The 221,531-nt window shown below is 43.9% G+C and overlaps 7 protein-coding genes and 2 long non-coding RNA genes across 10 annotated transcripts; 3 read left to right on the forward strand and 6 right to left on the reverse strand.

Annotated features, from left to right (window-relative positions):
* Positions 1 to 3,971: 3,971 nt before the first annotated feature.
* On the reverse strand, positions 3,972 to 43,588 carry LOC139057309 (zinc finger protein 11-like). The gene is made up of 21 exons (XM_070535258.1): positions 43,413 to 43,588; positions 43,109 to 43,146; positions 42,986 to 43,031; positions 41,701 to 41,762; positions 40,040 to 40,088; positions 39,672 to 39,718; positions 39,550 to 39,595; positions 33,871 to 33,958; positions 33,266 to 33,428; positions 31,309 to 31,665; positions 30,617 to 30,740; positions 28,797 to 28,825; positions 26,436 to 26,612; positions 25,914 to 26,089; positions 20,653 to 20,843; positions 20,122 to 20,144; positions 18,435 to 18,695; positions 14,015 to 14,189; positions 8,375 to 8,568; positions 6,296 to 6,573; positions 3,972 to 4,452 (listed from the first exon to the last, which is right to left on the reverse strand). The coding sequence occupies exons 1-21, from the start codon at positions 43,489 to 43,491 to the stop codon at positions 4,137 to 4,139; spliced, it is 2,919 nt and encodes a 972-aa protein (XP_070391359.1). The 5' UTR covers positions 43,492 to 43,588; the 3' UTR covers positions 3,972 to 4,136.
* Positions 43,589 to 45,119: 1,531 nt separating this feature from the next.
* Positions 45,120 to 104,504, reverse strand: LOC139057311 (C2 domain-containing protein 5). 2 transcript variants are annotated; one of them, XM_070535261.1, is made up of 31 exons: positions 104,369 to 104,502; positions 103,994 to 104,060; positions 103,734 to 103,839; positions 103,386 to 103,472; positions 102,000 to 102,040; positions 101,097 to 101,227; positions 100,757 to 100,852; positions 100,126 to 100,281; positions 99,083 to 99,143; positions 97,542 to 97,667; positions 90,829 to 90,968; positions 87,630 to 87,715; positions 85,079 to 85,187; positions 80,671 to 80,785; positions 77,628 to 77,804; positions 76,210 to 76,314; positions 75,612 to 75,701; positions 74,716 to 74,773; positions 73,224 to 73,277; positions 70,004 to 70,078; positions 69,229 to 69,303; positions 67,412 to 67,528; positions 63,279 to 63,395; positions 61,057 to 61,143; positions 60,223 to 60,312; positions 56,791 to 56,872; positions 55,852 to 55,926; positions 54,532 to 54,578; positions 51,683 to 51,808; positions 45,416 to 45,562; positions 45,120 to 45,248 (listed from the first exon to the last, which is right to left on the reverse strand). In XM_070535261.1, the coding sequence occupies exons 3-31, from the start codon at positions 103,821 to 103,823 to the stop codon at positions 45,147 to 45,149; spliced, it is 2,862 nt and encodes a 953-aa protein (XP_070391362.1). In that variant the 5' UTR covers positions 103,824 to 103,839; positions 103,994 to 104,060; positions 104,369 to 104,502; the 3' UTR covers positions 45,120 to 45,146. The 2 variants fall into 2 exon arrangements, with proteins under 2 accessions (XP_070391362.1, XP_070391363.1); XM_070535262.1 differs by lacking the exon at positions 77,628 to 77,804 and having other exon boundaries at positions 104,369 to 104,504.
* Positions 104,505 to 104,646: 142 nt separating this feature from the next.
* On the forward strand, positions 104,647 to 112,328 carry Pi4KIIIalpha (phosphatidylinositol 4-kinase III alpha). The gene has a single exon (XM_070535259.1). It carries the CDS (start codon positions 105,110 to 105,112, stop codon positions 111,386 to 111,388), a length of 6,279 nt encoding a protein of 2,092 aa, XP_070391360.1. The 5' UTR covers positions 104,647 to 105,109; the 3' UTR covers positions 111,389 to 112,328.
* Positions 112,329 to 114,377: 2,049 nt separating this feature from the next.
* Positions 114,378 to 115,818, reverse strand: LOC139057830 (uncharacterized). Its single transcript, XM_070536577.1, has 3 exons — positions 115,499 to 115,818; positions 115,111 to 115,166; positions 114,378 to 114,709 (listed from the first exon to the last, which is right to left on the reverse strand). The coding sequence occupies exons 1-3, from the start codon at positions 115,698 to 115,700 to the stop codon at positions 114,578 to 114,580; spliced, it is 390 nt and encodes a 129-aa protein (XP_070392678.1). The 5' UTR covers positions 115,701 to 115,818; the 3' UTR covers positions 114,378 to 114,577.
* Positions 115,819 to 120,504: 4,686 nt separating this feature from the next.
* Positions 120,505 to 129,893, reverse strand: LOC139057831 (uncharacterized). Its single transcript, XR_011513026.1, has 4 exons — positions 129,831 to 129,893; positions 128,053 to 128,210; positions 122,857 to 122,991; positions 120,505 to 120,587 (listed from the first exon to the last, which is right to left on the reverse strand). It is a non-coding gene; the product is annotated as an uncharacterized lncRNA (long non-coding RNA).
* A 5,590-nt stretch (positions 129,894 to 135,483) lies between these two features.
* LOC139057312 (transmembrane protease serine 9-like) lies at positions 135,484 to 167,111 on the reverse strand. The gene is made up of 13 exons (XM_070535263.1): positions 166,931 to 167,111; positions 162,077 to 162,112; positions 158,392 to 158,471; positions 155,251 to 155,342; positions 151,017 to 151,273; positions 149,950 to 150,083; positions 147,957 to 148,081; positions 147,048 to 147,163; positions 145,496 to 145,575; positions 142,915 to 143,006; positions 141,566 to 141,840; positions 138,154 to 138,287; positions 135,484 to 135,796 (listed from the first exon to the last, which is right to left on the reverse strand). Exons 1-13 carry the CDS (start codon positions 166,989 to 166,991, stop codon positions 135,623 to 135,625), a joined length of 1,656 nt encoding a protein of 551 aa, XP_070391364.1. The 5' UTR covers positions 166,992 to 167,111; the 3' UTR covers positions 135,484 to 135,622.
* Positions 149,462 to 178,439, forward strand: LOC139057314 (uncharacterized). Its single transcript, XR_011512685.1, has 2 exons — positions 149,462 to 149,531; positions 178,143 to 178,439. It is a non-coding gene; the product is annotated as an uncharacterized lncRNA (long non-coding RNA).
* On the reverse strand, positions 169,059 to 209,124 carry l(1)G0020 (RNA cytidine acetyltransferase l(1)G0020). Its single transcript, XM_070535264.1, has 19 exons — positions 208,924 to 209,124; positions 208,563 to 208,654; positions 208,138 to 208,260; positions 206,144 to 206,315; positions 205,746 to 205,922; positions 200,877 to 201,200; positions 198,490 to 198,728; positions 194,723 to 194,820; positions 191,751 to 191,895; positions 190,040 to 190,253; positions 189,686 to 189,787; positions 186,056 to 186,130; positions 183,781 to 184,037; positions 182,346 to 182,394; positions 179,266 to 179,458; positions 174,049 to 174,221; positions 172,395 to 172,619; positions 171,668 to 171,819; positions 169,059 to 169,186 (listed from the first exon to the last, which is right to left on the reverse strand). The coding sequence occupies exons 1-19, from the start codon at positions 209,029 to 209,031 to the stop codon at positions 169,120 to 169,122; spliced, it is 2,985 nt and encodes a 994-aa protein (XP_070391365.1). The 5' UTR covers positions 209,032 to 209,124; the 3' UTR covers positions 169,059 to 169,119.
* A 233-nt stretch (positions 209,125 to 209,357) lies between these two features.
* wol (Dolichyl-phosphate beta-glucosyltransferase wollknaeuel) lies at positions 209,358 to 221,293 on the forward strand. The gene is made up of 9 exons (XM_070535265.1): positions 209,358 to 209,514; positions 209,876 to 210,053; positions 210,198 to 210,244; positions 210,734 to 210,895; positions 211,367 to 211,477; positions 211,888 to 211,947; positions 213,596 to 213,747; positions 213,858 to 213,943; positions 221,045 to 221,293. The coding sequence occupies exons 1-9, from the start codon at positions 209,443 to 209,445 to the stop codon at positions 221,161 to 221,163; spliced, it is 987 nt and encodes a 328-aa protein (XP_070391366.1). The 5' UTR covers positions 209,358 to 209,442; the 3' UTR covers positions 221,164 to 221,293.
* The last annotated feature ends 238 nt before the right edge of the window (positions 221,294 to 221,531 follow it).

Here is a 221,531-nt window from a genome sequence, read left to right on the forward strand (position 1 = left end):
TCACCCGTGCGAAAGACACGAATGCGTCTCCCTCGCCGTCTTCTCGCGCCCGAAGCACCCAACGTTGCAAGGCGCCGAAGGGAGGGTAGGGAAGTGGGGCGGCGTTCTCTCCGGCTGCAACTGCGCTACAGCGGCTATGTAACTGCGCATATGGCGGGCCAGCGCCGCGCGCGGTCGCACGGCCGTATCTCAAGAGCGATCTGCATTGCGGGCAGATCTTATACAGGTACGTCGGCGGCTGGTAGCTTTGCACGTACTGTGTCCTCAGCGCTCGCTTTGAGTTGAAGCGATAGACAGCACGAATGTCACTTCGCTCGCTGCTGCTGCCGCGTTTCCTCACGCCAGTATTCTGACAGCGAGTGTCCGCAGTCATCGAGTGTGTGATGTGTTTATGTTTGCTGTGCGCGCTGACACCATGCTTATTTAGTTGGCGAGTTGATACGGTCGATAAAAGCACTATCCTTACTTCGTATGGCTGTCTGCTAATTTGCTATAACAATCGATGCTTCACCTTTCGGGCGAAAGTGCGTATTTTCTTTCACGTTTACCTGCTCATTTGTCAGCAACTAATCTCCAGTGAAAAATCTGGCACAGTCAAATCTGGCTCTAGCAACCTATCTGTTCGTGGATCATATACACATGAAGAAATGGACCATTCTTCGTTTAGGCACAAGTGCAAAGGGGCCGAACCCGGCCGGTCCGTAACCTTTCGGGCAAGGGCTGGGTACATGCTAGATTTGACACCACGGAGGCTGGGCTCGCGCTTTTGTCATTTTCGGGATTGGGCCGGGCCCGAGCCAGAAAAGCAGCTCGTGCAGAAACGTCTTGCACAGAGTTTCACGCAACCTTTACAAATCTGCAACTAATCTCGGTTCTTTCGACTGTCGATGTGTCCATTAAAATACGCCAAAGAACTGCCATCATACCATGCCATGACATATGTAGAAGGCCATAGCAATATTATGTCTACATAGGATACACTCGCATGTACAATTCCAGTATACAAGTCCCTTCCCCAGCGCAGGGTAGCCTACCGGGCTCAGCCTGGTTAACCTCCCGGCTTCTCTATCACCTCGTGCGACTCTCCCTTCCCTTTAGTTATATTTGCTATTCGCGCATGGAGGAACAGAAGTAACTTCTGCAGCTATTCAGCCTGCCTCAACTACCGACCCAGCCGACGGAAAGGCCACTACGCCACTATTCACGACCCGTCCACTGCCCTAAGCGTGAAACACACGAGAAGTTGCCGTGCGAATGGCCGCTCGCGGCACTTTGTCTATTTGCGGGCTTCCCTGATGCTTGGAAAAACAGCTGTATGTTATGTACCACGTATTGAGCGATACAAATCTGGATCGGAAGTTTTTCATGCTGCTCTACAATTTTCTCATTTACACTTTTCTTATTATACGAGAAATTGATTAATACTAATCGTATAATTAGGCAGAATTAAAAAAAACATATTCCATCTAAACGTGACGGCCAACAACATACATTACCTTGGTTCTGTCCAACTACATGTCATTTGCGTATTTTCAATGTTTGGCTCAAGTTGCATGGGACAACCAGTATACTCACACAATCTTGTCTGAATATAGTCACACATGCGCCGCGCGCAGACTTCGCGGCGGCACCGCAAGATGGCGCAGCATGTTCAGTGGGAAGCGCGAGAGAAACCCCGCTGCATAAATCGCCACACAACGCGGCTGCGCGGCGGCAACACGGTGTCGCTATTGCCTCAACGCTAGTCGCATTATTGTCAACGTTCATCACAAGATGTGTTCAGCCGAAATTTTGTTGTTGCATAGACATTCGCGACCCTCCTCTGGTGCCTGTGCGATCCGTACGCGAACTATATTTTCCGAGAGCATAGTGGTACCGAGGTGCAGCACGCTTTTCAGGTGAGCCGCTGTCAACCTTTTCTTTTTGCAAAGTTGTGAGCGTTGTATGCAGTAATTTCCGCGGGCTATACGAGCGGACGTTTTTTCTTTCCGAGCTGTCGTAGTTGGGGGGTGCGACTAATACACGATATAATGTGGTACGTCGTGAAAACAGCTTAAAATTTAAAACAAAAGCCTCGCACATCCTTCTTTTCAAGGTAGCGCCTCAGTACATGAGATGATGACAAATATGTGATAGCTCCACGTCACACACAGTGCACACATAGCTAGCAGCAGAGAGGACTCCTGTGGAAGGCACCGTGCACAAAACCACCTCCAGAAATGTGTCATGCAGCAAGAAAGAAAGGGAAACAAAAAAGAATAGTAGTTGCGGTTGTGCAAAAAGAAGGATATGGGCCCTTTTCTGTGATGTACAAGAAGGCAGGAGAGAAATGTTGCTTGCAGCTACTGGTCAAGCCTCCACGTGGGAAGAGTAACTCATCTCATTGCACCATGCCGTCGCAACATTTCATTTGCTTAAACTTCGGCTACTACAGAAACCTTTTATAGGCATCCTTATGGTAGAATGCCCTCTTGTAGGCAATTTATATCTTCTAGTATGTATAACCTAAATTTCCAATGGGGCCTGTTCAAAGGCTCTTAAGGGCAGATGTGGGGCTAAACTCGCCATTTTTGCCAGAAAAACGCATTGTCTAATTTTGTTTATTTAAGATTCCTAAATGTCTAAAAAGCTCATTACCAAGAAGAAAATTAATTGTATTCTTATGATGGTGGCGCGCACTTGCTGTCGAGAGCACCCATGAACGCTGTATTCAAGACGCGGCTGCAGAGTGGACAAGGAACCAAACACGGATAGAATGCCTTTGTTAGAAAGCTTGTTTCCCGTGCATTTCAATCATGGAAGACCTTCTATCGAGAGTACAGCAGACCGCAAAGTAAAAACTAAAAATAAAGGCATGATTCTGGCTATGGCGCCCTTGTCAACAAGTGCAGACAAGGGTGCTGGACTGCTCTGAAGCTGAAGAAAGGCTAAGACGACTTCATGCAAGTGCCGCAGAGCACATTCAAATTGAGGAAGAGGGTCAGACCTATGTTGCAGGGCACTTTGATTAATTATTTTTGGTCTTAAAATAAGATTACCTGTTCTGAAAACGTTGAGCTTATTTTTCTCAGTTTGCACGTTTTGGCCGAACAAAACCTTTAGGAAAACTATTTTTCCAAACTGCTTCATCAAAACTTGCTTTCAAGGTAATTTCTGGGGTGAAATTTTGTCAGGAACAAGATGAAATACTTTTTATGATTGGAAAATATTACTAACACAAAAAATTAATGCATATGTATTTGACATATAATGACAACAAATGAAATTGAACTTAGCCTCAAAGTGATGGCATTGTTACAGAAATGTAATAAAAAAAACATGTGACTGGCGTTATCCTGCACTACGATCTCCCTAGAAGGTATCTAACAAAAACAATCAGTATGCCTTCATTACTTGACATTATTGACATGCCTAACTGGTCCATATGACTGTCGTAATTTCTTTTCTATTTGATCTGTATTAATGAAATTTAGAATATGTGGTCGAAACAAGATACATAAACCTGTAAATATTTATAAATATCTGAGCAATGGTTCAAAAGTTAATTTTTAGCCCCACCTTCCCCCTTAAAGGGTCCCTCCCCAGGCCCTACAGCAAATTTTGGTTATGCACTGGAAGTTGTTACATGTCCTCTAGGAAGTGTTCAGCCACATTTTTTTTTCCTTCAAATCGGCTCATTAATATTTAAGATAGAAATATTTCTGTGCCGTGAACCCATGATTTCAGGAGGCAAGCCTCACTGCGAGCCTCACTGCAGCTCAATATGACCAAACCTGGTGATGGGCCCTATAAAGGGCATTCAGAAATAATGAAAATAGATTCCACCATAACAGTATCAATGCTTTTTGTGCAAAGAGCCCCCTTCTTCGCCCGACAATGTCCCAAATTTCTTTGCAAACGAATTCGCAGGCTCACACAGGGAGCCGTTAAGAACATTTCTATCTAAACCTTACATAAAGTAAAAAAAGTGCTAAGTATCAAAACCATGTTTTATTTTATGCATGAAAACATCTTAAAACTTTCTAAGCACTTCGAAAACTTTCCAGAAGTGCCAGAAATTCTGGCAGCAGCTATCAACAAATTCAGCCAGTTAATGTAACCATTAATCAGCACTCTAGGTTCCCACAAAGCTGCCATCAACCTTCTTCATTTTCGCATGCTTCTTCACTCGTCAACTCGATGCAGTTGGTCTCTATCAGAGTGTCACACACCATCAGGTTGATGATGCTGTCTACTGCCACTGCCAGGTTGCCACCTTCCGCTTGTGTGGGCACTGTCATCGCTTGTGGCACCAAGTCCTCTTGCAGTTCTCCTTCCTGCAGCACCACACCCTCTTCCTCGGGTGCCTCGTATGCTTCCTCCGTATTCACTAGGTCGTGTAAGAGGTATGTGTGAGTGTCATCAGAAGTGGCAGGTTGTGCTACTCTGGCCGGAGTTGACGCAGCACTGGACCTGAATTGGCAAAATGTAGAAGAAAAAATAGATCTACTGTACTGTAAATCCTCCACATTCAGAAGTCCTTCAAGACAAATGTACACAACAAGCACCTATTTACTCGTTTGCTTAAAGCTTGTTTCCTTTCATTAAAAGGATACATAATGCGGGCCCTAAAGCCAAGATTCTACAGTGTGCATCTTTGAACGTGCTTGTGTGTACAGCTGTCTACATCCATCTATTCACGCATGTTTATGCATGTGTGTGTGCACAACCACACCATAATCAAAAATTAAAAACTAATTGAATGATGGCATTTCACATGTCTACATTGGCACCTGGGCTATGACAGATGCCACATTGGAAGCCCGTCGACTCATCTTGACTGGCTACATTCCTCAGTGTAGACCTAAATCTAAACACACAAGCACTATTGAAGTGTGAACCTATGAAATTCAGCTACCAGGGCCAGGGATCAATTCAGCAACCACTAGTCCATCAGCCCAATGCCACACACAGCCACTGAACCATTGGTGTGGGTAAAATGAAATGCATACTTTAATCTTGTGCCACGAATGAAAACACAAACACACTGCTATCGTGAGAGGTGCCTATTTGAAATGCAAGGATGAACAGTGATTGTGAAGCTTAGCTAAGTAGTCACTCAGACTCCAGGCCAACCTACCCCCCACTCTGTTCTTTCACCCATTGCCCAATCTAACATAGCAACTCCTTCTTTCTAGACGGTGCCCACGAGGTGAGTCAGCCAGATTTCTGAGTGGTAACGCTTCAGACAGGTGACGTAAATGACATGCGTCTTGTGAGAGCAGCCACCAGTGGACATGAGGTGGATAACACGTAAGTGGCACCAATGATGCATGCCAAAGTGTGAAAGGACCGGTGTAGTGGGCCAAAAACTTTTTCCACAAGCCAAGCTTTCACCAGGGAATCACAGCCATGCTTTCTTTAGTGTACACAAGACAGGCTGATGTCGCTTATAACAGCGAGCCTTTGAGTGCTCTTACGACAACAAAGTACGGAGACGTGTAGACGTGTGATGCATCACACACGAAATATCTTGACAATAGAAGGGTGGTCATGCTCAGAAAACGGAAACAGTGTTGATAGTACTGCAGGATTCGTGTACGTAGAGAAGGTAAAATGGGTTCAAACATGTAGTCTAGTGCACTGCAGTATTGTAGGTGCAGGTAACAAAAGGGCATGATGGCATTCCATTTTTTGTGCTTGGAGTCAGCATACATGGAAAGCATGTTGATGAGAGTCCTGCTAGTGCACTCAGTGAAACCGTTCGTCTGCGTATGGTACAAAGTGGCATGATGAGACTGCCGGGCAGATTATGATACGAGGGGTCTTGTACCACAAAATAATGAACCGTAGCATGAAGTGCGAAATGTGAGCCACCAATGCCATAGAGGTCACTACCGTTTTGGCATGACAAGTAAAACAGTCGGTGGTTGCTGTTGGCAGATCGTGGAAAAGAGCTTAAGTCAACTATGATGATCTCAAATGGAGAAATGGGAGCCAGGATGGGATGGAGAAGTCCTGGCGGATGTTCGTAGTGATGAAACTGCACACAACTGGAGACATATGTAGTCGTAGTGTGACACATTCTTGGCTAGTAAGACTATTCCTGTGTATGGTGAAAGGTTCTGGCAGAACCTATAATTCTGGGTGACGAGTTGTCATGCACGACTCGGAGAAAGTCGTGTCACAAAGTCCTAGGTATGACCAGAAGTAGGCGGGTTCCATCTCCAGAGAAATCCCACTTATAAGGAAGGTAATCTTGTATAATAAAGGGGCAATGATCAACATCACAGTCGTGAAAGGGGTCACTACTCACGTTGAGCGCCTAGGTGCTGCAGGCTGGGCACAGACAAGAACGGCCTTGTGAGCAGCCTGGAGATGTCTTCTCAGCTTTGTCTTGGAGACGCAACCCTTGGAGCAGAGGGGGCAAGTCTCTCGGAAGGCACGACTATGCTTGAGGATCGTATGTTCTCGCAGCGTGCTTGCCTGGCTGAAGCTGGCCCCACACTCTTCGCATGAGAACGGCCGCTCTCCCGTATGTGTGCGAATGTGCGATGACAGGCCCAACACTGATACAAAGCTGTCCTGGCATATCTGCAATTCACACATAAAGGATTCATAATCGTTTTTTAGGAAACAAGTCTCCTCGGTGATGATTTCAGCAGAAGCTTGCAATTCGCACATGCAGGTAAATGAAGACAAACGGGTGTGATTTCACCTGCTTTGTTGACACAAATATCTTAACCTAACATTTTAGTTTGACATCAGACATGCTGTGAACCATTACAGTGTCACTATGGCTATTTTCTTATCACCTAAACTTCATGCAGCTCATGCAGACGGATGTAGCGCAGGGCAGAAGCAATGAAATTTTGCGCTGAACTTGGCTGACTGGATTGTAGCCAACCAGAACATACTGTGCGTCAAGCAGATGGAGGCACCCAGCTTTGCACTTTACTTGACTTCGCACTCACTGGCTACGTATATGCCCTTTGCCTGAACATTCCAAACACCAAAAGACGACAGCTCACCAAGACAATTTTGCTATGAATTTAATGCAGTGGCAACTATAAAACACTCCGTGATGACAAACATTTTATGTTGGGAGATAAGGTCACCTTCCTCCGTGATGTGCGGTTGCATCAGCAGGTTGTGTTGCCAGTGTAGGTAAAAAAGTATAGCCCAACTGAGTCGCCATAACGAGAACAAATGAGACAGAGAAACTGAAAACATTAAAACCAGCTGATTTGCTTTTGCAAGTTAAAGGGACACTAAAGCGAAACAATAAATCAATTTAGACTAATGAAGCATTGTTTGAGAACCCTGAAGGCAGTCATTTCAAAAAAATTGTTTGATTATTAGATGAAAAAATGAAGGTCCAAGTATCAGTATTTCAATTTCGCGCCGAAACCCCAGCGCTGGTACGGCAGCGTGACGTCAGGGATTCCAAAGTATGTTTTCGCATTTGGGCCGCGTTCGCTGAATAAAGGTTTCCGAAACTTGCCATGTTTAATATTTGGTTCCTTTAGAACATAATGTAGTCAATCTGTACAGCTATATATAATTAGTAGGCCCTAGAATATGCCATCAAAATGCAAGACGTCACAGCCCCCAGGTGCGGGAACCTAAGTAGGCGTCGCCACCCGTATTTTGTTCTTGCGCTTTTTCTGGCTTACCAAACATCTTATCATTGTAAGAGTGGTGTTTTCGCTGTTGTAGGAAGGTAATTTACTGATGCAGAAGAAATCATTTTTCACTTTAGTGTCCCTTTAAGGAAACAAACACTGCCACTTTGTTGGGCAATATATTGTTGGCCAAATTAGGTGCTTTTATGTTAATTTTGTTTCCCCTTTGGCATGTTGTAGACAGCAAATCAGCTAGAAGTTAGCAGTTGAGCTCCTGCGTACCTCTGCCCTCCCTATCATCTGTCTTGCGGCAACTAAACAGAGCAATAAACACCAAGTAGCCCAAATGTATGTGTAGATTCATCTATATTACAGTAGCACAGTGGATAAAGAAAGGTAGAATGCTCTCTGTGTGTATCACACAATAAATATTGCACATTGTTTTAGGCCTGAAGTTTCGATGTGAAATTCAAAACATCAATTAAGGCCTTTATTTTCTGTAGTAGTAACCTACCCATTTTTGCCAAACAAATTAAAATGCAAGTTTTGAAAGACCATGTTACCAGTCTATGCTGATTTGAGTAATACTCGTTCACATTCCTTTAGTGATACCAGTGGTAATAACATGAAACACTTTTGAATGGTAACAGTATTAAACGTCCATGGTTATGTTTGATGTCACTACTGGAACTTCATATTGTGGAACTGCAATATATAAAATCTACCAGTCACAACTAAACAAACAGCTAAACAAACACTTCACCCCTTACCTCACAGGTGAATGACTTTCCATCCTTTGAGCGCTTTCCATGCAGTGCCATCTTATGAGCGGACAGGCTGCTCTGGTACTTGAAACGCAAGTGGCACTGGTCGCACGTAAGTGTGAAAGACCGTCGATCTTTTCTTCGTTTAATGGGTTTAGGAGGTATACTTGTGCATGTCATCACCATTGTACCATCAGGTGCTGCAAGAATGTGATGGCATTAGGTGGCTCTTTACATGTTCCCAACAAGGAAAGAGAAAAACCAGTAAAACAACATAACATGGTTTGTTAAACTTCTAAGAATCACGAGTTCTAAAGACAGCTAAGAAGGGCTGTGAGCATGCTCTCAGCACAGCGCCTTTGCTAATATACTGATTAACAGTAGCCATTTATATTTAAGCAAAAGTCACCATGCATTACAGTAGTGAACAAAAAGATACGATAGCATTTTTCATTTGGGCACTGTCAGCTAATGTGCTCAGAATGATGGTGCTCCATTGTGCCACAACACTAGCCTAGGAAAACAAACTCTTGAGGATGCACTGTCATCATATCTTATTCACACCAGATAGCCTAACCACCATGTACATAATTTGCATATCTGAACGATGCACCACAAGGAAACCGTAACATCAACCAGTCGTGAAAATATGGGAGTGCTGGCAAGATAAATTTTAATGATAGGTGGTAGGGTAGCCGAACAAGAAGTTTGGCATGCTACTACAGGTTTATTGTACCACAAGAGACCAAAGGACAAGAGAAAAGAAAATAACGGACATGAATCTACCCATACAAAAGCTCGGAAAGGGGCAGCACTGAGCACAATGAAATGAACAAAGTGGAAAGTGGAGCTTTATATCACCGTCAGCAAGCAAAATGTTATCGATTTCTGTCCTTCTGGGTGCACCAGAGATTATGGTTATTATACAGTTTCCTTGTACAGTCGACAATCATGATGAGACCGGCGAAATTGATCAAATTATCCGGCAGGTTGAACTAAACAAGATGCAGAAAAAACGGCAAAACACACAGCTGATTTCTTTGCCAGTATTCTCCCAGTTCTAACAAGCCCCAAAACAAACATGCACCCGCTTTCTATCTGTCCAAAGTAGCAAACTAACCTAGAAATGACATTAAAGCTTTTAAACAAAGCAAAACTTTAATGCACACCCCATTTTTTTTTTGCAAGGAAAATGGGCAAGGGTCCAATATGTTTTGCACAACAGCGGCTGGCTCCCTAAATTCATCACTGCTGCACGATTTTTTAACGTCAGCTTCACTGCAATACATCCATATTGTGCATAAAGCATAAGAACATCACTATTGTGTCCGATCGCACCGCATAGGCAATTTACAGGCAAATTTTCTTGAAAGGAAAACAAAAAAACACAGCATGTTAGAATCAGGTAAATACCATAATGAAACATTGTGAGCTATGATTATTGCTTCAAAGTGTTCCTAGAACAGGCCGAAAATAGGCATTTTCGACATGGAATGACGTGTGTTTAACGCATACACTGTCCCCAAGCTAAGCCAAGACAGACATGGAAGCTGAAGGGATCACGATTGGGGTCACCATAGGGGTCAAGTGCATGCCTGCTTACTGTTCATGTTCAAATTATCTGGCAAAGGCCAATTTTAGAATCGAAATAATGGAAGTTTACGACCATAGAAATGCATGGGTGCATGACAGAACCTTCAGGCTGTACCGAATAACGAAAAAATTGAATTAACCGGAGTCAAATTAATGGACGTCCACTGTAACACCTTCTTGGAATATGCAAATTATGTATGCAGAACAATGGCAGCATGTGTTCAAGCAACTATTGCCCTAGGGTAGCGATCTGACATGATGCAGCACCAACTTTCTGAGCACATTAGGTCACAGGACCCAAATTAAAAATATATCTTTCTGTTCACTACAGTCTATTTACAAGCACTTATCTTTCTATAATATATATACACAATAGAAGACATGGACACAGCAAGTGGACACACATGAAAGTCCTTGTGTGCATCACCACAGGTCCCCTATTGTATTTGGATGTACCTGAACACTTCCTACCAAGGAGGCTGAACCTCCATGCTCAGCTTGTTCTTCCTTCATTATTTTTATGCTCTCTGCTAGCTACTTCTCCAACCATGCAAACTTCTGCTGCATTTCTACTTAGTATTTCAGTCCTGTGTGCAGATCCTGTAGATTGTATCTTTGTTCAAGCTGCTTTTTCTTTAAAATTAGTACGCATAAAAACTAGCCCAAATTACCTGTTCACTAAATTATATTTACACTGCACTCTTTCTCTTTTCTTTTCGTCTTTCTAATACAGTAGACTTTCATTAATTTGGCTCTGGTTAATTCAAATTTCAGTTAATTCAATCCTTACCAAAGGTCCTGCCCAGTGCCCATGCTCCCACCGTGCGCTCACATTTTCATTATTTCAATCCTGAACTAGGCCTTCACCAGATAATTCAAACTTGACCAGTCAGAATGCATATGCCTGATCCCTATGGTGACCCCAATAGTGACCCGTTTACTGGCAGCGTCTGTCTCGGCAGAGCTTAGAGGACAGTGAATGCGTTCCATCGAGTTAAACCTTGATAAAACGAAGTTTGTAAAATCGGCAATTTGCATCGTTACATTTAAATTTGACCTGTTAGCAAATACGTACAGTCATCAAGGAATTTTTCTTATACGGAAGAGGCCGCAAGATTTTCTGTATTATTCGACAATCAGAAAAAGAAAATTTGAGTGAAAAAGAATTCGTTAGATTCAACTTGAGAGTCGGCGACAAAAGATACGGTTTCATGCCATGTCGAGGATATCTTCACGTCGGTGGTAAAAAGCAAAACCAGCCAGGGCTTTCACATCCACTCCACCGGTAGTGTCGCCCACAGTACAACAATGCTATCACGAAAAGCGCTGGCAGCGAGGAGCGAATGATTCATATGCTTCTCGCTTCAACGCATCTCGGAAACTTGAGATTACGCAACTTCTAGAACTAAACGCATGGGAAGACACCACGCATGATCCTACACCATCTCAGCATGCTCACTCTTTGTACACACAGCAGATTACCTCTGAAACAGGGCACTCAGCCGCACTGGCAGCCATGCGCAGCCACGGCTGCACTAGAGAAGGAGACGCATGCCATCCTAGCACCCCCTTCCTTCCCCTCAAGTGCGCTTGATCATGTTACTGCGAGCTCTCTTCCCTCCCCCATTTCCACATGCTTGCGCGGCAAGGTGGCACTCCTCAAGCCACCATCCTTTTCGTCTCACCCTTGCAAGCTCTCACTCACACCCACAGCATACAGCAAAGCCCTCCTAGATGATACAGTAAAGGCTCAACATAAAAACGTGGATGCGATGCTGCATTTCATTTTTTTTTCCTTACGTTACAAGCCATCTGTGACGTTTATCGACGCTCGCAGTAGCAAAGAGCCTTAGAGATTTGTGGCTGTTACTCAAAGGAAAGCATCGCTGGTAAACGTGTTTAGATGCCACCTGTACGTATTGTAAAATTCAGCAGTGTGGAGCCGGTGCAGCTACTAGAGTACAATGGAGACCCGTGTCGCAGCAAGTTGTGGTGGGTTCCCGCTCCTGCAGCGAGTGGCAGCAGCAGCTTAAAGGTACATTTATAGTCCCGACGTTCTCAGTACATGGGTGAGCGTCGATTACGGCCAGTCACACTACGCCGCTTGCGTTGTGCCAGCCAAAATGCCATCCCCTTTTATGCGCACACCGTCAGCTGCTCTTTGGAGCATGCACAGAATTATCCCCAACCCACGCGCTGCTTTGAACGGTTGTCTGCGACCCTCGGCGAAGCAGCGTGGGATTCTTTTTTTATTCAAGCGATGCATTGTGGATTGGCGAAGTCGGCGTGACGAACACGCAGATGGAGCAAGTGCCATCTCGACATCGGGCACGTCGGCTTGCGTTGGCCGCATCCAGTTATGTTAGCTGTGCCAGTGCATCGAACTTGTTGTTCTCGCCAACGTGATGTAGTGTGTGCGTGCGCACTCATTCGCATTGCGGAGTATCGCAATCGTTGGTGAATTTTTTTCTCTGACTTTCATTAGTTCAAATTTTGTATAATTCAAATTTTCATAGCATCCTCAGGGAATTCGAATCAACAAGCTTTTACTGTACAGCATGCAGGGCATGACAGGATCTTATCATACTTGGACTTTATATGAATCATGATGCTGCTCCACTTCGGAGGTCTCTCTAGAACGCGCAGTGTGCGATTGGAGAGGTGTGTTCGCAAGCAGTCGCTTGTAATTCAACCATTTGGCCATCTACGTCCGCGGAATTTACAACTTATTGTTTTTATTTATTATTTGCAGCGGCAGTAAAATTCCTTTACTATACTGAAATTGTTTATATATAAACACACTTTGTTTTATTGAGGTTCTAAATAGGTTCTGTTCTATGGACAAAAAGCTATAAAGAGTTAAGTATCTAGTTATATAGAGAATTTCATTATACTAAAGTTCGTTATATCGAGGTTTAACTGCATAATGAAATTTTGATACAACAAAGTGAATTTCCAGTTTTATTGACTTTGTTGTTATTGAGGGTTAACTGTACTGATAATCGGAGTTGCTTTGGCAAATACCTGCCGTAATTGAAATTAGAACGCAAATTCGATAGGCGATCCAAAAACCAAAGTGCATCTAGCCAGACAATTTGTCAGCTGAAGCTGTAACCTTTAAGGCTCATCCATACAAAGAAATGCCCTACAGCAGGTACAGCAGATCTACTTCCAGTGTCCAGGTGAAAATGCAATGTCAAGCTATAAACAATACAGTGTGTATCAACACCCCTAGCAGATATTCCCACCAATTGCTAAAGAAGACAACAATCGTCCAGGATTGTTGGTATATGCTGGGCCGCTCAGGCTAGTCTCAAATAAATGTGGCCGTGGTCACCTGTAGCGGTGACTTCCACACAGTGCAGTGGAGGGCAATTCTGGGGTATAGAACATGCAACCAGCTGTGAACATAATTTCAGGGGGAACTACTGAGCCAAATGCTCTTGCACCTATAATTCTTTTGGATAATCATACAGGCAATGGATAAATTTAATTTCAAAAATCTTGAAACAGCATTTCTTCAAAGTATCTTTTGTAACGTAACAAACTCTGAATTGACAGCATTGTGAGGCAAGTTAGGGTAACTATATTCTTTTAGGTATTAAAGCCCACACATTGCGCTGTACCAAAACTGCACACCCCGAAACACACTGAAGCTGCGCACTGGGTTATGAGAAACACTACAGTGGAGAGCTCTGGGCTAATTTTAACCCCCTGGTGTGCTTAACATACACCCAAAGGATAGTACATGAGTAGTTTCGCATTCGACCCCCATCAGAAGGCAGCCATGGTAGCAGGAATATGAGCCCATGACTTTGTGCCCAGCAACACAACACCATAGCCAGTAAGCCTACGTCATGGGTTCCGCATATGGAACCAAATTATTCTGCAGTAAAACACTCTTGTATGGTTTATTTCAAATGCTCAACCTTTCTATAGTAGAAGTAGGCAAATTAAATTTTAATGCTGAATTTCCTAGAACAATCACTTCGAAAGAGCAAAGCTAAACTGTAGGAAATCAACGAACAAATTGTGCAGGCAAACAATACACACCTTGTGTGCTGTGTATCTTTTCATGGTTTGCCAAGTGGTAGGTAGTCGCAAACACACGCAGGCAAGCTTTGCAGCGACGATTGCTAGCGCTTGTGTGCGAGTCACTGTGGTGCTTGAGTATGGCTTCGCTCTCAAACAGACGCTTGCAAACGGTGCACTCATGGCCTCGACCCTCCTGCGAATGAAGTCTTATAACTTGAAGACATACAACTTAGTGATGGGTCAGCTCAAGTCAAGAAAGACTTGGCGAGGTTAAAAGTCAAAATTGACAGCCAGTGATCAAGAGGTGCAGGTACAACCCACAATCAGCAAGACATGATCACATGCTCTAGCAGAAACAAAATTTAGAGGAGTGGTCTGCTTGCACAATATTGACAAATTTGTGAAGGCACTATTTTTAATATTGCTTGTTTTGATGGCCCAAAAAAAAACATGAGGATCTCACACACTGTGGGAATCAGTTTAACTAAAGCTTCTATTGGCATTTGTGTAGAATGTCGTTTCTGTTTAGCGACTATTTGCAAGTAGAGACCGCATGATCAAGTTGGACACATTTTCACTGGGAACCACCTCGCTCAACATATACTTGTGGCGCTTGATAATATTAGCACATGCCACACAAGACGAAAAAGGCATGACCACCATCTAACGACTACAATGGCATGACGACAGTATCACAATGACTTTAACAATGATGGAATGAAGACAACAGCTGGATGAAAAAGGCATGATGACACTGAAACCACTACAACAAAATGACAATGACAAAAACCAACGATGGCATGACAATGATGATGCAACAACAACAAGAGTATGATGATGACAATGTGATGTTAACTGCATGACGACTATGGAGTGACAATGTTGGAGTAATGACAATGATGGTGTGATGTCTATAGTATCTAGACAGCGTGACAATGAGATGACAGAGCTTTAATGATGACGACGTCCTGACTATAATGGTATGATGACTGTATGATGACGAAAGCATAATGACAATAGAATAAAGAAGTTAGAATGACGACAACAGAATGAAAAAAAAGGCATGACGACAATGTGACGATGAAAGTGGAAGCACTACGAGAGAATGATGACGATGGAATTACCACGATGGCCAATGATGACTCTGAGAACGACCGGCTGATGATGATGAAATGAGGATGACAATGATGGTTCAAACATGGTGGCATGATGACGATCATATGCCAACACAGTGACATCAACAGAGTGAAGATGCCATAAGGATGTTAAAGATATGACAACGAAGGAATAATCACAAAGCCATAATGGCACTATTCACACTATATAGCAGAATCTCAGTGATACGGTCATACCCGATACCAATTTCAGGATGATATAAATTTTTCAAAAATCTCGGCTCAAGTCCATTGGTTTACAACATGCTAGTTTCAAATTTGCTAACTGCTTCTTGCGCCGCGGCAGATGATACAAACAAGTGAGCTGCCGCCCAATCCCCATCATGCTGGTAGCGCCCGGCCCTCGCTATTGTCAGGCTGGCAGAGCAGCCGCACTGATGCGCCAGTCTCATTCCTGTTGCCGGGGCAACCTATGTCACTCTGCTTTGACTTCACCCCGGCGTGTGTCCCACTCTCTCTCTCTCTCTCTCTCTCTCTCAAAAAAACCTGCATTTTCAGTGTCATGCAACTTGGCAGCCGTTTTCAAACGCCTTGCTATATTATCAGGCTCCAACAATCAGAAGCGACTCAGTCTTGCTACGTCAGCAAGATTGGCTGCATGCGCTTCCCCAGGTAGCCTTGTCTCTGTATTCCATGCCGTCCATTGTCTTCGGCGCCCAATGACAATTCAAACTTTACCTTTGCACCCATGAGATCTCACAATACGAAGTCGCTTCGCCGCCGCAAAGAAAAGCAAACAGATTCCTTTATCTTGTACAAATAATGTCCTTATCACCCATCAGGCAGCAGCAGCGACACAGCAACAAAGCAATTCAAAATAAACAGGCAGATCTTGAAATTCTGGCTTTAGAACATGCAAATTGCATAGCTTGCTGCTGCCTAAATGTGCACAAAACAAATGTGCCGGTGATTCCAATTCGTATTAGCCCATAGAAATGCCCCTTGCATACTGCATCACTGCTGTAATGAATCATGGCATTAGTTTTCCTGTTTCGCACTAGTTCTTGTTTTTATTTCTGCGTGGAGAAATACAGTGTTGCAGCTATCTAAATCTCTAATCTCTTGTGTTTATGGCAATACCAAGGTAGTGATGCTGCGTCAACGGAAAGTTGTGTTTGCACAATGAACAGTGCATTAGCATCTCCCAAAGCCTGCTTTTTCTAGAAGATTTTGCAGACAACACACTAAAAAAGTGCAATATTCTTAAATTCTATCCTGTATTTATTCCAAATATATTGCCATGAGATAAAGAAACGTCTTAGGATTGCAGAAAAAAATAAATCTGAAATATTGAGCAAGTTGGCCATTTCACGGCCACGTAACCCCTTAATTTCCCAATTTTTGTATGTTTTTGGGTCATACAAGTTTCCCGCCATCCCGACAGACTCATATAACCGAGATTCTACTATATCCAGTGTTTGCACTGTATCTGGTACCGGCCAATCGCGCGAGACTGTAGCCAGCAGCCAGCAGGGATGGCAACAGTATAACGACGACAGCATGACAAAGGTGTGACAATGCTAGAACGCCTACTTCATGACGATGGCAATGGAATGACGAAGCTAGAATGACAACCACGCAATGACAACTATGGGATGACAACAGTGTCACGACAAAAGCATGAAAATACTGGGATGACAAAACCAGAATCATTATGACAGAATGACAATGCAGGATTGACCACAAGTAGGAGAAGTAAAAGTAGGAGTGCTGTCCTTTGTGTGAGCTATTTGGCAAGACAGCAGCAGCAGTCGGAAAGTCAAAGGAAAAGGCAAAGAAAGTATCATTTTAAAAATGTGGTTCCTGGAATGCCTAAGGTATGAATGCTTTGGCAATTCTTACAACATAACCATACTGTGTAAAGATCTCCAATTTGACCTCAAGTGTCACAGTTACAAGGAAGGGGCACTGGAAGAGCTTCATGGCAAATGCGCTGGGGAGGGGTTAGATAAGAATGTAGACTGCAGTAGTTAGATGCCCATGAATGAGCTGCTTGGTTGAATATTTGCGGTAGCCGTCATCGAAAATCTGGGAGGAGGGCTATTCTCACATTTCTGATAATAGTCTTGCTGTTCGTTTTGCGAAATGTCAGATATTTCCTACAGAATATTAAAATTCCTACAGGAACCATTAAACCAGGAAAGGATAAGAAATAATAATGACTGCTGGAGTCTACAGGGAGAAAGAAAGACCAATGCAAGTGGTGAATGCTTCAAATTACAGTTCTCAGCTGCAGGAAAGCTTTGGTTGCTGCAAGTCACCAGAGACTAGGCAGATGAGCAGTTAGCTTCAGCAAAATTTTCAGCTATTTAATAAGGCTGCCACCCTTTTAGACAGCCCATAACTTTTTCACCTCAGTTTAGGCAAAGCAGTTTTTTATTTGGTAGTCTCGCCATGTTTGCATTCCTTTAAATCGATGTGCAATGCCATAGCCCCTTCAACAAACACTTAGCTATTCATCAACAAACAACATCCTATGTGCATCTGATGACAGCTGTTGCCTTGCTTCATCAGTGATACTCAAGCTGTGTCGGACACAATTCCTTTCAGTTGTTTCTTACTTACCAAGTGCTCAGTTTAACCGAACAATTAGCTGTGAACAATGCGGCATATATCAAGTAATGTAACTAAGCCTTTTTCTTTTTTTACCAAATAGACTTCTCACAGCCTTTCTATTTCACTCTGTCTAAATATGAGAAAATATTTGATATTCAATTAGAAAATTTTACAGTTTGAACGTCCTTACAAAAAAGATTAAGCAGAAGCCACAGGATGGTGATTGTCAGAGTAAAGAGTTTGCTTCTCAGTAGATCCACTGAGATAAGCTTTCGGGACACTTATTGGCCAGCTCTATCGGTTAATGATATGAGGCATATGGGTGCTAATCATGTACATGGACATGTCAGAATGCACTTGACAAGCAGTGTTCAGCCACGCCATGCGACAAAACTAGAAGACCCACAGATGGGCTCATTTTGCCTGAACATAATGTTACAACAACAGACATGCCAGCATTCCGTGAAGTTACCAGTGCTACAAAGGGATTTCCTAGATCCTGCATTCATGTGCCAGAGCTCCAGCATAGCACATCATTTTTGACAGAGGAACAATGTCTGTGGTGTCGGTGGAATGCCAGTTCTGCATTCCCTTTTTTGCCAGGACAGTGCGCACGTGCGCGTGTGTGTGTGTGTGTGTACGAATGCCACGAGTGCAGCTGGTGTGTCCACATAATTGCTACTGTGATAAAAAAAAAATAAGCATACCTGATGCATGCTGAGGTGCACTCCGTACAACTTGGGGCAAACAAAGCCACGAGGACACTGGGGACACTGCTGGCGGCCAACAGAGCTGTGCCTCAATCTCTGGTGGCGCGTAAGCTCAGCCACTTGAGCAAATCGGCTTGGGCATTGCGGACACTGGAGCATCTCTCCATGCTTGCGGCGCATGTGACCCACCATACTGCGCCGATTGAAAGTCACGTAGTCGCACTGAGCACAGTGTTTCTTCAGCGGCTCCAGTGATGCCTGCCAATGAAAAGAAAGCAGAAAGAAAAGCTCAAAACAAGCATCATGCATTAGGCACCAAAATTGCCATTCCAAGTCCAATGCTTTAGGCAATGGACATGTTCTGCAGTGCAAACCCACAGAGCCCAGAAGGAGAGCACAACTATATACGCTCGAACCTCGTTATAACGAAGTTGAAGGGGGAGCCAAAATTAGTTTGTTACATCCATTGTTGCCATTTACTGCAATATGTGCCCAATGAGGTGCGCAAGTGTAAACATATAAATAAGAAAACAGCCTTTTGGCTCGTGGAGCCACTAGCTACACAGCCACGCATGCAATGAAAGTTGAATAAAACAACAAAAGTATCTTTGGCGTGTCACGCAACTTCTTAGCACCTGTCGCAACAGCCTTTAGATAGCTGCCTTCTGTTCTGTTGTGATGGTCTTTTGTATACGCTTTACACTTGGCTCGTAATGATCAAGCAGTATGTGGCACAATACACAGTGCCCGCCCGACTTCAGCAACCACCCAACATACGCAAAAATATCCAGGTCATTTGCCACATTGCAACAGTGTTGGCAGGTACACCATAAATGCAGAGGCGTGGGAGAGTGAAAAACGAGCACGGAGCAGAGAAAAGCGGTGGAGATGGCACTACATTTAAACATTGCGGGGCTTTCGGTGAACCTCCCTGTTTTTCCCTCTCTTTTTCCTTCTTTCTCTCTAGGGCAAATATAATATGCACGGCGTCATAACTTTCAAAGTACATTTCAAACTCAAGTGCATGACCAAAATTAGGTCTGAATAAGCTTTCCATGCTGCTGGTATTGCAATAAGTAAATTAACATTTTTCTCCCTTAAGTTAGTTTTCATGGAGTGCCTTATTGTTTGAATATCAAAAGAAAAAGGATCATCACTTCAAGAAGTTAAAAAAAAGTGTCAGGTCAAAATGCAGGACACATTACCCAGTATACCAAAATTTGGCACCAAGCACTTTTCCAAAGGTGCACAAGTTTGTTTCCCACTATTTTTCTTTTTTTAGTGAGTATTAACTTTACGAAAGCTGCATTGCACAAGAAAGAGTGATAATCACTTGATGCATTTAGCAAAATGAGCAAGACGCCCGAGAAAAGAACATCAACCATTAATTATTTTTTACAGTCAGCTATCATTCTGGTGGCACTTTCAGGATGAACAGCTTCCATGAGATATGGCAGCAGCAAAAAGGCAAATACAACGAATTCCAAGTGGTTTACCTTAACATGAAACACATAATTAATGTGGTGCCGTCGTGTCTGCTCGCTGTTATTAATATTATATTGTTTTAACTGTTGTTATAACTGCACCAGAACTGTACAAACTAACTTGGAGCACTGACAACCACAGCATTGAAACTGTAAATTTCATGACTACGCAAGGATAATAGAAAACTAAGACTTCTCACCTTCTCTTCTTCTGATAGCTCATCTAAAAATAAAAAGCAAGAAACTATGTCAATTCAGGCTGATTACCACTGTTCCGCAGATCTGTTGATACTACTACACAAAACGTCACAGTACAACTGGGCTAGTGATACCACACAAACACATTAGAGGAAAGATTTGCAAGGAGAAGCATGGCAGCAGAGCAAGATTTCTTTATTCAAAACATCAGTTTTAAATCACAGTGAATTTTAGCCACCTGCCATGAAAGCGAGCTTCTCGAAAAGCAAGCAAAAGTGTGATGTTTCAAAATCGAGGACTTTAATATCCACCAAGTTTTTTTAATCTTGTACTGGCTAACAAACAAAACTTAAGCTTACTGAAATCTCCAGCCTACAAGATAAACTATAACTCGGGTCATTATGAGTCCCAGTGTGTGTGTATATTAACACAACAAGCATATTTATGATCCACAGTTTCTTTCTTACAGCATGCTCTGTTAGCATTACGCTGAAGGACTCAAGTGGCAGCAAACAAGAAATGATGCAACTCACTTATATGTGACAATGCCATGTGATAACGAAGTGTGAGCAGGTTCTTGTAGCGCCTAAAACAGAGCTTGCAGGAGTTCACCAGACGCGAGCTGTAGTGAGTGTACAGCACATGTCGACGGCACGCAAGGGCATTCTTGAAGGTCTTTGGGCAGTCTGGGCACTTGCGCGACTTTGGGTTATGCTTTTCGTTTCTGTAGAAGAACGAGAGAGATCAAGCTTTTAAAGGGGCTCTGAAACACTTTTTGAACGTAGTACAAGGGCAAATCAAAAAGTCTTTGCCCGTGTCTTTTTTTTTTTTTTAGCCAAATTATGGCTGTAAATGTGAAGTCAACATATCCATTCCCAGCAGTGGACCTTTCTTGGACCGGCCCAGCTTTATCTGCCGGGAGCTCTGTGACAGAGCTGCTGTCAGTTGTTGAAGATGGCGGTTGTGCTTCACAGGTACATGGTGTACGAGCATTGAAGTATGATTCGCTTTCTATGGAGTGAGGGATGAACACCCATCGAAACCCACAGGGAAATGCAGCCCACGTATGGGGAAAGGTGTCTCACTTTGAGAAGTGTGAGGTGGTGGTGTTGTGCACTTGCAAAGGCAGTGAAGACATGCATGACAATGAGCGTTCGGGGAGGCCGCGTGCCATGAATTCTACCACATGACATCTCAAATTTAGTGCTGCAATGGCACGAATGTCGGAACCAGTGTGGGGACTATGAGCAAAAATAGTGCAAGATACGTAGAATAGTAGTATGTATATCTGTAACTACCTGTATGTACCCTACTTTGGCTAATAAAAAATAGGGGCAAAGACCTTCTAATTCACCCTCGTAAGAAAACGTTGCCGATCTGTTATAGAGGTTGCTGTGAACTTGTGAGCCAAATCGCCAAAGCCAAAGCTCGTGTTTAAAAGGGCGAAAAATCGCTTGCTCTCGCTTCTGCAATGCCGTCATCCAGCGTTCTCGAAATCAGTTGGCCTATCAACATTTCTGGCTGATTTCGTGATCACTTGAGGGTTTTCAGAAATACATAATTGCTAATTGAGTTAAATAGATGAAAAATATATGTGTACAATCTCAAAAAGACAGAAAAATCATTTCATCTTTGCACTGTGTGTAGCTGCTTCAGCTACCCATGGCCTGTAGATGGCAGCAACGTATTCCGTATCGCAGTCTACTGCAGCCGCTTCAAGGTGCAGTGAAGAGCTGTTTAGCCACTGTGTGACTAAACTTTTGGCCAGAACTTTGCTCTCTTGGCTTATCCTCTGTGGAGCTTCAAGCTTGCTAGCGGAGCCGAAAAGGGAGAGAAAGCCAGGTATTGGTGCAATAACTTCACCTATAGTTGAAGGATTCGAAAAATTTTTGCAGCATGACATTCGTATTGGCGACGTCCTTTAATAGTGAGGCCATCTTATGAATAGTTAGAAAAGTGTTTCAGGGTTCCCTTAAGGCAAGCAGAGTTTTTCCCCTGCATGGTTCTAGTGCAGTAACACCACCCATGCAACAACGTAAATTTATTGTTATGATGCTTTATACTGTTTTTCAATGGAGTTCAGCATTTTTTACTGGTGCCTAAAGCCCCAGAAGGAAGTGCACCAAATTTATAATTTCAATGGCTGTTTTGACCACATCAATGCAGTCCAATTTCACAATCACACATATATCAGAAAAAAAAGAAAAGAGAAGAAACAGTCACTTATACTTAAATATTCTCTAATTTTACAAGCATGAGAGCTATATAGACCAAGCACAGAATTGGTTGCACTTGCATAATAAAGTGCAAAAAATATATCTGCACCATTCATCTCAACAAAATTTCGACAAAAGCGGCGTGCAATGGAACATGCAATTAAACATCACTGGTTCATTTCGGTTGTAATTAAGCAAGTGAGTGTTAATATAAACCTCAGCATTTTTTATTGTGTTTGATAGGCTTCTTATGTATGTTCTTAGTTGCATATTACAGTTCTGAGTGTGTATTTTGTAATGACTTTTCTATTCATTTTTTTTTTCATCCCTCATGCTAAGTGGCCGATCTCAACAAAAGCGGTGCACAATGGTGCATGCAAGTCAGTGAGGAATCCCGAAAGTATGGAGCGCACCATGCCTCAGCACTGCAAAACATAGTTCGGCTCCATGGTGACATCACAGAAATTAGCAAACGAAATTGGCTCGCTCATCTACACAAGTTCCCAAAGTTAGACAGTGGAATGCAGTCACACCCACTTATAACGAATGCAATAATTCCACGAAAAGTGGCTGTTATATCAGTAGTTCATTATACCAGCACTTACCCTGAAGAACACATGAAAAGCATGGGTGTGCGATATATTCGAAAAGTTAGAATGTTATCGAATATTACATTTTTAGTATTTGTATTTGATTCAAAAAAATTAATATTTGAAAATGCTTGAACATTCGGTGGAATACGAATGTTTGAATCAAATCGAATGTATTGCATAGTTGAGCGGCTTCACGGTTCTTGGAATTTGTTTCTATTTAATCTAAGAATATTGGGACGATCTTGTGCTGAATTTTGTGATAATTTCGTGCTGCTAACGAAATCTCGCCTGTAAAGCACACTTAGCCACTAAACGTTTAGACTTTGTGGAAAAGCCAGCCTCTCAGTAGCAAAGAGCACGTACTTGCTGACCGCAAGGATGCGCATTTTTATTTATTTATTTTTTTTTGTAGCGTCCTCTTCCTACCCCCCCCCCTTCCTCCAATTCTGCTCTTATTGCTTAACAAGTGCGATGAGTGACGACTGGCACAGGGTCAAATACCTCCGAGTTAATGGGCATTTGATGCGGTATAATAAGGCGCAGGCTGGCGAGGACAGCTAGTGGGAATTACTAAATTTTCCAAGGTAACACGAATCAAGTGCTCAATGTTTTAGTATAACAGCTTGCTAATCGTTTTTTAGCATTGACAATGCAATCGCAATGTTCCAACATAACAAACTAACCTAACTTGCTAATATATACATGCGCATATCATTATTCAATATTCGATTCGATTTTCAAAGCTAAGTATTCATATTCAATATATATTCGAAAATTTTTATATTCGCACACCCCTAATTAAAAGCAATAATAGTGTTTTTTTTTAATAGAACACCCCTTTAACACGACAACCGGGCAATGGTTGCCTGCTTTTGCACTGTACTATGCACAACAGCCTTATCAATGCTTAGTTGATATTTCTGTAGAAGCATGCATGCCAGAGCAGAGAAACATGTGCTTGTTGGAGGAGCATGTGCTTACTGCCATTGAAGAGACACTAAAAGGCAACATTAAGTCATCGCGGCCTGTTAGAATACCATTCCAGAAGCCTCACAGCACTTGTTTTGTGCCAAGACATAGTTCCAGAGAAATGGGCTGTATTCCTCTAGCATAATTCAAATCACCCACCATGAGCAAGGCAGTGAGACGCTGCATACATCATAACCGCCCTTTACTGCTGTCAGTGAGTAAAACGATGTCCGAGAGCCAGTGCTACAGTTTCTTGGGTAAAGCATGACCCGAAACCGAGCCGAAACACCACATGGACGCAGTATTTCCTGCTGCTTGCATTTAGGATGAGCTTTGCAAGCCAGCATGACCAGCACAGCATTATGCTGTACAAAAACTACCAAAGCGTGAGAGCGCAGGGTCTTGTGAAACCAAATCCTTTAGACCACCTGTGTTGTTGTGAAGGGAAATGTAAATGAGTTATTTTTATAAGAATAGAACGGAAGTGGACAAGTAGCCTTTTCTTTTATATTGTAATGCAATGCAATAATATTGTCATTATCAGAGGTTGAGTACTAGTGGCATAATTATAATGAGGCACCACATCAGTGGGTTAGTACTAAAATGTCCCGAGTACTAGTGACATAACTATATTGAGGCACCACATCCTCGGGTTAGTACTAAAATGCCCTTTTTAGAATCTCATATTGGGTCCTACATTTACCTAAAGTTCTTGATTACTAAAGCTGTGTTCTCAGCAATATTTATATCATAGACGTTTTAGAGCATAAATCTATCATTTTAGCTTGACTTTATATACACCTTTAGTATTCCTTTAAGGTTCACCAACATCTTTAGTTTCACATGCATAGGAGTCCTGCACACATAAAGATGTGGGATCGAAATGAGCAAACGCTCAGAACGTATAAAACCTCCTCACGTCTCACTAGCGCATGTTAAATCTGCATGTCCAACATATGAAACAGACTTTACAGCCAATCTCACAAGAAACTGCCACTTAGTCTTGCTCATCATGAGGACGTCCATTTTGTGCCACATGAGCAGTGATAAGATTATGATCACAAAAAGCCTGCTTAAGGCTTACATGCAGAAAACGTGAACAAGAATGCAAGCAGAGGTGCAGGAGCCTCCTTCTGCTCAACTTCCTCACTACCGGTTCCACAAGACATGCTTGAATCAAAAAGGCCTTGCCTCCTCCCTATTTCCCTCCCCCTCCCTTTCGAATTGATAACCAGCTGACAAAACGAATGATAAGGCTCGACTTGCGTGCACTCCTGGATGTTTTATTCTCATTGATATCTTCTTCCACTTTTTTCCATCTGTCCTGCGGAGGACATCAAGGAAAAAGGCTTACGTTGAATCTTTCTGGGGCTCTAGGGAAGCATTTTAGAGTGAAGCTTTCTTTATGTACTTTAAAAAGTTCGCTTGGCAGTTGTCTGGCATATTTTAAGCACAGTGAACACAGTGCACACAGCACAACACACTCACATGAAAGTCTCACACCTGGCATCTCTCAAGTATAATCCACACAAGTACGAAAAATTCAAGCATGAATGCCTCAATCCCGCCAAGTGACATGCTCACATGAAAGTCTGGCATCTCTCAAGCATAGCACTAACATTGAGCAAAACGATAAGTCACTGCAGTATACTCAAGCATCAATGCATCAGTCATGCAAAGCAATGCATAAATCATGCAAAGCAATGCGCTCATATGGAACTGTTCGTGGAAGCGCTCACATGAAATCTCGAGGTATAAACCTGAGTGACAGTGAGACGAGACCACCAGAGATACCTAGGCAGGCCTGAAACTCTGTCGTTATAAGCGAGAGACTGTTACATATTGGATTGTTAATAAGTGGGTTTGACTTTATCTGCCACTGCGTCCTTATGTTGTCACCGACTATTGTAAAATACAGTTCTTAATGTGCAGTCATCCAGCAATTAACTATTGTTTCGGGAGGGCAGCCAACAATGACATAAGTCTCATCCACGAAGGCCAGCTCTGGCGACTTGCCTGTGGTGCAACACGGCAGCAGCAGTAGAAAATCGCTCGTAGCAGTCATAGCAGCGGTAGATGGGAGCTGGTGCGTGAACCTCCAGTAGGTGGTCTCTGAGCCCATCTACGCTGTCTAAGGTCAGGTCACAAAGGCTGCACTTCTGTGGTTGGTTCTCCTCTGATAGGAGGTGCACCTGTTAATCCAGCAGATGATACACACAAGTAAAATGTAAGGTGCACAATGATGCAAGTAAAACACATGACAATTACAAAGTTTCTGGAGGACCACACTTGTACATTGGACAATATAGGCATTCCTGATTTTCCTTAACTTAGGTCTCAAAAGGGATACCAAGAGAAGATACAGAGTTAAGCAGGAGGAATAGTGGGTCACTGTTTTGGAACACTAAACAGGCAAGCTGGGCCATGATGTATATGCATACACTAAATAACAAGGACCACTTGATTTTGCTCCATATTATCATGTTCCACCTTCCTTATGTACTCGCCCCGCCCGTAAACACCAAAGAGCTGCTCTACCTGGACTTGGTGAATCAGCATGTAAGCATAATGAGCAAAACGATCCTGGCACGTTTCACAAATGCTCAAAGCATGCTCCGGGTGATTTTCAGCATAGTGGTCCGTCAACTTCTGGTACCGGTGAGTGAAGAATTCACAGTGTTCACAGTTGAGCCTGTTCCATTTATTTTTGGATTCCTAAAAGTGAAGAAACATATATTTCAGAATGTAGTATTACAGTACAATAGAATTCTGTAAATCAAAATCCCCAAGAGGGACCAGATCTATTAGAATAAGAGCTTGAACTAGAGCCTGTGAATACAGTGCACAGTGACTTCCACACCGCTCTGCTCTGCTCTAGGCTCTCCCTACATTTTGCGTTAACATTACAATAACTAGCGGCGGATCGAACCTTGGCATAGCTTGTTCCCAGCATGGGACTTGGCTGGGAACAACTGAGCAGTTCGATTTATCTCTCAATCAAGACTTCCAATTATTGGGATTTCGCTGTGTTAGCATTACATAGCTTCATACATAGCAGTGTAAAAAAAATGGCAACCTTTGACTAAAAAGCTACAGCAAAGATCACCTCAATAAACAAAAGTACAAAGAAATAAAAAGTACAAAAAGTAGAGCATTTCATGTCACTTGAAAAAAAAAGTAAGCTACAAGCCTAACCCCCATATTCTAGACCGTTCCTCCACTCAACGCTCCACCTCAACTCAAGAAAACCAATAGCAGCGCAACTCCTCCAATGATATAGTCACTACACTTCATGGTCATTCACGGCAATTTTTGAGAAGTGCTGCATCTTCATCATTCAAGAGGTAGCGCTGTGGTCAACTTGACGGAGTGAAGAAAGAGCTTCGAGTCAAGGATTGTTTGAAAATATAGGAGTAAGTGCACCATATATGCTGGTTGAAATACTTGTGAGAATTTCATGCAGTATACTAGCACTATAGACGCACAGAAGGTCGAGATCTCAAATACAAGCAAAATGTGTTTTCATTACTCAATGTGTACCACATTTGAAGAATTAAATACAGTAAAATCCAGTAGATACATTTTTCAAGAACCGCAGAAAAAAATGTAACAGCCGGGAAATCGTAACAGTGAGAAAGGCTGCACATCGCCACAACAACATTAGAAGCAGCTCTGAATGACTCACAGTATGGTTATTAGACATCATGGAACTCATACTGTGACCAGAGATGGTGTGTGGGTGCATGTGTAATTAAGGGACACATACAATGTTCTGTGAAAGTGGCCCCATTCTACTTTTTATATGCTTCACCACAATATTTTGTGTATGCTTCACCTGATATCACAGTTGTATCACGGCGAAGCTGATTATAGAGAACCGGCAATTATGCACCCTTGCCGGCCCCAAAATACCTAAATGTAGACTTCAGCTAGGTTCCCAGTAGGCTTCAACCGGTGCGCACTTATTCGGGAGCTTTGCCAAGTCTTTGCCAACTGCTCTGTGCCCACTTTCTCCCGACAAACAAGACAACCTCGGCCAAACAGTGCTACTGTGCCTGCTGACAGCGTCGCCTTTGCCGAGAACAGACTGGTGGGCTAGTTGGTACTGCATAACTTGAGGCAAAGTGCAAAAAAGACATAGGACAACAGAAGGGAGCAAAGACACAGTGCTGTGTCTTCGTCCCCTTTTGTTGTCGTATGTGCTTTTTTGCGCTTTGCCTCAAGTTTTGCCGAGAAGTCAGCGCAGCCACACGGAACTTGAGGTTGTCTTGTCTATATGCTTGAGCAACGTTAGTCGCTTATTGCAAACTCTGGTCACTTGTTGCTATGAATCAGTCGGTTGTTGCAATGTACTTGTCACTTGCTGCAATGAATTGGTTGCTTGTTGCAACATTTGGTCAGAACGAATCAGTTGCTTGTTGAAATGTACCAGTCGTTATATTTATACATTTATCGTTACGTTCAAATGCAACGTAAGATGCAGGAAGATTACACAATGGGCACCTATCAAACAGGAACACAACACATGGGTGTCAATGGAATTTAGGTCGGGACTGCAAAATTGCAACATAGCAGCCGGGAAAGTGCAAAATACAAAATGCAAATGCAAAATGCAAAAGCAAGAAATGTATCAATGGGGTTCCACTGTATTTGGTACCCCCAGAAATTCACTAGCAAATGAACCTACAAGCATACTGTAAGTTACTAGTGCTTCCATGGAACAACGTGCATGCTGAAATTTTAGGTTATGCATCCTGGTTGCAAGGCAATGCCCCTCTTTTTTATCACCAATAACATGCCCTGTAATCACATGACGAACAGATATACACAATCACAACAGCTGGACAGCCAGATGAGTAATGCGTGCTACAAAGAAAGGAGTAATGCGGAGTGACATACCGTAAGATAAACTTTAACGTCTTTTCCTTCTGAAAAAACAAAATAAAGAGGGGAGCAGTGGGAGGAATCAAGAAAGTTTCAGGTATCATAGTGTTTCAAAAATCTTTATCAAATGCACTGGTCTGGTAGAGCTTACTGTGTCAGAATGCACACACGAAAGCTAGATTTAATGACAGACCAGGAAACAATCAAGCAGTTCTGAAAAAAGCACTTACAAAAGATGCACTCTAGAACAGTTGTCTTACTACTTAAGTGAAAAACCTTTTACTTAGCCAGCACAAGCTGAAGTAGCCTTACTACAGCCAATATGTAGCACCTTGCTCTATGTTGAGCAGGCATTCAGTATAAAAACCATTTTCTCCACCCAGCCCCACAAACAGTGTTTTCATAAATGCATAAGCACAAAAGTTTTCATAAGCATGTGCTTTCACAAATGAGCCAAAACTGATTGATTCATTGATCCATTTAAAGAATTCAATGTTTCAAAGCAACACGTTATGGATGATGTCATAGTGAGGGCTCCAGTTTAGTTTGACCATTCACGGTTCTTTAATGCATCCAAAGTACTGTACACAAGCGACTTTGCATTCTACCCCCATTGAAGCATAGCCACCATGGCTGGGAATAAAACCTGCAATCTCATGCTCAGCAGCAGAGCACTATAGCTAGTGAGCTATCCTGGCAGGTGGTAAGCCAAGAACGCATTTATAGAAAAGTACATGCAAAGCTCTCCCTTCCGATTTGCACATGCAACTGGCTCAAAACATAAGTCGGCATCACTACCATGGCAGAGAGAGATAGAGAGAACTCTTTATTGGAAAGCAAGGACCTTTGCTGGTGAAGAACTGCTACTGATGTAAGCTGATTATAAAGGGGGGCAAAACATACACGACCCCCTCTCCCCCCTATCTCTTGCCTCTGCGTTATCTTCATAGCTACAGCTGGAGTTCTTATGAGCAATCACTGGCTCCTTTTATCCTTAACAGACAGTTTTAGCTTGGCATTTACCTGTCCTCTCCTCAGACTTGTATGACCCAATAAATTGCAGATGCATACAACACTCATGCCGGCAGCGGAAGGCAGAATGCTGCATTTACTCCACGAGCACCTCTATTGTTTTCAATGCCAGCCAGACGCGGCCGATCCATCCGTTCACCACCCTCTTCCAGCATCCTTTCCTACTCTCCCCTGTCGGCTAGCGTTCGCGCCTGCTGTACAGTCGTGGGGGAGAGTACCATCTGGGTGGCACCTCAGAGCGGAAGTCGGAGGAAGACTGACAGACGCGTAATAACCGGACAACTGACAGATGCAGGGACAGAGCGTCTACCATTTCTCATCCGGACAGCCAGCGGCGCCTGCTCAGAAGCCCGTGTTACGCAAGCAGGCGTAGCTAAATTAGTCATACCATCTGGGTAGCGTCGCATCACAGCAACTAACTGAACTAAGGCACACCAATGCCTCCCACTGAGGAGTGAGCGACTGCACTGGCGTTGAAAAAATATAAGAGGCGTTGGCTCCACTGCCAAGACAATTGAGTGGAGTGTGACAGTGCATCCATTTGGTTTCTTTCTCATTTTGCAGTGAACCCACTATGCACTGCCATCAAAAATGTGAACTCAATGCTGTTCTCTGCAGTGCCTGAGCCCACGAAATATGAGCAGAGCGAACTGTAAGCGACGCACAGCTGAAACTGTCGAATATATGTCCTGTAGTTAAACTACCTTTATTTCTCTGAAATGTAAATGCAGGATAGGTAATAGCAGATGTAAAGAGCACCTTTTCAGGCCAAATAAAATGAAATCGAAACCCATTACACTTACTACGCATGCAGATGGACCGGTGCTTGTAGAATATGGTATCAACAAAAAATCGTTTCGGGCAGTGGGGGCATTTGAGGGGTGCATTGGTAATGTGCTTGCGCCTCAAATGGACCTGCAAAGCTGCCTGCAAGAAGCACGCATTTTCACACCCTTCACACTGCAAACATGTTTTGAAATGTCTGAAAAGTATATTACAATGTTTGCCTACAAAGCCAACATTCTGATATAAAATGGCTAACCCAAGAGGGCAAGATAATTAGTCTTTATATATTCTATGTAGCTGGTGATGTTTGTTATTTCTTAAGTTCTTAGTGAAAGTTGTACAGAACTTGGTGCAGCCTCCTGTGGCTTGACCTGTCCAGCTCCAGTAAAATTGAACAGAATAAGGGCTATTAGAATGAGTCAAATTGGTGAGCAGTGCAAGGAAAAGGCCAAGCTAGCTCTCAAAAACCAGTCAAAAAGAGGAAGTATGAACTGAGCAAGAAATGTTAAGGTATCGATCAAGGCAACAAACTGCTGGTGACAGTCTCCAAAATGAGAGTGAAAATTAACTGTCTTTCCTTCTACTTTCACTGTTTACCACAAGCACAATGATGTAGCTTAGCCTAAGACAAGAGGTGCAATAAAAAGTAGCACAATTTGAGACAGGCACAACAGCCAAAACCAAAGGGTATGAACATAGTAAAACGTACCTGTGAAAAGCAAAATCGTGGGCAGTGTGGGCATGGCAAACGAGGCCGACGAGCACGGATGGCTCCCAGCAACTCATGCCCACTTCCAGTTTTCTTCTCAAACAAAATGGTAGGTGCATTGGCAGATTCACCAGCTGTGACAGCACCAGTGTCAGCCGTTTCGAGGTGGCTTGTACTGTGGTCATGAAGGCTTTCGGCAATGACGCTACAAATTGTTGCATCGACAGAAGTAGCCTCAGGAGGCGACAATGAAACAGGATTGAAGAATGCGGCCGGTAGTGTCTCAAGTCGCTGTATTGGTTCTACCCGAGGACCTGGACTGCACGCATTCCTTTGCACATGCTTGGCGTGTAGCTCCTGTGAGAAAGCCAGAATTGGAAGATGAACACATGCTCAAAGATTGTAAGTACGGATAAACTGCTGCAAACCATACATTTCATTACAACAGGCTTCAGCCAGTGTTACAGAGAAATAGACATTCAAAAAAAAAAAAACTGTAAGGGTTGTCTTTTGGACAGGTAAGGCAAGGTAACAGTAGAAGGAAAGCTGGAAAATGTCATATGCACCTGCACAAAAAAAAAAAGCTACAGCAATACCTCAAATCTCTGGCCACAATGCCAGCTTACATTTTTGCCACTTCATTCACGTATGCCATTGCTCTGAAGTGCAGCAAAACTACAGTAGAGTGCAACCCAAGTTTTTCAAATGCATTCTTCATCACACTCAAAGTTCACTGTTCCCTTCTATCAAATGCCAGCGCACCTATTACAATTAACTTCCGTTAATTCAATCTTGACGGGACTGATGGCATTTATCGAATTATTCAGGAGGTCAAATTATACAAGCAGCAGAAAAAAAACACCAAGACACATTACCGATTAATTTGCTAGTAGTAGTAGCCCGATTCTAACATGCTCCTGAATCAAACAATCAAACAGTCACCCTCTTTCTATATGCCCAAAGTAAAGAACTAACGTAGAAATGACATTAAAGCTCCTAAACATAGTATATATCTAGTGCACATCAAGTATTTTAGCAAGAAAAATGTATTGCACAATGGCAGATGCTTTCCTAAAATCAGCTTCACCATAATGCATTTGTGTTAGCTTATAAACGGCATGAAGGCAGTTTTGGTATTGTATCCGACTGGGCCGTGCAAATAGTGCAGCCCAATTTCCCTGAAAAAAAAAAAAGTGCATGTTAAAAACGGGTATATACCATAATAAAACATTGTGAACTGTGGTTACTGCTTGAAGTCTTCCTAAGGCAGGCCAAAAATAGGATTTTTTGACTGAAGATGACATATGTTCAGAGCATTCCATATCTCTCAAGCTCCACTGTGACATACACTGAAAGGGGTTGCTACTGGGATCGCCATAGAATCCAGGCAAGTGCATGCTGACTGGTCAAGTTCGAACTATCTCGCGAAAGTCAATTTTGGGATTAAAGTAAAGAAAATTTGGGCCCATAGAAATGCACGGGCGCCAGCTGAGACCCCGATTCAAGATCGAATAGAAACATTGCATTAACCACAGTCAAATTAATGGAAGTCTACAGTATTCACAAGTTGCACCCATTTGACAGTCAGCATAAGAGACTATAAGGGGAGTCGTAGCTCATAGTGCATATAATCTGTAATATCTTCCACTACTGATTGCCATCGTTATACTTTCTTTTTTTTTTTTACCTGTTCCTTCCCACCAAGTAGAGTAGCAAGCAAGTTTCTTCTCTATCTCTATTATTCAGTGCACCACCTTAAACACAATTAAGGAATCTAAGGCACATATTTTCTTACTTTTCATGCCTTCCATAATAAATTACAATATATTCTCACTCTGCTTAAAAGAAATGACCTTATGGCACAAATGATAAGGGGCACTTACACAACGAAACATGACAAGTATTTTGTACCTCTACAAACAAATGAACCAGTTATCTATAAGCAAAACAGCACCACCTTTGAGAGGAAGGACTTCCTGCATACACTGCAGTGGAATCCATTTTGAACATGAAGGCACAGGTGCTTGTTGAGAGTGGATTCGCTCTTGAAGACACGGCGGCATAGTATGCATGACTGTGCAGTTCCTCCATGATTAACTTCATGATGTGATGACTGATCTCTGCACAAATGATCCATGAAATAAAAAATAGGTCATTGCTTTCTCTATACTATTAGTTCAGAATTTAAGACACCAATAATTAAAGCACAAATTATTGCAATCAGTTCTAATAACATATCACCGAAAACTTCAATTTCATTTGCAAGAAGAGTGACTGATGGATTGTCTACCAAAGCTACACTGAGGCTATGAGAGAGACTGCAGTGAAGGGCTGTAGTTTTAATTCCAAGCTGCTTCTATTATACCAGTCAATTTTAAAATTCCAAATGTATTGCATGACACTTGGTACATTTCCACTATCGTTACTAGAGGTTGTAAACTCTCAGCAACTTATTCAAGTGCTTCCCGTGCAACTTCAAAATGCCACTTTGATAGTGGTAAGTGAGTTCTACTCACTATATGTCCCACATTAAGCCTGCACATACATACACCCCAGGCCTACCTTGAAGAGCTTATGAATCCGCAGTAATAACAGTCACGGCAATCCCCAGCCTTCTGGATGGGTCTGATGTCTCCACAGAGCTCGGGTACTGAAAATATACATAGCAACTTATTATGACCAAACGACAACAAAAATAGATGGCTTGTATGTCATTTGAGGGAGTAGGTTGGAACACTATTAGCATAGCGACGCGTTGCACCTTACTTTAAACCACTTATCTCCAGCTACAGTGTGGAACTATGCTCTGCTACACTCATGTTTGACGTCCTGTGCAAGCCGTCTGAGAGTTTTGATGTCAACAAACTAAGCATGGTTTTCCTTGTATGGCAGATCATGGTAGCTGTAAACAAAATTAGCAGGTGTCCGGACTGCACTAGCTGCTGGGGTGTGGGCCTGGGGATATACAACAACCCCAGAATGCGTCCCAAGTGCCTAGGTCCTGCGTCTATGGTACTCATCACCTTCTGTGGCTGTGTTCTGGTACTCAGGATATTAAGCACAAGATGCTCACTGATAGCAAGCTCAAGCCTGACGTTCCAGAGGACTATACTATTTAGATAACAGACAACAAATTTGCAAACCGACTGCTTGCAGTACCTGCATCACATAGGGCTACATGTTTACTTGAAGCTCCTTTTTTGTCAATTTTTCAAAAAATCCCCTCAAATAATAATGAAAAATATTAATTTCATAAACGAATAATAACAGGTATAGAAATAGCAACATTTAAATCTTTCTTTATTCTAATATCTATCATCGGGCATATATAGTTAAACCCCAATATAACAAAATCCTCAATATAACAAAGTATCTTACTTTTCATAATCTCTTGTCCATAGAACACCATGTATTTACAACCTTAATATAACGAAGTGTGTTTGTATGCGATTTCAATATAGCAAAATTTCGCTTCTGCAGCAAAGGAATGCCGAGACAATAAATGGAAACGTCCGCGGATGTAGATGATGAAATGATTGGATTACAAGCGGCTGCAAGAGAACGCATCTCTCAAATAGCGTGTGGCGCAACAAGAGCGACCGGTGAAGTCAAGCCGCATCATGTTCAGTGTAAAGTCCAAGTGCGATAAGATCCTATCGCACCCCGCGCACTTTGTGCTTTAGGTGCGAGTGAAAGTGCGCGACAGTGAGAAAGAAAGATGGTGGTTTCACGCTCAAGTGCTGCCTCCCTGAGCGAGCAAAGGGAAAGAGGGGAAGGGGAGCGAACTCACGGTAACATGATCAAGCGCACGAGAAGGACGGAGCAGGTAAGCTGGCGCACTTCACAATTTCTGGTGCGCGTCTCGGCCGTGGCTGCGCACGGCTGTAGGTGCGGCTGAGCGCATGCGTAGCCGCACACCCTGCTTTATAGGTAATCTGCCATGTGTGCAATGAGTGGGCGTGCCGAGGCAGCGTGACATCATGTAAGCTGTCTTCTGGCGCGTTTAATATTGAAGATTGCATAATTTAGAGTTTCGGTGACCTGTTGGAGTGAGAGGCAGACAAAGCATTCGCTCTCCGCTGCTGGCGCTTTTCATGATAGCGTCATACCAGTGCGGGCAAAGCTATCAGATACAGGTTCGGAGTGCATGCAAACGCGCGGCTGGCTTCGCTCAATTCGTACCGCCTATGTGAAGATGTCAACATGGCATGACACCGTATCATTCATCGCTGACTCCCAAATTCAACAAAATTATTTTCTCAAGTTTGCTATATTAGATTGCCTGATAATTTGGAAAATTCTGCAGCCGCTTTCCATGCAAGAAAAATTGATCGGCAACTGTACTTATTTGCATAAACTGTCGAATTTCAATAGAACGAAATTTTGATATAACGAAGCAAATTGTCTACTTTTCCTACTTCGCTATATCGAAGTTTAACTGTATATGTGAAGACATCTGAAAGAGGCTGTGAATGTGGCCGACAAAGAAAACTTCTTTTGCAGCACCAATGACAAAGCCGCACCGTAACAATATTGTGCACCAGAAGCAAGCATGAGTCAACACACACATGGGCTATGATGATTAACTAAGTTCATGTTCTTGTGCTATCAAGAGTACTTGTGCTATCACAAGAAAGGAATGCAGCTATGTTTTCCGATTGTCCTGATTAGTATGTGTGGTGGAAAACAGGTACAAGAGTGTTACCACCAGTCCCATATGGAGATCAGAATCCCATTCCTATCACCATTACCAGCAGGTGAACCATTCTGTGCCAAGACTACCCTAGCATGGGCACATCCAATGAGCAAGCAGGAATAGATGTGCTGTTTAGAAATCTAAGTTTCAGTAGAACAACAGGACATTTCCAGGACATTGCAAAATCCTCCTGCTGTGTAAATACTCTAGCCTTCACCACAAGGAAAAAAATTAATAACAGGGATTGTCATGCAACAACCTTGAAGCCCATAGTCATAGCAAATAAAACGGAGCAATCAAGGGGAAACGCACCGAAGCCACTTGGGAAGCGGCTATTTGTAGTCACCCAACCTAGCTGTGCTGGGATCATCATCTGCACCGTTGCTTGGTAATAGCAACAGGAAGCTAATCGTGTTGACACTGCGAAGTTAGTGTTGCCATTGCAATGACAACAGTGCTTTCAAGTATTGAGGCCAGGTACTTAAAGGGGACTTGAACCACCACAGGGGCTTGGTGAAAAAACATAGTCCATGCATAGCACATGTTGCTGTGAACATCTCAGCCAAGTTTTGCAGTCATGTGTGATGTGTGAATCTTGCAAGCAGAGTGCAAAGTAACCTTTCTCTCAAATGGTCCATTCTCAACAGAAGCCTGCTCCTCACTCTTTTCTGGACACTTTGTTTTCTAATATAGCAGCTTCCCATATGCAGTTGCTATTGGCCAATAGCTGACACCAATCAAGAGCGGTGTTTAGATCAGTGCACTTCTTTCTACTGTTACTGTGTCTATTTATGGACTAAGTTTAATAAACAAGTTGAAGTAAGCAAAAATTTGCTTCTGAATTTCGATAATAATTACGTACTTTCGGAAGAAGCCAACTATTGTCTTCTCAAACTGAGCCACGGCTGCCCACATTGAAATTAAACTTTGGCCACCCTGCTGATCGGTGTCGTAGCCATCGGGTTTCCCTAATTTCGGCTAGTTTTCAGCACTCAATTAGCCTCGAACCACGAGAAACTTAAAGTCAGACCACAAGCACGCCTGCCAGTGCACACTCCCTCATGGCTGCTCCTATGCCTTGGCAGACTTCACTTCGCATTGAGTTATTGATAGCACTTCAAAATGCACGGATTAGACGTGGCTACTATCCGTCGATCAAGCTGGTGCAAGACAAAGCTGGTCCGCACCAAGCAGAAGGGCCACACTGGGGCATATGAGTGCGAACACACACTCAAGCCCTGTCGTGCGCAAAGAAAATGCTGTGCATACGCACCACAGTTGCATGTGGCTGCGGTCTGCTACACAGCATAGACACAGCAGCCGCCGCGGGGTACCGCAACAAGTCTGCTGGCTGAGCACACTGCAGCTTGCTGAGGACAACCGCACTTGGCTTATGTTTGGCTAAAGCCTCTGAAACTTTGTTTCGAAGGCTTTACGTTTGATGCACTGTAGGTGTCAAAATCAGAAGTAGTGTCATCTACATTAACATCCAAAATCAAATTTGAACTGTGTGCCACCACAGTGACGTTTGTGACAGCGACAGTGTTGTGGGCACGCCCCGCTCCACCGTAGCCCTCGCAGTGCAAGGCATTGAAGTAGGAGTGGAAGCACCACAAAGGGGGTGTTTTATTGCCAACAATTCCACTTCTGCTGAACACACTGAAGTACTTTTTGCAGCAAAGTATTCTTCAAATAGACTGCTTTGTTTTCAAATGCATTTCTTTACTTAGACAAAAAGTAGTTCACGGCCCTTCTAAGACATTAAATGCGACAAGCAAAAAGTCAGTGGCATGGCTGGAAAAGTAGCAGCAACTCCAGCAAGCAGCAGCCCGCAAATTTACCACAAACCAAGCTACGTATGGCATGCTATTCCCAGGATTCAATGTGCAAAGTGTCCATTTCTCATGATTCCTCAAGCAGAGAGAGAACAGCATCAGAACAGTTTGTCTTGTGAAGACTGATTGCCTGACATCATGCTCTTTAAAGTTTTTTTTTTTCTACATGCTCTTCAACAATACCTACCTGAACTTCCATTTGACCAGTGTACATCAAAATAATGCCATTTCCATCTACTTCCAGACATGTGAACACAGCTCATAATTCTAAGTGCGAAATCTCTAAACTCTCATGCTTAAACCTTGACGAACTAACAATTTCTTGGATAAGAAACTTTCTGTCTTTTTGAAAGCAGTCCACTGTCATTGACCAATACTCTTTCCCTCTCAAGGCGTACCTCAGGGAAGTATCCTTGGACCCTTACTCTTCCTGATTTTCATCAATGACTTGCCATCTAACATTACATCCAATGTTCGACCATTCGCAGATGACTGCATTATCTACCATCAAATCCACTCCCCCGCTGATCATATCGCTCTTCAACATGACCTTCAATGTGTCAATAACTGGTGTTTGGACTGGCAAATGACCCTGAACACTAATAAATGCAATCTAATGACATTTACTTGCAAAATATCCTACTCTATTTTCAGTTACTCACTTGGCAATAGTATTGTTGCTCGCACATTTTCATACAAATACCTTGGCATTATTCTAACACCTAGCCTTTCACGGTCATCCCACATTGAGAAAATAACGGCTAAAGCATCGCGCACTCCCGGATATCTGAAACATAACCTTCGCAGCACTCCTTCCCTCACCAGAAAGATAGCCTACCAAACATTAGTGCAACCCCAGCTCGAATTCGCAGCTTCTATATGGTCACCTCGTCAGGCATATCTAATCCATCGTCTCGCGTCGATCCAAAACTGCGCTGCACGTTTCATTGCCAGAAATTATAGCCCGTTTTCCAGCGTAACTAACATCAAGTTGTTGTTGTCGCTTTCATCTTTGGAATCACGCAGGCCTTTGTCTTCTGCACAAAATCATGCATAATGTACGCCAATCTACTTTACCACTCGTTCGTCCCTCCCGCACATCTAGACGCCTGCATTATCATCTGTTTCCAACGCGTCTTCGGTCACACCAATGCATTCAACTACTCAGCTTTGCCACGTGCGATTGCGCTGTGGAATGGTCTTCCTGATAACATAACTGACATTAACAACCCATTAACCTTCAGACAAAAAAATCAGTGCAATGTTTGGCTAGTACTTAGCTAAAAACAAGTATCTGTTTTAGTTTTGTTGCTCTTACCTTAATTGTTGTGTATTATGTAAGCATTTGTTATAAGGTTGTTTGCTTTACTGTATACTGGAAAGCTAACAACTATTAGCTTACATTCCTTTCTTTTTATCTTTATTTATTTCGTGTTCTTCGTTTATTATTTGATGCTCGTTCTGTTCATATTTATGTAACAAAAAAACATGTTTTTGCTCCACAATTGTTATCTGTACCACCCCCCTCACGCGATACTCCTTCTGGAGCCTGTGAGGTATATGAAATGAAACGAAATCTCCCTTCAGGGCTCACATCTCTTGGTGGCACATGTACCTGCCACCACGTTGGATGTCATAAGCGCAAGTAACAGTCACAATGTGGCATAAGGACTAACTCAATATAACAAAGGCAATACAATGCAGACGCACCTTCTCTTTGAATATGAAGTCTGCGGTGCTCCTGCTCTGTCAATACCTGTAAAGAAAATTATTTTTTGTTTACTGCTCTTGTTGCACTGGGCAATACTGCTACTATAGAACTTTGTACTTACACCAGATTCAAAAGAATGTCTGAGGTTGCAAGGGAAACTTGTGCCACCTGTCCACAATAACAAAATAATGAGGAGCCAGAGTGAATATTTCAATGCTAGAGAATTCAAGCTGTATGCCACATTAAAATCCAGCACACAGCCTTTAGGCATAACAGTTGCAACACAAAAACTGTGACAATAGCGGTAGACAGGCCATGCAAAGCCAATTATGCAAACAGCAGCAACACCCACCACAGACCGTGCACAATCAATTGCAAACAACCGCTGTGAATAACCTTAGCACATCCATTTTGCCACTGTGCTTTACATACAGCCAATAATGTTACTTCATCTTTCTATATCTTATTTATGCAAAAGGTAATACTTACCATTTTCGTCAGACCCATATCGCACATAAATCTTCCCATCACAGAATTCCTGTAAACATATGAAAATGACATGTTATGTTAAGCTTTATTTAATGCAAATACAATCATGAGTGCAGTTGAATCCCACTAACACATTTCCCATTAACTTTCTCCAGTTGCGACTTCACTGAAGCCACTTAGGGCCCCCACCCCCCTGGCTGAAGCCCAGAATCTTAAAGCTAACAGTACACTTCAGTGCATTTCCCAGCGTCACTTTCGTTATACTGCCCCTTGGAAAATGTATCGGAGGTACTCTACTGTGTGCCGTGTGCACGAAGTAAGATAAACAAGTGAGCAGACTGATCTGATTATAGTGTTCCCTTCTTGAAGTTCCGAGGGGGCAGCAGTTTTGAGAATTGGCGTGCAGATGGCGACACTCGAAGATGCTCCATGCCAACCACTAGATAGGGCACGTTTCTTTCACTGCTGTGCTGCCAAGTGCAGTCACGGCGTCCACCCCATCTGCTTCAGCTTCCACTATAGACGCTTGCGCTGTATGTTGCTTGTTGCACATCAGTGTGCATAAATATTTCTCATCTGCTTCGGCTCACGTTGCTGATGCTCATGTGTTGTCCTTTGCTTGACACAACGATCCTTAATATTCTCACTCGACAACTGCTAAATAAATTTGAATGCATTTATGGCACAAGCTGGTTACATTTCAGTACCCGAAGACAATGCACATGGAGCTCTCCCTGTCTCCACCCAACAGCCTGTTCCCGCTATTAGTAGTAAATGAACCACTGGAGATAGCTCGGCTTTTGCTATATTTTGCGCATGTATACAATGCGACAGTGATTCTTTAAGAAACGTATGGATGATTAAAGTCACAGGGAACAGCATCTAGAGAAGTAAAGAAACTTGACTACAAATGTGATATGACAGGAAACTAAATCATCATCTACACTTTGTTTAACCGCAATGAGGCTGTTGTTAAGAAGAGAGGGGCAGCTCCTAGAAACATTTGTGCTCCACTCACTGAACAACCAATGGATCATAGATGGATTGTAGATGGCATGAGGAGAATGTTTCATTTCCATTGCCATACCCATACCGCCATCAGAAAATGTAACAGTTCAAGAATTTGCTAATCCACCATCGAAAGAGCTTAACAGCCTAAATCCATTACATGTGTCATGAGAATCACCTTCGAATTCAACAAGACAGGAAAACCAACACGCCCCAGCTAAAGACTAAAAATCATGACTGAAACAATAAAGCATGAGACAAGTCTCTATCAAAGTAAAGGGATTGATTTAAGTCTGCAACATTTATCAAACACCGACATGTTCTTTTCTTGTGTCTGCTTGTTGCTTGCTGTGCAGCACCCTTTCAGTGGCGTAAGAGCCACTTCTCAAGCTGGTTGCTTAATAGCCAATTTTGATGGCACGTGGCATGCTGTATTTGTGATAACAGTCTGCACAAGAGGAGAAAGGGAGAAGCACTAGCGAAGACCCGTTGTGAAGGTAAGCGGCAGAGGCAGAGCCCAGTGGTATGCTGCACGCATTGAGGGCAAGAGAACCAAGCAAATACATTGTCGAGTGCCCGAGTTCGCTCCCCTATATGTTTTACTCTGTGGATGTGCGACATCTGCAGCAATAAAAAGCTGTGCACACACTTACCGTGTAGGTCTGGTTGTGGCATGTTTTTCTCACAACTGGTACTGCCGAACCTGAACTGGCACCTGAAGCAACACAAGGGGTTGAAGTTTTGTAATACGAGCCATCGTGCCTTCCATACTGGTCAGCTGATCTACCATATCTATTGAATTTGTCTATTTTAACAGCAAGAACAAATAGTCTTGGTTTGCAGTGCATATATCCCACCAGTATACAGTTCCCACCTGGCTGGTGGAAACCAGCCCAACCAGTTTTTCCCTCACAGTCAGCTGCCAGTTCAACCCTAACATGGCATAGCTATTTGCCATGTTTTCATATCTCCCTTAATAGGTAAATCATAAGGTGCATTGCAAGCACCATGTTGGGCATTCAAACATAGCGACAACTGAATTGTCACTAGCCAATCCATTGCCAATTTATAAACTTTCCTTAAATCATCACATATTTTGTTGTAATAAAGGCTTCTGCATAATGCTGTATTGTTCATATGCTACTAATACGCCTTATGAATAGGTAATCTGCAACGACAACAGCATGAAAATTTTAAAAGTATACCAAATATTCTATAAGGGCTTTTAATAAATTTCAGTCACGCAACATATGTAGTCAGCCCGTCGCACGTTTATTTTGTTTTCATTAAGTTTGCATTTTTGCAGAGTACTTTTTATTCTTACAATGGTCAGAGAAGCGTGTGTGAAGTGGGAAGTGCAAGCCTCCAAAATAGCATGGCACAGCTTGAATAACGGAGTGTCATCAGCCTTTAAAAAATAATAATAATAAATATGTTGTTCTGTGCTTCTAGTGCGTCTCTTGAATGTGTGTACAGCTTCAAGGATATTCAAGTAAAAGAATAACAAACGTAAACTGATTTATTTTGAACTCATTCCAACTGCACTGTGGTGAACAAACTAAATTCAATGAGGGTTATTAGCAGGGCGCGCAAGCATGCCTACTTTTGTGCAATCAAATTTTTAAAGAGGGAGTCTCTGTTAAGTTTTCTCTTAGCAGGGTGCGTAAGCTTGTCTACTTTTGAGCAATCAAATTTTTATGAAGTGGCGCGCTTTCGTCTCTGAAAATATGTACATGTTGTTGCCTCAAAACATGGCTGGGTTCGGCTACTTCTGGCGGTAAGTTTTCGTCCACTTTCACTTCTCTTTATGTTATCATTTCTGCACTTCAATTAAACACAACAAACAATTTCCCCTGAACTTTTCTTGGGTTCATATGGTTGACTAACGAAAATCGGGCCCCTCGATTCCTATTCTTTCTAGTAGAAGGACGACGTTACCTTGCTGCAAAGGTATGTGGTCAACTTGCTTTCCAGGCTGAGGAGTCTGTTTGAAACAAGCACAAAAAAATAAGTGTAAGTCGGAAGTAAATGCCAAGTACTGTACGTTCTGTCAGTTCTTACTCGTTGGCAGCATCCAACAAACAGCGTCACGTAACCACCTGAAATATGTTTCAGTCATTATATACAACTGGAACAAAAGCAAAGTCATAACACGGCAGGTGCGGTGCCTCAATTGTTTACTATCCCATGCATGTGAATGTGTGCAATAAGCAATGCAAAAGTTTGGAAATTGCGCCTCTCAAGCAAGCGCCAACGCACGCCCAAAAATCGTGGCGCTGCATTCAGACGGTTCGGACTAATCTAGGTAGGCCTACAGTAGCGATCGCCGCTGGCAAATGCGCCTGCAAATTTAAAAAAAATGTACCTCTTGGAAGTCCGTCGGGAAACACCAAGTCAGCAACGAACGGCTGTGTGGCGAGGTCAATGAATACCTTAACTGTCATATTTCTTGTGCGGTATTGTATTACATTTTGCGATATCCAACTACGAGCTCGGCGATGAACGCCACGAGCAGTGTCAGAGGAGAGATGCTGGCAGTTACGAACAAACCCACCAGAGGCGCTAACAGTCTCAACTCAACTTAACCGATGCACAAAACTAAACCAGCGCCTCGCTAAACGCACTAAACCACAACCGCTTAACTACATCTAATGTAGCGTTTTCGTAACGTGTGCTTTATATTGAAAGTAATGTTACAGGTGTAAAAAAATAAATGCATAACGAAACCGAAACTTTATTCAGCCATGTCGTCAGTCTCGTCCTTGAGTGCAAGCGCGTAAGCAGACGCCTCGGTAACATCGAAGACACAATTATAATTTTTGTGGTATTAGAAAGACAAATGGCCCCGCTTCAGCTCTTATGCGATTAAAAAGTGTTCATTACATACCGCCCGGGCCCGTACCTAAACCCAAGTTATTCTCCGCAAGGAAATGTAATGACACAGATGTAATCGACAGCCATTTTTACATCTGACAAAGCTGAAAAAAAAAAACAGGAATGATCTTTCCTTCAAAGCTATCAGGCACAAAATGCATATGGAGGCCAAACAAATTCGTAAAGTTCAATGTTGTAGTGTATGCATCGCACAGAGCTGCATGCAGTTATTTGATGTCCTTCCGTCTGTCCGCGTGCATTTTATTATTTTTTACCTTACAGGACTTGCGGTGGATCTCTCGAATAATAAAAAAAAACGTGTAGACTATCGATGTAAGCGAATAGCCCGAACGAACACACGAACGAACGAGCGAGCAAACGAGCTAGAGATATTTCTTGCACACGCCAACCACTGACCACCAACCAAGAAAGACATCCGAAGGAGCCAAAGAAAGCTAGTCACAATAAAAAAAAATAACATTGTATATGAACTGCCTTTGTATAAATGTGCTCAACACGAATCAGTGATCTGCCTTTCTCACTAGGGCTATTTGTTTGTTCACTAGGGAAAAAAAGACACACACACAGACCTGTCTCAACACACAATGCATAGTTTGCTTTGTAACTCAGCCCAGTTCATTGAAAAAACACTTGCTTTATTTTGCCCTTATGAATTGTTGTCACCTCATAAAGCTTTTATTAGGATCTTAATTACGATTAGGGCTGGGCATAGATAAAAGATATTCAAAATTTTTCCTCCATCGGCTTGAAGCGCAGAGTGCTTGCACAGCTTTTGTCTCAAAACACCTACAGGCACTATCTTAGATGAGAAATTATAGTTCCGTTAGTTCTTGTGCAAGTGAAGGAGTGACACCAGGGTACAAAGCTTGCCTTATTTGCCCATTTAATCTCAGTTGATTAATCACGATCAAAGCATTAATAAATTAATCACAAGGTTAATCAGTCATTGAGCGGTGACTAGCCTAAGTGAGCCTGTCAAGCAATAGGTGCAGCACATGGGCAAGGACAAAATGTGACTAGACACACTTACTCGAAGGGCTGCTTTTCAATTACAATGTTGCCCTACATCATTTTAATCAGGGGAGGAGCATATAACAGCTATACAGCAGTTATAAAAGAAGCAGTGATAAAGGAAAGCTGTTATAAAAGCAGAGAGAAAAACATACAGCATGCCATGTAGTTTAAGAGAGCTTTTTTTTTTATTTCAACAAGGTGACAATGTGTTTTCAGATGGTTCTGCATCAGGCATCTGTGAGTGGTAGTGGATCAGCACAGCATCACCCGCCACATTTATTAAGCACTGTCCCTGTAAGGCAAAATAACATTTGTGTCACACACTACAAATAAAATAAGGGCCAGCAGCAAACAAAACCAATGGACAGCCTTACAAGATAGCAGCAGACAAACAAGAAAAATTGAAGTTTAATGGCATTGACATTCTCTTTCTAAAGCTTATCCAAGAGAGCAGCTGACCTGATTCTTGTGTGGATTGTGCAGCAAGATACACTGAGTCATCTGAAAAGCCACAACAGCATTGCCTCCTAATGATGCCACGTGAGCTCTCACTATTGCCAAGATTTCAGTCATGAAGCCTTGCACAAAGCCATTCAGGCCACCTTCCTGTAACCAAGAAAAGGAAATGGACACTTGCACTGTCAATGGCTGTTCACGGTAACAGCAGAAGTCCTCACTCTCACATCAATTACTGTCAATAAATTTGGTAAAATAAATTATATTATAGATATAGTATGCCAACAAGAACTCATGATAAAAAAAAGTCAGTGGGTCTCTTTGATTTTCGGAGTTCCAGAAGGTCTCTGGCAGCCAGATGGCAGCTAGGCAGTTCTGGTCCTGACAGGAAGTCATGCGGGCTGGGATCCCAAAACAACCTGAAGCTGCCCGAAGGTTGCAAAGTTGAACGCCAGGATAGCTGACTGCAGAGTAAACTTAAACACGCTGCCAGCATGGCAGAGGCTAGTGTGAACTTAGCGTATTCAGCCCATTTATATAGTTACACTTGCTGAAGAGCTGAAGCAGTATTGTCAAGTGATGACATTCGGAGATATGATCACTTTCACAAGATTTCGCATAACGCGGTACAGGGTGTGCAATGGGCCAGCCTTGCACTTGGCACAGTACAACAAGCGACCGCTGACGCATCTGATACCAAGACACGAAATCGCACACAAGTGATTGTATCCCCAAAGTAATTGCTCGAGGATACCTCCTTGAGGTGATCACGTTGCCTGCCAGTGTTGGTAAGTTGACGTTGACTGACCATATTCGACAAGAAATGAAAAAAACACAATATCAGGTACGTCTTCTACACATAAATTTCCGTGCCGATTTGCTTGGGCATCAATTTCAGAAAGATGCTTTGGCTGATGATATTTCTCTCCTGCCCCTGTGCTGGAGGAGCTGGGGCTGCAGATGGTACATAAAAATTAATACATGTCGTCTGTGACCAGCAAAAAGCTTCACATGAAAGAAGTGTGAGCAATAATTGAATGTATGTATGGTTACATAGATCAACTGGCCCTTACTAAACCAGGGCTATTAAACTAGGCCGTTAACATCAACAGCCTAGTTACAACATTGGAAAAAACACTGGCTAGCTGCAATCGCCTTTGCTAACTGCAGCAAAAAGAGATATCGCCCCATATACATGAGAGATGTTAAAATGAATACCACAAGAGAAATACAAACCCAAAAGGCACCACAACGTGTGGGAACGAGCGTCTACAACCTGCACGGAACACGACGCAGATAGAGCATGCATGTGTGTGAGCACGGCAAGCCGTCCACAAAAAGAATCTTTGCGGGACACACACACATACACAAAAGGAAAAAGAACTTCAAATGTCCACTGCCTCTCGTATTGCACTGCCTCACAAGGCAGAATGGCACATTAGCACATTAGAAGATAACACTCAAAGTAATGAAAACCAAAGATGGCCACAGCCAGTTGGCTAAACAAGGTAGAAGTCCTCAAGTGGCCGCTTTGCAATATGTCAAGTCCCCACAAAGATGGCGACGAGAGCTCATTGACTCTTTTTTTGTAGTTTGCTAGCCAGAGAGTTGCCAAACTTCCCAAGTCCAAAATCATCCTGGTTCTGGCAGCCCACAGGTAGCCAGAACTGTCCACCACAGAACCCAACCCGCGTTGTGGAAGGCGCCACGGGTTGGGCAGAGTAATCCTAGAAAAACGAAGGTGCTCTGGTTGGCTTCGGCAGCCTGCAAGTAGCCAGAAGTGGAAAATCGAAGAGGCCCAGTGCTGTGCACATCGTCTACACCATCTTGCTCTTGGCAGATGAGAGAGCTCAAGTCCGATTATAGGCCTTGAATAGATGCTTCAGAAATTAATTTACTGATTTCCAATATTTGACACTGAAGATTGCAAAGTTCATGTATCCCCTAAAAGGATTTTTAAATTTAAGCAAACTGGTGACATGTACAGAAACCAGAAGATGTGGGGATGCGCGACCCTCGCGCCTCCCCTGATGTTTTTCCCGCATAGCGCGTCTCCTGCGGTCCCGCTTCGCCGCGTGGCCTGCGTGACGTCAGCGCGGTCGATGTGGTTGAAGCGCAGTCCGAGAGATGGCGCGAGCGTCGCGCCGCTGCGCGGTTACTTGGGTGCGGGAGAAACAAGGCGCTCTCTCTTGGGTTGGAGACAGCGAGCAGCACGGTCGTGCCGCGCGTGCAGCTACCCTCTTCCCCGGCGGGTCGCCGGACAGCGCGGACATTCCGCGCGCGCGGCGACCGATGCATCTGCGAGACCGCCTCGCGTGGCCGCCTTCGAACGCGCCACGATTCGCGTGACCGTACACGCGAACGACCAGGCGCTGGGATCCAGCATGGGGCGAACATATTCGCTCGCGAGGTCGCGGTGAGTCGGACTTCTAGATTTGTCGCGCGCCCATCGGCATGTTTTGTGGATAGCAACTCGGCTAGCTGACACTGATCTATGAAAGCTGCAATAAATGCCCTTGTGATTGTTTGCACTACTGTGTTGTCGTTCCTTTGTCCCAAGAGTACGGTGTGAGAATCCCACTTCAGACCCCACATCTGGCGCCCAACGTGGGGCTCTTGGGGCATCGGACGATAGTTTTAACAGTTTTGCTTCGTTCGAGACTTTTGTTTGAACCAAAGCGTAGGCCTAGCGTGAATTTTGATCGCTAGCGTCGGCGGCGTGCTTTCTTGAGCGAGGCGATGGTGGCTGCAGTGTGTTTTAACCACGACCTACTGAACTCCAGACCTGCACAGATCTCCCTCCTCCAGCACGCCTGGTCTAGTTCGCCCCTTTCGCCGCTAGGGAAAGAACGTACGAGCGGAGTGGCGCTAGTTATAACCTGTTCGCTGTAGTCTGCTTCTGTGATCTGTTCAGCGCTTGTCTTGCCATTTCGGCAGGCACAAAGCTCTTGTATTGGCGGTAAATGAATAAATTCACAAATATACAAAAGAAAACATATTTGTGAATGCTTTGCGTTTGAATAGTGAAACTACAAGAGGAGGAGCGGTGCAAGAAATGTAAACAACGAGCATAGGTGGCAGCTGCAATGCTAGATCGACGGCATAAATTTCCCTTTCCTAGCCTCCATAAGAGACTGGAAAAATTGTCTTAAAAAGATTCATAGGATAATCTAGTTTTTTTAGTTGCTTACAGATAGCCTAGTGTCGTAGATGGCATGAGAATTTACTGCTGTGTGCCGTAATGAAAGGCAGATGACCTGGTAAAAGTATATAGTAAAAGCATTCACGAGTACAAGTCCTCCGCCCGATATGTGCAATAGGTTGATCGATTCTGTTTCAAGGAAAGGTGAGCATACCTTGTTTTTATTGTCGTTGATTGCCTAGCTTAGTAGAAAGCTTACAAAAAATTAAGCGATCCCAGTGCTATAAAACGTGCTGCACTGCAAGCCTTAAATCGTCTCACGGGACTCTTTTCAAACTGTAAAGCTAGCTTTTCTGCGTGGTACGGTGGCAGCATAACGGTGGTGCTTAAGATACGTACGCAGTGAAGCTGTGTGTGTAATTCACTTTTTGAACTCACGACGCATTCACGGACAACTTTTAAGAGTGGTAATGAGTGGTAATCGTTCTGTCGTCGAACATTACGGTGGTTTCAAGTTTCTAAAGAGCGCAGAAGCGAATTTTACAACGTGCAGAATAAAACTGTTGTGTACTTTGCGAACTCTATATACAATGTGATTTATAATAATCTTCTTGAAAAAGGCAATAGGAGCGGCTATTTAACGCTATTTTAGAGAGCAGCAGACGAAACGCTCCGACATTTTTTAGGTTCGGGCAGTCAACTTTTGGAGCCAAGTGACCGATCAAAGTCTTGTGACATCATTGTCACTGCGTTAGCGAAAATCATCAACTAGACAAGCAGTTCGTCACAACACAACAGCTGCCGTACTAATTACAACGCCGCACAGCCGCCCACCGCGTAGCAGACGAACAGGTTATAAAAGCGCCACCTACGGCCGTCGGTTGAACGAAAGTAGGCGCAAGCTGCTCCCATAGAAGCCGGATATCTGTGCAGGTCTGGAGTTCCAGTAGGTCGTGGTTTTAACATGTCAACATGCTAAGCCTTTTCGCAAGTGTTTTTTTTTAATGACATTCGTCAGTACGAGAGCCACGTGGTCTGCATCCTGGGAGAGCGAGGCTCAGCGCCCGCGGAGCATTGCCAAGCCTGAAGCGAGTGAGTACGGAAGCCTCGTGGGTGGTCCGAATTTCTTATGTAAATAGCTTCTTCTATCTCTTTGACTCTGATGAAGTCGCGGCTCTGGGAGCCGGGTGGCCGCGGGCCACGGGTGCCACGACGGGCTGACTGGTATTGCGGCCTGGCACCGGGCGCTCCGACACCGTCTGGGACGGTGGGTGCCGTCAACTCGGATGCTGTGTGCACCGAGCGGAGTAGGACCACCTCACAGAGCTGACGTATCCTCGCAGCTGCCTGTTTTGCGCTCATTTTGGGGGTTGTTTTTTTTTTTTTTTGGATGCCGGTTGTTGTCAGGGTAGCGACGCTTTAGGCCTAAGGCTTTACGAAGCTGCCTGTCGCACGTGGAGGGACACAACCTGGTGGACCGTGGCGTTGAGGTGTTGCAAGTTGCTTCCCTCATTCTATTTAGCCTCGCACGAATTGAAGTTACTCGTTCGACTCAAGAAAGCGAGCTTCGTTCACGTGAACGTAGCATCTGAGTAGCTGCCCGATCTTTTGCTAGCCGAGTTGAACATCGTACCACGTGGGCGATGCGCATGCAGAATTCCTCTCCCTTGCACTACTTAAGTGTTTGCCGAGTGTGTTGAGTTTACGCAGTGTGATTGGAGTCACCCCTGGTTTGCCGTCACCTGCACATCGTCTGCACTGCTGCCCCGGACTACGATCGAGCCACCCCGGGCGATGGTGATGCTGGTGATGGTGATGGTGAGCAGCACGGTAGTGCCGCGCGTGCAGCTACCCTCTTCCCCGACGGGTCGCCGGACAGCGCGGACATTCCGCGCGCGCGGCGACCGATGCATCTGCGAGACCGCCTCGCGTGGCCGCCTTCAAACGCGCCACGATTCGCGTGACCGTACACGCGAACGACCAGGCGCTGGGATCCAGCATGGGGCGAACATATTCGCTCGCGAGGTCGCGGTGAGTCGGACTTCTAGATTTGTCGCGCGCCCATCGGCATGTTTTGTGGATAGCAACTCGGCTAGCTGACACTGATCTATGAAAGTTGCAATAAATGCCCTTGTGATTGTTTGCACTACTGTGTTGCCGTTCCTTTGTCCCAAGAGTACGGTGTGAGAATCCCACTTCAGACCCCACAAAGCCTAGGACAGAAACATAAAATAATACCTATAAATAATTTAAAAACAGATTTCTGTATGATGCTCATTCATTCTCTTACTTCTTCTTAGCCTAGCTCCTTCTACCGTGCAAGAACTATGAGACCTTATGAAGTCGAGTCCTTGCCAACCTCACCTTATTACCATTGCTGCACTATGCTATGCCACTATGCATCTTAGAAATGTGGTAAACACCACTCTTGAAATAAAGCACATGGTCTACGGTCAGTTTTTTCGAACCACTCCAGTTACGTGACAAAGCCTGGTTCAAAGGAAAAACACTTGCCTTACACTGCCATGTAAATACGGCACACATTCCTCATTAATTGCAGTGCAGTTATTGCATTTGGCCACAAAGCAAGGCGAATTTGCACCTTTAATCAGACTTTAATCACAGTAATTGTTGCTTTCAAAACACGTTCACTGATCAGCTGAAGGACAAGCAACTATTACACCTCTTCTTTCATAACAAAAAGCTACACTGGAATGGTTAACAGAGATGACTATCCTTTCTCCAGTAGCATGTCATGTTTGACAGCTTGAAAATAAAAATGCTGTCTTCAACAACAAGCACTTTTCTTTTTTCATTGCACAAAAATTAAAAAGCTATTCAAGAAAGGCTTAGAGAGTAAGTAAACATACACAGATTATGTAATCTGATTGGATTAGCAGGATTTTTGGATTAAAGCAATTTGGTGGCTGTTATTTTCGAACAAGTACCGCTAAGTTTAACTAAAAGCTTTAAGGGTCTTTCAAGGTTTTAAAAACCTCTACAAACCCTTCAACACAGATCAGAGCACCACCAGTCAAGCTGAAGTGACACTTAACCACCATCAAAAGTAGCAAAGTGCGATTTTGAGTGTCGCATTAAAGTGGACTTCATGTAAGATGGCTACATACCTCTCGTATGCTTGTACCTTCACGAATGAAAAAGAAGTCTAGGTTTCCCAAGTACTTCTCAATCTTTCCCCCCGGCACATGGTCAAGAGATGTCAGGTCAACGCCATGCCTTCCACAGCACAGTTCCTATTAGGGTGAGGTCACAAGTACAACAAGAAAGCAAAATTTAAGAAACCCGAACAGACTGTGATATAGTAGCATGATTTTTTTAATCTGTAAAGCAAGTGCTTATAAATAAGTATATTTTCCTTGACAACAGGCTACGTTATTTAGATTTTAGTAGTGTGGATTCATGAGTCACTTCATTCTGGGATAGAAAAGCCAAACATACAAGTATAAAAAATAAGACCAAACTTAAAATGAGCACAGGAGTGTAATGAGAGCACACAAATGGAAAGAAAAAGGACTTGTGAGAATCAATTTAGTGTGGTTACCCGTTTTCTGACTATGCAGTATACAGGTAAAAAAAAAGCTGTTGTATTATTTATCGAAGACATATATTGTTACTTGTACTAAATACAGTCAACGTCCGATTTTTCGAACTTCCTAGGGGCTGCGAGAGCGTCCGAAAAATTGGGCAGCCCCCCAAAAAAATCCTTTACTGCCTCCAAGAGCTCAAATCACTACAGGCACATCAGAAACAGCTCTAAAGGCCTTCCAGTACACTTATTAGGCGTATAGGTGCTCGTACTGTGATAGGATATGGCGGGTGCCTGCGTTTGTAATAAAGGGAAACATACCGTGTCCCACGACAATTGCCCCTTCCCACTCTTGGTATGCTTCACCACAATACTTCATGTATGCTTCACCGCGTACCAATTCTGTACTGAGGCGAAGCTGACTTGCCAATTGAGCAGAACGCCGCGAACAGCTGCCGCTTTATATTTGCAAATTGATGTCATGAGAAATAAGGCATTCTTAATACGATGAAATTTTGGATCGTCGACGGTCATTTTTGAGGCGTCACACACTACAGCTTTCAAGCAAAGCAGATTAAGCCTAGCAGCACTATCGGCAACAAGCCAAGAGCGGTGGTGGCGGTGAGCTGCTGGCATGACCATTACAAAATCTCTGTGTTAGCTGGCAGGGCATCATGGGCTACTCCAATGTGGGAAGCTTACTGCTGTACTCAGCAGACAACTTTTCTTGGCTATGAAGCGAAGCCTGCGGAACCAGAATGCACCTCTTGCACTGCTGCCGGAAGTAGTCCCACAGTTTTGCACAGTTTTGTAAAAAATAAAGAACAATATTTTTAAAATTTCTTACAGTACCTAATTTGAATCGATATGTAACAATAGCCATACAGCTACTGATTTTTTGGGGCTATACTTATTTTGCCCTTTTGAGTTTCTCACACTTGAGACTGTCGCGTGTTTACACATTCCTCAAAGGCAAAATTGAGCCAAAGTCTTCTGGTGACTGTTCATCGCTTGCTCTCCCATCTAATATGTAGTCCCATTTGGCAGCTCGCCTGAGAAGCCGTTTCCAGTTTTTGTTACCAGCTTCAGTAACAAAAGAAAGTAAAAGCACATAAAACAAGCACTTGCAGAGTCTACGTGGAAATCAAGCAATCCCATCTGGAAATTATAACCGTCAGCATGTACAAACGAGTGAGCAAGATGACTGATACGCCGCAAAATATTACGGCTGCTTCGGTGTTCCAATGCATTCTGTGTTGCTCGCTGTTCAGAACTCTGTACATATAGGATATGTTTAAACATTGATCGAAAAGCTTACGAAAAAGGCTTACGAAAAGGGTTCTACTCAAATTGAGGATGACGCAACGAGCTATGGAAAGAAGAATGATAGGTGTAGCGTTAAGGGATAAGAAAAGAGCAGATTGGGTGAGGGAACAAACGGGAGTTAATGACATCTTACTTGAAATCAAGAAAAAGAAATGGGCATGGGCAGGACATGTAATGAGGAGGGAAGATAACCGATAGTCATTAAGGGTTACGGACTGGATTCCAAGGGAAGGGAAGCGTAGCAGGGGACGGCAGAAAGTTAGGTGGGCGGATGAGATTAAGAAATTTGCAGGGACGGCATGGCCACAATTAGTACATGACCGGGGTTGTTGGAGAAATATGGGAGAGGCCTTTGCCCTGCAGTGGGCGTAACTAGGCTGATGATGATGAAACATTGATCGGCCTCAGAAATTCACGCCAAGATAATTGTCTCTGCCTTCAGAAGTAGAGGAGTTATGCAAGGGTGGAAAAATCAAAAACGAAACCAAGCTCACCCAGACTGCATTACATATGAATACATGCGCAGGAACTCCGCCCCAGTAGCTTTCACTTCATAACCAAGAAAAATTGTTCACAAGTAGCGTGTTTGTTCCTTAATAAAAAGTGCATTTTCGCACTTTTCATAAGTGACAGGAAAAAGTTGGGTGCAGTCTACTGCCGCACACACATGTCACTGCAGCAAAATACGTTGCACATGGCTCATGTAGACAATATTTGTTCAATATTTTGTTTGTTGTAGCCAATAGTGAGTTAACCGGAATTTGTTTCATTAATGGTATAGGCAAATTAAACTTGTAAGAAAGGTCTGTTGTATCCGCAGGTATGTCGCATGTGGATCCGTTCTAATAGATGTGGACTGTAAGCATACATTCCTTAACAAAAAAAAAAAAAAAACGTTTGACAGCGTTCCATTACACCCACTCTCAAAAAAGCAAATCAGTTCCTCCATTTTATGAGCTTGAACTGGAAGCATCTTTTTATTCCCTATAATTAAGACTGCATGCCTTAATGTATTCATAGCACAACACCAACAAAGAACAAAAATTTTCTTTTTTTTCCTGCATCAATTAGTTGTAAGCAGTATGCCACTGAAGATTAACCTACCTGGTATCTCAAATTGGAAAGCCTTGGAATTCTGCTGTGCTTTTGACCTGTGGAAGTGAAAAATGTTCAACAATGCTGTGACACGATGACATGAAGTCTAAATAATATTGTGTGTAATGAATGAGATTGCAGAGCACATTTGCAAATTTCCAACATTAAAGAAAAATTAACATCTTTGTCATAAGCTAAACAGTTGCCAAGGTGTAAATGCACTAGCTGTGACTCCTGGCTTTGGATGAGACAGAGTGGGAACTACAGAGAAAGACTGGGTGATAAATCAGACAGTTAGCTACCCTGTAAGGAGAAAAGGGGATAGAAAAAAAGACAGGCAAGAGCACACAGATAGCTAGTGAACATGCTGCTTAAAAGGGGTGCTTACTTTTCATTTTTTGCATTAAATTAAGGTCCTGGATCTCGAAACCAGAGGAGAAGCTCTGGCAAGCCTCAGAGTGCCCTAAATAATTCTGCAAACCAGTTTCGGTTTCGTTTCCTAAGAGATGCATCTGTCGCGGCTTCATGACACAGGAAGTGGTCATGTAAAAGCAGGACATTGTGATGTTTTTTGCACTCACTCCAGCCTGCTTGATAACTTGCTATGCTGCTGCATCAGGCCATGCAATGAGTAGCAGCACAGCAGACCATCGAGCGAGACTGAGCAAGTACCAGAACGTCACAATGTTCTGCTCTTACGTGAACATTTTCTGTGTCAAACCATCAAGACACATGCATCTCCTAGGAAACGAAGTTGAAACTGGTTTGCATAATTATTTAGGGCTCTCCGAGGCTTTCCAAAGCTTTTCCTCGGGTTTCGAGGTCTGGGGCCTTCATTTAATGCAGAAAATGAAAAGTAGGAAATGTCATGTCAATACTACATTAATAAGCATGCGACCTGGATGACAGTTAAACTAGGAATCTATCTACCATTCTCCATGATGTCCCAAAATAGTTCCAACAAAATATGAAAATTTCACTTATTTTTCATTCTGTATTACTTAGAACGACAGAAAGCTGAGCTAGTTGGTAAGGATTCATTATGCAAAAAAGAGGTGACGCATGCAGACAGGACACAAGAGTAGAGAAGTGGACAACACAAACGCGTTCGTGCTGTCCACTTCTCTACTCTTGTGTCCTATCTGCACGCCTCACCTCTTTTTTGCATACTGTATTACTTCTGAGCCAAATCACAAATGTTACACTTCCTATCCAACGTTCCTGAACTAGTTCTGTGGTGGTTCCTACCATTTGGAACGAAAGTTCGCAATGGCATGAGAATGACCTTGGCTAGCCTGAAAATGAAAAAAAAAGTATTGCAATACTCACTAAGAGATGGCACTTGGTCTGTGTGTTTCTCCTCATCCATTCTAAATATGAGTTCCTGCTCTGCTTCCATGGAGACTGCATGCATAGAGAAAACACCTTCCAGTCAGCTACCACCATCACGGTCACAAGGCGAAGTCTGTATGCTAATAAAAAGAGTTATTTCAAACCCACATCACATAGGCATAGTTCATAGCACCGGAGCCCAAGGCTTTAAGTTACATAGTAGCAGTAGTAGTAATAAACTTTATTAATCAAAATAGCAGACGTTATCTTCGTCCTAAGCTGCCGGCATCCTCAGTTCAGGGTGCCATGGGCCTAGCCGTCCACCGCATGCTGTCCACCAGGATAGCACCAATACTTTAGGAGCCAATATTTTTTGCCAATATCTTTGCCAATACAGTTGAGGCATGCAGAAAGCTGTGAATCTCATTCCGTCTACCTTTTCCTTGTCACACATAGCATACCAGCGCTTCAAGCAATAGACTCTAGTGCTTCATACAGCATGTACTAAGTGGCAAGTCTTATCGCATCGGCCTTTTCACGGTAGCGTATTATAGCGTTGCAATGCTTGTAACTCCGGACTAATACTCCACGAAGCACACACAAAGTGGTGTGTCTAATTGCCTCATGCCATGTGCGTCGAGCTGCATAAAAGGCTTCCACTATTTTTCATCACCTTTATAAGAGTACTGTAGTGCCGTGGTTAGTGCTCCTGCCTCACAACTAGGAAGTCATGAGGTTGCATCCCACTCGAAGGAAACTTTTCTACTCAGTGGCATTTTTTTTTATGACAATCACCTTAAGTAGGGACTGCATTACTGGTCATATATGTGGCCACCACTTTTTTTTTTTAAATGCTGCAAGTGGAAGCAGCTGCAGGCGAAAAACAGATGCTGTTGGCAGACACAAGCAGACAGAATTGGGGGTTGGGGTACACACCTGACACAGGCTTGGGTTTGGTGATCGTCTGAGCTTCCGCGGCATGGTCATCCAAGCTGACAGCAGTCCCCACAACAGCCACCTGATGGACGCACACACCAAAAGCAGACAATTTTGTGAGTGACGCCAACAACTGTGAGACACACACGGGAGAAGTGGCACACACACGGGGCTCCAAGCAATAAAAAGGCACACATGAACTCATGACCAAAGAAAACTGCAGCACAGTCTCGTGATAGCCAGTGACATTACTGCCAAGGATACACAGATGCGGAACGTGAAGTTGGCAGCAATGGCAGCAGGAAGCACACCTCTCTGTCATTTTAGAGCAAGATGCACAAGTCGCGCTAGTCAGTTCCACCGTACTAGCATTCGACATCAGGCTAAAGACAGTGTAGCCACCGACAGTCCCCAATTTCACAAACGCACCTCGACTCAGACCTCGTTCTCAACTCCACCAACTGTACGACAGCCCAACAGATGCAGAGACTTCTTAACAATGCTCCTTGGAAATTTAAGTGGCACGGCATTTCATTAGAAACATGTCTCCAATGCACAACTTTCAAATAAATTCTGGGAGTACCCAGTTACAATATTGTAGCTCAGATTTCCACAAGGAGCATTACCAAAGTGAGGAGAGCACATCATTTAAAGGGAAGCACTTGGGTTATTATCCCAAATTTGGAATATGTGGTACAATATCAGCATGTAGCACTTCTGGTACTTTATATCCAGCAACTTTTCTTTAATACAACATTTTGTTTTATTAAGCACTGCATAACATTACAGTATGCTTACATTTTTAACCACTATCCCTATGCCCACCCTCCTTGCAAAATTTCTCCAACTCATGAGCTAGTGAAGCATGTAACCACAGAGCAGATGATTATGTGCTTTCCAATCATTTCCATGTATACGCTCTGCTTATCAAAATTTATAGAGGTCAACAACTGCCGTTTCATTCACAATCCAACAGAACAAGCAGCACGCTACTGTGGAAACTTGTTTTCATTTTTTTTTTTTCAGCACTCGCATAACTGAGCATGAAGGCCACTGACCACCAAGGACACAGGCAGCCGCACTGTAATCATCAATGAACTCAGATTTCTTAGTGTAGGCAATGAAGTAGAAATGTGCAACTCCCACAGCTTGGTCTAGGCCAACACAGCCCACTAACGCCACTGCCTGTTCTCACTAGGCACACACATAACCCAAGCAATAATAGTAGTGACAATCACAAGATTGCGCTGCAGGGCACTGCTAGACAAAAGTAGCAGCAACTGGTGGCAGTCCCTCCTGGTTTGTGCCAAGAGAAAATACATTTATTTGTGCATGCCCTATGAGTCACGTTACATTATGTGGCTGTGTGACATTAGGTGGCCAATTCACGAGTTTGGAATATTTTAAAAAATAATTTGCTCCTCTCCCTTTACATGAACAAACGGAGAAGAACCCAGCTACTGCGAACACTATTATCGCCATATCAAAGCCATATTATATCAAAGGCCATGTCTCGGTTACGTGGTTTTTTTGCGCATTCAACAAGTCACTATATCATTCTTGTGCTCAGGAGAAGCTCACAAAGCTTACAAACCACGTCACTGACATCTCCTCACAGAATGGAGAGTGATGCACGTAAGGTGCATGTCGTCTACCAGCTCCTCTGGGCCCAAACCAGGGGCACACTGAAATGACCTTCTAGTCACATAGCTCAGCAGCAAGATAAAAGCATTTCGCCACTTTTTCACGATCCAGGGGCTTTACTGCCAGCTATGAATTCACATGTTCACATCAAGGCCCTGTGCCACTCTAATCTACTTAGCGAGAAGAAAGGGGGTTAACCTAGGGGCCCGATTTTTATTAGTCATATCATAAGAAGCCAACAAACACCGACACCAAGGACAACATAGGGGAAATTACTTGTGCTTGATAAATGAAACCTACTTAGGTGTTCTGTTACTGGGCCTATAAAAATTAATCAATTTGATCGACAGTTTTTTCCACTTGTTAAACATTATTGGTGGATTTTTGCTACTAGCAATGCTATTGCACCACCTGGAATAACGACTGAACTTAACCTATTTGTTACATTTGACTATATTTGGCAGACTGGGGAGTGAGGAAAAATAAATCTTTGAGTGGAGCTATCACTGAATCTTCAGTGCTCCTAACACTTCCTCAATAAAACAACACAAAATATGTCCTTTGGTCGACTGAGCAACCTAATTTTTGAATGACAGCAGCAGTGAAGACATAGATTCTTCTGTCGGGCAGTCCAATTTTCCAGTCTAATGTCTATGCAGTTTTAACGATGTCTGAAACAATGGTAAATGTCCATGAGTGGGTTTTACTGTGATAATTATGTTCAACCGATATGAAGTGCAATTTTATTGTACCTCTCAGGGTTTGTTTTTATCTATGAACATTTCGACGTCGTATGTAAAAATTATTACGAGATATCCTTCCTATCATGTGGAGTTTTCACACACATAAGAGCACGCAGTTGATTTCAGACCGACCTTCGACCGAAGCTCGACTAGCAGTCTAACCTCTTACATATTGAACACCGCTTGTACAAGTGCCCTTATTAATTACTGTAAAATATTGTGCAGCACTCCACATTACTGTGCAGTACTATATAGGAACTGAACAAAGCAAGTAGGTGCTCCAGCACCAGTTGAATGCACACTAGACCAGCTTGCTTGCACAGATAAGCTGATCAAATGCAAAAATCATGTATGAAGACACTTCTGCCTGCTCCCTGACCTAACAACCATTGCTTCGAGAGCTTAAAAAATGCAGTAAATAATGAACCAGGTGCCTGCAGCAATGAGTAAAACAAATGTTTTCTGCACAATAGAAACTTCTCCAATTTCACATTTGCAAAGCCACTACTTTCCTGCATAGCACGGGCATCACCACGGCTAGTTTTGATGCCAATAAATTTGCTTAATAACTTTTTTTTTATGCATGGTCTGAATTACAAGTTGGAAACTAGCAGCCAGATGCATATAGTATCACATTATTCACGTTTTTTCTACTCTCAGTATTTGTACTAAAAATAGCAAATTATTACTTTCCTTCATGTCCCTTGAGATGCTTCTTTGAGGTTTCACATAAAAGTTGTCAAAAACTGTCTGAACAACTATTACTGCTTTACATCCATTCAAAACATCAGTGATTAGGCTACACTTTTATGTATCACTGTAAACGTTGTGACTGCTACGTCTTAAAATAAAACAATAGAACATAAAAGCACTGAAAATAAGCATATTTCTAGCGGTAGGGAAAGAGGTAAAGCTCTGTACTTCTATGTAATCCCCCTGTGCAATGCAATAGTGTGTGCAATATGTGCAACAATGCAATATGTGCCAAACAACAGAGTCGACATGCAGACAATGCCATCTGTGAAATACTAATGGCTAATCTCACCTGCAGTTCATCTTGGTCAGGAAGCTCAATATGAAAGGTCAAGCTTGCCAAGCAACATGGAACCAATTTGCGAAGCTTTACAAAAAGACTCTGAAATGAAAAGAGAAAGTTAAACACTATGCTACAGTGGGACATGAATAACAGAGTACCGATTAAAATAAATCACACAAACTTCTCAAGCTTCTTCCTAAGCTTCATCAATTTCAGGCTAGCCAAGTATAGCTTATGTAACGGGACACTGTACAAGTAGAAAGCTAGAAAACACTAACTACACAAGAAGGGAAAAAACATTACAGCTTAAGATAGGTGCGATACTATTATCAGACAGAAGTCAACAAGTTTAGGTTAGTTTTGATTCTAGCATAACACATTTCACAAGAATACGAGACAAATAAACAAATATTAGCAGCATAAGATAGCTACAATCATTGCAAGAGAATTGAGTTAGCCTTGGTAGGTGTGACTCGCAAGAAAGAACACTGTCACAGTTATGCTGCTATACAGAGAAATGCAGTTCTAATTCGTCTAATGCTGTACAAATATAGTTTAGCTAGTTCTTACTCTCAATAAAAGACGGCTTAAGCAGGTATTCTGATAGCAAAAACAGGTTGGGCTTTCTATAAAACCAATTAATATTACTGTTCATTAATTGCACATGTGCACGGCAATGAAGTAAAAATTCCTGCATACTAGAGCATTAGCAATCTGCAAGTTATAAAATCAGCTAGTGTACAGCATAATATGCCAATGGTATTAGTAAAATTTTGGCTTTCATTGTTGGCACACCACACAAAATAACATGGTAAAATCCTTGTTTGCACACAGCATACTTACTTGAATAATATGGTCAAAGTGTTGGGACAATATTCGACTTGGATGAACACCAGGAAACAGCTTGGCTCGGTATGTTTGCATAAACAGCTACACACATGTGAAAAAAGAAAATGATAAGTTATGTCACAGCTTGGTGCAAGAGGAGCATCATGCGCTGACCTGTCACCAAAAATTACAGTCTCAATACTGAGAAACAGATAAAGATGCTTCTTATGCAAAGCAAATGTTTAGAAACGGAATAAAAATGGTATTTGCACTACACAGAAACTTAAGTATGAAGTGAGTGGATGCAACAAGTTGCCTAAGTGTAAGATCTGTTCAACTTCAATGTATTTGGCCTTCAGCAGTACAAATATTAGTTGTACAAGTTTTGCTAAATACATCACATCAAGGTGCTGCAGAAGCAACTTCAAGTAGAATGCTGGTCAAACTGACATTCTGGAGCCTGGCATAGCCGACAATCTAATATATACTGGAAAGCACGGTTATTTCAATTTTACAGACTCAATTGCACTCATCTGAAATGCAGCCTAGGCTCGCCTTATATCTTAAAGGTACACCAATATTAAGCCTAGCTAGAGTGATAAATGCCAGCTGTGGAACATCTCAGCACTTGTTCTGCACCAACAGATAACCTAGGTGCTGAAAAAAAAAAGCACATCTCCCTTTGAAGACAGCTGATCTCCCCAAAAAACAAATCGCAATATGTCACCTGCATTTAGGACACGCTGCACAAATGCCACACACCAGCAATCTTGGAAATCATACCCTGCCACATGCAAGTACCCTCAAATAGTAAGAGGGCCACACTCTCACAAATGCTGCCAACAAAGTGACGTAAAAAATTTGCCTGAGTGAATTATTATGCAGTAAAATCCAACCAAATTGGCCAAAGTGCTTCCTTTTTCATGGTCAAATGTATGCGATTATATATATACAACTGTCTACCAATTAAATAAAATGGTAATAAGGCTCCTACTAAATATTTTTCACAGAGGCTGTGCCAATTTTGGTCTATGTTTGCATAATTATCTTGGCTGTGAAGCTCTGTTCTCAGGCATAATGACACTTGAGACATTTTCAGAGCACAATTCTGCTGCTTCAGCTCGATTTATTGCTTGCCTTTGATTTTAATTTAACCATTTAAGGATGAGAGATATAAATACACAGAAAATATGTTTATTTTCTTTCTAAATGTGAAAAACACATCGAAAATGAGCACAATCAACAAAAACAAAACGTTTCTTGCAGGAATATTTTTAGCAATAGGGAGAAAACCCAAGGCAGGAAACTGGAAGTAGGCTTCACTCAAGCCACCTCAGGCTTCGATTTAATTTGTACAGACAGCTCTCGTCATATGCGAACCTTAGGTGGACGTTTCATTTGCTTCACATCACATGTGTAACACAGCTGCAGCTAGAAATCTTGCATTGGCCTGTCTCCTCTGACCTTGCAGACAGCGAGTCATGTGCCAAACTTCTTCCTTATCCAGTGTTCCTGCTCCAAATCAACAAATGATGCTTGCTGCCTGTCATTCAGTGTTGGCCAAAGACATTTAGCCAGAAACTTTGTACTCAATACTGAAACGTGACAAGAACAACATTTTTTTTTTTTTTCTGGTCTGCCGCCTGTAGGCAACACTCGTCAACAAAGGGTTAAGGGAGCAGCATTCACAAGCAAGTCTATTAGGATTGCAAATTGGGCAAGTTGGTACTAATCCATCTTTTACAGCCCCACTTTTTACATAGACTTCTGCCTTATGCGAATGCGAAGTGGCCTTTTTGGAAGGTTGACACATGGCACTACTAAAGGAATTTTTTATTTGAAGCTGTACAGTCCAATTAAAACTCTCGGCACCTTATATATGATTGCAGGCTGTGTATGCGTAGGCATGGGTTGCAAAGAAGTGAAGTGGTGGGATATATAAATTGTTTACATGTATTAAATTCAGTTGATAGTCAACATATGTCCAGTGTTCTTTCACGCGTCCAAGACAAAAGTGGTATTGCAGAAGCTGGACAAGTAAGCCCTAACAAAGCATGGTCCTTAGGCGAAAATGAGCCGGTTTGTGCTATTCCTTCAGCTCCAAATATATCTCAAGCATAACTAAATGTACATGAAAAGAGACAATGGCTGTTTACTGCTGTCATGGAAAGATGCAGATACATAGCAGGAGGCCCACCTTAGTGACAAAAGGCAAACAGGCATGTAGGAATGCTCACTTGTAGGTTGCAGCTAAAGCCATCCATGCCAGGCACAACCTCCGTGTTGCACATAGCAAATCCTTCAGGCATGTGCGGCTCTCTCAGAATACTCATAGCGTCCTCAGCATCATCCAGCTGCACATGTGTAAGAGGCAAGAGAATGTTCTAGTAATTGGTAACTACTGAGATTAACGGACCAGGAAGTTGCCGAACTGAGCACTTCGGCTAAGCAGGATGCTAAGACAAGAGTACAGCAAAACACAGAGTGACTAAAATGAGACGAAACATACAATTCTTAATGTGCTGCAAAACAGGCGTAAAGGTAGGGTAAATCAGGTCATAAATAAGCATCGATTCGTGGATTAGCATAACCTTATAGTGCTCCACCGGTATGTTCCTGCTACAACGCTGTTCTGCTAGTCATATATGTCTAAGTTTTCTAAATATAGCAAGAGAAAATAAAAATATGCGTCTCGGTGTCCACTGAAACAGTGACAGTAAGATGAACCCTTTCAGGTGCCAATTAATTATTCTGATTGAAAACTTACCTTTACTGCATTTATTGCATCTTCAGAATCATAAAAAGCGTACAACTGCAGAATAGATTAAGAATTTTTAATTTTTTAGCACATTTTGTCAAGCTTACAGAATGCGTACTCCATGCAAAAGCTCACTACAGGAACTTTACATATGAGAACATTAACAATTTCATGTCTAGCAGGCTTGAAAAGCACCAATCCAGGCACTTGAAAATTATGCTTGTTGCATCACACTGTGAAAAACAATGAAAGTGAAGCCATTACATACAACAACATGTGCCAAGCAAGAACATACAGCTAACTTCCCACTTGTTTTACTGAACATATTGCAGACTTTATTAAAACTTGCAGTACAATTATAATCAGAAGAGTTTCAAGATGTATGCAACACATTTTAAATATCATTATTTTGAATAAATATTTTGCCGTAGATGCACCAACTTGGCATACACAATTGTGTACACAGCACATGAAAGGGTTAAGCATGGAAAGCTTAGGCATGAAGAACAGCCCTCAAACACTAACTGCAATTGAAATAGCTTCGCGTAAGGTGTTGCGAGCTGGAATCATTTATCAAGCACTTTAGTCTTTTGCACTATTAGCTTGTTGGTGACGTCACTCGTTCGGCCGTCATCACAATTCTTTTTCATAATGCCACCAAATAGATAGCAGCTAACTGTACCCTCACGTTTTGTCCACTTCAGACTTCAGGATTTTGCTCAGTAATGAAAATGTCTTGATCTTCTAAAGCAACCATGGCAATAATGCGAATATACTGGCTATTTCATCCTTTAAGTTTTTAGCCCGAAGGTTAATGTCAAAAAGCCATGGTAGAGATTCCTATGGCTTCTTCACATTTGCATAATTATGCAGAAATTATAAAATTTTATGTTCTCAATTGCACATCTATAACTGTATGCTGGAATCATTACTGCTGCCTCACATGCCTGACATGCTCAGAACACAGCACTAGTCCATGTAGTCAGGAACGTATGATGGCTCAGTTGCTGAACGTAATTAACATAAAGGCTTCAATCCTGGTCTAAGGCATGAAGTTCCTTTTGCTCACACCATGATGTCTACAGATAGGCAAGATTACACAGCGATAATTAAGACGAATCCTGTAAGAACTTCCCTTAAAACTGACTGTTATCATCTACCCAGCAATAATGGCCAACTTTAGGACAAGCTGTTATGGTATTCCACCAAAGTACATACCAATAAACACTACCTGAATTCATAATAAGGGTGTGCAAAGTGTTAAACTTTCTAATCGAATCAAATATGAAAATTCAAGGTAAACAAGCATCGAATATTGAATCGAATATAGAATATTTTCTCATAGCTGAATAGACATCAAATATGAAGCTTGCACAGAGTCCATATGGTGCCTAGATAAACATCTAGATATGGACCTAGATAAACATACTCCTGTATAGACTCTAGAGGCTGACTGGCAATCCTGAATTCATGTTCCCTTGCCAGGCTATTGAACATTAACTTTTGTCTTCTTGATATTAATTTTCAGCCCCACTCTTACACTTTGTTGGTTAAGGTCTCAATCGATCAATATTGCTGTAACCAAGTGTAAATGATTTTAAACATTTAAAAAGACGTGTTCATGATTACACTCCTGCTGAAAATTTGCACCAGCAGCAAAGTAGAGTACACTTGGTTGCTGCTATATTAGCTCTACGTTTGTCTGGTTGAGCTCTGTGCCATCAGGTGGCTGCACCGTGCAGGACATTCACGTTTGAGCCTCCGCTCATCTGGTAAAACTCCCAGTGGCCAAGTCCGCTTGCGTATGCGTTTACCTGCGAAGGGATGTACAAATAAACCCCTGTGCTCTTAGCTGTGCTTGGTGGTTCCACAGTTACTGGTGACCAGGACGTGATCAGTGACTGTGGAACCACCAAGCACAGTTAAGAGCACAGGGGTTTACTTGTACGTCCCTTCAGTTGATCTATTCCATCATTTTCTAACTCCTCTTCTCCTCTCTTAAGCTGCACCCCACTACTGGCTCATGTTTAAAACCAGCAACGCACCAGAAGAAGAAAAGTTTGCAATGCCTGAATACCGGTCAAGCTAACTCTATTGTGGTAGTAATCCTCTAGCATGAGTGACTGCCGCAAACGTGTAAATGCTGGCACTGATTGGATACCAACAACCAGATGCGCTGCAGCCACTCTGCTCACATGTTACCTTACATGGAGCACCTAAATGCATTACTTAGTGATCAGAAGGACCTACCCTAACGACTCAGTACATTTGAACAATATCGTGAAAATCGTTTCAAGGGATGCAAACATAGTAAGACTAGCCAAATAATAAATCTGTACAAATTCATACATAGGCTGTCTAAAAGCAAGCCATTCTTATTGAATGACTGGAAATTACCAAGTAAAAGTTATCTATCCAGTACACTCACTGAAGAAGTAATGCCCCTGCACAACAACCACATCTATCCTTCAGTGAATCACTTGAAACAATTTTAACATCCATCATTCTGCCATTCTCGGGACTCCAATAAGTATTTATATCCATTATAAAGTTCAAAAGAAATGAATATTGGAACTTCAAATGGTGAATTATTTGATCGAATACAAATTGAACAGAATGGACTATTCAATTTGCATTTTAAATTTAGATTATTTGCACACCCTTAATTCATACACAACACAGGCCATATATCATGCATGTAATGAGTTTTGCCATATGGCAAGTCTTTGTGAAAAGAAAAAAACTATTGCCTAACATTAACTGTAGTTATTTCATGCTATTAAATAAAGCTTTCATGCGCAGCTTAAAACAGTACAAGACATTTTGGATTTCATGTCTATTTTGGCACCTCTTCTATTACCTATTCAAAAGCTCAATAAAGCTTCACCTATCTTCTGCCTCTTAACTCAAAAGGTTACAGCAAAATTTATAACAGCTCTCAATTGAAAAACAAAACAGGTTGCGCACACTAAATGCTGTAACACAATCAGAATAAGAGAGCTTGCACGCTGAAGTACATCTGCCACAGTTGTAAGCTGTCTCTTTAGAAAAAGTAGAAACTTCATGCCATTAGCCATGGAAAATGTACGGAATACGTGCTTAAAATTGCCGTGAACAAGTCTTTCTAAAGAGGTATTCATCAATACTTGGCAAACTATGTGCCTAGCTATTACTGTGGAGGACCAAGATAAGCATGAAGCATGAAACAATGACTGAGCTTTCTGGACAAATTTGTTTTATTTAAAACACTACCGTCAGTAGATGTGTATGTGCAGTGGCGTAGCAAGGTCATCTGGCACCCGGGGCCCATAGGTCTTCTGTCACCCCCCTCCCCGGGTGTAGCCGGCGGAAAGAGGTGTGTCTTCAGGCGTATATGACACCCCCCTCCCCCCTCATTGGCCCCTTGCACCCGGGGCCCACGGCCCCCCGGCCCCCCCTGTTGCTACGCCACTGTGTATGTGCATGTCAACTGTGTATTACAACAATGTTCAACATGGTTGTAATTTGTTATGACAGCTATATGTGATTGGTATGTGTAGACAACAAAAAGAAAGCCTTCGGGGCTTCTGCAATGCTAAGGCGAAAGATTATGATGGAACAGGAAGGCCGCACCTCCACAACGCAAGCATCGTATTTTGCTTGTTGGCTTTTGTCACAAGTGACCCGCTCATCATCACTGGTATCCGAGTCACCGGTGGATTTTCCATTCTGCTTCAATGCTGTTTGATCCTATGGGCATTTGAAATGAATAAACAGGTATGAAAATACAAACACAGGCTATAAAGCATAAGTAAAGAAAAAGCATCACTTGCACCACAGCTGCCAACAATCCTGAATCTTTCATAAATTTTATTAATTTTGGCTCGCTTTAAAATTTTACAAAAGTTGCATCAGCCTTTACGAAAAGTAAATTTGGTTTAAGAGAGCTTTACTCATCAGTCTCCGAACTTTCTGTTAGGAGTATTCTGAAGGTAAAAGGATTAAAAAGCTAGCACGTTCCTTCAACAAACGTACACAGAAGTTGCTGAAGCAGGCAAAATCAGCAAAAACAATGTCATTGAAAAACTAACTAACTTAAACACAACATGTTGCTTGTAAAGGTTCTGTTGTTCCAAGTTTGCTGCCACCTGTGTGTTGCATCTGAAGGTAAATAATGGTTAACAATATGCCTATTTATTCTATTAAAAAGTTCTGCAGTGGACAAGTTTTTAAAAAAGTGCATGCTGCTCATTTTTTCCCCGAATGATATCAGGAAAATTAATTTAGATACCATACTAAATCTGGAACTTTAATCATTGAAAAATCAGTTGGCAGCATGGTGGCACAGTGGTGACTTTGTTTTTGCCGTGTCTTGGTTAATTGGAGCCATGTCAATGGCAATCTGACTTGCTCGTCAAAACCGAAACTGATGACTAAGTTTTCAAATTGATATTTGTTCGTTCCAAATTACTTGAAATTTCCGAGAACTGAAATTCCATTCAAAGTGAATACCGAATAGCGTAACATTTGATTAAATCTACAAAAACTTCAAATACGGTATACATAGACTCATGTGAGGGCCACAGCTTTCTTTTTTTTTTTTTTCACCATTTCGACGAGGTGCAGCCCTATCATGGGACCGAATCTTTTGGTCAAATGGTGTCAACTTAGCCGGCGACTTGTGCACACCTCGGATCCACGGATGTACTATGGCACCAGAAGTCAACACTCAGCTCTCGCCCTAGCAGTGGCACGCGGAAGTATGCAAGCGTGCAAAAATTCTCCAATGTGTCCGTGCGGCATCAGGGCATTGAACACGATTGCAACTCCATTTGAAATCCTTTTTTTTTTTTTCAGAATTTTGGGCTGCCAAATTGGGGATGTGGCCCTTACATGTCTATGTAGTATTCGCCCAACCCTAACCCATACACAACCTCCATAACAACAAAATTCAATATGTGAGGAAATGCACATATTGCATAATGCACATGAACTGCTTTACTAGAGTAAAACAATATCTAAACCTCGGTTGTTGCAGATGACTTTAGCACAAATATCAACTTCAACAGTAAAAGAAAGAAAACAAGGATTGACTAAGCTTAGCTATCGCCAACATTTTCTTTTGCCATAAGACATGTCAGCTCCTTCCAAGAAGTGGTTCGTGACACGGGACACTGATGGCAGTACATGCTATGCTCATCATTTTATTAGTATAAACTTATTCTCTCAAGAGGCTATGAGTAACAAAACACTCATGGCATAGCAGTTGGTGTCTGCACTCTCACTGCATTTGGCTCAATAAAATGCTGAATCATTGTGTCCCACAGTTTGAAACATTACAAAAGATTTTGTGTTCTGAAGTAGCTGTCCAATGCACACAGCTGTAAACAATCACTTGCACAGGTTTCAGTTGAGCAAGTAAGCCAGATTTTTTTTAAAAAATGGCATACCTGATGACGACTACGTAGGTTTGGAATGGGTAAAGAAGGCAGTGGTATCGCTGTGAGGCATGCACCAGTTCCAGTCTGAAAAATGGACATTGAGTTTATCATAGTAGCACACCAAAAAGAGAGCAAAGGAAGGCAATGACATGCATGCCTGAAAATACAAGAAGATGCAAATATCATGTGAAACTTGTAAAGGCACCCCATACACAATGAAGAATAAATATAATGAAACAACTAGAAAAAAATGCTGGGTTCTTTTCTTACTGTTTAGAAACCTCAGCATCCATACTGCTGCTGTTAATACTCCAGTTGACTGCCTTGTGTGTCTTAATTACACCACAGTACATAATTGAAGTACTGAAAGGTGGTTCACAAGAATATAGACCAAATTTTAATGCACAAAGAAAGCTCTCCACTGCTACATGTTTAATGTTCTGCCCACACAGGTGCTATAAGGAAGTGTATTTTAATTTCTTATACATAAAATATACACCGCTCACTGGCTGCGAGATACCAGAATAAAACTAGTGTTAGCATGCAACGTCAAAAGAAAGCATATCAGTGAGCCCAAGGTTATCATGCCACGAAGCTCCTCCACTGACATTGTGCACATTAATGCGTGATGGCAACCACAACACAACTTATTTTTCTCACACAGCATAATTATGACAAGACAGCATTAAGATAAAAGCTTCCCATTTTATAAGCTGGATAAGAACAGGATATGCACAACATAATGTGTAAACATGACATACACAAGGTAAGTCACAATACTCACAGCTATTCCAGCAATAAGGCGTTCTCCAATGGCAACTTGCACTTTCAAGCCAAAAATGCCATTCAGGTTCTTGAGCTGTCAGGGAGCAGATAACAAGTTGAATTATCATTAAGTTACTTAGTGATCATTAGGTTATTAAATGCAACTAACACATCAAAGCTGCAATTACAGCAGGTCTTAACATGCTCCTCAATAATATGCAGCTTCATTGCATTATTGCACAACAGAATGAACGTACAACAGTTAAGAGCTTGTTAAAACAGTGTGCTTTGCCACAACACTCCCTTCTGATGCTCTTGGTAGCCTTCTGCTTACCTCTTGACTCCCTTCATTTACAACAACTTTCTAATTACCTGTCTAGTAGGGCCTCTGCACCTTCAACAACCTTCCTAGTAACCTGTACAGTGCCTGACACATTTGCTCTAGCTGCAAAATGTCCCGTATGCCCCATTTGTTACAACACTACCCTTCGACAGGATGCTTCAACTATTATCAGCATTCAAGGCCAACTTCAACGAAATATTGGACCATGTAAAACGCATTAAGGTAGTGTAGATACAGAACAGCCTCCGTGCAAAATTTCTTGTTTAAAAATCAAGAGGATGTGTCACAAAAGGCTTGCAAAAGTAGATGTTTTTGATAGCAAAACTGAAAAAAAATGCCAGGCCTGTGCAAAATACACAGCACAGTCACAGTGTAAGCTGCAGGAGCTGACTCCTCGTAGTTCATTGTAAATGCAGCCGCGTGAGTAGCTCTAGACTTCGCTTCTTCAGCAGCAATCTGCACTTAACGAGGAGGCACTATTACGTACATCAAAAGAGTCATGGCAGCCTGCACAGTAATATCGACGCTATGAAAGCAAATATACTGCCCCCACATGAGTATGATACAAGCAGACTGAGCAACAAGTAGCATACCTTATTAATTTGGTTATAAGGTGGTCGTGATTATAAGGCAAGGCTGCTTTTCAGCTGACGAACCCAAGATATTATGCACCGAAATACAAAATGACATAGAGTAGCAGACAGATTATTCAGACTCAGCACGGATTGCTTGAAATACTTAATTACTAGTACAGCCAAAACACAATATTGCAATCATAAAATAGAGGGGTAGGGAGCTTCAACATACAAAGTGCACTGTATATGCAAATTTTGCCTTAAGGTGCAGCTTCATGGCAGCTTGAACCACGATGCTGTGAAGCCATACCTAAAAGCAAAATTTGCATATACGGTGGGAGGTGAGTTAGAGGCTAAGAATTCTAGGAAAGAGCTTCGCCTTATATTCAAATAAATATGGTACTTTCAGGACTACAATCCAGGGACTATACATGCCTAAACATTGAATATTTATGCTGCGCAGACTATGTACAGGTGCACGCTGTAAAATACTTTTGGTTTCAAAGTCACTCACTCTGGCAAAGAACGAGAGGAAAGGGAGTTAGCCGAGGGGCCCAATTTTTATTAATATCATAGGAAGCCAACAAACACCGACACGAAGGACAACATAGGGAAATTACTTGTGCTTAATAAATGAAATAAAGAAACGATAAATTAATTTAAATTAAAGTGGATGAAAAAACAACTTGCCGCAGGTGGGAACCGAACCCAGTTGTGGGTTCCGCAGGTGGGTACCGAATGCGAAGGTTGTGGGTTCGGTTCCCACCTGCGGCAAGTTGGTTTTTCATCCACTTTAATTTACATTAATTTATCGTTTCTTTATTTCATTTATTAAGCACAAGTGATTTCCCCTATGTTGTCCTTCATGTCGGTGTTTGTTGGCTTCTTATGATATCACTCTGGCAAAGCCTTTCAGGCTTTGGTGAAGCCCCAACGCCTCCCAGCAAAGCATGGTATAGTGTCTAGGATCTCATTTTCTCTAGAAGCTATGTATGTTTGGGAAAGTGCCCAGCAGATGTAACATTAATAATAACAAATACGTATGTTTTGTTTTAATTCTGTATTTCATACTGTAGTGGCGTAACCATCGTCTGCACAGTGCACAAGAATACAGTGAATAACTCCAGGTCAGGTACAAGCACTGGCACCACATTTGACCCGCTGCCTCAAGGTTCATCCATAGTTTTCTACAAAATTAATAGAGGGAGTTCTGGTACAGCGATAACTAAGCTACTATGGAAATGATAGTACATGACTTTGTCTAATCTTCGTGCTTGTGGCATCAGACGTTTTTGTGCTTGTTTACTTTGCTTTATCTGCCTTGATTGGCCTAAATTTCGAAGTAATTTATACTTATGTAAATGCAGAAGGCAATAAGACTGTGAAAATGCATAATCACTACTAAGTGCAGCAGTTTTGCCTGCCAAGATGGCCAAATCGTAATGCGCCGAGTGTCTCAATGCACTGCATGGCTTGCCCGTGGGCCAATTTATACTTTTGTAAATGAAGAACACAATAAAACTCTGCGAACATGCATAATCGCTACTAATTGCAGTGGTTGTGCCTGTTGAGGTGACCAAATCGAAATGTGCTGCATGGCTTGTCCGTGGGAAATTCTTTAGGGTCCTTGCCACTCGTCGACGTGCACGTACATGGCATAATTGTTTCTATATCCGACTCCTCTGCTAGGTATCATCTGTTCGAATCCGGGCATCGGATAAATTTATTTATTTATTTATAACGCAGTACATTGTTTAAAATGATCGGCTCGCAAAGTTAGAAAGCCATTTAAAGGCAGAAGGACGAAGTTTAGGCAAATTCATCTACTCCTAACTATCATTTCCACGAGGGCTGAAGTGCCATGCTTGCAGCTCCCACAGACACTAGCACCAAGGTTCCCTCTAGCAATTATTGTAGAAAACTATTATTTAATTGGCCGCTCTTGGCCACATGCTTCCGTCATAAGCGACGTAGCTGTAACCACTTGCCACAAATAAAATTAGCGTTCCCTTCAATACAAAAACATCACAAAGTCCTGGTCTGCTTAAGCCAGCCTTAAAATGAATAGAGACAAGATTTCACTTGGCACTTAATTCAAGGAGTCCGGTAAAGCACAAATGGCTGAGCCCAAAAATGATGGGACACCGAGGAACACCACTCTCTATCCTGCTACAGAGGTTGGGGATGCAGTTACAAACTTTAGATGTACACCCTCCAGCTTCGAGGCTTAGAATGCAGTTAATAGCAGTTACGCCAATAGAAGAGCAAGTGCAGAAAAAGTTCAATGTACGAGTACCACGCTACTGCAAGGCAATGCTTACCTTAAGCTTAGTCTGTATTTGACGATGCAATTCAATCTCAAGGAATGGAAGACTCTGCAAAGTAAAACAAGAACAGGCAGATTTAAATTTGTATCAACTGCCATTTTGTCTATGCTTGAGGCCCAATTTTCACATGCATAAAATATTCTAAAATGTGCCTTCAGGCATTGGTTAGGGCATTAAGAAGCATATAGGCTTAACTTTCTTCTCTACAAATTGAAGATAGCGTCCACATTAAAAGTCACCCACAATGTGGCCGGCTGCACATAAGAAAAAGAAAGCCATAAACTGTGAAGCAGCCCGGTTAGATGTCACAGCATAGCTACCAGTTTCTTTAGTACACGAAGGCTGGCTCTGTCTATTGTAACATGTTAAAATTGTCACAGGAAGTGTAAACAAGAAGCAAACTGATGCAGAAGGTCTGCCACGGAGCGAAAGATTGTGTCCTTCCAGTTAAAGATGCCGACAGGGACAGAAAGAACAGAACTGCTGTCACTGTCTGCATATTTTATCGTTCTGCATCCCCTCAACACCAATAAGCTAGCCTAGCTTATTACCCTTTATACCACAGGCACACCATACAAAAGCAGGGAGGCCAGCCAATAATGGGACAAGGGAAATGGAAAGTAGGATATATTCCACAACCTGGCTGAATATTACATGATCAAAAATTCATGCTCCCTAAAGATTATGCTCAAGCATTTTGTAGCCCTGAACACACACACAAAAAAAATTTTTTAACTGTTTCGTTGTTGTTTTTTCCAGGCAGTCTGTACTGAACACACCATCCCATAAGACCTGACATTTTTGTGCCCACCTAGTGCCTCATTCTGTATTCTCTGCAGCACCTGTATATAACAGCCCAAGCATGAAAGTTCACAAACTCTGAATAAAATGCCAAATTCTTTATATCCAACCCACCCCCACAAATGTAGCTTTCCTCAATTAGAAAATTTGTTCAAAGGCATTTCTAAACAACTTCCTTTCTGTGTTTTAAATTTCACGCAATTTAGAAAGCTACAGACTGAAGAGAACAAGGAAGGTTGTGCCATGGATAAAAACACTAGTGCCACGGATCAAAATGCTGGTGCCCTTGGGAATGTGCACATGAATTTGTTAGAAAGAAATAATAGTATGTGTGAAGTTTTATTTGTTTTTTATAACATTCATGCACAACAAATCTGAAATTTTTTTTTTATCATCAGGTATAAAATTTTACCATGGCAAATCTTTCACAATGAACAGCATGCTACATTTGGTTTTTTACACATCTCTGACAGAAAATCTCACAATAGAAACTGAAAAGTCAAATAGTACTCATTTAGAGGTATAGACATAAGAAAAATATGCTTTAAAAATTTGTCCTACATAAGATTTGATGCAATATAAAGTATAGAGCTGGCTATGAAACAAAGAAAACAATGCATAGCAATAGCACCAGAAGCTATGTGCAAATGTTTGCCACTGGAGACTTCAAGACTAAGCCACTCACATCACTAATCTCTCGGGCATTCTGCTCCCCTTTGAGGTCCTTCTTGTTCTTGCATACTCTATGAACAATGTCACAGAGACAAACTGAAGGTTAGGTTTCAAAGCAAACCTCAAAAAGCTTGATGGAAACACTATGAATCAGAATACTATCACATAGGGCAAAGAAAGTGACAACAAACATGTATTGCATCTCTCTGCTATCTAACCCACCCCATAATGTAACTCAATCTCATCCCCAATCAAAATAAAAGGTAGATAAACATGAAAATAACCACATACGGTTGTTGCTGGTTTCAGTACAGGCAGCATACAGACATGTAGCCACACTTAAATGCAAAATTTTTATACAACTTGCGCTAAAACTTTTTGCTTAACAGTTTAGTGAGCGCTATACAAACTAATAATGGTATAACATACCAGTTGAAACTCTTACATAACATCCTGTCCCCTAAATACATCTTTTATGTGCCAAATGAGCAGTCATAGTTGTACCGAATGTGGATAGGAGGAACAATAATTGAGTTATTGGCAGAGAGTATGACAATTATAACTAGAACAATTTGCTAATACAGTGAATACTTTATACAAATATCAAAAGCTTCATTTGCCCCCTGTTTTCTTGATTGATTCTAAACCCACTTAATTCAACTGGGACTTGAAGATAATCAAGTTTAAGTCTTGCACAACACTAAGGCACCCACATTTTCTATCGACAGCTTTGGCTTTCTTGACTTAAATGCCCTAAGCTGAGCTTGTCATACAGCACAGTTCCGAATATAGCACAGGGTGTTTTCATAGGCCTGGAAATTCCCAGGGACGACAAAGTTCCTCATTTACGACAAAGCTCACCACATTTCTTTAATATGTTTATTTAAGCAAGAATTAAAAAAAACTTGCCTCGCCTGGATTAGGCAGCTCTTGCCTACTATCGGTATCCCAGCTGGTGGCTCAATCGTCATGAAGAGAACGTCGGGCACCTTGGCACGTCTGGATGGAAACAACAACGAAGGCTTGAACAGCAATGAAAGATGCGCCTAGTACTCTGTCCCAATACACTAAGCTAAAAAGAAAAACCAACAGCTGCACAATAACTGTATGTCCAGACAGTCATACAAACTCAACAATCACATCTGCAGCAGCTGCCACATTTCGAGCTTAAGTAATCAGTGTGAACAGCAGACCGGCTAACTATAGCTAGCATTCGACTAAAACAAATGCCCACTTGATAGAATAGTTATTCAAGCATTCAAGAGGCTTTCACATGTTGTAATGCATGTAATGCAGCCAATACTAATTTGTTTTAGAACAGGTCAATCTTTTGTTACGTCCCCAACAAAAAAAAATCAACAATCAGAAAGCAGAATTGTGGGCATGAGAACCCATGCACAATATAGCCACCCACAATAGAAGCTGCATTATTATTGTATCTGCATTACAGACAGACACAAATATAAAGACTATGCCAATTCAAGTGCACTCAGATAAGCAAGCTTACCTGCATACACCGCACTTAACTAGCTGAGCTTGAAAAGGAACACTTGCTTCATTGTAAGGAATGTGGCATAACCGGCAGTCCAGCTTGCTTGTTGCATCATCAAGGCTGAAATGAAATGTGTACAGGCAGTGACAAACCTACGTAAATTAAGAGTTTAGAAAATTTTCAATCACATTACCTCCCACCTAAAGTAGAACAGGGGTTTACCCCGGGATACTGTTTCGAAAATAAATGTTTATTCCTCCTCCTCCTCCTCCTCCTCCTCCTCCTCCTCCTCCTCCTCCTCCTCCTCCTCCTCCATTACTTGAAGTACAGTGAGTTTTAGTAGGAGGAGTAAGATAACATAGAAAATGGGAAGACACCTACAGATATGAATAAGGAACAATACCCCCAATATTTACATGACTACTGTGACTAGCTCTTGCTCCTAGCATAAAGAACACAATACAAACCCAATTAATTTTTAATGTTAAGAGATGCAATACATTTAATTACTGCAACTATCGAAAGATTGGATACAGTAGAACCTCACTGATACGTTCCCATTACGTATGTTTTCCGGGCACCAACATTCACAATCGAGAACACAAAAAATGACGTAATAGAGTTACGCTCATTTTTGATCGGTTCATACGTTCCCAGCAAACACGATTTTTTGGCACCGACGTTCAGTATGTCGCCAAACTGTGATCGTATGGTACGTTTTCCACCCTCTAGACCCCATGTGAGCAATACAGGGTGCGAGGCGTGCGCAATTGAGAACAGTATATGACCGCCCGTCTTGCGTGAAAATGACAGCACGCACAGTTTCTTATTACGGTACCAGCAAATCTCCGCCCAGGTTACTGTATGCCGCGTTCACAGCTATCGCTGCCAAACCTACTACGATAAGCATCTTCACCTAGCTGTTTTACAGCATGTAGTGCGTAGTGGCATTGGTAGTGTACTGCACACTTTTAGTGAGCGATAATCCGAACATGTGCTGTTCCCTGCTGCAGGTGGCATGATGCGAGTATCATGTTTCGCTTCAGCGACATCCAGTGTTGCCCACCAGCTCAGTTTCGTTTCAGTTTCCCATCGCCCTCTTAAAACGCCGCGCAATAGGAAAACAACAAAATGCATCTCAGGCTGCCGGAGCACCACCAGCTCGATGCGCGTCAGCATCGTTTGCTGCAACGATCCGCGCTACACTTTGCATTACGTAGATATCAACAATAGTTGAGCTTCTGAAATTTTTTCAGTTATTTTGGATTGCACATTTTTCAGATTAGTAGGCCTTTTCTTGCATTTTTTTTATCAATACGTATGAATGAGGTTCTACTCAACTTCAAACCACCATGTCAGCCATATCATAAGGTCTTGGAAAAACAACTTTGCGTGAACAATTGTGTGAAAGGATGGGAAGTGTAAGCATCCACCTGTCTCCTGCAGGTTTTGAGCCGGAGTCAGTTGAGCGTGCAGACTTCTCCTTGTCTGTGTTTGAAGGTGCTGGGACGACAGTGTGCCTTGCCGTGGATGCAGTACCCAACTCCTTATCCACCACTGGGTTCAAAAGCACCGCTGTCCCACTCGCGGACAGAATCACCACCTCATCACTGTATGCGACAAGAAAATTGCCATATGTTGCATTAAGGCAATATGACGAGTAAGAGCAAGTGCTTAGATACACCTGCCACAAAAGGTAAGATGTACACAGTGTACATAAAAGCAGGTAACACCAAATGCTGCACTACCAGCTAATGTGATTAAAGTTAATCAACCTAAAATATAAGCCACACACATGCCAATAAAAAGCTAATTATTAGTTGATCTGATCTTCACTATCAAAGCTGAAAGTTTGGGGAGATATTGAAAATGCATTGTTGGGAAACCAGAAAAACGAAACAAAATGACCGAGGGGAGCAATCTTTCTGCCATGTCATTGCTTTGTTTTTTCTGTTATGATAAAAAGAGTGTATATACCTCTGTTTAACCCATAAGCGATTGAAAAAAGAATAATGACATCGAAACTAAAATCAAGAACTGTAGATTAATGGTTTTACACAATATTCCTACAACCACGTACGCGGCATGGTCTTCCTGTCCACCGTTTTCTGGACGCTGGTTGCTGACAAAAGGCAGCTGCATAACAGCAAAATTAACGATTGGCACAACAGCAGGTAGGCAAATCGGCCAGCACCGCTGTGCCAGTATTTCTAGCCTAAATGCATCGCCCCTGTTGATGACACAAACATCGGCTACAGTTTGCTCTTCGCCCAAAGCAGTGACCAGTAGAATAAACCGATGTCCTAATTTTTATATTTCCCGACATGTGACAGGCACTGTCAAATCTGCAGTCGAACCCACTTATAACGATACCGGTTTCAACAATATATTGGTTAAAACAATGAGAAGCTGCTGCACCATCAACTTTTGTATGTTTTCCATGGTGAAATGACCCGCTTACTACAATGCCCCGATGCTGCATTATCGGTTACAACAATGAAGTCTGGCTGCTGGGTGTCCAAGCCGAAAGGTAGTGAAATGCGAAATCCTTCAAAAGAAAAAAAAAGAGAATGAGAAATTCGAGCCATTGCACGATGGGCCGCTGCTTCAACAGCCATCGTGCGCTCATTTTCCAGCCATCTCCGTGCGCCTCTCCTGTCGCCCTTCCACCTCTCCGAACACTAATGGGCTGTGCCCATAGCTCTAAGCCACCTCACCCTCCCAAGCACGAGTGGAGTGCACCAACTGCGCTGCTAAGCTGCTCGCAGATTGCTCAGATGTTGCTCACTGGCTCCTCATTCAGCGCAGTTCTGCAAACAGCCTAATCGCTCGCATTCGTCTTTGTTTGTTGCGTCGAAATCATTCCTGGCCACAGTTTCTCAGCCTCGTTTGACCAACAGTTGGTTTGACTCGCCGCCGAAACGGAAGATGGCCCGCTGATTATCGGCAATGCACAATGTTGCGGATGAAAAAAAGGCCTAAGCGCTTCTGACCGATGAGACGATCATCGCAAACGTGCTTGCATCTGATAGCAACGGCGATATCGGCAGTGCTGACGCAGTAGGGCAGGCTGCATCAACATTGTTCTCACAGGAGGCCCAGCGGATGATTCAGTTCCTCCGGGGCTTCATTTTCACGAGGAACCTTCCGCTGCACTACGTGGAGCACCTGGATCCCTTGGAGAAGGATGTAGGCAAGCTTCGCGTAAATCATGCAAGGGTTTTCTCGTGCAAGCCAGTTAGAAGTACATGACGAGATGCTTGTGGCAATTTCGCCTTGGCATTTCTTCTGGATTTCTCAAGCTGACAGGCTGCTGCAGCAGCCTTCTCGCAATTTTTAAAAGGCCCCATGGCAATGCCTCGGCAGTGCTCGCATATCGCTTATCACCCGTGACCCCTCTTTGCAGTTGCTATAGCAGTGCCATTCTTTAACGCCGACAGCTGTGGCTTGTTACATGCGATCGGAGCGCCCAGGAAGCAGTTAAACGAGTGAACACAATCAGCAGCTGGATGGAGAGAGTTGGTGGGGAGGGGCACTAGCCTCCCCGCCATTATAGTTTTCTCACATCAGCTCTGCCATCCCTCTATTTTTATTTTTTCATGCAACCTAGTTATAACAGTTATCGGTTATAACAATGGAATTTTCGTGGCACTTAATATTGTTATAAGTCGGTTCGACTGTAGTACGTAACAGAGCTGCAGTACGAGGCAAGTTCAACTCAGACCGAGCCTGTGTGTGGCCGTCACAGGCATGCAAGCTTGGTCGACCGTATTTCGTGCCTCATAGTCTGGACACCAACATTAACAGTATATCTTCTGTATTGCATGAATTGGCACAGTGAGAAATAAAGCGTTCTTAAAACGGTGCACTTTGTGATTGTTGGTGGTTAATTTTTGAAGAGCCATATTCTACAACTTCACTCTTCAAATCAGGTTAGGCCTAGTGGCAACCTCGGTGCTTCCTTGGCATGAGCAGACAGCGGTAGGCAGTGGCATTCTGCTTGCATGGGCAATATGAAAACTCTCCACTGGCACGGTGCTGCATGGCACACCGTTGTGGGAAGCTTGCTGCTAGTGTAATCATTCCTTAAGAAAAAGTGCATTTTCGAAAATTCCACCAGCGGCTGGAAATACAGTTGCGTCCAGTGGACTGTCGCACGCACTAGTTGTGTGCAGTACACTACTGCATGCATGCATTACCATAGCAAAGTATGTTCCATTTATACCATTTAGACAATATTTGGCTAAAAATGTTGCTGCTGTAGCCGGCAGTCAGTTATAGCCAGGTCTGTTAAAAGCGAAATTGTTGCACTGATAATATAGGCAGCCCAAACTTAGTGAGAAGAATAGTCTTTTATATCCCAAAGTATGTTGCATGCAGATCCACGGCAAAAAGTGTGGACTGTATTAGAAACATCTAAAGTTCCAACAAGCAGTTACCACAGAGGTAACTATCAAGAAAGGAAGCTATTCTTACCAGATGTTTGTAGTTTCGTTGTAGCCTAGTACAACATTGCATCCGAGGGAGCGCGTATGGGAACGAATCTCTTTCCTTAGCTCCGTCCACCATGCATCACGAGTTTCAGGCTCATCTGGTGAAACGTGTCACATGCAAAAGAAAATAAATGTCTGTAAAGCATGATAACTAGGTGTGCTGATACACAAGGCCATCCTCCCTTCAGCAAATACCTTGCTGGCATCTAAGAGCACATATCAGGTCTAAATTTGGCAGAGACAGGGAAAAAGTGAAGGGGTCACACGAGTGCTTGTGTGTGCCCCTTCACTGTGTCCTTGTCAATTGTGCGTGCTAAATATTTTACTATGAAGTCTGTAACATATCCAAAATCCAAGGAGTCAAAATGGCAGACTCCATCAAAAATTATTGTTTCAAGCTTATTTTGGCTTCAGTGAGGTTGTAAAGATGTTTATAGCATCTGAAATCACAAAAAAGTGGTCTCAGAATGGGTGGGACTCTGCAGTGACCCTTTATTTATACATTCTTGAAGCGCTGCTATTGAGTACACACTTCAGCACATCGAAGTGAGTTCATCGAACACGCTCGCTGGCAAGTGCATTCTACAGCAAGTGTCATTAGAGCCTTCTGGCTAACATGCTGCGAGCAACACTAAAGGCAAAATAAGTTGAGTATCAACACGTGTACTTATTTACCCTTTTTCCGGGGTCTGCATTTCACCCACTAACAACTTAATGTTATCGCACAGCGCAAGACGTGCCGGCATAATTTGGAACTTACTTGAATCTTATCTTTGTTTCTACTTGTTGCGTATGTTCTCGTCAAATGTTGTGTAATCAGATTGTATGTGCAACACGAATTTTGTTTCTACTTGTTGTGTATGTTCTCGTCAAACATTGTGTAATCAGATTGTATGTGCAACACGAATTTTGTTTCTAGTTGTTGTGTAGGTTCTCGTCAAACATTGTGTAATCAGATTGTATGTGCAACACGAATTGTGTAGTGCTTTCTGGAAGGCATGCGGGCACCAGCAATTAAGCTGGAACCTTCCACAAGTCATGTATAAAAGTCCAACACACTTGATCCACACATCAGATTTTCAACAATCACCAACATCATTGTGGTTCAGCGTTACTTGTTTTGCTGGGCACAAGTTCACCCAATAAAGAGTTAAATTTGTAAACTCACAGTTTCGACACTGCATCATTCTTCACCATCACTATGTGATAATGCGGTTATGACAACTTATGCTACTACATGCTATGGAAAGTAATTTGAGCATGTATCTTTCATGTGAAGGTCACTTACAATCTGGTTGCAATCAATACCATATATCTTTATATACTGGTGTAAAAGGCCGCACTTCTTTTTTCTAGAATCTTGGCTGGGTGCGTTCCTTACATGAATCAAGCCGACGATGGTAAAAGTTTGTACTGCTTCCACAACTGTATCAGAGGGTAAGAGAGGCGCAAATGACATAACACTGCAGTAAACAACCTCAGATGACGGCCCATTGTCCCTGACCAACGCTGACCTAAACAGGGCTCCCTTCTCTGGAGGCAAAATGCCACCGATTTGACTGGAAACAATACCAACACAGTAGAAATGATGCACCAGACAAAGAAATAATGGCACGATGGCACTGGCCTGACTAGTGTAAATGGAAGAGCAGCTAGCGCCATCTAGCAGCAATGGAACTAACTTCACTTTCTGGTGACGTTTTGAAGTTTTTTCCCAATATTCGATATTTCACCTTCCCAAGAAGGGATGCCGCTCTTGCACAAGGGTGGCCCTTACGCAACTATATATGGTACACAAGAAACAACGAAGAATGAAAGTGTCCAACTTAAGAGATCAGATAGAATTCGCGGAACTGTCAAAAATAAACAAGGAGAAGTTAAGGGATATTCAAAATTATAATGTGAGAAAGACTGAGGAAGCAGTAAAGAATGGACGCAGCCTGAAATCGGTGAGAAGGAAACTTGACTTCGTACAAACCAAGATGTATGCACTGAAAGATAAGCAAGGTATAATATCATCAGCAATCTCGAAGATATAGTAAAAGCAGCTGAAGAATTCTATACTGACCTGTACAGTACCCAAAGCAGCCATGACACCTCCATTCAACATAGTAACAAACAGGTTACAGAGGCTCCTTCTATAACTAGCGATGAAGTTAGAAGGGCCTTGCAAGACATGAAACAGGGAAAAGCGGCAGGAGAAGATGAACTACCAGTCAAACTAACGAAAGATGGAGGAGACATAATGCTTGAAGAAGTATTGGCCCTTCAGACGAACTGCCTATTGACTTCAAGGGTCCAAGGGAACTGGAAGAATGCCAACATAATACTAATCCCCAAAAAGGGAGACGTTAAAAAGTTAAAAAATTACAGGCCCATTAGCTAACTTCCAGTATTATATAAAATATTCACCAAGCTAACTTGCAATAGAATAAGGGGAACACTAGACTTCAGTCAACCAAAGGAACAGGCTGGCTTCAGGAAGGGACAACTTACAATGGATCTCATCCATGACATCAATCAGGTAATCGAGAAATCTGCAGAGTACAATCAGTCTCTCTATATGGCTATCACAGATTACGAAAAGGCATTTGATTCACTGTAGAGATACCAGCAGTCATAGAGGCATTAAGTAATCAAGGAGTACAAAACGCTTACGTAAATACCTTGGTAAATATCTACAGAGATTCTACAGCTACCTTAATTCTACACAAGAAAAGTAGGAAGATACCTATAAAGAAAGGTGTCAGACAAGGAGACGCAATCTCTCCAACGCTATTCACTGCGAGCTTGGAAGAAGTATTCAAGCTATCAAACTGGGAAGGCTTAGGAGTAAGGATCAACGGCGAATATCTCAGCAACCTTCGATCTGCCGGTGACACTGTCTTGTTGAGCAACACTGGGGATGAGTTACAACAAATGATTGAGGACCTTAAAAGAGAGAGTATAAGAGCGGGGTTGAAGATTAATATTCAGAAGATAAAGGTAATGATCAATAGCAGGGCAAGGGAACAAGAGTTCAGGATCGCCAGTCAGCCTCTAGAATCTGTGAAGGATTGCGCTTAACTAAGTCAATTACTCATAGGGGACCCTGATCATGAGAAGAAAATTTACAGACTAAAAATGGGTTGGAGCACATTCGGCAGACATTGTCAAATCCCGACTGGAAGCTTACCATTATCATTAAAACGAAAGGTGTACAGTCAATGCATTCTACCAGTGCTGACATATGGGGCATAAACTTGGAGACTGACAAAGAAGCTCGAAAACAAGTTAAGGACCGCGCAAAGAGCAATGGAACTAAGAATGTTAGATGCAACATTAAGAGACAGGAAGAGAGCGGTGTAGATCAGAGAGCAAACAGGTATAGCCGATATTCTAATTGACATTAAGAGAAAGAAATGGAGCTGGGCAGGTCATGTAATGCATAGGTTAGATAACCGGTGGATTATTAGGGTTACAGAATGGGTGCCAAGAAAAGGGAAGCGCTGTAGGGGACAGCAAAAGACTAGATGGGGTGATGAAATTAAGAAGTTAAGGAAAAGGCGCTAGCTGGAATCGGTTGGCATAGGACAGGGGTAATTGGAAATCGCAAGGAAAGGCCTTCATCCTGCAGTAGACATAAAATGGCCTGATGATGATAAAAAACGAAACTACTGTTTGCTGCCAGCGTGGCCACTATCGATGTGATCATGGATGGTGACCTTGCCATTCTGAAGGCGCGTGGCCGTCGCACGCACTGACTTATAACGAAACCACCACGTGCTGCAATTGTGCATGAAATTGCGGTCGCTAGTGACGTCATCATGAATGGCGACTACACAGCTATGACTGCACATGGCCGAGGCACGCACCCAGTCAAAGTGAAGCTATGGCCACAACTGCAGCCGCTATCGACACGATCATTCGACTACGCAGCCATGAAGGCACAAAGCAAATGCTGTGCTATTCGCAGTGGTAAACACAACATCAAAGGCTTTAAAGGTACAAATGGGCACGAAGCATTCTGGCATTGCTGTCACTCATGTACAATTTCCACTGATGACCATGGTGATGCAAACTCCACCGCTTCATTTCAGTGGATGCTAGCGCCGTTGTTGCTATTTCATGTCGCACATTTGCGGTGCTCAACAAGCTCTAAGAGTTGTCCAAATTAACTGATGTGCAGCCACATAAGTCCAAGTTAACGAGACTTCCGTTGCATTAAATAAGGCATATGCCTGCCGGGACTAAAGGACGAGTCCGAATTATCCGATTTTCTGAATTAATGAGAGTCGTATTAACGAGCTTTTACTGTAGTAGTAAAATCTCACACGGTACACAAATGAACCGAAAATTGAAAATTAAGCAATGCTGATGCAGTAAACAAGTAAAAGTGGAAGACAACCTACCGGGATTGTTGATTTGGTCGAGAAGCTTCACAGATCTTGCAGACACAACACCTCCAATACTTTGAATGAAGCCCTGCGGGAAGTGCTTCATGGTGATGAAGGGGTACTCCTGTATCAATGAGCAAATCATAAGGTGAGAAATCATGTAACATGCCAACAGCAGTAGGCCTCTCAATATCCCGATTAGAAGTTAATGTTCTTAATCACAAAAATGCAAGGCGGAGGTGCACATTAAGGAACATGAATAGCTGCTGCTGGCAAAATTATAGACTATCACGGGTTCCAAGCCCTGCAATGGCATCAATATTGCAGACAGCTTTGTAGTATATGTGCAACATCCAACTTTACGTCAGTTTCAGACGTGAACTCGTTTCTCCACTTTTTTGTACTTTGAATGTCAAGTAGACGCTCAGAATTACGTAAAATTTGGCCTCTGTTTTAGCCAACCAATACTTAGTGCAACTCCCAGGGGCATCCCATGGCCCTGCCTTTGATATATGTTGCACTACTGATGACAAAATCCCAAGAAAGTGTGAAACTTTCCGTCTGGATCTTTTCTGGCAGTGCCAGTATGTAACAATGTAACGGCATCTCTGTCAAAAATAATTTACGCCAGGCCACATTCTGAAATGCTCAGTAAATCTCAGATAGACTGCATTTAAGTCAAGCTGTGAGGTTTAACGTCCCGAAACTGCACAGTGGGTTATGAGGGCTGCTGTAGCGGAGCATACGAGGTTAATGTTGACCACCCCCGGTTCTTTAATGTGCCTCCAAGGCACAGTACAGGAGCGTTTTTGCATTTCGCCCCCTTTGAAATGCCAAGGCCTGGTATCAAAACCATGACCTCGTGCTCAGCGGCGCAATGCCAACACCACTGAGCCACTACAGAGACCTTGCATTTGAACCATACGATTGTTCTTATCCATGAAATGTATGGTCGAACTCGGCTATATCGGACTCGCAAAAGAATGCCTATCAGTTCGATGTAGAGCATAATTCAATATAAGCCTGCTAAAGAATTCGATGTCATAAAAGCAGATACAATCAATTTATAAAAGTCACTTTATTGATGAAACCAGCGTAGTTTCGCTTGAAATAGTCTTGTATTTTCTTTTGCTTGGGCAATTTTGCTGCCTGCAACACACGCACATCTCCACATGGTCTAAGGAGTCAGAGCAGCTGAGGCCGCAACCTTCCACATTCGCGCAAAAGCACCGCACTAGTGCGAGCGCACCAATCACCTCGAAGGATGTGGGCAAAGGACCACCGTTGCTTTCCTCATTGTGCCCACTTTCACTTGTGCTCGGTACAATGTCGGCAATGCAGTCTTCGTTTTCAGGCTCTCCGATGGTCACGACGCCATCACCTGCACTCAGAAACTCATCGACCACCGATTCGTCAACGGCTTCCGGAAATTCTGACAGCTCGCTCCAAACTTCGGCAACACAGGCAACGGTTTCATCCCACTCATCAGAATTTACAGTCATCACCAGGCACGCGGAAGCCGGCACGTCTGAAGTAATTTCGGATGAACCACTTGTACATGGCCGTGCGTACGGGTCGGGCGCGATAGCCATTGGGTTGCAAGCGGTCATGAGTTTGTCCGCTTTAGTGCTGAGAGTGCTCCTCGGAATCTTGCACGCTGCGGGAACATCCGACTACTCACCGCGTTCGACCCGATTTATGATTCGAGCTTCACGGCAAAAGGCGAATCATAAATCATAATCCTGGCAACACTGTGGGAAAAGACCCACAAGGCACAAACACAATAAAGCAGAAAAGCAGCCATATGACTCAAGCTTGCGCCATCTTGCATGACGAGGGCACAAGAGCCTCTGATTGGCTGTCTGAGTAAGCGCTGCGGGCGGGCCAGGATCATTTTTGTCAGGGGGGTGTCAACGGCTTGCCCGACACAGCGCAGTCACGGTAGGGAAAGCGGTTGGAGGGAGCCACGCTGCCGGGTTTCCCCGCCACCGCGAGGGAAAGCCAACTTAGGGGGGCACTTTTCCGCCGCTTGACATTCAATATATCGGGAGTCGTTTCTATTTTTGTTCGATGTTAGCGTAATTTTTTTGCTATATATACTCATTGTGACTATACCGTGTTCAGAAATTGTTCGATATACAGAACAATTTGATGTAAACAGATTTTATATAGTCAGTTTCGACTGTATTTGAGGCTGGAAGCACGAATCCTCACTCACTGAAAAATTTGAAATTCTCAGTGCTTCTTGCTACTCCCTGTTTCTTAATATGCGTAGATGCAAGAGCTGCCTTTCAGCACACAGAATCAGCTGTTTTTTAGTTGGGATATGATAAACCTTTTTGGGATGGTCAGATTGTTAAAACTTATTGGCTAGAAAAAACAGTGTGTGTTGGAGTTTACTGCTGGCAACATGGCAGAAGCATACTCGCCAAAATGGTAAAGCCATTATGCTCAATGCTCTTCACGCCCATCTGCTTGTGTCCTCATGAGAAGCTCTTTTCTAAATGTATTTCTGATTGTGATAGGATACATTATGTTGTGTATGTTTAAGTTAAGGAAGACTCACCAGCATTTCCAGACTTTCCCGAGCCAGCGCTGGCCTGTTGATGAACTGCCTTGGTCCACCACTGGTGCTACTACCAGAGCTTGCACCTGTTGGGGTACATTAAAACACAGTACAGAAACTGTAGCATCTGTAAAATATAGCAGGCAGTCAGCCCCAACTTCATGAAACCGGGATGGTTCTAATCTACACTAAGCACTGATAACTTAAAATTTCAATTATGCTTATCCACTGGGCTAGGAGAAGGATGCTGTGGTGGAAGGCTCTGGATTAATTTCGATCATCTGAGGTAATTTACTGTGAATTCAAGTACTATAAGTAGAAAGATTTTTGCATTCTACCACGCTGCTCCCTGGAATCTAACATGTGACCCAGTGCTCAGCAGCATAACACTGCAGTCACCAAGCCAGTGCAACCAGTCAACCAGCCTTAGGGTGCATTCACACCGGTAAGTGACAGAGGTTACGCAACCAAATGCAACTGGTAATGAAAGAGCAACTCAAGGTGACTGATATTCAAACTGACAAGCTTGACCTGCTTGTCACCACACTGAAACAACTCACGATTGATGATGTTCACGTCTACAAAAACCAAGGCTCGAAACGCCATCACCACATAAAAGAAGCTTTAGCTCTCATTTACACCGGTGACTCACAGAGGTCACGCAACCATCTTGGTTGCAAAGCAACCATTTAAGGTCAGTCGCTCACCACTCAATTTTTTAGATGTGTGACTGTAGTCGCAAATCTACTGAATTAATTAGCGGTGCAGGAAGAGGCAGTCTGTATACAATGATGCTTATTTTATATGGCAATAGCAATATGAGCAGATGTAAACAACATCAATCACAAGACAGGTAGCCCTTGCCAGCATGAACGAGAGTCGCCGTGAGTTGTTTTGGGTTGCCAATCACAGTTGGTCGCACTGCTTCTGTAAATCACCAGTGTGAATGAGCCATTAGCGTGTAGAGACGACCTGCTCCTGCGCTGCTGATTGGCTCAGTAGGTTTGCAACTGAAAAATGGAGCAGCGGAGCAATTGTCCAAAAACACTCACTTTCCAACCAAAGTCACCACCTGCAACTGGTTATTTTACGACCGACATGGCCGCATGAAACTGTGCGAGTTTCCAGTGTGAATGAGCCCTAAAAACATTGTTTCAAACACTTTATACCAATGTCCCATTGCAAAGAACCAATGTACACTACTGTCCATTCTTGAAGGAAACATCCTACTACTAGTACTCTAATGCCAATTAGGTTTCAGATTTTGCACAAAAGCCAGCAATATTATTTTTTTATCGAAGGATGCTTCATATCAATCATTTTTTACAGGAAAAGGTTGAATAAATCTTCAAATTACACTTTAACTAACTGCTCCATGTAACAGTAGACCGTGCTTTACGGATCTGCACAACTCTAGCACAATACATTACATAGGAATAATGTACAAAACATGGTCAATAAGTTGGCCAGCCTACAGGTATAATGCGAAGAACTAGTGCTGCTTGTCTGTCAGCTATGTGACTTATCCTCTGCTACCAATTTCAGCCACATCTTAAAATGGTGCACTGTCACCTGCAGCTGTACTTACTGCACTTGTACGTTACAACAAAACTGAAAAAGTAACACATAAGCATCCGAACCTGCATAATAGTGACAATATCTGTTTGTTGCTGCATGTTGTTGTTAACTGCACTGGCACTGTTCTTTCTACACTGCATCCTAAAGGACTTGTGGTGACGGTGACACCTAACTGCAAGCTGTCCATGCCGTTTGTATTTGCCACAGTTCACTTAGCTGATATAAGGATAAATTAAGTACACAGTAGCTTATTTTGCAGATCAGTGTGCGTCATGCACTTTCTAACACTTACCATAGCTAGTACAATATTGGCAAATATATGTGTCTTATTTTTGTTGCACTCTGTTAAAAAATTTTATTCAATCTGCTAAAAATGGCAACAGACAGATATACAAGTTTCACACGGATCTTTATCAAGGTAATGTTGAATTTCGTGAATTGCAACATATGCTATTTAGCTAAACCAGCCGAGGTGAATGCAGAGAAAGAAACCTGAATGCAGGCAGACAACTCATCCAAAACATTCCCACATTACGCAACTGTCTGCACTGAGAGTATGGGCATGCAAAAACAGTGTGTTTGTGTGTCTGCGCATGTATACCGTATTTACTCGCATAATGATTGAACTTTATTGTCAAAAAAATTTATGCAAATTCAGGGGTGCGATCATTATGCGGGTTAAATCTCACGGGAAAAAAAAATTTTTTTCATCCAGCATTTGCTGCGGGATGACAACAGGTAAACAAATAGGCGGCTGCCGCTTTATGTAGTGCGGGACACCAAAACAAAAATGGCAGCCGGCGGAGTAAGCTGAACGCACGGAACACGATTTTTTTTCTTTTCGTGAGTACATTACGTGCATTGAAACAGTTTCTTCCGTAGCAGTAATGAATAATATTGTTAATATCAGCAAGATTGCGGCAATAACGCAGCCATGTCCACTTTGTGGGGACAGAAACAGATGGGCGCGCTTAGCTGTCAGTGACATAGGAACACATGGCGGGCATGCTGCGGAAACTGCGGTATTTTATCTTCACTACTATCCTAATACGGCACGTTTCCGCTAACGGTGGGCAAATATCTTAGCTGTGTTACAAGCATCGGCGTACGAATAAGGTACACTTCTAACGTATTAGTGTAAACGTGGCTGCTATCGTTGCCGCTCGCGATTTGTTGCAAGCCCACGAGTGCAGATGAGAAGAATCGAAAGGTGCCTTTTTTGTTGTTGTTGACCACAACCATTATAAAGCCTACACATAATAAAGGCAAGTTTGGTTGTAGCTTTCTTTTTTTTTTTGTCATGGAAGTGCGGAAAGTGATGAAAGGAATGAAATGGGGCATTTGCTTAAGAATGTTTAGTGCGTGCAGACCGCTTGGTTTGTCTTGAAGAGTCGTTCGCGTAGCACTCGACAGATAGCGCGATCATTATTAGCTAGACTTGGCACACGACATATCGCTGCGGCAAGTTCGAGGTGCGATCATTACATGGGAAATTAAAAAATCTAACTTTGACGACAAAATTCAGGGGTGCGATCATTACGCGAGTAAATACGGTACATCTGTATCACAGGTGTGACAGCTTGCGAACACCTGGCACGCTAGTGTAGAGAAGAACACATACTGAGAGCAGCGGCAGCCGGTCCACCTGTATGAAGGTCAGGGTCCGAAGCCCTCTGCAGGGGGATGCTCGAAAGCGCAGCCACTGGAATCGTCCTCGGGGGTGAAGGAAGGGGGTGAGGGGGCGACTCCTCGGAGGGGGACCTGGGCGGGGGGCAGAGTGTGTCCGAGCGATTCCTGCGCAGGGGTGCCCCCAAGGGCGCAGGGGGCAGGAGGGCTGCTGCCCCATGCAGCAGCAGGGACTGGGCCGATGCCAGAAGACCCGCACCCCGTGGAGAGGGCGTCCCACGCCGGCTGCTGCCACCGTGCGGGGAGCCCGGGCTGACCCGCACCCGAGGTGCAGTCGTGCACAGCCAAGCGGGGGAAGAGGGCATGCGGGTGTGACAGCGAACAACCAGAGGGGAGGGGGGAGGTCTCTGCAGGGACAAGGGGAGCAGAGGGGGAAGGGGCAGCTCTCTGGCAAAAGAAAAGGGTCGAGAGAAAAAGAGAGAGAGAGAGAGCAGCAGAGACAGAGGACACTGTCAGACATAGAGCATGCCACAACACACACCCATCAAGTCCCTACGCCTTGATGCTGGCACTGTGGAGGGGTTGGCTGTGAACAGACAGCAAAAGAGCGAGTGCTGCAGGAAAGTGTGGCCACTGACTTGATAATAATGGGACAAAGGAAACATCTTAAGGTGTTCCATGCTTAATATTGGCATGGCTGTATGAGGACACATGTCCCCTGCACATAGAGTCTTGGTTCCAGAAAAAGAAAAGAGGGGACAAATAGAAATGTTGATCTAAAATGTTCCATCCTCAAGCATTACACGGAGGCATTTGAAGGCTCGTTTTTACTCTTGTAGGCCGAAAATTTTGCCTATATGAACGGTGGCTAGAGATCTCTCATCAGCTATGGACCTCCTATCCCAGCTTGAAGACAGCAAGTAAATCAACAGCATGGAAATTTGGAAGGTGCTAACACAATGTACTTGGCTCATTTAGGTTTACATTTAGGTGGGCTAGTTGGTGAATGTTCATGGCGAATGACAGATAGCATGAAAAGACCTTCTCGTCTTGTTCATCTTTCTACACTGTCAACCGCCGTGCTTGCTTTCTTTATCACCGAAGGCAATGCTTTGTAGACCATCCACATTACTTAAGTTTGCTCACTTGGTTACACAGTGCATAATGCACTGTTATGGTTACAGACAGCAAGCCATAAGCTAGCATCAGGATGCGTCGAGCTGTGCTTCTGGTATAGTACATGAAGGGAAACAGCCAATCGATGCCACTAACTTCCTTCCATATGTTAAAATTTCACTCGGGCACCACATTGCCAGCAACACAACTACCACTATTACTTTGACTACCAGTGCACATGCAAGGCAAAACCAATGCCCGGATGTAATTTCATATTACAGCCTCTTTGTTCTCACATTATATTGCATAATTAGAGACAAATTTTACTGCATTTGTTTATATACTGGTATTATATTTTAGAAGATGCTCAATGAGTTAAACTACACATCTGGCACTCAGAGTTTAGCTTTATTTACAATAAACAAGCATGGACCTAGGCTGTCTACTGCACTGGCTTGCTACATGGTGATGCTTTCAACAGGACATCATTACCTCCTGCACAATAATAAACATTCCATAAGAGCTCAAAGCTACCACAGGTATTTTCATGGCATGACTACAACAGAGATCACTTAAACAAATATTTCACTAAGTGACTTAGTGAAATATTTCTGAAAGAGAAGCATGCACAAGGTGTTTTCAAACTGTAGAGAATATCACCTGAATTAAGCTTGGAAAACAAAAATAAAACACTCAGTCCTTTCCTTTAAGCTACTGGGCATGTCTTTCTGACGTCTGACACGTTTATTGTTTACAAATTGAATGTGACCCACCAACAATCAACTTGCTTAAATGCAGAATTTTGGCTTCATGAAATCAATTAAATTCTCTAAGCTGGGTATCACAATGCTATCATGAAAAACAAAATATATTTATGTACCTCTTAACTGCAGGTTCTCGCTAATTGTCGTTTACATGTTCACACTGTATTAGCTGTGTTTCTGTCTTGTTATCAATTCATGTTGTGACCCGTTCCCCTTTACAGTTCCCTACAACAGTGGTTCTCAAACGGAGTTAGCAGACCCCAGGGGGTCCCCAACACATCCATGGCTCAGAACCAGTGCTGTAGAATATGGGGACACAAACAAAATGTGAAGCTAGAACATCAGCTTTTTTTTTTTCTTGCAATTCCTTTCTTTTCTTTTCTAGTACCATTTCTATGTCAGCTTTGGGTGTTTTCAAAGTCCCTTCTTGCAAAAATCTGTGCTTGGCTTCCTAACATCGTAACAAGATAATCTACGCTGGAACAAAGCATCATGATATCAAGCTGCTATACCATCTTATGCTGAAAGGTATTGAGCGAAAGGCAATGCTATCATAACTGTCAGCTATGCAGGGAGCAATTCCCTTTCATAAAAAGCTACAATATTATGCCCTATTTGGTGACATGCCAGCACTAGACCAAGAGATTAATTGTTAAAGAATTGAGAAATGTATCTGTGAGCACATACCAAGACACACAGGACAACACTGAGCACAAGCAGCCATGCAATGATCACTGTAACACAAACAACAAATAGGCAAAGAGAGCAGGAGTAACACTAGTGCGAGAAAGACAGCAGGTGCAAGGCAGGTGAATGGCCAGAAAAGCTAATGCAGAGAAACACCACATAGAGTGCATCAAAAGTGAAAACTCAGGACTAAGCAAAAGTGTACAACTTCAAGCATTCTTCATTTTATCCTTCAGTGTAGCTGGAGGTTCTTGCAACAAGATCACTGCATTCCAAACAAGGCGTACTGAACATTCCACACATTCCAGAAAGTTGATGCTAACATGATGCTAAAGATGTTCACGATGTTAACGAGCATACAGGATATCTTCATTAGAATGTTACAATGTGTATGTTAACTAGTATAACTTTCCTGGAGAATTTCTGATAAACTAAATCAGTCCCATGTTAATTGTTTCTACTGCAACTCATAATTCATCCTTCAGAACCCTCAGTACATTCTATGATAAGGTCACTTTATAAAATGCAGTTTCTCTCTTCATGCATTTAGGAACCAAAAAGTTATTTTCATGCCATTTTTTACTCAAGAAAGTCGAGTTACCTGAGCAGGGAAGGAAAGGTTACTATGGCAAGTGCTCAAAAGCAACAATTAAATCATATCCTTCACTTAGTGACAACCTAAGAATTTAGTTCGAGCCCCACCCACAGAGCTGCGCTGCAGTTGCCCTCTGTGCATCCAGGCTGCAAAACATAATTCGCTAGAGATGTCCACATACTGAAAGAATTACGCCTCCACTGTGACGTCATGTAAATGAGTGAACATATTAGTTAACTCGTTTCACGCCGGAGAGCGATGAGTTCACTCCTTTATTCTTAGATTTTCACCAACCGTAGGAGCTCGGGAACCTAAACATATACAGTAAAACCTCGTTAAACCATACCCGCTTAAACAGTAGTTTCAATTTGAAGGTAGTAAAGTAAAATCCCCAACTCGGCGGCCAGTGAACATAATGTGTTTTGTATCCGCATAAACCGTACCAACCTATTGTGTACACATCGGTTAAAACGTAGTGTTTCCACTTTTCGTCATGCAAACACGGCGGTGCGTCAAACTCAGAGACCGGAACAATGGCCTCCAAGCGCCCTGTGCGTCTGCACGTGAAGCCACATCAACATCATTTCGGCACCATGCTTGAAAGCATTGGGGCATCGTGCAAGCGAGGACTTGCATCATGCCGAAGCTTGGATAGAGAAGACACTGGGTGCGCAGCAAAGAAGAAAAACCAGACATTGTTCGTGCTGTCGAACGTGACACGAAGAAGTCGGCACTGGCATGCGACAGGGATCTGCTGTTGACTACTGTGTGTGGCATATGGAATGCGAAGAAGTTGCTCGGCAGCGCTGCTGCGACCGTGAAGAGATGTCGGCTACGAGGTTCGACTTTTCGCCATCGTTGCCTCTGTTCTTGCCGAAGTGTCGACTAGCGACAGCACAGGTGATTCAGGCCCGACAGTTGCAGAAGCTGCGTGTTACGTCAGCCTCATGAATGTAGTCGTCGCGACGAGAACAGCACCCGGCAATGAAAAGGGTGCCCCGGGACTTCTGCAGCACTACCGCGCGCGTGCACGCAGAATATGTAACGCCAACGAGGAATCTGCCATGCAAGTGTTAGCCGAGAAGAGGGGGCTGGCTGAAAAGCTGGCATGCAGCTTCAGTAAGTTTGAGGCCGCTGTCGTCGTGCTAGGCCGCCGTGGCATCAAACCAAAATAACACTTTTGTCGAGCGAAGTTAATAAATACTGCATGTATTTTTCCCCTTTCATCGTTCTCTCCGAGTTCCGTGTTCCGTTTACGACAGGTAAGTGGGCGATCTCATGCTATTTCGGTTAAACGGTACTACCGTTTAGCACATACTTTTTCCGAGCTCCGGCCAACTACGGTTTAACGAGGTTTCACTGTAGTAGCATTTTGACTAGCTACTTCAACTGCTTCTGCATACTTAAGCAAAAAGAAAAATGTTTGAAAAAATTTGGAGGACGCTTAAGCTTTGCCTTTAAGAGTGGAACGCGATAGCATTGAAAGATCCCTGCCTGCTTCTCATGCTTCCCGGCAACTGCAGCCTATGTAACCGTAATGTTTACCGGAAAATGCTCGCAGCGAACGCTATGCTCGAAGGCAGGCTTCCTAGTCAAAATGCGGCCTCTTGCATGGGCTGCGAAGTGGCAGAGGCGAGCGCTATCTGGAAGTGTTTCAAGGAAGCGAGCGCGCCACTCTGTGGACTCTGAGATATTTACGCATCGGCATGCGCAAATGGTGGACGTCGTCTCCGGTCTATGCATTGTAGAAACACTGGAAAAGGGGTTTGTCCGAGTTTTCGGGTAATCGAATGATGTTTTCTCGTATATTCAAATTGCAATACGAGAGCTATCATGTCTGTAGGTTGTGTGTAAGTCGTAGTTTACAATTTTTCTACGTATTTTAGCTTGAGAAATTCAATTATTACAGTGAATTCATTGCGTCACATGAACAGCGTGGGTATGTGTGGCTCGAAAATTTTTTTTGTCAGAACAACGCCGGATGCCAGTTGCCGCTGCTGACACCGGATTTCCTGCGACATGGGCTCCTTAACGCTATTGCGTTAATATATGCAGCTGCAGATTCCGTGGCCCAATGGCACTGTGATTTAAAGCTATAAATTCATTGATAAAAACAAGAGAAAAGTCAGTTGCACATGCCTTCTGTATTGGTCAACGATGTGCAAGATAAACAGAGAACTGTCAGTTTTAATGTATATCACTGCACTCAGACTAGCTATAGTAGCTGATCTGTTGTCAAAAAGTTAAGCTATGGTAACAGCCCACCACTGAAAGGATCACTAAAAGGCTACACTAAATCAGTCTGGTACTCACACAGTCTCTTCTTTTTTAAAGTCTATATGCATTTCTTCTGAGGAATATGATTGCCAGTGAGAAGACCAAATCAAAAACTTTTCTTTCTAAATAAATTGTCCCACCTAAGATTCAAGGTCTCTTCTTGTAATGCAGTAGCACACAAAAGCTGCCAGGGTGAGTTCTCGTAAATTTTCAAATGAAATGTAATCCTTTTATAAATAACAACTACCTTCACTAGAAGTCACTAAGTGAAGGTGGTGCCATTAAATTTTTGTTTTTATGCCCTTTCAGGCATACTAAGCTCTTGGTCACGATAATTTTATGTATTCGGTATTCCATAAGTGCAACTTCTCTTTAGTGTTTATTTGGAAAACAGTGTGCACTTCTGTTAGCACCAACAATTGATAAATGTGTCTGAAAATGGAAGTAAAAGGCTTCCTACCATCGTACTGTCATGACACAAAATGCCTGTCAGACAATGCTGCTGCATTGTAGGGTCATAATGAGCACGAATGTACTTTTATAACAGAACATCGCACAAAGCAGAGATTAGGGAGTCTCAGCTGGTATGTATATGTTTTAGCATCATCATTTTAGCAAATTACCGGAATGAAAATGCAGAGCAGTGCAGGTGGCAACACCTAGTGACACTGCGTTCAATCAAGGTGCTGGAACAACCTTTTGTTATGCAGCACTTCCTGGTGGAAAAATACAGTGTATCAGGAGACCACACTGTTTGAGCGCTGCATCACATGATACTCCCACTGGCACTGCCACTTGCAGCTCCAACATGGTAGTTCACTAATGCAGTAATGCTAAAATGTACACATATTTGCTAAAGCTCTCTATTATGACTAGTACTACAATTTTATCTAGCTTCACAAGAAGGTGACAAACAGAGCTTCGGTGCAAGACAAGAACTTTCTAAGCTACACAACAAAACATAAATGCAAAGACAGAAGGCCAGTAATGCGGACAAGGTGTATTAATGATACAGGTGCCCACAATGCTTCATTCTAATAGGGACTGAAAAGTCACAACACTGCACACAGCAGAAGACTGGAAAATATCCCAGACAATAGGTCAATTTGGTTAGCTGTGAACTTGTTTCTGAAAACCAACAGCAAACAAAGGACCTTTTGTTTCATTGGTGGGGACTTCGGTCAGTAGCTAGAGTAAATGATGTAGGATTTCAATTTCTTTCAGACTGTTCGTACATTCTGTCTTCCTAAAGTGGCATCTAGGACTTACTCTCTGATAGCTTCCTTCAAAGGTGACAGGGTGAGAGGATGGCCGATCCTCACAAGGGTTACAGCAGTGCCAATGCCTCGTACCACCACACCAGACTCCCCTTCCAGGTCAAAGCACTGACGATATCTGCAAAGCAAATGTACCGCAGAAATTGAGTCCTCAGCTCTGTTTTATACTTAGTTTTCCGAAGAATGAACACATGGCACAGTTGTCACAGTAATGCTATAGCCCTGGCAGGCTCAAGAAAATTACATCATCAGAACAAATCCTATGTGGAGTGGCTTGTGCCAAATAATATTCCTCCTAAACTCTCATCTTTGTGCTAAATGTTACCAAGCTTTATTCTTACTGCTCAGCAGCTGACAGACCATTGCCATCTGGTTACACTCTCTTTCCACCCATTCGCATGTCTGAATTGACTTAATCCTTCAACATAGACCAAAGCACCAGCCTTTTCAATAAAAGGGTCATTCATTCATTCTTCTGGCTCAACATAACCTTGAATAGCAATTTATGTTGCCATCGTGTGTCATGAGTGACAAGCAAGTCACGTGCACCTTTTGTGTGAAGAAGATGACAACGTTGGTCGGCAGGAAGAAGGAACATACAAAGGCAAAAAAGAAGTCATCTCAAGAGAAGGCATGTGACGCGCATGAAGCAAGGGCAAAGAGGCAGGAAAAGCTGCCAAAGAGAGACGAGCTGGCATTGCTGACGTGGGCACGGGCTGGTGCAGACGCATCGCCAGCTGTGCTCTGGTGACGTGATCGGGATTCATCGGGGACCCAGACTGGAGAGGGGACATCTGAGAGTTGGCCGGCGACAGATCCAGCTCCTCAGCCTCGGCTACGGCACCGTGGCAGTGTTCCATCGCCTTGGTCCAGCTCCGTAAAGCCATCAGCTGCCACCATCCAATGCCATGGAGGCAATCGCTGAGCCACATCAGCGACCCAGCGCTCTACCGGCTACAACTACATCCTGTGCCATGTGGGTCCCAGGTGCACCGACACTACTGCGGTAACCAGCTCTGTCAAGTGACAGCAATGGAGGGCAACGCCTGTGGCGTGTTGGAGTTAAACAGCGGCATCTTGCGACACACCGACCAGCCACCGCCACGTCGCGACGGTCAGACTGTTTTTAACCACCACCCCCCTTATTAGGAACTGAGACACTATAACTTTAGTGTTGCTTAGCATTTTTTTTTTTTTTTTCGCGGGTGCTTGTAGAGTTATTCGCTGTATTTCTTATAATGTTTTTGGCCTCCTCATTTTCATGCCATAAATTTTTTCTATCATGTACATACACATTGTCTTCTGTCCGTTTCTAGAGTTCCAAAATTGATGACATCACACAAGCTCTTTGCCAAATACAACGTTTTCATCTTGTTCACATTTTTTAAAAGTTGAACATAACCAATCGCATCATGCAATACAATGGCAAGATGAGTGTACTCAGACAGCTTGACTTGGTTGACCTGGTTAAAGTCACAGTGCATAAAGTTTCACAGAAGACCATAAAGCAGAACAAGATCCTCACACACTTACGCTACAACCGTGTTTCCACCAAGTTCCAAAGCTTTGTGGCCGATTCGTCGCTGAACTTCACCTAAATAGAGAGCAGCACCAATATAGTGGCAGCCTACCAAACTAAGTAAAGCAATTGGCACAGAATACAGTTACTCATCTAACTTTGTGTACAAAGGAAGTTCACAACAGTAAACACTTGGGCTGATTGGTACAAGGCTACGTAATAGTTAACAGCATGATGACATCTAGCAAAACTTTTGTTGAGCAAGTTAGTGCTTAGATTTCATGGTATAGCAAGTGCAAAGAAAATGTACAAGAACAAAAACAGACATGAACAAATGCCCAGCATTTGTTATTGCCGGCTTTTTTCATGCCGGCTATATCACAAAATCTAGGCAAGGTGACGAGACACATAAGGCAGATTGATTTCACTGAAAGAGAAGAAAAAATGCCAGGAACAGCACGCTAGTCCTGTAGTCAAGTGAGTCTTTTATGTTTACTGTCATTGCACTACTTACTATTATGAAGTCAAGGTGGCAATGATGTGGACAGAGAGTAACTTTCAAAAGCTAAAAAAAATTTAATCAAGGGTCGCTGTTGGTGGTCAACAAGCATGAATTTAGGCAGTGCTATACTACTGTAATATATTTCGCACAGATGCATTTGTTAACACCACATGCTCCACTACTGATGCAAGAATTTGGCCAGGATAATGTAACAATTATATTATAATGCCATTCCTTCGAGGAGCTTGGGCAAGTTCGTATTACTTCATGTTATAGCTATAAAGCCCAAAAAAATTTGGACACAAGGTGAAGAAAAGGCAGCACAAGCCATTCCTAGTCGTTCTTCTTCAGTGGTCAAAGCAACGCTCAGCCTGCGTTATCAAAGGAATCAATCAACTGAACGGCAGATGATAAAGAGTGCCACGAAATCGAGCAAAAGGAATAGCTACATTACACTGGCCTTAATGTATTTTGCTACAGCAAAATTTGCTTGCTTTCAGCTTAGATCTGGGTAGTAATAATTCAATGTAGCATGCAAAAGAAGCGTAAACAAACCAGAGAGTTTTGAAAACAATGTCTGCCGTGCTTCATTGGATGCTCGAGGAGTGCGTATCTTGTCAATCCACTTGTACTCAGGGTCGTCGTTAACCACGAGCTCTTCTACAAAGCCAAGTATTGCAAGAGCGTGGTAACCCTGGGGGATGCCACTGCCTAAAAACACAAGACCCAAAGGTCATGCTTCTCTTAAGCAAAGTGGCTGCACTAAAAGGTACTGATTACAACAAGTAACATATCTGGGTAAATATTCTGGCAGTTGCTGAGATCACTCATTCTTTGTGTGCAAACTAAAATTTAAGAAAAGCTCACAATTATTATCAGTGTAAACTGCCAGTATAGAGATAAGACAGAATAGTTTGTGTTTAAAAAGAGCTGTTGAACAATCAGAGAAAAGGGAAAAGAAGATATGACGATAACAAGAAGACATACTGGAAGAATGCATGCTAAACCTAATACACACAAGACAAGTGCTCTAGCACAAACTGGCAGATCATATGCCACACTTCAGACATACAAGACAAGCCTTCCTGCTATCATTTTGTGCCATTTGTTCTGCTTTTACGTGACAGACAAACCAGCTGACAACAACATTCTGCAAGGAAAGACAATAAGAATGACTGCTACTCACTGTAGAAGAAGCGCACCCCACATGATGACTCCCGGTACCGATTAGAATCATTAAACAGTTCTATTCGAACCACTAGGTTGACCTCCCCCCGAATACCTGAAAAGAAATCACGCATTTAAAATTGGCAGGAAAATCTGACAGGACACATCCATAAGACAGCTTTCAATTTTATTTAAAGAGAGTAAGGAGAAAGAAAGAAAAGAAGGAGCAAGAAAGACCACAGCCACACTATAACCTCAAATTTCCCATGAATTTTATGCTGTCACAGGCAGATAATGTCACTGTCCACCTCTACTTTGTGACCTGTCAGTCTCTTATGACATAAAGAAACACAACTCACCATGCATAGTGTCATAAATAGGAAGCCAACCAGACAGTGTAGACCCCACGTCTTTTCCAAGCAATGGGTTCAAGTCAATGTACACTTTCCCAATGGCGTCATTTGCACTATATGTGTCGTAGTCCATTATCCTGAGAAACCCAAGAGAAAAAATAATAACTTAGTGCCATAAAAAGGAAGTTTACCAGATGATAAGGGCCCCATTCCTCTTCTAAGCAAAAGAATTAGGTCAATGTATACCTTTCCAACGCATCATTTGCACTGCGTGTTCCATAGCACATTATAATGAGGAAGCCAAGAGATAACAGTTTGCTACATATATGCAAGAACATGCACAACATGAGCATACATTTTCAACAGGAAAACTAGGTGCCACAAGCCACATGCTAATAATAAAACTATTCTGAGCATAATAAACATAACTTGAATGAAAAGCTAAGTTAGTGACCAAATCAAACTAGACTGTTCAGACCTGTGAACAATGGTTCATATGAAACATGTAATTTAAGTTGCATTATTTGACCAGACATGTCAAATATAAACTGCAATGTCAAACGCATAATTTTTCTTGGCCATTAACCCAACAGTTTTGCTCAATAAGCTTTTGGCAGACCAGCTTGTTTCTCATCAGACAACTAATTGCAACAGTGAAGTTTAATATCACATGATGATTCAATGTCATTAAAAATAAATATGACAGCATGTGGGACAGTGACAAGATATAAGATACTGCAGAAAACACTAAGTAATAAATTGTGGTCAAATATGAAAGTCCAACAAAGACGTTGAAAGGGGGGGTATGGCACACTATCTCGTTAATTGTAGTACTGAGTTGCACCCATACTAACATGCCTCAATAAGCCTGCTATACCACTCCTGTTGGAGTCCAGGAAAGCCCATTACCTGATTTGCAGTGGTTCATCTTGAAGTTCCTCATCATCAACCTGGAAAGACAAGAAGCTGAACTTGTACACACTATAGCAAAATGGTCCAAATGTTTAACCGCTCATTTGCAGGCTTGCTTTATCTATTTTCTTGAAAAGTTTAAAAAGTTCCCACTATATCAGATTGATTATAATCTGAGAACTCTTGCCCATGGTGCAAAGCATTGATGAAAGTGAGTGCAACTCTGGAGAACTGCTGCTTGTAATTCTTTCCTATGGCTTCCCTTGTCATATCAAGAGGTGCTGCAAGAATGGTGCACTGTTTCACTGCTTTGCCATTTCTTTTTTAGGTACTAATTGCGGTTTAACATAGTGAAAAACAAAGAGCAAGGAATTACACAGGATGAGAGCTGCCTGTGTAATCATGAACCATATTACACAGTTCCTCGACTTCTGTCTTCATGCTGTTTAACTACAGTGAATGGAATTTGCACAACTCTGTTTCTTTCCGGCCCTCAACTGGTGCAATGTTCCTTTCTTACCGCTTTGGTATCCACAACTAATATTTCTGCATGGCCTGCTGCAAATGCAGACGGTTACTTTTTTGCAAACAGATGTGCAATAGCAACAATCATTAGATTTTGCCAACCAGCTTCACTATATGTCATACGCACAAGTACAGTGCATTTATAGAACAAGTTACCTCCGCTGAGCATCCTCATGCATAATAAAGAATAAAAATACCCAGTGCTGTGGTGCAAAGGCTAAGACAATGCCAGTCCCACTCTCTGGACTCAGGTTTGCCTGACTGATGGGGTTTAATGTGTCAACGCAATACAGGGGCTATCGGAGACATTGTGGGGCCAGACTCGGGTATAATTTTGCACAACCAGAGTTCTTTAAGGTGTACCAAAAGCACAGTATAAGAGTGCTTTTTCATTCAGCCCAATGATATCTACAGTGGCATCAAAAATTGACATGCATGAGGCCAGCCCTATTAGTCAACGGAATTATTGCACCGCAGGCATTCTGGCCGCACGGTACCAAATGGGTAAGCAACCATGCCATCTCTCATCCCTACCAAGATCCCAACAGCATTTAATGTGTTCAATCATATGCATGCCGTGAGCTTGAATGTACTTCACGAGATATTTTGATGGATATGCATATCAAAACATTCACAAAAGTTATTTAAGATCATTATTAAATGTCTTCTAGCTAACTGCAGTAAATTTATATAAATATGTTCTGATTAATTCATAAATGTACATTGATAAAAATATTTATATGTGCTGTGATTTTGCTATTACATGCACTTCAGTTCTTGAACTGAACAAATCCTGCACATTCATCACAAATAAACGGGGTGCAATTTATGCGACCAAGTATGACTGCATGAACTCACCTCAAAACGAAACCAGTCTGAATTCCACTGGGGGTTAAGAGATTTCTTGCATATTTCGGTTTTAAAGCATGTATTCCCAAGTTTAACCTGCAAATAATGAAAAAAACTGTCATTGCAAAATTCAGGATCATCTGCATGTGTTGCTGTTTGCCTGAGATCCCATTTTTTCTCTTAATATGGAACACAAGAAGCAACAACTTCATGGCACGAGTTCTTTAAATGATTTGCAACAACTTTCTATTACTTTTTAAGCGCAACTGGACTTTCTTGCGCTCTAGCAGGTTTAGGTAATAGTCCAGAAAACAGTACAGTATACAGCAAATGATTAAGGCACCTAAATGTCCTCACCTCGCCAAAAGCGTCACAGGCTTCGCTTGCCCTGTCCATGATGGGCAGGTTCCTGGCGGCCACCAGCTTGACCCGTACTTTACCAGGCATTTTGGTTCTCGTGCGCCTGAAAGTAGTGTGTCGCGAAAAGTACATTCGTCACGTTGTTAATTCCTTAAAGAAAATATGGTGCATGCAGAGATGTGCATAACTTGATTTTGCCGAGTCCTGCCAGTACGCGAAACTAAACAATCACCGAGCACAAAGACGAAAATACTCACGCCCCCAAGCTCAAACAGTCACAGGTATCATCGCAGTGGCCTTACGAAGTGTACACACCACTGTGGCCTGGAAACGAACGGGGGACACTCGGTTACGGAGAGGCAACTCAGCTGTGCGCATACGCAATCAGCTGACCACTGTTTTGACAGCAAGCAAAGGCCAGCACGCTGTGCAATTTGATGTTCCCGCGCAGTGGCGGCTGCGCTATCCTTAACCATCGCATTGCAACCGTGTTATGTAAACTCCTGAAAGGGAGAGATAGGCGACTTCTCTCCGTTTGTTCACGGGCACACGACACTGCACGCGGTGGCACACGCTCGCGATGGTCGCACAACGCGGGACGAGCACGCTAAACGGGTGGGCGCGAGGCTCACCAGAAGCTGCATAGTATGTCAGGCTTTAAAAGTTGGCAGTCTTCGTCGCATCTGCGTCACATTAGAAAAACATAAATGCGAGCGCAACACAAACGAAGTTGAAGGAGACAGCTCCATGAAACTCGAAGGGCTTGCAAAGCGGGGCTTAGAGAAGTTGCAAAAAGAAACGGAAACGGGACAATTTTTTTTTTAAGTTGTAAATTTTGCACATCTTTTGTTACAGTTATTTCAAACACGACATACGCTAAGAAAATTTTATTTTTAGTTGCTGGGGTATATCGCAGCGGTAAATTAAATTGTGTCGAATAAATGTCTTAATTGGTGCGCCACATTGCAGGGCCGAGAGGAAGGAATGTCCGCGATCGAATGTCCGCTACCGCAGCCCCGCGCCACAGCAGCCGCTGTCGCTTCCGCAAATGTAGGTGTGCCGCAGTGGTTGCCGATATCGTCTTGTGGCTTGTCGCTCCACGAACGGTTCGCGATTCGTTAGATTGTTTTGTGTCGCCGATTTGTTGTGAGCAACGAAGCTTCTGACTCAGCGAGAATGTCAGTCGAAGGAGACCGTAGTCATTCGGTGACAGCGACCGGTGTCTTGATCAACGACCGAAACCTCCGACCAAAACTTTCTATGTACTGGTAGAAGAGGCAAACCTGTTGACAAACATTCCATTGTTATGCTGTGACGACAGTGAACAGTGTTGAGTGTCACTAGGCAGTGACGTTCTGTGTAAGGAAGCAGCAATGGCGGTTTCCTACAGCGACCGTAGGTTTTTCTTCACCGCTGTGCAGCACTTGGCTCGATCTCTAGCCTGCATGAGGCCGACGCCCCCCGACAAGCTTGATAATTTGCTGCGTCTGTGCCCTCAAGAATCGTCGCCGCAGGGAACATTTCGAATTGACCAACGTGGACAGGAAGCTGTCATTGCTACGGGTATCTACTTTCTCGAATCGGGCTTCCAGTACAAGGACAAGATCGTACCTTATTTTCTCAAACTGCTTCGCGGACTTAGCAAAGCTGTGTGGTTGGATGAAATTAAGCTGAACGATCAAGAACGCATCCCCGTCTCTGAGCGCTTTGCGTTTTGCCTGGGAACTCTGCTGAGTGACATCGCCTACCTTTGCGAAGACCTGCGCGAAGAGATAATCACAGCGCAGATTGACTTCTTGGCGGTGCTTGTGAACATCTGCAAGAGTTTTGCAGACGCGCAGACGCCGCGTGGTAGCACGGGAAAAGTAACCCTATGCCGTGCCATTGTACCCCTGCTCATCGGAACGGCACGGGCGCTTGGCAGAGCAAAGGCTTCGTCGCCGCCTCTCTTCTGCGAGATTTTCCCGCAGCCAGCGAAGGTGGTGCCTTCGACCGAAGATGCGCCACGGCCTCGAAGTAACAGCAATACAGGAAACACGCTGCCAAAACGGCGTACGTTCAACAACTTCAGGCCGATTATTCCACGGTCATTGTCCGAATTAAGCCAACTCACACACAAGAACAAGTCCTGTCCCGAATATGACGATGACGAATTTTCTAGAAGATCGTCGCTTCAAAGTCAGTCTGTAAGTTACGATCCTACAACATATTTTTTTACCAAGCATGGATCCAGCTACTCACAAATACATGGAACACCAAGGATTCAGAACCCACTCATGCTTTCCATCAGCAAGCTGCAAACCATTCTCGGGCTTGCGAAAAAGATCCTTGCAAAAGATCTTCTACAATTTTTGGATAACCAAGCAGTAGAAGTGTACAGCACAGGGCAGTTGAGACTGTTTCCATACAAGTCTTTCAATGAGGTGCTGAACTTAGTGATGTTGATGTTGCTCCAAGAGCTGTTGTGCCATCAGACGGGTCATCCAGCACCTTTTACTAAAGATGTCCAAGAGTTTGTAAAAGTGCTTTTTCTGAATGGACAGACAGAACTGCAGAGCAAAAATCATGATGCCTGTGAAAAAGAAGACAGAGAATCTAACTATGCAACTGCCAACCGATTCAAATTGAATGTGCAAGCTAACGCAGCCTGTGTTGATTTGTTGGTGTGGGCTACTACTGATGAGAATGGAGCTGAGACCTTGTGTGGATTTTTGTATGATAAAATTAACTCGCCATGCAATGTCAAGCTGGCTTTAGGCCACATGCCCTTGTTGCTCGTTTGTCTGGAGGGATTTGGCAAGCTAGCCGAGAAGTTCCCCAACATTGCTCAAACGAGCATATCAACACTACGGGACTTCTTGGTCAACTCATCTCCCATTCTGACAAAGCTCCACTACCAGAACAGCAACTCTGCCTCAAGAACTGGAGGAGCAGGAGCAGCTGGCATTGGTATTGCAGAGTCTTCACAGGCAAGCCACAAGTCAGGGACACTGACTGCTTCTATGGCAGCGTATGAGAAGCTTTGTGACACAGCTATTGAAAACTTATGCAGGGCACTGCGGGTGGGTCTGCAGCAAGATCCTGAATGTGTTCAGGCCTTTCTGGCATCAGTGTCTATCCGGCTGTATCAAGCAGAGAACAAAGACCTTGAGCCTAGTCTTGTAGCCACCAACACGATACTGGCTCTCGGTCATGTTGCAGTAGCACTAAAGGATACCCCAAAAACAACAAAGTCTATTCTTCAGTTCTTCCAGCAAAAGTTCTGCCAGCCTGCATCTCCCCTCGACTCGCTCATCATCGATCAGCTGGGCTGCATGGTGATTGCAAAGGTTGACCACACTGTTTATGAGGAAATCATGAAAATGTTTACCATGATCACTGTGGAGTCCAGCTCAGCGTACAACGTGGGCAGCGTCGAGGACAGAAAGCAAGGCTACCGTCATGTCTCCTTAGCAGTGATAAATGCTTTAGCCAATGTAGCGGCCAGCCTGCAAGGTGAAGAGGATCAGCTGGAACTTTTGGGGACTTTGCTTGAACTGTTTGTACAGTTGGGGTTGGAGGGCCGCAGGGCCAGTGAGAAACAAGCAGCGCTTAAGGCTTCCAGCAGTGCTGGAAACCTAGGAGTCCTAATTCCAGTAATCGCAGTGCTCATTCGGCGCCTTCCCCCAGTCATTGATCCCAAGCCTAGGCTTCATAAATTATTTTGGGACTTCTGGCTCTACTCTGTAGTCATGGGATTTACATCAGAGTCAGGTTTATGGCCGCGAGAATGGTATGATGGTGTTCGCGAGATTGCTGCAAAGTCCCCACTTTTAGTCTCCAAGGAGCACTTGCGCTCAGTACTGCAATACAACTCAGCAATTCGAAATGATACAGTCTCGCTTGGTGAACTGCAAGAGTTGAAGAACCAGATCTTGAAGCAACTCAAGACTGAGCACTCGCAGGATGTAAGTGCTGTTGTGAACAAGCTGAATTTTTCTCAGTGCACCTACTTGCTGTCTGTGCTAAGGCTGGAAACTCTGCGAGTGCAAAACATGCATGGAGAAAACAGCTTCCACAACATGGTAAAGTATATGGAGTTCTCAACAATACAGAAAGATAAAGCAGGTATGTGGCAATGCATCATGGCTGTGGCTGACAAAGTTTTTATGGTTCTGTTAGATGTAATGTCTAACAAGCCCAGGAAGAAGGAGAGGGATGAGGAACTGGAGAAACATGCTACATTTTTGCTTTTGAAGTTCAATCATCCACAAAAGCAAATCAGACGTGTTGCCGACAAGTACCTTTCTGCACTTGTAGATACATTTCCTCATCTGCTTTGGAGTGGAAAGGTACTGTGGACAATGCTCAACATTCTCCATGTTCTGGCCAAATCACTTGAACTAGATTCAAATGAACTGATTTCAGAACTGCCAGTTCCTGGTACTTCGTATGTCCTGACCCTGACAGACACCATGGAAGCGAGGGAAAGCATTGTCCAAGACTTTGCTGCACGATGCCAAGGCATTGTTCAAGAAGCCGTCAAGTGGGCCCCAATCATAACAAGATCACACCTGGAAGAATACTTGGCATGTTACTCGTACACTGCAGATGGTCTCACACAACACAGTGGAGTTGCCTTGGCTATTGAGAGCGTCTTGCAGTTTGCTGGATTAAACAACTACTCTGCACCATTGCCATCATCGACCTTGGACAAATGGCCCAGCTGTGTGAAGAACAACTGCTCGGAATTTGTTTGCTCAATGGGCTTGCGATGCAGATTTGCAGGTGAGATCACAGGACTCCTTATGGATGCAGAAGATGCAGAAGATGCCGAAGTGATGCACAAAGAACTCGCTGCACGGCTCCTGTCTCAGTTGAAGCAGAGCTGGGAAAAGAAGGACGAGCGCATGCACAAAGAATGCATCTTCCGCGTATGTGCACTTCTCATTCACTGTTCTGGTACTGACAGAGCTTTGCTTCATGCACTCTGTTGGTCTCCTGTGGAACTTTTCACAGAGGAGGCAGTGAGAGGCACAGTGTCATGTTGGCAGTGGCTTCTTGCTGCTAGGCCTGACCTAGAGCTTCAGTTTCTCCAAGAAATGTCTGCGGCTTGGCACATGACAGTTGACAAAAAGATAGGCCTGTTTTCAGAAGACCCACCTCAGACAGATCCATCTGCTGCTCATGAGGGAGTGGTACTAGAACCTAAGCCACCATTTGTGCAGCCTCACACTATCTGGGTACGGTTCCTTGCAGAGCGCATTGAAACAGCCAAGTACAGCAGCCTTGATCAAGTTGAAATTTTCGCTCACATTTTACACCGGTCTTTCTCTGTAAACATAGGTCAAGACAAGAACCACTGCTGCCGACATGTTGCTGCAGTTGGTACTCAGTTCCGTTTGTTGACTGCTGGCCTGTCCTTGCTTCAAGGCGATGTCTTGCCCCATGGGATTGGGAAGAGTGTGCTCCGTGAACGGATCTATTCAGCAGCCCTCGATTACTTTTGTGGTCCTCAGATGTGCCCAACACAGCAGGGTGCTGACCTACGTGACGACATCAATGTTCTTGTAAAGTTCTGGTTGGCAGTTCATGCTGACAAGAAGTACCTGAAAGCTACTACGATCTCCGATATTTGGGAAACAAGCACACAGAGCAACCTTTCTGTGATCATGAATCCAGATCTCCGCGGAAGCACGGAAGTGCTCCAGTCACGATCAACTCCAACTGGGTGGATCAACACAGTACCTCTCAGCAGTAACATGTCAACAATATCCCGGAGGTCTTCAGCTGGAAGAGGCTCGGCTATAAAAGACGCATCTACAGAAGTCTTCGTGCGGGACTACCTAAAGAAGCGAAACCTTATTCTTGGTTTACTGGCTGTGGAAATAGAGTTTCTCATCACTTGGTACAACCCACTCTCCACTTGGGAGCGCAGTGTCACTGGAGAGGATGCCATTGCCACTTGGCGAAGCCAGCCTGTCATTGATAGAAGCATGAAGGATGTAGCTAGGCTGTCCTGGGAGACCGCTCCATGTCTGGCTATTTATGTCCCTTGCCGGTTCAAGACTTCAGACACTATTCGTGCAGAAGTCTCCCGCCTTGTGCAGCGAAACCCAACTGCAGTTTGTCATCTTCCCGAGGCACTGCAGTACCTTACAACACCTGAGAGCGTACTTGGTGACCATCTGGACCTAAATCACATGCTGACATGGGCACGTGTCTCACCTATCAAAGCTCTTGCGTACTTCTCAAGGCAATTCCCTCCACATCCAATTACTGCCCAGTATGCAGTCCGTGTACTGTCATCCTTTCCTCCAGACACAGTGCTGTTTTACATACCTCAAATAATGCAAGCAGTCCGCTATGATGCGATGGGGTATGTCACAGAATTTATCAAAACTGCTGCCAGCAAATCTCAGCTCCTTGCACACCAAATGATCTGGAACATGAAGACGAACATGTATCTAGATGAAGAAGGAATGCAGCAGGATCCAGACTTGTATGAGCACTTTGACCACATTATGCGCCATATTGTTAACGCCCTGTCGGGGCCTGCAAAGCAGTTCTATGAAAGAGAATTTGACTTCTTCCAGAAAATCACAGCTATTTCAGGGGAGATCAGAGTGTTTCCCAAAGGTGCAGAACGCAAGAAAGCATGCCTCACTGAACTCTCCAAGATCGCTGTTCAGCCTGGCTGCTACTTACCATCAAATCCAGAGGCCGTTGTCATAGACATTGACTACAAGTCTGGCACCCCAATGCAGAGTGCAGCAAAAGCTCCATTCCTTGCGCGCTTCAAAGTCTGTAGGTGTGGAATCAAGGAGCTAGAGTCTAGGGCAATGAGTGTCGCGCAAACAGGCAGGCCACAACTGAGCACCGGCAATGAGTATTGGCAAGCCGCAATCTTCAAGGTTGGTGATGATGTACGCCAAGATATGTTGGCTCTGCAGGTTATCAGCCTATTCAAAAATGTGTTCAACCAAGTTGGATTAGACCTGTACCTGTTTCCATACAGAGTAGTAGCCACAGCACCTGGTTGCGGTGTGATTGAATGCGTTCCAAATGCAAAGTCTCGTGACCAGCTTGGTCGACAAACGGATATTGGCATGTACGAGTATTTCATCAAGAAGTACGGTGATGAATCAACAACAGCATTCAGAGAAGCCCGTCGGAACTTCATCAAAAGTATGGCAGCCTACAGCGTTGTCGGGTTTCTTCTTCAGATCAAAGATCGTCACAATGGCAACATCATGCTGGATACAGATGGACACATTATTCACATTGACTTTGGCTTCATGTTTGAGAGCTCGCCAGGAGGAAACCTTGGCTTTGAGCCAGATATCAAGCTTACCGATGAAATGGTCATGATCATGGGTGGGAAGATGGAAGCAGCTCCATTCCGTTGGTTCATGGAACTTTGCGTGCGGGCTTACCTGGCAGTGCGACCATATCGTGAGGACATTGTCACATTAGTTTCTCTAATGCTTGACACTGGTCTGCCCTGTTTTAGAGGACAAACAATCAAGCTTTTAAGGTCAAGGTTTGCACCACTTGCTGCTGAGAAGGATGCAGCAGCATACATGCAAAAAATTATCAGGGATTCATTCCTGAACTTCAGGACACGCACTTACGACATGATCCAGTACTATCAAAACCAGATTCCATACTAAGAGGCAGCATTTGCTTTTGTACTCGAAGGGATGACTAGTGCAGAAGCATCACCATTTTCCGTGCCTGGTGGTAACATCAGGAGTTATTATATCTTCACCAGGCACTTTGATGGCAGCACTTACTGACTTAGGTTTGTGCACATTGTGGTGTTTAGGGGTCTCGCTTGTATCCTTGGTCGCTATTTCTTGTTTCTTGATATTTTCTGATGTATTTCGAGCTTTGTTGTCATTGCAGCAGGACCAACAATATGAACACCTTTTTGTTTCATTCTGGGAGTGTTTGTTGACATGTAGATGGCATGACTGGCTACCAATGTTGTTGGCTTTTGTGGTACACTTCTGACTCCTCCCTATAAGGTGTGTGTGTGTGTGCTGCATTTGTGAACTGCAGCTCATAGATATCTGTTTAGTGACTGAACAAAATGCAGACGAATTGAGTCACATGGCATCTCGCCCTTCAACACAGACTCTGATAATTATTTATCCATATAATTAGGATTCTAAACAGTGAACTGCATTGTACTGTAATCCACTACAGGAATTTCGTGTCAATGCGAATTCATAGGTATTGAAGTTCCTTGTATGCAGTATTGCTGATATATGTAAAATGCATTTCGTCATTGCTTTATGTAACAAATGGTGCATGTTTGCTAGGGATCTAGTTCTTGCAGCCATTATGGAGTTCTGCATCATGCACCTGACGGCTATAGCTTGAGATATGCAGATGTTTTAATGTAAGGTACTCTAGCACATTATATGTATGAACAAGTGTATGCATTTGTAACGTTAACAGTCTGTGTTGTTATGGAGAGCTGTGATAATTTGTTTTGGGCTTGTAGCAGGCAGTGCTTGCTTGCAACTCAGAAATTCTTTTCTTTGCATTGTTGTGCAGGTCATGTTAATATATAGATCTATGTTAATAAAGATTTTACTTAGCACAGTGGAATGCTATATAGTTGCTTTCTTTCTCAAAATTTTCAGCTTGGTGCTCCCATTATTATGATATAATGGATGAACCATGAAACCTCAAAGAAAAACATTCTGATCTACCAGGTTGGGACCAACTAAGTGAATTAAAGATCATAATTTTATAAACCAAAATTTATTAAAAACCAGGCATTTCAAAGCCAGTTCAGCTCCTTCTTCAGGGATGAGTGGTGAGAGAGATGCAGCAGTGCTTTTAAATGTTTCTTGGTTCTTCCTGGTGGTGACGTGTGTGGCAACCTTGCACATGAGTTATCTGATGAGCTCTCAAAGAAATTTGTTTCAAGACTTTTTTTTTATGTGTCATGGCTATAAATACAACAAAAACTACTGACCCACTGTGGTTGCTCAGTGGCTATGGTGTTAGGCTGCTGAGCACAAGGTCGCGGGATCGAATCCCGGCCACAGCAGCCGCATTCCGATGGGGGCGAAATGCGAAAACACCCATGTACTTAGATTTAGGTGCACGTTAAAGGAGCCCCAGGTGGTCGAAATTTCCGGAGTCCTCCACTACAGTGTGCCTCATAATCAGAAAGTGGTTTTAGCACGTAAAACCCCATAAATTAACAAAATCTACTGTAATATCTTGCACATAGTACAACATGTTCTGCCGAAATATTGGCACATCTAATTTGTGGGCACCACAGTTTTCTTGGAATGTCTAAATATTTCTTGATCTTGTATTACCAAGAAGTGATTGCTTTTTATTCTAATTATTAGATGCAGCTAAATATGTCTTTTTATATGCAACCCCAGAATTTATTGCCTTACAATGAATGCATATTAACTTTATTAGTTGCAGATTTCTTTTCTCATATTCACAGCCCCAGAATTTGTTGCCTTATGCAGAGAATTTCACTGGTTTCGCAAGAGTGTGGCTTAAGATTAAAATAAAATTCTGCGGCTTTACATACCAAAACTACAATATGATTACAAGGTACACCATAGTGGGAGGGCTCTGCATTAATTTTGACCACCTGGGATTCCTAATGTACACCCAATGCATGGTACACAGGCGTTCTTGCATCACGCTGTCTGTTGAAATGCGGCCACTGTGGCAGGTATGGTTGTGGCTTGGAGACAGCTCAAGGATCACTGAACATGCATCTTGATAATTTTTATTGCGATAGCAATTATATGGACATTCTGAGCGAATTTCTGCCATCATCGTGAGGCTCCTTATATATTTAAGTATATGTATGCTATATGTTGTACCATGCTATATGACATGGTATATGCGGGTTATATTGCCACACCATTCTATCACTAAAGTTGTTGAGACCAGACCTTACATCCTTGACAAAATTATTCTTCAGAACTTTGAGAATGGCAGCGGACAAACAAATGTCATGAAACAAAACATTCACAGTGCATGTCTTTTATCTTAAATCTTCTGAGATTTAAATATTAAATGTGTGAAACAGTAACAGAGCTCAAACCTGAAAATGATGTAATTCTATTGGCGTGACTATGCACCACGTCCGATATTGGAACAGGAAAGAGATTTGAAACATACCTGATATGGAAAAGTGATGGTAAAGTCGCTTAGAAAGACGTTGGCTTTAATTAATAAACATACATTAAATGGTCTGAAGGCAAGATTCAAATAGAGGACCCCTAGCACAACAGCTCGTTTTTACTTATAGTCGGCTTACATTTACTTCAATTCATTCTGCCACTACAGCTAAGAGTCTTACACATCAAGTAATATTCTAACATGTTGCTATTGCATTCATTGCTATGCCATTATGCCGATTTTTTAGTCTATTAAACACGCTCTTTATGGTAATCTTTCTTGCATTTGCATCCTGCTTGCTGAACAGGTTCCGCACAGCATTGTAATTTGCTTTTAGTACAACAGTGGGGCTGTCCTGTTTTACAGTGAAGCTAGGCCATAGGCTATTAGCAAATGTCATCTCCTATTCAAAAAATTAGTAATTATATATATATATATATATATATATATATATATATATATATATATATATATATATATATAGCAGGACTTCACTTTGAATGCAGATAGTTGCAACTTCACCTTGGGTGTCTCCATATTTTTGATGAGCTTGTGGACAGTGAAAATTATCCCTCATCATGTGAAGCTAAATCCTGGCAATTAACGAGTGCTTGCCCTGCTACATGTACTTATGCAATCACAAACAGGAGCACCATCACCAGGCACACAAAATATAATCAAATAGTAAGCTACAGCACACTGGTCCTTGGTGCTAGTGCCACCATGCTTTGAGATGATATGTCTTTGGCATTGAGCAGCTGTACCTTCTCGCCTCTGACACCTCCAACCAGCAATGTGGCAGCCTCAAAGTTGATGACGCACTGCATAAATGTAAAAAAAATGGTGACATATCTCATAGATGGCAATGAATGAGAGATGAAAAAAGGCTGGCTGCTCGAGGCACTTTGCGTGTATTTGCTAGCTTCTTTCACGCTTGGAAAATCGCTTTTATGTAGCCTGTATTGAGCAACAGAAAGCTGTATCAGGAGTTTTTCATGGTGCTCTACAATTTTCTCATTGGCACTTTTCATCTAATTATAATATTTGAGAAGTTTAGTAATAAATTAAGACTAATTATGTAATTTGCCAGACATTGGAAAATAATTTGAGTATCTCCAAGCGACGGTGAACAACATTACCTTGGTTCAATCCAGCTACACAGCATTTTAATATTTTAAAATCTTGGTACATGATAATAAGGACAGCCTGTATAAATACTTGCCTGCGATCTTCTCAAGAAGTCTATTCCAAGGCTGACTTCTGGAAAAGGTTCTTCTACTGAAAAAAAATTATAAAAATACAAGAAAATTTGGACAAATTGTTTCATTTATTTTGTCATTCAGTAGCCAAATCAGCGCTTTCTTTGTCATGAGCTGAATAGAAGTTCAAGCACTCACTCACTCATTCCTCTTTAAATATTGTGCTATCAATATTGTGCGACCTGTTCTGACTTACTGAGTCTCTTATCACTCTAGAATGACCACTTCGCTTTTACAGAAGCACAACTTGCTGACACAGTTTAAATTACACATAATATTCTTATTTCGTGTGCATTTAGGGGAAATCTACAGTGTTTGGATCCCGTCAGAGACAAAGAAGGCAATACTAACCCACGGCGAACTCGTATACTTGCTTCCAGGAGCCGAATTCCAAGTCCACATATTTGACGCAGCCTCTGACTGGCGTCCTGAGATTGAACAGGTGTTGGTGTAGGGCACTGGCTTCCTGTGGACTCTGCTTCCAAGCCAACACCTGATCACCTAGTCTTTGAGAAGGAAGAAATCGGAACCATTCAGTCTGCTTTTGGTACATCCACCTTTGCGTGACATGTGTGCAATGGACCTGCGTTTTTATGCATGCAAATTGGAAATAATATTTGTGTTCATCGTTTCCTTGTCATCGTTCAATTTTCGCAACAAGGTCGCCATTATTTTTTTGTCCAAGAGAAAGAAAAAGGAAAGACAGGGAGGTTAACCAGGTAGAATCTGAAGTTTGCTACCAGTTGCTACCTGGTAGTTACTGGTAGCAGTAGGGAAGCAGTAGGCAGGGAGAAATGGAAAATAAAGATCATGAACCATTCCACTGTGTGAAGGTGGATCACCTGCGAAGCTGTTGGGCAACGTGTTTAGCACACGACATGTAGGTGACACAGAATTTGGAGCAAAGGTACTAACATGTATTGTCTTGGTCAGCGGTCATTGTGAGGACAGATGCACACACAAATTCTCGTATCACCTCTGTTATATATATATTAATTCCATCATATTCGCGTATAGTCCGGACTCCTGAGGAGCAACGCGCTTACGAAGAGCGACGGCAGGAACAGAGACGAGAATGCAGTCGTCTCCGGCGGGCGGCAAACACCGCCGATGAAGATCGTGCACAAAACGCCAAGCTCATGCGGGACGTCGCTCGGAGTCCAGACTATACGCGGCCTCCCCATTACGACGACAGAAGGGAAATGAAATTCAATATGGAGAACGTCAACTTGTCTTTCTGGATATTTATATACATAACGTGGACGACGGCGCCGCCACCACCGGAGAAGTTTGCCGTGAGGTGCAGAAGAGGGCGGTGCGAACGCAGACTTGGCCCACGAGAGGCGGCGTTTTGGGCTAAGATCCGATTTTGGGCGACGATACCGACCCGCGCAATTGGCGGCCCATCGCTCTTGGCAATACGGCTGCCAAGCTATATGCCAAGTGCATTGGCGGGCGGTTGGAGTGGCTGGGAGCGCACAACGTTCTCTCCCCCTGTCAGAAGGGCTCCCTCCCCACGACGGTGTCTTTGAACACAAGGAACTATGTGTTCGAGGAGCGGCTGTACAAGGTCCGCAGCGGTGGCGCCGAAATTTGCGTTGCCTTCCTTAATTTCACCAATCCCGATGGGTCTATAGCTCCCCATCAGGCGTTGCTACGTGCCCTTCGAGGAGCCGGGACAGGAAATAACAGTTTCGTGGATATCGTCACCGACCTTAACTCTGACAACCGCACGCAGGTCATGGCTGCAGACGGCATCACCGCGCCCATTCCCTTCCTGGCCGGGATCTGTCACGGCTGTCCGCTGAGCGACCTACTTTTTAACCTGGTAATCGACCCCGTACCCGATATATCCAAGGTGGAGGTTGTCCTCATAACAACGTGGCCTATGCCAACGATCTTGCCCCAATGCATGGCGGCGAGTCCGGAGGCTTCGCAGACCCACATCAACCGTATTGAGGCTCTGGCGTGGGAGCTAAGCCTGTCTCTCAACCCCACCAATTAATTGCCGTTCTCTCCGCCTGGGCGGCCACCACCCGGTGGGTACTAGACCCTCTACCTTGATCACGGTCGCATGTGTTCTACCATCCCTGCAGCAATTACCGACTTCGATGGACAGCGGTTCCATGGGCCGACCATGTAGGCTTCCGTATACTCTCCGACGACGTTACCATCATTGAGCAGGCAATCCGGAAGGGCACGGCTTTGCTATCTATGCTGACCCCCTGACAACGCCGTCCGGATCCCTTCGTTATCTTCCCAGATTTGAACTTCATGATGAGGTGCAGGACCCTGGGAAAAGACGACTGGCAGCGACTGGGCGATTCCCTGCGTCCTCTCTTGAAGAGGGCGCCGTATCTACCATCTAAAACGTACGCGTCGAATGAGTACCTCTCCCACACTCTGCGGGTCGCAGTAATTGCACTCGCTGCCGAATTAAGCCACCTCTGCCGCGTCGACAAAGACTTCAAGTTGCTGATGTCCAGGGATCATGAGCTTCGTGACATGGCGTCTGAGGGCATGTTCGATGTAGTGTCCAATTAAGCGTCTTCGCCGGCCTGCGGGTCCGTGGAGGGCGATTTCCGGGTGCCAGCATCATAGGTTCGATCCACTTCGACAGAGGCACAGAAGGCGTCCCGCCGCCTGTATGCCCTTTATTTGGGAGCTGCGCTCTGACGGAGTCCAGATGATCTGCGGTGACCACAGGTATACCCCTAACCACCGCAGGATGGTCATCCGCACACTCTGAGCCATTCGATCGGCTTCTATAGGGATGCAGCTCTGCACGACAAACCAAACCAGGGCAAGATGTTGCAGTGCGCGGCCGCCGACCCCGCCAGCTCCCACTTCATGCACACCGGGTCTTTCACCCGGTTTGCGGACTGGTGTTTCGTCCACAAAGCCAGGCTCAACTTACTACCTCTCAACGGAGCCAGCATCTGGGCGACTGGTCGCGACCAGCGGTGCAGTGTCTGTGCATGGGTATGAGACGCTGCACCACGTCCTCTGCCACTGCATGTCGAAAAGCGCCATGTATACCGCTCGACATAACACGATCGTGACTGGGCTGCGCAGTGGCGTAGCTAGATCATCTGGCACCCGGGGCCCTTAGCTATTCTGTCACCCCCCCCCCCCCGGGTGTAGTCGAGGAAGGCCAGGATATCGACAATTTTCGGGTGTCTTCAGGCGTATATGACATCCCCCCCCCCTCCTGGCCCCGTGCACCCGGGGCCCACGCCCTCCCCCCCCCCCCCCCGCCCTTTGCTACGCCACTGGGGCTGCGCACCACGTGCCGGAACGGTTTCACCGTCGCCTACGAGAAACGGTCCGTCGGCCACACGACCCTGCGCCCAGACCTCGTCTTAGCACGCTGTGAGGAGTGGCCGTCATCGAGGTTTCCTACTCATTTTACAACCGGCCAGACGCCTTCTTCGAAGCCCGCGACGCTCAGATTTGAAGTACGAGCCTGTGCGTCAACACCTCGCACAACGGTATCAACGAGTGTCCGTCAACGCCATCATCGTTGGTGCTGTAAGATCCTGGGACCCGAAGAATGACACCATCATGCGCAAGCTTTGCTCATGATCGTATCTTAAGCTCTTCTAAAAGCTGGTCTTGAGTGAAGTTGTCTCCGCATCCCGGGAAATTTACCGTCGCCACGTGACACATCATTAGCCCTATAGACACCATAACTTTAACTATGATCTGACAGTTGTGTCATTTTCCGTTTACTTTTACGCTTGAGTTTTTGTTATGTGTGTGGTTTCTTCTTACCCTTATTATTCTTTTCAAATATACGGATAAAAGCATCTGTTCTTGCCCTTGTGCCTGGGACCTCTTTGGGTCCCAGGTGTGACAAGGGTAGTACAAGGGCGCGTTACAGGTCCCGGAGCCCACTACCCGGAGTTCACAGGCGTATGTGCCATTGCGCTCGGACCCTTTCTGCACTATCACCAGGAGCGGCCCACATTTTTGTTGACGCAGAACAAAAAGTTGGAGGACGCTTAAGTTTTGCTTTTAAGAGTGGAACGCGAGAGCATTCAAAGATCCTTGACTGCTTCTCACGCTTCCCGACAACTGCAGTTTACGTAAGCGTAATGGTTACCGGGAAACGTTGGCGGCGAACGCCATGCACGAAAAAGGCGAGCTTTCTGGTAGAAACGCCGCCTCTCGTGGGAGCCGCGATGCGGCGGAGGCGAGCGCCATCTGGAGGTGTTGCACGGAACCGGGTGCGCCGCTTTATGACCTTTGACATTTGCGCGCGCAAATCCCGGAGGCCATGACCGCTCTATGAATGATAGAAACATTGGGAAAAGGGGTAGTGCTTTGAGTTTCCGCGTAACAGAATTATGTTTTTATATATATTCAAATTACAATCCGACGCTATCATGTGTGTGAGTTGTGTGTAAGTCGTACTTTGCGATTTTCCAACCAAAGTTTCCGTTGCACGAAACTTGTAAGAGGAAGGCAAGAGAATGACGCGATGACCAGACAAAGACATCGATAACACTTGAAGGCAGTGCAGCGAAGATAAACGACCATTTTTTTCTGGCAACTCACTATATTAGCGGCAATGTACGCCGCGCGATGACTTTGTTAATTAGAAGTGCTTAATGTATTTCTTAATAATTTTATGAGACGGGCTGCCCCAACAGTAGCAATAATTGTATTGAAATTTGGCGGAGTACGCGTTGGTTCATTCTCGGAACAGCGCGAAAAGATGGGGTCATGAAGAAAGAAAATGCAAAAGTCAGGCGCTGACTCTGATTTTTTATTTTTTTATTTTTATTTATTTTTATTTATTTATTTATTTTTTTTTTTTTTTGAAGAGAGGAGACTATATATAGAGCGATACGCACTTTGGTCAGCAGGGAATCAGCAGGGAATCAGATTCGAAATACCATCACCAACTTCTTCTTCTCCGTGTCCAGTGCAGAAAGAAGGCCCCTCCGAGCCACCCCCCAATTACCGGTATCTTGCGCCAGCTGATTTCATATTACGCCCCTGCAAATTTCCTAATTTTATCCTGACTGATCTATCGTTCCATCAGCATCCATTCTGTAGCTATAATGGCGCACCAGTTATCTGCCCCGCGCAATGCATGACCTGCCCAGCTGCGTTTTCCTTTTTGTTCCTACAAAGCTACATAATATCGGCTACACCCATTTTGCCCTCTAATCCACCAACGCTGTCTTCCTGTCTCTTAATTAAAGTCACGCCTAATTACATATTCGAAATACTGTTCCACAAGATATTCCGCGAAGTATATCGACGTTTCGCGAAGTCTTGAATTGTGCGAGGAATGACAGGCGACCAGAAATTAAGGCACAGCGCGCGCACGAGAGAGGCCCGTATACCTGAGGCGGCGCACAGTGTGCTCCGACATCGTCGAGAACGGACAGGATGTGTTCAGCAGAGCGCACACGGTGAAGCCATTGCACTGAAATGAGCACATGAACATCCAATGTACACGAGAGGTCACCTGCAGTCGAGTGTGAGAGCAGCTATTTCTGTACACATACGCGCAGCGGTTTTGAGAGGAGGCTTTGTAGTGAGGTCAGGGCAAACTTCGACAATTTCACTGTTAAATTAATTAAAATAAATTGTGGAGTTTCACTGGCCAAAACCACGATCTGATTATGAGGCCGGCACGCCGTAGTGGGGGACTCCGTAAATTTGGACCACCTGGGCTTCTTTAACGTGCACCTGAATCTAGGCACACGGGTGTTTTTTCGCATTTCGTCCCCCATCGATATGAGGTCGCCGTGGCTGGGATTCGATCCCGCGACCTCGTGCTTAGCCGCCCAACACCATAGCCACTAAGCGACCACGGCGGGTCGAATGTGATCGGTAGAAATGCTTCCATTACCCAGCCACCCAACTGATGTAAATGAAACTTGCGCTGCGTTTAAGGGAGAAGGCCGAATTTTAGCTACCGACTGTATATATCAGCAGAAGCAGAATTTTTATATAGGGGCTCATATATTTTAGAAAAATTATCGAAGATAGGAGAGTTAAAAAAAGAAAGTTCAGTCCCGAGTTTTCCAATTTTGTAAATATGCACCAAGAACAGGTATCGCAGTTGCGTAACGTGCATCTGTTATAGCATTCGAGGGATACAAATGCATTGCACGAATTTACAGCTCACACGAACTTGCTGCAGTGTTTACGAGAACTTCGTACAACTCCTATATACACGAACTGAAAAGAAGAATGACTTTATTTCGGTTTATAGGCTACAAACCGAGGAAAGGAGACAAAAGACACCACACACCTAACTAAAGTCCTGCCCTTCTCGTAAGAAAAATAAATAACTGAATAATGACACGGCATATGGACATCTTTCGGCAATGATCCGTGCTACAACTTCAAAATTACGACTTCGTACAATGTATTAAACAAAACCAATGTAAAGCAAATAAATCGGCTGTGTACTAACATACAAAGAATACGTGAGCAAGAAATTTAAAAAAACACATAGAGAACCCACAATTATAAAATAAGACTTTTAAATGCATTGAGTAAAACACGAACGTAGCAAGAAAAAATACATTCCCACCATTAGAATATAAGGCTCAAATACAATGTCGTGAACACACGAATAATTGATATATTTAAATTTTGCCCACTTTAAATGGTCTCATAGTTGCATCTTACATAATTGTGATACCATTTTTTTTATTGCAGAGTTTTAAAGCTGTAAACTTGATGCTTCGGTGCCTACTTTCTTTTTTTCTTCTCTTAAGTTCTTGATTTTCTACAATTTCTGCAAAAACAATGATGAACGAAATAAAAATTGGGCGGATCACACTCATAAGTGCTCAAATATTAACCACATAATGCCCAATGCACATCAAGAAAAATTAGAACGACTTTTTACCTTCATATCTGTCTGTGGGAAGTATACACTTGTACAAAAAGCAATGAAATGTTAGTTGAGTAAGAGTAATTAGTATAACAATTATTTAGTTAGTAATTGGTTTCCTCGACTACCCACACCTAAATGAAATCTCGATATATGATATCGAAAAAAATAGCTGTGGGCTTTACGTTAAGTCTACCATGCTTATATGAAAAATCTTGAGGGATCGAAATGAGCGCATCAATAATGGTACGTTAAAGGGACACTAAAGCGAAACAATAAATCAGTTTAGACTAACGAAGCATTGTTTGAGAACCCTGCAGGTAGTCATTAAAAAAATAAATAGTTTGATTATTAGATGAGAAAATGAAGGTCCAAGTATCAGTATTTGAATTTCGCGCCGAAACCCCAGCTCCGGTACGTCAGCATGGCGTCAGGGATTCCAAAGTATGTTTTCGCATTTAGGCCGCGTTGGCTAAATAAAGGTTCCCTAAACTTGCCATGTTTAATATTTGGTTCCTTTAGAACACAATGTAGTCAATCTGTACTGCTATATATAATTAGTAGGCCTTAGAAGATGCCATCAAAATCCATGACGTCACAGCGACCAGGTGCGGGAACTTGATGGAGGCGTCGCCACCTTTCTTTCGTTTGTGCGCTTTTTCTGGCTTACCAAGCGTCTTATCGTGGTAAGAGTGGTGTTTTTGGTGTTGTAGAACGGTAATTTACTGATGCAGAAGAAAGCATTTTTCACTTTAGCGTCCCTTTAAACTTTGTTGGGTATAAGTAAATGTTGTGCACACGTATTTCTTTAGGCGATGCATCATCGTGCGCGCAACTTCTTTACCTCACAGTTGACCATGGGCGGTACGTGCATTCTCTTGAGAGACGCGTTCTCATCGAGAGCAGGTCCATTGACGCTGTTGATCAGCCGCGGAGGGAGTCCGTCCACTCGGCCGGACAAGCCGCTTGCTGCTCGGTCCTGAAACCATCGTTTGCGTCGTTGAAAGGCGTACACGCATGTACTTGGTTTATGTAGACCCGTTCACAAATACATCAAACGCGGGCACAGTCATTCCCGAAATTGGACGGTGGCGGCCGAGCCTGCTGGTTGCGCTAAGGCATATGCAACATGACGCTCCTGCAAGCAGCTGCCGCAATAAAAAAAAAAGAAGAAAAGCAGGCACTCCATTGATCTAAATTACATTAATTAGATTCTGGGGTTTCACGTGCCCAAAACCACGTAAGACTCACTGCTACAGCACGTAGCCCACCCTATGCTACGCAATGTTCTGCAAGTCTTGCTCAACATTCCTAAACTTCTGCAGTTACCTCCAGTGCTTATTATTCTGCGCAATCTCCTTTCGAAAATAGCTTAAGTTCATCTGTTTACAAAGAAGGAGCGCGAGTATTGCATCAGCTGTACAACCTTTATCAGGTAGGGGCACTGTAGCACGGTAGCAATACCGGCCGTTATAGGAGAGGAGAAAAGGGAATGTATTGTACATTTGTAGAGCTTCAAAACGACATAGTGAAAAAAAAGAAATGCGCAAATTCTACTCATTCTGGGAATCTGTGCTAAATAACGCGATGCGTTTACCGTACAACGCACGTGGTGAAATGCAAGGGCGAGGCGCACACCGAGCATCTGGCTCCACTCCCACAAATTTTCGTCTGCCATGTAGACGCCTGCCCATCACCCCTACCTTCGCTCCTTCCGTCCCCGGTTAAATGTGTGAGTCCCACCCACCCCCCAAAAAATTCCTGGCTATACGCCACAGATTAAGAGTATAGAGTGACGCATATGCTCTAAGCACGCGCTCTTATATAGCATGATTGTGACGTGAACCTCCCCGATGCCATGTGTAGTATAGTGTGGTATATAACACCTAACGTCATCTCGATTAAAACGCACGACATATAAGCGCAATGAGAACGAAAAAACACCCCACACACGCGCCCGCGTGGCGCACGCCTGACGTCACCATCAAGAACCACCTGACAACTGATCTTGCGGGCGTGGCGCGGAAGCTGCTGTTGAGGTAGCGTTTAGAGTGAGGGCCAGAGTATAAAAAGCACGATACGTCAGCATTTAAAGTGAACAAGGAAACATTCTCAACCAAAACGCGCCTCTGAAGTACACGCAAACATCTGCTGGAGGGTCTTGCGTCCAGGTAAGGGATGAAAAAATTCCGTAAATTTTGAGTGGGAGAAAAAAGAACAGTTTCTTCCTGTTTGCTTTCTTTGTCAGGATATCTTTTTAGAAAAAACTGAAACTCCGCTAAAAATAGCCTATATTTATCATTCAAGCAATAAAAAATATTCATCCCTAAATAAATGCGAATTTTGGCACAGAAAACGAGGACAGCGGAATGAACGCCTTGTTGTTTTCTACGAAACATTGCTAATTTGACAACTCAGGAAGAGGTAATTCAGGATCAGAGTCACTCTCGCTGGAAACACTCGCATTAGAATCGATCGCGGCTGCTTCCACATTCAAATTTGATTGTATGAAGACGTGTTTCCTAACCTATTTACTTGTGAGTCTGTAGCGAGTCTTTTTATGAACATTTTCAAACAAAGAGCTGTCTTGTTCATATCTAGGCAGATGGCGACGATATCTACAGCTGCCTAGAAGCTATAGCGTCAGTAGCTTATTAGTGCAAAGGCCTTGTGACCAGGTTGACGGTTCCACGAGCCTCGCGGGGTCCCAGACGCCAGTCCTGGACGAAAGCTACATCCGCTACATATTTGAAAGATACGTTACGTTTTCAAAACGCAACTGAAAGCACAAAAAGAAAACACTTGAAAACTGCGCTGCCTTTTGCTTGTCGTCGTCGTCGCTTTTAGAATCGTACGCTGCAAAGCAGAGAATGGCAAGTACAACCGTATGCTGAAATTTTAATGTTTTCTTTTCTCCATTTCTTTTTTGTGCTGAAAAGAAAGAAATAAAGAAAAGGCTGTCTCCCCCTCAATCTTTCCAGCTTTTCCCCCCGACCTTTACATCTATACTCCAGGCCGATCCCGAAGGCAATGCAGTGTCACATGACGTCTCAAAGCGATAGCTGTCACGGAGCTACAATGATGCAATTATACCTACAATTATACTCTAGGCTCTACCCCTCTCTCTACAGCCGACGCAATAAAATACTTAGGTGTAACCATATCAAGCAACGTAAAATGTAGGAGCTATATAGAAGCAGAAAGGCAATTGCTCAGCAGCGGAAAAGAAACTATGGTACCTACGACGGAACATGAAGCCTGCTTCGACCCCCGTTAAGCTAGCAGCGTATCTCAGGTATGTGCGGCTCCTCCTGTGTTGCTGGCTTGTCCGTGTTTATTTTGCGCTGTTTTTCACCCATGGATTCGTACCAACGAGCTCAAATGCATACCATTTTAACTCACGTATGTGCGGCCAACTTTAAGTACGCAAATATTGTATGGGACCCCTCTGAAACTGGGCTGATAAAAAAATGATAGAAAGGGTGCAGAGACGAACCGCTAGATTTATTCTTTCGAGATACTCTTCGTCTGAGTCAGTAACAGGAATATTACGCTAGCCGAAACCTCCCACTTGGTCGGACGTCACAATTGACCGGCACAACATTCTTCTGACAAAAATAAACTAAACATAAACACAACAAAGTACCACCGCGCCGAGGAAGACTCATGAGAGGAATAAATGAATGCACTTAACCCGACAACGTGTGAATGTATACGAAATTCCCTTTTTTTTTTTCGAAAACCAAATCGACAATGGAATTCATTGTCACTGCTTATTCGTTGTAGTTACTATACAATTTTGAGGGAATGCTTAAGGAATTTCTTTCTTATTCTGATTTACACTGTTGACATTTATTTTCCCTATGTTCACTTTGCAATATCTGAAGCTGAAGTGCTTATTGTACTGCTGTATTGTACTGCTTGTATTGCTGTACTGCTCTTGTTATATCTGAAAATTGATATTGTGCTGTTTGTATGTTACTGGGCATATATGTGTGATATGTATCGATACTCGAAATTCTTACTGTAGCCCACCCCTGTAACGGGAGCTTCAGGAGTTTTTCGTGTTGCTCTACAATTTTCTCACTGACACTTTTCATCTAATTGTAGTATTCGAGAAGTTGATTCATTAATTAAGACTAATGACCTAATTAGTCTATATGAAAAAGTAATTTGAATATCTCCGAGCGACGGCAAACAGCATTACCTTGGTTCTGTCCAGCCACGTGGCATTCCCATATTTTTAAATTTTAGATAAATTTACGTGGGACACCTTGTACATTGTTTGAAAACAGGGAGTAAACGATAGTTCAGTAATTACTTTAAAAGCTTATGCTTGAGCCAGAAAGGTTCAAGTTTAGACACATATTACATTTAACACACCAACCATTTTCAGCAGAGGTGAACTCGGTGCGATGGCGAATTCTTTCGAGACACGGAAATATAGCGGATAGCGGGAGTATAAAGTTTCTAGCACTTGCTCAAAAAGTTTTTACAGAGGCCATAATTAATCTATATATATGCATTAACTTCGCAAGTACGTCGAACATAATGTTCTCGCTATCCTTAGTAAATTTGATTTCAGTGGCAGTTATAATTTTCCCAGGACGGGATAAATTCTGCGCCGTTCGTAGGACACATTTATAACGCTTCTGAGCGTGTACATACGTAATTTACTACGAAGGCCGTAATGAGCTCACACACATTTAACTTGGTCTATGTATTCCACATAACTTTCCTCTTATTTTCACCCAGCAAGAACAAGATGCATTTTTTAGATCACATAGAGCACCGGGAAAACATATCACTGGTCTCGTGAAAACGCTTGAAAACAGGCAGAAAAGGGTGTATTATACAATAATCATAATTAATATAAAAACGATGAACTTTTACACACACCGTCCCTAACATGGCTCTCATTCTTAACATTCTTGCAAGCGGTGTCACGTGCAGTTCTCTCAGAACACAAGGGCATATTGCGGATAACATAGCGTTTTCAAGCAATTCATTAAGGAATTTCTTGCAAAGCCTGTAGTTAACTGACGCTCTTAAAGCTTCCCCAGCACATCACCCATAGCTTCCTCCGTATGTCATAGAAATGTCAATTTTGTAAGTTTTTCATGTAACGCCTGCAAACAAACAAAAAAAGAGGGTTTATCAATGTTCCTTAAGCCTCCAATGAATGTTCGTGTGTGCATAGGACTTTGGATTCTTGGCACTAGAGCGTTGTTTCGTTTCTTATTAAATATATATTTCATATATTGTTGTTTCTGTTATGCAAAAAGCAGTAGCTTTCATCATTATGGGGTGACTGCATCTCTTTCTTTTATTTTATTTTAATTTTAAAGAACACTTCGAAATTATATATACCGTGTACATTACCCTTAACACGCTCCCCGTTTTCTTTAGACATAAACTTTGTGAATGGCATCATCATTCTTTCAGGACATTATGGGAACACGCCTATAACGTAGTCGCTATGATAACCTGTAGTAGCTATGACAACCTCGCTGTTAAAAAAGAAAAGAAAAGAAAGTGGTCATGTTTCGTCGCAGTTGCCAAAATAAACAGGAATGACGACGAACTATTATTAAAACACGCTCACGGTATTAACGTGGTTTAGCGGCTTGGACGGCGCTGTATATTATCAGCTTTAGTAGATGTTGACCAGCGCGCTATTACTTTTAGCGTACTAGTGCATGGAAAGCAGTTGTAGGGTAGCGCTGTGTTTCCTTTCATCTACGTTATTTCTCTATAGGTTCTAAAGTAATGCACTATAGATAAGCGGGATTTCAAGTCATAGTTCAGTACTCGCACATGTATGACATTGTCATTGCTCTGATGGTATCACTGTGTGCCCCCTCCCCCCCCCCCTCCCTCTATACTAGTTTGCAGATGTCGGCGCTGGGCAATAATTGTAGTGCATGCTTACGACTGCCGCGCATTATAGGAACAGAGAAATGGATACACATCGGTTAGCTTACACACCGCAGCGTATAGTACGCGTGATACGCAAGCAATATATAATGGCAACACGAACTTGCAGCACCGCGGGCGCCTTGCGTTGCGCACGTATGCGCTGTCGTTTGTATGCAGCGATGCAGATGTCGAACTGATCGTCCGCGCTGGTCATCCTGCATTGCGGCTATGTGCATCGTCTTCCATGTTGCGCGTTGAAGGTGTAACAGCAAACCTAAACTGCGAAGAAGAAAAAAACTGACTCAGAAGGTAATGCTATACCGACAGCAGCGCTTCATCGGCAACTGAGCTCGGGTGCTCCTGTCTAAATACATGTAAAATGAGAATTCGTTTTTCTCGGCAACCACTGCACCAAATTTGACAAGGTTTGTTGCATTTGAAACGACAACCTAAAATCTAGTGACTGTTGGTTTCCAATTTTCGATTTAGATCGTTAATTTTTTATTACAAATTGGCAAAAATCAAAAATCTTCAGAAAACGAGACTATCGCTTTTACAACTCTCTAACTCAGCAAGCGAAAATGATATCACAATTCTGTGAATTGCATCTGATAGTACATCTAAAGCGGACAAAATTTCTATGTCTTACATGAATCTAAAAAGATTGAGTAATATGTAAATACAGCTTTTGCAGAACCCTTGTACACAACGTAACAAATTCACGTCAGATATAAATTGATAAATCAAATTTGTCCGCTTCGAATGAACTAATGGATGCCGTTTACAGAACCGTGATATCAGTTTTTGATGCAGAGCTATTAATTTATAAACTTTGAGCGTCTATTTCTTTTTAAACTCTCAAATTCGTGAAAATCCTTTTAGTAATATTCAGGCCCTAAATCGAAATTCCACTTAACATTCTCTTTCAAATACAACAAATTTCATTAAAATCAGTTCAGGGGTTATCTCAGAAATGAGTTTTTGCGTTTTACATGTATTTGAATAGGCCGCGTTGGAGCTGGGCCCGAGCTAAAGTAAGGTATTCTGGGCACTTCATAAAAAAAAAGAAGAAGAAGAAACAGCTTGCGAACAAAGATACACAAAAAGCGTACACACACGAACGCTGGCTGTCTTCTCTTTAACGCTTCGCTTTTCTTTTTTGCTCTCCTACTTTATCTCTTTTTTTTCAATATCAAGTAAAGGAGTAAAACTACCCTAGTTGCAAATCCACTTTCACTTTGAAAGCCGTTTTTCTTCCTAGCGACAACGTCGTTGTGGCGCGATAGCAAAGGTCTGCGCATTTCGTTCTGCGCACGTGGAGAAACAAAGACGAGCCGAGCTTATCTGACTAAAACGCAGCAACGAATTAAGGATATTCACATCGTTCACGACGGCATGTTGCGAGACCTGAGCAAACGCCACGTTGTCGAGGCCGTTCCACCTGTTGATCGCGACGTCATAGGGGCCACAACGAACAACGCGGCTCACATTCACTGGCTGGGCAGGAACGTGGACTGCACATCGATAGCCGCTAAGTCGACCAGCTGAAGCCACGACATTCGGGCGCCTTTGCTTGAGCGCCTGATAACGCAAGAGCGTCGCGTCCGTTCATCGGTCGGCCATCACGTATGGCGTCGGAGGCTGGCACGTGATCCACATGCCCAGACAGGTGAAAGTGAAACAAGCAAAACGTCGCTAAGAAAAACGGCCTTTCCCGTATACCAACTTCGCGGTCCATTCACGTATCCATCAGATCAAGAAAGCGAGTGAAAAAAAGCCTCCAAGGACTAGAGGCGAAAGCTCTTTATTCGTTCCGACATGAAGTACATGTTTCAATGAGGTGAACCTTAAAAAAAAGGAAAATCTGCACGAGTAAAATGCGAGCAGAAATGCACGTACCTGACTCCCTCTTTCCTGCAAGCGCCGACACTGACACGGGACGATTCGCTCTGCTGGTCGTCAGGGAAACATTTGGAGGGAACATTTAAAGAATAAAAGAAGAGAGCGAGAGAGAGAGATGGGCGGTGGAGGAGGGTATCAACGATTGCCAGGCGCGACGTGCGCGCCTTCGTTCACAAACACGGCAGCACCGGAGCGATAACAATCACGCGCCCTTGTTGTAATAACTCGTGATCGACCCCCACGCATAACAGCGGACAGGTTCGTGAGGCGCGGCGTATGTATGCGGGGTCCCCCCGCACGCGATGGCGCCGCGTCGTACTTGGCCTGCGACGAGTCGTCGGGCGCCTCTCTCGCTGCTTCGATCCTACCACCATCGCTGTGTCACTCGCCGCGTGGCATCAGGGCCACTTACGAAAAGGAGGCGACCGCCCAACCGACGGCAGTCGATTCGAAGTGAGGCACGTTGACGACCGTGCGCATGGTCAGCCGTGACCTTAGAGCTACCAGTGGTCTACACGCTAATTTTCTTTTTTTTAAATTATATTTTTTATTTTTCGGTGCATCTTTTTGTTCGTACATTTTCCAATTTGCCGCAATTCATAAAGAATGGTGCCTTCGCATTTCTGCGCAAATCAGGCGACCGGTGACCACCGCAACCTCTACCACAACACTGAGAGTGAAAAGGTGTCGTCGAACAGCGACGCACGGAATGGGAAACAGACACAACACGAGAGAATAGTTGTTGTCGCCTTTGTTTGCCTCTATTTCTAATGCGGTTCGTGATCAAAAATGAAAGCAACCGCTATAGTCATTAGGTCATTACCTGGCTAATGCAGCCGTTATTATTTCTGTGACGTGTGTTTCTATATACGCTTACTGGAAGTCGAAAGAGATCGATTTCTCATATTGATTATTAAAACTGCTTGCTTTAACTTTGCAGATATTTAGTACATTTTGAAGCTCCCCGCCGTGTAAATACACTATTTATTTATTTATTTATTTATTTATTTATTTATTTATTTATTTATTTATTTATTTATTTCTCGCTCCCACGGTGGCGTTATCTCCTGTAAAGCGTGCACCACCACGTGTATATGTAGTGTGCAAAAAAGCCAAATTCAGGCTCCCAAACTACATTTGCTGGATATGTTGACTGATTCTTTCAGGGCACGAAAAAGGGGGCGCCATACACCCATGTTCTTCTTAATAGTGAAAGAATGTTGAAAGCTAATTTGGCTAACCATCGCCGCGTGAAAATTGTCTGGCGCTGCCCTTTCCTATCGGTTAACAGCACGCGCACTACCTTTAAAGGAACCCAAAACATGAGCATCAACTTATCTTGAATTGGTGAACTACACATCTGGAATACCAAAAAACTAAGCCAGAGAAAGAACTCCAACACGACGGTAGGCGCCGCTACTTCGCAGTTTCCGTGCACTAGCTTCCGTAAATGTGGATTTTGACAGCGTTTATTCGGGGTGTGTTGGTTAATTGCTAATTGTTAAAATTAGTTAGCAATAATAACGAGAATAACAATGTGTTCCAAAGGAACCAAGGAGTCAATTTAGCTAGTTTTGAATACTCATTTCCTTTTTTATCAATTTTTTAGAACAAAACTCTCCCAAACAAGCAAGGTTACGTTGAAGTCCATGGCGTCACATTGACGCTGAGACACTGCGTTTCAGGCGCGAAATTTAAAACGGAAAACATGGCTATATCTCCACTGATAACATTGTTTTCTTTTTCTTTTTTCGCGAGATTAAGGTATAGCTGCGAATGGACAATTCACTATAGCATAAACTGATCTAGCATTGCTTCTTTGACTGTCCCTTGAAACCTCTTTATGCGCAGGCACCAGTATGCATAAGCAGACTTACCGAAAGATGAGCAGGTTAGTGTGGATTTGTATCTGAAGTGGGATAGCTGTAAAAAACTTTAATGAAGGAATGATAACGAATTGGAGAACTTTATTAGCGTATGCATAATTTTCTTGTTATTTATTATTGTCTCTTCTGGAGCGTTATGAATAAACTTATTGTTTCAGAGAAATATTCAGAATAGAGAATTTCATTCGCCTATTTTTCAAGTTGCAAAAATTATAATCACGCTTTTAAACTAAACATTGACTGAGAAGTCAGTTCCGTATCGAGTACACCTGCCTCGTTCGTTCGGTCGTTCGTTCGTTACCACCTTTCTTTCTTCCGAGCTTCTTTTGATTTTTTTTTAGCTTGAGGAGGACTGTTTTACTGTATTGCGAAATGACAAAAGCATCAATATGGATATTTTCTGCATCATGCAGGAAATTCAGTAAGGCTTTTTAATAAAGTTATCTTCACTCCCATTGATGATGTCAGTATGCCCATCTGGCCTCCGCAGTAGCTGGCATGCTGACTTCAGCAAGTGAAGTCAAAGTAACTCTAATTACAGAGCCTTACTAACTCTTGTTTAAGTGTCGCAAAATATGTAAGATATATATATATATATATATATATGTATATATATATATATATATATATATATATATATATATATATATATACACACACGGTCACGAAAGACAAACCTAAGAGAGTCGTGGTAATATGTAAAAAACAATGCTAAGGTGGCACACAGCAGTCAAAATCCATGTGCTACAAGAAGACAACAAAATAGAAGAAAGAAAAACAAAAAAATCGGCACTTGGGGTAAGGTATAGCTGCGTTGCGGATTGCAGAAACGCACCTCGCCTGCGCTCGCAACGAAAGACGGAAACATCTCGCCTGCGCCTTACTTTGTTCTGCAGATACGAGAAGTAATATGCTAATGTTTCTGCGTTGCTCGAAACAACCAGCTTGACTAAGCACGACCAAGATTGCCATTTGGGCCTGTCGGTGTGCCGTTAGTACAGATTACGTAGCGCGTTAAGGACAAGGACAGCAGAAATAAACAAATGATAACAATGTAAGACGTGCTAACAAATGTTAAAGAAGAAAGAGTGTGGATTCGATGCCCTGCTTTTTTTAAGTGTGCAGTGGTCACAAAAAGCAGCAATAAATTAATACGATCGTTTATGCTGAATCCGTTCCGGCTGCCCAACTTGCAGTAGTTCTGATTGTAAAAGCTCGCATTATTTCTAACTTGGCGGACAGATGGTATGGCTCAGTGTGGTATCAGTAAAACTGTCATCTAAAGAATTTGAGAGACAAGCGCAGTGCTTGCCTTGGCATTTAAACAAAGAGTCGCGAGTTTGCGCTGAAAGACTGCTGCGAGTCAGCGCCGAGCGCGTCATCTGCTTGCTTCTGCTGTCCTTGTCGGTAAAGCGCTACGTAAATCTGTACTAAAGGCGTAGCTTACATTACACACAGGGGTACTATTTTGCCACAGAGACAGCAGTTAGGAACATAAAGAAATATGTCCGGACTGGTCGACTGGTAGAACTTCGCATGAAACCTGCGGCGTCGATGAAATTGTGACGTCATCACGGATTTCGCAATATATATCTGCCTATCTTCTGGTCGTTTTCGTGCGATAACATGTAACGTCCTGTGCGTATAAGCCGCGTTTCAGTTTCTTTTTTTTAATAGTATGGCAGCCCTTAATTTTTTTTTAATAATCTACTTACGGTAGATTTTTTTAGACATATTCAGAAGGAATGACGTCAAGAGGAGCGGCGCGGAGATTGTTGTTCCTCTGCACAAGTGACACGTATCCACCGTGGGGGATCGACCAAGAATTTGGACGGTTTCCAAGGTGACGTCGTTATTCGACATTCTTTCTCTTCATCTTCTTTATTTGGTTCTGCCCGGTAGAGGGTGATTCCGATTGCATTGAAACCAGCACATTCGGGATTTCAAAGGCCCAATATACTTAAAATTTCTCTATAAGCTCCCTATACAAAGGGACACTAGAAAGTAAAATGTCAGTAGTTTTTGCAAATTACGTGACGACAATACCAAAACAGTAACGCTTATCTTGAGAGGAAGCTTGCTAAGCCAGAAAAAACTCAAGGAGGAGGAGGAGGAGGAAATAAAGAGAGAAGACCGGGATGTTGACCAGAAATGCGCCTGGTTGGCTACCGTACTCTGGGGGACAGGAAAGATAGAATAGAAAGATAAGATTGAAGAAATAAAACGAAGGACACCGACCAACATAGAAGTGCTAAAAAATGAAAAAATCTAAAAGACGTTTCGGCTTCGCTACGGAAGCCTTGTTCACAATGGGATGACGGAAGGTTCATGGAAGCTTATGTATGCTTTAGAACGTGACGTAAGCAGCGCGTATATGACGGGGGGAGGGTTCCCTCATTTTGATTGAGCGTGTGACGTGTTTTTTGTATCTCCAGTGACTCCAGATACAGACGCGATTTTTGGTTTCTTTCTTGGCCGATAATTCTCGAGCGATCCCAGTCGATGTTGTGGCCCGTTGCATCCGTGTGCTCGGCAAGGGCATTCGACACTGTACGCTTCTTTTCCACATCTTTCTGATGCTGCCTCAGTCTCTGTTTGAAGTTTCCCGATTCACCGATGTATGCGTAGTCGCAATCTGCGCAGGGTATCTTATAGACCACGCCGGGAAACGATTCTCTCGGAAGCCTGTCCTTACCGCCGACGAGCGCTTGCCTCAGCTTACATACGGGCACGTGCGCCACCTCAACGTCATAACTGCGTAGAACGCGAGACAGGGTTTCGCTTATCCCTGGAACGTAAGGTATGGCAGCACGCTTTCTTGGTCGGGGATTGGTCGGACGAGCAGGATTGGACAGACGGCGTTCCACAGCAGTCAAAAAAGATGTGGGGTAGCCGCTTGCCGAGAGATCACCTCGCACGTGGTCCAAGTCAGTGGAACGGCTTTCTGCTGTGGTGCAAATGCGGTTCGTACGGTTGAGCAGTGAGGCAGCAACCGACCTTTTGTGAGCGTCTGGATGAACGGATTGAAAGTTCAGGTAGCGGCCAGTGTGTGTGTCCTTACGGTACACGCTGAACGAGAGCCGTCCATCGCGTCTGGTGACAAGTACATCTAAAAAAGGGAGTCTGCTGTCGACCTCTGTCTCAACTGTGAATTGGATGGCCTTTTCTTGACTGTTTAGGTGCGCAGTGAACGAATCCAAAGCGCTGCGCCGAATCAGACAGAAACAGACGTCCACATAGCGCAGAAAAACTTTTGGCCTAGGGCCGAAGGACGCGAGAGCACGCCTTTCCAAACATTCCATCGTAAGATTGGCAGCGGTAACAGAGACGGATGCACCCTCGATTTCAGAAAGATAAGATAGAGAGAGGGAGGGTTAGGAAAGCCGCGGTGAGCCCGCGCACGCACGAGAAAAGACGCAAAAATGAAAGATGGGCTGCGACGTCACCTTGAAGGTCCCACATCAACTCGCCATGAAGTCATGGATTTCGACGGTGTTCGCTCGGGCTTAGTCACTTTTTTTTTATCAGTAAATATTGACTACATTCCATTCCAAAGGAGTCAAAGAGCGAATCTAGAGGGTTTCAAGAATTTTTATGCTCCACAGCGGCCCAAGTATGGGAAAGTACTTCGAAAATAATTCATGACATCACACTAACCTACAAGCGCTGAAGGTTTGACGCGAAATCGAAAAAAAAAGAAGCCAAAATTTCACTTTCATATTATTTTTGTGGTAGTCAAACTCTTGTCATCAAACTAACCAACATACATTTTTGAAACGATACTTTATTACTGTAAACTGATCTAGAAAGCGTCCATTCAAGTGCCACGGCTAGTGAGGTGATCTGTGGAGGGAGACAGGCGCGAGACGATAAAGCGTCAGGCGGATCCAGTCTCTCCGTATACTAGAGCGTCCTCAGGTCAGTGACCTTCTGTATCCACTTGAGCAGCGTGCCGACACGGGTGAACACTGCCGGTACGCCCTCCTGAGCGCAGCCTCCCGCGAGGCCGGAGCCGGCGATGGCAGCCGCGTAGTAGCGGCCCGCGTAGAACTGCATCAGGGGGCCGCCGGCGTCGCCCTGCATGCGCATGCGCCAAGGAAGTATAAGCGTGAAGTAGCCACGTTTAGCTAATATGGTATGGTACGGTCAAACTTTAATGAAGTCCTACAGATCGTGAGTCTTCACGAAGCAGGCCGCTCCCACGTGGGAACCGGAAGGCCGAGCCTCTCGGCCGCATCGTGGGCCTGCTGGAAAGCCCAGAGTTGGTCAACTATAGAAGAGGGCTGCGGAGAACCGCCTCCTATCTGGCCGAGCTGTTATCGATGATAAAGCGTGACCGGGCAAACCGCCAGAGCTGGTGGTCTAACGTGGCTATTTCTCCACATGGACCCGATAAAGTTGCGCCGAGTCGGCATCGTCGGACCCAATTCCAGCAAACGCTAGCGGGTCTGGCCGTGCGAACGTCGGAGCGAGTTCTGTCAAACCACCTGCAAGGAGTGGATTGACTCGCCCAACCCGCTTGGCAAGATGCATGTAAACGCGCTCGGGTCGGGCTGGGTCAGCTGAACTTCCAATTCGACCCGCTTAAAATTCAAGTGATATACGCGCCGGAACCACGATATGATTGTGAGGCACGATTATCGGGGCACTCCGGATTCATTTCGACCACTTGGGGTTCTTTGACGCGCACCCAATGCACGGTACACGGGCGTTTTCGCATTTCGTCCCCATCGAAATGCGGCCACCGCGGCCGGCGTTTGATCCCGCACCCTTGAGCTTAGCGGTGCGATTCCACCTGCTCATGTCGAGTTCGTGTAAACGAAGCTAGTGAGCTCTTTGAGGCATTAGCATCCAAAAGGAAAGGCCGCGAGGCAGGCCACAGTTCAAAATACAGCGAAGACTGAAGTGTGCCTTGTGGCTCGTATAACCGGAGCGGACATTTCAGAGAGGCAGAAATCGGGTGAATATTGTTAAGCGCGGGACCTGAAACTTGCCGGACGCCGCAGATACTGATCAATAGCACATGTACGTAAAGAGTACGACAGCTAACACTTCTCTTCGTGTTTCCAGTGCAAAAGCCGAGACACAGAGAAGCGCAGTAATGCAAAAATGTTGTTCTGTGGATAGTCTCTCGCATGCGCTGAATGCGCGAACACCAACCAACTAGCTCTTACACAAACCTAATCTAACTTAACCTAACTATCGTAGTTTTTTTTCTTTAATTGCGATGAAGGCTTGCCCTTAAGGCATAATTCTTGGAGCGTATATGTGTATTATATGTGTGCTGTGAGGCCTGTGTTGCGTATGAGTTGAAGTAGTGTTTTGTGAAATCTGTTGTCATGCTTTGCTGAAGATTTATCTTCAGCAAAGTATGAAGCAGTGCTTAAAGTAGGGGGGGGGGGGGAGTTCTACTTAGGGGGTGCGTTCTACTCCGGGCGGCCCTGGTCGCTGTATCTTGCAAGCCATCTGCGACTGGGACAGAGTCCGCCGCGAGCTGTTTTCGCGGCTTAGTTCGCGTTGATGCGAGAGACAGCAAGAAAGTCATTTAGCTCGTTGCTGCTGCCGCGCTTCCTCGCTCCAGCGTTTTGACAGCGGGTTTCCTCGGTCATATATAGTGAGATATGTTCATGCTTGCTCGTGCGCGCATGACACCATGCTTGTTAATTTAGTTAGTATGCCTATGTTTAGAAGTTTACGCGGCGGATAAAACTGCTATCCTTACTTGGTATAGCTGCCCACTAATTCCTATCGTAATTGATGCTTCGCCTTTCAGGCGAAACTGCGACTGTTATTTTTTTTCATCCACGTTCATTTCCATTAATTTATAATTTCTTTAATCCAATTAATCCTTTCTATTCTTCGCCAAGACACTCGTAGTCTGTAAAAGAGGCACATACGTAGTGATTCTAATGGTGAAGGAGCCCCGCCTTGACCATCACAGCCCCTCCTAGGTCTAAGTGCGCCCGCGCTTGGCGATACGCCTTCTGTGCGCGCAGCTGATATTTCGTTGAAGCGCCCACCGTGGTTGCTTAGTGGCTATATGGTGTTGGGCTGCTAAGCACGAGGTCGCGGGATCGAATCCCGGCCACGGCGGCCGCATCTAGATGGTGGCGAAAGGCGGGAACATCCGTGTGATTAGGTTAAGATGCACGTTAAAGAACCCTTGGTGCACGTCCAAATTATTCTGGAGTCCCCCACTACGGCGTGCCTCATAATCAAATCGAGGTTTTAGCACGTAGAACCCCCCCCCCGATATATATATATATATATATATATATATATATATATATATATATATATATATATATATATATATATATATATATATATATATATATATATATATATATATATATATATATATATATATATATATAGATTGTACAGCAGTAACTCTAATGCTAAAGCGAGCTGATCCGAAAAAGCAGGCTCACATCGCAGATGTCTCTTCCCTTGGCGCCGGCGCAGATGAGCCCCTGCACCGAGCTACCGTTGTAGCGGCGGCTGCACTCCTCGCTTCGCACCACGTTCACGTACACTTCGTTGGGAGTCGAGCTGATTGGCCCGTCTGCGAGGCACGGTAAGGAACGAACGACTTTCGTAGAATTGGCATCAAGTTGCAGTCAAGTTCTCAGCAAGTATCTATAGCCAGTACTTAAGGGGATGACACGACATAAATAGAAATATCGAAACCACTGGAGCTCGCACAGCTCTGAGTGTCTGCCCCTGCTAAATTCCTCAACAACGAGACCCTCAAGGCGCTCCTGCTAAAGATCGCGCGAGCGCCTACTGTAAGTAATTTAATCGGTCTCTCTTTCTTTCTTTCCTATTTTTAAAGGTCTTGCCGTTAATTCCAACTCTTAAAAAACCAGTGCGGGACATTTCTACGATTAGTCATGAAGTTCAGGATAAACTGCACTGGCCAGGTTTCTGGCCTAATTGTCCAATCCGTAAAATTAGGTTTAGTTATTGGGTGTAGACTTCTGACGCGCTTGAAAGCTTCTCATCGCGGATCTGTTCTATAGGAGAGCAAGCAGGCATTATATTGTAGCGTTGCAGCGACAGTGAAAAACTAAAACCCTGCCAAAAGTGTGAGTTGAGAACATAACTCTTTATTTAGAAAACTTGTATCCAGGAAGACAACACTCAAGAATACAACGATGGTGTCGAAGTCGTCTGTCGTCGCATCTAAATACAAGGGTAAAGTTTGTCCGTTTTTTATACAGGATGTTTCCCGTAACTTCAGCCGAAATTCAAAGATAAACAAATACCACGTAGTTGGACCGAACCAAGTTAATGTTGTTTGCCGTCGCTTGGAGATACTCAGATTATTTTTTGCATTCCGCCCAATTACATAATTAGTCTCAATTAATCCATCAATTTCTCAAAAACTATAATTAGATAAAACGTGTCAATGAGAAAATTGTAGAGCAACGTGAAAAACTCCCGATACAGCTTTCTGTTGATCAATACGTGCTACACAAAAGTGTTTTTTCCGAGCGTGAAAGAAGCCCGCGAATACACGCAAAGTGCGTCGAGCGGACAGCCGTGCGGCAATCTTGCGTGTATTCTCGGGCTTCTTTCACGCTCGGAATAACACCACAGGTATTTAGATGCATACTAGCGAAGGAGAAGTAGGTAGGGCTTAGCTTGAATGAACAGGTGAAAGGAGCCTGGAACCGCGTGCTAATCTTACGACACCGATTTTATTTTACTTTATTTTGTTTTTACACGTAACAGCAGCATTTAACTGCGTGCAATTCGTGCTTACCTCCGGAATGCAGGAAGTAAGGCGACGGGAATAATTATAGTGCACGGAAACAAGAACTGCATTTATTAGAAAAACACGATTGCTTTTTGAAGCCTTCATGAAGCGTGCGCGCATGCTCAATGTCAATAAAATGAAAGCACCTGTCATTCCCAAGACATTGAGTCGTGGTCGTGGGTGTGATTACCATCGCCGTTCACCCCTGTTCAACAAACCCATTTCCTTCCAGGATAAAGCTACCGAAGGCTGACTAACGCAGCCACTACCTTTTCTCCTTATGTGAATGCTTCCGCTACTTCTCTTGTGCTGCTACCAGTGTGAACAAACAGGACTTTTGTGTCATCAAACAACGGTTTATACTCACAAGTGCTTTGACAAGTTTGTCGATTTCTTGTCTAAAGAATTCTGATGCTCCGATAGCCTTACATTAATGCATCAGCACGTCTGCCCTATGTACTTAAGGCCGCAGGACAAATGGATTATGTACACAACAGCAATCTTACAGGGCACGGACTTTTTTCCGTGGTTTATTTTACAGCCTGTGTTCTTTCCCGTTCCTTCTCTCTTTCTTTGGACGGCTGCTCCCCCTTACCAACTTTATTAGAAGCTGAAGACAAAACTTTGACACCATATCTGGCCACTGCTTCTTTTAAATCTGTGTGAGAGAGAATGAATTTTGGACATTACCGCTACTTTTTTACTCCTTTCAACCTCCTTTCAACTTCCGAACGCAACTTGTAGCAGCGTATAGTTGTCCGGTTGAAAGGAGTAGAGAGAGAGAGAGAGAGAGAGAAAGGCAAAGGAAAGACAGGGAGGTTAACCAGAGAAAAGGAGTAAAAAAGTATACCGGTAATGCCCTAAGTTCATTGTCCCTCACACAGATGCACAGCCAGTGCGAATTGTCTGTATTGAACTCTGGCGCTGAGATCGTGCAGTTATCATGGGATCGATGGTTAGTAAATATCAATCAGTAACCATGAGAACGGCGGCTACACATGAATTTGCCTGATCTTCGTTCTCGTAGCTTCAGACGTCATTGTGGCTTCATTACGCACTACCCTTCAACGGCCTTAATTGGCATTAACTTTGAATCAATTCTACTTTTTAAACGCATAAGGCAATAAATCTACGCATATGCACAGTCATCGCGAATTGTTTGTATTTATAACGCAATACACATTATTAAAAATAATCAATTTTCAATGTTACCAAGCCGTTTCAAGCCAGAAGGACGAAGCTTATAGGCAAAGCCATGTACTAACCATCGCTCTCACACTCGCTGTACCGTCATGTTCGCAGCTTCCACAGACACTGGCATCCAGAGCTTGCAACTTTAGAAAACTGTATAGGATGCTCGACGCCCGAAATATCTTTAAGGCCCTTCCCTCGCGATAGTCGTCGATTGACAAGGTATGCAAAAATCTTCGTGGAGGGCTGTTCTGTAACGTTTCCTCAGCATCGACGTGAGCCAGTGCCATTAGCAGTGCTGCAAGATCGTGTATCTAGCATCACCCTATAACCTGAAGTCATCCTCATTTATCCAGTTTTCTCCTCTTATCCCTGCGCAAAGTTGCAGGCTAGAGGCTAACAGGCTAGATGCTAGAGGCTAAACAGGCTAACACTCCCAGGGTTCTACTAGGAAACATAAATACCCAAGAAAGTGGATGGGGAAACGGCGCCGCGGTAGCTCAATTGGTAGAGCATCGCACGCGAAATGTGAGGGTTGTGGGATCGTCCCTCACCTGCGGCAAGTTGTTTTTCCATCCACTTTCTATTTCCATTAATTTATCGCTCCTTTATTTCATTTATTAAGTACAAATAATTTCCCCTATGTTGTCGTTGGTGTCAGTGTTTGTTGGCTTCTTATGATGTGACTAATAAAAATCGGGTCCCTCGGTTAACCCCCTTTCTTCTCGTTTGTATATATATATATATATATATATATATATATATATATATATATATATATATATATATATATATATATATATATATATATATGTGTGTGTGTGTGTGTGTGTGTGTGTGTGTGTGTGTGTGTGTGTGTGTGTGTGTGTGTGTGTGTAAGCCATGCTCACAGGTGTGCACGCGTCCCCAGCCGGCCACGAGCGTCTTGGTGCCGGGCATGTACCGGTCCGCGGCCTGGGGCAGGCAGATGGGCCGCACGTGGTCGGCACCCCCGTCGGCGGGCGCCACGCCCCTGAGCCGCAGGAGCGCGGCGTCGTAGTACGGGTGCCTGTAGCCCGGGTGCACCAGCACGCGACTCACGTTGTGCGCCACGCTGTGCTGCTGCGGCCGGCTCAGGTCGTGCACGCCCAGGAGGACCTGCAGGCGCTCAGGGTGCAGCAGCGCCCTGCGAGGACGACGTGTTCGTGCAGGCTGCGACGGGGCGAAAGTTCGAAGCCCACTCCGACCGAAGATGGCGCTGTAATCGAAGCTATAAGACTCGGCAGGCTGCTCGAGTTACTTACAGCCTAGCGGATACATATTAGTGCCAATGCAAGAGGAGAGCACATCGAAAAATGCAGAACGGGCGCCAGTCTCTCTCTCTTTTCTTTCTTTCTTTTTGCAACACACTGACATTACAATATGACTAAACAGACTGCAGCATGACTTGGGTAACATGATTTAATTTGCATCGTCATCATCACAAGCATCTATCTTTCCGGTTCACTTCATATTTCAACTATCCTCTACACGGAGTACAGCAGGCTAAAAACGAAGCTCCTCCTCCTGACCGCTCCCCCGTTTCTCTAACTCAATTTTCTTTTTTCGTTCGCTCCCGAATGCAATTATAACGTGAGAATGACAAGTCGTCGCAGCACGTACTTAATGCATGACCGAAAGTTAACAAGCATAGTTTTGCAACGATTACCGCCTGTTGGTGCGCAGTGAAATCATTCCAACTTCATTTTGCTCTGTTCATGATGTCGCACCATCTTCATATCGGTCAAATGCCTTGAACTTAGTATTGACAATCCCGATTTGCCCTCAAACGTCCATGACTGCCCATTCCGGGCATTAGCCGAGGAAGATGAATACAGCATCTCCACCAGAAAAATGCGACGAAGTTAACAAGTGAGGTTTTGGCAAAACGGTGTTCCTTTAATAATGGTTGTCACTCGGAGAGCTCTCCGAATGACAACCATTATTAAAGGGACGCTCGCCAGCGAGTGTTCCACTGTGCACTTTATCGATCTCGTTTCATTGGCCGCCGGTCGCAGGTGCCCAGCCCATCTCGCGTCAAAATAAGCGTTCCTGACAGCTGACCCGACGACGACACCTTAAGCGACATCGGGACTCTCGTCTTGCGACGTCTTAATTCGCGCGAACGTGCACGTCTGCTTGTTCTGAGTACGTAGGACGACAAGAGCCAAGCTGCCGTTCCGCGCGACGACTACGGCAAGTTTCTTTTGAGGTCGCTTACTCATTTCCGATCACCCCTGCTGCCGTCAGCACGTAGCCGTTGCCGATGTAGGCCCCGGACCCGGATAGGTTGCCTTGAAACATGATAGCAGCCTGTGAAAAAAGTGACATCATCCGGAAACGCTTAGTCTACTCGGTCCATCTCAATTCTTGTAAGAACCGCCGCAAAATAGCTTTCCGCTGCTTTTCTATTCTCAAAATGTGTTTAGCGGTCTGCGCGCAGTTGATCTAAGGTGAAGAATAAAATCAGTTGAATGACAGCTCACATGACATCCCACAATAGTGGTAACATAGGTGTGAGCGTTGTTTTAGAGAATCTTTAAAGATGGCCCGTGGCAAATGGCATAATTGTATTCCCTGAGCTGAATTGCTCGAAGTGGCGCACATTACGCGTGCGATAAATTGAAATGTATAATCAACCAACTAGAAAAAAATCACTAATTGATTTTTGAAGTGATTACTGCACATATTACGATATACAAGTTGTAGCCGGTTAGTTTGCGAGGCATATAAACTTGGAACAAACTTTGAGGATGGCGCTAGTTTTGAGGAGGAGAGGAGGAGGAGACAAAGGAGGGAAAAGACAGGGAGGTTAGCCAGTGTAAGTACCGGCTGGCTACCCTGTGCTGGGGATAGGGGTAAAGGGAATAAAAGGAGAAAGAAGAAGAAGAGGAAAAAAAAGAAAAAAAAGAAAATTCACAGAGTAACGCGAAACTACGCTCTACAACGTTCAAAGGCGGTCACACAATTCGCACGTCCTTAAAAACTTCAACAAAGCCCTTAAGGCCTTCAGTGCCGAAGCCCGTCTGGACCAATGTCCTAGAGCTTTTTCCTCTGTAAAGGGGCGATTGTCCAGTTTTGCGAGAGCGGTCACAAGCACTGTTCTTCGCACTGCGTAACGGGGACAGTCACAAAGGAGGTGTTCAATCGTCTCCTCGCAGCCGCAGGTGTCACAAGTAGGGCTGTCGGCCATTCCGATACGGAATGAATATGAGTTCGTGAACGCCACGCCGAGCCACAGGCGGCACAGAAGTGTTGCTTCCGCTCGTGGCAACCCTGGTGGTAGGCGGAGTTGCAGACGTGGATCCAATTTGTGGAGACGTGCGTTCGTGAAGTCACTGGTGTTCCACAGATTTTGTGTAAGCTCGCGGGCGAGGGAGCGAAGACTTGTGGCTGCATCTGTTCTTGACAGTGGTATGGGTATAATCTGGGCGCCATCATGAGCCGACCGGGCAGCGTCGTCCGCACTGTCATTTCCTGAAATTCCACAGTGACCCGGTATCCACTGGTAGATGATGTTGTGTCCCTTGTTGATTGCGTGATGGTGGAGTAGTCGGATGTCTGCGACTAGTTGCTCATTAGGTCCATGGTTGAAAGGGGACATCAGACACTGAAGAGCTGCCTTTGAGTCACATAAGATGGACCATGAATGTGATGATTTCTGAACGATAAACTCCAGAGCAGCACGGATAGCTGCGAGTTCCGCAGCCGTCGATGATGTAATGTGAGATGTCTTGAACTTGAGGGTGACGCACTCTGTGGGAATCACCACTGCTCCAGCTGAACTATTAGAGGATACAGAACCGTCAGTGTAAACGTGGATGCGTCCTCTGTGTTGTTCATGTAGCACTGAAAGCACGGTTTGTTTGAGGGCAAAAGTTGACATCTCTGTTTTCTTTTTGATACCGGGAATTACCGGGAATTACCGGGAATTACCGGGATACCGCTAGTTTTGAGATATGTGCCATCATACTAGCGGTAAAAATGGACTGTTGTTCCACTTACCTTAAAAAAAGAACGGTTTTACGCATTGAAGCACAAAAATAACTGAAACACCCATGTATTTCACCGCACACTTTGGCAATGAATATTTCGAAACTGGTGTCATCCTGAAAATTCATTCCAAGTGGATACGCTTTGCTCAACGGTACAATTAGTGAATTACAATATGTACCGTAAGATAATTAATGAGAACTAATTATTTACGTTTCTTAATTAGTCGAACATGCATTTAGATTTCTCGTTCGAGTAACGTCCGCCGATTCGAGTGATCCAGCTCAAGAACTACGATTATGCTATGTGCCACAGGCTATTTAAATTTGCGTGGAACTTAAATATTATTACCCCATATGCATAGCAGTAAAAAAAAACAGTAAGTTATGCGGTTTTACGTGACAACACCATGATCTGGTTACGAGGCACGCCGTAGTGGGGGACTGCGGGAATTTCGACCACCTGGGGTTCTCTAACGGGCACCTAAATTTAAGTACACGGGTGTTTTCGCCCCCGTCGAAATGCAGCCGCCGTGGCCGGGATTCGATCCGGCGACCTCGTTGCTTAGCAGCCGAACACCATAGCCACTAAGCAACCACGGCGTGTATATATAGCGGTAGTGTCTATGTAGTAAGCAAAGAGATGCCAACAGCGCCCGCCAGTATACGAAATGTTGCAGGGAAAAGCTAGCACTTCTTTTTTCGTACACGGAACTTCAGCTGCGAACCCCTTTTAGCATGTTTAGCTGCGAACCCTGACGACTGACGAAAACGGTGTCGATCACTATAGTGATGCATGCCGGCACTTACCAGCCATGGAAACTTGTGGGCAAAGACCTGGGAACCGCCGACGATGCGGCCGTGTCCGTAGCGACCAGCCACCCCGCAAGCTTTGCGAAAGCAAGAAATGCACGGAAAGCTCCGATTATATATCCCACAAAATAACACACATTTTTATGAGCCGGTGATTGTGCGTGAGTCGGTTGGTTGTATACACACGTCTGTCCGGTCACAGACAATGACGATTTCAGGAAGCACCGATAACATCGCCCCTATTCTGTGCGAGCTCTCTGTCTTTTTCTTTTATTTTTAGTTCTCGGGTTTTGCGTGCCATAACCACGGTATGATTATGAGACACACCGTAATGGAGTACCCCGGATTAATTTTGACCACCTGGAGTTCTTTTACGTGCACCCAGTGCACGGTACATTGATGTTTTTGCATTTCGCATTTCGCCCCCATCGAAATGCGACCGCCGCGGCCAGGATTTGCTCCCGCGAGCCCTCGGACATTCTGTGCGACTGCAACTGCTTCATTCCTTGGCGAGACTACGGACGCGTGCTGCACACTTAAACACTGACAATATAAACATTCAACAAAATCATTCAACAAAATCAACTACAATACCAGTCAGAAAGCGAATACACTCAATGGAAACGTCAAAAGATAGTTGAAGCTCATAGGTGTAGCTATCTCTGTATCAGCCGTTCAGTTTCGGGTGGGTTGGAGCACGGTTCTGTTTCCGAGTTTTCCGCTTTGTTTTGCCCATACAGTTCTAGAAATTACAGCAAAACGCCTTTATTTTATACACCTTCTTGTTTTTTTTTCTTGTTTTTCTTAACAGAAATTAATTTTGATCGCCTGTGGCGAGTACCGCAATTCTGCTTCTTAGGCTGGATAACTCCAAGAGAATAATTTCACTCCGCATTAATTTTGACATTACTCCAGATTAATTTTGACCGTCCGGTGTTCTTTAGCGTGCACATAATGCAAGTTGCAAGCGCTTTTGTTTTTTTCATTCCGCCCTCATCGGAATGCGGCCATCGACTGGGGATCGAACCCAAGACATCGAGTTCAGCATAGCGCAGCGCCACAGCGACTGCATGGACCACCGCGGCGGGTATACGGCGAAGCTTGTGCAACAAGCCTTATGCACGACCACGTGGCCCCAACGACCCCACAAAGCCCCAAACTCAATTCCACATCAAGGAACATCAAAACAACTTGTTCACTTTCTTTTCTGGCCACGAGGGAGTACATTCGTACCAGAAAAAAAGGAATGAAATGTCAGTTAAGTTAAAATGTAATTAGTATCATAATTGTTTATTTAGTGATTGCTTTTCTGAACTTACTACGGGTTTTGCGTTAACTTCCCCGTGATTTGAAGCAGAATTTCAAAATATCAGGCTCGGCGTATGAGAAACGATATAAGTTGGGCTTTGTCGTGTTGTACATGGTTGAGGAAGGAATCCAAAGGGTCAAACACGAAAATCACGGCGCAATCAACAAGAGGGCGGAGAGCTCGTGTTCCGCAATGCGGGTCGTAACCAACTGTGTCGCGCAGCTTTCTTCTTCGACTCACAGTTGAGGTTCGGCTTCCTGAGCGGCCTGATGGCGTTGTCCAGCTCCAGGGAGCGAGTGTCGTCGGCCTGGCTGCACAGCCTTCCCTTGGTCACGTTCCGGATGAACTGCGTGTACCTGCTCCGCGAGCCAAGAGCAGAGGGCGTAAGTTCCGGGCGGACGCATGCGCGTTGACAATGTACAAATAATATATAAAGTTTGTGAAATTAAAAGGTCACAACTCTTTGAAAGCTAAGCGAAACTACATGGGAAACCCCGTGAGATTTCCTCAGTAAGAAAATTTCGCGGAAATAAATAATCATTCCCTTTTCCAGTCGTGAATCAAACTTTTCCAGTCGTGAATCTTCCCTACTACTCGCGGAGAGAGAGAGAGAGAGAGGGGAGGGGGGGGGGTTGCGTAGAGGAAAGAAGTGCTTTTTCTGTTTCCCTGCAGGCATCACGGCTCAGCGTAAATGTCGTTGATTTCCGTAGAACGCGTTTAATATGAAGTACAATAACTAACGTATACTTTATCACCTTGGGAACGAACACTTTGGCAAGCTTCGAAGATCAAAACTTTGTGAGAGCGACAGGCCTTGGCAAGCATAACCTAATAAACAATACCAAGTAGCTGGCCACAGATACGAAAATGTTACGTACGCGAGTAGGAAGGGGCAAAAGTAGATGCAGACAAATAAAAAGAAAAATATAACTGGAGACAGTTATCTCGCAAGTACAGTGGGCACGCACAAAGCACATAATGCATGGTGTACTTAGAGGACCTATAGCTCTACCTCTCATACGCGCATACCATTATAAGCGTGCATATATGTGCTTCTGCTGGGAGGAATGTTTGTGCATACTCAGGAGTTGCACGGTACGAGAGGGTCTATAGTGCACGAAGCTTGCGAGCAGTACTGGCGACGCTCACCTGGACACGCGCGTGTAGATGCCCGGGTATCCCGGCCGACCGCAACCGATGCCCCAGGAGACCACGCCCACTTGCAGCCAGCGACCGTCGGCTCTCCTGAGCATGAGTGGACCGCCGCTGTCGCCCTGTAACGCGGGAACAGGATAGCCGCTATATAGACCACTGCAACGAGAACTCCCTGGGCGTCGTCCACGGAGCACCAGCTCAAAACCGGGCAGCGTTTCAGGGAACTGGCACCAACCGTAATATGTGCTAGGGTCACCTTAACTTGGTCTGACTGCGTCGCACTCAATCCGGGACACTTGCAGACAAATACGACGTTCTTCCCAAGAGCGAGCTCGTTTTCAAGCCCCTTTAAGCCTTACGGCCAGGTGGAACATAAACTCGGACATGCTCGCGTCTGATTCGCAACCAGCTATATAGTCGTCAACGCGTATTTTCACCGGCAGCGTTGCAAATAGTTTTGCAGCACATTTCTGCTTATTTGTTTACTGTTGCAATCGAACGCAAGAAGGCTTTGACCCATCGAGGTAGCTTGGTGGCTATGGCGTTCCGCTGCTGAACTCAAGGTCGCGGGTTCGGTTGCAGCGGGCACATTTCGCTGGGGGCGAAATACAAGAACGCTCGCGTGCCTATATATTTAGGTGCACGGCAAAGAACCCCAAGTGGTCAAAAATTAATCCGGGGTCGCCCACTAGGACGTGCGTCATAATCAGATTGTGATTCCGGCATCAAAAAAAAAGAAGAAAAAAAACTCAGAATTGAATTGAAGGAGACTTCGGTGTCGTTCATTCGCGCCGGCTATACCTTTCCTTTTTGTGCGTAAATGTCTGTCACGAGAACTTTAAAAGAAAAGCGCCGTGCAATGCATCTCGTAGACGTAGCTGTCGATTAATTTTTTTCAATATGATCGTGGGACTTGCAGTGCGTGCAACCCTGGCCCCAGTTTTGAGCACGACCGCGCGGTGACCACGCAATCGACAGACCTCCCTCGTACGCGGTCGCGCCGGTCGGTCATAGGCACTCAATGCGCGCCCTCGTTTCTTGTCTATATACCTTATCTGCCAGTGCAAATGAACGCATGGCTTTGCTCTCCCGCTCGAGAGCATACCACCGCTGGATTTCGCCTATCCCGCCCCTAAACGTTAGGAAAAGAGATCGCGCTTACTGCCGCTATGTTTTTCTCTTATTTTGCATAAACATCGCATATTATGATCCGAATTGTTCGATATAACACCTGGCGCTTTTACTTGCCTGGTTTGTTAAAAAAAAGAAAGAAAAAGAAAACGAAGTTCCCTTTGCCTGCGTTCCTCTAAGCGATGAGTGGGTAAGCGCCAAACTCATCAAGGACATCATCATCATGTTTGTCCAAACATGGCAACTATATATGATGCTATATACCTTGTCACTTCTGGCGTCTGTACTGCGGCAAACTGTGACCTTTGAGAGAGAGAGAGAGAAAACTTTATTGAGAGAGAAAACTTTATTGAGAGAGAAAACTTTATTGACCTTTGAAATTAATTTCTATTGTTCGCTGGGGGTGCGATGAGGACATCAATAAAGGCGCAGACGAAGGTAAGTTGGCATATTTTAGAATAGACCAGGCAAGCAGCGTTGTCAGTAAAGTGTTTTAAATTTAACAATCCGGAGCATAAGATGCGACCGTGCTGTGAAGTTTCAGCTAAACAAATCAGAAGTAGGCGCGAAATCTCCCTCTTTCCTTAAAGTTATTAAGCGAAAAACGCAAGGCGGTGTATATAAGTGAAGCAACTATGCGTGTCCTGGCTCCAGCGCATCCGCAAATTAGAGACAACGAAGGACTGAAGCGTGGGAAGGCGCGCGCCGGCGTATTGCAGGATGTCCGTGGAAACACCAACGTAACAGAAAGTAAAACAAAACGATGTGTTCAAGACTGTATCCGAAGCGAAGTACGTTTTGCTCCGGTCGACCATTCGCTAAGGCTATACAGGAGACGTATATACAGTGGACGTACTTGGCAGGTGTCCTCCTTGTTTCCGCCCGCACAGAGGTTGGTGTCGAGGATGTCTTCACCCAGCCGCTCCTTGCACAACGCCAGGCTCATGATGGGGATCTTGGCCAGTTTCAGCACGTCGCTCGTCTGGCTCACTGCGCGTGCAAAATTCATACGGTCGCCAGACAAACGGGAAGCTTAAGAGTGAGTTGTATATACATGACGTCCGTGGTGTGCCGTGTTGAAAACTAATCAACATTAACAATGTCTGTATAGTTGTTCGCCGAACCCGGAAGCATGCATCGAATGTCGCGCTCCCTCTCACACTACCAAAGAATGCATTGCTCTTTCAAACTATTACGTTATGCGAGAAAGGCCTCGCCTAACCTTAAGACTCGACGGATAGCTTTGAAATGGTGCTGCTGAAAACGGTACCTTGTGATTGTAGCTCCAAAAAGAGCGCTATACTTTGTCTTACCACTTGGCTTCGCGCGTAACAGTTGTTCACCGTAAGCAAAAGAGATAGAGAGAGAGAGAGAGAGAAGCCACAAGGAAAAGGCAGGTAATTTAACGTGGCTGCGGAAGCTCAATTGGCAACTCTGCACTGGGGAAGGCGGAAAGGGGACTCAAACACAAAAGGAGGAGAAAAGTTCACAGTATGCGCGCACACGCACATATGCAATGAATAAAAATTTGTACACACGAATGTTTAAACTTCCGCGAACATACCGACCAACATACTATAGGGCATACACTCACGCGCGGGCACGCACGCACGCTAAGATGAAAGTTTGGGCATGTTGGTTATGGATGTTCAGGCAAACAGCGCGAGAACGACGAACCACAGACAGACCTACACACACAACACGCAGATTTTACTATTATTTTCTTTTCTTTTTTTGCGTAGGTCTGTCTGTGGGTGTTGTCGTTTTCGCACTATTTTGCCTGAACACGCACGCTCGCACAGACGCTCGCACAGACGCTCGCACAGACGCGCGCGTGCGCGCGCGTGCGTGGAGAGAGAGAGAGAGAGACATGCGCGCGCGCATACACACAACACACCCGGCGACTAGAATGCGTGCACGTACCCTCGGCGACGCGTCCCCACCCGATGACGGTGAACAGCTCGCGGTCCTTAAGCGGCGTGTCCACTGTCTCGACGCACAGAGGCGAGACGAAGTCGTGGAAGACCACGGGCTCGGCCAGCACGAGCAGGGCAATGTCGTGCACGTACGCGACGCCCCGGTAGCCCGGGTGAGTCACGCACGCGACGACCGCCACCGGCAGCGGCGTCGACGATATCCGGTGGCCGCCCAGCACAACTCGGAGCTTCTGCTCCCGGCGCCTGCGTCGCGAGCGTCACTGAAGGGCTTTTCTTTTTTCTTTTTCATTCTGTAACCTCGGTTTCTGCCAACGGAGGCCGCGCCAAGGGCTTACCGTATGTCAAGAACAATGCTCCTTGATCGACGCGCCTCGAATCGGTCGGCTGAAAGCGTCATGGAGTGGCTTCAGTCAAGACTGAGAAGAATTCCAATGTAACAACGTGGTCCTTTTCATTGGTCGGTTGACAAGTTACGCCATTGTCTGTATAACTCAGTGCTTGATGCGGTAGCCTTTCTATAAGCGCGGTGGTCTTCTTCGAACGTTTCACACATTGTAAGGAAATTAATCGCATGGCGCCATATGCAGTAGCCGCTTTCCGCTTTAGTTCCTTCGGAGCCACTCTATAACCTCTGGTTGTGACCGTTAAAATGGAGTGAGTTTCAAACAAGAGCCGCTGCCTCGGTTAGCCAACAATCTTACTCCTTTTCCTTTCTTTTGTTTTACAGCGAAGCTGTTAGCCTCTAGTTGGTCGGCGTTTTTCGAGTCCGCGTCGGTTAGCAAAAAATGTGGGCCGATGCCGGCGGTAGTGCAGGGCCAGGAGCAGTGGCTCGTACTCCCGTAAGGCAGATGCTTCAAGAACTCGGCAAAGTGAAGCGACCAGTGCAAACACTCTTTGGACTCACGCATACAACATACAGAACAGCTTATGTTTCAATAAAGAACAAGCGCAAAACAAGCATCCGAACGATACGATTGATAATAAGGCGCTCCTGATAACAATGCGAAGCACGTAGCGCTGGCTCCCTGCATACGTTTCCTGGTAAAGATTATTTTTGCGCAAGCTACCGTGGCGATGGCAGCTTGCGTCAAAATTACTATTACTCCCATTACTTTTAAGCAATAAAGCAATGCATACCCGCCCCCCTCCACAGTTGTAGTAGTGGTGTTCAACAGCTTCGCTGCTGGACGTCCACTTACGCAGAGCCGGGATGGTGAGTCAATATATATATATATATATATATATATATATATATATATATATATATATATATATATATATATATATACAGCCTTTACAGCATTCCCCAGTGCTGTAAAGGCTGCATTTCTGCATATTGACTCGTTATGCAGAGAAGCCACGTAAGCATTCGCAGGTACAGTCAACTCTTGCTTTCTTCTTTCTACGACAGCTCGCTTTGATACCTATGCGGGAAAGCAAAACAATCAATTCAATTTTGGCGTACCACCTTAAATCCAGTAGGACTTGTCCTTTCATTCTGTATTTCAGCAAGTGTTCTTATACGTATCTCCATCTGTTTAGGCAGGCAATAATGCTCCTGCGTGAAATCGGTTGCTCGTAGTGGTGCAGCCTTTGCAGCACGCAAAGGGTAAAAGAAAGCGTATTGATCGAAACACGCGGCAGAAAGTCTGAGCACCGGAAAAGAGGCAATAATTTAAAAAATGGAGAGGAAGAGAGTAACGATGGAAAGAACGTGTGGCAAACAAAAATGGGAGAGAGGTTGCAGGAATATCTGTAAATAACAAATGCGGATAAACAGCAACGTTTTGGAGATGAATTAACATTAGTGAATCAGGCTGTTTTAAGCAGTACAGAAGTGGGAAAACGAGGGGGGGGGGGGGGGGGTTACATACAATCTTAGAACCTATATTGAGGAATATGAAACACGCATATTTTTCTTTCGATCTCTCCGTACACCGTGTTACTGCAAAAGAAAAAGTTGTATCAGGCGCTATTCGCTCGTTACATCAGCCATAACTTGCCAGTACTTACGGACATGCGACTTTCGTGCCTACGTTCCTCAGAGAGTTTGCAAGACCAAGCGTTGCGCGTACGCCAAGGCTACCACAGAAGCAGGCATCTATCCTATCGATGTGTAACCCCTCTGGGAACCACTCCGTGTTTACCTGCCCCTTGACGAGCCGTCACGAATATCGCCCTTTGGCAACCGACGCTTGATAACACGCCTCCAGTCTACGTTTCTTTCACGAGTCGTCACTTGTCGCGAACAAGCTATCCTTACAAAAGTTTTACACAGGCTTAAAGTTTAAACCCACCAGCATCGGTGTTCTCGAAAACATTAGTGGCCGTTACAGACGAGGTCCTTATAGCTTGTTATCTCACGAAGCGGCCGACCTTTGTGACTGCCTTGTGAAACAGCCCACCGCATAATATTTCAACGGGTTGTCGGACACTGCGATGTCGATGGAAATGAGCTCGCCGACGTCTATGTATGCGCTAGTAAGTGACGATTGATACCATGGAATACCAACTAGCCCGTACTCAAACCTTGCTTCAGAATAGGCTAAGTTGATCCTTCGCAATTCTGATTCCACTTCAATACCATTGACGAGGACAGGGGCTATCGCTACGTTATACAACACCCTGCGCATCGCTAAGGCATGCAAGTTACTGGTCGCAGCCAAACCACCGTCGCCGCCGCATTCGCTCACTTGATCCTGAGTTAATAGATTTAGAATACCACGCAAAACTCAAAGAAGCCACGCGAGCCTTCTACATAGACTAAGAGTTGATGTGACCTTTGCACGTAACTATCGCTTTCTTATTGTAGGCGCGCACATCCCGGAACATGAGACCTACACCGCGCCGGAGACTATATAGACCACGTGCTTTGTGCGTGCCCGCTGTACTTGCGAGATAGGCAATGAATAACTAGCACTCTGGCCAAAAGCGTGGCAGTTTTGGCAAGTTGTTATGTCATGACTTTTTTAGGCTTGTAGCGCAGCTCGGGAAGAGCTCACTCTGTTCTCCGTCATTTTCATTACTCCTTCCTTCTTGCTCTTTCTGAGCTTAGCTCTCTGGCGCGCTTCAACAACCGGTCACTTTCTAAAAGCCTTCTTTCTTGCTTCATGGACAAAATATTGTGCGTGTCAGTCCATGAAAAGAAACGTGACTTTCTGGAGAGAAACTGAACTGGATGTGCGAGTGCAATAAACGTTTCAGTATTTTTTAACATCGGAGCTGTTCTATCAAGCTTCGCCGTCCGGCATTTTATGTCACGCAGGAGGGCAAGTTCCGGAGTTCACCGTCAGAGGGCACGCCGAGGGTGGAAGGGAGCGGTAAGGTCCCTGAATATTCAGGGACTTTAGGGAGCGGGGCCCCGCCGGGATGGCAACGGACAAATCGGAGGGCGCACCGGGGGTTGGGGAGGAATGGTCCAATCAGAGCGCACGCTGGAGGAGTGGGGAAGAGAGGGGTATAGGAGCAAGTGTTTCGCCGGCGCGCCCTTTCGCCCCATGGATTCCGCTCGGCGCGAGCGGCAGCACCCAAGTCGCGCAAATCCCGAGCTTCGAGAGCGAGAAGCGCAAGCAAAGCGCCAGTGGAGGAAAGCCGCTACCGCCGAGGATCGATAACTGGAGGCGCAAGCCAAACGCCAGCAGAAGCAAGCTAACATCCAACTTCGAGAGTAGGAGGCCGAGCAGAGATGTCGACGCAGAGAGATTCCTCCCACGGAGGGCCGATGGACGGTTCAAGAGAGAATTCCTCGACCGTGAGTGCGGCCACAGCTGCAAGGTGTGTGATGGACAGTCGTTTGATCACAACCTCACGCAACTGAAGAGTGTGGGCAATCCGGAACCGAAGCTCAAATGTAGCAAAGCAACGACAATAAGACAAAAGACTCATGAAAATCGCGCTAAACACGTGTTCAAAATTAAGCAAACGACCACCAGCTTCGCTGTTTTGGCAGATTTTACTTTTTTATATTCATCCGCATCTACTTTTCTTCCTCTTCTACTTCCCTTTTCTCACTTTTTCTCTCTCACTTTGCGCCTAGCCCCCCCCCCCCCCCCTGCCCAACGCTACGAAGCAGGCCAGAACAGAGTAGTTCAGGTCTACCTCTCAGCTTTCCTCTTGTGATGAATGAATCTGTAAGCAATTTATTGATATGATGACTCATTATCCTAAGTATGGAAGGGTATGGCAGGAGTATAAAAAATAATCATGTATAAATATCTTACTCTGAGCAGCAGTGCGCGGCCGTGAGAATGTGTCGATTGCCGATTAGCGATCCTCCACCCACCAGTTTCTCCTCTTCGTCCACCAGGGCCACCTGTGCTCCAGCGAAAAGCATGTGAAAGCACCGGCACACGCGAGTAGGTTTGACATGCAATTACATTCTTCACCTAAACGTTCATGAATCGGGAACTTCACGGAGGAGAAAATCACACTTTTTCTACTGGATCATACCTTTAACTGTTATCCAAATTTTTAAAATCACCTGTGGTATATAGCACATACCTACCTGCTGATTTGGATTACCGGAACAGGCAGCATTTACTTGCGCAAGAAATTATGATGCATAATTACCTAATTAGCAACATTTCGCTAATCAACTGTTTAACTTATAACCTTAGCGCACATAATGAAATTTACTCATTGGAGACGGTGATTTTACAAGGCACAAACACTCGGAACGCATTTGAAACAAACGCAAGATTTAAGATAAACGCTGTCAGAACTTGGGGTAAAAATGCATTGTTGTTTCACTTTCTTTTTTTAAGCGGGATGCCTTTTTATTCATTGGAGCTCAAGGATAATCGAAACAATGCATTTAGTTGCACACTTTGGGAAAGAATATATTGAAATTGGTGTCATTTCCTTAGAACTTGCTCTAAGTGTACATGTCTTGTCAGGGACTATACATACAATCTGCAAATTTGAACATGTGCCACAAGGTAATTAGGCTAAAATTAATTAGTAAAACATTGTTAATCAACGTATTGATTATGCAGTTAGATTTCTGGTGAAAATAATGTCCACTATATGCCATGTACAATTTTTTTGAATTATGTAAAAAAAAAGCTGCCTATATGAAGAGGTTGTTCCTTAAACGAAAACAACCTACACAGGAGTCCGTTCACAAAGGAAGTATGATTTCTCATAAATACAATGGCCGCCCCATCGAGTAATTTATATTAAGAGTTAGAATTGTGCTATCTGCAACAGGCAATTTCTTTTTATTTGGTGCAGTTTAAAGAACAACACCCTGTATAGTAGTCTACATAAAGGGAATAGAAATAATGCTATCAATTATTGCGTTTGTCTTTAATTTGTCGTGTCGAGAACCAGACAAATTGGAGACGCATCGCCTACTTGAGAAACAATCTCTAAGTTGGTGGATATTTGCGGAGACGAAGCAGATGTTTTAGACATGTGATTTAGTGCGGAAGAACTCTGGTGTTGTGGTATACAAAGATGAAAGCAACACGATTATAGTGCAGTGCATGCAGTTACCTATAGTGAAGAGTACCTGCGTATATGTATAATGGATGGAAAGCATTATACGTGAGAGCAGAGGAAGGAAGTAAAGACAAAGAAGAGGAAATAAATCAATTGTACTGTCATGAAGCACAGGTCACCATTGTTTTCATAATAAATAATTATTATTTGTATAATTTGTATAAGTATAATTTGTAAGATGTTGAAAGGGAGCAGTGGACCTCACTTTTGTGAATGTAGTAGTCTACGTAGGGCCCAGACACAAGTTCTAGTGTTGAAAGTAAACAAATGACTGTTGTTGGTGGTGGACTGTTGGGGACTGTTGGGTGTAGGACCATCATTGCAAATGAAGAGACCTAGGCAGGCGTGGGGTGGTCATCGTTTCAGTGCGAGAAGCAAAAGAAAGAAAGAAAGAAAGAAAGAAAGAAAGAAAGAAAGAAAGAAAGAAAGAAAGAAAGAAAGAAAGAAAGAAAGAAAGAAAGAAAGAAAGAAAGAAAGAAAGAAAGAAAGAAAGAAAGAAAGAAAGAAAGAAAGAAAGAAATTCAGCAGTTTCAGCGACTTCGCCAGCTCTGGACTCATATACTACGAACAGAAGCAAGATCTCTCAGCAGACACTGCCGTGTTCCAAATAAATTATTTGAGATGCGCACGACGCCATTTTGTGAAAGAGTAATATTGTACCATTCCTTTCTTCTTTACCGTTTTATGTTCAGTGTTTCTTCGCTTCAATTTGTCGATTAATTCGTTCTTGCGCTGTGTCCCGCTCACCTCATACTTGATTGCACCCGATGAAGATGACGGACCCTTTGATGTGTTTTTTTCCTGATTACACCACATAGTTTATTGAAGATACGAATGTTAGGCCACAATGGCTTAGCCAATTCTTTTTTTTTTAAGTACAGTGTAGTCGAATGATTGTTGACCTATAAAACATATATATGACCAAGCAGAATTTCAACTGGACTGGCATAGCTCCCTTTTGATTATAGCTGCCTGTCGTTCCCTCCCTATCAGTAGCAAATGTGACTGTTTTCTTTATCGGCTGTTAGTCGAGCATGACGTGCCCTTTAGGTCCTTCTAAAGTAATCGGAGTATGATGTTTTGCATTTTGCCTGTGTAATGCTCACATACGATGTACTCGCTGCGATAACTATATAATGTATGAAAAAAAGTTATTCTGGTTAGCTCAGATGACAGAGTGCGTTGGTCCTGGGTTCGATCCCCTGAAGCAGGACGAAGTTTTCTTCAAGTGCAAAGCTTTCTTCCCATAAGAAACCTGTGTGCGATGCCTTTGTATCTTCGTGCTACCAGACCGAGTCATTCAATGTTATACTCTAGGGTAGATGACGATTTTATCCTTTCATAAATATTCGTCCACCATACGGATTTCTGGAAAACTCACTTGGTATTATGCGACATCGTTTTCTTTCGCTAAACGATTACCTGCTATATGGTCTCCGAAAAAATCGGGCAAAACCCGCCCGTGATTATTGTCTAAGTTATGATTTGCAAAATTGTAATATGTGCCGTAAAGATGGCGTAGCCAGGAGCGGCACAGCGGGCAAGTGTCCCGCCCCCCTGAAATTTATGCGTTATAGTATATGGCCTCCCCACCCCCCACCCCCGCACCCCGGGGAAAAAAATATTCTAGCTACGCTACAGTCGTAAGGTAACTAGTTAAACACTTAATAAGTCAGTTTTGTTAATTAGTCGATTATGCATTTCGATTCATCATGCAAGAAATGTTCACCTCTTCGATTAGACTAGTTCAAGGACTATAATTGTGCTATCTGCATGCCAAAGGCGATTTCTGGTATATACACACTGCTGTCACGGCCCCAAAGCTGGCCCTTCTCAAGCGTAGTCTCTTCTTTACTCACCATCCAAGGAAACCGATGAGGGGGTCTGGCCTCTTCTCCGCCCAGTATTCTCGACTCCACGGAATTTTCCAGGCCACAGCCTCGGTGAAAGGGGAAATAGATATGAGCTCTTACGGCGCTGATTATACTGCTTTGACGTCGCTGAGATGACAGCGGCAACAACCAGGAATGTAGAATGCGAATTGCGATTGTTACATACGTGAAGTTCATTATGCATGGTCACGCAAAATGGGGTTGAGGGGGGGGGGGGGGGGGGGGGATGAGTCTAGCGCGCGTTATCAGTAGGTATCATTATACGATTGACGGCCCTCAAAAATTCACGGACGAAACTGTAACAGTTTTTTTATCATATGTGAGCCTTGGAGAATGTTGCACAGATACAACATATTAGACGTACGGGTGCAATGATGCGAGCACTTTTTGCACGGTTTAGCATCGTCTTTGTACTTAGAATTGCACAATCAGCCGTCCAGCTCACTGTATCTGCAGTAAAGACCCAGCAGCTGCATCACATATACCGAGCCATCTTGTGCTGCGTTTTGCAGAAGACCGCTTCGGTGAAAACAAAGTAGCAAAGAAGCGAGAAATCGTTTTCTTGAAACTTTTCGCCATTGAAAGCATATTAATCTATAAAAATAATAATAACAAACGCACGCAGGCCACTGTGATGTTTCCGACAATCCGCATTGTTAGTGGTCACGCAAGGACTATGTTTAGTTCCTCTGAATGGGCCGACAGCACATATGTATATGTCGCGCCTGCGACGTCGCGCGTGCAAAATGGCAAGCAAATCCGTACCATGTGAAACAGGATTTTTCATTGACTGCATCATGCGGACTTCGCACTCCCGTTCCACATACATGGACCGATCGCGGCGATATTGGCGTAGGCTAAATAATTCAGGACGCTTCTGTGGAAGCAAAGCAATAAAAGGTAGAATTCTGTTTTTATAAAGCTATACAAAACCAATCATTTTGTTAAAATTGAAATAAATGAGCAGACAATTAAGACCCTGACGTCCAGCCACAATTGGTTCATAGCTCACGCATCACAATTAACACACAATAAGGAGCTAATTTATTGTATCTAACAGTATAACAAAATTAAATTATGGGGTTTATGGGATTATGAATTATAATTAAATTATGGGATTATGAAGCACGCCGTAATGGGGGGGGGGCTCCGGATTAATTTTCACCACCTAGGTTTCTACAACGTACATCTAAATCTAAGCACACGGGTGTTTTCACATTTCGCAAGTATCAAAAAACCTCCTCGACGAACCAAGAGTACTGGATCGCAGTTTTAGCACTCACAATTGCACTGAACATCTTTGCAGGCACGAAAACGCGCTCGGCACATATGTGGCACGTACAAACACGTGCACAGTACCAGTCACAGCATCCGACAAGTTCCCTAGATATTGGAACAACCATATACGTGGAAAAAAAAAGAAGAAAAAAGAAGCAGTTCCGCGCGATAGCAATGATAGCGATAACAAAGCATTTGACATCTACGCGAAGCATGTACCGCACTTTTATCGGCCGTATAAATTGCTAAACATTCGTTTGCTAATCAAATTACCAAGCACGGTGTCACGCGCGCGCAGACTAAGAAGAACAGATCTCCCTCGATGTCCGCGACCCCTAGCTGGATATAGCGTTGGCGTGATAAAGAACGCCGGCAGGGGAATTAAGCGAGTGCTTCGTGCGGCTTCTCGCTTCACCGCCTCTACGCGACATCAACGTAGTACGCTAGGCACGCGAGAAGACAGGCCGCATGAAGCAACCAGCCATCTCGGCTCGCTCTCAACTTCGCACCCTCCGCAGATTATCAACAAAACACGGCGGGAACAGCCATGCGCAGCCACCGCCGGAAAACAGGAGCCCCGCGCTCTCCTCCTCTAGCGCCCGCTTGATCATATGCGACCTACAAATTGGGCCCGCAGGACGACGGCGCGCATCAAGCGACCATATCTTTCTCGGCTCAGCCTCGTACGCTTTCCCTCACACCCACAGCATGCGGCGCGCGATCCAACTGGACTTTTTAGAAAACTTCACCGCGACGGCGAAAATTTGCATGGAGTGCCCACATAATTTCTTTCGCTTTTTAAAATCCGCGTGTAAAGGCAGCATGCTTTAATCTTCAGAGTAGAGTCACAGCTGCACTTTACGGCAGCTTTGTTTGATGCCACCGTTCGCGAGTTTATAATGTCGCAGTTCCGCCCGAAAGGCGAACCATCGATTGCGCTAGCAAATGCGTAGAGAGCTATACCAAGTAGGTACGTACAGTAGTTTTATCGACCGTATAAACTTGTAAACATTCGCTCCCTATCTAAATTAACAAGCATGGTGTCAGCGCGCACAGGCAAACATGAACACATTACACTCGATGACTGCGGACACTCGCTGTCAAAACGCTGGCGTGAGGAAGCGCAGCAGCAGCAGCAGCGAGCGAAGTGACCATCGTGCTGTGTATCGCTTAAACGCAAACTGAGCGGCGAGAACGCAGTACGCACAAAGTTATGAGCCGCCGTCGCACCTAGATTCAGCCCCCAACGCAGATCGCTTTCAAGATCGGACGCGCGCGGCGGCCGCGCAATGCGCGGTTCCTGCCGGAATGCAACGTCATCCCCTCCTCCCTCCCCTCTTCCCAGCGCAGTGTGGGCGACGGAGGATTTCCTCCCTTGCACGCGCGAGATTGAACCACGATCGTCGGCGACCCAAACAAAACGCCACCCCTCCCCTACTCCCGGGGCCTTTCGCGAAAGGGAAGATGGCGCGTTTCCTCTTGCTTTCCTCCACGGAGGAAGGAAACTAAGGAGAGGCCCTACCCCCTCCGCGCGCTAGAAGAAAAGTGTGGCGGAAATGACGTAGTAGTTTCTCATTTTTTTGCTGCTTTTTAATTTTTTTGCTGTATGGCCACGCCTTTTGGGCCACAATGGCGGCGTTGTTATGGTTTTGAGCGCTCACACGTGTTGCTCTGGTAGGTTTCGTGCCGTGGCAAAGGCGCTGTGTGGGCGGGTTTGCGTTAGTCACCGTGTCTTTTTGCGCTGTGTTACCTGCACCGTGCTCTGCCGGATGTTGCGCGAGCGCGCGAAACCACGCGCAGCGCGGCGTGGTTTCGCGAAAGATGTAAACAAGAGGGGAGGGTGGCCCAAAAGGCGGAGCATCGCCATGAGCAACGCCAACTTCCGACTTCACTTTTGCTTCACAAAGAGTGACCTCAGGGCCTCTCCTTAGTTTCCTTCCTCCGTGCTTTCCTCCCTTGTGCGCTTTCACTACCACCTATACAGCATGCGGCACGCGGTGACAGTGTTATCACCCTTGTATTTATGCGGAACATCACGGCGACGGCGACGGCAAAAAAAGCGCCTGGAGTGTCCATGTAATCGCATTGAAAATTGAAATTAAATTATGGGGTTTTACGTGCCGAAACGAAGATCTCATCATGAGGCACGAGGTAGAGGGGGACACTGGATTAATTTCCACCCAGTCAAGCAGCCGCCGCCGCTGCGGCCGAAAGTCGAACACGTGACCTCGTGCCTAGCAACACAACGCCATATGCACTAAGCCACAGCGGTGCGGCTTCTTGAGTGAATCAGTCTACAAGTGTGCAATATTACCATAATAAGCACCAGAAAAGCACATCTAAACAAGCAAGCAAGCAAACGAAGTTATCTTACTGCAGTTCTGCTGAAACAGCGGTTCTCTAACGCAGCCTGAAAAACAAACAAGCACAGATTTAATTTTATATGACAAGCTTAACTTTTTTATTAAGCAGGCTACGCTCCATTCTTACTGATTCCTCTTTTGAGGAAATAACATATACCCAGAGCTCTAATAATGATTTATACTTCCGAGCCCAAATAGAGAGAGACAAATTATTTTAACCAGTCATCAGGTGACAGAACAAATGACTTTTGGGGGTTTTACAGGCCAAAACCATGATTTGATTATGAGGCACGCCATGGCAGAAAGCTCCGGATTAATTTTGACCCCCAGGGGATCTTTAACGTGCCCCCAATGCACGGGACACAGGCGTTTTGCATTTCGACCCCATCGAAATGTGGCCGCCGCGGCCGGGATTTCATCCCGCGACCTCGTGCGTAGCAGCACAACACCATAGTCGCTAAGCTACCACGGCAGGTGCAAAATAAGAAGTAGAGCACAGGTGCACCACTAGTTGAAAAAGGAATCGAGTGCAGTAGACCTTCATTAATTCGACATCGTCTAATTAATTTTTTTCAGTTTATGCGGTACCGACTGAGAGTCGTAGCCGGCGCTGATACATTTCCATGGGCCAAAACTGAAATTCGCCTTTACCGAATAATTCGAATTTGACTGTTCGGCACAAACCCGCATGCCCAGCCAGGGACGACTGGCCGGCTGGAAGTGACATTAAAATTTTGAGCACTTGCCTGAAAATGGTTCTAAGGGGTGTTGGCCTGACCCCTAATGTTGGCCCTAGTGTATGTAACGCACATGTATCGTGAATGCTCTCTATGTTATCTCCTGCCAAAAACATCTGTTTTCAGTCTACCCAAGAAATATTTACATGCAAAAACGGCAGCTCACAATGAATAAATTCTGTATTTACGTGTTTATAACTAGCTCATTTTTTCCCGAAGAAAATTGCCTGCGCGCTGCAGTGGATCACTGGGAGAACTGCGCCTAGGATGGCAACGATGACGCACAGCTTTCAGTCCAATTACAAAATTCAAAAGATAACTTATTTGTAAACAAACTCACGTCAGCTGTTTTCGACATTTTCCTGCCTCGAAAGACGAACTAGCTAAGCGGTTAGTCTAGGCGCGGGCCACCATCCAGCTCGCAATTGTTTCGGAGCCGTTCGGCTCAAAGGACATGTTGCGGTCCATAGAAATCAATAAAGTGCTGCCCGAGAGTGACCAAGACAGATATTATGTGTAAACAAACTTTCATTCTGTAAAGATTAACTTCACTTGCTTTACCGTTCATTTTTTTTTTCAGTCGCAGATCTGGCATATTTTTTTTTTCTTAAAAAGCTGGTGCACATAAGATTACTGCTTTATAATGTCAATTGCATGGGTGCGCGTAAGATTCGGAGCCCCGTGTTAGAACACTGCCAAATAAACGGCATGTATGGACGTTCTTTCTTGCCGCTAGATCTGTTAACCAGTGGCGTAGCCAGTGTGTGGCACACCGGGAACGTGCCCACCCTTCCACCTCCGAAATTTGCTAGTATGCAGCATTCCCAGCCCCTTCCCTCCTTTCTCCCCCTCCCATACATCAGTCTAGTGGGTGCGCCCCCTTCCCCCCCCCCCTGAAAAAAGTTTTTCGCTACAATACGCCAGTGATGTTAACTGGATCTTGATTTCAAGTCCAGCACATAGCCAATTACGAGAGAAAACAAAATTCTGATATAATCCCTCTTACGATGACCGTCGACTTTAAACACGATAAGCATTCAAGAAATGTAGTGACACACCATATCGCCAGAGAGAATGTAGAGAGGAAGAGCCGCTATTTTGTTCAGCACATTAGGGAACGCGTCTTAGCGCCTAGGGAAAGGCCGAAAGGCGTCATGTATGATCCGTACGTGCACTGCAGACGGGCTCCTCTCTCGCGGTTCCCTCTGGACACGCTGCGTCATCTAGCGGCGCGCCCTCGAAGTGCCCTTCTCTTTGCGTGGCCGCCAAGATTGCACCGGCGGCGCACCAGTGCTCGTTAAGGTAAAGTCCCTTGATAATTTGAAAGTAGCGACACTCTTTGAACTCTGCCGCCACCACGCGACCTCCTCGCCTCCTCCTCGCCCCTTGCGCGTTCCCCCGCGGGGGCAGCCAGTTTTGCCCCCGTTTTTCTGCACGACGATTGGTCTCCCTGCCGTTGCCCTTGGAAACGCGCGGATCTTGAGTTTTGCTTGTGTTTTTCTTTTTCGCTCGCGCCATTTTCCTCCTGAGCACGGCTGGCTCGGCGCTTCAGCTCAGCGTAGCGAACATTGTAAGCTGTATTTCCTGCTCTATGTGCTAGAGCTTTGCTGGGCTGTTTCGCATATAACTGCAGCAAGAAGCCTGAAGATGGTTATGCCGTTTTTATGATACCACAAGGAAAGCGCGTGACGGCTTGCGCAGGAAACAGTGGCTGCATGACATTAGCGGAAAGAACTTTGTTCCGGCAAAGAACAGCGTTGTTTACGAGCTGGGGCGTCTTTCCTATAGCTCGTAGCAAAGCATCCCGTAGTGCTGCATTTTTTTTCCATTCTTCCGGCCTGCTCACCAGCGTTTTTGTTGCGGTTGTCCTCAGTATGCTTAATATTCTGGGACCATATACTCTTCCTTAATGCACCTTAATCCTTCTTAATCCACCCTTATCCTTTCTCATGCACTTTAGTCCACCCTAATTCACTATAATCGTCCTTAATGCACCTCAACGCACCTTCATCTACCCTAATCCATCTTCATCGACCTTAATCCAACCTAGTCCTCCTCCATCCACCTTAATGCACCTTCATAGACTTTAATCCCCCTTAATACACCCGAATTAATGCAATCACTAATCAATCATTACTTTGCTAGTCATTAATCATCTCTCATACGCGGCTGCACATGCTTGGTTCACTTCCCGCCTTCCTTCGGTCACGTGATATTTTCTGTACCTCACAGCGGGACCTTGAAACAGAGGTCTAATGCTTTCGCTTAATAAGCCACACACAAAGGGATGTGTCACAAGCAATACTTGATCAGACGCACGAAGTAAAGCATCTGGTCATGAGGCAGAAAAATTGTCTGGAGTATAGAACTCGCCTCAAAGCTCCCTTTACATCGGTATACCCCAATCATACAGCTCTAAGAAAAAACCAACCTCCTCATAAACGTTGCCTCCAACATTATCGATGCTGTTATTAGCATTTCTCAAAATTTTCAACCCCACTGGGGCGCGCAACTGGGTCAAAATAACACGCCTTTATAGAATCCTGTGGCTCTTCCGCGGGAGCCCAGGAGGAAAAGCGCGCCGTGCGCAGCCGGCAGGCGAGGAGAACCGAGGAGGAAAGCGCCGTGAGGAGGAGAGTGTCGCTACTTTCAAATTATGAAGGGGTTTTACGTTAAGGCTGACAATCCCTCGACGCCCGCGACCATTCACGGCGCTCAATGAAGAAAAAATCGCATTTGCAGCGCAGCAGTAGAGTTGGGCTGCTGTGCTTGAAGAACCCGTCTGACGCAAGTTCGAATCCACCAAGCACAGCAAAAATTTTTAAAGGATTTCTTTTACGAATTGAAGAGCGCCTCAAATAGGCTAGACAGACAGACGCAGAGTGGTTGAAGTAGACCATGAATGCTAATCGCATTAAAGAAGGGCACGGAGAAACTTGTGAATTAACATAACCATGCTCCAATGCCATTATTATTGTAAAACAGAGAAAGGCACCTTTTCATTGATTCTTTGTGAGCTGCTGCAATCAGCTACAGAAGAGGCTTAAATTTGTTCTGGAGGTCAAGAAACAGAAATGTGGGAAATGACAGGATCGGAGCATGCTAGATGTTCAGCTTTGAGTTCCTTGTTAGCGCAACTTTCCTCAAACAATTATTTGTGTCAACTAGGACAAAATAGCTCACATTTTCCTACAGGTGTAGAAGGCAAGCACATGCTCCTACTTTTTACAAGCAGGGGCCTGAAGATAGCCGATAGATTATGGCAGTGCCCAGCCCCCCCCCCCCCCCCCCCCAAGCTTAACAAGACCTTTACATAATGTAATCTTTATAGCGATACGTGTTCTGGGTACTTGGACAAAATTCTATTATGTACTCATCAATACGCTCATCAGTTGTTTCCTAGGCAGAAACAAGTCACCAGAAAAGAAAACCACATTCGATCATTTAATTTGAAGTCTGCGACAGTGTTTATGTGAGCCATCGTAGCTGTTGTAGGACAACCTTAGAGTAATAGTTTGGCTAGCTACTGCTGTTTGGTGACCCTTTTCTTTTTGATTGCACATGAATCACCGTTACCAACACTAACATGTTTGAATGAGCTACTGCCCTGTGCTGCACGTCACTAAAGGAATCGGCAAGGATGCCCTAAACGGCGACAAGCAGCTTTCACAATGAATGCAAACAAATATGAATATGGCAATGATGACAGCACAGGAGAGAATGAACACATACAGTAAAGCTGTGGGATCAAGACACTGTTGCCAAGACTGAGAACTCCAGCAATTCTCTAGTGGACATTGTGCAAGAGCTATCCTCTTCTATAAATACAGACACAAAATAAAACCTGCTTGATAGGATGTACTTTCTTACATGCAGAGAGAGAGAGAGTAAACGTTTATTGTAACAGAGACTGTTTGGTTATGGTGGGTGGAGCCCCTCCTCCAGGGCACCACTGGTTACAGCGGCTCGCCGGGCCTGGTCAAGGGTTTCTTACATGCAATGTAGCAGAGTGAGTGCAACAAAGTCAACACATTTCTTTCCCACCTTTTCTTTACACTTTCTTATTAACTACAATACCAAGAAAGTCACATATGATAAGAGCATCTTCATTTGTTATCGCACACTTACCGCTTAATCTCCAGAGGGCCACCAGAAAAACGAAGCATGATGACAACCCACTTCGTTTCATCGTTGCTAGCTCGTAGTAAAATATTTCAAAAAATGAAAGCAAGTGGGCCTCAAAGTACAAAGCATGCCACCTACTACGCGATACACATGCAAGTGTACAACGATCCCTGCCTTGTCTATTGGTGCTGTCCACTGATCTTTAGTATAGCTCAGGGGCACTTCTTACACAATGACATCTGAATGCACCCAAACAGCTGCTGTAATGGCCGGAATAAAGGGGAGGGGATCTTTTGTGAGGATAGAACATGTAAGCTCCAGCTTGCATGAGAACTAGTACCACAGTCAAAATAATAAGTAACCTGACATCTTAATGTTATTGGGCTATGAAATTTGTATGCATGAAACTTAAAGGGCCCCAGAAATGATTCGGAAAAATTTTGCAGACACTTAGGATACAGCTAAAGTTAATAATTCGCACCATAATTTGTGTGAAGCATCTCATATTAAGACAGCTACGAATGATTACAAGTTACCCTCCTCCATACCATGCATTTTTTCAACTTGTTCACTGAATGATCGGGGCTAAACTCCACGTTCACTGGCTCTGTGTCATGATGGCACATTGCGTCGTCTACTTCCGGATCTCTAGAACCGAGCGCGTGAAGCCTCACCAACCTCTCCGCCAGGTGCTTGGCAGTTGACCCCAGGCGACAGCTATCAAAGCGGCTTGCGTTGCGAGCATTGTCGCAGTGCCAAACATGTCTGGTATTCTGGTAACCACAGGCGAGCTGGGCCTTTCGATAGATGGGTGGAGGCATTAACTCAAGCTGATGAAGGAACTTTAGTGCAGGTGTATGTGAGCTGCCTGATCGGTCTGCACAGTCCAGCCACCCGTTGGTGCAGAGCTCAACCAGCCAAACAAAGAGCTAATATTGCTCTAACCAAGTGTAAAACATTTTAAGCATTTATAAAAACGTGTTAACGATTACGCTCCTGCGAAAAATTTACGCCAGCAGCAAAGAAGAATACACTTTGTTACTGCTACTGTTTGGTTGAGCTTTGTGCCACCAGGTGGCTGCACCATGCAGACCTTTCATGTTTGCGCTTCTGCTCATCCGGCGAAATGGCACAGTCAAACGGCCAAGCCCTGTCTCCTTGCGCTTGCGTTTACCCGAACACTGGACTCGCGAAACGCTGTTGTGGTAGTAATCTTCCGGTGTAAAGTGATGGCCGCAAACGCGTAAATGCTGGCGCCAATGGGATAGCCGATGGGACAGTCCGAGCAATGGGACAGTCCGAGCAATGGGACAGTCCGAGCAATGGGACAGTCCGATGCGCTGCAGCCACTCCACTCGTCTGCTGCCTTGCAGAGGGACACGATGTCGCTGCTTGACATATTGCCAGTCGCTACATTTGCAGCGCACAAAGCAACAAAGTCGAATGATGGTGCTCGCGAAAAGACCAAGTCCGACTCTGACCGCGGAGCTCTCATCAAAATGGAGCACATTGTAACACAAGCAGACCCTTGCTGGGTGCTGGAAGTGCTCAAGTTTAGTGAGAAATTGTTCTTGTGCATTCTCTTTATATTACTTTCTTTTTATAGAAACAAATGAACTAACATTCTAATTATTACAAACAACATTTGTTCACCATAAGGTTGGAAAAATTATTGATGACCTGCCCTGGGCAGCCAATCGGATAGCTTGCATTACTAATGTCATTGGGGCAAATGACGTCAAACGAGTAGGGGGGGGGGGGGGCTTAAAATTCAGCTGAGAGATGTGCTGCGATCGGCAGCAATATACATTCCTAAAACGTTATGATAAATTACATGCTTTACACGGAGCACTTAGACGTGTCAATGACCAGAAGGACCTATTGTACGACTTGGTACATTTGTACAATATCTCCAACATTGTTTCAGGGTCCCTTTAATGTAAACAAGACAGCCTTAGGCTACTCCAGGAGTGCATGTAACATAGGACACCAGTTCACCTGCGTTGTTCATCACCGCATACCTGCTTTTCTTTTGGTCAGTAAATGTCAAACTCAATCAAAACCAATTTGTCCAGCCTTCAGTTCTTTTGCTTGTAGCATGTCATGGATGCAAGGAACACAAGGAAAAGCGCAGCTGGTTTAACTTGGTTTACTGTACACTGTATTGAATACACCATTTTTAATAATTACACTCATTTCTTCTTCTTCTTTTTATGCTGTTTCTCTTGCGTCTCCATCTCCTGAGGACGTTTGTTGATGCTGCAAGGAACGAGAAGCGGTAGTGATTCAGTTTGTTAAAATCACACCAGAAGTACTAAAGGTATCCTAGATACAGTGATGGCAGCAAGCAGTGCCAGAACCTCAACAATGGTAGTAGTAAATGGCTTGAGGAAGCACTGCAACCAAATTCCATGTATATAATACAATCCTGCTAACACATCCTCCCAATGATGTTTCTTCTTGGCCATAAAAACATCATACATCCCTGTGCGCTACTGCTCCCTGAAACTTATTGCTGTGCCATAACATTTCCATGTAGCAGGTGAATAATAAAGAAAAGATGTGAGAAGCCCAAGTATATACCGTATTTACTTGAAGATAGGTCGGACACGAATACATATATAGTTAAACCTGGATATAACGAAAATCTCGATGTAACAAAATACTTAACATTTCATACCCTCTTGTTTATAGAACACCATGTATTTAGAACTTCAATATAATGAAGTGTGTTTGTATGCAATTTCAATACAACGAAATTTCACTAATTAATTTCAGATAATTATGATAATTAATTAATAAATTTCAGATAATTAATGGAAACTTCCGCAGACGCAGATGGTCGAATGATTGAATTACAAGTGGCTTCTTGCAATCGCTCCTCAGATCGCGCCCTTCGCTACAAGAGTGACCGCCAAAGTACAGCCGCATCATGTTCCGTGTAAAGTCTGAGTGTGATGAGATCCTGTCGCGCCGTGCGCACTGTGTGCTTTAGGTGCGAGTGAAAGTGTGCGAGGGTGAGACAAGAAAAACTAAAGATGGTGGCTTCACGAGTGCCGCCTTCTTCCCGCATGAACAAAGGGAAAAAAGGGGTAGGAAGCGAGCTCATGGTAACGCAATCGAGCACACGCGAGGGGCGGAGTCAGGGTTAAGTTGGCACGCGGCTAGATTTTTGCCGCACATTTGGCCCTGGCTGCACAGAGATGTAAGCGCAGTTGAACACATACGCAGGCACATACCCTGCAATCTGCTGCAAGTGCCAAGAGTGGGCATGCCAAGAAGGCATGGCACCATGTAAGCTGTCTTCCCACACGTTTAGTATTGGAGGTTGTGTTAATCTCGAATTTCGGTGACCCGTTATAGCGAGAGGCAGGCGAAGCATTCACTCCCTGCTGCCGGCACTTTTCTTGATAGCGTCATCCCAGTGCAGGCGACGCTATCAGCTGCAGGGGTGGAGTGCATGCGACAGCGTGGCTGGCTTCGCTTAATTCGTATCGCTGATGTTAAGATATCGTTGACGTAAGCGGCATGAAACCGTATCGTTCATCGCCAACTCCCAAATTTATCAAAATGAGTTGCTTTCTCATTCAAATTTGCTTTTTCTCCCATTGTTTTATCATTCAGAAAATTTTGCAGCCCCTTTCCGTGTAAAAAATTTGATCAGCAACTGTGCTTATTTGTATAAAAGGTTGAATTTCAATACAACGAAATTTCGATATAACAAAGCAAATTGCTGATTGTACCGACCTCTTTATATTGAGGTTTAACTGCAAGTCAAGCCATATATATCGAACATGCCAAGAAATAAAAAATAATTCAAATATGGCTGCACCTATATCATTTTAGTAAAACGAAGAACTCTTAACATGACATACGTTTATTTACCGTAAGCTCAACTACTAAATCGAGCTAGTTGATGGCAGAAGCTGCATCTTCGTCTGAAACTGCCAGCGAAGTAATCCTCATCGGATGCTTCACAGGCATCCTCAGCAGCCGAAATTGCCACCGAGTGCGTTGGATATGCAGCAATAGGCCAGTCTGAATAATATTCAGACTAGCTGCAAGATGACTGTGATGGAGAAACTCCATTGGCTTGGTACTTTTGCAAGCTTTGTTCACGACTATGGTCAAATTCTTTGGCCATGAATATAAGTTGATAGCTCATTGTGAGCAACATTCCAAAAAAAGGGGGGAGGGGGGGGGACCTATATTCCAATAAATACGGCATACCTCCTTTTCAACACACAGGGACGTTAGAAGACGAAATCTGCGGTGCATCTTCGAAATGGAATTTTAGCAATGCACCACAGCCATAAAAGTCACTAGGAGAAAAGTCAGCATTTTTTTCCAATTCATACCATGGCTAGTGTCTTCCTCCTAAGGTTTAGCAGCAAAAAGGCATAGTTTGCGTCCTATCTTTTCTAATACAGTTTTTTACAGAACAGCAGGAAAATATAACATATCTGTGAATGAAATTTTTTCACTGAGATATCTGTGAAACAATACAGATGAAAAAGGGAACTGGGTGGCCCAGTTTTTGTCTGCCACAACCATATGAAGCCAATAGTAAATGAAGCCAAGGAAAGCATGTGGAAAATTATGTGAGTTTTTAATTGATGTGTAGAAATGATATGCTATATGATATTTTCTTGCTGCTTGGTGAAGGAATCCACCATAACATCCTCATGCAGGCATAGTTCCAATTGGCAGAGAGACTGCCAGTCATGCTGCAAGACACACCTTTTTATGCTGACAAGCTGCTTGCCAGGCTGCTCTAGAGCAGTCTTCCACTCGGACTCGGAACCCTTGATGCTGTACTGACTAAGATCCATCTGCTGCAGCTTCTTCAGCTCCCTCTTCTGGCGGTCCTCAATTTCTTTGGCTGCACCAGCCTGCACAAAGACATTGTGAATGAAGAAAAATGGCAGTGTATGACTATGTGAGGGAATGAGTAGGAAGTGGGGGATACAAATGTCTTCATTGAAGCAACAGAGCACTTGCAAATTTTAGAAGAGCTTCCAACAGTATTTCTCTTTCATTCCTCAAACATGTAATCACTGCAATCACTTGCCTGCCTCCATCGTCTCCATTACAGATCCAAATTACATTAGAAGTGTGCCTGAAGAGCATTTTGTGTCCTGGTTCTTGTGCTTACAGGGCTTCATCACCTTAAGCCCTTCTGTAACACCTTACAGGCCCTGAAGGTATTTAATAAAGAAATATTTTTATAAACAAGGTGAACAAAGAAATAAAGGTGGGCTCCATCTGCAAGTTATTCGTACTGCAATGCCAGGAGACTGAACATTCAGAATATATTGCTGTGCTTCAACCCTAGTCACTTATGAGAAGAGGTACATCTCGGCATGATAAAAAGAAAAGTAAGCAAATTATACAGTGCTGTGCACAGAACCTACAAAAACTGCCACAGTTCAAGCTGCTAATGTTTCACCGCTAGATCGCTACTCACAAGTTCTTCATTAAGCGACTGCAGCACAGGTGTGAGGTTGGCAGCTGCGCCCGTAGATCGTGGCAGGGCTTCGTCAAGAGTCTTCTCAAGCACACCACGCAGGAACTGGGAGCACTTCCGCATCACACGGTTGAAGAGGCCCAACAATTGGGTGCACGGCAGATCCAACTCCTTGGCCAAGGCATCTGCAGTGCGGTGTTGAAGCCCCAAGCTTAACAGGATGGCCTGCAGTAGTCATAGACACATGCGCACCAGATGTTTTCTACTGAACATCTCCAGAAAGGGCGCAGGCTTGACAGAAATGTAATTTGCAATGGCCCACCAAACTTGGTGTGCCACCAACACTGCTCTGTATCCCCTGTTGTGTGGTTGATTGCTTTTTCTCATTTTCACTTTAGTGTGCGCTTCATGGCCACTATAATCGCAGCTCTGTGTTGCTGTAATTCCAGCTCTGTGCTGCAATATGTCAACTGTTGGTATTTCTATAGTAATATTTTTGATGTGAAAGCGTCAAATGGCCCATTGAGCAAAAAAGCTGGTGGCGTCTGTAACGGCAAGAAAAATGGCACCTAACTACCCACTGGTTGTGACGTCACATCAGGAGTGTGCGGGGCGCATTCGTGACGCTGGCTCACGCTTGCTGGCCCGAGCAGCACATACCGCTATGGAGTCTGAAGCATCTACATCGTCAGCGGCTGCAACCTCGGCAGTAGCGAAACGTGGGTGGCATGCCTCGTTGGTACCGCAGGCTGCTTGCTGGCAGTTGGTGTATGAAAAATTTTGGCATCTGGTAGTTGCTGTGTAAGCATGTATATATTTTAACTTCACCGAAATGGTTAAAGCACGAAAACGTCTTGGAAAGGTGGGGGTCAAAACACCCTAAACCACTCGCCTTCCTAATTACTGTCCTGATTGTACTACAGCCATGGTTGTTATCTGCTCTTTTCTGACTCAGAATTATGTAGTGGACCAAACTTAACAGGTCTGTGCTGGAGTAATAATAATAATGAAGTTCCACCACTCCCACTTGAGATTTCAATTGTTGGTGTACCAGCCAAGTGTGATAACATAAAAAAGAACAGGTATCAATAATGCCCTGTCAACAATGATCAATGTTACAACCAAGTACCTCTTTGCAAACAAGATAATTCAAGTGCACCTTCACTAGGCCATTCAATGTCTATTTCTATACGGCAGTGCATTTCTATGGGGCAGAGCAGTTCACCAGAGCTGCACTAACTATTATTGTCACCTTTATATTACGAGTGAAACTGTTCATAGATCTTTTTCTCACTCATATGCCCAAAAGTGGTCTATTATCGTTCAATACTGCACAAGAGTCCTACTTATTATAGCGACTGGTACCGACATAGCCAGTGACGAGCACGGCTTTCCATTGTGTGAAGCAGACCTCAAAGGGACTTAGTGGCAAGCTAGACTAGTTTGCTATCTTCACTAGATTGATTACTTTCAGTTGCTGAGACCAGGTGTTTCCTTTGGTGAATTTATGAGGACATTCAATTTAATTTTGATGGCCTTTAATTTAATTTCGATGTTAATGAATAACAACAAATGTAAGTACACACACTTTACTAGCTAAATGACTATGTCTGGGAACCTGTCAGCATGCAAAGAGAACAAAATATGGGCTCACAGACTGTACGGCCGAGAGGTGCATGTCCCCGAGAGTCTTGAGGAAATACTGCTGTGCCAGTGTCGGAAGCAGATCGGTGATGAGGTGGTGATCCACCAGATTTTGCGAGTACAATTCCAGCCGTTTGATGTCGTACACTGAGAAGAGGCGCTCGACTTCCTCAAGGGTCAGAGCTGCAAAATAACAGCAAGGAAATGGCTCTAGAAACATTGCGAGTCAAACTAAGGGTATATCAATATTGGAAAATTGTAAGTTGAATGTCAATATGAAATGTCAAGGAAATGGCTCTAGAAACATTGCGAGTCAAACTAAGGGTATATCAATATTGGAAAATTGTAAGTTGAATGTCAATCTCCGAAATTTCCTGTCTAATCGTCAGCAGTTTACTATTGCAAATAACTACTCTTCCTCCGTAACAGACGTTTCTTCTGGTGTACCACAGGGTAGCGTCCTCGGTCCCTTGCTTTTTCTAATATTTATTAACGACTTACCTCAAAATTTGTCCTCCACCATCAGAATATTCGCCGACGACTGCATAATTTATCGCCCAATTAAAAACTCAGATGATCATCTCATTCTTCAGCAAGACCTTCAACAAATCAATAAATGGTGCAATAAATGGCTAATGACATTAAATACCACAAAATGCAAAGTAATGTCTTTTACCCGGAAGTCGGCAACCTCACAGTATCCCTACCATATTAACAATTACACTGTTACAACAGCTACACAATATAAGTATCTAGGGGTTCTATTCACATCAAATCTTTCTTGGACAGACCATATCACGTCCATTTCAGCTAATGCCTCCCAATCGTTGGGGTACTTGCGACGCAACTTAAGAAATGTTCCTTCAAATGTTCGCAAGCTAGCCTACCTAACTCTCGTTCGTCCCAAGCTCGAGTATGCATCTCCCATTTGGTCCCCTCACCAGAAATACCTAATTGAAACGCTAGAACGGATCCAGAATAGAGCAAGCCGCTTCATCATAAACGATTACAGCTACCAGTCTAGTGTTACACAAATAAAACTTAAACTTTCATTACAATCCTTGAGCACTCGCCGAGACATTGCCCTTTTAACACTGTTCCACAAATTCCTTCACTCCACTCGAACACCCGCATGCTTGAAACGACCCTACTCCACGTCACATAGGCTTCATAATCATTTCAGCTATGCCCGCCTTTACGGGTCTACAAAGGCATTCCATTGCTCTGCTCTTCCTCGTGCTATCAGAATATGGAATTCGCTCCCTGACAGCATTGCAAGCCAATCTAACTACGATTCATTCCGTGATGCCTTGACTGAATACATGACTAACGAAAAGTGAAGTTTTACGTATGTCGCACAATGCTTTCTATACTTGCACTATATTTACAGCTTATTTTCGCATTATTGCTGTTACGTCGCTATGTTTACCGTTTCGTTGGAATGTCGGGTCCGTAACTTTTCTGTCATTGTTTTTCATCATTACTGTTGTTATTAATTACATGACTTCACTGAAAAATCTGTGTGATTTATTCCTTGTTATTATATTATGTTTTTTATGTTTCTTCTTTTCCCTAGTGAATCGTGATCTAAATAATTCTTTTTTCATCTCAGTTGTACTTTGGTTGTAGGTTGTAAACAAATACGGTTTATAGATGTCTTGTATTCAATGTATTTTCTATGTACTGCCCCCCTTACTCAATGCCTCACTTTGAGGCCTGTAAGGTATTTTTAAATAAATAAATAAATAAATATAACAAACTTCAATATAACGAAATTCTCAATATAACAGAGTATCTTACTTTTAATAATCTCTTGTCCACAGAACACAATGTATTTAGAGCCTCAATATAAAGAAGCATTTTTGTATGCGATTTCAATATAACGAAATTTCACTGCCACCCCAGACAATAAATTGAAACTTCCGCAGACACAGCTGGTCAAATCATTGAATTACAAGCAGCTGCTTGCTAACGCACCTCTTAAATCACATGCCACATGCCAAGCATGGCTGCCGAATTGAAGCCAGTAATTGCGACAAGACCCTATCGTGCCCCACACTGTGTGTTTTAGGTGTGAGTGAAAGCATGCAAGGGTGAGACAAGGAAGATGATGGCTTCCCGAGTGCTGCCTTTCTGTGCGAGCAAACGGAAAGAGGCAGAGGGGAGCGAACTTGCGGTAACGTGACCAAGAGCACATAAGGAGTGGGGGGTAAGTTTGCGCACGGCTGTAAGCCCAGGTGAGTGCATGCACAGCTGCGCACCCTGTTTTAGAGGTAATTTGCCACAAGTGCAAAGAGTGGGCGTGCCACAAGTGCAAAGAGTGGGCGTGCTAAGACGGCGTGGCATCATGTAAGCTGTCTTCCCATGCGTTTCGTATTGTAGATCGCAGAATCTTGCATTTCGGTGACCTGTAGGTGCATGGCAGACAATGCATTCGCTCTCTACTGCTGGCACTTTTCTTGATGGCTTCGTCGTGGTGCGGACATGGACATCAGGCATGGGGACATCAGGCATTGGGACGGAGTGTACACGAAAGCATGGCTGGCTTCGCTAAACTTGTAGTGCCGATGTGAACGTATCGTCAACGTGGCTTGAAATCGTATCATACGTCGCCAACTCTCAAATTCATCAAAATGAATTGTTTTCTCATTCAAGTTTGCTTTTCTTTTCTTTTTTTATTGCTCGATAATTCAGAAAATTCCGTGGCCCCTTTCCTTGCAAAAAAAAAACCTTTCGGCGACTGTACTTATTTGCATAAAAGGTCGAATTTAAACATAACAAAATTTCAATATAACGAAGCAAACTGCTGATTTTACCAACTCGGTTATATCAAGGTTTATTTTCCATGCTAATGAATCCTAAATTTCTATTAAATATTTTTCATATTATCTTTTCAAATAATTTTTAGAAAACACACATTAACATCCCAATCATTGACAAGCAGATCTTAAAATGAAGCATATATGAAATGTTTCTCACCGATATTGGTATGTCACAAATATATGTTTGTAACAAATGTTAGTTAGCAAAGGCATTTTTGTGTCAGATGCAATTGAAATTTCGTTAATTCAGAAAACTGCATAACTCGGACTCATCCTCTGGCCCCAGCAAGCATATGCAGAATTTCATGGGATGAAACCTGTTATTTCGGATGTACTATTTGGTCCCACACCGATTAATTCGGACAATGTTTGGTGCATGGCAAGTGGGGAGCACTGCTAATGTGCAACATGCAAATGTGAAAAAGCAATAGCGGAGCTAGCATCTAACCAAAATGAAGCAGCGGAGTCCGCATCACCATAGTCATAGTCATCAGCTGAAACCGCACAGGAACAACAGGAATGCCGATATGTTACATGAATATTTGTGCCTTTATAAGCTTTACTCTTGCGTTTACCACTGCATATGATACTGTGTTGCCCACGCACCTTTACAATGTATAGACGCTACTTTTGATCCTGTCAGTAGTGATCACGGTTTTGATCAATGGTTTTGACAGCACCACGAGTCAACACCAACTCGTCCAATTTTCCGTTCTTTTGAGCCATACACAACCACAGCCACGCTAGAAAGGGAGATGTGCCAACATGCCCCTACTTTCTCCCCCTTCCATGAGCTTTCCCCTTGCTTGCGCAGGAAGACTGCACTCGCCAACAAACCATACTTCTCAGCTCACCATCGCATGCTTTCACTCACATATAAAGCATACAGCACGCGGGGCATGACAGGGTCTTGTCACACTTGGACTTTACACAGAACATGACACTGCTATGCTTTGGCAGTTGCTCTTGGTCACACAGCACGTCATTCGAGTGGAGAATTCGCAAGCAGCTGCGTGTAATTCAACCATTTGACAATCTGTATCTGCAGAAGATAGCATTTATTGTCTCAGTGTTACTTCATGGCGGCAGTGAAATTTCGTTATACTGAAGTAGTGTATAAACACACTTCATTATATTGAGGTTAAATATACATGATGTTCTATGAACAAAATTTTATAAAAAGTTCTATACTTCTTTATATAGAGAATTTCATTATATTGAAGTTCGTTATATCGAGGTTTAACCACATGTACTGTCACATGCACACTGTTATTTTTCGCAGGTGACTGTGTTTCACTGGATTATCCCTGCTGCCAAGTCACCACTCAGCGCAAGATGTATATCCAAAATTTTTCGAAGGCTGTCACCAATTCTATGGCAATAGTAGTCTTGCTTAATCAAATTGCATGCACGACATGAATGGTGTTGTACACTCGAACCTTTACAAGCACCAGCGACTACCCTACAATTTACTTGCAAGTTCAGGTTTCGACGACCGACACTGTGCTTGCCTATGTTGTGCTCCGTGTTGCTTGCCTTTCTGGGCAAAAGTTCACCGAATAAAGAGTTAAATTCTTAACTCAAACACCTGGAAGTGTTTGCTCTCCATCACTACACAATGTGACAGCATACATGAGTGTCTGATGTCATGCTACTTACGACGATAAAGTAAAATATCAAGCCAATTACATCCATATATTATTCGTCCAGAAATTTGTCATTTTTTGTGTGGCAATATACAAATTAGCCGTTCAGAAGTTACTGCCAGAGGTCCCGCTGCTGCTCAATTTGAATAAGCCAAGCCAAAATGGACGAGCTGATGTAATCTTCAAGTGACCTCCCTCTCTACCGCTGTCTCTGAATAAGCCAATGTCACATAAGACTTAAAAATAGGTGGTGTCACTTTGATTTTCTATTTTCGTCATTTTCTTGCTTACAAAAGCTCTGGTCTTTCTACGAATGAGAAACTATTTATTACAGGAGCCTAATCTTGCGATCCAGCTTGACTTGATATTTTCCCTTAGTGTCTCTTTAAATTACACAGAACATACAAGTGGCAGGAAATAGTCACACTTATGAAGAGACTGTCTTATAAATATAAATAAAGAGAAAGAAGGACGGGTTATCCTTACTTTTGTATAATTTCCTCACTGGTCTTACTGCCTTGGCCACTTAGGGCAGGTTCTTCCATCACATTTTTATACATGTAAAAGGCACAATGTAAAGAAGTTATGCTCTAACTTTAGGGGTACAAAAACCTATCTTTCCTGCTGCAGCTGATTAAAAAAAAAGAAACCCAAAAAACAATGAGTAAGACAAGTGCAAAGCAGGTACAACATAAAATGAAATGAGCACTCAGAAAAATTCAGGCTGACTTTTGACTGACTTATTTTAGAAGGACCTACCAGTCGGCTGAATGGCATCATCGACAGGGTTTCGCAACACACTAAGAGCAGTGGCTGGTGCCAGCTCTCGGAACTGGTAACCGAGAAGAAAGAGGAAGCGGCGCTTGAAGTCCTTCCATAGTTCTGGCAGCCACTGAGAACCTTCTTGCAGGCACTTGAGCATGATGCACGAGTGCTCCCCTGTCAGGTCATTCTGGCCATCAAAGCACATCATGCAAGAAATGGCGCATGGGGGGATGGGAGAAGAAACAGGGAGATTATGAATCAGCTATGTTGTACAATTAAAAAGTGCAGCCTCAAAGGCATCCCACAAGAAAATTTCACTTTGGCTAAAGTGGTTTTAAATGAATGGTCCATATAGTAGGCTTCCATTAATTTGACTCTGGTTAATTTGATTTTTTGGTTACTTCAATGGGCCCAAACTTTTGTTATTCCGATCCTGAAATGTGCCTTCTCGAAATAATTCTTACTTGACTCGTCAGAATGCAAGCTGCCTGCCCAAAGGTGACTCCACTAGTGATTCTAATAGCAGCAGCATCCGTCTTGGAGGATCTTAGACTACAGTGAATGCGTGAAGAACATGTCATCTCTCGTCGAAGACATCTATTTTCAGCCTGCCCTAGGAATATCTTAACTCTTTCCCTACCATGGGGAAAATAGGCGTTTTTCAAAGGTTACGCCAGATTTTTTTTTTTTTGAACTACTGCACTCAATATTTAATACATAAACAAAAAGCAGAATGAATGCACTTTTCACGAACAAAAGCTTTATTAACGAGATGTATGTTATAAAGAAGATATAAATTGCCAGAATCAAGATTGTGAGAGAAAACTGAACAAAGCTTGAAAAGCCATGCTTGTATCTATTAAGAAAGAAATGTAACAAAAATTATGACATATGCAAAATTTACTGCAACCTAATAGGCATTAACTTTGAAAAAATCGAAATTTTTCTTCGAACAGGTATTCCACCACTAAAATTTAAGCGCAAGCAATACAGTTTGGCATGCTGGGCAGCGGCCGCCAATGTTCTGGGCTAGCTTATGCTAGAGTAAAAGTCAGACGAAAATGCAACATTTTCAGACTCGCTGCTGCTCAATCCGTCGATAAAATCAGCCGCAGATGCAGCGGAATCAAGAGATCTGCAATCTTCCAAAGCGCGTGCGCACTGCTCCTGGAGGCGGCCATTTTTGCTTTCTACTTTGACAATCGCAAAACTTTGGAGCGCGAAATTAATACCTGGCAGGGAAAAAGCAAACTGCTTAGAAAACAAAATTATAATTCTCCTCCTTCACGTCCTATGGCGCAGAGTGTCCATGAGCAGTGCAGTTGGTCTCAAAAGCGGTATTTAAAACCACCGATAGCAGGCGGCCATTTTTCCTTTCTACTTTGACGATCACGAAAACTTCGGAGCGCGTTCAAAAATCACCGCCTGGGGGAAAAAAGCGAACTGCTTAGAAAACAAAAATATAGTTCTCCTCCTTTACGTGCAATAGCGCTGTGTTTCCATGAACAGCATAGAAGGTCTCGAAACCAGCGTTTCAAACCAGCGTTAGTGGGCTAATGATGCCCAGTGGGCACAGTATGGAAAAAGTTAAAGTGAGAATGGTAGCTCACGAGGAATTACTACAGTACAGTGGAACCCCACTCATACATTCCTCGTTGCTGCGTTTTTCCAGCTGCTATGCCGCGCTTTCACGGTCCTGACCTAAAACTCACAGACTCCTATGTTCCCATTTGATACATTGTCATTGTGTAATGTTCCCGCATTTTATGTTTTATTTGAATGCAGTGGTCACGTAAATTTGGCGGTGCACAGGAAATTCGGTAGAACGAATTTCCAGAAGTACGACATTGTCGCTCCCGGTAAACGTGTCATGGCGCATTTGCAGATTTTGCTGGTGCTTACTGCTGGTGCAGATTTTGCTGGCGATTTTGCTGGTGACTAAAGTAATCTTTTTCGCAACATAGCAGTGCTTTGCGGTGAAGCACATTAAACGAAAAATGAGGGCCACTTTCATGGAACGTAGTATGTGTACCTTAATTAAACACACATGCAAAGCTGTTTCCGACGTTTCTGTGGCGATTTGGGGCCTTGTTTTCATTAGTTACATTTTTTTTCTTTTGTGGAGCCTTGAAAGACTTAACCCAGGGCTTTACTATATTTACCCAATTATAACAAGCACCTTCTTTTCAAGAAAATTCATCTGAAAATTGCCTGCACGTTGCAATGCGACACTAAACCAAAACTGCATTTGTGGCATTCGCAACAGCCTACTGTCAGAGCCAGCCTTGACCCTGGCCTAGACCGCCTCAGCTATCACAAGATAGTGACCATGGATGGCGACAGAACAAGTTCTCATGTAGCATGACAAAGACAATGCACTGTTTTCAGTGTGAGATTACAAAAGCTTATTCAAAAGATAAGCTATTTTACATGCTAAGCTGGGAGCAACATGAATTGCATCCTGTTAAGCATGAATTGCATGCCAAAGTTCATAGATTTCATATTTTTCATATTACCAGAATCGGAGGCATGCTGCATTTTTCATGCTGAAAAACGGGACGTGAATTCGATTTGCACTTACTTTAGGAGCTCTGCTGTCATGTCTACATTTTTTTTTCCACTTTTGAACACATAAAAAGGGAGTGCGCATCCTATTCAGGGGTGTGTTAGAATCAGGCAATTACTGCCACATGAATCAGCGGTGTGTTTCGATGATTTTTCTGCCCCTTGTTTAATTGAGCCCGTTAGACAATTGGGCCAATTTCATTTTCACGTCAGGGTGAAATTAACGAATGTCAACTGTGCATTTGCAAAGCTGTAAGGCTGGTAAATGGATGCCAAGTGGTGCTGCATATTTCGAATGAAACACACAAGAAGAAAACACAATGCAGAAGAAATTATAGTTGTAGTCTTTATACTGACTCAGTTAGTCTCCTTCCTGTGCATAATTTACTTCTCACACAAACTAATTTTCACAACCTTCCCAATCACTGCATCATACGCTAATGAAGATGTCAAGGACCATAGGACCAGTAATTCAAAGGCAATTGAACCGCTAATACCCATGTACTCACAGGGGTTTGTCTGAGGTATACAGGAACGTACCCTGCTTTCTTCCAAAACCTGAGGGAAAAAAATGAATATTATGAATATGCGCAGGACTTGCACATCACAAGCTCATCAGTACATTAACAACAGGTTATGTATGATATCACTGTAAAGTGCAGTTAAAGTAATGACACCACCTGATTTAGAACACACATGAGAACAAATGAGAAACTGAAGGGCAGTGCTAACTTACAACAGAAGTGAAACAAATGTACCCCTCCGATGTCAATGCAGTCGACTCGTGTATCAGAGGGGTGCTCGAGGCAGGTGATGCGTAGGGAGGCACGAAACTGAGTGAAACTGTTGTGCGGGGTGTGTGGCACAAAGGTGGGCGGCGAAAGTGTGGGACAGTTTGCGTTATTTTTACATTTTTTTCCTCCCAAGATTTTGCGTTTTTCTTTTCGGCATAGACACCCAGTAGTCAGATTTAATTGTTATAGCTAAATTGTTAATGCAGCATGGGGACATTTTACTAGTAAGTGTAGTTATTTGGCCTTGTTAGTGTAACACTGCATATATCTTTCCTGTAGCGCAAACAGTAAAAGCATGCAGAAAAAGAACAGAGATGCACACATAGACACCGTTTAGTGCCTGTGCATGTCCGTTCTTGAACGTCCTTGTGCTATTTGTGCTACAAGAAAAATCTGTAGTAAGTGGTTTATTTTACCATATAACACACATAAATGTTCACAGTGTCACAGATGCTCATTGTTACATCCAAGTATCGTTAAAACCGGTAATGCTATAAGTGAGTTCAACTGTACTTCTTGCTATGTAATTAAAATGTTTGTAGACTCTGCTTTTTCCATGTAACCTGGCTATAACACTTATCAGTTATACCAATGGGATTTTCCTGACACTAGAATATTATGAGTGGGTTCGACTGTAGTCCAATATGTTAAGAAACATTTTAACAAAGTGTGAAACCTAAGATGCATGTGCAAGTAATTTTTCAAATTCACATATAATTTATATGCAAGGACAACAAAACAGGTGAACATTTGCATACTTTGGTATGCTGTCAAATGTTGCATAAAGCATTTGATAGCGAAAGCACATACCTAGTTCCTGCACTTTAAAGAGTTTGCTTAAACATTCCAGTAGAGTTATAGTAGAACACACAAAAAGGTGGAAGAAGCTAAACATAATGTGCAGACAAATACACATATAAAAAAAAGGAAAGCACTGCTCTGACAAACGTTACACCACAATGTGTCTCATTCTGACTCAAGTAAGGCCTCAATCACAGTACCAGTAATTTGACGATACTGAGTTCAGTAAGCATGGTAGAAAGCTCCAGCATTAACACGTACAACTCAGACAACTAACAATGACAACGAAGCTACTGCTTTTGCTGATGAAACAGCTAGAGCTAACTCATGTTCAGGATTCCACACTCACTTCAGCAGGTCAGGCGTGAGGCCATAGGAGACGCCCAGGTAGTCAAGTTGCTCAGCTCTTTTCTCACTTAGCTTGAGCAGCAGTGGTGGCAGTGCCTTACGTGGCTCCAGGCGTTCAATGGTGTCTCCTTCACTTTCCCTGTCTTCATCGTCCAGCGGCACGCTGTCCAGATCCGTGCCTGGCTTCTCCTCAAGACTTGGGATGTTGCCCAGGAAGTACTCCATCAGGAGCTCCAGGGCGCGCAGTCCGTATCCCATCTGCAATAGCCGCGGTTCGCTAAGTAAAGCATGCTCACAAATGCTTCCAGCAGAACTAAAGAAATGACACTTAACTTGAACGTTAACATAGAAGTACAATTACAAGTGCCATCATTGTAAACATGGCAGCATGTGCCACTCAACAAAGGCTGATGAGCAAAATGAGAACAAGGTGAAAGTAGGAGCCAACATTTCAACAAGTGGACTTGCCTTCTTCACGGCAACATATGCTTTCCTCGCCACTCTTTTATTCTCAATTCAACACCCTCGCTGGTAATGCACCTTCGCTCGCTGCCGCACCCACCCGCCTTACACCCTCTCCCATTTAGAAGAACCCCACCTATATATACTGTGGCAAGGAAAGCATATGTCGCCTTGAAGAAGACAAGTCCACTAGTCAAAATGTTGGCTCCTACTTTCACCTTGTTCTCATTTAGCTCATCGTATTGAATTTACATCTCCCGCCTTCCCCTTGTTCTCAAAACAGGCTGAGCACTCTGGTGAGTGGCTGGCACATTTTGTAGTTTATAGATTTAGCAGATGCACGCCCCGATTTCACATCATCTGCTACAGTCCACAGCCAGACCAGAGATCAAGGTACATGCATGCATGTGAGACTTGCCACATGCCATCTTTTTGAAATTCCTAGCAGTAGTGACGGCAGCAGACAATGCACGAGTGCAATTTTGGAGTGTGTCCACTAAATCTACAAACTACAACAGTGCACTAGCTGTCCACCAGAGTGCTCTGCCTGAATTGAGTGGCACATACTATCAATTGCAAAGCTTGTAAATGTACAGCATGTCACAAAAGCATGAAGAATAGGGTTCTCATTGTTGGCACATGCACATTTTTGTATATTGCAGCTGTTCATTGCAGCCAGTTTTGCAGCAGGCTTTCCCTGGTAGCGAGTTTAATGTGCAGTCTTGCGGCAGGCAAACTATAAACTTGCATTATATCAACCAAACTTGACTGGATTTTAAACGGCTTTAAAATAGAGCTTTATAACAGGGTAGCAGGCACACTTCACTGGTGAAAGTGGTATGTTTCTCACTTTTGAAACAGACTGTACACCCTATCATCATAACCTTGACAAATAAGGTACATAGTATGTTCACATTTAAGAGTAACAGTCATGCCAATTTTAAAGCATTAGTCGCACTTCATCGGGTCTAGAAATAAGGTTGGTCCATGTAGAATTACGGGAGCAATTACTATGCTTATCATTTACAACATGACCTGATGCTTTAGCTAGTCTAATTAGACTGAAGGGAACATTTCATGTCAGTTTGTTGGGCTGTCCCTTTATCACATTGACCGTCATCTCATACTATATATATACATCAGTGAGACACTTTATTCCTCACACGTGCACCATGTGCTTTAAAAGCCAAAATAACCCTTTTGCAAGCCAAAATAACCCGCTGCAATTCATCAACACATAGATGAAGTGCAATGACCTTAAAATTGAGATGCCCATGGTTCTATTTTTCACCCCAGCATGCTATAAAATTTTTTTTGTCTTGTCTTATTACGTCACCACTAATAGTAGATTACCTGTGGACAGACTGCGCAAGACTATATAAACCTTGACTAGTCTTAAACTTCCATGCTCAAGAACAAACAACAAAAGCAGCAATTTTTGTTGGTTCACTCATGCATTCTTAAAGGCAGGGAACATGTGTGTTTCTTTTGTTAGCAAAGGTACATTCTTGCTAAGACTTTTTGAAAACCGGGCTAGAGGTAACCATGAATGATTGACACTGCAATGTTACTTTAATGTCGACACTATATTTGACAAATCTGCATTATTCTGTGGACCAAAGCCTAGCTCACATAATGCACATAATGCACCAACATGTTACGTAAGAAAATAGTAGAACTAAAGCTTTAACCATGGTAACATTCCTTGCATAAATTAACAGTAGCACTTTCTCAATCATCCCACAAAAGAGAAAACGAAATGGTAAAATGCAGATCAAACAAATGAGTGATAACAAGGCAGAGTAAGATCTCACCCTTTGGTACTCGGGGTGGGTGGCAATCCTGACTATCCGAGCTCCAGCAAGACCAGCAAACTCTTCATCTTGGAACTACACAAAAGAAAACAAGCACTTCACATGTAGTCTGAGAGAAACATTAAGCAAATACCCAAGCAGGAAGGAGCTTTATGGCATGCACTCAGTCTTTAGAGATGAGCACATGCAGCTTAGGCATCACAGTAGTAGCAAAGACCTTGTTTTAAAGCCCTCATGTCCTGATGACTATACCATTTAAGAGGGTGACCTGGTCTTAGGAGGCCAAAAAGAAAAAAAAGCAAATTTTCAATCTGACATTTTCGAAATCCGTAACTATTTTTGCACTCATCTGTAAATTATCTCACCTCATGGATCAATGTTTTGGTCAAGTAGCAACAAAACTAACTCTATAAACCCATATCCCTGCTATAATGAGTTTTTTTTTTTTCTGTATAAAGCTAAGCTAAGTGGTACAATGCAATCAGATTGTAAAGTCCTAGCTTCAAAATTTATTTATTTTGCTCTTGCTTGTTGTATTGCTTCTCCATTGCAAACAGTTAACTTCAATGTGTTATAATGGCACTTATATTGATTACATTTTAAAGACACTTGTGTTATTGCGTTCACTTTTCTGGCTATTGACCCATGCAATAAAATTAAATATTTATTTTTCCATTTTCTCGTACAGTCAAATCCACTTATAACAATATTAAAGTGCCATGAAAATTCCCTTGTTATAACTGATAATTGTTGTAACCTGGCTGCATGAAAAAAGGCGATACAGGGGGAAGGCAGAGCTGCCGTGAGAAAACTATAATGGCGGGTAGGCCAATGCCCCTCCTCTTCACCTTCCTCCATCTGGCTGCTGATTGTGTTCACTTGTTTAACTGTTTAACCCTGCTTCCTGTGCACTCAGATAGTGTGTAACAAGCTGCAGCTGTCAGCATTCAAGAATGGCACTGCTATAACAAATGGAAAGAGGGGCCGCAGGCGGCAAGTGACATGCAAGCTCCGCCGAGGGATCGCTTTGGTGGTTCTAAAAAGGGCATTTCAAAAAATGAGAGAAAGTTGCCATGGCAGCCTGTCAGGTTAAGAAATCCAGAATAAATGCTGAGGTGAGATCACCAAATGCATCTCACCATGTAATTCTCACCGACTTGCACAAGAAAACCCCATGTATGTCAGCCTTGCTGGCTTTAAACGAAGCTTGCCAACATCCTTCTCTAATGCATACATGTGTTCCACATAGTGCAGTGGAATGTCCCTAGTGAAAATGAAGGCCCGGAGGGACTGAATCATCTGCAGGGCCTCCTTCGAGGACAATGTTGAGGCAGTCTGCCCTGCCACGTCCTCGCTCCCATCGTCGTTGTCGCTATCTTATGCAAGCACGTTTGCGACGATCGCCTTATTGGTTAGAAGTTCTGATGTTTCCAATGCGTCATCCACATGTAGAAACAAGCATCCTTGCTGACTGTGGACCAAAGCTCAGGTATCACTTCATCAGTGGGAGTTTCGCAGGCTTCGAATAAGTCACGGCTGCCTCAGACAAAGCACACTTTCCAAAGGCAGTTCCACACCATAGAAGCGCCTACTTCTGGCCACGCACCAAAGAGAAACTGCAGGGCCATCAATAGATTGATCTTAAAGTCTGGTTGCTTCCTGCTTATCTACGTGGCCACATCCATCAACCAGACTAACTTGTTCAGGAGATGGCGACAGTACGTCACCTTGAAATTAGCGATCAAGCCAGCGTCCATAGGCTGCAAGCCTGCCGTCATGTTCAGCGGCAGCTTCCCCACTTAGGAGCTCAGGCATGGAGTAGTGGGCACTACAATTGCGCCACCTTCGTCCTAGATCACTCAATATGTTTATTGTCACTAGTCACTCCCATTCATGTTGGCACACAAAAACACAGCGAGGCACAACTTGCCATTTTTGCCGCCCTTACAAGTGTCTCCTTTAAATGCATGCAGCTTGGACAGCAACATCTGGAAGAACAGTCCTGTTTCGTCGCCATTATATATGTGGGTGTCAATGTAGTTGTCGAGGATGCAGGGCAGCCTTTCTTCCAACCACTTCTGCTTCGTCTCCATGTCAAGCAAAGCTCCCTCGCTGATGACAACATTGTCAACAATGCTATACAAAACAGTATACCCAGCCGCCACCTGTCTGGGAGTCCACATTTTTGATGAGTAGGGCAAACTGCTTTGCCTGTGTGGCCACAAATGGCCCAGTTATGGGCAAGTTCGTGGCACAGGCACCGAGAAACCACTTGTAGAGAGCCTCTACCGCCTCCCTATAAGCACCTTGTAGAACACGTTTGTGCCTGTTGTCTACCAAGCAGCTTTCTTCGCTGAACTTCTCTGCCGAGCAGATGATTGTCGACACTGTTGGTTGTGATAGCGCAAACTTCTTCACCAAGTTGCACACTTATTTACCATCCTTGTAGTCCTTCATGATATCACACTTTGTTTCCGAATCTACAGCAGTGCGCATTCTTTTCACCGGCAACATTGTGCACTGCCAATGATCAGCGAGCGGATCGACCCTGTTATGTTTTGGCGGTGAGTCAAACAAGACAAAGAAACCACATGGCCAGGAGCAACTTTGACACAAGCAACAAAGACGAGTGCGAGCGGCTTAATCCATTGGTAGAACTGCACAGAAAGAGCGACTAGCAAGCAATGTCGGAGCAGCACTGCCGGCACAGTTGGTATGGTCCATTCGTGTTTCGGAGGGTGGCACAACGTTGAGTTATGGGTGCAGCCCATTTGTTTTTAGAGGGGTAGAAGGGCGACGAGAGAGGGGTACATGATGATGACGATGCAGAGAAGGCTGGAAAACAGGTTCTGCTGTATGAGCGCATGGCGGCTGTTGGGGAGGCGGTCAAGGGCGCAGCGGCTCAAATTCTCTTTTTCTTTTCAAGAATTTCACATTCCATTACCTTTCAACACGGACAGCCAGCAGCCAGACTTCACCGTTATAACTCATAATGCGGCATGGGGGCATTGTAGTAAGTGTAACCATTTCACCACAGAAAACATACAAAAGTTAACGGTGCAACAGCTTCTCATTTTTACAACCAACAGGTTGTTAAAACCGACATCATTATATATGGGTTTGACTGTAATAAAGACCTGAAACAATAGTATGTGATTTTTAATTGAATGAACTCTTGAAGTAATTCACCTGCACAAAGAGGAAATAATATTTGAAATTGGAATGAAAACCTAACCAAGTTTGCGTAATTTCACCAAGATTAGCTTAAAAATTTAAAAATTTCACGTTCAGGAACAGGCTGTCCCTTTAAGAGCGTATTCATTTCACTTGACTGCAAATCTGCAGTCACCGAAATATCTAACAATGTTGTGCCAGCACCCATCATACAGTCAGCGCCTCCTGACAATACAGAAAAGCGAAATTGTAGAAATTTCCAGATGTGCCCAGTATTCATGTTCCACAGTTGACAATTTCACCTAGCTGTTACAACATCGCTATTTAGGACCATACCAAAAGTTAGAGTAGCTATATTCATGCAAGTTACTTTCATAAAAGCTTATAGGCCAGAAACCAGCACCTGTCGATGAATAGACTTTTCATTTTCCAGTGGTAATAAGGCATGTAACATACCTGTTGTGACACAGTCCAAGGGATCATGTCTCCATGAGCCCGGCGTCCACGAGAAAAGCTGTCAGAAACACTGGACTTCGATATGCCACCTTCATAGCAAACCTAATAAAAAGAAAAGAAAAATCTGTATCTGCCTCCCAATTTACACAGACTGAAGCTTCCTCCCTGTACATAACCCGCAAACAAACATGCTTTTTTGCGAGCAGCACAAACAAGCAGACAATAAAGCAAACTACAGGAAATGTGCACCATGGGACAGTGGCACTGGTTATAGGATGTTACTGCATTTTTGTCGCTTAATAGAACTAGAAGCAACACGGCAACCCCATTTTACTATCAAGAGTTGTGCTTTACCTGTAACACACAGAGCACTTGCGGTAGCGCCTTGGAGTTTGGATGCACCGGAGCCAGCAACACAAAGAGATGATGCGCGGGTGCATCCGACAGCATCTGCAGGTCATTGGGCGAGTTCTTGTAGTGCGAGGCCACATACAGAGACACCACCTGCTGCAGGAAGGCCTCCGAAGCCTTGTGGTAGCTGAACAGGGTGTCCCGGTTCACGTAAAATGTGCCCGGGAGTCAAGAAATAACTAGTGGCATCGCTTAGCCTAAGCTGGTGCACTAGCAATGCACTATTACTTGCGCAAGGAAGGCTGGAGGTGTGGCCAACAGCGAATTCGTTTCACGATTATAATTTATATCAGGGACTCTCAAACTGGGTTTCACAAGCAGCATCTTGGGATTCTGTGCGCAGTCAGAACAAATCCGACCACATACCGTTTTTCCCCCTTCACTCACAAAACTTATCGATTTAGAGAAGAAACTTTGCATTGCAGTTTCAATTTAACAAAGCCATCGCACGCCACATCCGCACTTTGATAGCCTGCTAAGAAGCTAAAGTTCTGAGTTGCACGCAAGCACGAGGAGACCCTCACGACAGCAGCACACAAGACTTGTCATAATGCAACTTGCGGACTCATGGTGGTCATGCTGGATATGTTTAATTTGTGCTCGTGAGCACAGCTTGTAGCATGTGAGCGGGAATCAACTAGGAGAGCCACTTCCGAATTTAGTGGTGCCTGCCTGGTCAACGTTTGTTGCCAATGGATGATGATATGGGCTGTTTAAACAGCACATTGTAAGGGACACACTAGGCACGTTCACACATTATTTGTGATTCAGGCGCATGGAGCATGGCTCGGCACCTTGGGGAAGAGAGACATAAAGAGAAAAAAAAAAGTTTTTTTTTTTTTGTATAAGAGCATAGGTAAGCGAAAAGAGAGAGAGGAGAGCAATTTCATGGCACTCTGGGGTAGCTGGTATGACTTCCCAAGGCCAGAAAATTAAAGAAACCCTGCTCTAAGTACAGTAATGCAAATTTCAACTGGCTGTGTTGGTGCTATGTGAAAAGAGCTGCAAGATGAAATCTAGAAGATCATTGTGACACGTCGTTCATACATGGTCCTTTGTAGCTTAATTAAACTCGGCAGGATCGTCCAAAAGTCTCAATAATTATAAGTAAAAAAAAAAACTAATTTAGTGAAAAAATGAAATAACTATATTTCACAAGTAAGTTTGCCAGTGCATTAATGTATGCACCTGTGCTTACAAATAACCTGGTCAGCTTCTTCTACAGTCAATGTCTTGCCATTGTGAAATAAGCGAGTCACCAGCACCTGCCTCGCCCACTCGAAACCTGCATTCTTTGTCAACTTTGCAGTGATAGTAATTGTTTTACACTAATCAAAATTATAGCGGCTTTCCATATAGGATTCCATGAGCACAACAATGTACTACACATGCACTACAAGTCACGTGATGACATGTCATGCCGAATTCAAGTCCTGTTAGGACACCTATGTAATGCCATGTCGCACTTATTTCACTGGAAGTGCTGTCAATAACATCCTGGTTAATTATTTGCAATGGTTTGGGCCACACACATTCAGTGATGTGGTTGCCGGTCAACTAGAAAAACATGTTACATGAAGGTCTTTTCTACAATCCTATTGCTTGTGCATGCAGTGTGAACAATGGCAACTCAATATATGCAGCTCAAGGATATAGTTGGCAGTCCTGCGGTGGCGGGCAGCCAGAAGCTGGGGGTACTGATGCATCCAGGCAAAGAAGCTGGTTAAGCCATTTCTCAACAGAGTCTCCAGGCTTGTACCTGATGGACTCATTCAGTGACACCTCATAGAGAGCCCGCCCTGCAAAGCAGAACATGATTTGGCAATGCAATGGCACTTCGATTCAGGTAGAATAGCTGAGGAAAGTATATTCTCAAATCAAATTCAAGTACACAACCATTTCCTCCACAACCTGGAATCCTAAAAACAACACATCATAAAAGAAATGGAGTAATACTTTAGGAAAACAAATAAGTTAGCAAATGCCACAACTTCGATCACTGATGACACTTTCAGGAGGTTTGCTGTGATGATGGAACAAGATCTTCAATTTTATGCTGTTTTGTTTCTGCAAGCAGTCTGTAACATGTTAAACAGCTTTGAAATAACACAGAAGTAACATTTCCTACTCTTGAAGTACTAGTAGTAGCAGTTATAGTATTAGTAGTGGCAGTGGTAGTAGTAAAAATAATGCCATATTTACATATCTGTTTCAAACATACAAGGTGGAAATACCACATATATTTCATATTAATACCTAGCAGTCATAGTGCTACAGCAGAATCTTGGTGATGTGATCACACTTGATAAAAATTTTTCAAGGGTCCCGGCCCAAGTCGATGGGCTTACAGCGTGTAAAATTTCAAATGTTGCAAACTGCTTTTAGTGCCGCAGCAGATAATAGGAACTGAAGATGGGAAATAAATAGAAGATGGAAATAGAAGATGGCAGCACTGCATCAATGGAAAGCCGCGCTCACGCGATGAGCACTAGAACTTTTCAAAGCCCAATTGTTTTCCCTATTTCGAAGACAACACACCAAAGTGCCCAATTTTGTCAAAATATGTTGTCTATTTCTTCCAAATATTTCGCCATAAGATAAAGGACTGTCTTTGGATTGCAGAAAAAAAATTCACTAAGAAGTCGGAAATTTTAGCCATTTCATTGCTGTTTCCCCCTTAATTTCCAGATTTGTAACGTTTTTGTGGAATATGAATTTCGGGTTAAACAAATTTAAGCATCATCCTGAGATATTCATATTATCGAGATTCTACTGTATAGAGAGTCTGTCAATTTCCAAAACAATAACAGAAGTTACGGGGACCTCTTCTAAGGTATGCGACCAGGCAAGTTGGTGTTGATTCATGTAGTTCGACAGTGCGAATGTAGACAAAGGACGGTGAGAGGTGTGGGGATGCGCGACTCTCACGCATCTCCTGATATGTTGTTTCCTCACATAGCTCCCGTCTCATGTAATCCAGCTTCGCCGCGTGGCTTTACTGCGGTGGTCGGTATGCTTGCAGGGTAGTACAAGAGATGGCGCGAGTGTGGCTCTGCTAACGCCACCTAACGGCAGGGTAACTTAGGCGCGAAAAGGAGAAGGCTCTTCCTCTTTGGCTCGGGGTCGGCAAGCGGGGCGGATGTTTTGTGCGTGCGCCGATCCATGCTTCTGCAAGACCATCTCACGAAGCCTATCCCTGAATGGATGAACACGATCGTTCGAACGCGCCACCGTTCTTGTGACCGTAAATGTGAACGACCAGGCATTGGTGTCCAGCATGGGGCGGACATATTCGCTCGTTATCCGGTCGCGATGAGTTGGACTTCCGCAATTTGTCGCACGCCCATCGGCATGTTTTGTGGATAGCAACTCGGCTAGCAGGGGTTAGTCCATGAAAGGTGCAATAAATGCCCTTGTGATTGTTTGCACTACTGTGTTGTCGTTCCTTTGTCCCAACAGCACAGGTGAGAACGCCAGAGGCAAGCGCTGACTGCAACCTTAGGCCCAAGAGTGAGGATGCTTTTCACAAGTCAGACATGGAGACATTGCTGTCAGTGTGGGCGACTCCGCTGAGGCTCTTTCTTGAAGACGGCGCGCTGCAGCAGAGATGAAGCAACAAGGCCTGTAGCCACATTTGTTTCACCGCAGGGTCGATGGGTGAATTGAACTCTCGCCGACTTTCCTTCTTGGCTCGTTTCCGAGGCTCTTTTCTTTTTTTCTGCTGTATCTGGACGTACAGGGACTCACAGGCATCCTTGTCTCAGCCACTCAGACTGCAGGATTTTGCAGATCGTCAACCTACGTACTAGTGCATGAACTGAAGCCACTGAACATGACATGTACTTCTAGAGGAAGCTGCTTGACACAAATGCAGAATGAAAGCACACAAGCGCGACATGGTGGTAGCTATGGGGGTAACCAGAAAGGACGAGTGCGTGAGCACTGAGTTATTGGGGCCCGAAGAACTAGAAATAAACTGCAGTAAGGTATGCAACCGGGCTAGCTGGTGTTGATCCGCAATGTTTGACTTGCATTCGTCTTTTCTGGTAACCCTCATAGCCATCACCATGCGTCACACTCACATACTTTCATTCTGCATTCGTGCCAAGCAGCTTCCTCTAGAAGTACACATCATGTTTTGTGGCTTCAGTCCATCCACTAGTCATGAGCTGAGGGTCTGCAAGATCCTGTGTCCCGAGAGGCTGAGACAAGGACGGCTATAGCGCAAGTCCCTGTATGTCCAGATACAGCGGGAAAAAAATGAGTCTCGGAACCAAGCAGAAAATGTGGCTGGTGTTCAATGCACTCATCTACCGTATGGTGGAACAAATGTGGCTACAGGCCTTGTCACTTCACCTCCACCGCAACACGCCGCCTTCAAGAAAGAGCCTCAGCAGGTTTGTCCATGCAGACAACAATGTCTCCCTACCTGACTTCGTGAAAAGCCCCTGTGCTCCTGGGCCCAAGTTTGCAGTATGCACTTGCCTTGGTTTGTCGCCTCTTTTGCCGTCCTTTGTCTACATCCGCGCTGTCAAATATAAGGTTGCCTCTGACTGCAAGAACAAACAATTCCCATTATTCCCATTCTGGTTGCCCAAACGAGACATAGTTACACAATTTGCTCACCTCCAACACACTTGCTGTTTTCATTTGAAGCAACAGCGGACTGCTGTCGAAGCTGCTGAATCAACTTCAGGGACAAAGATCGACCTGTACCTTCATACCTACAAAGAAAGACATCATGAAATGAGTCAAGATGCGAGATAAAGCATGTCACTTGCTAAAAGGAAATAAGTAGTGCCTGTCCCCACGGTCATGATATACAGTTAAACCTCGATATAACGAAGTCGGCAAAATCGACAATTTGACTTGTTACATCGAATTTTTTTCTACTGAAATTCGACCTTTTCTGCAAATAAGTACAGTCACCGATCGATTCTTCTTACACAGAAAAGGGCCGCAGAATTTGCCAAAGTAACGGGCAATCGAAAAAAGCAAATTTTAATGAGAAAACAATTCAACTTGATAAATTTGTGAGTTGGTGACGATGATACGGTTTCATGCCACATACGTTGACAATATCTTCTCGCTGGTACAAATTAAGTGAAGCCAGCCACACTTACGCATGCATTCTACCCCCGCTGTTGATAGCGTCGCCTGCAATGGGAGACGCTATCAGGAAAAGCGCTGGCGGTGGGGAGCAAATGCTTTTCGTCTGACTCTCGCTCCAACAGGTACCCGAAACTTGAGATTACGCAACCTCCAATACTAAATGCGCGGTAAGACAGCTTACATGGTGCCACTCCATCTCGGCATGCCCACTCTTTGCACACGCGGCAGATTACCTCTAAAGCAGGGTGTGCGGCTCTGTATGTGCTCAGTCGCGCTCACAGCCATGCGCAGCCACGGCCGAGATGCGCGCCAGGTATCAAGATGCGCACCAACTTACCCCCCGCCAACTCATGCGCTTTATCACGTTACTGTGGGCTCGCTCCCCATCAAGATGCGCGCCAACTTACCCCCCACCGACTCGCACACTTTATCACGTTACTGTGGGCTCGCTCCCATCCCCTTCTTTCACTTTGCTCATACGGGAAGGCGGCACCCATGAGGCTACCATCTTTCTTGTCTCACCCTCGCACATTTCCACATGCACCTAAAGCACGCAGTGCGACGGGATCTTATTGCACTTGGACTTTATATGGAACATGATGCGGCTCCACTTCGGCGGTAGCTCTTGTCCCGCGGCGCACTGCTTGAGAGGTGTGTTTGCAAGCAGCCGCTTGTAATTCCCTCATTTGACCATCTTCGTCCAAGGAAGTTTCCATTTATTGTCTCAGCATTCCTTTGCCGTGGCAGTGAAATTTCATTATATTTAAATCGCATATAAACACACTTCGTTATAGTGAGGTTTTAAAGTACATGGTGTTCTATGGCCAAGATGCTATGAAAAGTTAGATACTTCATTATATCGAGAATTTTGTTATACTGAAATTCATTATATTGACGTTTAATTGTGCAGTGAAATCTTGATAATTAAATCTTGCTTTATTCGAAAATGTTTTAATTCATAGAATTCACGCAGTCCCATAATTTGAATGCAAGTTATACTGGATAAATCGAAAACTCCACGCACATCCATGCGAATAATTCGTAGTTTCCAGTTGTGGCTTCAAAGAGTGGCATGCTAGGACACGCTTTTGGCGAGGCAGTGTCAGAAATATAGCAGCAATAATACGTTTCCAGCTCCTGCAATTGCTTCTGGTGCTTGCAGTACATAAATACATGACCTTCGAGACCAGTTCCGGGAGACCCATCTCTGGAATTGCGATTTGGACACCACTGATTGGGCAAGCACTGGATTCCGCAATGCGAGTACTACTGATAGGCCGTACAGCTGTGCAAAGTGCCTACGTTGTTTTAGCTGTGCACATTAATTTTGCGTGTTTCCACCTGCTACAAAGAAGCGAGTCAGAGTACCATCCTCATCAATAAATATGACACTCATGTGTTGTTGTATTGTCACATTCTCCCCACCGCTGGTGTATTGTGTGTGTACAATTGCCAACCACACGAAAAATTTCAGCCATGTGCACGTTTCTGCTAGTGTACAGAATGGCAATGGGAGTGATGGACTAGGCTGACAAGGCTTCTTCGACTACATGCTAACGTGGAAGATGAAGTCCCCGACAGTGTGCCAGTAGGCGATGGCAGGGACAATTATGAGCCCACTTGTACACCTGCGTTAGCTACACTTATCAAGTCCCTGAATATCGTTCGCAATTTTGCTGAGTGTAGCTGTGGCGATGTGGGATGCTGCACATGATTAGTGGGCCAAAGATCACAACTCTTAGTGCAGCAAACTACTGTACCGAGCAATCCTGCATCAATGATTGCCTTGAGTAGTCTTGCTACATGGAAAATAAACGTGACATGCTCGTGTCGCATAGTTTTGCCCTACTTTTCAAAGTTTGGGGTCATTTGAAAAGCCACTTAATTTGCAGATTTTTCATGGTCCAGCGGACTTCGAATTAACAAGCTCTTATTGTAGTGTCATGTCGACAGCTCACACTTTGCTGCTTGTGCCAAATTCTCGTTCCAAAATCAAATAATGAATTTTTTAGCTACAGCCATTAGCCGACATAAGCTGTGCATGATAGACAACTATACATGTTCTTTTTAAAGGAGGGGTCAGGACACCAACCAAAAAAGGTTTTCAAATCGTTTTCAACATTTTGGCTCCCTCATAGGTGCCTTGTTCACAATTCCCTGACCCCTCCTTTAAATGTGTTTCGTGCTGAAAAAAACGGGCTTCTGTCACATGCTCGACTTCGTAACTATACATGATGACACAGGCAGTGTTAGGGCTGAAGTTTTCAACTGTGCCTATTAAAGCAGAGCTAATAAAAAAAATAATAAGTTTATAAGAGAACCTGCCGTTCCCTCACTCAAATGAGCAGCAGTACACCGCCAGTTGGTATGGCTACACTGCCGCAGCATCGCCTTAATCCCGACGGTATGCCACATGCGTTTTCCCTCCAAAGTGCCTGGGGCTTAACGTGTAGTTCACGAGTCGTTGCAGTGGTATTTAGGCTCGTGCAATGTTACTTAAGCTAGTGCAATAGGATCAGAAGCTATGAGTTTTAGAAATACCGGTAAAAGCCCACTTCTGCAGTCCTATTATCCAATTTCAGGTGAAAACGCGATTGCAATAACCGTATGAAAATACACTGCTCCTATGGGACATTGGCCGGGAGAAGAAAAAGAAGCATACTATTATCCAGGAAAACGTACTGTGCAGAATAATATCAGTGAGATTCCTGTTCAAAATGCAGCCAGCTCATTATTTAATTTACAGCCAAGAAAAAATAAGTTAGAACCAATATTTGAAAATCTGCTTCTACCCTTGTGTGAATTATGCATTTACCTAAATGCTATAATAAAAATTATGGTTCTAGGCGCCCTGATAGCCAAGACATCGCTCCTAAAAGACTGCACGGTGTCTTGTAATAATGCAAAAGAAAGAAACAAAGCTAATTTTTAATTAAATACTACAACAAAAAATATTGAAATATCTACATTGCTAGATGGTTAGTAGCCACCAGGGATACAATCAGTCTACCTACAGATACCCAAATACCATTTTAGGAAGTGATTTCCTCATTTAAAAAATTTTTTGTTCCCCAAGACATCTGTAAGACTGACAACTGCCACTGCAGATACCAGACCAAATAACTTAGTGGCAGACGAGAGATTGCTCCACCATTTCTTAGCCATACTAGCCACCTAGTGCTTCCAACGCCCTTAGCACTATTGTTCACAAAATGAGCGGTCAAACACCTGAATTAAAATTAGTATGCTTACACAAAATTACATCGAAGACCACTGCCTACCCATTGATGGTAGATGACAGGAAGACCAGGTAAGGACCGAGGAGCTTCTGCACCAGGGGAAGGGGAATGGCCGCTGCTTCGTCAATCACCAGAAGTTCAGCTTGCCCAAGCAGGTGCGCATCTGATGGATGCACATACTGAATCACTTGTCGATGGTCTTCATGAGACACTGTCACACGCACAACTGCCTTGTTCAGCTCCGGATTGGTCGACTGCACCACTTCATAGTCCTGATGCTCCTACCACATGGACACATGAAATGAACACATAGTGTGTACACATACAAAATACCAGGTACTGAAATCTACCAAGTGTGCCGAGCGGTGACTACCCTTTTCCCTGAGGAAGAAAAGGTAATGACAGCTTGGGTGATCACAACAATGGCTATACAGCAATGTAATTAAATGGAGCTACATGCAAACTATATATGGAAACTTACACTGCTTATGCATTAGTGTAAGGTTAACAATGACCTCCATATTGTCACGTTGTAGAGACAGTGATGAACAAGACAGTAAAACACTGCAAGTCATGAAATAAACTCTTTATTGGGCGAACTTGTGCCCAGAAAAACGAGTAACACTCAAGCACAACGGCAGCAGCTAATAGAGCCATCAGTCATTGAAATCTTATGGGCAGGTCAGGCGCATTGCTTATTTACACCCGACTCATTGCACATTTCAGGGCAATTGCTGGTGCTTGCATGCATTCTACAACATAAAACACCCTTTGCATCACGTACGTAATTTAATTACAGACAACTTTATTTCCCTATTGAATCAGCAACATTTGAGAAAGTTCCTATAAATGAAGTCTGACAGTCTGTCTTGCCTTGAGCAATAACTTTTTAACCGTGGTTAGCCAGTGAAAAGTGGTCACCAGAAAAACAAACAATGTACTCGTGTTAACATTATTCGGAGGAGAAAACAAAGAGGAAGCAGTTGAAGCAACTAGGATGCTCAAGCAATCATACTGCACCCATATGGTTGGAAAGAAGTGAATCGTTAAAAAATATTACATTTCTAGTTCTCAGATCAAACACATATTAAGTAAGACAAGGTATTTAATTTCTATTTGATATTTTGAATATTTGGCCATGCCTAGTTAAACATGCTATTAAGATTTGTGGGAAGTTCAAATGAGTTCTGAACCTCGTAATAACAATACAGTATACAGTTAAGCCTTGATATAACGAACTTCAATACAACAAAACTCTCAATCCAAGAAAGTATCGTACTTTTCATAACCTCTTGTTCCACAGAACACCATGTATTTAGAACCTCAATATAATGAAATGTGTTTATATGCAATTTCAATATAACGAAATTTCACTGCCGCCACAGAGGAATGCTGAGACAATGGAAACTTCCGCGGACGTATATGGTCAAATAATTACATTACAAGCAGCTGCTTGCAAATGCACCTCTTAAATCACTCGCTGCGCGACAAGAGTGATCACCAAAGTGAAGCCACATCATGTTCTGTATAAATTCCAAGTGCAATAAGATCCTATTGTGCCCCGCGCACCGTGTGCATTAGGTGAGAGTCACAGTATGGGAAGGTGAGACAAGAAAGACGGTGCCTTCATGAGTGAGGCCTTCCCGTGTGAGTGAAGGGAAAGAGGGAGGGGAGCAAGTTTGCGGTAATGCAATCAAGCGCACACGAGGAGGCGGTAGAGGGGGGGGGGGGGTATAGAGTGAGGGTACGTAGGTTGGTACGCGCAGGGCTGCAAGTGCAGCTAAGTACATACGCAGCCATACACCCTGCTGCAGAGATAATCTGCCGTGTGTGTAAACTGCCCACACGAAGATACCGTTGACATACGTAGCATGAAACCATATCATTCATTGCAGACTCCCCAATTTATCAAAATTAATTGTCTTCCCATTCAAATTTGCTTTTTTTTATAGCCCGATAATTCAGAAAATTCTGCGGCCTCTTTCTGCATAAGTAAAATCATGCAGCAACTGTATTTATTTGAATAAAAGGTCGAATTTTAGTAAAACAAAATTTCAATACAACAAAGAAAATTGCCGATTTTGCCGATTTCGTTACATTGAGGTTTAACTGTATAAGAAAATACTAATGGATACAAAGAAGTTAGGGAAATTCCCCTTGAAATTGTCATCAAAATTCATAGTGCAGCACATTAATAATTCTGGCTCTCCCTTAAACTTCGTTATAACGCTGATTTACTATATATATATATCGGATGTTTCTAAAAGGTCTTTAAATAATATTTAAAAATAGCTATCTTAAAATAAAAGAATGATTTGGTTTATTCATACATATACATAAAACATCACAAGCAGTGTGGCACACTATGAAAACTCAGCAGTATCAAACCCGACAAACATCAAAAAGATTCCACAAAGTGACAGGCGTACCTCATATTTAAGAGCATCAAAGCCCTTGAGGATGAATTCAAACAGAGTCTTCAAGTTCTCCGGGCTAGGTGCAGTGACAAAAATGTTGGAGTAGCCAAATGCCACAGCAGCAGCCACAGCCAGGCCCAGTGCTGCCGATTTGCCACGGCCTCGAGCTGCTGTCACAGCCACAGTGGTCCGGAAAGTTTTCTCCGTAATGGCATCAACAAACTTGAGCACTGCCTGGGCTTGGTCGCATGTGCTGCAGCAGTTTATTAGCACTCCAAGTGGCTGCGTGTCCTGCAGAGATTCCTTCAACTCCGACAGCTCTTGTGCCTCTTGGTCCTGAGAACAGAAATTTACCATTGAATCAGTCACCCAGTCATCTCACACTGAGATAAAAAGAGAAGGTCTGGGAAGGTTTCGAGATGGTGCTTATAGCAAAAATGTGAGGGACACCAAAAGCAGTTCTCTTTCCCACATTTCTTTCTGTTCAGAAAAAGGGATGCACAAAACGAGGAGACTTCAATAAGCTTCTATATGAAAAGCCACCACAAAGTCTCACTGGGCAATATTGAGCCACAGGCCAGCTGAAGTGCCTGCGGAAGTCTGTCTGGTGTTTGCATTAGTACCAAGGAACTGAACGTAAGCCTACAACTGCAGCAGCAAGACTAAGTGCAGCATACAGTCAAACCTGGATATATCGACCTCGCATATTTCGAATTATTGGCTATACCGAATACACAGATTACCCCCTTGATACTATGTAAACTTATAGGACAATTGCGTAGTATATCGAATTCCATTTTCACCAGACATTCAATATATTGAACGCCGCACCGCGCCCCTGGAAGGTGCGCTTTTCCCAAAGACATTTATGTCCGGTCCTCAGGAGAGAACATTTCCGCAGAGTCGGTCAGCAGGCTCCTCCTCTGCACATGCGCGGCCGTCGCCTAGCAACGGAGACGCACAGCCTTTCCCTTGCTTTTGTGCACCACTGGCGCGAGCTCTCTCACTCCTCCTGTACCGCCGGCGTGTGCATTGGGTAAGGTCATTGAAGCTCAGCAAAGAGAGTGAGCGGCGTGGAGACACGCGGCGATGTTTCCAAGCCACGCTTCCTGCGGAAAGGAAGAGAGAAAGACGGTTGTAAGTGAGGGGTCTGACACGGTCGCTCGTGGGCCAGGGGAGACAAGAGAGCCAGAGATGGCTCAAAAAACGAACACAGTGCCTTCGATGGCATATTCCGCCGATCCTTTTCCCCACTCACTTCTTTCTTTTGCCTCTGTTGTTCCTTCGCAGTGCCGTTGACTGCTGCTCGGCTAGGCTTTGCTCGGGCTACTCCATCTGCACCTCGCGCGTTTTCCTTCTGTGTGCCCGTGTTTCAACGTGCCGTGTGTATGACTGCGGTCATCTGGTGAGCTATGGCATCCACGGACATAAAAAAGAGGAAGAATCTGGACTTGGCAAGAAAGCTTGAGGTAATCCGCCGCGTCGAGAATGGAGAAAAGAATTCCTCCATGGCAGATGCATTCGGCATTCCATGGAGTACTTTAAGTACGTTGTTAAAAACAAGCAGGACATCAAGATTGGAAAGTGAGGAAAGTCGCTCGGGAGCGTGTCGTGTGCGCCCTGCTGCATTTGACAAAGTGGAGAAGGCACTGTATACATGGTTTCTTGAAATCCGAGTGAAAAATATTCCGACGGATGGCCCAATGTTAATCGAAAAAGCCAAATGGTTTGCTACGGCTCTTGGCGAAGAGAACTTTTGTGGTAACACTGGGTGGCTGTAACGATTTAAAAACCGCCACGGCATTGTAGGAAAGGCCATTTCAGGCGAAACTGGGGCTGTCAGCAGCCAAGAGATGCAGCAGTGGCTTTCTGAGGAGTGGCCGAAGATCACTGCGAAGTTTTCGCCTTACGAAACTGGTCTCTTTTGGCAAATGTTGCCGAATAAGACACTCGCTCTTTGTGGAACCTCATGTCACGGCGGTAAAACAAGCAAAGTGCGTGTGTTGGTGCTGCTTGCGGCCAACATGGACGGCTCTTGCAAGCTACGGCCATTCGCATACCTGCCAACCGGCGAGATCAAAAATCAGGAGACTTTTTATTTACCCAGCTTCTAGAGCATCTAAAGCATCTTCAGCAGATTCATAGGAATCTCAGGGCAGCAGCTGAGGGAAACTGAATAAAGAAACGAGCACTCGAGAGCAATGCCTACGAAATAAATTTCAGGTTGGCCACTTCTGTATTCTTCAGAGTTGCGTCCACATCCATAACGCTTCGCCTCGTCGCATTTCGGAAATATTTTCCATAGAAGAAGCCCAACGTGGTCACTGACACTAAGGGGTAGGTTGTGTTCAACGAGGAATCCTGTAAACAGGCACTCCATACGTATGACACTGTCGTTGCAGTTATTCTGGAGAAAGTTCACTATGTTGTCTTGCTGCTCAGCGGCGCAAACTGATTTGATGCTTCGCCGTGGAAACGTGCAGTTTCAAGTCACCTTTGCCATCGTGAGACACGCTGACGTCGCATCTACACGTTGTACAAGATGTTCTCCTTTTCTTGATGTCAAAAAGTACGAAAATTCAGAAGTATAAGATCATAAAAACTTTTACAAATACCTTTTCTTGGGCTTTGATAGCGTCATGGCATCAAGCACACGAGGATTCTAACTTTATACGGTGGACCGCACACACACGGCCTATAAGAGGCATGTCTTTATCTACACTCTAAAAAAGTTTATGCCCTTTGGGGTGTATATCTGCCACACAACGATAATCATCATCTGCCTTGCTTGCGTTTCCTTTTTTGAAAATGCTGCGCCCGCTACTTTCCTGTCGGCAATGCTGTCATGCTGATAACGCACATGCCGTTCGTTACTGGAAAGTACCGGGCTCGCAGCGTTAAAGAAAGGAAATGCAGACAAGACAGATGACGTTTATTGTTGTGTGGCAGGATACGACTCAAAGGGCGTAAACTTTTCGTAGAGTGTAAGAGGCATGCACGAAATGAAAGAGCTACATTCACTCTGGCGTTGGTCAGCTTACTAGGCACCATAGTCGGCTGCTTAGTCGATGATCGTTGTAGCCGGCAGCCATTGTAGGTGATGCTGACGATTACGACGTGGCTGTAAATTCCACAGTGCCGGTTTTGCAAAAACCATTACTGCGGGAACAGAGACCACTTTTCAGGAGATATAAGACAATGATCGTACAATTAGAAAGTTCAGTAAAAGATCTAGAGTTTCCCGGGCGAATCGGGAGGGTTGGCAGGTATGCATTTGTGATCGGGAAGAGCAAGTCACCGCACTGTTTCAAGAACTGCAAACAGCTTCCCGTCCGCTACGGCTGTAATAGGAACTCCTGGAGGACACGTCAACTTTTTGTTGAATGGCTGCAGGCTTGAGACGCTGAGTTGGGCAAGTCGGGCCGCCAAGTTTGCCTTCTGGTAGACAACTGTTCGGCCCATCAAATGACTGGCAAGCTGCAGCAGATTGAACTGAAGTTTCTCCCGCCGAACACTACAGCAAGACTGCAGCCCCTCGATCAGGGTATCACAAAGGCATTCAAGGTAGGCTATAGGAAGCAACTTATTCAACGGCTCCTCGTAAACCTCCGCATGGGAACCAATCTCAAGATTGACCTGCTCGGCGCGATCCAGATAATTACCGGCGCTTGGGGCAACATGAAACAGGCCACAGTAGCCAACTGTTTCAGCAAGGCATGCCTTGAAGTGGCCGGAGATTAATGTCCGGAAGCTTTAGATGACGATAAGTGCTTGGAGGATGCGTTTCGTGACTTGTCCAATTTTCCCGGGGCCGTGCCGTTTGAAGTGACTGTTAAGGACTTCATTAACGCTGACAGCGAAGTTAAAGCGGTAGCCCACCTCGCTGATGAGGATATTGTGGCCGGAATAGCCGGCGTTCAAGATGGCGATTCCAGCAACGATGAGGGCAACTGTGTTTTCAAAGAAATACGTCCATGCACAGCCACTGAACTGGCGTCAGCGTTCAGCCTGATTCGGCGCTGTTGCGGCGATATGGAAAGCACTGGGCTCTCGCACCTGGACAGTCTCGAGAAGATTGAGGCTAGAGTTTTCAACTTCATTTCCCAGAGGAAAAAGCAGCCGAAAATTAGTGGGTTTTTTTCGTGAAGCGCTTTCATATTGCGTGCACATGCTATGTGATTCGCGGCTGTTCCAATCGGTAAGCCACAATATGTTATAATCGCAAGTGCTGTTTTAGCCTGTACCTGTACATCGAATTTTCGCTATGTCGAACTATTTTCCGATCCCCTTCGAATTCGATATATTCGGGTTCGACTGTATATGATAAATCAACGCTTCTTTAAGAAAGCACACATCATCAACTCGCACAGAAAATGACCATACTTTGCTGCAGTTGATGAACTCGATAAACAGTAATACTCATTGCAAACATCACCTACAGCGCATACGTAGACAGAGGGACAGAAAGAATGACGAAGGAAAGGAAAATAAATTAAAATGCAAACGCACACTTGATAAAGTCCTGTGGTTCTCCACTTTAGCTCACATTTTCTGCTAATCAAGTGTGGTAGTAGTGTCTACTGCTAGGAGAAGTGCCCACAGAGCATATTATTGTATGAGAGGCCCCACAACTTGTTCAACAGCTTCAGGAAATAAAAAACTGAAAATTAAGGTTTCAAAAGACTCAGTAATTATTAAACTGTCCCTACAGCAACAAGATCATAGCAAACTTTCCCACATAAATATTACGTAAGCTGAAGCAAATTGATGCAATCATAAAATATATAAAAATTGCACATTATATGAACCATGTGGTTACAGCTGCAGACATAAATGACTATAATACACTACTTGTTACCAGTAAAGAGTACCCAGGCTTACCTCAGCAGCTCGAGATACGGGGCTGATGTTTGCCGCAAACGATGAAATTGGCAAAATGTTCAGCTGATCGTCTACCACAAGGCAGGACTCGCAAGAACTCAATGATAGAATGAAGCGTTCGTTGAAGCGTCCCACAACGTCTTTGTGAGCTTCCGTACGGTATCGTGCATGAACGTCCTGCAGAAAGATAGTGCAAAGAGCAAGTAACTTTTTTTATTTTGTCTGTCTTTGTACCTAAGTGTGCAGGCCTCAATCTTCTAAAAGAACTCTTTGAAAAAAGTCCACTGAGCTTAGTTGAAATGACAAGTCATTATCATTTACCATTATTCCTTTTAGATATGCTAGCTCCTTTGTGCACTTTTCACAGTATGAAAGAAGCTGCAGAGAGAAGAACTTACCATAGTAAGTGTGTAAAGCTGCCGTAATGATGTGATTGACTGTAGCAGCAGGACAACAAGGCCACCTCCTTCAATGGTCTCTATAGTTCTGGCCAATATGTTGGGGGTCATGGCCTCAAAGTCTTGAAGAACCAACATTCCATAAGTGTTTCCAAGTATCTTGTGTGTCTCACTATATAAAGAAAAAGCACATAAGCCTGATCACGCATTTGACACCTTATTGTCTGGGCAATATGTTAGAAGCTTACGTTATACTGACCACACACATATTGTACATAAAGAAGTGTTAACAGTCAAACATGAATTGTCATTTCTCCTGCATTTGGATTTACCACAAAGTGCTGTCTGCCAAGAACTAGACCAGTGGCACAATGATAATGACACATTCAAAGACATTCAATTACCGACATATACAACGACAAGAATCGTCATAACTATTATGTGGGTCTTGAAAAGTTACAGTTTTCAGTGCACTTTCACTTGTTCAACAGAGCCAGCAGGCTGGTTGGCCCAGCTGTATTCAGTATTGTAACAAGAAAGGAAGAAAACCTATCTAGTACATAAACCATATTTACACACAGAAAGCAAAAGGAATTTACAGGAGACAAACAGAACTACAGTAGTACACAGCCAGCTCAATGCTTGCACAGATGCACACTGGTCCATCATTGTGAGCATCAACAGTTTGAGATTAGTAATTTCATCAGTGCTAAAGTGAACTGATCCACAGCATTATATGAAGTGCAATAGCATTTACTGCATTTGTCAATGAGCAAGAAAACTAACACAGCCTGTAGGATTAATGTAAGCCTTACTAAGATTTCTCTGAAAAAGTATTTATTAATTATGGGGTTTTACGTGCCAAAACCACTTTCTGATTATGAGGCACGCCATAGTGGGGTATCGTACAGTATGAAAACACGTTATTCGGGTCCTTCAGGTTGCACCAGATTCCTAGCCTGAGGCGGGCCACTCCAAGCCGACTCGTTGAGATTAGTCAGGGCTCCATCAATTTCTTCCGTGAGCGAGAAACCAAATAAATGATCGTGAGCGGGTTAACATCATTGCCGCGGAGGATCAGTGAAACAGTGCCTTTAGCAAAGGCTCTCACTGCCGCCCTCGAGTCACTGTGTATTCTGGTTCTCTTGCCATCCAGGAGTGCCAGGGCGATGGCTACCTGTTCGGCCGTCTCTAGGTATAAATTCCGTGTCTCTAGGTATAGAGACACGGAATTCGTGACATTTCCTCTACCATCCAGGCAGACCGCGGTGGACGCTTGCCTGCCGAGTTTGAACGCCACATCGACGAAAGTGCTTTCTTCTACTCATTCCCTGGCTTTCTTGAGCAGGGCTTTGGCTCTAGCTCACCTTCTGCCCACATCTTGTACTGGGTGTACGTTCCTCGGGACGAGCATGACCATGATGCAGTCCCTCAGCTTTCTCTGCATCCCACAGTACTTACCTTCAACTGTGGTGGGTGAAATGCTTACTCTCTTCAAGATTTGTCTTCCGGACAGAGTGGTGGAGAGTCTGATGTATTGAGCTCTCTCTTGTGCCTCGGCAATCTCTTCAGAGTGTTGTGCATGCCCAACTGCATGAGCCTCATGGTCTTCGTATATAAGGGTAATCCCAGGGCTCTCTTATTCACCTTTAACGTGCACCGGAATCTAAATACACGGGTGTCTTCGCATTTCGCCACTATCGAAGTGCGGCCACCGTGGCCGGGATTCGATCAGGCGACCTCGTGCTTAGCAGCCCAACACCATAGCCACTAAGCAACCATGGCTGGTTGGAAACGCATTCAAGACTGCTATAATATCACCGAGTGAAAACCTGCAAGAACACTGCAGCCTCTGCAATACTTGTCTAGGAATTTGCAAGGTCTCGATTGACCTGAGAGATAGCGTTCTGGCTGCGCACAGTCTTTCTGGGAGATGCACTAATACTTACTGAATCAGAACTAATTAAAGTAGAATGCAAAAAACGGTGACTTACTGGTAATAGCAGTAGCGGATATTTGTTGCTGCAATGAACAACTCAAATGGGTCTTCCTCATTCACATCCAATTTGCCACTCTTGATTTTCTTCTGCAGTTGCCTCATTCGCTTTTTTCTATGCCTAAAGATAGAGTGAAATTTATTTACATAATGCTCATCAATACAAGTTTAGTATACCTATAGCACACTTTCACACCAACGAACACACAATTTATGATATTGCAATTTTGGTACATCAAGCAAGCTGGTAGTAAGATGTAAACAGTTGCAATGCTTTATTCTTACATTATCTGCCAGAGGTAATAATACAAAGATGCATACTAATTAAAGATCAAGTTATGTAATCTGTCAGGTAACTTGAATGGTCTGTTGAAGTTTAATCGCTTGCTATTATAAAGCGATTACAAAGGAGATGTTACTTACGAGCTAAATCCCAGCTCCTTCTTGTAGCACCACAGCACAGAGGGCCGAACTTTGACCGTAGTCTTGGAAAGCATGTGGTGGAGTATGACAACCTTTGCGCGAGAAACATAGGGCAAATTATAAGCACACGCATAGCACAACGCAAGCACCGCGAAGGATTCATTTCTGTTCCGTTATTCCGTTTTACCAGCTGCTGTGGTGTTCTCAACCCTAGATGCGGGCTGCGTCGTTTCATATATAAACTGTATGCTAAAGTAACGCATACAATCGAACTTCGTAGGCATCGACATACCAAAGCGCACGTCTCTGCGTACAAATATACGCGCAGAAAGAGTGGCCCAGTTCTAGCGAATACATTTACCTGGTCGCGGCCCTTTTCGCCGACAATGACAAACATTGTTCGGTGGCCAGTGTGAACACCATTTTCAATGAGTACACGTATCCGATTATCTATTTTCTTGCGTGTCATTGCCGGTATTTATCGCATGCGGCTGTACAACACACACTACACGTGCACGTTAGAGGCGATATGCACGCTGGACCGACAGGGCCATGATTTACGAGTGACGCAATGCCTGTTTTCACTCCACTTGAGCCATCTCCTAATAAATATAGAACACCTTATAAATGTTTAAATATACAATTTTGAAACAATCTTTGTAAAATATTGTGACGGGTAATAATACACAATGAATAAATTGTTTTAAGCTGCAATTTTTGCACCAGTTTGCACAGAAGCGGTAGCGCGCGCTAACACTTCTTTCGCGACTTTTGTTTTGTTGTATCTCTCCACATTCTACCTAACTTTAGCAAGCTTCCGTTCGCTTCCGTTTTCTTAGTTCCTTTCGGTTCCTGTCTGCCGTGCGTGATCCGTATTGCAATGTGGGACTACGTGGACTGGTGGTCCGCGTTTGGGTATTTGTTATTGTTGGCGGGATTTATATTTGCGGTGGTAAGTATTCACTAATTTCTGTGGGTGCTTCCTTTTGTGCCGTCTTTAAAAAATAAAAGAAATAACCTCGCATGCGGCAAACAACTGCTCAAAGAACTGTTGACTTGTAGAACGCTTGCGTTGCTCGTTCTGAAAGCATTTGAGTGGTTGCGGCTTACTGCATCGCACGCCGGTTTTGTAGTTGACGAGCCGTGTCTTAAAGCTATTTGATGTACCATCGCTGTGTTTTCTTGGTACAGCGTCGTCTACTTGCTGTTCTTTAAATCGTTGCCGACTGGCAAGTTCATTGCTACTGACGTTTGTGTATGTGACACTTGATCATTTCTCTCTCTCTCTCCCTTTCTTCATTTCTTGTTTGCAGCTGTGCGTCTTTCTCTATGCCACCTCATCGAGAATACCGCTAATAATTCGGTACTCCGAAGAATTCAATTTTAAGGACCCTTCACAACCCGGCCAAAGTTTTGAGTACCCTCATCTCAGAGACGAACCAAGCATCGATCTCTCCGTTATCGTCCCTGCATACGAAGAGGAGAAGCGCCGTAAGTAAAGCAGATCATTTAAGTAATGCTCATTTTCGAGATGTGCTTGTCCTGTGACCTCCGTGAAAGAAATTTCAAAATACCTGTCATATCGCTGTTTTCTTTTTCTTTTTTCCTCTCTCTCAATTTCTCTTTCTCTTCTAGTTCCCCCTATGCTCGACGAGTGCCTGGAGTATCTGGAAGCCAGGCAGGTATGAAAACAGCGGTGTCGGTACTGCACGGGTTTCAAGGCAAAAGCGCTTGGCGCAGCTGGTGAATCGTTCTGACATAGCATACCAACTGTTGTTTAGTTAAACGTGAAGGTCTGCAAGCTCGATGTCCGATTGCTATTTTTCTTTTCATTTCGCCAGATCATGTTCTCACAGTCTGAAAGTTGCTCACATCGAAATGCGAGTACTGCTTCAGCTTTGACACTTGCTATTTGATGTCTGCACGATGCACCTGCTTTGGCTGAGTGTGTGTGAAAATTAATGACATTCAATTTGCTCACTATATGATGACTACTAGTACAAATATTGATAGCCTTCTCAGAGTCAAAACATCAACAGTAACAAAGTTAAAACTCATTCCTTTGTTTTACCTCCAAGTAAATGTTGGTGTTTCTTGTTACCTTTTTTTTTGTTTTACCTTTTGTCTTTCACCAGCTTTTTTGACAGTACCTAATATTTTCTACATCATAGAAGAGGGATCCAAACTTCACCTATGAAGTGATCATCGTCGATGATGGAAGCCGGGATCGAACGACGTCTGTTGGTATGCAGTACAGCCTCAAGTATGGAACCGAGAAGGTCCGGGTCCTAACACTGGCCAAGAACCGTGGAAAGGGTGGTGCTGTGCGCCTGGTTTGTAATGTTCTTTTGGTCCATAAAACAACACATGCACACACTGTTTGCTAACTTTGTCATATACTCACTGTGCCACATCATGGTATTACAACAATGGAAGCCCTAAAAAAAGTTATTTCGGCTGTAAAAGAAGTGTGTTTGTATTGCAGCCCAACAAACTTCAAACTCTGCACATATTAAAGTACTAGTCAAAATGGGATTTGCAAAAAAAAGTGGTGGGTGAGAAATGGTGGTAAACATCATGCCAGGATATAGGTCCATTGGCAGCAAAGCCAATTAAAGCAAAAGTTACGGTACGATTATCAGTTATGGGTTCAGGAGACATTATCTGCCTTGTAGAGCATGTATGAGGCCTAATACAATGCAGCATTAATGTTTACATTGCTAATAATAGCGTCTGCCAATCAGTAACTTCTAAACAGTCATGCATGGCTAGAAATGGTGCCACTGACAATGGTCTCATTCCAGGGGATGCTTAGCGCCAGAGGGAGGCACCTGCTTTTTGCAGATGCCGATGGTGCAACACAGTTCTCTGACCTGGACAAGCTTGAAGAAGTGGCAAATGAGCTGCTCAAACAGGCAAGCTTATAATTTGCCCTGCTTTTAAGTAGTAGAGGTAGTAGTAGTAATTTGTTCATAATTCATTAGTAAGCGAAAAAGGAAATGTAAAGGCAAACTGTCTCATTTTTTATGGGATGCCTCCTGCTATAGGATTTTGCAAATGGTCTGGTGATGTTCATTCTGTGTGTAATGTGTAATATTTGGTTGTTGCTACACCTTTGATAGTTTACCCCAAACAAGTCTCGGGCATTTAAGCACACAAGTTGAGCTTAATAACTGAACTGTAGCTGCCTTGTTTTACTTTATTGAATAGAAATAGAAGAGTATTCCCAATTTGACACCTAGTTGTCAAAATGTTCCCAGAGTGTCAAAATTCAAAAGCATGTCCTGCCTGCTCCTCCTATAAACACTTATTATTCTTCCTGTAGAGCACTAACGTGGTGGTAGTTGGTTCACGTGCCCATCTGGAGAAGGATAGCATTGCCGAGGTAAGTCCGACTTGGATGGTGACCTCCTGCATATTTATAATACTTGCCTCATCATGCTGAAAGTCATGGGCTTCGATAGTGTGCTACAGTTTATAGTATCTGCCATTGTTAGCGTACCAACTACCTGGGGCATGTGTTGCTACTGCTCTTCTGCTTTTTCATCAAGCACTGAAAAAAGGTTCTCATCTCCCTGAGTGTGCCCTACAACCTCGTCAGGCTCTAAGATTACTCAGAAAATTAATTGCTTTTCAAGTTGGCTCTTATTACCGACTGGTATGTTACGAACTTGAAAAAACACTTTTAAGTTCCCTAGTTAGGTGTTTAAGGCAGGATCGCCATGAAAGTTAAAAAAGTAACCGCCTCCTCGTGATCCTTGTAAAAGCCATTTTTATTGACCTAAGCACAAAGAGGATAATGTACAATCAACATATGATTTTTTGGACTCCCTAGGGGTCACGAAAACGGATGAAAAATCGGGCAGTTTGATAAAAAAAAAATGAATATGGCCCTTTTAGTGCCTCCAAGGGCTCAAAACGCCACAGGCACGTCCGAAATAACTCTAAAGGCCTGCCAGCATACTTTTTCAGAGGTATCTCGTACTGTAATAGGAGACGGTGGGTACCTGCGTGTGGAATACATACCGTGTCCCATGACAATTGCCCCTTCCTACTCATGGTATGTTTCACCGAAATACTTTGCACATGCTACATCGTGTAACACCGCTGTACTGAGGCGAAGCTGACTTTCTCTAACTGGCATTATGCATTGCATTGTGGTTTTTGAGCTTCAAAGTAAGAACTAAAAAGGCGGAGTTGGCACCATTGCCAATGGCGGCGAAGCGTTTCAATAAAAAACACATCACCGAGCAGCAAGACGCTTGGTAGCAAAGGTCGAAGTAGCTAGCTAGGTCTAGCGTTACCACAGTGGTGGCTACGACTGCCACCAGATCTGCATGCGAGAGCGCTGGTTTGAGGCGGCGATGTATTCATAATAGCGGCAGTGGTGGCTTTGATTAATGTCGTTTCAGATCTTAGGACATGATGAAAAGTCCGAAAAATCGGATGGCAAAGGCCCTTTGCATCCGAAATTTCAGACGTTCTTATACATAAATTGACCCTATGGGGTACATGGCAGTGCCGCGAAGGTGTCAGAATTATCGGGCATATCCGACAAATCAGGCGTCTAGAAAATTGGACGTTAACTGTAGTAACATTGTGTGGTAATAATGCATGTCAATGCTGCATCCTGGATTTTACTGTCAACTCGCAGTATTTGAAAGATACCTCGTGGGTGCTTTTCAGCATCGATGACAACACGATGGCCTACACCAAATTTGTTGACATTTTTGTAAAATCTGACTACTATAATACGCTTAAACTAATTCCACACAATTCCACATGCCTCTTACTATATTTGGAATGGATATGTTGTGTAATCGCTTCTGAGTTCATATTGAAAAGGAATAAAATCAATGTACCCAATTTGGTACCAGGCAACTGAGGAGGTTAAACTGTGAACAGCATCTGGGAAGGCGACGTGTTGTAAATAAACCCACAGTTTTAGTGTAGCTGGGCAGGCATTCTAAAATACTGAAGGATATGCGTTGACTGTATCATTCATTTGCTACTGTTTCATTTCTTCATTGCAGAGGTCAATATTTAGGACATTCCTTATGTATGGATTCCATTTCCTTGTTTGGCTCTTCACCGTGAGGGGCATTGCGGACACACAATGTGGTTTCAAGCTCTTCAGCCGGGAAGCAGCAACACACCTGTTCACCTCGATGCATGTGGAGAGGTGGTAAGCGACACCACATTTTCTGCTTGTTACAAATGAAAATACGCTCTGCTGCCTTGCCGATGCTCGATGCACTTCAGCAGTTTTAACCTGTACAATTAAATTAATTTCAGGGCTTTCGACGTCGAGATCCTGTACATAGCTCAATCACTGAAGTTTCCTATAGCTGAAGTTGCTGTTCACTGGACAGAGATTGAAGGTTTGTCTTTTTGACTGCTATTTCTTCGAACTTCTAGAGTTGTTAGTGTTTCCCCTGTTATGCCCTGCTATACTTGAATGAAAGCTACACTGTATCACATGTAAAGGAATATGTCAGTATAGCACTACCATATCTCTTGAATTACAGTCCCTCTTTGAACCTTTGCATAACAAACATGGATATAACAAAGCAAATCAGAAATGTTTATTGCGGATACTGGCATTTAACGAATACAGTAAAATTTTGTTCTAATGAAAGGGGAGGCAGAATTACTTTAATATATCTATTACTTCATTACAACCATTGTTGCAAGTACTGCAGTATGGATTACTTAGTGCTCACAAAATTGACCGTGTCGCCCCCCCCCCCCCCCATCCCAGTTTGTTAAGCCTTCCCTGGATCCTTCATGGCAATGCCTTAGAAATTTCAAAATTTTTTCTCAGTAAAATTCTTCCCAATGGTTAGAAGTGTATGGCTTGGAGACATCAAGTGCTAACCATCTTGAAGATGTCTAAACTGTATCCTTCACAATGGCTAGAAGTGTATGGCTTGGACACATCAAGTGCTAGCCATCTTGGATGTCTTAACTATAGCTCTAGCTGCTTCTAGCCTGCTCAAACCTTGTCAACTTAGCTAGTAGCCAACTTGTGCTTCCTGCGAGGCAAAATTACATTGTTATATCCATTATTTCATGTATCACACTATCTATATATATATTGAAATACTACGGTTGAGACGACGCTTTATTCCAAGAAGGAAAAATGGCGCCGACGCAAAAACGAACACGAGCCGATGATTGATGATGACTTTGTACAGATGAAGATGAAGTCCGCATAAATGCTTACACTAATTTCCCCCGTGGACGGAAGCGGCCAGCCTGGCCGCACATTAGACAGTGGAACGGATATGAAAGGGCTTCAGGCGAGAAACGTGCACGATCTCTGTTCCGCGGCAGCGTCGGTCGGTTGGGGACTCAACAGGTGTAACGCGATAGTTCACCGGCGAGGTCTGCTCGATGACTTTGTAGGGGCCAAGATATCGAGACTCGAGCTTCTCACATAAACCGGGTGTTCGCGCAGGGGTCCATAGGAGCACATCGTCACCAGGGCAGTAGGAAACGGCGCGATGAGAGGCATCGTACCGATGTTTGCGATCGTCTTGGCTGGCTGCAGTGTTCATACGGGCGCGACGACGACAGTGGGCAAGACGAGACACAAACTGGTCGCAAATGAATGGTGAAGCATTGACGGGGCCAGAGAAGAAAGAAACGTCGAGTGATGAGGTTGGGTGGCGGCCGTATACTAAGAAAAACGGAGAGTATCCGGTGGTCCGTTGAACAGACGTGTTGTACGCAAATGTTACAAATGGGAGAATCGCATCCCAGTTACGATGATCAGGTTGAATATACATGGATAGCATGTCACACAGCGTGCGATGAAATCGCTCTGTTAGGCCGTTGGTTTGAGGGTGGTAGCTAGACGTTGTCTTGTGCACGGTGTTGGACGCTTGCAGAACTTGATTAAGAGTGCTTGAAAGGAATGCCTTGCCTCGGTCACTCAAAAGAACGTGAGGCGCCCCGTGACGTAAGTAGACAGCCTGCAAGAAGAAGGCCGCTACTTCTGAGGCAGCTCCTGAGCGTATTGAGGCTGTTTCAGCGTACCGGGTCAAATGGTCAACAGCAGTGACGATCCATCGGTTGCCGTCTGGAGTAGGTGGGAGTGGCCCGAAAAGGTCAATGCCGACGACAGAGAAGGGTTGTGCTGGACAAGGAAGTGGTTGTAGGGTCCCGACCGGAGCAGTAGTAGGTCGCTTACGGTGTTGGCAAAGCGTGCACGAGGCAACATATTTAGCTATGCTCGTGGAAAGGCCTGGCCAATAGAATCGGCTGCGTATGCGCTCGTGTGTTTTGTTGTAACCCAAGTGGCCTGACGTCGGGTCATCGTGCGAGGCCTGCAGAACTGCAGCGCGAAGAGAGCGCGGTAGAACGGGAACCCATCGATGGCCTTCTGGGTGAAAAATGTACCGGTAGAGCACGTCGTCTTCAAACTTGAACAGTTTGAGTTGTTTCCGTAGCCTGGCATTGGGAGGAGATGAAACACCGCTAAGGCGGTTGATGATACTATGGCAATAGGAATCGGCGCGCTGGTGAGCGGAAAGCACTGAAAGGCGGTTTGGTGAAGTCAAGGAAGAAATCGGTGTAAGAGACGAAGCGTCCTCCGTGCGGCCAATTTGACAAGGTGATGTGATGTGCCCCGATGATGGTGGTAATGGGCATCGTGAAAGAGCATCGGCATCTTGGTGCTTCCGTCCGGACTTATATATGACATTGAAATCATATGCTTGCAATCGGAGTATCCAGCGGCCAAGGCGCCCGGACAAGTTTTTGATCGTCGCCAACCAACATAGGGCATGGTGGTCGGTCACAACCGTGAAATGTCGACCGTGGAGGTATGGACGAAATTTCTGAATGGACCAGACAACAGCCAAACACTCTTGTTCGGTTATCGAGTACTTCTTTTCCGCGGAAGTGAGAGTACGGCTTGCATATGCAACAACCTTTTCGCAAAATTCGTGGTCGCGCTGCAGCAGTACGGCACCAATTCCGTGACCGCTGGCGTCAGTATGCACTAATGTGGGCGCCTTGTCATCAAAATGACAAAGAACAGGTGGTGATGTTAGTGCGCGCTTGAGTTCTTGGAACGCGGCTTCACACTGATCGTTCCAATCGAAGGAACTGGAACTAGAAAGGAGCTTGTGGAGAGGCGAGGCAATGCTGGCAAAGTTCCGGATAAAACGTCGAAAGTATGAGGCGAGTCCAATGAAGCTGCGCAGTTCTTTTGCACGAAGTGGACGTGGAAAGTTGAGCACCGCGGAAATTTTATCCGGATCGGGCTGGATGCCGGCTTTGCTAACGAGATGACCCAGGACTTTAATCGTTGGGCTAGCGAAACGGCACTTCCTCGTGTTTAGTTGAAGTCCGGCATTAGAAAGGCATGTGAGCACTTCATCTAAGCGTTGCAGATGGTCAGTGAAAGTCGAGGAAAACACGACGATGTCGTCGAGGTAACATAGACAAGTTTTCCACTTGAGGCCGCGAAGAACCGTGTCGATCATTCTTTCAAATGTGGCGGGAGCATTGCATAGACCGAAAGGCATTACATTAAACTCATAAAGACCATCCGGAGTAGAAAAGGCGGTCTTTTCTTTGTCCGCTTCGTGCATTGGGATTTGCCAATATCCGGAGCGAAGATCAAGGCTGGAGAAATATTGCGCGCCTTGCAACGAATCAAGGGCGTCATCGATACGGGGCATCGGATATACATCCTTACGGGTGATCTTGTTTAGCGCACGGTAGTCAACACAAAATCGTACCGATCCATCCTTCTTCTGCACCAAAACGACGGGTGATGACCAAGCACTGGCGGAGGGACGTATGACCTTTCTTTTCAGCATATCGGCGACGTTCTCCTCGATGATTTTGCGTTCGGCCAAAGAGACTCGGTAGGGACGACGGCGTACAATAGTCTGGCCATCGGTGTCGATACGATGCAAGGCAACGGAAGTCTGTCCGAGGGACGAAGTATCCATATCGAAGGAGGCCTGGTGCTTCGTAAGCAATTTTAGCAACGCTTCATGTTGAGCAGCAGTAAGGTCAGGGCTTATCACGGAAGTAAGGGCAGATGAAGCAGATTTGTCCTGTTGAGGAAGAGCTGGCGAGGCGGCAAGAGGAAGCAGGGAGACTGGTTGGGTATCCACATAACAGGTCACTGCGGAGCCTTGAGGTAGGAGGATTGTCTCAGAGGTCGCATTTAAAGCGATGATTAAGGCAGAGCTTTCTTTGAACCGCACCATGCAGGAAGCGAAGACAATCCCACGGGCAAGACAGCGACCGTAAGGAGTGATGAACACGTCGCCATTGGTGATGTCCGTAGAAGAGAGACTTATGACTTGCTCGTGGCCGGGAGGCAGCACAGAATCGGCAGCAGTGAGAAAGCGCAGTCGTGGCTCATCGGTACTCCCGCCGCAATGAACTGTCTCGCTCATATGGACGACACGTTGACGGCAAGAGATTAAAGCGGACGCTGACGAGAGAAAGTCCCAACCTAAAATTAGTTCATGAGCGCAGGGGAATAAAATCGCGAACTTAATGTGATGACAGATACCATCAATGAAGACGCGTGCTGTACATTGGGCTGATGGTCGAATTATTGCTCCATTAGCCCCAATCAGGGATGATCCAGTATAAGGCGTCTTCACTTTCCGCAGACGAGAGCACAGGTCGGCACGCATAACAGATATAGTAGCTCCCGTGTCAATCAGAGCTAACAAAGGCACACCCTCCACAGACACCAATAACATGTTCGAAGGACGTTCAGGAGGACTTGGAGCACTTCGCGGTGATGCAGTTTTCCCTCCAAAAACTGCACTGGTTAGTTTTCCGGTCGCTGGACGTGGAGTTGAGAGACAGGGCGAAGTGGCGAAACAGAACGTCGGAGCGGCGATGGGGAGCGGCGTCTCGAGGCACTTGTGTTGAGTGCGGTGTTGGAGAAGTCGGCCGGAGATGGAGATCGGCGAACGGGAGGATTATCGTCATAAGTGCGGTAAACGCGAGGAGGTGGCTCATCGCGTTCAAAGGCCGCGTAACCACGACGTTCGTCTTGCTGGCGGCGTCGGCAAAACCGGGAGATATGTCCTCGAAAGCCGCAGTAGTAGCAGGTAGGCCTCGACGAACGCCAGGCAGAGTAGTAAGGCGGGTTCGGAGCTCGGGTGACTAAGGGTGCCAGGTGATCGTGAACAGGCGCAGATGGTGTAATTGGAGGCGGCGCGGCTGGCATTGCAGCAATCTGGGCGTAAGAAGCCGGTTGTGGGCAAGGAGAAGCGTTGGTATGCTGGGCGTTATGCAGGGAGGCCAATTCCTCCTTAATAATACCGCGCAGGTCAGTAGAAGCAGGTTGGACGTGAGCGCTGCTGCAAGGGGTTGAGCCATGCGCTTGCAATTCCTCACGAATTATGGCTCGAATGATAGACCGGAGCTCAATACTGTTGGCCAGGGAGTTGTCCGAAAAGTCCGGTTGCAAGCGGATTGACTGCAGGGCGTCGAGGCGCTGACAGACGGAGACGACGTCCGACACCGTCGAAGGGTTTTGAGCGGCGAGTGCGTGGAAGGCAGTAGAGCCGATACCCTTAAGAAGGTGTCGCACGCGATCAGGTTCTGGCATGGCACTGTCGACACGGCGGCAGAGCGCGAGGATGTCCTCAATGTACGAGGTATACGATTCGCCATAATGCTGGACGCGCTCAGACAGCCTCTTTTTCGCAACTTCCGAACGAACCGTGGGCGTGCCGAAAATCCGCCGTAGCTGCTCCCTGAAAGACGACCAATCACGGAAGTCTCTCTCATGATTCAGGAACCATGTCTTGGCTACTTGAGAGACGTAAAATGGCACGTTGGTCAACCGCGATGTCTCGTTCCAGTTGTTGTATTCGCTGACACGATCGTAGTTGTCGAGCCAGTCTTCAACGTCCTCACCTGGAAGGCCAGAGAAGATTTCAGGGTCGCGATATCGGTTGTTGGCAGGGCCGGGATTGGGGGTGGCTGGAACTTGAACCGAGATGGTGGATGCTGCGGTCTGGTCTTGCGACATGGCGGCCTCTTGGCGTAAGCGGCGTCCCGAACGTAGCTCCAGGAGAGATCTTGAAGTGGAATGAGGGCGAAGGGATCTTAAAGCGCCTCCACCACTTGAAATACTACGGTTGAGACGACGCTTTATTCCAAGAAGGAAAAATGGCGCCGACGCAAAAACGAACACGAGCCGATGATTGATGATGACTTTGTACAGATGAAGATGAAGTCCGCATAAATGCTTACAATATATATATATATATATATATATATATATATATATATATATATATATATGGAGACTTCAAGGAAAATTTTCACTTACTTTGTTATATCCAGTTTCGTTATACTGAGGTTTGACTGTATATGCTTATGACGAATATTGAACATAAAAAAGCTATATTGTGTCCGATTTTATGATAAGTTTGGCTAGCACATATCAAAAGTGGTCATATTGCAGTAATCTAACCTTTGATTATTCATAATTTCACGTAGTTCAGACATATCTCGCATATTTAGCTGACACACTATGTTCTTGGTATATTTTAATGCCACCTCATTCAAATGGTCTCTCTGGGTGGTTAATACTTTTTTGCTTCCCTATGCAAAAAAACGTGAGGAACAAAAGATGCTCACTCATATTTAGTATTACGTGACATTGTTTTCTGATGCAGTACTAGTCGGAAACCAGATTCACTTGCTTATTGCTCTTGTTTTGCTTGAATATCTGTGCCCTGATGGTTACAAAAGTTTACATATGCTATTAACAAGCTTTGAAGAAAGTTGGCAGCTGAAGATGGGCCCTCATATTGCATCCTGAATAAACCAGATTACTGCACGAGTGCATACTTGCAACAGCAATAGTGTGTTACATTAACTTCAGCAGGGTGCGGCTACATGCATGCTCACTTTGAAAAGAAAGACTTCAGGGCCAGAATAATGTAACAGTTGTTTTCCAATGCTGTTCCTTTTTTGCACTTCACCAGTGGTTGGAGCGCCACTCTGCTTGTATTATCACCACTATCGGCCAGTTGTAGCTTAGTGGCCATGACATGGCAGCTGCATTTTGGTGAAGGCGAAATGCAAGAACACTTGTGTACTTATGTTTAAGTGTACATTAAAAACCTGAGGTGGTCAGAATTAATTCATAGTCCACCGCAAGGGCTTGCCTCATAATCAGATTGTGGTTTTGGCACATAAAACTCTGGAATTTAATTTTAATTTATTGGCCCGTCCTGAAAGGTGGATGATAAAAAGAGTCCTTACATTATACGTGTCCTGGGTGAATTTCTTTGAAAGCCCACAACAAATAAATTCGCTGTTCAAGAACTATTAACATTTTGTTTGAAAAGTATTCAATTTATATGATTTGACTTCAGAAATTGCTGTTCATACCCTTCAGATGTTAATTCCATTACCAAAACTACTTTATTGCGAATGTACGATAGGTGCTATTCTTATTTGCTGCTCTCTTGCAGGCTCGAAAGTTGTACCCATCTGGACATGGGTGGAGATGGGTCGGGACCTTTTTCTTATCTGGTTACGGTACAAGATCGGTGCTTGGTCTATTGCAGCACAGCCAAAAAAGCTTAAATGAGTGACGCTAGTCTCATTTAATTTTTATATGCTTCTCTCTTTTCTACACGTTCTTGTTATATGTATGCTCTGACGCGCAGTGTGCTGGAACATGGTCTGCGCAGGTAAATAAATGCCTTTTTCAAAATAAACCTTGGTCATGTGAGTTCTAGGAAGCGTTGTCTGATAATTTTTGCAAAGTACGCATGTTTGACAGCACAAATAAGAAAGTCAATTTCACATTTCATAATGGCAATTTCATCGAAAAGTACCAAGTTTTCAAGGAAGTGGGACATGACTGATATTATTTTGTTAACATGTGCACAAATTTATGTGTGATCTAACAGGTCATCTTCATAGAATTGCAAAGCCCACATGCATTTTGTATGC

The sequence above is a fragment of the Dermacentor albipictus genome, chromosome 3 (genome assembly GCF_038994185.2).
Source record: "Dermacentor albipictus isolate Rhodes 1998 colony chromosome 3, USDA_Dalb.pri_finalv2, whole genome shotgun sequence".
NCBI lineage: Eukaryota > Metazoa > Arthropoda > Arachnida > Ixodida > Ixodidae > Dermacentor > Dermacentor albipictus.

Excerpts from the sequence above, each read along its gene's own strand:
- LOC139057311 (XM_070535261.1), bottom strand. The coding sequence starts at position 103,823 with ATGCCTGGTAAAGTACGGGTCAAGCTGGTGGCCGCCAGGAACCTGCCC. Across the intron at positions 74,774-75,611 it reads AGCTGCCTAATCCAGGCGAG|AGTATGCAAGAACAAGAAGG; the intron begins GCAAGTTTTTTT and ends CATTGTTCATAG. Across the intron at positions 67,529-69,228 it reads ACCTACGTAGTCGTCATCAG|GATCAAACAGCATTGAAGCA; the intron begins GTATGCCATTTT and ends AAATGCCCATAG.
- Pi4KIIIalpha (XM_070535259.1), top strand. The coding sequence starts at position 105,110 with ATGGCGGTTTCCTACAGCGACCGTAGGTTTTTCTTCACCGCTGTGCAG.
- LOC139057312 (XM_070535263.1), bottom strand. The coding sequence starts at position 166,991 with ATGAAACGAAGTGGGTTGTCATCATGCTTCGTTTTTCTGGTGGCCCTC. Across the intron at positions 155,343-158,391 it reads CTCATCGGTTTCCTTGGATG|GTGGCCCTGGTGGACGAAGA; the intron begins GTGAGTAAAGAA and ends GCTGGAGCACAG. Across the intron at positions 147,164-147,956 it reads ATCTACACGCGCGTGTCCAG|GTACACGCAGTTCATCCGGA; the intron begins GTGAGCGTCGCC and ends CTCGCGGAGCAG.
- LOC139057830 (XM_070536577.1), bottom strand. The coding sequence starts at position 115,700 with ATGTACCAAAAGCAGACTGAATGGTTCCGATTTCTTCCTTCTCAAAGA. Across the intron at positions 115,167-115,498 it reads AGTATACGAGTTCGCCGTGG|TAGAAGAACCTTTTCCAGAA; the intron begins GTTAGTATTGCC and ends ATTTTTTTTCAG. Across the intron at positions 114,710-115,110 it reads ACTTCTTGAGAAGATCGCAG|TGCGTCATCAACTTTGAGGC; the intron begins GCAAGTATTTAT and ends ACATTTATGCAG.
- wol (XM_070535265.1), top strand. The coding sequence starts at position 209,443 with ATGTGGGACTACGTGGACTGGTGGTCCGCGTTTGGGTATTTGTTATTG. Across the intron at positions 209,515-209,875 it reads CGGGATTTATATTTGCGGTG|CTGTGCGTCTTTCTCTATGC; the intron begins GTAAGTATTCAC and ends TCTTGTTTGCAG. Across the intron at positions 210,245-210,733 it reads AGTATCTGGAAGCCAGGCAG|AAGAGGGATCCAAACTTCAC; the intron begins GTATGAAAACAG and ends TCTACATCATAG.
- LOC139057309 (XM_070535258.1), bottom strand. The coding sequence starts at position 43,491 with ATGACAGTTAAGGTATTCATTGACCTCGCCACACAGCCGTTCGTTGCT. Across the intron at positions 43,032-43,108 it reads TTGTTGGATGCTGCCAACGA|ACTCCTCAGCCTGGAAAGCA; the intron begins GTAAGAACTGAC and ends TGTTTCAAACAG. Across the intron at positions 18,696-20,121 it reads AGCTATCAGAAGAAGAGAAG|GCATCACTGGAGCCGCTGAA; the intron begins GTGAGAAGTCTT and ends TTTCATTGGCAG.